At 40.5% G+C, this 282,841-nt stretch overlaps 3 protein-coding genes across 3 annotated transcripts; all 3 read right to left on the bottom strand.

Moving 5' to 3' along the window:
- Nucleotides 1–40,342: 40,342 nt before the first annotated feature.
- On the bottom strand, nt 40,343–99,796 carry LOC133763992 (beta-galactosidase-1-like protein 3). The gene is made up of 19 exons (XM_062197657.1): nt 99,774–99,796; nt 98,588–98,800; nt 87,072–87,140; nt 86,386–86,481; nt 85,050–85,158; nt 82,859–82,951; nt 80,575–80,656; nt 79,953–80,017; nt 78,545–78,632; nt 75,370–75,510; nt 74,702–74,782; nt 73,936–74,042; nt 65,384–65,524; nt 64,980–65,051; nt 64,397–64,475; nt 63,494–63,581; nt 63,104–63,215; nt 40,556–40,672; nt 40,343–40,408 (listed from the first exon to the last, which is right to left on the bottom strand). Exons 1-19 carry the CDS (start codon nt 99,794–99,796, stop codon nt 40,343–40,345), a joined length of 1,842 nt encoding a protein of 613 aa, XP_062053641.1.
- Nucleotides 99,797–114,146: 14,350 nt separating this feature from the next.
- On the bottom strand, nt 114,147–205,482 carry LOC133763991 (beta-galactosidase-1-like protein 3). The gene is made up of 20 exons (XM_062197656.1): nt 205,380–205,482; nt 191,852–192,068; nt 190,521–190,733; nt 161,069–161,137; nt 160,360–160,455; nt 158,625–158,733; nt 156,451–156,543; nt 155,589–155,670; nt 154,450–154,514; nt 137,081–137,168; nt 135,177–135,314; nt 134,691–134,771; nt 133,924–134,030; nt 130,519–130,659; nt 130,115–130,186; nt 129,536–129,614; nt 128,987–129,074; nt 128,597–128,708; nt 114,360–114,476; nt 114,147–114,212 (listed from the first exon to the last, which is right to left on the bottom strand). Exons 1-20 carry the CDS (start codon nt 205,480–205,482, stop codon nt 114,147–114,149), a joined length of 2,136 nt encoding a protein of 711 aa, XP_062053640.1.
- Nucleotides 205,483–206,945: 1,463 nt separating this feature from the next.
- Nucleotides 206,946–280,820, bottom strand: LOC133763990 (beta-galactosidase-1-like protein 3). The gene is made up of 20 exons (XM_062197655.1): nt 280,798–280,820; nt 280,064–280,246; nt 279,673–279,885; nt 263,476–263,544; nt 262,754–262,849; nt 261,408–261,516; nt 258,722–258,814; nt 252,618–252,699; nt 251,667–251,731; nt 239,870–239,954; nt 237,833–237,973; nt 237,213–237,293; nt 236,464–236,570; nt 235,472–235,612; nt 235,089–235,160; nt 234,521–234,599; nt 234,008–234,095; nt 230,728–230,839; nt 207,149–207,265; nt 206,946–207,011 (listed from the first exon to the last, which is right to left on the bottom strand). The coding sequence occupies exons 1-20, from the start codon at nt 280,818–280,820 to the stop codon at nt 206,946–206,948; spliced, it is 2,022 nt and encodes a 673-aa protein (XP_062053639.1).
- Nucleotides 280,821–282,841: the final 2,021 nt, after the last annotated feature.

Here is a 282,841-nt window from a genome sequence, read left to right as displayed (position 1 = left end):
GTTTTAAATCCATTCCCTACAAGGTGCATAGTTTTTTTTTTTTTTTTTTTTTTTTTTAAAGATTATTTATCTGGGCCAGCAGTGTGGCACAATGTGTTAAAGCCCTGGCCTAAAGCACCGGCATATGATATGGGCGCCAGTTCTGGTCCCGGCTGCTCCTTTTCTGATCCAGCTCTCTGCTATGGCCTGGGAAAGCAGTAGAAGATGGCCCAAGTCCTTGAGCCCCTAAACCTACATAGGAGACCTGGAAGAAGCTCCTGGCTCCTGGCTTCAGATCAACACAGCTCCGGCCGTTGTGGCCAATTGAGGAGTGAACCAGAGGATGGAAGACTTCTCTCTCTCTGTCTCTACTTCTCTCTGTAACTCTGAATTTCAAATAAATAAAATAAATCTTTACAAAAAAAGATTCCATCCACTGGCCCACTCCCCAGATGGCCACAATGGCCTGAGCTGCACCCATCTGGAGCCAGGGGCTTCTTCTCAGGGGCCCAAGGACTTGGGCCACAGCAGAGAGCTGGATCAGAAGTGGAGCAACCAGGTCTGGAACCCTCACCCATATAGGATGCCAGCACTGCAGGTGGTCGCTTTACCAGCCCCAAGGTGTATAGTTTTAACTTGTAAGCCTGACAGAAATGGAATGATATTTTAGATTTTAGAACCAAGGCTCCCATGAAGGGCCCTTTTTCTAACATCAAGCAAATTTAGTTAAGTAGCAAAAGGTAAACAGAGGCAAGACAAAAACAGAATTAGACAAGCAAGGAGTTCTGAGAACAGGGCCAGAGGTGTCCCTAGGAGCAGGTGGAGAGAACAGCAGCTTACCCAGAACACCCTCCTCAAAATCAGTGCTTTTTCCTCCATTTTTTAAAAGCACATAATTGCTGGCCGGCGCCACGGCTCAATAGGCTAATCCTCCACCTGTGGCGCCGGCACACCAGGTTCTAGTCCCGGTTGGGGCACCGATACTGTCCCGGTTGCCCCTCTTCCAGGCCAGCTCTCTGCTGTGGCCCGGGAGTGCAGTGGAGGATGGCCCAAGTGCTTGGGCCCTGCACCCCATGAGAGACCAGGAGAAGCACCTGGCTCCTGGCTTCAGAACAGTGCAGCGTGCCGGCTGCGGCAGCCATTGGAGGGTGAACCAACGGCAAAAGGAAGACCTTTCTCTCTGTCTCTCTCTCACTGTCCACTTTGCCTGTCAAAACAAAAACAAAACAAAACAAAAAAAGCACATAATTGCTCAGTAGTTAAGACTGTGATAAAATCACTCTGTCTTGATTGGGATGCTGTAAGCCATGGGGAAAAAACTGTCAAAACCAGCCACTTTGCCATGTGGAGGACCATATGCCACAGACATCCATGGAATCCTTTGCTCTTTGATTCTTGCCATTTTGCTGAGCAGTAGCAGCTTCTCCTAGACATCAGGTTGTTCTCAAGTCGTTTGAACAATACCCGCATCTCTGTTTTTTTCCAGATATTGATAAAAATTCATTAACAGGCTCATAGAAACCCTTAACTCCTTAGCCTGCCCCTGTTCCCTTGTCTTCATTCATGTGAGAAGTGTGTCCCTAACTCATTGCTGACAAAAATTGCTCCCTTTCCTTCCTAGGGAGCCCTGAACTGTGGACAGGCCCTGCTGTCAGTTTCAGGACAATTTCACCAGACTGCTGAGAGGACACCATTAATCTGAGATGGGTTTTCCTGAGGGTCTGAGACTTCTGTTAATAAAAATATTAGCAAGTTGCTCCTTCAATGTCTCTTTTCCAAAATGTTTTATGATCTTGAAGTAGATCATGAAAATGCTTAAATCTCTGGGAACCAAAGCTACGGTTACTAACTGGCATGAGTACAATGTAAACAAGTGGCCCAGCAAGGTGCCGGAGTTGGTACCGAATGCTCGGTACTCTGGAATCATAATCTTTTCAGGCCGTGTTCCTGGTGCCAAGGGTTCAGAAGATGTAAGACATTGACATTCTTTAGAAACAAAAATAGATTTGTATTGGTATCTTCAGTCCACTGCTTAGTTCCTTCTTTGAGAATTCTTATGTTTCACGTTGTCTGTGTATCCACAGACAGTTCACAGGAGGCTGAGAGCTGCAATCGTTCTGAATCTGTATGGTGGCACCATACAAGTAAAATAATCATATCAAACTGATGTCATTTGCTGTTTATTCTCTTATTTTTTTTTTAACAGATTACAGGTTCCTGGATTACTTATTCATTCATTCCAACTTATTTTTGAGGTCATTGTATTAATATCTTTTCAGTGAAATACAGCTATATCTGAGTTTTAGGAAAATATTTGGCAAAAATCTCTTAACATCATGAAAATAAGTTGGAAGCTTTGGTTTCTATGGCAGCACAGCTACCTAGGCCCCTGACCTGAGATGTAGCACCTTCCCTACCACCTTTCCTTACAGACACACATGCATGGACAGCTTGAGTGAAGTCCAGTTATGATGTCAACTGAAGAACAGCAATTAGGGCTGGCGCCGCAGCTCACTAGGCTAATCCTCCGCCTTGCGGCGCCTGCACACCGGGTTCTAGTCCCGGTCGGGGCACCGATCCTGTCCCGGTTGCCCCTCTTCCAGGCCAGCTCTCTGCTGTGGCCTGGGAGTGCAGTGGAGGATGGCCCAAGTCCTTGGGCCCTGCTCCCCATGGGAGACCAGGAGAAGCACCTGGCTCCTGCCATCAGATCAGCGCGGTGCGCCGGCCGCAGCGCGCTACCGCGGCGGCCATTGGAGAGTGAACCAATGGCAGAAGGAAGACCTTTCTCTCTGTCTCTCTCTCACTATCCACTCTGCCTGTCAAAAATTAAAAAAAAAAAAAAAAAAAAGAACAGCAATTAAGACCATAAGGAGGCCGGCACCGTGGCTCAATAGGCTAATCCTCTGCTTTGCGGCGCCGGCACACTGGGTTCTAGCCCCAGTCAGGGCGCCGGATTCTATCCCGGTTGCCCCTCTTCCAGGCCAGCTCTCTGCTGTGGCCTGGGAGTGCAGTGGAGGATGGCCCAAGTGCTTGGGTCTTGCACCCCATGGAAGACCAGGATAAGCACGTGGCTCCTGCCATCGGATCAGCACAGTGCGCTGGCCACAGCGCGCCAGCCGCGGCGGCCATTGGAGGGTGAACCAATGGCAGAAGGAAGACCTTTCTCTCTGTCTCTCTCTCTCACTGTCCACTCTGCCTGTCAAAAAAAAAAAAAAAAAAAAAAAAAAAAAAGACCATAGGGAATTTCTTGGACCAACTGAGGGTACGTTGAACCCCAGACAAAAAAGGAAATAGAAAGTCCCAGGATGGAGATTTTAGCCTTGGAATAAGAACAAAAAGGTGGTGGCATCAGGTTAAGCCTCTGCTTTTGGGACATTTCTTAGCTCCTCTACTTGGGATCCAGCTTCCTGCTAATGCATCTGGAGAGACAGCAGATTTGATATTCCAAAACATCACTTTTCAGCCTTAGTATGTGGAAGACAAACTACTCAAAGGTCTAACTCATTAAAAATAATTTTTAGTGACTGTGTACTATATGCAGAACACTCTTAATGGACAAAACAGGCCAAGATCCCTAGCAGGGGAAGAAAGACAAGAAAAATTAACAAAGTGAATCAGTGAAGTGTACAGCTTGTTCAAAGGCAATAAACCCCGTAGCAAAATGTAAAAGGAGGTACAGGAAGGAGGACTGAGGTGGCTGAGGTCTCTGTGGGAAGATGTTCGCTTGACTGAAGATCTGAAAGGTGGGAGTTAGTTGTGCATGCTTTCATCTGGAGAAAGAGTTACCCGAGCAGACAGGACAGTTAGTACTAAGGCACTCAGGCAGGAATATGACTGAGCATAGCAGGAAAGGCAAAGATCAGTGTGGGAGGAGAAGGGTCATGGCGGGGAGGCAGATGAGGTCTGAGAGACCCAGCTTCTGGTCATTGAAGCCTGGAAGAGGGAAGCTTTGACTCTGGGTGAAATGGGCGCCCCTTCAGGGTTTGCACATAGCATTGATCAGAAGGCTCACTCCATCTGCTGAGAGCCTCCAGGAGTGGAAGAATGGAGGCCAGGTAAGAGGCCATTTCAGTAATCCCAGGAGAGATGATGTGGTCTCAGACAGGGAGGCCAGCAACGCAGATCATGAGAAGTGTTGGGTTTCTGTAATGACAAGGAGACTTCACAAGGCCCAAGTTAAATGTACATTATCTTTTACTTCCATCTTTCCTGGATTTTTTTTAAGTATCCTCCTATTTGGAACACAGACACAAGAGGACTATTGTTGGCGGGGTGAAAGAAATAAAGAGGATTCAAGACTGACTCCAACACATAGGAGCCGATAAATGGAATAGGTGGAGTTGCCGTTAGCTAAGATGGGAAAGGCTGTGAGGAGCAATGGATTTGTAGAAGAGTATTAGGGACTTGGGTTGGCTTGTTGAGTTTGGAATATCTATAGACTTCCAAACACAGGCTGTTGAATACAGAGATGTTATAGTTAGGAGAAAGGTCTATAATGGGGATATAAATTTAGAAGTTGACAGCTAGTTGGGACAGTAGTCCTCTCTCTGTATTCACAATTTCTCTATATGTGGTTTCAGTTATCCCCAGACAACTATAGTCTGAAAATATTAAATGGACCATTTTGGAAATAAATAATTCATAGGTTTCATTTTAAATTTTTTAGCTTTTCTCAAGATAGGGTGAAGGAGGGGGAGAGAGATGACAGAGAAAAGAGAGCAAGAGAGAGAGCGAGAGCGAGAGCTCTCATCTACTAGTTCACTCTGGAAGTGTCTGCAGCATCTGGGGCTGTGCATGAGACAGATGCCGGCAATTTAATCTGGGTTTCCTGCCTGGGCGGCAGGGACCTAAGTACTTGAGTCATTGCATCAGCAGGAATCTAGAATCAAGGGTGGAGTGAGAGCTCAAACTCAAGCACTCTGATATGGAATGTGAGCATCCCAATGGCATCACAACCACCAGGCCAAATGCCCAACCCTCCTGAGTTTTAAACTGTGTGCCATTCTGAGTAGCATGATGAAATCTTACACTGGCTCCGTCATCACCTTTGTCCAGCACACAATAGAACAGATATTGCGAGGGAGAGAAAGAGACCACATTCACATAACTTTTATTGCAGTATATTGTTAACTGCTTCCTGTGCCTAATTTATAAATTAAACTTTATGTACATATGTATGTATGTATAGAGAAAGTCATGATACGTACATGGTTCAGTAGGATCCTCTGGGTGTCTTGGATCATAGCCCCTTGCAGGTGGGGGAGGGGGTTGTGGCTATTGTTTTTCAGTGCAGGAACCTATATGAATCACCAATGAACTAAGCACAGAGAAAGAGGAGCAAGGATAAGCGTTAGTGTAGCTAACACTGAAAAGAGGAACTAGCCGTCTAGTTGGACAAGAAGGAGCAGCAGTGTGGGGGGGGCTCTGAAAGTGGGGTGTCTGCAGATCAAGCGAGAACAGTGACTGTGGAGGAGGCAGTGATCAACTGTGTCAAGTGCTGTTGCTGCCACATCAAGTTAAAGAGACACTGAGAAATCACCAGTGGATTTGGTATGTGACGGGCATCAGTGAACCAGACCCAGGCAGTTTTGGTGACAGTTGGGTCATGGAGCTGGGAAATCTGATTGGAACAGGATTAGCAAGAAATACTGAAGAGGAATCTAAGGCATGGCATATAGATAAGTCATTCAAGGACATGTATGAGAAAGGGGAACACGTGTGTGTGGGGTGGTAGCTGAGACAAGGGGAAATGTGGTCTACAGCAGTGGTTCTCTATTCTTCCTACTTAGATGAAGGAACTACAGCATCCGTGTGGGCTGATAGTCTTGGTCAGTAAAGAGGGAAAATTAGTGAGGCAGGAGAATCAGTGGAGGATTTCTGGAGCTAGACCCTCGAGTAGTGAAGTGGAAGGGAACTGCTCACCCCTGACAGCTACACGTTACGGAGAGGCTTACGGGATTGTTTAAGGCATTATTGGATTTTCAAGCCTATGGTGGTCATTGAAAGGTTTTGCTAATATATGAATATTCACTTTTAAGTTTCAGTACCCATGGGAGATGTGACATGAAGTGAATATCGAAATTCGACTGATAGTATTGATGGTAAAATAAAGCAATAATTAATGCTAATGAATAAAATTATTAATGTCCAAAAACAATTACTAAGAACTTTCAAATGTTTAAGCACATAGCAAAATAGATTCTCACCTATGTCTAAATATTAAGAGTTCAATAGTTTTATAAGTCTAGAAAGAATATGTGAGCCAACAAATACATAATTTTAAACACAATATATATGCTGTTAGTTATATAAACATATATTATTCAGTATATACATTTTAAAATATAAATAACTAGACACATTAGTAAAGATTATGTTATGTCATAATTTTTATCAATTTGGAAATATACCAAATATCATTTTGATGTAGACCATTCATAACAATAAACAAGACACCATTTATAAATTGAACTTAACTTTATTATTTAATTTTCTTTACTCTTTGAAGAAAAAGTTTTCTTTTGGAATTCTTCCCATCTAAAAATTTCAGGAAAAAGAAAATCTATAAAACTATATGCAGCTTCCTCTATGATAAACCATCTGAGTCTAGATAGAATAAAGGATAACAAATGAAGAGAGATCAAAGTAATGCACAAAAATAGGCACACTTTTTTCATTAATGAAACATCAAAGAACAGATCTACAATAACAGACTAAGAAGAAAATTTCTTGTAACTTTGAGTATATGACAGTTAAATAAAAACTTCTGAGAACCATTGCTATATCCTGCTATTTTCAGAAGTGTTATAAACTGCTGAGGACATTTAAGATCTTCCTAAGTTATGAGTCCCAGCTGCAAATTACCTTCTGCAAAACATATTATTATTAAAGTCCATTTTGAATTATATTTTGCTGTGCTCTTAATGGTATTATTCAATATCTATATTTTGAATATCAGATACAAATAGAAATTGTCTTAAAGTTTGACAACATGGTGGGCTAGCAATTAATTTCACTAAGCTTCTTCTTCCTTATTTTGTTCCCAAAAATATCAAGTCTAGCATGACAAACTAAGAAATATTTCTAGGGTCCAGCACTATGGCACTGAAGCTGTTGTTTGTGATGCTGGCATCCCATATTGGAGTGCCAGTTTGAGTCCCAGCTGCTACGCTTCTAATCCAGCTCCCTGCACCCGAGAAAGCACTCAAAGATGGCCCAAGCCCTTTCGTCCATGACATCTATGTGGACGACCCAGGCAGAGTTGCTGGGTTCAGCATGGCTCAACTAAGGAAGTTATGGCCTTTTGAGGAGTCAACCTATAAATAGAAGAACATTCTCTCTCTCTCTCTCTCTCTCTCTCTCTCTCTCTCTCTCTCTCCTTCCCTCTCTCCCTCCTTCCCTTTCATATAAATAAATGAAACCTTAAAAAAAGAAAAAAATCATACAATGGCAATTAGTATATAAAGGTGCCATGCAAAACCGGTTGTGGAATTATACATGTGGAGTGCTTCATTCAGGACCCAGTTCTGTATCCTTAAAGTGGTAGCAGCACCAGTATAAGCAAGAACTCTTTAAGAAAAAACAAATTTCACAACATATAAGAGAGTTTGAAACTCTCCTGTCTCTTTGTGTAAGAGGTTCAGAAAGCTTGGATGGCAATTAATACATTACTTTTTAAAAAGCATCAGTAAAGAACATTTTAACACTTTAGTTTGTAGACAATAGCAACACAGAGGCCTTGCAAGGAATTAATGGTTTATTTGCTTCAATCCGCTGAGCAAGTAAACACATTGACGTGCCTTCAGAGGATAGGGTACTTTCCATGACACCCACTTAACGACATGGCCATCCTTTCATGCAAATGAAAGTCGAGAGCCTATGGCTTTTCAGAGACAACTTTTATTCTCTTCAGATCCAGTCTATTACTCTATTGCTGTATCTTTAGAGTATATGATTAAGAGAACACATTTTAAGTGAATGCAGATTAAAACTATAAAGGGATTGCAGCTCACCTCCACTACAATGGCTGTAAACAAAAATATACAAAAATATAAGTGCGGGTGAGGGTGCGGAGACCTTGCTTAAATCATGTCTTGTCAGAGACTGCAGATGGTGCAATCGTTCAATTTGAACTGTAGCATGTAGTCATCCTCAACAGGACTACTCAGTCTATAATTCCTCTCTTACTCTATAATTTCTTTTTTTTTAAAGGTTCATTTATTTGAAAGTCAGAGTTACACACAGAGAGAAGGAGAGGCAGAGAGAGAGAGAGAGAGAGAGAGAGAGAGAGAGGTCTTCCATCTGCTGGTTCACTCCCCAGCTGACCACAACAGCTGGAGCTGCGCTGATCTGAAGTCAGGAGCCAGGAGCTTCCTCCGGGTCTCCCACATGGGTGCAGGGGCCCAAGGACTTGGATCATCTTCTACTGCTTTCCCAGGCCATAGCAGAGAGCTGGATTGAAAGAGGAGCAGCCGGGACTCAAACTGGCGCCCATGGGATGCTGGCACTGCAGGCAGCTGCTTAACCCACTACGCCAAATAGGAGACTTCTTCTTCCCTTTGGGCACCAAATTATTTGCTAAATTACTTGATGCCACGAGGAATCATATTAAACAAGATAACAAGACTGTTATCATGCAAAGGATTTTTTTGTAGATCAAATACTAGGTTTTGGTTATGTTACTGGTCTCCAGTGGTGCCATTTGAGAATGGTTGGGTCACTGCTGCACATGTGGCTAACATCATAAATATCTGCCAATGATTAGTAACAGCCTTGACTATACCCTGCTAGCCAAGGAGTCAAGTCACAGAGGGCTCCATGCTGGCCTTTGCTGCATCTGAAACAAAGAACCACATTTCTCTTCCTTCTCTGACTGGATTTGACCCAACTTTTTCTCCTGTTATTTCATAACCGTGTTTATTAAGTGAAATTTTTTATAATACAAACAAAAAATACAGAAATACAATATATAAATATGGCTAAATGCAGAATGGTGGCTTTTTTTCCTCTTCAAGAGGCCATTTTCCCCATTTCTAGTCACATAAAGAGAATGTATGTAGGTAGAAGCAGGTTGGTCGTTAGCTTCACAATTTTAACTAGAAATGATCTATAAAGGGGCCGGCACTGTGGCTTAGCAGGTGGGGCCACCGCCTGTATCCCATATTGGTGCCAGTTTGAGTCTCTGGTGTTCCACTTCCGATCCAGCTCTCTGCTATGGCCTGGGAAAGTGGTGGAAGATGGCCCAAGTCCTTGGGCCCCTGCACCCGCGTGGGAGACCCAGAAGACACTCCTGGCTCCTGGCTTCGGATTGGTGCAGCTCCCGCTGTTGCTGCCAATAGGGGAGTGAACCAGTGGATGGAAGACCTCTCTCTCTCTCTCTCTCTCTCTCTCTCTCTCTGCCTCTCTGTAACTCTGCCTTTCAAATAAATAAATCTTTTTTTAAAAGAAATGATCTATAAATGCATTTTCCTCCTGCTACTTACCATAAAGTGTAAAAAGGGAGCCTGTTATCAGGCATCAGGCCTCTTTTCTCTCTCAAGATTCTGCATTTAGGTAGTCCTCAAATTTACTATCAATGTAGTTGATTGTGGGCTGCCAGCAATTACTGTTATCCACTGCATCTCCAAATCCTGGGATATCAACCATTGTGAGCAGCAACTAAACACCACCTTCTTTGATTAAAACTGTGGATTGTGGGCTGGCGCTGTGGCATATCAGGTAAAGCTGTCGCCTGTAGTGCCGGCATCCCAAATGGGCACCAGTTTGAGTCCCAGATGCTTCACTTCTAATCCAGCTCTTATCTATGGCCTGGGAAAGCAGTAGAAGATGATACAAGTCCTTGTGCTCCTGCACCCACGGGGGAAATATGGAAGAAAGCTCCTGGCTCCTGACTTCAGATCAGTGCAGCTCCACTCATTGCAACCAACTGGGGAGTGAACCAGTGGATGGAAGACCACCCCCCCTCTTTTTTTCTCTGTGCCTCTCCTTCTCTCTGTGTGTAACTCTGACTTTCAAATAAATAAATAAATATTTAAAAAATAAACTGTGGGTTGTTCTAACTGTACATTTTTTTAAATTCTATGAGAAGGGCCTGGATACCCTGTAGAATACAAATCTGTAAGGAATAAGGAGTTGATTAATGTTGACTTTCCCAGTCTATATTCACCTACTACCATAAGGGTGAATTCCAACCCCCTCTTCACTGATTTTCTGTATACTTGATTTGGGAGATTGGCAAATCCCATATAGCCTTCAAGTCCTTAGCTCCCATGGTGCTGCTGTTGACCCTCCCCTCCTCAGCAGCAGAAGATCTTCCACTGTGCAACATCCTTTCCCCACTCTGCGACCAGCCCTCCAAAGCCACCTATGTCCAATTCGCTGCATAGCCACCTGGCTTTGCTGTCCCACTTATGCAAGCGACAGCAGGTCGATTCCTCCAGTGACTCTTGCCCTCCTTTGCCACCTGCCTCCTGCAGCTCTCTAGGTAGAACTGGCCACTGACCAATAGGAGGCTGAGGGGGCCCTGGAACTGCTTTTTGAGCTGTGTGAGAATATGGACAATGTCGAAGACTTCTGCCAGCTGTCTGGTATGCACCTGCTGGCGGGCCAGTACCTGGAGGCAGGGCACCAGGGCTGCCATTGTGCATAGGGCAGCTCATTGCTACTTGCTGCCAGAACATGGCGTCCATCCAGGAGCAGGTGCTGTTCCTTGGTGTCCTTGCTGGCCCTTGGGCAAACTGCTTTGGCTGCTCGACTGGGACTCTTGTTTCATGGTGTGCATCAAGGCTCTCTTTGCCATCTCCAGGAGCACGAGGCTGGGCTGTTGCAGTTCCTCCATGTGGACAGCTTCTCTGTGCTGATGTGGGCCATGCAGCAACAGGTGTAAAACTCAAGGTCAAGTTGGCATTCCTCCTGCAGAACCTGCTGGTGGGGCACCCTGAGTGCAAAGGAACCCTGTGATCCATGGGGATGGTCCAGCAGGAATGTATGCAGAACTATACTGCTTTACAGTTACAAACTTCGTAAATTTCACAATTATAACTTTAGGGTCATGGTGATTCTTCCCTCCATGCCCACCCTCCCACTCACACTCCCACCCCCCATCCTCTTCCCTCTCTTATTCTCACTCTTATTTTTAACTAAAATCTATTTTCAATTTACTTTATACAAATATAGTTAACTCTATGATAAGAGCTCAATGATTAGTATGAAAGAAAAAAAGGGTAAGTACAATAAGATGAAAGAAAAGAAAGTAAAAAATTAAAATATAAAAGAAGTGCTCCACAAAAGTCAAGACATGGGCTGTTCAATGTCATTGCTTCTCAAAGTGTCGTGTCAATTTCATTTCTACATGCTGCCTTTTAGGTGCTCTATTAGTTATCACAGTTCAGGGAGAACATATAGTATTTGTCCCTTGGGGACAGTCTTATTTAACTAAGTATGATGTTTTATAGCTTCATCTATTTTGTTGCAAATGACTGAATTTTATTTTTTCGCTGCTGTGTAGTATTCCATGGCATTCAGTTGATAGGCATTTGTGCTGATTCCATGTCTTTGCTACTGTGAATTGAGCTGTGATAAACATGAGTGTACAGATAGCTCTTTCATATGTTGATTTCATTTCCTTTGGGTAGATTCCCAGGAGTGGGATGTTTAGGTCATATGGTAGATCTATATTCAGGTTTCTGAGGTGTCCTCCATAGTGGTTTACCAGGTTACATTCCCGTTAACAGCAGGTAAGGGTACCTATTCCCCCACATCCTCAGCAGCGCTTGTGGTTTGTTGATTTCTGTATGAAAGCCATTCTAATAGGGATGAAATGAAACCTCATTGTGGTTTTGATTTAAATTTCCCTGATGGTTAGTGATCCTGAGCATTTTTTTCATGTATCTATTGGTCATTTGGAGTTCCTCTTTTGAAAAATATCTGTTTGTCTGGGTTGTTTGTTTTGTTGTTGCTGAATTTCTTGATCTCTTTATATATTCAGGTTATTAAGCCTTTATCAGTTGTAGAGTTCACAAATATTTTCTCCCATTAGTTGGTTGCCTCTTCACTTTGCTGATTGATTATTTTGCAGTGCAACAGCATCTCCGTTTGATGTAATCTCATTTGTCAACTTTGGCTTTGATTGCCTGTGCCCCCTCTGGGATTTTTTCCAAAAACTCTTTGTCTATGCCAATGTCCTGTAGGGTTTCCCCAATGTTGTCTAATAATTTGATGGTATCAGGTCATAGATTTAGGTCTTATAGTCCATTTTCAGTGGATTTTAGTGAAAGGTGTAAGGTAGAGGTCTTGTTTCATGCTTCTGCATGTGGCAATCCAGTTTTGCCAGCACCATTTGTTGAAGAGACTGTCCTTGCTCAAGAGATTGATTTTAGCTCCTTTATCAAAGATAAGTTGCTTGTAGATGCTTGGATGATTTCTGGCATTTCTATTCTGTTCCATTGGTCAATCCATCTGCTTTTATAACAATACCAAGCTGTTTTGATTATAACTTCCTGGTATTGTGATGTCTCCTGCTTTTGTGTTAGCTATTCAGGGTCTCCTCTGTTTCCATATGAATTTCAGCATTTTTTATATATTTGAGAAGAATGTATTTAGCATTTTGATTGCTATCACATTGAATCTGTAAATTGCTTTTGGTAGTATGGACATATTGATTATATTAATTTTTTCAATCCATGAACATGGAAGACTTTTCCATTTTTTGTGTCTTCTATTTCTTTCTTCAATGTTTTACAATTTTCATTGTAGAGAACTTTGACATACTAGGTTAAATTTATTCCAAGATATTTGATTTTTTTGGTAGGTATTGTTTATGGGATTGATATTACAAGCTCTTTCTCAGTCATGGCTTTGTGTATACAAAGGCTGTTGATTTTTATGTTTTGATTTTATATCCTGCTACTTTTCCAAACTCTTCAATGAGTTCCAATAGTCTCTTAGTGGCATCTTCTGGATCTCCTATATATAGAATAATGTCATCTGCAAATAGGGATAGTTTCACTTCCTCCTTTCCAATTTGTATCTCTTTGATTTCTTTCTCTTGTTTAATGGTTCTGGCTAAAACTTCCAGTACTATATTGAATAGAATTGGTGAGAGTGGGCATCCTTGTCTGGTTCCAAATCTCAGTGGGAATGCTTCCAACTTTTCTCCATTCAATTATGATGCTGGCCATGGGTTTGTCATAAATTGCCTTGATTGTGTTGAGAAATATTCCTTCTATTCCCAATTTGCTTAGAGTTTTCATCGTGAAATGGTGTTGCATTTTTGTCAAATGCTTTTTCTGCATCTATTGAGATAATCATATAGTTTTTGTTCTTCAAATTGTTGATGTGATGTATCACATGGATCAGTTTGTGAATGTTGAACCATCCCTGCATACCAGGTATAAATCCTAGTTTGTCCAGGTGAATAATCTTTCTGATATGTTGTTGGATTTGATTGGCTAATATTTTGTTGAGGATTTTTGCATCTGTGTTCATTTGGGAAATTGGTCTGTAGTTCCCTTCCTCTGTTTTATATTTTCAGGTTTAGTAATTAATTATTTCATAGAAAGAACTTGGGAGAATTCCCTCCCTTTCAATTGTTTTAAATAGGTTGAGAAGAATTGGAGTTCTTTAAATGTTTGGTAGAATTCAACAGTGTAGCCATCCAGTCCTTGTCTTTTCTTTGTTTGGAGGATCTTGATTACTGATTCCATTTCTGTCTTGGTTATTGGTCTGTTTAGGTTTTTTATGTCTTCAAGACTCATTTTAGCTATGTCGTGTGTGTCTAGGAATCTATCCATTTTTTTTTAGATTTCCCACTTTGTTGGCATAGAGCTTTTTATAGTAATTTCTGATAATTTTGTTTTATTTCTGTGAGTCTGTTGTTACATTTCCTTTTCATCTTTAATTTTATTAATTTGAGTGTTCTACCTCCTTTTTTGGTTAGTTGGACCAATGGTGTTTTAATTTGGTTTATTTTTTGAAAAAAATAGCTCTTCGTTCTTTTGATGTTTCATATTTTTTAAAGATTTATTTTATTTATTTGAAAGACAGAGTTAGAGAGAGAGATAGAGACAGAGAGAGAGGTCTTCCATCCGATGGTTCACTCCCCAGATGGCCACAATGGCTGGAGCTGTGCTGATCCAAAGCCAGGAACCAGGACCTTCTTCTGGGAATCCCATGTGAGTGTAGGAAAAGAAGAACTTGGGCCTTTTTACACTGCCTTCCCAGGCCACAGCAGAGAGCTGGATCGGAAGAGGAGCATCTGGGACTTGAGCCAGCACCCATATGAGATGCCAGCGCTTCAGGCCAGGGCTTTAACCCACTACGCCATAGCATCGGCCCCAGTGTTTCAGATTGTTTTATTGGTTTCAGGTTTATTTACATCAATCTTCTTGAAACACGTCCTGAAGTTCAACAATGCACAGTCTTACAGCTTGGTATTTTCAATATATTAGATGAATAAATCATTCTTTATTTTCTCAAATGCAAAGACTTGGGAAGACATGATAGATTACTATTTTATTCCTTTTAGTATTTTTTGTTCTACTTAATACCATTGGTTGAACTCTTTAACTGACACACAATTATTCTTAGGTGTTTAAATTTAACTTAAAAGTGATCCCTGTTAAATATAAGAGTGGGAATAAGGGAGGGAGGAGATGTACAGTTTGGCACATGCTCACCTGGACTTACCCTTAATGGTGGAGCTAGATATGTGCCAGGGGATTCCAATTCAATCCCATTAAGGTGGCATGTACCAATGCCATCTACTAGTCAAAGTGATCAGTTTCAGTTCATAATCGATCATAATGATAAGATTAAGTGTCAAAGAGATCATATATACAAGACTAATATAGCAGACTAATCTGCTAATACTAACTGATAGAATTAAAAAGGATAGAACAATCTAACATGGAAAGCGGGATACACAGCAGACTTGTAGAATGGCAGATGTCCCAAATAGCACTCTGGCCTCAGAATCAGCCCTTAAGGCATTTGGATCCATCTAAAAAGCCCATGAGCTTTTCACAGGCATGGAAACCCAAGACACTGTGGCAAGAAAAATGACCTAAATGAAAGATCTCTGTGAGTGAGATCCCCGTGGAAAGAATGGGCCATTAAAGAAGGAGGTATCTTTCTCTGAATGGAGGAGAGAACTTCCACTTTGATTATGGCCTTGTCTAAATAAGATCAGAGTTTGTGAACTCAAGAGTCTTCCATAGCCATGGCAGCTCATGACAAGAGCCTCAGATGATTACTGACATCATAAATAAGAGTGTCAATTGTTAATCAACATCGGGTGTCACCGTGCACCTGCTCCCCATGTAGGATCATTGTCCTTAATGTGTTGTACTATGTGAATTAACGGTAAAACTACTACTCAAACAGTACTCTATACTTTGTGTGTCTGTGTTGGTGCAATCTGTTGAAATCTTTATTTAGTATATACTAAGTTGATTTTCTGTATATAAAGATAATTGAAAATGAATCTTGATGAAGAAGAATGGGATGGGACAGGGAGTGGAAGGTGGGATGGTTGTGGGTGGGAGGGAGGTTATTGGTGGGAAAGCTGCTATAATCTGAAAGTTTAACTTTGGAAATTTATATTTATTAAATTAAAGTTGAAAAAAAAGAAAGGTGAAGGTATCACCTGATGAAATAGATGCTGCAGTTCAGATTCTGAGATGAAGATCATTCTCAAAGCTATGAGATCTCAAAGCAGGATTTGGACAACTCACCTCATTGTCTTCTGGATGAAGCCAGATGAGAGGAAGTTAAAGTGTTCTCTGAGGCCCAATATTATTGTATCTCTCAAGGTTCCTTCCATTGATGAACACAAACCCATACCTCTAGCCCTGGAAAGACAGAGACTCCTGAAGCACACTGTCAAGGAAACCTAAGGCAATTGTGTAGACAGTGCAAGATTTAAATGCTGCACAGCAGGGAAAGTGGAAGTGAGTTGAAAATTGGAAATGTTGTAGAACTTCTACCCTTCTGTCAAGGAAAGAAAAGGAAAAACAAGAATGGAACAAAATTTCAAGGGCAATGCTACTATTATTCTTGCCATATGATATATTATGTTTTTAATAGCATGTTTCTGCTTCCAAAAAATATGTATTAGGCACAGAGATGAACACTAATGCTAATAACAGCTATAAAAGCTACAGTTGTAATACAGTGCAAAGTTACAGGACCAAGGAGTAGAAGAAAAAAGAAAGAAAGACAAGGAGCCAGGTTGGTTTCCATGAGAGGCATTGATTCTTTCAGGGAGAATTTTTTGAGAGGCTGAGCAGAGATTTTTTTATAACCTCATAATTGTAGGAGGACAAAATTTTATACCAATGAGCCTTAATAAGTAATGTGCCTAGTGTTTGGGGCTCTATGGAGCTATACACTGAAGCAATTTACCAGAAACTGTCCAGTCATTGGGTGTAGACCTTGCATAAAATCAATCCAGTCCTTAATGGTAGTACGGTGCTTCCTAGTGACCCTAGTCATGTTGAGTTATGGATATTTATCCCTTTGCCATGTATAGAAGAATCATCATAAACATAGGAGAATGATAAGAACAAAAGAGAAATTGTAGAGATATGGCATGTAAAGACGAACAGTACAAGGTTGTGACAGCTCTGCTGCAATCAATAATAAAGCTTTGTGACAAAAAACATTATGAGAGATAAAGTTGATTATTTCATGATGATAAAATTCTTAATTTAGAATAAATGTGCATGTTATGTAAACTGACGCTAAAAGAATAGATTCAAAGTATACAAGCAAAATGGAAAGAGCAAACGGAGAGTAAACAACTCCACAACCATAGTAGAAAATGTTCACACAACCATCTAGTGGTTAATTGACAAAAATAAATATCAATGAAGGTATAAATATTTAAAACAAAAAGATTCATGAATTTCTACCAACATATATGAAACATTGACCTAACATATACATATCATATATTTTTGAAGTATACATAAGAATATTTACAAATTACCCATGTTGCAGTAAACAAGTCTTTACATATTTTAAAATTCTCAGACAATAAAATTAATAACTGTATAACTTAAAAATATGCAGATATTTGGAAATTAAGAAAAGTTCTTCCAAGGAACCCATAAATCAAATAATAAATCACAGCAAAAATTAAGAAAATATTTCATTGAGTTATAATTTATTGATAAAAGTAAAATATGTAAAAATTTGTGGGGCATAAAATTATCAGCAAAGTGTGTAGCAGTAACCTTATAGGCCAGAAATGACTACTTTATTCAGAAAGCTAAAATGATAAACTAGGCAACCAGAAGTACTACACTCACCAAAAATGAGCTTCAAAAATGAAAGAGATCTAGTGGTTAAGACCCAGTTCAGACACCCATATGTCTTCTTACTGTGCCTGGGATCAGTTCTAGCTTCCTGCCAACACAGACTCCTGGTGACGACAGGTGATGGATCAAGTAGTTGAGGTCCTGTCAACTCACAGGGAAAATCTAGACTGAGTTCCTGGTTCCCAGTTCCCTTTCCTTATCACTGGGGCCACTTGGGAGTGAATAAGTAGATGGGAAAGCTCTTTATTTGTCTCTTTGTGTCCATCTCTGTCGCTCAGCTATCAAATAATTTTTAAAAATGTAAGAGATGTAAAGATTTTCCCAAAAGTATTAAAATTAGAACAATTGTTTGCCAGTAGAGCTGTCTTACAAGAATTCCTATAGGTGAAACAATGCTTCCTAGCACATCTTCAGGAGAAAATTTCTTAACACAAAAGCAATCCAATAAAACTGATAGAGGCAAATCACCTGCCACGTTCACAAATATCAACACAGGGTCACAAGAAATATGAAAAAACACAGTAACACGACACTTGAAAAATAACCCTCAAACCACAGATCCCAAAGCAAAAAACTGACTAGTTACTTGAAAAATAATTCAAATGATTATCTTTTTAATTCACAGAAGGGATAAGAAGGGATAGGTTTTTGGTGCAGTAGTTAAGATGCTGATTGGGAAGCCTACATCACATATTTGAGTCTCTGGGTTCAAGGGCGATCTATGCTTCCTATATCATCTTCCTGATAATGTACATCCTAGGAGACAGCAGCTGATGACTCAAGTACTTGGGTCCCTGTCATCCACATGGGAGAACCATGCTGAGTTCCAGGTTCCCTGCCTTCAGCATGAACCAGCAGAAGTCACTGAAGGCATTGGGGCATGAACTAGCAAGTGGAAGAAAATCTCTCTCTCTCTTTCTCCCCTTTTCTCTATTTGAGTTTTTAATAAAATTAAGCAAATAAAAAATTTAAGTGCCTCCAAATATATTACAGAAAACATACAATGCAATAAAATTAGGAAAATAATTCATGTTCTGAATAAGTTCAGCAAATGGATAGTAAATTTTTATTTTATTTTTTATTTTTTTATTATTATTAAACTTTTATTTAATGAATATAAATTTCCAAAGTACAGCTTATGGGTTACAATGGCTTCCCCCATCCCAAAACTTCCCTCCCACCCACAACCCTCCCCTTTCCCACTCCCTCCCCCCTTGCTGTTGGAGTACTAGTTATAGCATTAAATAAGAGTGTACAGAACATTAAAGACAGAGATCCTACATAATATTTTTTTAAAAAAATTAATTAATTTTCTTTTTTTTAAAAAATTAAACTTTTATTTAATGAATATAAATTTCCAAAGTACAGCTTATGGGTTACAATGGCTTCCCCCTCCCAAAACTTCCCTCCCACCCACAACCCTCCCCTTTCCCGCTCCCTCTCCCCTTCCAATCACATCATGATTCATTTTCAATTCTCTTTATATACAGAAGATCAGTTTAGTATATATTAGGTAACGATTTCAACAGTTTGCCCCCATATAGCAACACAAAGTGAAAAAAAAAATACTGTTGGTACTCTTAGTACCTGGGCTATATCTCGCCATTCTCTCCTAGCTTGTAGGGTTTCTGATGAGAAGTCAGCTGTGAGTCTAATTGGAGATCCTCTGAGAGTAATCTGGCGTTTCTCTCTTGCACATTTTAGAATCTTTTCTTTGTGTTTCACTGTGGTGAGTTTGATTACGACGTGTCGTGGTGAGGATCTCTTTTGATCATGTTTTTTAGGGGTTCTATGAGCTTCCTGTACTAGGATGTCTATGTCCTTCTCCAAACCTGGGAAATTTTCTGCTAGCATCTCACTAAAAAGGCCTTCTAATCCTTTCTCTCTCTCCATGCCTTCAGGAACTCCTAGAACCCGAATGTTGGGTTTTTAAATAGTATCCTGTAGATTCCTGACAGTATTTTTTAGATTTCTGATTTCTTCTTCTTTTCTTTGATTTGACTGTTTCCTTTCCTGTTCTCTGTCTTCTAATTCCGATATTCTCTCTTCTGCTTCACCCATTCTGTTTTTAAGGCTCTCTAATGTGTTTGCCATTTGATCTACTGAGTTCTTCATTTCATTGTGGTTTTTTGTCACTATCACAGTTTCCTGTTCTACTAGTTGTTTCATTTCATTTTGATTCCTCCTTAATATTTCATTTTCATGAGAGAGATTTTCTATCTTGTCCATGAAGGATTTCTGTAGTTCAAGAATTTGTTTTTGAGAACTTCTTAATGTTCTTATCATTTTTTTTGAGATCTGCTTCTTGCATTTCTTCTATCTCTTCATCTTCATAATCTTGCCTTTGCGTGTCTTGTTCATTTGGAGGCATCATAGTGTCTTCCTTGCTCTTGTTACCTCGGCTTCTACGTTTGTTGTTTGGCATGTTGGAGATAATTTATGGTGTTTTTTTTTTTGTTTTGTTTTGTTTTTTGCTGTGGTGTTTTTTTCTCGTTATACTATGCCTCTAAGTGAGCTGTCTGCTTTGATGGATACTTAGGGGCTGTGATGGGTGTAGCCAGAGAGCTCTGCTTGATTCTTCAGGTTTAAGGCTATGCAAAAAGCGACTCACCCAGATTGTTCACTCCCTTGCTCCTTACTGGATCGCTCTCTCTCTCTCTCTCTCTCTTTTTTTTTTTTTGACTCAGTTGGGAAGTAATCCTGAATGGCCGAGTGAAAATTGAGGGTAGTTGAAATCTGGCCTCTGTGAGTATTCATTTGATCTACCCCTGGGACCACACAAAGAGTTTATGCAGCCCTGAATGTGTTCTCAAGATTCACCAAAAACCGAAGTTACTGAGTTTGTGGCTGCGCTTTAGATATGTAAAATGGCTCCTGCTCTTTGTTTCACTCGTTGAGTGAGAAGAGAGGCCTCTGCTTTTCCCCCCAATGTCTCGGGTTTCTGCTGTCTTTGTCTTACCTCCCTCCCGTTCCCGCGCTGGCGAGATTCTGCGGCTCCTCTCCCGCGGTTGAGTTTCCACGCGGTGGGCTCCCTGTAGGTCCTCTGTGTCACATCCACTAGATCCGGAAGCGTTTCCTCTGCAGTTTTTTTCTTGAGTCTTTTCCTGAGGCTACAGTAATTCCACTTTTATGAAACTTTATTTTCCCAAACTACGGCGCACGTCCTCACTATCCGCCATCTTGGCTCCGCCCGGATAGTAATTTTTTAAACAAAGAGGGAATGATTGAGCTGCAGAACTCAATGAATAAAATAAGAAATGCCAGTGAGAGTCTCAACTACAGACTAGATCAGGCAGAAAGAATTTCTGCAGTTGAAGAAAGATCTTTCGAAATAACCCAATCAGGAAAAAGCCACAACAAAAGTGAATTAAAAGCATACCACAGTATTGTTGATATAATTTATTATTATTGACACATATGATTATTGATACAATTAAGCCAAGAAGTCTTTGCATTTCAGAAAAAGAAGAAATGGTGAAAGTTATAGAACATCTCTGTAACAAAATAATTGCTAATGACTCTCTTATTATAGGAAAAGATATGGCTATACTAGTCTTGGAAGCTCAAAGAATGCCAATAAAAATCAACTAAAATAAGATACTCTATGCATATTATGGGCAAAGCGTCAAAAGCCCAAAGAGAAATTTCTAAAATCAGTAAGATGTGGGCATCTTGTCATTTAGAAAGGAATCTTCATTAAACTATCACCAATGTAAGAACATTTTTAGGACAGAAGATAATTGGTTGTTCCACATAAATTTAAAAATTTCCAAGAGATAACAGCAGAGGGACTCAACACAGTGGGTTACGCCATTGTGCATGACAGCCACATCTCATATTGAAGTGTTGATTTGAGTCCCAGCTGCACTGCTTCCTGTCCAGCTTCCTACTAGGGCAGGATGAAGGCCCAACTACTTAAGCCCTGCTGTCCATGCTTGAGGCCAGGATGGAAATTCTTGCTCCTGGCTGTGGTCTGGCCTAGACCTGGCTGTTGAGGCCTTTGGGGAATTGTAAACAGCACATGGAAGATATTCTCTCTCTCTCTCCCTCTCTCTCTCTCTCTTCCCCCTTCCCTCTCACCCCATTTCTCTATTGATCTTTTTCAAATAAATAAAAAAATTCCTGTTTTTTTAAGTCTTATTTAAGTTATACAAGTTTCATCTATTTCATATATACAAATTTAGGAACATAGTGACAATTTCCTCTGTGCCCTCCCTCTTACCCACACTCCAACTCTTCCTCCTCCTCCCTTTCCCATTGCCATTCTTATATTTTTACGAAGATCTATTTTCAGTTTACTTAATGATTATACATTTAACTGTACACTAAGCAAAAGAGTTCAACAAATAGTAAGAAGAGAAAAAAAAACATTGTTCCTCAGTGGAGGAGACAAGCACTGCAAACAATGATCAAATCTGTGGCCGGTGCTGTGGTGCAGCATGTTAACCATATGTTACATGAATGAAAATTTTTCCCATGAAATTTTAAAGAAAAATAAAAATGAAATATTATAAATAAAATCATTAAAAATACATATTTAGACTAGATGAATCAATTTTCAAAGTAAAATTATACACCTACAAGAAAATCACTTTCTCAGTAAAGAACCACATAGTGTGAAGGTGAAAAGATGGGAAAAAAAGATATTCCATGTAAACATATCCCAAGTAGGAGCAGGATTATCTATACTAGTATTCTACAAAGCAAATTTTAAGTTAAAAGTGCAGAAAGATAAAACTGTAACTATACCATAAAAGATCAATTCAACACCGAATTTTGTAAAACTAACATTATGAAATGAAAAGGGAGAGAGGACTCTAATACAGTAGTAGTTCATGGCTTCTATACACTGTTTTCATCAACAGATCATCCACACAAACAACAAAACAGCAAAGTAGGTAAACTATATTACTCAATGAAATAACATAACAAATTTACAAACATTTCATTCACCAAGCTCAGAATAATATACATTCTTCTCATTACCACATGAAACATTCTCTACAATAGAATACAATAGACAAATTTCAATCAAGTAAGATAAATTGAAATCACAGCATGTATCTTATATCACCATGATGTAAATTTGACATCAAAAAGAGGAACTTTAAAAAATGAACAATATATGGCAGTTAAACAACACATATTTGAACAACCTTCAAGTCAGTTAAGAAATCAATGAGAAAAATGTTAAAACATTCTTAAAAGATGAGACTAGATGGGGCAGGTGCTATGGCGTAGCAGGTAAAGATGCCACCTGCAGTGCTGACATCTCATATGGTGCCAGTTTGAGTCCCAAATATTCCTCTTCTGATCCAGCTCTCTGCTATGGCCTGGGAAAGCAGTAGAAGATGGCCCAAGTGCCTGGGCTCCTGCACTCTCATGGGAGACCTGGAAGAAGCTCCTGGCTCCTGGCTTCAGATCAGCCCAGTTTCAGTTGTTGCAGCCATTTGGCGAGTCAACCAGGGATGGAAGGCATCTGTCTCTTTGCCTCTGCCTTTCTGTAACTCTGTCTTTCAAAGAAATAAATATTTTTTTTAAAAAAAGATGACTAGAAACACAACATATCAAGTTTATGGAATATATCAAAATTAGTACCTAGCAGGAAGTTTATAGTAGTAGACACCTACACTGAAAGATTTTAAACATAAAAATAACAGAATGGAATGAACCAGAAATGCAAAACACTGAAAAAATTAGTAGGAGACAAGCAATATATATCACAGCAAAAATATAATTAAAAATAAAAAAGATAAGTGAATTGAAGTGTTGGTTTTTGAAAATATAAAATTGGCAAAACTTCAGCTAGATTAACAAATAAAAAATGGAGAAGACTCAAATAAAGTCAGAGGTAAATACTAAGATATGAATGCTTGCATCACAGGAAAAAAAAAACTTTAGATACCATTATAAGCAAGTATATTCACAGCATCATTTTCAACAAATCAGAAAACCCTGAAGAAATGGATAAATTTCATGGCATAGATAACCTATGAAAATTGAACCACAAAGACAAACAAGACTTGAAAAAACCAATAATCAAAAAATGAGACGGAGTTTTAATAAAAAGTAACCCAATGGGAACAGCGCTGTGGCATAGCTGGTAAAGCTGCCAACTGCAACACCAGCATCCCATATGGGCACTGGTTCTAGACTCAAGTACTCTACTTCTGATCCAGCTCTCTGCTGTGGCCTGGGAAAGCAGTGGAAGATGGCCCAAGTCCTTGGGCCCCTGCACCTGCGTGGGAGACCCAGAAGAAGCTGCTGGCTCCTGGCTTCGTATCGGTGCAACTCCGGCTGTTGCTGCCAATTGGGGAGTGAACCTACTATGGAAGACCTCTCTCTCTCTCTTTCTCTCTCTTGTTCTCTTTGCCTCTCCTTCTCTCTCCATGTAACTCTGACTTTCAAAATAAATAAGTAAATCTTTTTTTTAAAAAAAGTAACCCAATAAAGAGAGGCTTTGATAAGCCAAATTATTCTTTTCTGCAAATTGCATGATTTTACATACAGAAAAAACTAAAGAATCCGTCAATAGGTTTTATTACCCATAAATGAATTCAGCAAAACTGCAGAATGCAAAATCAACATACAAAAGTCAATACCACTTTTCTACAAAATAATAAGCTTGTAGAAAATATATCAAGAAAGTAATTCTGGGCTGGCACCATGGCTCACTTGGTTAATCCTCCGCCTGCAGTGCTGGCATCCTATATGGGCTCCGGGTTCTAGTCCTGGTTGCTCCTCTTCCAGTCCAGCTCTCTGCTGTGGCTCGGGAAGGCAGTGGAGGATGGCCCAAGTGCTTGGTCCCCTGCACCCACATGAGAGACCAGGAGGAAGCACCTGGCTCCTGGCTTTGGATCGGCGTAGTTCCGGCCATAATGGCCATTTGGGGGGTGAATCAATGGAAAAAGGAAGGCCTTTCTCTCTGTCTCTCTCTCTCACTGTCTAACTCTATATGTCAAATAAATGAATAAAAAAAGAGAAAGTAATTCCAATATACCAGCCACAATAATCAATAAAATACATAAGAATAAATTGGATCAAGGAAAAGAATGAACACTAGAATAAAAATTATAAAACTACAATGAAATAAGTCAAAAACTACATGCAAAAATTGAAGGAAATCCATGTTCATAGATTGAAAGATATAATATGGTTGAAATGTACATAGTTCCCAGAGAAATTTATAGATTCAGTACAATCCTGTAAAAATACAATGGCATTCTTTTTTTTAAAAAAACAATTATTTATTTATTTGAAAGACAGAGATACAGAGAGAGATTAAGAAATAGAGAAATCTTCCATCCACCTGTTCACTCCTCAGATGGTCACAACACTCAAGGCTGGGGCAAGCTGAAGCCAGGAACCAAGAGCTTCTTCTAGATCTCCCTCATGGGAGCCCAGGCCCAACCACTTGGCCATCTTCTGCTGCTTTCTCAGGAAAATTAGCAGGGAGTTGGATCCTTCTAACCGATGTCTTTATGGGATGTTGGCATTACCATGCTGGCTCCGAGAGTGGCATTCTTACAGAGAATACACTTCTCAAATTCATATAGAACCACAAAAGAGCCCAAATAATCAAATCATTTCTGAGCAATGGAAAAAAGTTAGAAGCCTCAGAATATGTGAATTTAAACATGCTACAAAGCTATGATAATCTAGACAGAATGCACTGACATACAAACAGAACAATGGAACAGAACCCAGAACCAAGAAGTAAGTCCATGTGTCATTAACGTATTGAATTTTGACAAAGATGCTAAAATATACTTTTTTTTTTTTTGACAGGCAGAGTGGACAGTGAGAGAGAGAGAGACAGAGAGAAAGGTCTTCCTTTGCCGTTGGTTCACCCTCTAATGGCCGCCGCGGTAGCGCGGTGCGGCCGGCGCACCGCGCTGTTCCGATGGCAGGAGCCAGGTGCTTCTCCTGGTCTCCCATGGTGTGCAGAGCCCAAACACTTGGGCCATCCTCCACTGCACTCCCGGGCCACAGCAGAGAGCTGGCCTGGAAGAGGGGCAACCGGGACAGGATCGGTGCCCCGACCGGGACTAGAACCCGGTGTGCCGGCGCCGCAAGGCGGAGGATTAGCCTGTTGAGCCACTTTGGAGAAAGGAAAATCTCTTTAATTAATGGTGCTAGGAAAACTAGGTATCCATATGTGGAAAAAAGTGTATTCTAACAATATACAAGGATTAGCACAAGACCTTGAACTATGAAACCAGGAGAAAACATAAGGCAAGCATGTCATGATGTTAATGCTTTCCTTATGTTTTCTTCTACTAGTTTCATGATGTTAGTATAGGGTATAGATTTTGGATAAACTACCAAAGGCACATACAACAAAAGCAAAAAAAAAAGACAAATGAGAAGATGAAGCTAAGGATTTTCGGCATAGAATTGAAAACAATCAACAGAATAAATAAATTGCACAATGGTGAAAATATTGTAAACTATTCATCCAGTAACAGATCAATGCCAAGAACACGTAAGGAACTCATACAATTCAAAAATAATAGTACTAACAGTCCAATAAAAATAGTCCAATGATTTGAATAGAAATTTATGAAATGGAGATATACAAATATCCAACAAGTATATATACTAATGATCAACATCAGTAACCATCAGAGAAATGGAACTCAAAATCATACTGAGATATCATCTCACCTGAGTTAGGATTCCTTTCATCAAAAAGAAAAAAAAATAGTAAATACTGGCAAAGATTCAGAAAAAGGCAAATATTTAAATACTATTGGTGAGAACGTAGATCTGTATAACAACCAATTTGGAAAACAATCTGGAGACCCTTTGCATCACTAAAAATACAGCTACCATTTGATGCTGCTATCCTGTATCTGGATATAGAGCCAAAGGAGTTGAAATCAGTACATCAAAGAGATACTTGAACTTTTCAGACGGATTTAGCATTTTTCAAAATAGCCAAGATGTGGAATCAACCAAGAGGCCCATTGGGCAATGAGTGAATAAATAGCATATAAAAAGCAGAATATTATTCAGCCATAAAAAGATGGAAATTTTGTCATTTGAGGCAACATAATTGAAAGTGGAGGGCAATAATTAAGTGAAGTCAGCCAGGTACACACACACACAACCCCACATATACCAGGAGCAGGTGTTTGGCCTTGTAGTTGAGACACCAGTTAGGAAGCTTGTATCCCATAGCAGAGTACCTGGGTTTGAGCGCTGCTTTGCTCCTGATTATAGCTTCCTACTAATCAGATCTCGGGAAACAGCAGTGATGGCTCAAATGGTTATATCCCAGCCATCCTTATAGAAGATTTGAACTGAGTCCCAATCGCCCAGCTTGGGACTGACCACTGAAAGCATTTGGGAAGCGAACTAGTGAAAGGAAGTATCCTCTCTCTCTCTCCTCCACTTAAATAATAAAAATATATATTACATGTTCGCATATATTGATGCTAAAAATTGATTTCATAGTAGTAGAGAGTAGAACGGTGATCTCTGTAGGCTTACAAGAAGGTTGGATAATGGGTAACAAAATTTAGTTAGACAAGAGGAATATATCTTATAGCACACTTGGGTGATTATAGTTTACAACAATTTATTATATACTTTAGTTCTGAAAAGTATATTATACTAATCTAAGATGTTAATAATAGGGGAAGCTCTGTGTAATTTATAGATTGTGACAAATATTTCAAACTAATATGAACTGTGCACAACCAGGGAAGCTGGGTGCGGGGTATATGGAAATTATTTTTTAAACCTATTTTTAAAAAGATTTTATTTACTTATTTGAGAGGTAGAATTATAGGCAGTGAGAGGGAGAGACAGAGAAAGAGGTCTTCCATCCACTGGTTCACTCCCAAAATAGCCACAATGGCTGGAGCTGAACCAATCTGAATCCAGGAGGCAGGAGCTTTTTCTGGGTCTCCCATAAGGGTGCAGGAGCCCAAGCACTTGGGCCATCTTCTACTGCTTTCCCAGGTGATAACAGAGAGCTGGATTGAAAGAGGAGCAGCTGGGACTCGAACTGGTGCTCATACTGCACTGCAGGTGGAGGATTAACTTACTCTGCCACAGAAGCATCGGTCCCTGAGGAAATTCTTTAAAGGGCCAGACAATTCTTGCTTTGTAAATTAAAACTATTTTGAAAAAAAGAACCAAACTGTAGGATTTCTAAGATTTTCTGTCAAGTAAATAATAAGTATTTAAAGATATGTAAACTCCAATTACTTTGACTTGGTTATTAAACATGGTGTGTACATAAATATCAAATTATCACTTCTACCTCCAAAACATATAAAATTAAAAAAAATAAAAAGAGTGCTGAAGCAGGTCCTTCAACTTGAGATAAATAAGTTAAACATCACATGGAAAGAACACCGACTATAAAACTTATTGCTAAAAAAATCATCAAGGCTGTCCCCAAGGAAGAGCATAGGCTCCATAGTGGACTGTACTCTTCTGTATGCACTGCCATGAGTTGAGGACAGTCTGCCCAAGGATATCTTCAGGCCACACCATCTTCCTTTCTATGGAGAGAAAGCACAGCTCTCAGATAGCAACCTCTGTGTCCAGGAAGCTGTCAATGCCTCCGAGAAAATGAACTTAGTACCATGTGCGAGTCTATGTGCAACCTGTGTCACCTCCAACCTTGACATCATAAGAAAAGTGGACTTCAATCTCAAAATTCAGAAGCAAAAGAGCAAGAATAGTCATGTGGTAATTCCAGCAGACTCAGAGACTGTGGGAACATTTACAGGTCTTCTCTCTGGGGTCCGTTTGTCAGCCATTTCCTCACCAAATTACCTTGAAAATGTTTTAAAATGCCACTACTGAAGTCAACCTGGTCTCTGGAAAGAAGCACCTGTGTGTAAAATGCTTATCTTTAGGATTAGATTCTCCTTATTAAGCCTTTATTATTTTCCTTGAAATTTGTGGCCGGGACAAAAATAAAGAGTTGACCTGGTAACCCTAAGGCAGGTACCATCCAGTTAACAATACCCTAAAATGATTCCTTTCTACTATCTCGATCTCTTGGAAAAATTTCTCATCCATATTGTACAGGATTTCTTTTCTTTCTTGTGAACATTCCTCCATGTTTCTGAATAATTTTATGATCATTCTTTTGAATTCATTTCTTCTGGCATTTCATCAGTCTCTTCATCTTTGCATTCTAATTCTTCACACTGATATGTTCCTTTCGAGGAGTCATGTTGTCTTCTTTGTTCTGCTTTCTTGTATTTCTGCATTTAGTTTTAGGCATTTGTGGAAATGTTTGTTGGTTTTCTCCTCTGGTATCTTTTTTTTTTATTAAACTTTTATTTAATGAATATAAATTTCCAAAGTATAGCTTATGGGTTACAATGGCTTCCCCCCTCTCATAACTTCCCTCCCGCCTGCAACTTTCCCCTTTCCCGCTCCCTTTCCCCTTCCATTCATGTAAAGATTCATTTTCAATTCTCTTTGTATACAGAAGATCAGTTTAGTATATATTAGGTAAAGATTTCAACATTTTGCCCATGTAGCAACATAAAGTGAAAAAACTACCATTGGATTACTAATTATAGCATTAAATAGCAATGTACAGCACATTAAAGACAGAGATCCTACATAATTTTTTTTTCAAATTAATTAATTTTCTATGCCATTTCCATTTTAACACCAGGTTGTTTTTTTTTTTCATTTCCAATTCTCTTTATATACAGAAGATCACTTCAGTATATAATTAGTAAAGACCTCATCAGTTTGTGCCCACACAGAAATGCAAAGTATAAAAATACTGTTTCAGTACTAGTTATAGCATCACTTGGCTTTAGACGACACATTAGGGACAGATCCCACATGGGGTGTAAGTACACAGTGACTCCTGTTGCTGATTTAACAATTTGACACTCCTGTTCATGGCGTCAGTAATCTCCCTAGGCTCTAGTCATGAGTTGCCAGGGCTATGGAAGCCTTTAGAGTTCGCTGACTTTGATCTTATTCCGATAGGGTCATAGTCAAAGTGGAAGTTCTCTCCTCCCTTCGGAGAAGGGTACCTCCTTCTTTGATGGCCCCGTTCTTTCCACTGGGATCTCACTCACAGAGATCATTCATTTAGGTCTTTTTTTTTCCATGATATCTTGGCTTTCCATGCCTGCTATACTCTCATGGGCTCTTCCGCCAGATCCGAATGCCTTGAGGGCTGATTCTGAGGCCAGAGTGTTGTTTAGGACATCTGCCATTCTATGAGTCTGCTGTGTATCCCACTTCCCATGTTGGATCTTTCTGGTATCTTTTATCTTTGAACTATGTCTCTGAGGCTTAGTGGACTGTCTGCTCCTTCAGTGGTGTGTGCTGGGTGGGGGCAGGGAGCTTTTGTCAGTGCTCAAATTTAGAGTGAGAATCCAGCGTGACACCCATGTTGGGCATGCTAAATCTCCTCTAGTTAGCAGGGAGGAGGGTATCATAACACCTCCTCCCTTCCAAGATGTTCCGTGCCTGGAGCTTAGTCTACAGTGGGTACGACCCCCACCCATGAGCCACAGAAAAGATCTGTGTGGTCCTCAGTGTGAGCACCAGTCCCTCTCAATGACCAACTTCAGGCAGTCAGGGAGCTCCAAGACTTTGATACCAGACATAAGGATTTCCAAGATACCTAGATACACCCCACATCCTGTTGTGCAGTCACAGAATTCCCCCAGTCACAGGGCACAGAGGATCCAATCTCAGCCGCATGAGCCTGCCCTATCAACTGAGAGAGAAGAGACTTCCCAGAGTCAGCTTGGCAATTTGAGCCCTGGAATCTGTGATAGGTTAAGGGAATGGGAGCACCTCATAGGCCTTAATGGTGTCCAGCCCCAGGCCAACCTCCCAGCCTGACTCAAAGTCAGTGGGGAACACAGAATTGGCCCTCTTGTGAAATCCCCTGGTAATGCATAAGTGAGGGCATGAAGATGGCACTTTCTCCCTGTTTATTGCTAGGCACCCTTGTCGGGGATGGGGAGAAATAAATGTGCTTTACCTCCACTGGATTACATGGGTACCTTGCCCCCTGCTAGGGCTCCAGGCAGACTCAAATTAACGTGGTCCACAAGGTTCTCCCTCAGGCAATTTCATCAGTGGCATGGGCTGCCGTAGTCTGCTCTCATATCTCTCTAAGGAGCTGGCATATACATACCCCAGGCCCCAGCTGCAGGCGTGGTGGGTGGTGTCCCCACACGCTGCTGCATGTGTGTACCTTCCATGGTGCTCCACGGTGTCTCTCTTCATTTTGTAGAATTTCATTGCAAACTTATCTCCAACTCTAGCCTGGGAATGCACTTCCTCTGCTTTTCTACTGTTATCATCTACCAGCAAGTGTGTACTGAATGTAACATGCCTACTGACTTAAGGAAGAATGGACACCTTACTACTGCAATGGGCTGGCTGTTTGGCTGTGACACATGACAAGCTGCCTAGAAGGTAAAAGGAGTTGAGAAGAAGTTCCAGTTAGAAAGGGTAATGTGTCTTCCCACCTTTCTTTGGCCTCCAATATGGCAGAAAAGGTGGAGCGGTAGTATGCTAAGTTAGCTTACATACCCTACCATTTTGTCTGAGTAAGAGAGATGTAAAGCCAAGTGAGGGCCACTGTACCAAGACCTGAGTGGGATGTAAAACCTGGAATCATGGGGATATGAGAGAGGATGGTGTTTCTCTGGCAGTAAAGGAAGCAGGAGAAATGAGTACTATCACAACTGAAACATAGGCAGCGTTTCCATTATGCACTCCAAGGACAGAAATTTGTTTTCTCATGGACTATATCATAACGAGAATGAGGGAGCATTGAGGAAATACATTTATCCAGTAGGAAGTTAGTGTGGGAAAAGCTTAGAGAAAGCACAGCGAATGCTAACAGGATTGGGAATGAAACAAAAATATTTATGCCCAGGCTATTTAAGGGTTTGATAAAAGGGTTTGTTTATTCGTTTACTGTGCATGTGGAAAATAAGCCACTTCAAAGTACCCCCAGAAATTATTTTATATCCTTCTTTCTCTCCTTAGCTACCAGAATGGGAGACCTGGAGGAAGCTTTTGGCTCCTGGCTTCGACTTGGCCCAGCCTTGGCCATTGCAGACACCTGGGAAATGAACCAGCAGATGGAAGATTCTCTCTCTCTCTCTCTCTCTCTCTCTCTCTCTCTCTCTCTCTCTCTCTCTCTCTCCTTTGCTGTCTCTGTAACTATGTCTTCCAAATAAATAAATAAATAAATGATTAAAAAACGCAGAAGAGAAAAAAACACACTGAGCTTGGAGGAGCAAAATAAGGTATCAATCCAGGTATCTGGAAAACAACTTTGGCATTATCTTCTTGGTGTTTGTGTTTCTCAGTGAAATATAAAGAATCAAATGCCATATTGGGTAGCCTTGGGAAAGATTTCAAGGCCAACCAGCAGTTCTGAGATTTCCTGTCTGTCCAGCTGAAGATGATAAATATTTTCTGTCAAGGAATTACAAATAACACAGGCAGCTTCCCACTCACTCCCCAAGACTAGCAGTGGGATCAAGGTTGCATGAAATAGTGCATGATAAAATATAAAAATCCCCTGGATTGTATACAGTAAATTATATATAGGCTTTTGTGGGGGCTCATGGGTTATTGTTGGTCTTTCATCCCACATTTAGATCATTGCCTACACCCTCCATGTCAGCTAAAAGAAAGGGGGTCACATGAGCCTTGCTATCCCCAAGAAAAGAAGCCATCAAAAAGGCAAAGGTTTTAGAATGGATATAAATGTACTAAAGGAGGCTGGAACGTAGCTAAGGGGGATTGTGACTTAGTGGCAGTTACAATCCAGTGTAAGGTGTAAGGCTTGCTCCTACAGCCTTGGTGCTTGATCCTTATACAGGGACAAATACATTAAGTCATTTAGTCTGTACAATATTGACAGGTCAATTACATTGCCAAACAGCAAGTACACAAATACGTCTTATGTGTCTATAAAGTTACTTGCTTTAGCAAGCCATATACCTAATCAGATTGCCACAGTTGAAGGTCTCAAAGTGTTTAGAATGGGGTAAAGCTTCCTGTGGTGTGTTGATAATGAATGATGTTCCCATTGTATAGGACATGCTGTCCATGACTTGTCTCAGATTCCAGATAATGCTGAGGCACCAATGTTTCACCAAAGTTTTAACTCCAGCCTGTTAAAGCAATAGATTCAAACCCTGTTACATAAATGACTTTGGCTAACTGGACTTATGTCCTTTGGAAATGTAAATAAGTTTAGATACACAAAGCTGGTGAGCCTGCTCCTTATTAGTACCTGGTGGCTCTGGCTTCAAACCTAAATATTATCCATGTCCACATTTCCATCCAGACACTGTATTACCAGATCTGATACACAGGGAATACTGAGGTTTGGACACCATAAATATCAAGCCCAGCAGAGAGAACTCAGATGGTTTGTTTCCTGAGGGTGTGAGGAGTTGTTTGCCTAAATTGGTCCCAGTTGTGTTGATCGGACTCTCGGTCTGTGGTCATACCTTATTTCCTGAGTGGACTAAATGAAATACCTTAGGGCACTACAGAAAGCCATTGGTCTGGCATGCCATTTTGTTTTTAGCTTTAGGAATAACTGATGGGCCCATTCTGTTGGCCAATGTATATGGCATACTCAACCATCAGCTGCTGCTGCCACCACAGTATCTAACAGACATGATGCTACCAGCATTGTCTTCCTGTTCAGTGCAGAGTTCACATTAAAGCTACACAACAAACATTTATTTTTTATCCATAGGTGTATCTGAAGATGTCTTTTGCTGATCTTTCAGCTGGACTCTGCTGTTGAAGTCCTTCTTTGCCAATGGTGGGCTCACTTTACTGCACAAAATGCTTTGGCATGTTGTCATTTGCATAATTAACCTTTGTCTCTTTTCATGCATGGGCTTCTATTGCTGCTATGGATTCTACCTGTAAGTCAGAGAAAGTGTCTCATGACATGTCACCATGACCATGCTAAAAACCCCTTATAGGCTCAGAGAATATTGTAGAGATGAGAGAATGTCAGAATTTAAGAGCCAGTTACAAGGGCTGGCATGTGGGGTTTCAGCCTGATAGGACTGTGGCCATTTTTGAGGGAACTGACATCTTAGCCTTGAAATCAACCTGAGGGACATCCCAAGCCCAGTGGATAAACAATGTTTTTAAGATAGCCTTCTACTCTTACCTGATGCATATAATATCTATTCTCTGACACCTGGAATATCTTTTATAAATATTAATATTTCTTGAAAAGTTTTCACTGTAGTTAGGGACCATCTATGTGTATAAAACCATTTTTATGGCTCACAACATGGAGAGCAGCATGTGCTATGGCCATCTAATAACATGCTATTGTCTGTAATCTGCCCCCTCATAGACTGATCAACTTCTGTGTAACCTTGGATGTGTCTCCTTTCTTTTGTGTCATGGCACTATCCACCTTTGGTGGCCAGTTTTGTACAACAATTTTCCTAAACATCAGATTGATGTAGTATAGATAGGCAGGCAGCTACATAAGTCTGAATTGGCTGGAATCCCCACAGTCTTGTATGTTATCTTTTTATGCACCAATCAATGGCATTCTCATTCCCAGGAAGCTCCTGTTTCTCATCTGGGACCACAGAGGGGAGTCACCGTGAGGATATATATATATATATATATATATATATATATATATATATAAAGTTACTTGGGATGTTTATAGAAGTGTTATAAACTTACCAAATGGCATAACACATGCCAAAGCACCACCTTCTATCTTATAAAAGAGACTGGAAATGAGGGAGAGCCCTCTTCCTCCCACAGACAATAGTTGATGTGCTACTCAAGATATCTCTCTTTCTCTCTCTCTCTTTTCTTCTCCTACCTTCCTGGGAAAACTCCCTGTCCCACTCTTGACAAGTATCAGTGTTGGGAAACCCATTTTTACTCACTTAAATAAATCCAGCTCCTATTTGTACAACTATATAAATGTTTTCACACATAATTTTTATCTCTGTGAGAGGAAAAAAACCTATATTAGATTAATATGCTCATGACCACATCAAGATGACCTTCATAAATTATCTCCAAATAGGCCGAATTTCTCAAGTCAACAAACAAAAATATTCCCCTTGATCCTTTGGATACAACTAATGGAAATATTCATATGCAGAGTCAAGACTAATGCACAGTGCAAACCAGGGAAATAAAGGAAATGGCATGCAGAAATGATAACAGAGCACCAGGATAAAACACAGATGGGACCTGTTTTCAGTTGATGGAGCTTAGCCAACAGCTACGATTTTATTGTATTACACTTGCTGAAAAGTATTATAAAGCTCCAATGTTCAGTTTTTCATGAGATTTAATTGCTTATTTATGTAAGATAATTTACTGTATATTATTATGAGCAGTAATGTACCATTATTAAATTTAAATTAAGTTTTCTATTTGTGGTGCTGCACACTGGTGTGCTGATTTCTCTGATATTATATCTACCACGTTCCAAAAACTCTTCTCTCTTGTTTGGGTGAGTCAGTAGGGATTTTCACAATGATGAGTGTTTTAAGAAAATTTCTAGGTTATGAAGAAAGTTATGGAAAGCAAAAATGTCCCCAAAGAGCTGAATACATCTCCACATGAGCTACCTGAAAAGTTATTTCCATCTCCCTATATGCCTGTACAGTCAGATTTACTTTAGCTTTATTATTGTATTCCATGAAGTTTTGCCAGCTAAGAAAGTAAACTGAATTTTAAGCTCTATCTCTCAACACGGCGAATTCCAAGATAGACATCTACTATGCGATCATTGATACAGTACATTAACTATTATTTCTCTAAATTTTCTACCTACTTTAATTATATGTACTTGTATATTTTCTGAAAATGTAGAATTTTTCAGAAATATATTTAGACTTCTACAACACTACATACATTTTAAGACTACTTTGAAGTGATAAAATGTTTTCAAGGTGAAATAATCAAAGATGGAGATATATTCTGAAGGATGCCCACAAGTCATCTTTACTTATATTCACTGTCTTTGCTTCTGTAATTTTTATGGGAAATTACCATAAGAAAGTGATAAACAAAAAATTTATGTTCAACTTTCTTATTGAACTATCGATTATTATAGAAAAAAGAAGTTTCTCAACTGTTCATTCGCAGGAGTACCATGAAGTAAAATATGGCACTTCCAAACAATGGAATATTAACCTGCATCAAAATTGTCCTTTCAAAAGCAAGAGAAATGCTCCTAACAAGGACAGCTGCACCTGCCGTGTCTGAGAGAAGGTAAGTGACAGACATGTCAAAGAAGAGGATGGGTTAGTTTCAAACCACAGAGCTTTGAGGACCTGGGCAGCCCAGGGGAGCTGGAGGATATATGAAGGCCCTGGGTTTTTGCAAAGAGACTACAAGTAAGCCAACTTCTTATGAACTGGCTTGAATATTTTTTCAAGAGCAACATTGTTGCTAAAGAAACAGGAACAAGCCTTCTGCTTCTACCCACTAGTGTTGCACCTTTCTTTTCTCAGAATGGAGAAGCTCCTTTCAGAAGTTCAAGCCACTTTCTATGCTGTTTATATGTTGTAAAAGCACAAGGAGCCATAAATCATAGTTTCTAACATGAAGCAGAAATGCTTTTACTTTCAATTCAAAGAGTCAGCCCAATTATCTCCTGCCTGTGTGTGCATACACTTATGTGAGCTTACTTCATGCAGGTCACTAGGTAGACACAAAGCAAAAGTTCACCTTCAGTTTTACCTCTCTACCTTTCCATCTATTGTGGATCCATCCTTAGCCTTCCTTTCCCCTGCCCATTTCCAGATGACTGATACGCTTCTCCCCAGAAGAATGAGCTGACCTCTATCATTAAATAAATAGATTAAATTATACGTTGAAGCCAAGTCCACACTATCTTGTATCTGAAGCAGGCACTTGTTATCTTAGTCTAAGTGAGAAGAGCTGAAACTCTTCATTTTCTTCCATCTTTAAGGAGATGGATGATAGCTGAAGAGAAGGGGAGGGATGAAAAGGGAATCAGAAACAAGGGATGCAGAGCTCTTCCTTAATGCATAACCAAGCTGGTCTACCTGGTGCCAATGCCCGTCAGGAATCGGGGGCAAGACAATGGGTCCCCTGCACTATCCACTTAAAAATCTCTGAGATTCAGTGATTCCTCTCCATGAGGAAGATCTACATTAACACTGTATCATAATGTCACCCAGACATCACCTAAGGTGGTGGCCTTTTCTGTGTGTGAGATATTGTCCTAACTTGGTTTTCCTATTTTTCATGATGACCAACTTGTTTCAAATTTGGTAGTGTACCTGTCTCCTATGTAAATGTTATCCCTGATGATAGGGTGCCTCATAAGTGCTGGAATGTATCACTCACCTTTGCTGACATAAAACCTTATTAGAACCTTATTGAAATCAAACAAAGACTATCTGTTGAAAAGTCTCCTTTTCGCTGTTGTTGAACCACCTGGAAACCTTGATCTCCATTAATATGCAATTATTTTGTGGATGTACATTTGAATTTCCACTTGGGCTAGAACTTCAGGACAAAACATCTGTGGATTGAAGACTGGATACATTTCAATGGAGGTGCTAAATTGCGGACCCTAAGTTTTACTTTACTTTGGAAACTGGTAGATGAGGAAACCAGTTTAGTATTTTTATATCAATATTCTTGCACTTTTCTAGAATATTAATACTAATACCAAGATATTTATAATTTCACAAAATTTAGTTCCCTATTTTGAACATAATCCGAAGTTGAGATTTTATTAACAATTTCAAAAAAAAAAGGACAGTTTTAAAAAATGTTAGTAGAATTCCGAGTTGTTCAATTTTAGAAATAGCAAGGATATCTGTTTCTTATAAGATCCAAATTGTGCCAGTTAGGCCATGTGAGGAACTGTTACTTTTCCATTGTTGAACGGAAACCTTCTGCATATCTTTTATCTTTCAAAGAAATATGGGAAAACTTTTAGGACATGAACTAAATGTAATTTAATTGTAAAAACAAAAAAGGAAAATACATACTTAGAAAATTATATGAAGAAATAAACATACCATGCTATTAACATTGGCAGTGAATCCTTTGTCTCTGCCAAAAATGATTTGGGAATTTTACATATTGTATGCTTTGTTGAAGAACTTCAGCTCTTTATTTTTTTTATTTATTTTTTTGACAGGCAGAGTGGACAGTGAGAGAGAGAGAGAGAGACAGAGAGAAAGGTCTTCCTTTGCCGTTGGTTCATCCTCCAATGGCCGCCGCAGCCGACACATCGTGCTGATCCGAAGCCAGGAGCCAGGTGCTTCTCCTGGTCTCCCATGTGGGTGCAGGGCCCAAGCACTTGGGCCATCCTCCACTGTACTCCTGGGCCATAGCAGAGAGCTGGCCTGGAAGAGGGGCAACCGGGACAGAACCGGCGCCCCAACCCGAACTAGAACCCAGTGTGCCGGCGCCGCAGGCAGAGGATTAGTCATTTCAGCATGGTATAAGAAAAGGTGTCTTCAAGGGCCAGCATTGTGGAGTAGCAGGTTAAGGTGCTGCCTGTGATGCCAGCACCTCATGTGAGCACCACAGTGTGTCCAGACTGCTTCTATTCTGATCTGACTCCCTGCCAATAGCCTTGGAAAAGCATTGTAAGATGGCCTAAGTGCTTGGGCTCCTGCAACCTTGGAGGAGACCCAGATGAAGGTCTTGGCACTTGGCTTTGGCCTGGTTAAGCCATGTTCACTGAAGCCATCTCGAGAGTGAATCAGCAGATGAAAAACTCCAGTCTCTATGTCTCTTCCTCTCTCTGTGTAACTCTGAATTTCAGACAAATAGATAAAATCTTTATAAGAGCAAGTACTCTTTTAAAAATGAAAATAAATTCTGAGATACAAAAGATATTTAGGACTATTTTGTCCCTTTATTTTATGTGAAACGTTAAGAAAGTTTGATACTAATAAGTGCTATTTTTAAAAGTATCATTCAAAGATCTAAATACCATAATTTACAGACAATAATAGCAACATACATGACTTATGACCAAGTAATGTTTTATTCACTTCAATCTGCTGAGAAGTAAGTGCACTGATGTGCTTTTAGGGGCCGAGTACTTTCCTTGACACCTGCTGAAGGACATGGTTCCTCTTCCGTGGAAACAAAAGCTGAGAGCTCAAGTACTTTTACTTTTCAAAGATAATTTATGTAATCTTCCAGTACAATTATATCTCTCCACTGATACATCTTTATAGTCTACAATTAATTAAACACATTTTAAGGGAATGTGAAGTAAATAGCAGGTCACAAAGAAATAGCAGGTCACATCAACTACCATGGCTGTAAGCAAAAGGAGAGATAAAAAAATGCTGATGAGGACACAGAGACCTTGGATCCATCACAACTTGTCAGGGAGGGCAGCTGATGCAAATGTTGCATTTGAACTATAACATTCAGTCATTATCAGCAGGAGTAGAGTTCTGTTTTCTTCTCTTACTCTACAGTTTGTAAGAGCTCATGTGTTAGATGCTAGAGCCACAGGAAATAAAGATTTATGAAATAACTGAATGGGACATGACAGAATTCTCACTCAGTGATATGTTCATCCAGCTCATCCAGGGGAGAGCAGATAATCTGACCTTCTTATCTTCAGTCATAAAATATAATAATTTCTCTGGTATGAGAAGAGCAGTATCCTCACTCTGCAATGATCTAAAGACCCTTCCTATTTTCACAGTTGAGTATCAGGAGGCCAAAGTAAAAACCTGATCTAACTTCATTCATACCTATCTGAAGACACATTTGATTAGATAATAAGCACATACTAAGAAGTATGCTTTAAAAACTAAAACCTAAAAATAGGGGAGGCAGCATGAAATACATTTAAAATCACATTGATTTTTTTAGGTTACTTTACATTATTGCTGTTATATGTAACACTGTTTTGGATAGTCTTTCTTTTTTTTTTTAAGTTTTTTTTTTTAAAGATTTATTCATTTTCTTAAGAGGTAGAGTTACAGACAGAGAGAGGTCCTCCCTCCGCTGGTTCACTCCCCAAACGGCCACAACAGCCGGAGCTGGGCTGATCCAAAGCCAGAAGCAAGGAGATTCCTCAGGGTCTCCCACCTGGGTGCAGGGGCCCAAGCACCCAGGCCATCCTCCACTGTCCTCCCAGGCCACAGCAGAGAGCCAGACCGGAAGAGGACCAGCTGGGACTCAAACCAGCACCCACATGGGATACCAGGCCACAGGCAGATGCCCAACTCACTATGCCACAGCGCCAACCCAGTCTTTCTTTTTTAAAAAGATTTATTTATTTTACTTGAAAGAGTTACACAGAGAGAGAAGGAGGGGCAGAGAGGTCCTCCACCCCCTGGTTCACTCCTCAATTGGTTGCAATGGCCGGAGCTGCGCCAATCCAAAGCCAGGATCCAGGAGCTTCTTTTGGGTCTCCCACGTGGGTGCAGGGGCCCAGGGACTTGGGCCATCCTCCACTGCTTTTCAAGCCATAGCAGAGAGCTGGATCGAAAGTGGAGCAGCCGGATCTCAAACCGGTGCCCAAATGGAATGCCGGCGCTTCAGGCCAGGGCTTTAACCCACTGCACCACAGCGCCGGCCCCTGGATATTCTTAATACCAATCTTCTTTCTGAAAAAGTACTGATTGTTGAAGTTCAACAATGCAAGAAATAGCTTTTTTTTTAGACTTATTTATTTATTTGAGATACAGAGTTAGAGAGACAGAGAAAGAGAGGGAGAGAGGGAGAGAGGGAAAGAGGGGGGCGGGGAGAGATCTTCCATCCACTGGTTCACTCCCCAAATGGCCGTAAAGGATACAACTGGGCGGATCAGCAGCCAGGAGCCAGGAGCTTCTTCTGGGTCTCCCATAATGGGGCAGGGGCCCAACCACTTGAGCAATCTTCAACTGTTTCCCAGGCCATTATCAGGAAGGTGGACTGGACAAGGTGCAGCCAGGACTTGAAGAGGCATCCATATGGGATGCTGACTCTGCAGGCAGAGGTTTAACCTATGACGCCCCAGAGCCAGCCTCATAAGAATGTTTTGAAATGTAGTCTTACAGCTTGGGTTCATCAGTAAACTGGATGAATAAACCATTCATCATTTTCTCAAACACAATGATCTGAAAAGAAATGACAGCTCAACAGTAACAAAGATTAAGAAATGTGGCTGTATCACACAATGAGATGAATGCTGCAATTCAGATTATGGGGATGAAAGTCAATCCCAGATCTTATTAGTCCTCATAGCAGGGACTGGGGTGACTCACCTCATTGTCTTCTGGGCGAAGCCAGACCCCAGGAAGATAAAGTGTTCTCTGAGGCCCAATACTCCAGTATCTCCCAAGATTCCTGCCATTGATGAATACAAATCCGTAATTCCAGTCCTGAAAAGATGGAGATTTGAGAGATAGGACCAGACGTGTACTGGCAAGGTAAACCTGAGTCACTTGGGGAAGTAGTAAAAGATTTAGATGCTTCATGGCAGGAAAGTGGAGGTGGATTTAGAATCAGTACTGTTGTAGAACTTCTACCCAGCTGTCTAGGAAAGAAAAGGGAACAAAGAATAGAAACAAAGTAAGGAAAATTATACTATTATTCCTGCCATATGGTAAACTATGCTTTTTCAGAGCATGTTTCTGTGCCCAAAATATGTACTAGGTAAAAGAGATAAATGCTGATGCTGACGACAACTATAAAAGCTGCAGTCTTTTTATACTTTGTGTTTCTGTGTGGGTACAAACTGATGAGGTCTTTACTAATTATATACTGAATCGATCTTCTGTATATAAAGATAATTGGAAATGAAAAAAAAACAACCTGGTGTTAAATTGGAAATGGCATAGAAAATTAATTAATTTTAAAAAAATATTATGTAGGATCTCTGTCTTTAATGTGCTGTACACTGTTATTTAAAGCTATAACTAGTACTCCAACGGTAGTTTTTTCACTTTGTGTTGCTATGTGGGGGCAAACTGTTGAAATCTTTACCTAATATATACTAAACTGATCTTCTGTATATAAAGAGAATTGAAAATGAATCTTTATGTGAATGGAAGGGGAGAGGGAGCGGGAAAGGGGAGGGTTGTGGGCGGGAGGGAATTTATGGGAGGGGGGAAGCCATTGTAACCCATAAGCTGTACTTTGGAAATTTATATTCATTAAATAAAAGTTTAATAAATGAAAAAAAAAGCTGCAGTCTTTTTCATTGGGTTGTAATACAGTGAAAAGTGATGGCATCTAGAAGCAGAAGGGAAAAGCAAAGATCAACAGCCTGGTTGGTTTCATGGGAAACATCTGTTCTTTCAGGGAGATTTTTTTTTTTTGAGAGGCTGAGCAGAGATATTCATAACCTCACTAGTTTAAGGGGACAAAATTTGATGTCAGGGAGACTTAATAAATAATATGCACTTGTAGTTGGGGTTTTATGGAGCTATACCCTGAAAGAGTAAACTAGAATTAGTCGAGTCATTGGATGGAGACTTTGCTTCAAGTCATTTCAGTCCTTGTAATGGTAACAAGGTGCTTCCTAGTGACCATAGTCACCTCTAGTGATGGATGTTCATCTAGTTGCCATGTATAGGAGAATCACAAGAAAGCATAAGGGAGTTGATACGAATAAAACAGAAATCATGGAGGAAGACATGACATGTAAAGACTAACAAACATAGTTTTAATAGATCTCCTCAATCAAAAGAAAGAAGTTGTGATGTAACAAATAGTACTAAGGAAAATGTGAGATATCTCATGATGATAAAATTCTTAATTTAGCAAAAATGTACACGCTATGTTAAGGGAGGCTAAAAGTTTAGATTCATAATACAGAAGCAAAGTGGAACAAACAAGGGAGAAATAAATAATTTTATAATCATAGTAGAAAATGTTCACACAATCATTCAATAGTTAATAGACAAACAATAAAAATAAATGAAGATACAAACATTTAAAACAAGATTAATGGATTTCTACTAGTTGACATATATGGAACATTGATCTAACATGTACATAATTCACATATTTTTGAAGTGTATATAAGAATATTTACAAATATTACCCAATTTTGAAGTAAAAATGTCTTTACATATTTTAAAATTCTCAGACCACACTGTAATTAAACATGAAATTAATAAAATAAAATAATTAATTTAATACTCAAACTCTTTGAAATTAAGAAAAATATTTCCAAGTTATCCATGAATCAAATAATAAAACAGAGTTACAATTATAAAATATTTCAACTTATTGATGAAAGTAAAATATATGAAAATTTGTGAGACATAAAATTATCAACCAATTGTGTATCAGAAACCAGAAGTTTCTGACATTGACTGTTTTGTTCAAAATGCTAAATGTAAAAGCAGACAACCAGGAATACAAAACTCACTAAAACTGAGCCTAAAAATGAAAGAGAGGATGGGCATTTGACATAGTGGTTAAGACTTGGGTTAAGATACCCATATCCCTTCTACAGTGTCTGGGTACAATTCCTAGATCAGGTTCTGAATTCCAGCTTCCTGCCATTGCAGACCCTGGGAGACAGTATGTGATTGCTCCAGAGTTGAGGCCCTGTCATTAACTGGGAAAACATGGACTAGTTTCTGGGAGCAGCTTGGTTTTCTTTTTTTAAGTTTTTATTTAATGAATGCCTTTTTTCATAGATACAACTTTAGGAATATGGTGGTTCTTTCCCCCATACCCATCCTCCTCCACCAACTCCCATCCCACCTCCCTCTCCCTCTCCCATCTCCTTCTTCATTTTGGTTCATTTTTAGTGGATTTTATATACAGAGGACCAACTCTATGTTAAGTACAGATTTCAACAATTTGCACCCATGCACACAGACATAACATATAGAGTACAGTTTGGGAACAAAATTTGCAGTTGATTCTCATAGTACAACTCATTAGGGCTGGAGGTCCTATATGGGGAGTAAGTGCACAGTGACTTCTGTTGTTCTTTTCACAATTAACACTCTTATTTATAATGTCAGTGATCGCCTGAGGGTCTTGCCATGGGTTGCCAAGACTATGGAAGCCTTCAGTGACCATAGACTCCATCGGTATTTGGACACGGCCATAAGCAAAATGTATGTTCTCTCCTCCCTTCAGAGAAGAGTATAACCTTCTTTAATGACCGTTTCTTTTCACTGAGATCTCACAGAGATCCTCCATGCAGGATATTTTTTTTGCCACAAAGTCTTGGCTTTTCATGCCTGAAATGCTCTCAGAGGCCTTTCAGCCAGACTGCCAGACTGGGAAGCCTCAAGGGTTGATTCTGAGGTCAGAGTGTTATTTACAGCGAATGTCATTCTAGGAGTCTGCTGTGTGGACTGCTTCCCATATTGAACTTTCCTTCAGCTTAGTTTTCAATCATAACTATGAGCATTAGTAGATTATACTCCTCAATTTAAAGATCTAAACTAGGGTCTGACATTCTGGCACAACTGCTTGTGACAACAGCATCTCACATCAAAGTGCTTGTTTGAGCCCCAGCTGCTCTGCTTCCAATCCTGCTTCCTACTAATACACCTGGCATGGCAGTGGATGATGATTCAATTACTTGGGCCGCTGGTATCTGTGTGAGAGTACAGGAAAGAGTTTTATGCTATTGGCTTTGATTTGACCCAGAACAGACTGTTGAGATACTTGGGGGTTGAATCAACAGATGGAAGATCTCTTTCTCTCTCTCTCTCTCACTCTTACTCTCACTTTCTTTTTCTTTCCTTCTCTCCCTCCCTTTAGTCTTCCTTCTCTCTATCCCTCTTTATTGCTCTGAAATTCAAATAAACATATAATTTTAAACAATAAATATTACATAAGGTGAATCATTTTAAAAAACAATGATATGCTCCTATAACAAAATCACTTTTTAGTAAAGAAACACATAGTGTGAAAGTGAAAATATGGGAAAAAGTATAGCTCATGCAAACATAACCCAAACAAGACCATAAGTAGCTTAGATAATGTTAGACAAAGCAGATTTTATGTTAAACCTGTGAAGAGATAACTCTCACTATACAAAAAAGGATTGATTCAACAAAAAGAAACAGAATTTTAAATGTGTATGTACCAACCTACCCAATTTTTCAAAGAAATATCATCACATATAAAGTGAGAGGTGGATTCTAATACAACAAAGGGGAGTATTTCAACACATCATTTTCATCAACAGACAAGTCATCCACACAAAAAGCAGCAAAACAAAATAGGCAAACTACATGACCAAATGAATGTACCTAACATTTACAGAACATTTCATCTGCCATCCTCAGAATAATACATATTATTCTCATCTCATCATGAAACATTCTCCAAAATAGATGATAAGTTAGATCATGAGATAAATCTCAACAAATTAAAATAAAGTAAAATTTGCATGTATTTTATATGAGTGTCATGTATTAAATTAGAAATCAACAAGTAGAACTTAAAATCACGAACAGCAACATATACTGAACAACCTAGGAGTCAATGAAGAAATCAATAAGAAACATTTTAAACATTAAAAATGAAAATAGAAACACAGCATATCAAGTTCATTAGACATATCAAAACTAGTTCTTAGCAAGAAGTTTATAGCATTAATATCTATGTTGAAAGATTTCAAACAACACAACTGGATGAACCAAAAAAACCAAAAAGAGTGCAAAGAAACAAAACACAAAAACATCAATGAAATAGGAGGGAGATTCCAAGAAGAAAATGGAAGGATCCTGCTGCTCTAGTCTAGGGAAAGATAGTTAAAGTGGAGAGAATACAATCTCAGGGAAGAGTAAAGGAGAAAACAGTAGTGGAAACTCCATGCAAGTTAGAGTGACACTGTGGATCTCCCTGGAAAGTGTGGATATGGACACAACACAGGATTCCAGGAGCCAAGAGCTCCAGCACCAGCTCTGGAGTGAGGTGAGACCAGACCGTGGCAGCCCAAGCCACTGGAGATAAAGCTGTTGAGGAGAGCCTGGAGTGAGTCTGGGTTGAAGCCCTGTTGGGGAGAGTGTACCTGCCAATCCAGAGGAACAAAAAGGGGCATGATTCTCTTTCCCTGACCACCCAACTAGCTGAGTGAGGGTGGATGCATTTTGGACATATATAACAGCTGCACCAGCTTGTTTCTGCTCACCCAGCAACCAGCTGAGAGGCAACACCTGAGTCTGGCTAGGAGAACTGACGGGAGGCTAGGCACCTGTGACTGTCAGAGCATTGTGTTCTGGGACTGTGAAAACACTGTGGCTATGTGGGAGGGCACAGGGTGTGGCTGGGTCACTGGGAATTTGCTGTGGGTGGCTCCAAACATGTAGGACTCTCTTATTGCCTGGGGAGGGTCATTACTATGGGATCCATGCTCACACTGAGCACTACATGGATCCTTTGTGTAGTTCTAGACGAATATAGCACCCACTGGGGCTAGCAGCTGGGCATTTGTTGCCTTAGAGGAGAGGAGATGAGTGTGAGACCATTCAACATTGCTGACCAAAACCTCCCCTCTGATAAAAAAAAGAGGAAATTTATCATTCCAAAGTTGGGTATCACCTTGGATACTCCCCTCACCCTGGAGCACTGAACACAGCTCCCTGTCCAAACAGTACATGCCCCTGGGTATTCACTGAAAGAGCAGATACTCCACTAAGCCACAGAGGAATAGTTCAAAGATAAAAGTCATCAGAAGGGGAAAAAACAACAACCATCTCCACAAATGCTTAAAAATAAATACAGAAATTAAAAGAACAAGAATAAGGAAGACAACATGAGTCCCCTAAAAGAACACAACATTTCAATACTAGAATGTGAAGATGAAGAGATTGAAGAAGTGCTTGAAATGGAATTCAAAAAAACACAAGATTACTTATAAGTAATTAGAAGGTAATCCATAAATTAAAGAAATCCATGCATCACATGAATGAAAAGTTTTCCCATGAAAATGAAATTTTAAAGAGATTTCAAAATGAAATTTAGAATGTAGAATTCAAAACATCAGTAAAAAATGCAGTGTAAAACTTTAACAACAAGCTCCATTAGGCAGAAGAAAGAATATCTGAGTTAGAAGACAAATCTCTGGAAATTTTATTGTCAGACCAAAAAAAAAATTAAAGAAATTAGAAAAATTAAAAATAGTGTAGTAGGGATACTATCAAATGACCCAACATACAGGTCTTAGGAGCTTCTGAAGGTGCAGACATAGAGAATAGATTAGAAGGCCTTTTTAGTTAAATAACTGCAGAAAAATTTCCCAATTTGAAGAAATAAAGGGATGTTCAAGTACAGGAAGCACATAGAACTCCTAATAGACATGACCAGAAAAGATCTTCACCACAACACATTGTAGTCATAATTTTAACATTAAAAAAACGTAAAAGTCCAGTGCCACGCTCAATAGGCTAATCCTCCACCTTACGGCACCAGCACACCAGGTTCTAGTCCCAGTCGGGGCACCAGATTCTTTTCCGGTTGCCCCTCTTCCAGGCCAGCTCTCTGCTGTGGCCCGGGAGTGCAGTGGAGGATGGCCCAAGTGCTTGGGCTCTGCACCCCATGGGAGACCAGGAGAAGCACCTGGCTCCTCCCATTGGATCAGTGCGGTGCGCCAGCCACCGCGTGCCAGCCACGGCGGCCATTGGAGGGTGAACCAATGGCAAAAGGAAGACCTTTCTCTCTGTCTCTCTCTCTCACTGTCCACTCTGCCTGTCATAAAAAACATAAAAATTTCTAAGATGTGCAGTAGAGAAACTATATATTACTTTCAGAAGATCTCCAGTTAGACTCACAGCTGACTTCTCATCAGAAACCCTGTAGGCTAGAAGAGAATGGATAAATATATTCCAAGTCTTAAGAGAAAAAAAAAACCTGTCAATACAGAATACTATACCCTCTAAAGCTCTCATTTATGGGTGAAGATGAAATAATGACCCTCAATAACAAACAGAAATTGAAAGAATTTGTCACCATGCATCCAGCCTTACAAAGGTGCTTAAGCATGTGCTACACACAGAAACACAGAAACATGATCATCACCATGAAAGAAGATGAAGGCAGAGAGGGAAACTCTCAGTGAAAGTACAAAAGAAATCCAAAGTAAGCAATAGTAATATTTATGGAAAAATGGCAGGGCTAAATCATTACTTACCAATAGTCACCCTGAATGTAAATGGCCTCAATTCTCCAGCTCAAAGATATAGACTGGCTGCATGGATAAAACAAGACCCATCTATTTGCTGCCTATAACAAATACATCTCACCCACAAAGATACATGTAGATTGAAAGTGAAAGGATGGAAAAAGTCATTCCATATTAACAGAAACCAAAAAAGAAAAGCTAGTGTAGGCATTCTAATATCAGAGCAAATAGACTACCACAAAATTGTTAAAAGAGACAAAAGAAGGGCACTGTTTAAGGATTAAGGGGTCAATTCAACAGGAAGATGTGAGTATTATAAATGCATATGCACCCAATTACAGGGTGCCTGGCTATATAAAAAATGCTAATGGATCTAAAGGGAGACATAAACTTCAATAAAATGGGAACCTCAACAACAATGAAAAACAAGAGCTAACTGACAATATAGACCAGATGGACCTAACAGATATCTACAGAACTTTTCACCCCTCAGTTGCAGAATACACATTCTTCTCAGCAGTGCATGGACCTTTCTCTATGATATACCACATGCTAGGCCATAAAGCAAGTCTCAGAAAGTTCAAAGAAATCAGAAACATGCCATGCATCTTCCCTGACCACAATGGAATACAGCTGGAAATAAACAACTCCAGAATCTTTAAAACAAATGGAAATTCGTGGTGACTAAACAACATGCTCCTGAATGAACCGTGTGTCATGGAAGAAATCAAAAGAAAAATAAAAAAAATTCCAGAAACAAGTGAGGCTGACAATACAACATATCAAAACAGAAGGGATAAGCCAAAGCAAAGCTGAAAGAAAAGTTTATATCAACTGGTGCCTACATCAAGAAATTGGAAAGACACCGAATAAAAAAGCTATCAATGCATCTTAAGGACCTAGGAAAAAACAGCAAACCAAACCCAAAACTAATAGGAGAAAAGAAATAATTAAAATTAGAGAAGAAATAAACAAAATTGAAGCAAAGAAATTCAAAAGATCAGCAAAACGAAGAGCTGGTTTCTTGAAAAACATAAACAAAATTGATACAAATTGAAACAAAAAGAGGGAGAGGACCCGAATCAATTAAGTCAGAGATGAAAAAGGAAATATAACACCAGATACCACAGAAATAAAAGAATCATCAGGAATTACTACAAAGAGCTGTATGCCAACAAATTGGGATGCATAGGAGAAATGGATGGATTCCTGGACACATACAACCTTCCAAAATTGAGCCAAGAAGACTTAGAAAACCTAACCAGATCAATAACCAAGACAGAGAATGAATCAGTAATGAAGACCCTCCCAAAAAAGAAAAGCCCAACCAATGGCTTCATTGTTGAATTCTACCAGATATTTAAAGAAGAACTAATGCTAATTCTTCTCAAGCTATTCAAAAACAATTGAAAGGGAGGGAATCTTCCCAAACCCCTTCTTTGAAGCCAGCATCACATTAATTCCTAAACCAGAAAAAGATATAACAGAAAAAGAATACTATAGATCAATATCCCTGATGAACATAGATGGAAAAATCATCAACAAGATACTAGCCAATTGAATCCAACAATACACCAGAAAGATCATTCACCTGGACCAAGTGGAATTTATCCCTTGTTTGCAGGGATGATTCAACATTTGCAAATCAATCAACGTGATATATCACATTAACAAACTGCAGAAGAAAAAACATGATTATCTCAATAGATGCAGAGAAAGCGTTTGATAAAATACAACACCCTTTCAGGATGAAAACCTTAAGCAAATTGGATATAGAAGTTAAATTCCTTAGCACAATCAAGGCAATTTATGACAAACCCATGACTAGAATCCTATTGAACAGGAAAAGTTGGAAGCACTCCCACAAAGATCTAGAACCTGACAAGAATGCCCACTCTCACCATTGCCATTCAATATAGTCCTGGAAATTTTATCCAGAGCTATTAGGCAAGAAAAATAAATCAGGGGCTGGCGCCATGGCTCACTTGGCTAATCCTCTGCCTGCGGTGCTAGTATACCATATGGGCACCAGGTCTAGTCCTGGTTGCTCCTCTTCCAGGCCAGCTCTCTGCTGTGGCCCGGGAGGGCAGTGGAGGATGGCCCAAGTGCTTGGGCCCCTGCACCCACATGGGAGACCAGGAGGAAACACCTGGCTCCTGGCTTTGGATTGGTGCAGCGTGAGCCGTGGCAGCCATTTGGGGAATGAACCAACAGAAGGAAGACCTTTCTCTCTGTATCTCTCTCTCACTGTCTATAACTCTACCTGTCAAATAAATTTTTTTAAAAAAGAAAAAGGATGCAAATTGGGAATGTGGAAGTTAAAATATCACCATTTGCAGATGACACTATTCTATATATAGGGGATCCAAAAGATTCTACTAAGACTATTGGAATTCATAAAAGACTTTGGTTAAGTGGCAGGATATAAAATTATACAAAAAACCAGTAGCTTCTGTGTACATAGACAGTGCCACGGTTGAGAAAGAACTAAGGTCAGTCCCATTCACAGTACTACAAAAAATTAAATACCGTGGAATAAATTTAACCAAAAACATCAAAGATATCTAACAATATAAATTTCAAATCATTTTTGAAAGAAATAAAAGAAGACATAAAAAACAGAAAAGTCCTCCATGTACATGGATTTGGGAAACAAATATTAACAAAATGTCCAAATTCCTAAAAAAATGTACAGATCCAATTCAATCCCAACTGAAATACTAAGGACATCCTTCTCAGTTATAGAAAAAAATGATGCTGAAATTCATGTGGAAACACAGGAGACCCCTTACAGCTAAAGCAATCTTAAATAGCAAAAAAAAATCTGGAGTCATCAAAATATCAGATGTCAAGACATACTACAGGACAGTTATAATCTAAACAGCCTGGTACTAGCACAAAAACAGAATGGATATACTAGGGGAGCACAATAGAAACTCCAGAAATAAATCCACACATCTACAAATAACTTATCTTTGACAAAGGAGCTAAAATAATCCCTGGAGCAAGGCCAGTCTCCTCAACAAACAATGCTAGGGAAACTAGCTCTCCACATGCAGACATCTGAAGCAAGATCCCTACCTTACATCTTACACCAAAATCCATTCAAAATGGATCAATTACCTAAATCTATGACCCAATACAATCAAATTACTAGAGAACATTCAGTAAACTCTTCAAGATATTGGCATAGGGAAAGAATTCTTGGAAAAGACCCCAGAGGCATAGGCAATCAAAGTCAAAATTAACAAATGAGAGTACATCAAACTGAGAAATTTCTGCACTGCAAAAGAAATACTCAGTCAAGTGAAGAGGCAAACAACAGAATGGGAGAAATTATTTGTAATATGCAACTGATAAAGGATTAATATCCAGAATATTTAAAGAGCTCAAGAAACTCAACAACAACAACAAAATCCTGTTAAGAAATGGCAAAGGACTTTAACTAAACAGAAACTTTTCAAAAGAAGAAATCCAAATGGCCAACACACACATGAAAAAATGCTCAGGGTCACTATCCATCAGGGAAATGTAAATCAAAGCCACAGTGAGGTTTCACTTCACCCTTATCAGAATGGCTTCCATTGAGAAATCAACAAGCAAAAATGCTGGCAAAGATGCGTGGAAAAAGTAACCTAAACCACAGTTGGTGGAAATGTAAACTGGTGCAGCCACTGTGGAAGACAGTATAGATACATCAGGAATCTGTATGCAGACCTCCTATTTGACCCTCCTATTTGACCCACCCACCCCACTTCTGGGAAGTTACTCAAAGGAAGTGAAAGGATATGAAAGAGTGATCTGTACCTATACATTTATTGCAGCTCACTTCACAGTAGCTAAGATACGGAATCAACTCAGATGCCTGTCAACTGAAGACTGAATAAAGAAATAGGATATATACCATGAAATACTACACAGCACTAAAAATAATAAAATCCTGTCATTTGCAACAAAATGGATGCAACTGGAACATTATAGTTAGAGAAATAAGCCAGTCCCCAAAAGGCAAATACTATATGTTATCCCTGATTTGTGGTAACTAATAGAGTACCTATAAGATAATCTATAGAAGTGAAGTTGACACTTTGAGGTACTATGGCTTTGAACAGCCCTTGTCTCAAATGTTGAGGAAAAGTTTTATTTTTCATATAATTTGTTGAGCTTTGAACTTAGTATAAGGTTAATCTTATGTGTATTAAGTTAATTGAAAATTATCTGTGTCTTTAATGTGCTGTACACTGTTATTTAATGCTATAACTAGTACTCCAACAGTATTTTTTTCACTTTGTGTTGCTATATGGGGCAAACTGTTGAAATCTTTACTTAATATATACTAAATTGATCTTCTGTATATAAAGAGAATTGAAAATGAATCTTGATGTGTATGGAAGGGAAGAGGGAGCGGGAAAGGCGAGGGTTGTGGGTGGGAGGGAAGTTATGGGGGAGGGAAGCCATTGTAACCCATAAGCTGTACTTTGGAAATTTATATTCATTAAATAAAAGTTTAATAAATGAAAAAAAAGAATGACCAAAAAAAATAGATCTTAGTAAAAAATAAGAATGGGAATAGGAGGAGGAGGAAAAAGGGTTGGGGTGCTGATGGGAGAGAGGGTAAAGTGGAAAGAATCATTATGTTGCTAAATTTGTATTTATGAAATGCATGAAATTTGTATACCATAAGTAAATGATTTCTGGGAAAAATAAATAAAATGAGAAAAAGAAAAAACTTTAGTGACAAAATGTTTCAAAAATAGAAAAATTTGAAACAGTCACTGATATGTAGCCACCAGAAAGATAAAATAGATATAATATTTGGCTTTATTTGCTTTATATTTTACTTGGCTATTTTTTCTTTTTTTGGAATTATAAATCATTGCAAATGCAGTAAAAAAAAATCCATGAAATAAAGGGTATAAAATACAAAGTGTAAGTGAAATGAAAAGTTGTTTTTTGAAAATGTGGATAAAATTTGTAGAACTACAGCTAGATTAAAAAAGAAAAAATAAAGACTCATAAAAAAATCAGAAGTAAAAACTAAGATGTGACAACTAATACCACAAAAATATGAATGATCATTAGCCATTATTATGAACATGTATATGCCATTATATCAGCAAACCTTGAAGAAATGGATAAGCTTAATGACATACATAAGCTATGAAAATTGCTGTAAAGAGACCAGATAATGAATAATGAGATTGAGTCAGTAATATAAAGTAACCCAATAAAAGAGCTCAAAGGTAAATTTACTCTGTTTGCAGATGGCATGATTTTAAATACAAAAAAAAACTAAAGATTCAACCAGTAAGTTTTATAACTCATAAATAAATTTAGCAGAGTTGCAGAATATAAAATCAACAAAGGAAAAACACCCTTTTGAAAAACTGAGGAGGAAATTCCAATGTGGCTGAATAGAACAATGTACTGTGCAAAGCTAGGGACAAAGAGTAAAAGTAAGTAAGTAAATAAATAAATGAATAAACACAATAATTTAAAAGGTAGGAAGGACACCGTGAGGAGAGAATTAAAGAGAAAAGCACAGTGGAAATTCTACGAAGGAAGAAGAATACCATGGTCCTGTGTGGAAGGTGTGGATGTGCAGCACGAACATGGACACAACGCATTACTCCAGCAGCTCAGATCCACAGAGTGTGCCATCTTGAAGATGGAGATGAGAGCAACCCACGGTGATATAGCAAGAGAGAGTGTGGCATGAGTCCACCCTGCAGCCCTAGGGTCTGAGTGTACCTGTGGACCCAGTGGAAGTAAGAGGTGGTTGTTTCTCTCACGGCATTCCCCTCACAATGGCATCCTGTGAACACATGAGACATTGGGAGCCATTTTGGGCATGAATGGCAGCTTTGTAAGCCCTTGTGTGCACACACAGCAACTACCTGAGACAGGGCACCATCTTACCTGCTATACTGGTAGTGGCAGCAGGGAGAAGGCAAGATTTGGCCAGTGGTTCTTGTTTATGCAAATGATCCAGGCATTCTAGCAGAGGGAAAAACCCATGTTCCCTACTGACTTTGAGTCTGGCTGGGAGGGTTGAAAGGGAATAGAAACCTACATAAGACTGTGAGGTACCCCCATCTTTCCAACATACCACAGGCTCTGGGACTCAAGCCACCAAGGTGGGGCACCACAGGTAGCTGGTTAGGGGAACATTTGCCTCTCTGTGGATCCGCCAGGCTGACAGGGTGGAGCAGACCCTCTGCACCCAGTGACTGTGGGAGACTGATGTGCTGAGACTGTGGGGATTCTGGTGCTATGCAAGTTTTCTCAGTGTAGCTGGATTGTAATCACTGCTATTGGCCCTGCTTGCTGGGAACTCCCTGGTTGCTTGAGGGGGGAGGGGTCATTGCAACATGATCTATGATAGGAGTGAGGAATGTGCAGGTTAGTTGTGTGGTTCCTACAGCAGTGTGGATGAGTGTTTCACCCTCTGGGAGCTAAAACCTGGGCATTGATTACCTTGGAGGAGTGGAGGTGAGGGTGTGATCATACCAACAAAGAGAGTCCCTCCTTCTGTTAACAAGAGAAGATCTACTACACCCAGCGTGGATGTTACCCTGGATACACCCCAGCCTGGAGCACTGACCGGGGCTCCCTAGCCACACCCAGCACAGACCTCTTGGTATTCACTGAAAGTGCACACAGAGGCATAGTTCAAAGATAAAAGCCATAGAGGAATAAAAAATGAACAAGTATCTCCACAAATGCCTAAAAACAAATGCAGAAGTTCAAGTAACAATAATTAGGATGACAACAGGACCTCCCCCAAAGGAACACAACATTTCAGTATTAGAATATGAAGATGAAGAGATTGATGAAATGCCTGAAATGGAATTAAACAGATTAATCATAGGATTAGTCAAAAGCAATCAGAAGAAAACCACAAATTAAAGAAATACATAGATAAATGAATGAAAATTTTTCCCATGAAATTATTTTAAAGAGAAATCAAAATATTGGAAATGAAGAATTTACTATGTTAAATAAAATATTAGTGGAAAGAATTAACAACAGACTTAGTGAGGCAAGAGAAAGAATATTTAGATGAAAAGAAATCTTTGGAAATTTTTCATTCAGACCAAAAAAATGTAAAACAAATTAGAAAAACTAAAAATAATGTTGGATAATCATAGAATACATTCAAATGACCTAGCATACGGGGCTTAGTAGTTCCTGGAGGTGTGGAAAGAGAGAAAGGACTAGAAGGCCTATTTAGTGAAATATTTACAGAAAGCTTCCCCAATTTGGAGAAAGAAAGGGATGTCCAAATACAGGAGACTAATAGAAATGACCAGAAAAGAGCTTCACCATAACACATTATAGTCAGAATGTTAACAGTACAACATACAGAATGTGCGTAAGAGAAAGGGCGTATGGGTTTCAGAAGATCTCCAATTAGACTCACAGCTGACTTCACATCATAAGCCCTATAGTCTAAAAGAGAGTGGAGAAATATAGTCTGAGTCTTAAGAGAAAAAAACCGTCAACCCAGAATACTGGGTTAGCTCCCGTTAATTCTGCATTAACTCTCATTTATAAATGGCGGTGAAATAAAGATCTTTCATAACAAACAGAAATTGGAAACATTTTTCACCACTGGTCCAGTCTTACAAAAATGCTTAAGGATATGCTACACATAGAAACACACAATCATAGTCATTATTATAAAATAATGTGAGTACAGAAAAAATTTCCAGTAAAAGTACAAAGGAAATCCAAAGTAGACAATAGGAATAATTATGGAAAAATTGGCAGGTCATTACTTATCACTGGTAACCTTGAATGTAAATGGCCTAAACTCTCCAGTTAAAAGGTATAGACAAGATGACTGGATTAAAAATCAAGGCCCATGTACCTTCTGCTTACAAGAAATATACTTTACAAACAAAGATACATGAAACTAAAAATGAATGTATGAAAAAAGAATTCCATGCTAACATAAGCACAAAAAGGTAGAGGATAGCCTTCCTTATATCAGACAAAATAGATTTTACTACAAAAATTGTTAAAAGAGAAAATGTTTAGGACATCTTACATTCTATGAGTCTGCTGTGTATCCTGCTTCTCATGTTGGATCGTTCTCTGCTTTTTTATTCTATCAGTTAGTATTAGCAGACACTAGTCTTGTTTATGCAATCCCTTTGACTCTTAGACTTATCAGTATTATCAATTGTGAACTGAAACTGATCACTTTGACTAGTGAGATGGCATTGGTACATGCCACCCTGATGGGATTGAATTGGAATCCCCTGGCATGATTCTAGCTCTACCATTTGGGGTAAGTCAGCTTGAGCATGTCCCAAACTGTACATCTCCTCCCTCTCTTATTCCCACTCTTATATTTAACAGGGATCACTTTTGAGTTAAATTTAAACACCTAAGAATAATTGTGTGTTAATTAAAGAGTTCAACCAATAGTATTAAGTAGAACAAAAAAATACTAAAAGGGATAAAGTATTAACCTGTACTTCAACAGTCAGGACAAGGGCTGATCAAGTCACCGTTTCTCATAGTGTCCATTTCATTTCAACAGGTTTCCTTTTTGGTGCTTGGTTAGTTGTCACTGATTAGGGAGAACATATGATATTTGTCCCTTTGGGACTGGCTTATTTCACTCAGCATGATGTTTTCTAGATTCCTCCATTTTGTTGCAAATGACCGGATTTCATTGTTTTTGACTACTGTATAGTATTCTATATAGTGCATGTCCCATAATTTCTTTACCCAGTCTATTGTTGATGGGTGTTTAGGTTGATTCCAGGTCTTAGCTATTGGGAATTGAGCTGCAATAAATATTAAGGCCTCAGAATCAGCCCTTAAGGCATTCAGATCTGGCTGAAGAATCCATGAGAGTATTTTAGCATGGAAAGCCAAGACACTTAGCAAAAAAAAAACCCAAAAAACCAAAAACAAAAAAACCTAAATGAAAGATCTCTGCGAGTGAGATCCCAGTGGAAAGAACAGGTCATCAAAGAAGGAGATGCCTTTCTCTGAAGGGAGGAGAGAACTTCCACTTTGGCGAACTCAAATGGCTCCCATAGCCTTGGCAACTCATGACAAAAGCCTAGAGAGATTACCGACATCATAAACAAGAGTGTCAATTGTTAAGTCAACAACAGGAGTCACTGTGCACTTACTCCCCATTTAGGATCTCTGTCCTTAATGTGTTGTACACTGTGAATTAATGCTATAACTAGTACTCAAGCAGTACTTTTCACTTTGTGTTTCTGTGTTGGTGCAAACTGTTGAAATCTTTACTGAATATATACTAAATGGATCTTCTGTATATAAAGATAATTGAAAATGAATCTTGATGTGAATGGAAGGGGAGAGGGAGCAGGAGATGGGAGGGTTGTGGGTAGGAGGGAGGTTATGGGGTGAAAAAGCCACTGTAATGCAAAAGCTGTACTTTGGAAATTTATATTTATTAAATAACAGTTTAAAAAAAAGAAAAAAAGTACTCAAGATCATTAGCCATTAGGGAAATGCAAAACAAAACTACAATAAGGTTTCGTCTCATCCCATCAGAATGGCTTGCATATAGAAATCAGCAAAGAACAAATATTGGTGTGGCTGTGGGAAAAAGGATACCTTAATCCACTGTTGGTGGGGAAACTATACTGGTATAGCCACCATGGAAGACAGTATGGAGATATCTAAGAAATCTGAACATAGACCTACCATATGACCCAGCCATCTCACTCCTGTGAATCAACCCAAACCAAAAGAAATCAGTATTTGAAGGAGTTATCTGTACCCCCATGTTCATTGCAGCACAGTTTACAATAGCTAAGATATGGAATCAACCCAAACGTTCATCAACCTTTGACTGGATAAAGAAATTAAGTACAAATGAAATTCTGTCTTTTGCATCAAGATGGTCACAATTGGAAACCATTATACTTAGTGAAGTTAGCCAATACCAGAAAGACAGATATCATATGGTTTCCCTGATCTGAGTTAAATAATAGAGTGCCTGAAATGTTATGTATTGAAATGAAATAGACATTTTGAGATTGTTTATCGCCCTTGTCTCTTGCATTGAGAAAGAACGTTTTGTTTTGCTTATTCTTCATACTATTTGTTGAACTTTTTACTTAGAGTAGGGCTAACAATATGATCACTAAGTATACTGAAAATAGATCATTGTAAAAATTAAGAATGGAAATGTAAGAGGGAGGGGAAGGAAGGTTTGTAGCATGGGCAGGAGGGAGGTTATGGGGAGAAGGCCACTAAGTTCCTAAATCTGTATATATGAAACATATGAAACTTATGTAACTTTAATAATAATAATAATAATAATAATAATAATTAAGCAACAAGGGTATCCCCAGGAACAGTGCAGTCTCTAGAGTGGATTGTACTTTTCTGTATGCACTGCAATGACTTCCAGCTCCTGTCTGCAAAAGGACATCTTCAGGCCACATTACCTTTTTATAGGATGAAATCACAGCTCCTGGATAACAAACTTTGGCCCAAGAAACTCACAATGCCCCCAAGAGAATGGATGTTATGATCATTTCCTAGTCTGTGTGCAACATGTGATATGTCCAGCACAACATCCGTAAGAGAAGTGGAGTTCAAACACAAAATACAGAAGCATAAGGTCAAGAGTAGGCATGTAGTAATTCAACAGATTGCAGGAAATAGGTCTTCTCATTGGTTGGGATTATTGTGCCAGGTATAACATCATCAAATAGGTTTTTGTAAAGATTTATTTATTTATTTGAAAGTCAGAGTTACACAGAGAGAGAAGGAAAGGCAGAGAGATGGAGGTCTTCCGTCCTCTGGTTCACTCCCCAATTGGCTGCAACAGCCAGAGCTGTGCCTATCTGCAGTCAGGAGCCAGGAGCTTCTTCTGGGTCTTCCCACATGGCTGCAGGGATCCAAGGACCCAGGCCATCTTCTACTGCTTTCCCAGGCCATGGCAGAGAGCTGGATAGGAAGTGGTGTGGCCAGGACCCCAACCCGTACCCATATGGGCAGCCGGCACCGCAGGTGGTGGCTTTTACCTGCTACGCCACAGCGCTGGCCTCATCAAGCAGTTTTATAAAAGTGTTTTCAGATGCCAATGCTGAAGTAACCTTAGTTTCTTTAAAGAAGCACCTATGTATATAGTGCTTATGCTTATGATTAGGTATTTATTGCTAAGCCTTTTTATTTTCCTTAGAATTTGTAGCTAGGACAAATATGAAAGACTAACACAGTAAGAATAAGTCAACTAATATAGAGTTACCCAGACCTTAAAACAATTACTCTCTTTCTATATAGACATTCTCTTCTTACTATAACTTAATTTTCTATATATAAATTTGAAACTCTTCATATATCCTATAGAGTATACTCTATAACACAATGATATGGAACATAGTTTACTATCATATATTAAAATCTTTTCTTTAAAGAAATTCATTTCTAAGTTGTAAAAATAAAATATTTATTCTTTTCAATTTAAAAATAAAGTCTGAAACTCATATACAAAATAGGCATAATAATGCAGCAAATAAAGAGAAAGAAAAAATCAAACAAATACAAATTGGAACAGGGAAGTCAAATTATCCCTGTTCATAGATGACATAATTCTATACATAGGAGAACCAAAAGACATCACTGAGATACTATTTGAATTCTTAACAGAGCTTGGTAAAATTGCTGTATATAAAATCAACATGCAAAAATCAACAGCCTTCGTATGCAGAAACACTGCCATGGCTGAGAAAGTGCTTGCAAGGTTAGTACCATTTATAGCAGCCACAGTGAATTTAAGTGTCTTTGGATAAATTTAACTAAGGATGTAAAAGATCTCTACAACGTAAATTATAAAACATTAAATAAAGAAATAGAAAACACAGAAATCTTCTATATTCCTGATTGGAAAAATTTAAATCATGCAAATGTCTGTCATACCTAAAGCAATTTACAGATTAAATGCAATCCCAATCAGAATACAAAGGGCATTCTTTTTATATATAGAAAAAAATACTGCTAAATTTCATTTGGGAGCACAAGAGATCTTCGAATAGCAAAAGCAATCTTAAACAACAACAAAAAGCCAGAAGCATCACAACATCAGATTTTGTCATACCACAGTACAAAACAGATTGGTACTGGCACAAAAATACACATGTAGACAAATGGGATAGGATAGAAACCCCAAAAACTAATCTGTGAATCTATAACCAAGTAACCTTTGACAAATGAGCTAAAATCAACACCTGGAGCAACAACATTATCTTCAACAAATGCTGTTGGGAAAATTGGATCTACATGTGCAGTCGTATGGACCAAGACCCCTACCTTATGCCTTGTTAACAAAATCAACCTACAATATATCAAGGATCTAAATCTACAAACTAATACCATCAAATTACTAGAGGAAAACATGATAGATCATCTGCAAAACATTGGTCTAGGCAAAGACTTCTTGAATAAGACCCCTGAAACACAGGCAATTGAAGGAAAAATTGACAGCTGGGTATACATCAAGCTAAGAAATTTCTGCACTACAATGGAAACACTCAATAAAGTGAAGAGTTAACCTACAGAATGGGAGAAAATATTTGCAAATTATGCAACTGTAAAGGAGTAATCTCCAGGGTCCCTAGAGAGCTCAAGTAACTCAACAAGATAAACAATCCAGTTAAGAAATGGGCCAAGAATGTGAACTTGTATTTCTCAAAGACACATGAAAAATCATCCGGATCACTAGCCATCAGGGAAATTCAAGTAACAACCACAATGAAGTGTCATCTCAGGCCAGTCAGAATGCCTATAATACAAAAATCAAAAAACAATGCATGGGGCTGGCATGTGGCATAATGGGTTAGACTGACCCCTGCAAAATCGGCATCCCATAGGGAAGCCAGTCTGTGTCCTGGCTGCTCCACCTCTGATCCAGTTCACTGATAATGTACCTTGGAAAGTGCAGAAGATAGCCAAGGTCCTTGGGCACCTGAAACCACATGGGAGATCAGAAGAAGCTCCTGGCTCCTGGCTCTAGCCTGGCCCAGTCTCAGCCATTATGACCATTTTAGAGTGAACCAAGGTCTTTCTATCTTTCTTTTTATCCATTTTTCTCTGTAAGTCTGCCTTTCAAATAAATAAAAGGTATCTTTCTAAAAAACAATAAATGCAGGTGAGAGTGTGGGGAAAGGTAACCTAATGTACAGTTGGAGGGAATGCAAATTAGCACAACCATTATGGAAGAGAGTATGGAGATTACTCAGAAATCTTAAAATAGATCTACCATATTACCCAGCCATCCCACTCCTGGGAATTTACTAAAACGAAATGAAATCAGCATATAAAGGGTTACTTATTTGTTTCCCATAGTTTTGTTTGTTTGTTTGTTTGTTTTTTTCAGCTCAATGCACAATACCTAAGATATGGAATCAAACCAGATAAGCATCAACTGATGACTGGATAAAGAAAATGTGGCATACAACACCACTGAAGACTTCAGTCACAAAAAATAAGGAAATCCTGTCTTCACAACAAATGGATGACCATTATGCTTAGTGAAATAAGCCAGTCACAAACATTCCAATATTATGTTTTTCTGTGATACATTGCAGTTAATATAGAATAAATAATATGCATAAGGATAAAAAGACATGCTGTAATTTGATTGTTGTTTTTAGCACTTGTTTATACTCCTGTGGGACTGTGGCTTTTCTACTTTTTACTATTTGAATATTTTACTTAGTAGAGCACTAAACCTATGATTACTGAATGGATAGAAATTATGTTTTGCAAAAGTTAAAGAAAAAAGAGAGGAAGGAAGGAGGGGGATTGTGGAAGGAATTTTAGAGCAAGGGAAATGTGGTTATCTTCTTAGAATTTTATAGAGGAAGTACATAAAATCTGCTTTCTTCATATTAATAAAAATAAAAAAATTTAAAAATAAAGAGAAAAGATTGGAATTGCTGTGGCTGGGCGGAGATGAAAGCAGAGAAATGATTTTTGTGGGGAGTACAGGGATTAGTTTTGTGATGAAAATGTTTTGTAGTAACACATATTGGTTGCAATAACACTGAAAGTAGAAAAAAAAACTGAATTGCTCACCATAAAAGGGTTACTTTCATGGTGTGTGAATTTTACCTCAAGCTAAAACTTAAAATTTTACCTCAAGTTATTAAAGTTATTGGACACCACAAAATCCACACTTCCAAGAAAATAGGCTTAATTCATGTATATAAAAGGAATTAAGAATACATATTGGTTAACTAGAATTTATCAGAAGTCTTTAAAAACAAAACAAATTATTCCTAAAAAAAGGAGTAACATGGAGATTATAATAAAGATAATGTTATAAATTATAGGTAAATTAATTATATAATGAGACACAGAAAAATATTAGTTCCTTTAAATATTGATAAATTCATAAATTTTAAAAAAAGACTGGCCAAAATGAGGAAATGTACATAAAACACATAGAAATGAAAAAGAGGAGGCTACTGCTGATCTATTGATTAAAAATGAAAAATTTGAGGCAATATATTTGAAAATTTAGATGAATGGGAAATCTCCTAGAAAAAATATATTTTCTTCAACACACTTGAAAATAAGCCAAAATTATGTTACTACTATAATCTTCAGAGAATCACATCCACAGTTTCAAATGACTCCACAAAGAAAATGCTAGCTCTAGATGGATTTACTTATGAAATCTATCAAAGAGAGATGAAACAGTACACCTAAAACTCTAAGTCCCATTCCCAAATCATTTATTAGAACCTAAACATTGGAAGCAAAACCTGAGAAATATATATTGGTACAAAATATAAAAATTAAGGAGTCCTATATTTTTAAAATAGCCAATCATGGATATCATCCAAATATCCATCAGTAGTAGATAGTTATTAGATAAGTTGTGGTGTATTTGTAAAAGAGATCCTATACAACATTGAAAATCTATGAATCCCTGCAATAAATAGTTGAATTTCATAAATAATGATGAATACAAGACATCAATATAAAAAGGTTGAATGCCTTATGATTCAATTCAAAATAGGAAACACTGAACAAGAAGTGGTTGTTAAATTTGGGGAGAAGGAGCCAGTAGTTGCAAAGCATCCTAAATATATACTTTGCATCTCAGTGATAATTATGATATATCAACTATGTGCAAATTTGGGGATCTGTATATAGATAGTTGGAAGCACATCAGAAGATCAGAAAAAGCTCCTGGCTCCTGGCTTGACCTGGCCCAGCCTCAGCCATTGTGACTATTTGTGTTACTGTGGTGTGTATATAAATAAAAAAGATCCCTGATAGAAATGAGACTGTCTCCTCTACAAAAATCAAGTCATATGGCATAATTAATGGATGAAGCAATTAGCATAATACAATTGTATGTGTGTTTCAACAAAATCACATAAACATGGGACTGTTGGTAGCATTGATCTCAGAGAGGAAGAAAGTATGACTTTGAAGTAGAATTTCAACCATTTTCCTTCTACATTTTGTCATCTCGATTTTTCCAAGAGTTTTTCATGATGTATTATTTTCCTTAACAATACCAAATTGGAAGCTTTTGACAAAGAGAGTGGTTTGCTTGGCAGTGAGGAAGAGGAGGAGGGCTGGAAAAGGAAATATTCCCACCGTGGACACTATGGCTTTGGTTTGAGACTTTTCAAAAAAAATCAAAGCAAGTGTTTGAATGCTAGGGCAGATGGAGGGGCCTACTTACCGGTAGGCTCACGAAGGTGTCTTTGGGAGAAGGGCCAGCTCTCAAGGTTCCCCTGTAGAAGGCAGGGCCCTCATAACTCCCTGTGATGGGCCTCCAGGTGGCAGAGCGCAGCCTGCAAGAACAGCAACACATGAGGGGGAGGAAAACTTACCCCAGCTCTAGTCTGCACTCTGAGGTTAGATTGCCTCAGAGGAAACTAGGGAGATGGATGAGGTGGATGCATTAGACTTGGAGTTGGGAGACGTGCTCTGTGGTCAAAGCAGTTGAAAACATAGACCCAGTTCGTTCAGTTCTCCGAGTCGTGGGCTGTTTCTCTGCAAAGAGAGCAGGATGAAAACCCAGAGTTACCCGATCACTGGAAGTGTCCACTGGGCATAGGCAGGAACATACCTGTCAAAGAAGTCCATTTTCATGTCCAGGGAGTAGATGGTATAGCCCTTCAGGGTCACCTTATTGAGGCTAACGGAGTCAGTTAACCCTGCAGAAGGGGACAGCATGGGGGATATGAATAGGAAAGATTGGACAGTCACCAGTGTCTAGGACAAAGAAACAAGGCAGGTATATGCCTCATTACCAGGGCACAGCTAGGATGGCAAACACTTGTCTGATGTGCTGTGAAAAATATTTCTTGTTTATTTTTCCACACTCAAGCATGTTGCTCACATGATATTCAAACTCCCTAAAACTGTGGAAAGAACACTGTGCTCCCGTCAAGGACAAAAAAGCACCCAACACTGGCCAGCACCATGGCTCACTAGGCTAATCCTTCGCCTGCAGCACTGGCACCCCAGGTTCTAGTCCCGGTTGGGGCGCTGGATTCTGTCCCGGTTGCTCTTCTTCCAGTCCAGCTCTCTGCTGTGGCCCGGGAAGGCAGTGGAGGATGGTCCAAGTGCTTGGGCCCTGCACCCTCATGGGAGACCAGGAGGAAGCATCTGGCTCCTGGCTTCGGATCATCGCAGCACACCGGCTGTAGCGGCCATTTGAGGGGTGAACCAACGGAAGGAAGACCTTTCTCTCTGTCTCTGTCTCTCTCTCTCTCTCTCTCACTAACTTTGCCTGTCCAAAAAAAAAAAAAAAAAAAGAAGGCACCCAACATAACTGCTCAACTTTCATGTCTTGGAGAACTGGAAAAGTAGAAGAAAGGAGACGGGAAGTTCGACATCTTGGGTCTTAGGATCCCAGTATTCCAATTCTGAGGGATTCATTCCTAGCCTCCCATTCCCAACATAACCCAGATCTCAGGTTCCAAAAGTGAAGAGGAGTTAGTGCCTGCTTCTCAGGTCCAGAGCCCACCTTTCTGCTCATGTTGAATTCTTGATGTAAAAACCAATCGTCCTTGATTCTCCACGAGGATCCTCAGAAGTTGACAACCCTGCTTGGAACAGAGCAGTTCATGGAAGCTGTATAACCAGGCTGGGGTTTTTTTCCCTAGTACCCATGCTTTCATAGGAATCTCAGAGGGAAAGACATGCAAATTGGGGAAAGAGGCCCCATAGGCAGCTGTATTGCCTATCTCATAATAACCCCTTTGTGTTACTTTTCCACTCATAATCTCACACCCTCTCCACTGCTGATCCTATTAGAAGGGGCAAAGAGACTCACTATTCTTTTAAGCAGAGATCCATACAAAGACTCAGGATTGATTCCTAACGAGGAAATTCAACGCATGCTATAACTGCGCATTGTGTGTCCTGATGGACTATGGCCTGGGAGATGCATCATGCCTATGGCCCTTCCCACATCCTGCTGAGTCCTCAAGGGAGCAGAAACACCGAATGGTAGTTGGTAAGATAGGAGGAAGTCTATGTGAGGACTAGGTTATGTTTGCATTTGACAAGGGGATTGGGGGCATCGCCTGGACTTTGGAATTACATACCGTGAATGTAGGAATGTCCACGTTCCTTGAGTTCTCATTTAGAAATCCTATAATTGTGTCATTTACAAAAACCTGCACAGAAAGGCAACCAGTGTCAGAATAACAGGCTCACCTGCAGAAACAAAGATAAGATGTGATGTAGGCAGAAAGTGGTCCTTATGATGACAGGATTACCTCTGGTGCTCATCGATGGCAGGAAACTGAGTGTCAGGTTGCAATAGAATTTCATTGTGTTAAAGAAGGAAGTCTATTTGTCTTAACTTTGTATTTCCAATCCACCCCAAATCAGAGACGCAGTTAATACTATTGAAGATGTTGATGTTGATCGGACACTAAATACTTTCTATAATAGCAGGGTAAGCTACACTTTTGCCTGCCCACAAGGATAGCTTGCACACACCTACCTGTGCCACATCTGCAGCATGAGCATGGAGACGGCCTCCAGAGCAGATGGGAGTCTCATAGAGGATGAATCCAAAGGACTGTCCACTTCCATTGTTTATAGGAAGATTTTCCATGCTGACTGGAATACTCAACTTTATTGGCTGTGAGAGAGACATGACAGGAAAAGGAAGTCAAACTAGGAGGCTTCTTCCCATTATCCTTGTCACATCTTATTGTACCACATAATGGTCCCCAAGATTTTTTTGGGAGATAATAGGACAGATGCTATGTGATAATGTTGTTGTGCTTCTATTACTAGGGGATTCTGGTAACGGTGGGGATACAGAGAAGAGGCAACAGTTACTATAATCACAAGAATTAGTCAACAATGTAAATAAGTTTTATTCTAAAATAACTGAAGGTCCCTTTACCCTGAAGTAACTTGCAGCCAGCTTGTGTGGTTAAAAACCCAGAGGAGCTAGGAACCAACCCATATGTACCACTTACCCAGCCAGGATCCCAGGAAGTACCTAAAGATCCCTATGCATTCTCCTGTGACCCAGTAAACAACCAAAAACCAGTTCTCAAAATTTCTCCTGCCAATGCCCTTAGAAGTAGACAAATGGCCCTACCCCAACACACTTGTCACTGTGAATATGTTGGACATTCTGTCTGGGGTAGATTATCATTGGAGGCCACAAAAGTTCACCCATTCAGACCTCTAACACGGAAGGTATCCCATATAAACCAACAAGACAGGCTTTGCTTCTATGAGTCTGCAGAAACTGGTGAGCACCCATCATCACATTTTGGTGCACTGTGCTTAGAGGTGACAATAAAACTGCCCTTCCTAAAATAACTACCTGGTGACTGTTGGGACAATTGCACAACATATGCAACATAGGCTACTGACACATTTGCACACATCACCAAAATTTGAGTACATGTGCAAAACTTCACAGGCACTGCACTAAGGAGCCTACCCAGAGCAATAGCCAACATAGTCCATACAACTAACACATCACTAAAAGAATTAGGGCGCTATCAATCTTCTCTGTAAAACTGGTACAACTACCTCATCTAACAAATGAAAAAAATCAATCCCAGACCACAGAAGCATGAAAAAATAAGGAAACATGCTGCCTCCAAAGGAACACAATAACAATAGGAGTCAACCTCCAAGAAAATGAAATAGGAATTTGTGTAACAAGTGATTCAAAACAATGACTTTAAGGAAACAGTGATGTACAAGAGAATAGTAAGAAAGAATTCAACAATATCTGGAAGACAATTCATGATATAAATTAGAAATGTAGAGCCTAGGGAGATTACTGACGCCATGAACAGGAGTGTCAAATTGTTAAGTCAGCAACAGAAGTCACTGTGTACTTACATCCCATGTGAGATCTGTCCTTAATGTGTTGTCTAATGTGCAGTGATGCTATAACTAGTACTGAAACAGTATTTTTATACTTTGTGTTTCTGCGTGGGTACAAACTGATGAGACCTTTACTAATTATATACTGAATCGATCTTCTGTATATAAAGATAATTGGAAATGAAAAAAAAAACCTGGTGTTAAATTGGAAATGGCATAGAAAATTAATTAATTTAAAAAAATATTATGTAGGATCTCTGTCTTTAATGTGCTGTACACGATTATTTAATGCTATAACTAGTACTCCAACAGTATTTTTTTTCACTTTGTGTTGCTATATGGGGGCAAACTGTTGAAATCGTTACCTAATATATACTAAACTGATCTTCTGTATATAAAGAGAATTGAAAATGAATCATGATGTGATTGGAAGGAGAGAGGGAGCGAGAAAGGGGAGGGTTGTGGGCGGGAGGGAAGTTATGGGAGGGGGGAAGCCATTGTAACCCATAAGCTGTTCTTTGGAAATTTATATTCATTAAATAAAAGTTTAATTAAAAAAAGAAATGTATCAAAGTTTGACATCATGAAATAGAACCAAAAAGAAAACTTAGAGCTACAGAACTCAATAAATGAAGTGAGATAAAACAATACAAAATGAAATGTAATTGACAGCCTCAAAAGCAGGTCAGAGAAGGAAAATTTTCTCAATTTGATGTTAGGTCATTTTAAATAACCCAGTCAAACAAAAAGAGAAAATTGGAAAGAATGAATATAGCCTACAGAACACATGGAGCATCATAAATCAGAATTAATGTGGGTTTATCAAAAGGATGAGAGAAGGAAAAAGCCATAAAAATCATAGTCAATGAAACAATTGCTGACTTTTATGGGGCCAGCGCAGTTGTGCAGTAGGTTAATCCTCTGCCTGCAGCACCAGCATCCCGTATGGGCACCAGTTCTAGTCCCTGCTGCTCCTCTTTCAACCCAGCTCTCTGCTATGACCTCAGAAAGCAGTAGAAGATGGCCCAAGTGCTTGGGCCCTGCACCTGCATGGGAGACCCAGAAGAAGCTCCTGGTCCTGGCTTTGGGTCAGCAAAGCTCCGGCCGTTGCAGCCATTTAGGGAGTGAACCAATGGAAGGAAGACCTTTCTCTCTCTCTCTTCCTCTCACTGTCTGTAACTTTACCTCTCAAATAAATAAAATAAATTTTTTAAAAATTGCTGACTTTTTTCAAAACTTGAGGTAGAATACACTCAAACGACATCTAATAAATGTGACCAAAAATATTGTGCAAACTGTTGAAATCTTAGTGTATACCAAGTTGAAATTCTGTATATAAAGATAATTGAAAATGAATCTTGTCGAAGAATGGGATGGGAGAGGGAGTGGGAGATGGGATGGTTGCTGGTGGGAGGGAGGTTATGGGGGGAAAAGCCGCTATAATCCAAAAGTTTTGAAATTCTTTCAAAATTTATATTTATTAAATAAAAGTTTTTTTTTAAAAAAAAGTAAAAACAAAGAGAAAATTCTAAAAACAGCAGTAGAAAAATATCCTGTCGCAGATAAAGGAATCCTTAAACTAATTGTAGAATTCTCAATAAAAACCTTACAAGCCAGGTAAGAATTGGATGATATAGTCAAAGTCCTGAAAGAAAAAAAAAAACACTTCGCATCAAGAATTCTAATTCAAGCAAAGCTATATATCAGAAATGAAGGCGAATTGAAGACTTTCCAACACAAGCATAAACTAAGGGAATTCATCACTGTCAGACTGCTCTAAAACAAGTGCTTAAGAAAATTGTACATTATAGTCAAGCAGATGATTACTAGCAAATTGAAAACACACAACTACACTGATTCCAAGATGGTGGGATAGAGAAAGCATGGACTTCTCTAGTCAAGAGGAAAATAGTAAAAAAATGCAGAAAGTGCACTATCAGGGGAGAGTTGGAGGGAAGACTGCAGTGGAGATTTGGTGGAAGGAGGAGTGACACTGTGGATCTGTGTGGAAGGTGCAGACACACAGCAGTGAGCACAGACATAACACACGACACCAGCAGCCTAGAGCCAGAGAAAGCAACAGCTTAGGAGAGCAAGGTGAGATCATACAGCAGCTGTCTGTGCTATAGTGCTATCTTCTATTTCTTTCTTTAAGGTTTTGTAATTTTCATCGTAGAGATTTTTAACATCCTTGGTTAAGTTTACTCCAAGGTATTTGATTGTTTTTGTAGCTATTGTGAATGGGATTGATCTTAGAAGTTCTTCCTCAGCCATGGCATTGCCTGTGTATACAAAGGCTGTTGATTTTTGTGCATTGATTTTATATCCTGCTACTTTGCCAAACTCTTCTATGAGTTCCAATAGTCTCTTAGTAGAGTTCTTTGGGTCCCCTAAATAAAGATTAAGAGGTATTTCAGAAATTAAACAAATATATGAAAATTATGCAACATACTCTTGAGCTATTAATGGGGCAATGAAGAAATCATCAAAGAAATACAAAAGTGTATGGAAACAAATGAAAGTAAAAGTACAATATACCAGAACATATGAGATACAAGAAAAGGATTACATAGAGATATTAAACCATAAACACATAAATAAACAAATGATTTCAAAATGACAATAGCATAAGGAACTAAAAGAACAAGAACAAATGGAACCCATTTTTTAATAGAACACTTTTATTTAATAAATATAAATTTCCTAAGTACAACTTTTGGATTATAGTGGTTCTTCCCCCTATAACCACCCTCCCATCCCCAAATCATCCCATCTCCTATTCTCTCTCCCATCTCATTATTCATTAAAATTCATTTTTAATTATCGTTATATACAGAAGATCAACTTACTATATACTAAGTAAAGATTTCAAAAGATAGCACCCACACAGACACACAAAGTATAAAGTACTGTTTGAAGACTAGATTTACTGTTATTTCGCATAGTACAACACATTAAGGACAGAGATCCTACATGGAAAGCAAGTGCACAGTGACTTCTATTGTTGACTAACAATTGACACTCTTATTTATGACGTCAGTGATTACCTGAGGCCCTTGTCATGATCTGCCAAGGCTAAGGAAGCCTCTTGAGTCCACAAACTCTGACATTATTTAGACAAGGCCATAATCAAAGTGGAAGTTCTCTTCTCTCTTCAGAGAAAGGTACCTCCTTCTTTGATGGCCTGTTCTTTCTGCTGGGATCTCACTCACAGAGATCTTTCATGTAGGTATTTTTGCCATAGTGTCTTGGCTTTCCATGCCTGAAATGCTCTCATGGGCTTTTTAGCTAGATCCAAATGCCTTAAGGGATAATTCTGAGGTCAGAGTGCTGTTTATGGCATTTGTCATTCTATGAGTCTGCTGTGTGTCCTGCTTCCCATGTTGGATTGTTCTCTCCTTTTTAATTCTATCAATTATTATTAGCAGACACTTGGTCTTATTTATGTGATCCCTTATTATGTGATCCCTTTGACACTTTATCCTATCTTTATGATCAATTGTGAACTTAAACTTATCACATTAACTAGTAAGATGGCATTGGTAACTTCCAACTTAATGGGATTTGGAGTCCCATGGCAGGTTTTTAGCTTTACCCTTAGGGGTAAGTCCAAGGGAATGTGTGCCAAACTGTATATCTCCTCCCTCTCTTATTCCCACTCTTATTTTTAACAGGGATAAATTTTTAAGTGGATAAAGTTAAAAAAAAATTTAAGTGGATAAATTTTAAGTGGATAAAGTTAAAACACCTAAATAAAGTTAAAACCTAAATAGTTAAACACCTAAATAAAGTTAAAACACCTAAGTTAAGAGTTCAACCAATGGTATTAAGTAGGAAAAGAAAATACTAAAGAGAATAAAATAATAAGCTATTTCTTAACAGTCAAGACAAGGGCTGATCAAGTCATTGCTTCTCATAGTGTCACTTACAAAACCCAACATTACTATAAGAAAAAAACTAAATTTCAAGACATAAATGAATGAAATAGAGACTAAAAAATTTAGAAGAATAAAATGAAGAATTTTTTTGTAAAGTTAAATGAAATCAACAAAACTTTTATTAGACTAAGAAAAAAGAAGAGACTCAAATAAATTAAATCAACTGACCCTACAGAAACCAAGATTATTATAGACTGTTGTGATCAACTATCTGCCAGTGAACTCAAAAACCTAGAAGAAATGGATATTTATGGCTATGTGTAAACTAGAAAAATTGAACACAAGACTAGGAAATCTTGAGGCCATCAATAACAAGAATCACTAATACAAATTCTTCCAAAACAGTAAAACCCGGAACTGAATGGCTTCAAAGATGAACTTCACAGAAACTTTAAAGAGAAACCAAGTCCAATTCTTCTCAAACTATTACAGTGGATTGAAAGGATGGAAATTCTTCCAAGTTTCATTGTATAATCGTTGCATACTCTCTTATAAAACCAGACAAAAATACGACAAGAAAACTGCAGAAAAAAGTTTCTAATGAACAGATGATGGAAAAATGCTCAGTAAAATAGTGGCTATTCATGGAGTGGGCTTTTGGATTAGCAGTTAAGTTGCTGGTTAAGATGTCTTTACCTGTACTGGATCGCCTGTTTTCAAGTTCTACACTTGAAATTTAGCTTCCTGGTAATTGCACACCCTGGGAGGTGTCATTATATGACTGGAGTAATCGGTTAATCCAACCATATTGGAGACATGGCAGGTTCTTACTTCAGGCTGGCCCAGTCCCAGACATTGCAGGTAACTGAGTAGTGTACCAGTGTATGGGACGTTTTTTTTTTTTTTTAATTTCTCTCTCCTCATCCTTCTCTCTCAAGTAAGTAAATAAATATATTCTTAAAAAAATAGAAAATCAGGGACCAGCACTGAAGCGTAGTGGGCTAAGCTCTTCCTGCAGCACCAGAATCCCCTATGGGCACCAGTTCGAGTCTCAATTGCTCCACTTCTGATCAAGCTCTCTGCATGGCCTGGGAAATCAGCTTAAGTTAGCCCTAGTGTTTGTGCCCCTGCACCTGCATGGGAAACCCATGACTGCTCCTGACTGCTTATTTGGATTGGCTCAGCTCCGGCCATTGTAACCATGTGAAGAATGAACCAGCAAATGGAAGACCTTTCTCTCTGTCTCTCCCTCTCTCTGTCTGTAACTCTACCTCTCAAATAAAATGAATAAACTATTTTTAAAAAATAAAAAATCAAATCCAATCGTACATTATACTACACTATCAATAGCAAGTATCTTAGGTGTTTAAGGATACTTCAATACACATGGTATAATAAACAGAATACAACCTCATTAGAATGAAGCACCTAAACCATATTATCATCTAAATATATGCAGAAAATGATACAATTCATTACCTTTTCATGCTAAAGAATTGAAAAAATAGATACAAGATGAATGTATCTCCACCCACTAAAGGCCATTACCACATACCTACTATTAATATCTTATGGAATGAGTAAAACAGTGGTTCCTCTGAGATCAATAAGAAACCATTGAAGTTCACTTCCACCATCATTATTCAATATAGCATTGGAAGTCTCAGACATAACAACAGACCAGAGACAGAAACAGAGAGCAACTACCTGGGAAAGGTGGAGTGAAATTTTCTGTTTTCACATGACAAGGTTTCATATATGAAAAATGTAAAATGTCACCAAGTAAGTATTATAGCTTCTAGCAGATTTGCTGAGGTTAAACGATAAAACACTAAATGAAAACCAAATGAAAAATTCAGGAGGATTTCTATACAGTGAAAACAAAGTATCTAAAAAATGAATGAAAATAATAATCCGTTCTGCAATACAATAGATACAGAATAAAAACTGAAATATACAGAAATTAATTTAATCAAATAGATGAAGAAACTGTTCAATAAAAATCACACACTAAAATTGAAAGGAAATAAAGAAGACAAAAACAGAAATATATCTCACTTTCATGAATTTAAAGAATGAATATTCTTAGAATGTACATTTACCCAAAGTAATAAATATATTCAACGCAATCTAAATCAAAATCCCAAGGTCATTTTCCATAGAAGAAGAAAGAATAATCCCAAAATTCATACATTAAACAAAAGCCAAGGCAATTGTGAATGAGAATATAAAGCTGAAGGTCTCCTACATACATGGCAGAGGTTCAAGCACCTAGGCCATCTTCCACTGCTTTCCCAAGCACATAAGCAGAGACCTGGATCAGAACCAGAACCACCTGGACTTAAATTGACATTCCAATATGGCATTGCACGCAGAGATGAAATAAAGCTTAAAAATAGTATAAGGTTGAGACAAGGAATTATGCACCAGGAAAGTAATCTTCAATGTGTCCATCACCACATTTGATCCAAAGACTCAGAGCAGGACAGAAACCATTTTGATTTCAGAAGCTGGTTTTGGAAAGTTCATATGTTCTTCAAAGTAAGACAGATTGTGTAATTTTAATGTGTGAGTGGAGACCCACAGCAGTTCAGTGACTTGGCCTAGTTGTTGGTACATGAAGACACACATGCTCCGTGTCTTCGACTCAGAAATAGCAATTTCAGGGCTTTCCTCACATGGATCCCACAGGGATTACACTGCCGCAGCCAACAGCACCCACCAGACAGGTTCTTCTGAGTCATGAAGCAGGATCCTCTACTATCCAGATAGCCCCTTCCTCCACATTTTTCTTCAAGTTCTCTCACAGTTCTCACAGAAGTAGCTGGTGTTTCTTGAAAATTGTTCCAAGTTTGAACAAAATGTAGAGAATTTTTTAAAAAGATTAATTTTATTTATTTGAAAGGCAGAGAGGAAGAAACAGAAAAAAGAGATCTTCACTTTCTGATTCACAACCCAGACAGAATAGCCTCAATGGCCAAGGCTGAGCGCAGCAGAAGCCAGGAGCCTAGCACTCCTTCCTGGTCTCCTACATACATGGCAGGGTTTCAAGCACCTAGGCCATCTTCCACTGCTTTCCCAGGAACATAAGCAGAGACCTGGATCAGAACCAGAACCACCAGGAATTTAATTGACATTCCAATATGGCATTACAGGCAGAGATGAAATTGCCTACACCGCCACGCTGGCATCAGAGGACTGTTTTCACACTTCCTGAAACAAAGATATTTGAAGGAATCTCTACTCCATGAAACTAATTCTTTCTTGCCCAGTTCCCCAGTAACCACACCTAATCCCGTGCCCAAGCTGTACTCACTTCATGTAGGTACTGTAGGACTTCCCACAGTGGCAAGTAGTGGGACAGACTCACATCAGCATACACAGATTTAGGAGTAGGGTCAGGTAGCGGCGGCAGGGGAATTCCTGCAATGAAAACAGGTCACAGCTTGAGAAGTGCTTGAAGCAACCACTGCCTTCTTTAAGACTCCCCACCCCTGCTATGTCTGAGCATATCCCAGAGCCCACAAGTGACACGAGTCTTGTCCTAAAACACACATGTGCTTCTTCAAGAGTGACGAGCAACAGACAGTAATGAGTGAGTTGTGTTGTACCCACACAAACCCGGACACACAGACCCCTCAGAGGGCTAATGTGGGCCATCACAGTGAGGGCTCTCAGGGAGCTTTTAGTCAGCGTCAGGCTTTCCTAGTTCCTAGATGTAGTAGATGGCTAAGTAACATTGCTTAAAGAAGCGACATTTAGGGTGGTTTTTTCTCTTACATAGGGTGACTATGTCACACATGGCATTGAGAGCTTTAAAAATAGGTTACATAATCTACACAACACAAACATCAAAGAGACAAGTGTCTTTCTACTTCCATGTTTCATTGAAGCAACTGATACCCAAGGGCTTAGAAATGCTGCCTCAAAACCACACACACTTTAAGTGAGAAACCCAGGATTTACACTTAAGGTTGCCCTTGATCTCTAGACAGCAGTAAGCTCCTGCCTGTCTCGGTCATCCACAGCATGCAGACACTACATAAGGAGGACCACCCTCCAATCAAACAGTTACTGAGTACCTGAGATGGATCCAAGGATTTTTCGAAGTATGAAATACTTTTCTGTGTAATCTCCGGCCTCTGTCAGCACAGCATCATAGTCTGTAAGACACCCAGGGTCCTGTTAAGGGTGATGCAGCCTCTACAGAAGTTCCTGTGTCTGCCTTGGGCATGGATGGGGCAGGCCCACTGAGAGGGACACAGAAGGAAGGCATACCTCCCTTCTTTCAGAATATTGTATTCCAGGCTGAGGACGGGCAAATCATGCCAATCTAGGAACACCCCACAACTATTCCTGGGACCCTATAGCAACCAGGACATTGGGGTTGTCCTTTTATCTAACTCTAATGGATGTGTTTTCCTTCCCTTGATCTGAATTGAACAGCTCTATCTTTGCCTCACAGAATTCACCTTTTGTGTCCTCTCAGAGATCCATGCCAGGGGGCAGTGCACAAATGAGAGAAGCAGAGCTGTAAGTCCTAGGTGTGATGGCACCCTTCAAGTGCGATGACAGCCAGATGGGACATTATGAGCATCACAGAAAACAGAGGGCAGACAAGGATGTGCTCAACACTCAGCACAGGTCATAGACTTTGACCCAAGGATTCCAGAACACTTTCAGAGAGTTTTTTAAATAACATTGCAATCCCACTAGAGCTGTGGAGGTGACCACACCAGGAAACACTTGCCATAGCTAGTGACAATACTCCTGTATACGTCACTCTTGAATATAGCCCCGTTCATGAAACCGAAGTTGGTCCCTCCGTGGAACATGTAGGCATTGAAGGATATGTTATATTTGATAAATTCAGCCACAGTATGTTCAACGTCTGTGAAAGAAGAAAATGAGAACACAGAAAGAATTAGAATTAATAGGAGTGAGAAGTCTCATTTGAATTCTTGTCATTTGAAGCACATGCCCAAATCAGCTAATGTTTTTCAATATACCTGCATTAAGATTCTAACTAGAAAATGAGAAATTTGCCAGAACTTCTCAACGAAAAAAATTCTAACAATACCAACAATCTTGCAAACCTTTTTTTTCCCATAGATTGACATTCTTTGACCCCTAGTGATAATTATTAAATGACAGGCTAAGGATTCTTACGCTTCTGAAATATTTAATTTTCATTAACCTTTTTAAAAAATGTACAAATGTCTTGCACAAACCCATTGCTAACTGCTAGGAGACTGTCTCTGGGAATAATGACTTTGAATCATTGCTAATGTCCATACCTTGCTGTTGCCAACCTTTAGCCACAAAACTCTCTTTTCACCTCTATGTTTTAGCAGATAATAAGTCTTTCTACCGGTCACAGTATTACTATGCTCTTAAAACAGTTTATATGTAATACACGAAATTTGTTCTATTCATTTAAACATAAAAGCAAAAATACTTAAAATTATAAAAATATAGGTGAAGAATAGAAAACCAAAGTCTAAAAATAGCAGAAGTGTCAAATTCAGTCAGAGGTAGATTCAATATTAACTGCGCTCTCTACTATTTCTATTACTACGGCATTAAATGACCTATTTCCTTTCTCAAGGCTTTTGATTCCTAATTTGTTAAATGTGTGGACTGATTCCTTGTAACTCACAGGAATGATGAGAAAATTAATGGAAGAGGCTATATATGTGTGTGCTTATATATATAATATGTATATTACATCATATATATGTATATTACAATATATTATATATTATAAACATGTTATATATATATATATAAACATATTACAATGTCTGACATAGAAATGATCAGAAAACTATTGCTTTGTTATGTTGGTGTTAGCTGCTGTTATTATTGTGTTGATTGTGAACTATTATTGGGTTGGTGCTGATATTTATTGTTTCTGGCATTGGTAGTGGTTTTATTGAGGTTCATATCATTGGTGATTGTGTTCTTGGTCTTGGTGCTATTGTTATTATTGACATTAGTAGTGTTGTTATTGTTATTGGTGTTGGTGTTACTGTGGTTGGCATTTTTGTTGATGAAGTTGGTGAGATGGACACGAGTATTCTTAGTGGTGTTTTTATTGGTGTTGATAGTGGTGATATTGAAGCTGTCCCTGTAGTTGTTATTCGTGTTTTTGTTACTGATGTCTTTGTTATTATGACGCCCTTATCATTGGCAGTAGTGATGTTCTTGTAGTTGGAATTGTGTTGCTTTTGCTGGTGGTGGTGGCATTGTTTTTTTTTTTTTTTTTTTTTTTGTCACTGGTGCTGTTATTGTAGTTGGCATGGTTGCTATTGGTGGTAATAGTGATGTGATTGCTTTGCTGTTACTGGTGATGGCAGTGATGTTTTCTTTTGTTCACTCTGTTTTCAGTCTAAGCAGGCTTTTCTGAGTCAACAAATATTTTTTTTTCATTTAAGTACAAGTGAACTTGTTTGCATAATAGCTACAGCAAGCTATCTTCACTAGAAGCATGCTTTTATAAAGTGAGCAGAACTCTGGCCTCAGAATCAGCCCTTAAGGCATTCGGGTCTGGCTGAAGAGCCCATGAGAGTAGTTTAGGCATGGAAAGCCAAGACACTCTGGCAAACAAACAAAAAAAAAAAAGAGGACCTAAATGAAAGATCTCTGCAAGTGAGATCCCAGTGGAAAGAACGGGCCATCAAAGAAGGAGGTACCTTTCTCTGAAGGGAGGAGAGAACCTCCACTATGACTATGACCTTGTCTAAATAAGATCGGAGTCAGCGAACTCAAAAGGCTTCCATAGCCTTGGCAACTCAGGACAAGAGCCTAGGGAGATTACTGACACCATAAACAAGAGTGTCAATTTGTTAATTCAACAACAGGAGTCACTGTGCACTTACTCCCAATGCAGGATCTCTGTCCTTAATGTGTTGTTCAATGTGAATTAATGCTATAACTAGTACTCAAACAGTATTTTACACTTTGTGTTTCTGTGTGGGTGCAAACTGTTGTAATCTTTATTTAGTATATACTAAACTGATCTGTATATAAAGAGAATTGAAAATGAATCTTGATGTGAATGGAATGGGAGAGGGAGAGGGTGGGAGGGAAGTTATAGGGGGGAAAAGCCATTGTAATCCATAAGCTGTACTTTGGAAATTTATATTTATTAAACAAAAGTTTTTAAAAAAGAACAGAAAAAAAGAAACCTGAATTGTAAAACAAATACACAAAATGAATTAAAATTCAGATATATTTTTAACATCAAAAAAAATGAGCAGAGACTTCCATGTTTTGTTTTGAAGGGCAGCATCTATTCCTCCCACCAATGCTGGCAGGTAGATTTCATGATAATTCCTATCTTTCAGAGAGGACACTGAGATACAGCAGTGCAGTAAACTTGCCTCTGGTCACATGGCTAGTCCTGCAAAGCAAGGATAGAAACCCTCACCTCTGGTTCCAGGGTCCAGGCTCCCAGCGAATCACTGTTGTCTCCTAATAATTTTTACCCTGCGATTACAACTCTATAGAAAGGCTTGATGACTTTGAAGAGATGATTAAGACACAAGAAAGGCACTGTCTTCCTTTGAAATTTCAACTTGACAGAGAACCTTCTGTGTCCTCATTTCTTTCATGCAAGTCTGTCATATCCATACTATCACTGCTCCCTGCTTGTCTTCAGAGAAACCCCCCAAAGATGCAATTAAGTAGTGACTGTTACTTTTCAAAGGTCTGCCAGATCCATTAAATTATGAGCTTACTTTCAGGATAGAAATGGCAGAATTCTTATTTACTTTTGCATCTTCAGGGCCTGTCTGAAAGCATGGACCTAACAGGATTAAGTGAATGTTTGCATCTGAATGAGCTAATTAGTAGAGAACCATGTAAATTCTCCATGATGCAGAACCACTGTTCCTTAGTGTCCAGCACTGTTTAACACTTACCACGTGTGTTTCTAACAAAATGTTTCTCTGCACCCCAGTAGTCGTACCAGCCAATCCAGAGTTCCATAACCAGAATGGGTTTATTTCCCTAGAATCAAATAAAATCAAACATAACTGTAAAAACTGAACCGAAACATCGTAAGTCCTGATTACAACAGGTGAGAACATGAGGATCTCATGCTTTTCATGCTTGTTGTTACCAAGTCAGTGTTTTGCGATCCTATGCAATTCCGTTTATTACTGTTGCTCTTTGTGTAAGGATGGTGATTTTCTCTCTGGGTTGCAAGACTTTTTATCTTTTCCTGTGCTGGCATTGGAGGAATATCATCAATGGGTTATTAAGGGAATTTTTACATTATTTATAATTTACTTTCTCCTGGATTCTTAGAGAGAGAGAGAGAGAGAGAGAGAGAGGGAATCTTCTATCTGCTGGTTCAATCCTCAGATGGCCACAACAGCCAGGGCTGGGCTTGGCTGAAGCCAGAAGCCAGGATATTCATCTGGGTCTACCACTTTGGTCCAGAAGCCCAAGTATTTGTTTTTTTGTCTTCTGCTGTTTTCCCAGGCACATTAGCAGGGAGCTGGATCAGAAGTGGAATAGCCAGGACTTGAACCAGAGCCCATATGAATGCTTGTGCACTGTAGATGGCAGCTTAACTTGCTAGGTCACAGCACTGGCCCCTTTTTTCCAACTCTTACATTAAATTTTTAATTTAAAATATTGTATTTTAGTTTCATAGGATTCTTCTGGTTCCATGGTTATCTTTTTATCAATATTCCACTCTTGTCTCATGCATGAAAAATTTTATTCATATTTCTGTACATATTAACAAGTCTTTTGGATTTCATACTCTGTTTCCAGAATTAACTCAATATTCCCTGCTCTCCTTTTTTCCTTTATTGATAGTTTAAATTTTTTTGGGAAATTTTTTTGGCTTTTTTCAGCCAAACTGTGAATCATGAGAATGAGAATTGTTTATTAATATAGTTAATTGTTTATTAATATAGTTAATTGTTTATTAATATAGTTTCTACTTTCCTCTCAGTGGCTGCCCTCGTTCAAAAGCCAACATCACCAAAACATTTTTATTCTTGTTACACAACACATGAAATCCATTTCTGAGCTCTGTCCTCACAAAGAGACTGCTTTCTGTCACTGATTCTCCGACAAGTTTTTACAACTTTGAACCTTTACTCTGCTCACAATCATTTCCATAATTTGATCCCTAGGCAGAGATGATAGTAGCAGGATTTCTTGCTCGGGCTCAAAAAAAAAAAAAAAAAGGCGAACACACTCCTAAAATGGCATGGAATGCTATCAGGGACAGTGGGACAGTCTTGACACAAGATTCACAGGCGATGGAAGTTGTGGAAGAAGAGAAACAACTTCGTCTCTAAGATATCTCACCTGTAATTGAGACAGCTCTTTTGAAACTTTCCTACTAGGTTTTCTTATATTGACGGTGGCCAATGCTGTAGAGAAAGATATGTCTACTGAAGCAATGTAACAAATACCATCAAGGATGGGATGGAGCCCCACCTGCCCACTCATATCTTGCTCATTTCTCTTATGACTACCACTGCCACTTTACAATTCTATACTGAATTTTCCTGTTACTTCATTCAAAAAATGTCTACATTTAGCCTTGGGCTGTAGGATCACAGCCTAGGCTGGATTCCTTTCTCTCCTATCTTCTGGTTCCCATGTTTTTGGGATTGCCAGGTTGCTAAACTCTGCCCAGCATTAAATAAAATTCCTAAATTTACAAGAATTGTAAAAGATGGAAGGGTGTGCTGAGGGTGAGGAACTCCATTTTTCTGTGTTACATAAAACAGCAGCAAGGAAAAGCCAAAAAACCTGGGCAGGAACTTTGAGTTATTACTTTGATGCTCATCTGCCATACTACAAGTCTATGGGCTCCATTAGTGTGGGCATGGGAGAAAGACATAACACAGACACTTGGGCTGTTCAAACTTTACAACAGCTGGAAAAGCCTTGGCTCTCTATTCAAATAGCTCAAAACTTATACCTCCTTTAACGTAGCCTTTTGTTGCATGACCCAGCAAATCAGACGTCAATAGAAGCTCCACAATCCCTCTTTTTAGCAGGGCCTGTTTGAGAAAAAGGTGAAAAAACGAATAAAATGAGTCCTCTTTCCTTGCACCCGTGGGAAGAAAAACAAGTAAGGAAATTGGGAGGTGAACACAGCTGGATTCAAGTGGTGTGAGTGAGTTAAATTTTAGTGAATTCAAAGTCTGAATGTTTCAAATTAAAAGGCTGAGAGATTCGCTTTGTTGTGTCATCCTGGTATTGTTCCACGGGGTTGGCTGCCAAAACAGATAAATGTGGGATCTGAAACCACATAATTAATATCCCCTTGGGAAAATGGAGCAGAGTTTTTTAGGAAACACCTGAATGTGGCTATAAGATACAGAGAGGGAAGGAGAGGAAATCTGGGAAATCCTTTGTGCTTTAAGGGGAGATTGAGGCTGTGGAGCAGCGGTCAGCCTTGCAGTGCTCGCAACTTACCTGGACCTGACCAGGGAAACAAGGAAACCTGCCATGTCTTAAGGAAATGCGTATTTAATTGGAAGTTCACAGGAAAGATTGCCAGAGAGCCAAGGGTCCTTCCTGTTGGTCTCTTCCTTGAGGCATATCTCAGCAAAAGAGACAGTCAAGTGGTTGAGGTCATCATGTTAGTGAAATAAATCCAGCACAGGAAGTCAAATATCTCGTGATTTCCCTCATGTGTGTAATTTAACATAATTGATCTCAAAGAAGCTGATGGCAGAATGGTGTTACCAGAAACTGAGGAGAGTAGTGTAAGAGGGAATTGGAAGACTGATTAATGGATACTAAGTAATGGTTGGGAGAAAGAAATTCTGATCTTCTATTGTGAAATAAGGTTACTATAAACAAGGGTAATGTACTGTATATAATTAAAAATGAAATGCCAGGAGACAGGCATTTGAGTATGTTCACCATAAAGAAATGACACATATTTGAGGAGAAAGATTTGCTTATCTTGATTTGAGCATGACACATTGTATGTGTGTATCAAATTATGACAGAACATCACTGTAATATGCACAATTGTTATATATCAGTAAAAAAATAAAAAATTACAAATTTTATTAAAGAATATTTAATGTTAATTGCGAAAAAATAATGGTGCCTGCATTCAAAACATGAGGGATCTATGTCAGCCATAAGCAAAGTAGAAACGCTTTGTCCAGTTCCACAAGGGACAGCTGCCAGGCAGAAGCCAGCACCCCCATGGAGCCACACCCTGTGCTTTCCACCTCTTGTGTGCCCAGCTGGTGAGATCCACACCCACTCTATCCAGGCCTTTCACTCAAGTTCTCCTGGTGTACAAAGTTAATGTGGCAGGGCAGGCATGGGTCAGACCAGATCATGACGCCCCTCACCCTGTTCATTATACTGACCAGGGATCCAATAGAGACTGAAACGTTTCAGCCCTTGAATATGGGAATTTAGGGACAGGGAGGGGATTGCAACATCAGACAGGACAACAGACAGGGCTGTAGTTACTGCTGAATCTGAGATATTAATCTAGGGAAGAACAAAAGGATACTACAAACCTCAAGGCCACAAGCTAGTAACCACCATCATAAAGCCGGAGATCATCGTATCCCGTAAATATATATTCACTAATACCCAAGTTCAATGAGAATGCTGGATCATAGCAATATCAAGCAGAAAGGAATGATATTTTCATTCCATTCTTTTTCTTTTTTTTTTTTTGTGACAGGCAGAGTGGACAATGAGAGAGAGAGAGAGAGAGAGACAGAGAGAAAGGTCTTCCTTTTGCCATTGGTTCACCCTCCAATGGCTGCCGCAGTGGCGCACTGTGGCCGGCGCATCGCGCTGAACCGAAGCAAGGAGCCAGGTGCTTTTCCTGGTCTCCCATGCGGGTGCAGGGCCCAAGGACTTGGGCCATCCTCCACTGCACTCCTGGGCCACAGCAGAGAGGTGGACTGGAAGAGGGGCAACCAGGACAGAACCGGCTCCCCGACCGAGACTAGAACCCAGTGTGCTGGTGCCGCAGGCGGAGGATTAGCCTAGTGAGCCGAGGCACCGGCCCATTCCATTCTTTCTATCATCATAGAGTTAAGTACATCCAGAATGTCCTAATGATATTGTAAATTCACAGAGAAATTGAACTTAAGGTTAAATATTCTTATCATGCACAGTGTTCTTATCAGTGAGGGAAGAAACCAGAAATGAGTGTTGGAAGGAAATAGATTAAAGAAGAAAGCATGCAAATGTGGAGACCCAACAAGTGTTCTTACCTCTAGGATATAAGGCATGTAGTGTTTGTCCTTATCATATGCACCATATTCGTTCTCCACTTGGAATGCAATGACGGGACCTCCCTGATGGTACTGAGAGACAAGCACATGGTCATTGGTAAATGAAGCTACTAAGGTTGAAAGTTGGAGTGTCTGAGTTTGCTGTTGTGGACATGTGGAACCATGTTCCCTAAAGATCTGGCCTCTATCCTCTTGGGCACTCAAGATGCAGAAGTCAGGCTATCCCTAGTGGTGTGGGGGTAAGAGCTGCCACAGGCTCCCTCTTTTTCTCATGCCAATGATCACTTGAATTAGAGCTCTCAAATCCACAACTCATCTCCTTACCCATGATCCAACCTGTGAAAGCTTAATTCACATCCAAACATGTGTGTGTTAGAAACCATTTCCAAGTCCACTGGTAGTAGAAGCAGGAGGGCAAGCATTGGGAGTGAATTACAAATGGGTGAGTTCATGGGGTGGCCACCACTAATGGTCCAAATGGTGGCACTAATGTCTCACAATTTGATGTCCACCAGGTTTCACAGTATCAAGAAGCTCCATACCAGATGCTGAGCAGGTGCTGGGACCATACTTGGAGACTTTCCTAAAACTAAGAGTCAAATAATCTGTCATTCTCTAGCAATTACTTGAACTCAGAGATTTTTTTTGTAGTCAAAGAAAATGGATTGAGACACCATGTGTTATTTAAAGAGGCATACCTCCTCTCTGCTCTCACATAGGGCGATGCAATCCCGTGCCGAATCCCAATGCTTTCACCACCAGCTCAGGAGCATGGCTCTTGGCACAGCTCCTGACCTTCTGAGTCCTTGACCTCTCTTTCCATTTGAGTGGCCTCCAATATCAAGAACACTTATTCAGGATCTTCATTCACATCAGAGTGTGAAATGGTAGAGATTTGCAGAGTGTGCCCCACCAGTTATGATTCTTTCACTCTGTCTTCCTATTCCTACAAAAGTCACCAGGCATGTTCATGCACATGCCGTTCTTTGCCACTCTGCAATCATTCCTCAAGCCATGTTGGCAAAGCTTGTAGACCATCATGCCACCTAATCTGCCACCATTGAGGAGTTGTGCTCAGCTTAAAGCACTTTTCAGAGTTAGTCATCTAGAGTGTTTCCACTGTCAGTGCGTCTCTTTCTCCTTGGAGCCTCTGGACACTGACAGCAGAGAGAGCTCTTGGGAGCAAAATCCTGATATTTTCATTCTCAATACAAAGTCCCACAGATATAAATGCTTACAGAGAATCTGCCAACCACAGAAGCAATAGGTTATTTCAAGCAAAGGGATTGGGCTCTGGAGTGGGCATAGGGGAGAAAGAGTGTGTTTGAAAGGTCCCTTCTCAAACCACATTTAGTGCAATTTCCTCTTCACTCTACCCCAGGCATGTCCTGGGCTTCTACCTCATTCCATCTCTTCCTGTCTGTTACTTCTCCAACTGGGATTGGGACCAACAGCTCGGCCTGGCTAATGCTTTCAGAACCTTCAGGTCCCTCTGGAGAAAACATTCCCTGGACCTCCCTGTCTGCTGGAAGCCATGAGCTGTCCTCTGCCTGCCAGCAACAGCCAGAGTCTGAACCATTGTGGGCATTATCATGTTCAGTGTTGTGCATATAGGTCTCTAACTTGATTCTATATGAATTAGAAATTTCCTGCACAATGCAGCAGTGTCTAAGCAAGTTCTTTGTCTCCTGCACAGACGAATTCATGGCTTTTACTCAGGTGGGAAGGCAGACTTGACTTTCACCACCAAGTGTTTGCTGCCTTCTAGGGGAGTTTACTAGTTGTTAGCTTACAGTTAGTTTTGTGCTAACTGTGAAACAACAAAAGTGACGTTAGAGTGAAGCCAGGTCTGATGTGTTTCACCGTATTTGTGAATATGAAGTGCATGCCAGCATCCAGGACAACACTAGGTGCAGTCCCTGTCCTCTGTGAAGTGAGCCTTCCATTTGAGTGATCTCCATCATCAAGAACACTTATTCACCCTTGGGGAAAACCCACAGGAGAGAACAAGTCAAAACTGCTGACCGAAAGCTGATGGTGCAGTATCTAAATGTTCAGGAATGTCAGCTTCATGCAGCATCTGCGTTGGATGTGGCCTATTCAGTGGTTTGGCCAGAACAAGTTAGTTCCCTGCAGTGAGAGAGAGAAGAAAACATCTCCTGGGCCTTACCTGGAGAGGAGCCATTCTGGGAACCAGATGATCAAAATACCTGTCCACTGCTTCAACAAAGCCTTTGTCTGTCGTCCTCATTCGGGACTTGGAGTCCTGCAGTAGCCAACTGGAGGCAGGAGGGGCAGGCTCAGTGCAGAGATAGGAAGGAAGAGACAGGTGCATGTGGCCACAGAGCATGACTCCCAGTGCCTTCTCAGAGTCCCCTTATCAGCTATCACCTCTGAATCCAGGTCACACCCAGAATCCTGCTGTACTCAGGGTCCTTCAGTGATACACAGCTTGATCTTCAACTACTCTCAGCTTGAAGGATTTACAGGAAACCATCCCCTGCAGCTGAAAAGCCTCTTATGATGCCAGAAGAGCTCTGAGGTTCATTTGGCTTGAGGGTCTGAGCTTGCATAAACCAAGTTTCCTAAGCTTTTTCTCTCATACATTGAGTGCTCTTTCCCTCTCTTTTCAGCATTTTGAGAACAATTTTCATGAGTACAGTATCTGTTCTTTGGGGACAGGGTCACGTTTCTCCTAAGACCTAAGGCTTAAAATGCTGGGTGGGTGCTACAAGTCACAAACCCTTCCCCACCTGGTCACTGGAGAAGTGCCTGCTCCCCAGCTGATCAGCACAGGGAATGGTCTCTTCCCTAAACTTCCTAGCTCCCTCGGGCCCTGATGCTCTCTTCTCAGCTGGATGGGAGAAGTTGCCAGCCATATAGAAAAGCAAAACTTTTTGTGAGCCTGAGGATGACAACTCCTCATTGGAGACACAGGTATAGGTGAAAACAGGAGTCCCATCCAATAGCAGAGGTCAGAGAGCAGGATTCTCAAAATCTCATCCAAACTTCAGGAGTCTGGGCTTAAAAGCAATGACAAAGATGAACAAACAAGTCTAGGAAAGTGAGAAGCAGAGTGGACTGAGGCTCAGCGGGTGGAGGAGATGGCAAGAACACAGAATAAAAAGCAGAGTGATTACACTGTTCTATGCAAGCTAAAAACTTCTAGGTCTTTTCTTCTCTCTGCAATAGAATAGTAGAGGTGGACATACAACCTGACTGTGGGGAGAAAAGATGAAAGATCGCCTGCCCCTCCTACACCCTCATAGCCTGGGAAGGCCTGAGACGCGTGAACTGGGGCAACCATCTCTACTCCCTTCTTTGCAATGGGGATGAAAATGGCACATACCCCTTGCTCCAGACTGCACCCAAACCCCATGACCCAGTGCTGGACACATGCACTTGATCGGTGAAGTTTGTTCTCATTATAATTAGGGTGAAATTTTCCTTTTGGGAAAGAAAAATAGTTTACTAATCCACAACCCTAGTGCCAGAACCAAACTTACCTAGGCAAGCCTCCAAGGTCAATCTCTCCACAGATGTAGGGGCCTGGACGCAGAATCACCCATAGGCCAATCACTTCTGCCATCCGCACAAAGGCCCTGGGAAGGTAGAACTACTCAGCACCATGATTGAGCACAGAACCTGTACAGGAGGGAGCCAGGTGATGCAGCTGCCTGCCTCTTCCCCATTTTCTCTCTACTAGGGACACAGGTGAGAGAAAACTCAGCCTGATCCCTAGCAGAGTAGGGCGTCCTTACTCAGAGACAGAGCCCAGAGATCCTGACAGCTGGGTTTCCACTGCTTACCAGCCTCAGGAACATCTAGATAGCACGACAGGGGACATAAGCAGGAAGAGCATCAGGCCCAATGTGGGGAGTGACTTCAGTAATCTTGACTTGCTAATCTAGAGGGCATCACTGCCCCTCCCAAGTGAGTGGAGCTCATTGCAGCAGTCACACCTTATTGGCCCCTGGTTATTGGCCCCTCTGGTCTGCAGCGCAGAAGGAACCCCAGAAGCTGTCGGCCCTGCACATCTGGGGGAACAAGTAAAGATAGGGGAGCATCCTATCCTGGGTACGGAGAACAAGACTCTCAATACAGAGGCAGGGCATGCCTAGTGCTCCCCATCTACCCCATGGAGCCACCTCTTGGCCTCCTCCTCTAGCCCAGGGCCATCAGCACCACGTACTCCAGGTCCAGGTTTCCGGAAAAGTCAAATTTGCCTCTTTTTTGCTCATGAAGGTTCCAGGGAATGTAGCTGGAAGACATAAGAAAAAAGAAGCCTAAGAATTTTATTTATTTATTTATTTATTTATTTACTATAAATTGGTAGGTCAACCCCAAATGCAACCTAAAATCTGGATATTACTATGCAATAAGCAGCAATTACCAATGGAATTAAACCTCTATCTGAAAAACAGTTAAATCTTCAATAATTTACTCCTCTATTACCCAATTGTGGTACTATGTTTCTAATTTCTTGGAGTTTTGTATGAATTCTCCTGCTCACTGCCTCATTCGTTATCACATCTACTCAAAATATATGGACAAGGAAAAACACAATAGAATAGTCCACATGTGTACAATTGTTGCTCAGAATGAATAAAAATACAAACAAGTAAAGAGATACAATACAGATTCCTGGATCTTAAGAAGACTGATTACCCATGTCCACCCACATTAGGCTAAGGGTATAGAGTAAAATGGAAGTGTTTTCTGTTTTTTACTTAACAGATTTTGAGGATCATTGCTCTAGTAACATATTTCCAATAAGCATTATGGAATTTTGTGCACCGCAAAGATTTTTGAGGACACATGTGTTGCATTATAGTATGACTGATTTGAAGAATTTTTCAAGGGAAAGAAGGAAGAGTTGGTTTGCATCAGACTTTAAATACACACAGAAAAACCTAGACTCTATATTGAGGGAATAGAATGAACAAATTATGTTAAATTCTATGTACAAGTGACTTTACAGGTAAGTGGCTGACACAGATGCTAAGTTGCTGCTTGAGATGCCAGCATCCCATATTGGACTGTGTTGTCCTGGCTACTCCAATTCCAATTCAGCTTCCTGCTAATGTGCACCCAGGGAGAGTGCTGTTGATGACTCAAGTACTTGGGTTCTTGTCCCCAAAATGGGAGAACTGAGTTCAGCTTCAGCCTGCCTTACCTCTGGCTGATTTTGGTTTTCAGCAGCAAACATGGAAGTAGAAGATTCATATTCTCTCTCCCTCTCTCCCTCTCTCCCCTTCTCAAATAAATTAATTTTTCAAAGTGATAATAAAATTGAGATACATAAAACAAAACATTCCCACTTTATCAGAATAGCCAAATAAAGTATCTCAAAATGGATGAAATGTTTGAAACTGATACTCAAAGCATGATGTAGCAAATTCAGTGGGACAATGATCACAGCAATAATTATTGGCACATTCATATCTTTGAAGGCATATATTAGAAAGCAGAAAGACAAGGAAAGAAATTAATCTAAATATTTGACTTAGAAGATAAGAAGCATAGAGGAGAAAGGGGGCGGATAGGAAGAGAGCAAATGTGTAGGAAGAGCATGAAGGGAAGAGGGCTGCATTAGATGAGGCACTGCAGGAAGAAGAGGAGGAAACAAACAAAGCAGAACAATGCAAATTACACAGAACTCAGAAGTTGAGAATTAGAACGCTAAATACTAAGGTGATTAACAAAGCAATCCAGCTAGTTATTGGAAGAGACAAAATTCAGATGATACAGAACCTCTAACTAGACTGAAATCTCTAACAAGGAGGCACAGAAAACTGATGACTGAGCAAGATTATCGGGCCATCTCTCCTAGTGGCAACAATAGCAACTCACACAGCAAGCCTTTGCCACAACAGCCACAGAAGCCACACAGGAGACTACAGCACCAATTTTAGTATATTAATAAGAAATGACACAATGAAAAACAGGAAGTAAAAGAAGAGGTTCCATCATCCCTCTCCCAGCTTCAGGCAATTCAGTGTAGAGACACCCTTTCCTTGGGTGAGGAGAAGACAATAGACTCCAGACTATAACCTTTAAATCCTACACCAATCCTGCTACAGGGAAACCAAGCCTCAGACATGGCCTCAGCCTTCCTTAACGAAGAATGCAAGGGATGATTATCATCACCACCACCTCCAAGCTTCCGACCACAGCAATCAGGACTCTGGCCATGGGGGAGTAGAGGTGGGAACATGAGCTCGAGACATTCAAGTGCAGGAGACTTACTGGACCCCAAAAGACATGATCCAATAAAAGCCACACCATAATGCATTGTAAACAAACTCTCAAAAAAGAATTCTAAACTTTGCATTAGAAAGGTCCTAGGTCACTTTGGAGAGCATTCCTATTTGATGATCTGCAGATTTTCACAGAAAGTTTCAGGTCAGGAGAGAATGGAATGTTATATTAGCTTCTGAAGGAACATGACTGCAATCCAAGAATACTTTACCCAGAGAAGTTATCCTTCAAAAGTACAGGAAAATTAAACACTAAGACATGCAACAGCTGAAATATTCATCCCCACCACACCAGATTTTCATAAAAATATTTAAGATATCCTTTCATACATTAGCACTAGAAAATAACAACTTTCATCAAAACATATGAAGGTAAATCACATAAGAAATAAAGCAAAATCTATTAAAAATAAACAAAAGGTTCAGCAAAATGATAGGATTAAGAGATTATGAATGAATAATAAATGTGATTTGACTAAATCCACCAATTAAAAAGTATAGAAAATGGATTGAAGGCAAGACCCAATCACATGCTGCCAACATGAAATTTATTTTACTGTAGTAAAGACTCACACATAAAAGAAAAGGATGCAGAATGATGTAACACAAAATTGGGGGAAAAGCAAGTAGAAGCAATTATCTATATGATAAAATAGATATTAAGACACAATGCATAAAAAAGCACAAAGATGGTCCTCACATGATGATCAAGGGATCAGTTCAACAATAATACATGAAAAACGTGAATGTGTATGAACCTAATGTTGGTGAACTTCATCTTTTAAAACAAACATTAGAATTAAGTGAGAGGCCGGTGCCACGGCTCACTAGGCTAATCCTCCACCTGTGGCGCCGGCACCCCGGGTTCTAGTTCCTGTTGGGGTGCCGGTTCTGTCCCAGATGCTCCTCTTCGAATCCAGCTCTCTGCTGTGGCCCAGGAAGGCAGTGGAGGATGGCCCAGGTCCTTGGGCACTGCACCCGCATGGAAGACCAGGAGGAAGCACCTGGCTCCTGGCTTTGGATCAGTGCAGCGTGCTGGCTGTATCGGTCATATGGGGGGGGGTGGAGGGTGTGAACCAATGGAAGGAAGACCTTTCTCTCTGTCTCTCTCTCTCTCTCTCTCTCTCACTAACTCTACCTGTCCAAAAAAAAAAGAATTAAGTGAGAGATAAACTCCAATGGAGAAAAGAAAAAGAAGAGCATTATGTAATGAATAAGGGTTCAATTAAACAGGAAGATGGAATTATACTAAATGTATATGCACCCAATACCATAGTGCCTGGCTAATTAAAACAAATGTTAATGTATCTAAAGGAAGACATACACTCTAACACAAGAGTAATAGGGGAATTCAACACTTCACTTTCATCAACTGACAGATCAAGTGGACAGAAAAATCAACCAAGAAGCAATAGAGCTAATATATACTATGGACTATTTGTCCAACGAGCTAAAATCAATCCCTAGAGAAGGCATAGTTTCTTCAACAAATGGTGCTGGGAAAATCAGATCTCTACAAGCAGAAGTATGAAACAAGAGCCCTACCTTACCTCATATACAGAAATAAACTCAAAATGGATAAAGAATCTAAATCTTTAACCTGGTATCATGAAATTACTAGTGGAGAACATTAGAGAAACTCTGCAAGACATTGACATAGGTACAGACTTCTTTGAAAAGATCCCAGAAGCACAGGGAATAAAAGCAAAAATAGGCAAATGGGATTACAGCAGTCTATGAAGATTCTGCCTTGCAAAGGAAACACTTAGCAAAGTTTAGAGGTAACCAACAGAATGGGAGAAAATATTTGCAAACTATGAAACTGATAGAAGATTAATATCCAAAATCTGTAAAGAGCTCAAGAAACACAACAACAACAAAACAAACAAATCAGTTAAGAAATGAACAAAAGGACTTGAACATTTTTCAACAGAGGAAATTCAAAGGGCCAACAGTGACATGAAACAATGCTCAGGTGGCCAGCGCTATGGCACAGTGGGAAAAGCCACAGCCTGCAGTGCAAGTATCCCATATGGGCACCAGTCCTAGTCTTGGCTGCTTCACTTCTGATGTAGCTCTCTGCTATGGCCTAGGAAATCAGTAGAGAATGGCTCAAGTCCTTGGGCCCCTGGAACCAAGTGGTAGACTGGAAGAAGCTCCAGACTCCTTGCTTTGAATCAACCCAGCTCTGGCCATTGCAGCCATTTGCAGAATTATCAAGTGGATGGAGGACCTCTCTCTCTCTCTATGTAGTTCTGCCCTTCAAACAGATAACTAAATCTTTAAAAAAATGCTCAGGATCACTAGCCATTAGGGAAATGCAAATCAAAACCACAATGAGGTTTCAATTCATCCCTGTTAGAATGACTCTCATACAGAGATCAACAAACACTAAATGATGGTGACAATGTGGGGAAACAGGTATACTAATCCACTCTTGATGGGAATGTAAACTAATGCAGCCATTGTGGAAGACAGTAGGGAGTTACCTCAGAAAGCTGACAATAAATATGCCATATGACTAGGCATATAACCCCCTGGGAATTTACCCAAACAAAAATAAATCAGCATATGAAAGTGTTATCTGTATCTTCATGTTTACTGTAGCTCAATTCACAATAACTAAGATATGGAATCAACCCAGATGCCCATCAACTTGTGACTGGATAAAGAAAATGTGGTATATACACAGGCAGTAAAAGCCAAAATTAACAATTGGGATTGCATCAAATTCAGAAATTTCTGTACTGCAAAAGAAACAGTCAGGAAAATGAAGAGGCAACCAACAGAATGGGAGAAAATATTTGCAAGCTATGCAACAGATAAAGGGCTGATAACCAGAATCTACAAAGAGATCAAGAAACTCCACAACAACAAAACTAACAACCCACTTAAGAGATGGGCCAAGGACCTCAATAGACATTTTTCAAAAGAGGAAATCCAAATGGCCAACAGGCACATGAAAGATCACTAGCAATCAGGGAAATGCAAATCAAAACCACAATGAGGTTTCACCTCACCCCAGTTAGAATGGCTCACATTCAGAAATCTACCAATAATAGATGCTGGCGAGGATGTGGGGAAAAAGGAACACTAACCCACTGTTGGTGGGAATGCAAACTGGTAAAGCCACTATGGAAGTCAGTCTGGAGATTCCTCAGAAACCTGAATATAACCCTGCCATACAACCCAACTATCCCACTCCTTGGAATTTACACAAAAGAAATTAAATTGGCAAACAAAAAAAGCGGTCTACACCTTAATGTTTCTTGCAGCTCAATTCACAATAGCTAAGACCTGGAATCAACCCAAATGCCCATCAACAGTAGACTGCATAAAGAAATCATGGGATTTGTACTCTATAGAATACTATACAGCAGTCAAAAAAATGAAATCCGGTCATTTGCAACAAAATGGAGGAATCTGGAAAACATCATGCTGAGTGAAATAAGCCAATCCCAAAGGGATAAATATCATATGTTCTCCCTGATCGCTGACAACTCACCGAGCACCAAAAAGGAAACCTGTTGAAGTGAAATGGACACTTTGAGAAACAGTGACTTGATTAGCCTTTGTCCTGACTGTTGATGTACAATTTAATACTTTATCCCATTTAGTATTTTTTGTTCTACTTAATACTATTGGTTGAATTCTGTAATTAATACACAATTATTCTTAAGTGTTTAAATTTAACTGAAAAGTGATCCCTGTTAAATATAAGAGAGGGAAAAAGAGAGGGAGGAGATGTACAATTTGGGACATGCTCAATCAGACTTGCCCCAAATGGTAGAGTTAGAAACGTGCCAGGGGATTCCAATTCAATCCCATCAAGGTGGCATGTACCAATGCCATCTCACCAGTCAAAGTGATCAATTTCAGCTCAAAGTTGATCATAATGATAGGATTAAAAGTCAAAGGGATCACATAAAAAAGACTAGTGTCTGCTAATACTAACTCATATAATTAAAAAGGAGAGAATGATCCAACATGGGAAGTGGGATACACAGCAGACTCATAGAATGGCAGATGTCCTAAACAGCTCTCTGGCCTCAGAATCAGTCCTTAAGGCATTCGGATCTGGCTGAAGAGCCCATGAGAGTATTGTAGGCATGGAAAGCCAAGACACTCTGGAAAAAAAAAAAACAACAAAAACTAGATGAAAGATCTCTGCGAGTGAGATCCCAGTGGAAAGAACGGGGCCATCAAAGAAGGAGGTACCTTTCTCTGAAGGGAGGAGAGAACTTCCAATTTGACTATGACCTTGTCTAACTAAGATGAGAGCAAACTCAAAAGGCACTGTGCACTTACTCCCCATGTAGGATCTCTGTCCTTAATGTACTGCACATTGTGATTTAATGCTGTAAGTAGTTCTCAAACAGTATTTTACACTTTGTGTTTCTATGTGGGTGCAAACTGTTGAAATCTTTACTTAATATATGCTAAATGGATCTTCTGTATATAAAGATAATTGAAAATGAATCTTGATGTGAATGGAAGGGGAGAGGGAGCTGGAGATGGGGAGGTTGCGGGTGGGAGGGAAGTTATGGGGGGAAAAGCCATTGTAATCCATAAGCTGTACTTTGGAAATTTATATTCATTAAATAAAAGTTAAATAATAAAACCTGCATAAAAGGCAAAAAATATTTATTTGTTTGTTTTATTTCAAAGGCAGAAGTAAAGAATTAGACAGACAAGAAATTCCATCATGTGCATCACTTCCCAAATGTCCACAACAGCCAGAATTGGGCCAGGCTGAAGCCAAAAAACAGAATTCAAATATTAAATTCCTTCATGGATGCCAGGGTCCTAACCACCCAAGTAACCATCTGCTGTCTTCCAGGTAGTGCACTAAGAGGAAAGTAGAATGATAAATACAGCAGGGACTTGAACTCATCAGTCAGATATGGGATCTGTGTTTTGCAAGCAACATCTTAACCATGATGCCAAACACCTGTGATTCTACCAAATTTAAAGGAAGAACTAAAGGCAATTCCTTTTGAAGTAACCTACAAAGTTGAAGGGACAGAAATCTTTCCAAAATCTTTCAACATGGCCAACATTATCTTGATCACAAAACAAGACAAAGACACAACAAGAAAAGAACACTACAGATGAATAACTATGAGCAGAGATGGAAAAATTCTCAATATGATACCAGAAAATTAAACCCAACAACTTATGAAAAATTCATTCAATATGACCAAGTGGATTTAATCTAGGAATCCAGGAATAGTTTAAGCTTTGCAAATTTATAAGCATAAATACATCACATCAACAAAATGAGGAATAAAAATTGTATTACTAATATATCCATGTGTCAGAGAAAAGAATGTGAATTCTGCAGTTGTTCATGGAATGTTCTTTAAATGTCTTTTAGGTCCATCTGAGCTCTAGTCTAACTGAACTCTCATATGTTCCTTATTGAATATGAGGTGTCAAAATCTCCCAGTATTACTCTACTGGAGGTTTTTTGTTCATTTATTTTGTTGTTTATTGACTAGTCAATATTTACTGAGTGAAATTTTCTTTTTATTTTAAGGTGAACAAATTTCATATATACAGATATAGGAGCATAGTAACACATGCCTTCCTAACCTCACTCCTGCCCATTCTCTCACACCCCCTCAGCCTTTTTCCTCAAAATGCATTGTATATACTATAACCCCTGACTACCTCACTTGTGGGTGCATAAACAAAGGAACTAAAATAAGCATATCGACTAAATGTCTGAAATCCTATGTTTATTGTTGCAATATATGTAATAACCAAGATATGAGATAACCTAGGTGACAATCAATGGGTGAATGGCTAAAGAAAATATGATTTATATACAATATTGGATGCCTTTAAACAATCAAGAATGAAATCTTGTCCTCTACAGCAAAGTGTGTAGAATTGGACACCATCTTAGGTAAAATTAGTCAGGCACATTAAAACTAATGTCACGTTTTGTTTATTGCATGGCAGCTGAAAGAAAAGCAGGAGAAAATCCATGCATCTGGATGTAGAATAGTGATGACTTGAGGTTGGGAAGGCTGGTTTAGGGGAAAGGTGTCAGGAACAGAGAAGTTTATTAACAGATAACAGTCAGGTAGAGGGGTACATATTAGTTCTCAGAGCACAGGAAGGGGACTACCATTCTCAACAACATTTTTATTTTGTGAAGAATACAAGAACAACTTGAAAACTCTTGACATAAGGAAATGATGAGGAGGTGGAAATGTTATTACTGTAGTTTGTTTGGTACATGCTGCATAAATGCCTGTACTATCACACAGTATTTCATAGTGATGTAAAATTACTTCATGCTAATAAAAATGTATGAGATATCTGTGAAGTAAAAAAAAGCATACCTTTGGACAGTAAATTTAAAAATTAACTCAATAGGCTAATCCTCTGCCTTGCGGCGCCGGCTCACCAGGTTCTAGTCCCGGTCGGGGCGCAGATCCTGTCCCGGTTGCCCCTCTTCCAGGCCAGCTCTCTGCTTTGGCCAGGGAGTGCAGTGGAGGATGGCCCAAGTCCTTGGGCCCTGCACCCCATGGGAGACCAGGATAAGCACCTGGCTCCTGCCATCGGATCAGCACGGTGCGCCGGCCGCAGTGCGCCAACCGCGGCGGCCATTGGAGGGTGAACCAATGGCAAAGGAAGACCTTTCTCTCTGTCTCTCTCTCTCTCTCACTGTTCACTCTGCCTGTCAAAAAAAAAAAGTTTTAAAAATTAACACAATGAATGCGGTGGCACAACCCCACACAACTCTAATTAATTTTATTAAATTATTTGCATAGTAGATGAGCTACTTATTGTAGTGAGCCCGAAGTCAGCCATTGCCACCAGAGGGTGGTAGAGGCAATTCAGGAGGAACGGGATGGTTCCGCGTTTCTGGGGTCCTGAAGGACCTCCAGTCTGTGGTGTAAATACCTGAGGACATCAGTGGTGATCTATTTTAAAAATTTCAATACTGCAAGGATTACCTGTAACTACCAGTGTGGAATTAATCCAGAACGCCAATGCTTAAACATTTTAGCACTGGGGCCCATGCTGCGGCACAGCAGGTTAATGCCCTGGCCTGAAGCACTGGCATCCCATGTGGGCGCTGGTTCGAGACCCGGCTGCTCCACTTTCTATCCAGCTTTCTGATATGGCCTGGGAAAGCAGTAGAAGATGGCCCAAGTCCTTGGGCGCCTGCACCCGCTTGGGAGACCCGGAAGAAGCTCCTGGCTCCTGCGCAGCTCTGGCTGTCGTGGCCAATTGGGGAGTGAACCATCAGATGGAAAATCTCTCTCTCTCTCTCTCTCTCTCTCTCTCTGCCTCTTCTCTCTCTGTGTAACTGGCTTTCAAATAAAAACAAATAAATCTTTTAAAAAACATTTTAGCATTAATACGATCAATATAATTTTCATGTAAAAGTTTATGGTATATTTTCTTTGTTATTTTGCTAACACTTTTCTATTACTTCTTTTCCATATGTTAAATTTGAGAATCTCAGCACTGTTTTTGCTTCTTTCTGTTGTTAACTAGTAAAATCCCACGGCTTGATCATAAAAGCCTTTCTTATTGCAGATAATATTAATGTCATCATAAAACATAAAAGCATATCCTGCATTACAAAGTGTCCTTGAGAAAGCACATTAATGTTTTCCATACTATAGTGCATTCCTGGTTGTATATAAATATTAGATGAGTGATTACTGAACAAGCAAAATAGCTGTGATTACTTTATTGTGATTAATATGTTAGAATTAGACTCTGAGTTCTGGCAATGGCAGAACCTGTGCACTGAGGGTGAGTGACCTGCCCTCCTATGATCTTGAGAATCACTATCCCCATGAAGGGAATCACATACCCTGCTACAAAAACCTTCGACAATGCAGCCGTGCCAGATGGCTTTCCAGGGTTCACCCTTGAATCAACTTTTATGGAACCCTGCTTCCCAGAGTTTTATTTTTTTTCTAGAAATTGGTCTGTTAGGAAGGGAACTCCATTGCTCTTAATTCTAACGTGACTTTCACATTGCGTGTGGTTTCCATTTTACTCATCATCTGTGCACAGACGGGAGCTTTTGCTCCTCTTGTTATTTCCAGTCTTGAGCAAATGCACAGTGGATTTGGCCACGTTCCATTGTGAATTTTGGGACCCACAGCCACAGCTGGGCTGCAATGCAGGGCACACATACCATGCCATCCTGAGAAAGCTCAATTTCTTCCCTTGCACAATGGAAATTGAATGACCCATGTCACAGGGGAGTTTTTAGGACTAACTGGTTCCTGAATATGATTAGAACATGCCTGGCCATCAGTTCATGCTCAATGCATGCTGTCTTTGTCTTTATCACACAATAATGTTGATTCCATGCCCATTCACACTTAAATCCTATTGATTAAGACTAGTTCCTACTTGTTTTGGCCACCAGTGCTGGCTACACAACAGTATGAATTCCAGGCATAGGGATGGACAGTTTATGGAAATGTGTTAGAGGTTTGATCTCTAATCACCAACATCAATTTCTGACACAATTTATATGCTACCCAAGAGCAGATGAAGACACCAGGTCCTGGGGTGTGACAATGAGGCAGAGCTTGGATGGATGGATGGTCAGGGCTTTCACACATTAAGTTTCAATATCCTAAGTTGCTAACCATTTAGGTTCATGGCTCCTTAGTTTAAGTCATAAAACATCAGTGATATGGCAATACCATCTGCTTTTAGCTTAGTTTTTGGTGAATTGTCATTGATCTACTTGCCCATCTCCATATGCATAAATAAAAATTATTTTAGAAACTCACCTATATTTGTAAGTGTGCATTTATTCGTAAGCATGTCTGAACAGACAGGGGACTTCATAAATTTAGTGAAAACATAATTAAAATATAAACCTGGTTCATGGAAAGAAATTTGAAAACCATGTCTATAAGGGGTCTTCAACAAGTTTATGAAAAATAACTATTTTGAAAAAATTAACTATAATTTCTAAAAATTTTTGTTAAAGTGTAAACTTGCATTTTAATTCCATTTTCCAGACACTCATTAAAGAACCGCAGTATGTCATACCACTGAATGCTCTTAAGGGATCTAGGAACTCAGAGAAATTCCTAAGGAGATAACTTACACCCTTTAGAGAAAGGGCACACTGGGATAGAACTGCATGGACAAAAAAATGTTTTTGCCCCAAAACTACAGATGTTTTATTCTCACTTTTCACAAACCTTTTAAAGCACCCCTATATTTACCTTATTCACTCCTCTAAAAACCTTTGAGCATACAGCAATGAAAGGCTGAGAACTCAGTGATAGCCATAAGCCTGAGTAGGACAGGCAGGTGTAAGAAGACTCTGCAGAAGGGCAGTGCTCACACTGGGCCCCAACCAACGGCCGGGCTCTGAGCCAGGCTGCAGCCTCCAGGTGCTGGCTCCCCAGAGGTCCCGAGCTGAGGGGCTGGGGGCCGCACTCACGTGGAGACAGTGTTGAAGCCGCAGGCCTTCAGCTTCAGCAAGCGGTCCCTCCAGTACTCCCTGGGCACCCGGAAGTAGTGGATGGAGCCCCCGAAGATCCGGAACTTGCGACCGTTCAGAGTGAAGTGTGCGTGACCCGTCGCTGTGCTCCCAGTGCCAAGTCCCACAGATCGGTGCTTCAGCTCGAGAGGGGTCACATAAGACCAGTTGTACCTGGAGAGGGGACAGGACGGTGGAGGACAGACAGGGACAGAGGATGGGATAGCGGAGAGTGCTGAGCCCTCGGGGAAAATGCTGCTCCGTGAGCAGGACACGCTCTGCCCCTTTTGCTATGCATTATTTTCTCCAACAGGAGAGAGATTGCACCCTCCCTGCACCCTCATGCAAACCTGGCATCTTGTGGCTGTGCAGTTTGGGATGAAAGATTCTCTCTGGGTGTTGAGTGAAAAGCAAGACCTGATGAGATAAATGGCAGGAAAAAGATGGCCAGGATTCTGCTCCAGGAGAAATGTAGGCTATGGGGAGAAATGCACACAAGCACAAGGAATATGTCTGCTTGCTCTCACTGAAAGGCCCATAGAGCTGTTTGTCTTGCAGAAGCCAGAGCTACAAATGGAGCCCCTGAAGGTAGATCCTGTTTTATCAGACTCTAAGGGAAGGAGACTTGGCTACACCTGCTCCACAAGGCTCCTCACTGTCTCATAGTCCATCTCAGACTGAACCTGGCCCTGGAAACAGCAGGGAACACAATGCAACTGGACACTGGGAAAAGATCGGGGCCTGGTGGAGGAGGAAAGGTGACTCCTTGACTCCTCGTTCAAGGGCAGGTGGCCCTGGATTCCTCCCATTCCACAGAGGGGGGACTCTCAGCTCTGCAGGGCCAAGGTGTGCCCAAGATCTGCCTGGGGAGGTTCACGGTGGAGATGGGGAGCAGGTCTCCTGCAGAGCTGAGGAAAGCTCCCGAGAAAGCTGAGGAAAGGGGGCAGGGAGGGTCTTGGGCTGGAAACTCGCCAAGGATCTTAAGCAATAACGACTGACTGGCCAGCAGAACATGGGGAGGGTTAGGTTCCCAGGGGAGCACACAGGGATCATTAGGATCCAGGAGGGACTGGAGGAATAGCCACGCCGGCCAGGGTCCCTGGGCTGTGGACCTGCTCACGCAAATGGACAGGCGGCGGTCTGTCACCTGAGAAAGCGCAGGGAGCCCATCGTGCGGGGACTGAAGACTGCACGTCGTGCGCGGCTCCGCCTCCTTTCAGCAGCCCCAAATGCAGCACTGAGGAACTCCACGGGGGGGGGCCGCCTCAGATCAGCACTGTGCAATGGGAGTCAGGGATAAAGCCTTGCACCGTGCACAGTGCCAACGTCGGCGATCTGCACCTGCCAGCAGCCTCCTCAGCCCGGCGGCTGGGATCTGGAAGCCTCCCGTGAAGACACTCAAAGGTTATGAGCTCCAGACTTCGAGCCCTTCAGAGCGCGTATCTCCACTGCTGCCCTCCACTTCTGATGAATAACGCAGCTCCTCCTCGCCTTATCACCCCGTCCTTGGATCTCCTGAACTAAATTACAACCCCTCGCCAGCTGGCACAGAACACGCAAATACGTGGGCGAAAAGGAGGCGGAGAACCAGCCTCTGTGTACCCGAGCTCAGGAAGTCCTGATGCACCTGCTTCCGCACCCTTATCCAGTGACCAGGATGTGCAGACACAGCGCCTCTGATTAGAAACGTATGAGTCAGTTGTGCCCGCAGTTGAAGTTTCTAGGAGATGGCTAAATGCTATATTAAATTTCCACAAAGCACAGTGAGAGTACAGAAGGGGAGCCAGGCAGCCCTGGAGGACAGCATTTCTTCCTGAATTGAGTCTTAACAAGAGTGAGAATTGTCCTGGAAGAAGATTGGAGGTGTGTGCACAGCACAGTACAGAACACAAACTACTTTGGAAATTTTGGGGTGTGAAATAGCAGGGGCCAGGCAGGAGACAGATCAGGGGTGGTTATTGCTCTGGGTTCAGTGCCAGGTAACTCAGTCTGTTTCCAGAAGACAATGGAGAATGGGGTGTGACCATCACATAATCCCAGGCAGAAAGTAAATGAGATGTTAGTTTTATGTAGATTGCTTAAAGCAAAGTGGAAGCAAAATCAGAAACCAACAAATCATCCCATAAACCTGGTGATCCCAGAATGAAGGTGTGGGTTGCTCTGCGGTGGAAATTGTAAATGAGAACAGGATGTAGATTAAGGGAAGACTAGTGAGTTCAAAGTGGTAGCTTTTGATAATTGAATGAGGTCAGTCGTCCAGAGCAAATAGTCTGGGATGTCCACCGTGTTTCAGGCTAAGTGACCTGTTGTTGGCATTGATTAAGATCAAGGCAGATAGAGACACATTTTAATGGTGGAGTGATGTACCCAGTTTCATACATGCAGGGTTTGACGTCCTCGTGCCCAAAAGAGAAACCACTTGATGTTCTCTAGAACGCCTTTGCTTCTGCTGTAACATTTGAAACAAGAACAGAGATGGAAACCTGGAACGCAGGCCTCAGAGAATATTGTGGGATCATGTTCTCCTGTCTTCTTTGTTACAGATATGCTTTCCTTCTTGAACAAGCTCCCTGACATTTTTTATCCTATCTTGTACTCATTATTAGATTGTAAGCAAGGCACTATTAAGACTTTCTCAAAGTTGATTTCACAGACACATGACATAATTATTCTTTGTCAAAATCCCAAACAAGTGTTCTAGGGCTTGTGCGTTTCCATATAAAATGTAGAATAAATGTGTATATGTCTACTAAAAGCCACAGTATGATTTTTGATAAGAATTACATTTAATATACAGATGAATAATGACATCCTCATCATGTGAAATCTTCCAATCCATGAGCATAGTGCAACTCTTGCTTGTATCCAAAGTCCCATCCATTTGGTAGCCAAATAATACCCTACTGTATGGATATACCACTTGTTTTTATACATTTCTCAGATAAAGGATGATTGTGTTGTTTGCACATTTTGCCTAGTATAAATAATGAGGCCATGAACATTCATGTAGAAGACTTACGTGAACATATTCTTTGTTTCTGTCCTCTTGGAGATGTACCTGGGAATGTGTAGCTATTAATTTTCAAATACTTTTTCCATATATTTATTTTTATTGAATGTGATAATGTTAAATAGTCTTTACACTGTCAATCCATGCCTGGGAATCATAAAGAAATGCTTCAGTGGACAACCTCATCCACCCACCATATACATATAATGAAAACTTGATTCAGGTACATTTTGATAATTCCACAATCCTTAAAAACTTATAACAAGAGTTGGAATTTAAAGCTTCTGCAGGTCTTTAGATTTCCAATACTCCACATATTTATCTCAGTTCATGTTCAATCATAGAACCTCCTAACAAAATTTTGCTGGAAAAGATGCATACATGACCTCAGGGAAAATGCAACAGATTTTTTGTTAGGCTTTGTGGTCTCCAAATTATGTTACCAGTTTAGCAAAGAATTCAGTGTTCCATGTTTCATCATCCAACCCCACTGTGGCTAACTCAGCTACTCACCCTCACACATGGGAAGACAGACAGGCAGACAAGTCTTCACCTAAGATAACAGTAACATTATCCTTAGCCCTCCTAAGAGTCCATTCCTGCACTAACACTTTAATAAAGACTGGACTCCAATAGGAAAATGCTCCCACACTAGCATTGCTTCATTCACCAATTTGCTTCACTCTCATCAGCAGCAAGTCTTCAACTCCTGCACACAGTGAAATAATTTATTATAGAGAATCCCAGGCTCTTTATCAAGTGGTCACAAACCAATTTGAAATATCTTTATTGAACCAGTGATGTAAAACTAAGAAATTGACTATCTGGTATTGTGGAAAGAAACTTTTCAGTAATCCTGGGTAGCTTCATCAGTTCCTTCAAAGACTAAAAACCCCTAGATGTCTAAAGATGTTATTATTACTATAACCAACTTATATATGATCAAGGAGCTAAAGCCAATTCCTGGGGCAAGGACAGTCATTCAGCAAATGGTGCTGGGAAAACTGGATTTCCACGTGCAGAAGCATGAAGCAAGACCCCTACCTTACACCTTACACAAAAATCCACTCAACGTGGATTAAAGATCTAAATCTACAACCCAACACCACCAAATTATTAGAGAACATTGGAAAAACCCTGCAAGATATTGGCACAGGCAAGACTTATTAGAAAAGACCCTGGAGGCACAAGCAGTCAAAGCCAAAATTAACAATTGGGATTACATTAAATTGAGAAGTTTCTGTACTTCAAAAGAAACAGTCAGGAAAATGAAGAGGCAACCAACAGAATGGGAGAAAATATATGTAAATTAGGCAACTGATAAAGGATTAATAACTGGAATCTATAAAGAGAACAAGAAACTCCACAACAACAAAACTAACAACCCACTTAAGAGATGGGCCTAGGACCTCAATAGATATTTTTCAAGAGAGGAAATCCAAATGGCCAACAGACACATGAAAAAATGTTCAGGATCACTAGCCAAATGTAAATCAAAACCACAATGAGGTCTCACCTCACCTCAGTTAGAATGGCTCACATTCAGAAATCTACCAACAACAGATGCTGGCAAGGATGTGGGGAAAAGGAACACTAACCCACTGTTGGTGGGAATGCAAACTGGTAAAGCCACTATGGAAGTCAGTCTGGAGATTCCTCAGAAACCTGAATATAACCCTGCCATACAACCCAACCATCCCACTCCTTGGAATTTACCCAAGGGAAATTAAATTGGCACATAAAAGAGCTGTCTGCACCTCCATGTTTCTTGCAGCTCAATTCACAATAGCTAAGACATGGAATCAACCTAAATGCCCATGAACAGTAGACTGGATAAAGAAATTATGGGATATGTACTCTATAGAATACTACACAGCAGTAAAAAAAAATGAAATCTGGTCCTTTGCAACAAGATGGATACAACTGGAAAACATCATACTGAATGAAATAAGCCAGATCCGAAAGGACAAATATCATATGTTCTCCCTGATTTGTGACAACTAACTGAGCACCTAAAAGGAAACCTGTAGAAGTGAAACAGACACTATGAGAAACAGTGACTTGATCAGCCCTTGTCTTGACTGTCAAGGAACAACTTACTATTTTATTCTTTTTAGTATTTTCTTTTACTACTTAATACAGCTGATTGAAATCTTTAATTAACACACAATTATTCTTAGGTGCTTAAATTTAACTGAAAATTGATCCCTGTTAAAAATAAGAGTGGGAATAAGAGAGAGAGGAGATGTACATTTTGGTACATGCCCACTCAGACTTACCCCTTATGGTAGAGCTAGAAATGTGCCCTTGGACTCCAAATCCCATTAAGTTGGCAGATACCAATGCCATCTTACTAGTTAAAGTGATAAGTTTAAGTTCATAATAGATCATAAAGATAGGATTAAAATGTCAAAAAAGAAAAAGAAATTTCCATCTTATAAAAAAAAAGTTTCCTGAAAATACTTGCTCCCTATCAAGATTTGTGTGATTTAGTTTATGATCAGCAGATTCTCATTTTGACTCCTTGTATTTATCTGTTTTGCTGACACATCTGTAGTGGGTTGTAAAGGGTGATAAGTTGTCCCAGGCGAGGTACTGGCCACCTAAGTAGGATAAACAAATGCTTTTGTGGTTATAATGGTTTCAGAGCTGAGAGTTGTAATTATTACCTGATGGGGTTATCTTTTCACGCAGGTTAAAGGGTACAGAAGTATTTTTATGTAACTTGTATATGTATACAGCATGAAGCTAAATCTTGCAAAGACTGCCAAAGTGTCTGTCCATTCTGTCTTCTAAGGACTTTGCCAGATGGGCCAGTTCTATGTGGTGATGCTAAGGACAAAACCATTGTTGTACACAACATTTGCAATATTTTTCATAGCCTCTAGGGCAGGGATGACTTAGTGATTACTAGAAATACCATAGTCATTAACTGAGACAGAAAGAAGTACCAAAACAGATGGCATGTTTAGAACTGACATTCTGGTGACAGTGTGTGATACAGTGGGTAAGCGGACACCTGCAATCCCTGTATTGAATATGAGTGCCAGTTCAAGACTCAGATGCTCCACTTCTGATCCAATTCTCTGAAAATATGCCTAGGAAGGCAGCGAAAATGGTCAGACTGCTTTAGGACCCTGCCACACCAATCGGAGGCTAAAATGGAATCCAAAGACCCTGACTTCAGCCTGGCTCAGCCCTGGCCATTGCAGAAATATGAGGGGTGAAAAGTATGAAAGATTTCTCTCTCTCTCTCTCTCTCTCTCTTTCATGTGCAATTCTGCTTTTCAAATTAATAAGTATATTTTTAAAGTAAAAGTATAAGATATTGTATGATTTGTATTCTAGGACTATTTTCCAGAAACAGAAAATAAGGATCATTTTTATCATATTTAGGGCTGTATCTCTACCCATGCCAAAGGCATCATGGATTTTTTTTATAGCTTTCCATTAAGAATCTTCAAAGAGTACTAATTTGTCCTCTGTATAAATCCAGAGTCCCTGTTGCCTTGCTCCCTGTTCAGTTGTCATCATTCATTCATTCATTCATTCATCAAGGGGGTAATTGGGCTGAGGAGGAATCCCTGGGACTGGGAAAATAAAGATACTGGATAGTATGGATTTTTTGTTATTCTTTTTTTTAACTTTTATTTAATGAATATAAATTGCCAATGTACAGCTTATGGATTACAATGGCTTCCCCCTCCCATAACTTCCCTCCCACCCACAACCCTCCCCTCTCCCACTCCCTCTCTTTATATACAGAAGATCAATTTAGTATATATTAAGTAAAGATTTCAACAGTTTGCACCCACATAGAAACACAAAGTGAAACATACTGTTTGAGTACTAGTTATAGCATTAAATCACAATGTACAACACATTAAGGACAGAGATCCTACATGATATTTTTTTAAAAATTGATTAATTTTCTATGTAATTTCCAATTTAACACCAAGTTTTTTTTTTTTACATTTTCAATTATCTTTATATACGGAAGATCGATTCAGTATATACTAAGTAAAGATTTCATCAGTTTGCACCCACACAGAAACACAAAATGTAAAAATACTGTTTCAGTACTAGTTATAGCATTACTTCACATTGGACAACACATTAAGGACAGATCCCACATGAGACGTAAGTACACAGTGACTCCTGTTGCTGACTTAACAGGAGATGGGAGGGGTGCGAGTGGGAGGGAAGTTATGGGGGGGAAAGCCATTGTAATCCATAAACTGTACTTTGGAAATTTATATTCACTAAATAAAAGTTTTAAAAAAAATAGAACTTGGACATGATCAGGTAACCCCACTACTTGGTATCTATCCAAAGAAAAGAAATCAGTATGTTGAAGAGATATCTGTATTCCCCTGTTTACTGTAACAACCTTAGTGTCCATCCATGGATGAATAGATGAAGAAAATATGATATCTATCAACCAACCAACTGATTAATCCATTGGATAATAGGTACAATGGGATGCTATTTAGTCTTTAAAAATTAAGAAGGCATTGTCATTTATAAAACCGTAGGTGAATTGATTGGACACCATGTTAAATGAACCAATCCAAGCACCAAAAGACAAACATTGCATGAGCTCATGTATATGTGAAAACTGAAACACGTGGAACTCATAGACACAAAGAGGAGAATGACGTTTGCTAGGGGCTGACAGGAGGAGGAACAAGGGAGACTCTGTTTAAGGGCACAAAGTCTCAGTTATGCAAGATGAGTTCATTCTGAAGACCTAACCTACAGCGTGATGACTATAATGCATAATACCAAACTGTATACTTCAAATTTGCTACAGTTATAGACCTTAATTCTGTCCTTAATGTGCTGTACTATGTGAATTAATGGTATAACTAGCACTCAAACAGTACTTTACACTTTGTGTTTCTGTGTGGGTGCAAACTGTTGAAATCTTTAGTATATACTAAATTGATCTTCTGTATATAAAGATAATTGAAAATGAATCTTGATGAAGAATGGGATGGGAGAGTGAGTGGAAGATGGGATGGTTGTGAGTGGGAGGGAGGTTATTGGGGGAAAACCTGCTATAATCCAAAAGTTGTACTTTGGAAATTTATATTTATTAATAAAAGTTAAAAAAACAAAAAATGAAATAGTGAAATGGCTTTTATTCCTCAATTTGTTAATGTGATGTGTCACATTTATTTATTTGCAAATATTGCATACCAGGGATAAATCTCACTTGGCCCAGGTGAACAATCTTTCTGATGTATTTCTGTAATCTATTAGCTAATATTTTGCATCTATGTTCATCAGTGATATTGATCTATAGTTCTCTTTCATTGTAGCATTTTCTGGTTTTGTAAGTAAGTGATGCTGCCTTTACAGAAAGAGTTTGGAAGGATGCCTTCCTTTTCTACTGTTTTAAATATCTTGAGAAGAATTGGAATTAGTTCTTTAAAAGTCTGGTAGGATTCAACAGTGAGGCCATTGGTCCTGGGTTTTTCTTTGTCAGGAGGGTCTTGATTTCTGGTTCAGTCTCTGTCTTGGTCACTGGTCTGCTTAGGTTTTCTATATCTTCATGACTCAAATTTCTAAGCAGTTTATTTAAGATATACAAATTTCATGTATTAAATATATACAGATTTAGGAACATAGTGATACTTCCCACCTGACCCTATTCTGCCCATCCTTCCAACCTTCTTTCTCCTCCCTCTCCTATTCCCACTCTGAATTTTCACAAAGATATATTTTCATTTTTCTTTACTCTTAAGATTAATGCTACTCTAAGTAAAGACTTCAACAGGTAATATGAAGAAAAAAAACCCACTGTTCCTCAGTGGTAGAGACAAGGACTGTAAGTGATCGTCAAGTCTCCAATACACACATTTTACATACTCAATTAGTAACCACAGATTTGGAAAAACATATGGTATCTTCTTTTAGAACCTGGCTTACTTAACTAAGTATAAACATTTCCAGTTGCACCCATTTTGTTGCAAAAGACAGGATTTCATTTCTTTTTTTTTCATTTATTAAACTTTTATTTAATGAATATAAATTTCCAAAGTACAGCTTATGGGTTACAATGGCTTCCCCCCTCCCATAACTTCCCTCCCACCCGCAACCCTCCCCTTTCCCACTCCCTCTCCCCTTCCATTCACATCAAGATTCATTTTCAATTTTCTTTATATACAGAAGATCAGTTTAGTATATATTAGGTAACTATTTCAACAGTTTGCCCTATATAGACACACAAAGTGAAAAAACTACCGTTGGAGTACTAGTTATAGCATTAAATAACAGTTTACAGCACATTAAAGACAGAGATCCTACATAATTTTTTTTCAAATTAATTAATTTTCTATGCCATTTCCAATTTAACACCAGGTTTTTTTTTTCATTTCCAATTCTCTTTATGTACAGAAGATCAATTCAGTATATAATTAGTAAAGATCTCATCAGTTTGTACCCACGCAGAAACACAAAGTATAAAAATACTGTTTCAGTACTAGTTATAGCATCACTTCACATTAGACAACACATTAAGGACAGATCCCACATGGGGTGTAAGTACACAGTGACTCCTGTTGCTGACTTAACAATTTGACACTCCTGTTCATGGCGTCAGTAATCTCCCTAGGCTCTAGTCATGAGTTGCCAAGGCTATGGAAGCCTTTAGGGTTTGCTGACTTTGATCTTATTCCGATAGGGTCATAGTCAAAGTGGAAGTTCTCTCCTCCCTTCGGAGAAAGGTACCTCCTTCTTTGATGGCCCCATTCTTTCCACTGGGATCTCACTCACAGAGATCTTTCATTTAGGTCTTTTTTTTCCCATGGTATCTTGGCTTTCCATGCCTACAATACTCTCATGGGCTTTTCAGCCAGATCCGAATGCCTTAAGGGCTGATTCTGAGGCCAGAGTGTTGTTTAGGACATCTGCCATCCTATGAGTCTGCTGTGTATCCCGCTTCCCATGTTGGATCCTTCTCTCCCTTTTTGATTCTATCAGTTAGTATTAGCAGACACTTGTCTTGATTGTGTGATCCCTTTGACTCTTAGACCTATTAGAGCCATCAATTATAAGCTGAAATTGATCACTTGGACTAGTGAGATGGCATTGGTACATGCCACCTTGATGGGATTGTATTGGAATCCCCTGGCACATTTCTAACTCCACCGTTTGCAGCAAGTCCGATTGAGCATGTCCCAAATTGTACATCTCCTCCCTCTCTTTTTCCACTCTTAAATTTAACAGGGATCACTTTTCAGTTAAAATTTAAACACCTAAGAATAATTGTGTGTTAATTACAGAGTTCAACCACTAGGATTTCATTTCTTATTACCACCGAACATTATTTCATAGTGTGCGTGTGTGTGTGTATACACATGCATATATATATGTGTGTGTATATATATATATATATAATCAAAATTTCTTTATCCATTCATCAGTTGATGGATGTCTAGGTTGATTCCATATCTTAACTATTGTGACTTGAGTTCAATGACCATAGGAATACAGATCACTCTTTCATATGCTGATTTCATTTCTATGAGGTAAATTCTCAGAAGTGGGTTTGCTGGGTCATATGGTAGGTCTATATTCAGATTTCTGAGGTATCTCCATACTGTCTCCCACAATGGTTGCACCAGTTACATTCCCACCAACAGTTGATTAGGGTACATCTTTTCCCACATCCTTGCCAGAATCAATTGTTTGCTGATTTCTGTATAAGTGCCTTGCTAACTGGGATAAGGTGACACTTCATCGTGGTTTTGATTTGGCTCCAAAGCTAAATACTAATCATGTGCACATTGTTCATTCAGATCATGTGCTGCCAGAGTTGTTACACAGACAGTGTGCATTGCTGCTTGGACACCATAAATGTCAAGCCCAGCAGAGAGGACTCAAATGGTTCATGTCCCCAGGTGGATCAGATTATTTCTTATCACAGTGTGAGGAGTCCTTAGTCTGCCTAATTTAATCCCTGCTGTGTTTATTTGATTCTCAGCTGGTATTCATGCCTTATTTCTTTAGTAGCTACACAAAATACCTTGGGGCACTACAGTCAGCCTCTGGGTTTGACACAGCATTTTGCTATTAGGTTTAGGAATCACTGGTGGGCTCATTGTGTTGGCCAATATGTACAGAATGCCTAACCACAACAGCTCCAAGCCACTCCTGCTGACGTGATGTCTAACAGATATGTTACTGTGGGCAATCTCAGTAGTTACCCGAGCCCAGGCACATTTCTCCCCACCCCCGCTAATCAGGTAAACAACTCCGGGATGCAACCCAGGCTCATTAAGCACACCTGGGAAGCTATGTGACACTCAAGCTGATTGGATAGTCATATTGGCTCCAGTGTTCGTTCTGCCCTATGGTCAGCGTTCCCTAGAATTGGTTACACCTGTTTTACCTCCCCTTTATTATGCATATGCTTGTGAATAAACATGGACATGTTCATGGAAGCCTGTCCTCCGTGTCTTTGCCTTGCTCATCCCTGACCGTGTGGCTTAGCAGGACTAAGCAGCATGTTATCAGTATTGTCTTGTTGGACAGTGCAGATTTGCCATTTTTAGTAACTAATAAACATTAATTTTTTCATACATAGGTTTTCCTAAAGAGGTTTTTCCCGATCTTTCATTTGGACTCTCTTTTGAAGTAAGTCTTTGCTAAAGTGGAATCACCTTCGTGCACAAAGTTATGACACTTATGTGTGTTATCATTTGTATAATCATCTTTTGAGTCTTTTCAAGCTTGCACTTCTATTGCTGCTCTGAGCTCTATCTGTAAGTCAGAAAAACTGATGACATTTCAACATGTTAAAAACCACATACGATCTCAGTCAATATCATGGGCAGGGGAGAACAACAGATTTTAAGAGCAGCTGCAAGGAAATGGAATGTGAGGATTCAGTTTGACAGGATTGTGGCCTTTTTTGAAGGAACTGCCATATTATTCTTCAAGTAAACATGAGGGATATCCCAAGCCCAGTGGATAAACAACATTGTTAAGATAGCCTTCTACTCTTGTCTGATAACTAATATCTTTTATTATTGGTAATATTTCTTGGAATGTCCATGTTCAATCCAACCAACTAAAGGGCAAGTATTTTATAAACTTTTTTTTCTGGCTCTTAACCTGGACACATGTCTGTCTTATGTCACCTTCTATCATGCTATTGTTTACAATCTGTCCTCCCCAAATAAATTATCCTCTATGTAACCTGGATGTACCCTCTTTCTTCTGTTTCATGGCACCATTCACCTTTGCTGGCCTGTTCTTATACAACGGTATCATGCTATTACAATTGACAACAAACATTTTGGCTATGCCAAAAGTGACTAGAGAATTGCATATATTGTATGTTTCATTCAAGACCTTCAGCTCTTTATGGAAAGCCAAGATATCATGGGAAAAAAAAAGACCTAAATGAAAGATCTCTGTGAGTGAGATCCCAGTGGAAAGAACGGGGCCATCAAAGAAGGAGATACCCTTCTCCGAAGGGAGGAGAGAAGCTCCACTTTGACTATGACCCTATCGGAATAAGATCAAAGTCAGCGAACCCTAAAGGCTTCCATAGCCTTGGCAACTCATGACTAGAGCCTAGGGAGATTACTGACGCCATGAATAGGAGTGTCAAATTGTTAAATCAGCAACAGGAGTCACTGTGTACTTACACCCCATGTGGGATCTGTCCCTAATGTGTCGTCTAAAGCGAAGTGATGCTATAACTAGTACTGAAACAGTATTTTTATACTATGTGTTTCTGTGTGGGCACAAACTGATGAGGTCTTTACTAATTATATACCGAATTGATCTTCTGTACATAAAGAGAATTGGAAATGAAAAAAAAAAACAACCTGGTGTTAAAATGGAAATGGCATAGAAAATTAATTAATTTGAAAAAAAAATTATGTAGGATCTCTGTCTTTAATGTGCTGTACATTGCTATTTAATGCTATAATTAGTAATCCAATGGTAGTTTATTCACTTTACGTTGCTATGTGGGCAAAATGTTGAAATCTTTACCTAATATATACTAAACTGATCTTCTGTATATAAAGAGAATTGAAAATGAATCTTTACATGAATGGAAGGGGAGAGGGAGCGGGAAAGGGGAGGGTTGCGGGCGGGAGGGAAGTTATGGGAGGGGGGAAGCCATTGTAACCCATAAGCTATACTTTGGAAATTTATATTCATTAAATAAAAGTTTAATAAAAAAAAGAAAGTAATTTCAGAATATTATAAATTTTTTTTCAGAGGCAGCCTTGTGGCATAGGAGACTAAGCCATAGCCTGTGATTCCAGCATTCTGTATGGGCACTGATTCATGTTGAGGCTACTCTTCTTCAATCTACTTCCCTGCTAATGGCATGGAGAATTCAGTGTAAAATGGCCCAGGAGCTTGGGCCCTACCAACCACATGGAAGACCCAGATGAAGCTCCTGGTTCCTGGTTTCAGCCTGGCTCAGCCCTAGGCATTGCAGCCATCTGGGGAATGAACCAGTGCATGGAAAACCACTTGGCCTCTCCCTCTTTCTCTGTAATTCTGGCTTTCAAACAGATGAATAAAATCTGTTTTAAAAATATAGTATTGCTCAAAAAAATAAAACAAATTCATGATATAAAATGTATTTTAAGACTATTTTCTCCCTTTACTTGATATATCAAGAGCCTTTGAATGAGAATTGATATATCTTATTTTAAAAAAATCTTATTCAAAAGTCTTCATAACATAATTTCAGACAATAATAACAATAACATAGAAGCTATACAAGCAAGTATTTTTTATTTTCCTCAATCTGATGAGAAGGAAATGCATTGTTGTGCCTTCAGAGGACAAGATACTTTCCATGACACCTGCTGAAAGACATGGCCTTCTTCCATGGAAATAAAAGATGTGAGCACATTATTTTTCAGACTATTTATGTGATATTAACACCCAGTTATATTGCTCCATTGATACATCCTTAGAGTATGTGATTAAGCAAAGACATTGAAGGGAATGCAAATCAAAACTACAAAGATATAGCAGTTTGCATCCACTAACATGCATGGCTCTATAAAGCAAGGGCTTGTCACGATGCAAAGAACTTGGATGTGCCAGGTCTTCTCAGGGAATGCAAATGACTCAAATGTTGCATCTAACATTCAGTCTTCATCAACAGCTCTGCAAGTTCTATTTTCCTTTCTTACATTAGAGTTTCCAAGAACTCATAAGTTAGAGGCCATTGCCATAGGGAACAAAGAAAGAACTGAATGGCTACATGACAGGATTCTCACTCAGTAACAAACTCATCCAGCTCCGAGGGGAGAGAGCATAATATGACTCCTTTGTCTTCATTCCAAACAGGAGGCTCCTTCTTCCCTTTTCATTGAAGTGTTTACTAAATTACTTGAAGCCTCCAGGACACATATTTAATAAGATGACAAGACTTTATCATCCAACAATTTGAATTTTTATCAACCATCTGTTTTGTTTATATAATTGGCCTCCAATTGTGCCACTTGAGAATGGTTTATGGAAACAAGTTGGCTAATATCATGAATATCTGCTAACTATAAGTAATAGCCTTGACTCTTTGACTATACCCTAATAGCCAAGGAGTCAAAGTCACGGAAGTCCCCTTGTTAGTCCTTGTTGCACCTGAAACAACTAAATTTCTTTCTTCTCTGAATGGGTTTGACTTTACATACAGTTCAGGGAGATGCCTAAGGACATTGTCCATTGCCCCTTGATTTCCCTTGCTCCTACACACACACACACACACACACACACATAGCCTGACATTTTCCATTCAGGAAATGTAATCTATTCTCTGGCACTCTAAGGGAAGTATCTTTAGTCTCAAATATTTGAGAGACCCTTACCATTTTCCCAGTTTATGTTCTAATATTATTCATATCTATGTAAAGGCACATTGCATTAGAGAATAAGCACATGCTAAACAATAAGTGTTTGACTTGATAAATCAATCAGGGAAGATTTTGAAGATGTTTTAAAAACTAAAACATAAAATTAGAAGAAGCAGCATGAAATACACTTAAAATACCATTTTTAAGTTACTTTCACATTTTTTATGTCATATACAATGCTGTTTTGGATATTCTTAGATTAAACTTCTTTCTGAAAAAGTTCTGATAGTTGAAGTTCAACAATGTAAGAAATAGCTTTATTAAAGATTTATTTATTTATTTGATATGCAGAGTTACAGATGGAGAGATAGAGAGGCAGAGAGAGATCTTCCATCCACTGGTTCATTCCACAAATGGTTGCAATAGCTATAGATGCAGCTGGGCTGATCTGAAGCCAGGAACCAGGATCTTCTTGGTCTCCCATGTGGAGGCAGGGGCCCAACCCCTGAGCCATCTCTCACTGCTTTTCCAGGCCATTGGAAGGGAGCTGGACTGGACAAAGAGCAGCCAGGACTCAAACTGGCTCTCAAATGAGATGCCAGCGCTGCAGGCAAAGGATTAACCTGTGACACCACAGAGCCAGCCCACAAAAATGTTTTGAAATGTAGTCTTACAGCTTGGGCTCATCAGTAAACTGGATGAATAAACCATTCATCATTTTCTCAAACACAATGATCTGAAAAGAAATGACAGCTCAACAGTAACAAAGATTAAGAAATGTGGCTGTATCACACAATGAGATGAATGCTGCAATTCAGATTATGGAGATGACAGTCAATCCCAGAACTTATTAGTCCTCATAGCAGGGACTGGGGTGACTCACCTCATTGTCTTCTGGGTGAAGCCAGACCCCAGGAAGATAAAGTGTCTTCTGAGGCCCAATACTCCAGTATCTCCCAAGATTCCTGCCATTGATGAATACAAATCCGTAATTCCAGTTCTAAAAAGATGAAAAGATGGAGACTTGAGAGCTAGGACCAGATGTGTACTGGCAAGGTAAACATAAGTTACTTAAGGAGGTATTAAATGATTTAGGTGTTCATAGCAAGGGGAGTGGAAGTGAGTTTAGAATTGGGAATGTTGTAGAACTTCTACCCAGCTGTCTAGGAAAGAAGAGAGAACAAAGAATAGGAATATACTGAGGGAAATCATACTATTATTCCTGCCATATGATATATAATTTTTTAAGAGCATGTGTCTGCACTCAAAATATGTATTAGGCAATGGAGACAAACACTGATGCTTACAACAACTATAAAAGCTGTAGTCTTTTTCACCAGCTTGTAATACAAAGAAAAGCATGGCACCTAGGAATAGAAGGGGAAAGGAAAGATAAACAGCCTGGTCGGTTTCCATGACAGACATCTGTTCTCTCAGGGAGAGTTTTTTCAGAAGCTGAGCTGGGATTTTCATAATCTCAAAAGTGTATGGAACAAAATTTGATGCCATGGAGCCACTTGTAGTTGCAGCTCTGTTGTAATAAGGTGCTTTGTAGCTCCTCTAGCCACCACTAGTGGTGGATGGTTCATCTTCCTGTCATGTATAGAAGACTTGTTACAAAAATAAGGGAGCTGATAGGAACAAAAGAAAAATCATGGAGAAAGACATGACATGTAATGATTAACCAATAGATAGTTGTAATAGCTCTGTGAGGATCAAAAAGAATAAAGTTTTGGGGCAATGAATAGTATTAGAGATAAAGTGAGCTATAGATAAAATGTTTAATTTAGCCAAAGTATATATGCTATGTGAAGGAAAGTTAGTCAAAATTTTAGATTCAAAATAAAAAAGAAAATGGAAAGAACAAAGGAGAAATAAACAACTCACAGTAATAGTAGAAAATGTTCACACAATCATTCGATAGTTAATAAACAATAAAACAAAGATATAAACATTTAAAACAGGAAGATTCATTAATTTCTACTAATTAACATAGATGAAACATTGACCTAACAAGTACAGAATTCATGTATTTCTGAGGTATAGATAAAAATATGTACAGGAATTCCAAGATGGCTGGAAATGGAAAAGACTGGCTGCTTTAGCAGGAAAAGAAGCTGGAGGAAATGCATTCCTAAGGAGGAGCAGGGAGAGATACCTGCAGTGGAAATTCTACAAAAGGAAGAGGGATGCCATGGATCCACGTGGAAGGTGAAGACATGCAGCAACAAGCACAGGAAGCACACATGACCCGACAGCCGAGAGGTGGATAGTCTGCTTTGGAGAGCAAGGTGAGGGCAGCCTGTAGCATGCGTGCCACTGGTGTTATTGCCAGAGGCAGAGCTTGGCAGACCATACCGAGTCCAGCCTGAACCACTAACAGGGAGCAAGGTATCTGCCTAATCCAGTGGAGAAAATGCACATTTCCTTCTCCTCATTCCCAAATAATGGCTCCCAGCACCATTTTGACACAATTAGTGGTTGTGGAGTCTCTTGTATGAGCATACGATCAAGGGATTTTACAAGAGGGGGGAAAAACACATTCCCCACTGACTTAATCTAAGTGGGCTTACAGGGGGATGGGCACTGACATAGGACTGTGAGCTACACCAACCTCTCAGCATATCACAGGATCTGGGGCTCAAACTACCAAGGTGGAGCACCCACAGTCAACTGACTCTGGGAACTCCTCTGCACTCTCCAAAGACAGGACAGGCTTGCAGGGCTGAGTGCCGAGTCTCTGGGCAATCACTGTCTGGTGCCAGAGGCTCAGAGCTCCATGAAGCCTGAGGTGGGTAATTGTAGAGGCACCCATGCTCACAAAGAGGACTGCACAGATCCTTGGTGTGGCTTATGCAGCAGCAGGGGTGAGTGCTTTGCTAATCCCAGGCATTAATCACTTGAAGAGAGATTGGGAGGGTGAGATTTTACCAACAGAGGTGATTATATCCTCCTGCCTGCTGACAATAGAGATCTACCATGCTTAACTTGGGTGTCAGCCCGGATACTCCAGCCTGGAGCAATGATCACAACCAGAACCCACTTCTGAGTATTACTGAAAGAGTAGATTCTCCACTAAGCCACAGAGGCATAGTTCAAAGATAAAATCCATCAGAGGGAAAACCAACAAATACTTGCACAAATGCCTAACATAAATGCAGAAATTCAAATTAATGATATATCAATACATCTCAGGGACCCAAGAAAACAACAAAACAAGCCCAAAGTTATTAGGAGGAAAGAAATAATTAAAATTATAGAAGAAATAAACAAAACTGAAACAGAAACATGAAAAATCAGTGAAATGAACAGCTGTTTTTCTGAAAAAATAAACTAAATTAATATATTATTGGGCCAAATAACCAAAAAAAGAGAAGACACAAATTAATAAAATCACCAGTGAAAGCAAAGATGTAACAAAGGGCACCACAAAAATAAAAAGAATCATCAGGAATTACCCCAAACAGCTATATGCCAACTGTAGGGAACATAGCTTCTGCTAAAGCATTCTCTGTGAGGACACACTCCTCCTGCACTCAAGATGGGGCCACAGAAACTTTTTAAGGATAGTAAATTACCTATTAAAAGAAGAGCATTGGGGGCCAGTGCTGTGGCGCAGTGGGTTAACGCCCTGGCCTGAAGTGCCAGCATCCCATATGGGCTTCGGTTCAAGACCTGGCTGCTTCACTTCCAATCCAGCTCTCTGCTATGGCCTGGGAAACAGTGGAAGATGGCCCAAGTCCTTGGGTCCCTGCACCCATGGGAGACCTGGAAGAAGCTCCTGACTCCTGGCTTCAGATTGGCGCAGTTCTGGCCGTTGCAGCTAACTGGGGAGTGAACCATCGGATGGAAGACCTCTCTCTCTCTCTCTCTCTCTCTCTCTCTCTCTCTCTCTCTCTCTCTCTCCCTATATATATATATATATGTATGTATATATATATATATATATATATATATATCTTTCTGCCTCTCGTCTCTCTGTGTAACTCTGATTTTCAAATAAATAAATAAATAAGTCTTTAAAAAAAAGAGCATTGAATTCTCATGAGGAACCTTGGCTCCCATGAGGACATGCAGTGCTTTCCCAGACTTGCTTATCTAGTCAACAGATAAGTAACCAGATAACTAACCAGACTTGCTTATCTAGTAAACCAAGGTGCCCTACCAATGTCTTGACAATCCTGTTCTGAAGATTATCAAGTAATGTTACAAGTTATCTTAGAGTTATGTGAGCACACATATGCACTATACAAATGGCTGATGTAATCCTTGTCAATAAGAGACGCAAACTAGGACTTGGCAGTGGTACTCTCCGGAGGAAGAGTCCCCTTGTCCTGTCTCTCCTATCACTTGCAACTCTTCCAATAGCCAACAAATTGGAAACTCTACAAGAAGTGTTCAGATTCCTGGAGACATACAACCTGCCAAAGTTTAGTCATGAAGACATAGAAAACCTGAACAGTTCATTAATCAAGATGGAGATTGAATAAGTAATAACAGCCTTCCAACAAAGAAAAACTGGCACCTAGTTACAATAGAGCTCCAGCTACAGTGCACATTATTTATCAAGGCTCCACAACATGAAATATTGCCCCCTGTGTTTTGAGAATGTGAAATCAGAATATAAAAGAGTTATCTGTATCCTTGTGTTTATTGCAGCTCAATTCACAATAGATAGGACATGGAATCAACCAAGATGTCCATCATCCAATGACTGGATTAATAATTTGTGATATATATATGGAATATATATATATATGTGTACATTTGGAGTATATATATATTCAATGATTATTTGTAGCCCTTTTCTCTACAGTTGAGGAACAGTTTTTTTTTCTCATTATATGTTAAAATCTTTACTCAGTTTAGTGTTAACCTCATGAGTATTGAGTAAAGTAAAATTAGATCATTGTAAACTTAAGAGAGGAAGGAGGAGGAGGGATGGATACGTGGGTAGAAGGGAGTATAGGGTGGGAAGTTCACTATGGTCCTAAATCTGTACCTAGGAAATACATGAAATTTGTTTACCTTAAATAAAAAAATTAAAATTTAAAAAATTTAGAAGATTACCTTATGTTGAAATAAACAAATTTTTACATATTTGAAAATTCTCAGATCACACTGTAATTAAACATGAAATTAATAAAACAAGAAAATTTTAAAAAATATTCAAATTCTTAAAAATTATGAAAAGTGAGATGGCATTGGTCACTAGTCCAAGTGATCAATTTCAGCTCACAATTGATGGCTCTGATAGGTCTAAGAGTCAAAGGGATCACACAAACAAGACTAGTGTCTGCTAATACTAACTGATAGAATCAAAAAGGGAGAGAAGGATCCAACATGGGAAGCGGGATACACAGCAGACTCATAGGATGGCAGATGTCCTAAACAACACTCTGACCTCAGAATCAGCCCTTAAGGCATTCGGATCTGGCTGAAGAGCCCATGAGAGTATTGTAGGCATGGAAAGCCAAGATACCATGGAAAAGAAAAAGAAGAAGAAGACCTAAATGAAAGATCTCTGTGAGTGAGATCCCAGTGGAAAGAACGGGGCCATCAAAGAAGGAGGTACGTTTCTCTGAAGGGAGGAGAGAACTTCCACTTTGACTATGACCCTATCGGAATAAGATCAAAGTCAGTGAACTCTAAAGGCTTTCTTAGCCCTGGCAACTCATGACTAGAGCCTAGGGATATTACTGACGCCATGAACAGGAGTGTCAAATTGTTAAGTCAGCAACAGAAGTCACTGTGTACTGACATCCCATGTGGGATCTGTCCTTAATGTGTTGTCTAATGTGCAGTGATGCTATAACTAGTACTGAAACAGTATTTTTACACTTTGTGTTTCTGTGTGGGTACAAACTGATGAGGTCTTTAGTAATTATATACTGAATCGATCTTCTGTATATAAAGATAATTGGAAATGAAAAAAAAACCTGGTGTTAAATTGGAAATGGCATAGAAAATTAATTAATTTGAAAAAAAAATTATGTAGGATCTCTGTCTTTAATGTGCTGTACACTCTTATGTAATGCTATAACTAGTACTCCAACAGTATTTTTTTCTCTTTGTGTTGCTATATGGGGCAAACTGTTGAAATAGTTACCTAATATATACTAAACGAATCTTCTGTATATAAAGAGAATTGAAAATGAATCTTGATGTGAATGGAAGGGGAGAGGGAGCGGGAAAGGGGAGGGTTGCGGGTGGGAGGGAAGTTATGGGAGGGGGGAAGCCATTGTAACCCATAAGCTGTACTTTGGAAATTTATATTCATTAAATAAAAGTTTAATAAATGAAAAAAAATTATGAAAAGTATCTCCATGTAACCCATAAATCAAATAATAAATCACATTATTAGTTAGAAAATATTTCAATTCATTATTAAATGTAAAATGCTGGAAAATTTGTGTGACATAAAATTATCAATAGTGTGCAGCCAAAACCTCATAGGCCAGAATGTAGTTGATTGCTTTAGTCAAAATGCTAAAAATATAGGGCAGGCAACCAGGAATACTATGCTCTCCTAAAGAGCTTTAAAAATGATAGAGTGGGGTGAACATTTGACCTAGTGATTAAGATTCCAATTAAGAAATCCGTAATACTTCTTACAGTGTCTGAATTCAATTCTTAGATCCAGCTCTGAATCCCAGCTTCCTGCCATTGCAGACTCTGGGAGGTGATACATGATAGCTCAAGTAGTTGAGGCCCTATAATTCACAGTGAAACTGTGGACTGAGTTCCTGGCTCCCAGCTTGGTTGTCAGTAATAACCTTGCACATTAGTGGATTATACTCCTCATTTTAAAGATTTAGACTAGGTATAACATTCTGGCACAACAGATTATGCCACTGCTTGTGACAGTAGCATTCCAAATTGAAATGCTAGTTTGGGTCTCAGCTGCTCTACTTCCAATTCTGCTTCCTACTAACGTACCTGACATCGCAGCAGATGATCTAACTACTGGGGCCCCTGCTGTCCATGTGGGAGAGCTGATGGAAGATCTCTATCTCTCTATCTCTCTCTCTATCTCTATCTCTCTCCTCTTCCCTCTCTCCCACCTTTCTTCTACCCTCTCCCTTCCTACTGCCATCTTTCTATACCTCTTTATTGCGCTGACTTTCAAATAAATAGATCAATCTTTTAAAACACTAAATACTCGGCCGGCGCCGCAGCTCATTAGGCTAATCCTCCGCCTTGCGCGCCGGCACACCAGGTTCTAGTCCTGGTTGGGGCACCGATCCTGTCCCGGTTGCCCTTCTTCCAGTCCAGCTCTCTGCTGTGGCCCGGGAGTGCAGTGGAGGATGGCCCAAGTGCTTGGGCCCTGCACCCCATGGGAGACCAGGAGAAGCACCTGGCTCCTGCCATCGGATCAGCGCGGTGCGCCGGCCGCAGTGCGCTACCGCGGCGGCCATTGGAGGGTGAACCAACAGCAAAGGAAGACCTTTCTCTCTGTCTCTCTCTCACTGTCCACTCTGCCTGTCAAAAAAAAAAAAATTCGTTCATAATAAAAAAAAATTTCATTATAAAAAAAAACACTAAATACTCACACTGGGTGAATCAATTTTAAAAATCAGTTATATGCACCTACAAGAAAACCTCCTTTGCAGTAAGAAAAAACATAGTGTAAAAGTGAAAAGACAAAAAAAGGATAGTCCATGCAAGTATAACCAAAACAGGACCAGGAGTAGCTAAACTAATATTAGACAAAGCAGATTTTATGTTAAAACTGTGAAGAGAAAACTGTCACCATAAAACAAAAGATCAACTCAACAAAAAGAAATAACAATTATAAATGTATATGTGCCTGCTACTAACCTACTCAATTTTGTAAACAAGTATTATTACAAATAAAAGTGAGAGGCAGACTCTAATATAACAGTAGGGGTGGGCCTAAACACACCATTTTCATCCACAGACAGATCATCCACACAAAAAGGAACAAAAACAACGAGAAACTAGGTAAACCAGACATGCAGCAAGAACAGACATGCAGCAAAACACCCAGCAGCTTGGATCCGGGGAGGAAGGTGCCTTCCCTGGCAAACTAGGTGAGATTGGACTCCATGGGGCCATGCCGCTGTTGATACAGCAGGAGGGAGAACTTAGTGGACTGCACCTCTTAGAGTCCCACCCAGATCCCTCAGAAGAGCAGGGCAACTGCTCACCCAGAGGCAGTGGTGGGGCGGGGTGGGAGGAATAGCAGTGGGTCTCTCTCCCTCCCCCTCTCCCTGCTACAACAGAGACCTGCAGACAGCAGCAGGAGTGCTGGTGCCACTTATGGACACAGGCAGGTAGCAGCCACCCAGCTCCTGTGCACACTTCCAGCAATTCCAGTTGCCCTCCTCTGTGAGCGGGGGCAACCACAGCAGCTCAAGAGAAATGGAGAAGGGCTTCACTGTGCCAGCTGCACATACCTGGCAACTGTAGGGGGAGCCATCCCTACAGAAAAGAAGTGCTGCCTGCAGGACTCCCGTACATGCCCAGCACAATAGTGAAATGAGCAAGGATGCGGCTGGCAAGTATTTTGCCTGCCTGCGGACCATAGATCTTAACAGAGAGAAAAACCCACATTCCCCACTGACATCAAATCTGGATGGGAGGACCAGACTTGATCCAGTGGGCTGGAACACACATGGACATGGGCTCTGGGAACACCTTAGTTTCCTTGTGGTCAGGACAGGCTAACAGGCTGGAGTGGCCCCACGGGCACTCCTTGACCCTGACAGCCCTGGGAGCCGAGACTGAGAAAACACTGTGACTGCAGGAGAGGAGGCAGGGTGTAACTGGGTTCTGGGCAAGCACAGAGTGCTTCTTCACACTCTCTGAGCTCCTTGGTTGCCTAGAGTAGCTCATAGCAACGTGAGCCGTGTTCACAGGAAGGACTCTGCAGATCACATGTGCAGTTTATACAGCAGTACAGTGTGTTGAGCACACTGGGGACTAACACCTGGACATTCCTCAGCTTGGAGGAGAAGGGGTGGTCACACCAACAGAGGTGACCATTCTTCTTCATCCAGTTAACCTGAGGAGAGCTACCATGCCCAACTTGGGTGTTACCCTGGATACTCACCCCATCCTGGAGCACTGAACAGAGCTCCCTGGACACAACCAACACACACCTCTTGGTATTCACTGAAAGTGTAGACATCCCACTAAACCACGGAAGCACAGATCAAAGATAAAAGCCATGAGACAAAAATAAAAAACATTTTACAAATGCCTAAAAATAAATGCAGAAATTCAAGAAACAGGAATAGGGAAAACACTATGATCCCCCCAAAGGAACACAACAACATTTTACTATCAGAATGTGATGATGAAGAGATTAAGGAAATGTCAGAAATGAAATTCAAAAAATTAATCATTAATTACTCAAAAGCAATCAGAAGCAAATCCACAAACTAAACAAAACTATATATGATATGAATGATAATTTTTCCCATGAAATTGAGATCCTAAAGGGAAATCAAATTGAAATCCTAGAAAAGAAGAATTCAATAGTCCAAATAAAAATGCAGTGGAAAGACTTAACAACAGAGTTGGTGAGGCAAAAGAAAGAATATCTGAACTAGAAGACAAATCTCTGGAAATTTTACAGTCAGACCAAAAACAAGAAGTTAGAAAACTGAAAATAATGTTAAAGATATATGAGATACTATCAAATGACCCAGAATACAGGTCTTAGGAGTGCCTGAAGGTGTGGATAAAAAGAAGGAACTAGAAGGCCTACTTAGTGAAATAATTACAGAAAACTTCCCTAACTTGGAAGAAGAAAGAAATGTCCGAGTACAGGAAGTACATAGAACTCCTAACAGATATGACCAGGAAAGATCTTCACCACAACACATTGTAGTCAAACTTTCCACAATAAACCATAAAGAAAAGATACTAAAGTGTACATGAGAGAAACATCAGATTACTTTCAGAGGATCTCCAATTAGACTCACAGCTGACTTCTCATAAGAAACACTACAGGCTAAAAGACAAAGGCAAGATATAGTCCAAAAGTTAGGAGAAAAAAACTGTCAACCCAGAATACTGTACCCTGCAATCTCATTTATAAATAAAGGTGAAATAAAGGTCTACCATAACAAACACAAAGATTTGTGACCACTCATCCAGTCTACAAGATATGCTTAAACATGTGCCCTTAAGGCATTCTGATATGGCTAAAAAGCCCATGAGAGTATTTCAGACATGGGAAGCCAAGACACTGTGGCAAAAAAAAGACCTAAATGAAAGATCTCTGTGAGTGAGATCCCAGCAGAAAAAACGGGCCATCAAAGGAGGTACCTTTCTCTGAAGGGAGAAGAGAACTTCCACTTTGACTATGGCCTTGTCTAAATAAGATTGGAGTTGGTGAACTCAAGAGGCTTCCATAGCCTTGGCAGCTCATGACAAGAGCCTCAGGTGATTACTGATGCCATAAATAAGAGTGTCAATTGTCAAATCAACAACAGGAGTCACTGTGCACTTACTCCTCATGTAGGATCTCTGTCCTTAATGTGTTGTACTATGTGAATTAACGGTATAACTAATATTCAAACAGTACTCTATACTTTGTGTGTCTTTGTGGGTGCAGTCTGTTGAAATTTTTACTTAGTATATACTAAATTGATCTCTGTATATAAAGATAATTGAAAATGAATTTTGATGTGAATGGGATGGGAGAGTGAGTGGGAGATGAGATGGTTGTGGGTGGGAGGGCGGTGATGGGGGGAAAAAGCCACCATAATCCAAAAATTGTACTTTGGAAATTTATATTTATTAAATAAAAGTTTAAAAAGTGCTACACATAGAAAGACAGAAAGAATGCCATCATCATGAAAGAATCTGAAGACAGAACCCCCCCCCCCAGTAAAAGTACAAAAGAAATCCAAAGCAAATGATAGGAAAATTCATGGAAAAATGTCAGAGTCAAGCAGTTACCTTGAATGTAAATGGCTTCAACTCTCCAGTTAAAAGGCACAGACTGACAAAATGGTCTAAAAACCCATCTATTTGCTGCCTACAAGAAACACATCTCACCAACAAAGATACAAGTAGATTGAAAGTAAAAGGATGCAAAAAGATATTCCATGCTAATGGTGGAAAAAAGGGCAAGTGTGGCCATCCTAATATCAGATAAAATAGGCTTTAACACAAAAACTATTAAAAGAAAAAAGAAGGATACTATATAATGATTAAGGGATCAATACAACAGAAAGATGTAACAATAATAAATGCATATGCACCCAACTACAGGGTGCCTGGCTATCTAAAAGAGCTATTAATGGATCTAAAGGGAGACAGAGACTCCAATACAATAGTAACAAGGTACTTCAACACCCCACTTTCATCACTGGACAGATCAATAATGACAGAAAATCAACAAAGAAACAGCAGAGCTAATTGACGCTATAGATCAAATGGACCTAATATCTACAGAACTTTTCACCCCACAGTGGCAGAATACACATTCTTCTCAGCAGTGCACAGAACTTTCTCTAGGAAAGACAATATACTAGGTCATAAAGCAAGTCTCAGCAAATAAAAAAAATCAAAATCATACCATGCACCTTCTCTGATCACAATGGATTGAAGCTTGAAACCAACAATTCAAGAATCTCAAGCGGGGCTGATGCTGTATTATAGCATATTATGCCACCATCTAAAGTGTTGGCATCCCATATGGGCACTGGTTCGAGTCCCAGCTGCTCCACTTCTGATCCAGCTCTCTGCTATGGCCTGGGAAGGCAGCAGAGGATGACCCAAGTCCGTAGGCCCCTGCACCCACATAGAAGACCCAGAAGAAGCTCTTGGCCCCTGGCTTCTGATCGGTGCGGCTCCAGCCATTGCAGCCAATTCTGAAGTGAACCAGCAAATGGAAGACCTCTCTCTCTGCCTCTCTTTCTCTCTGTGTGTAACTCTGACTTTCAAATAAATAAATAAATATTTTAAAAAAAATAATCTCAAGAGCATATGCAAATACATAGAGACTGAACAATGTGCTCTTAAATGAACAGTGGGTCAAAAAAGAAACCAAAAGAGAAATCAAAAAATTTCTGGAAACAAATGAAGACATAATACCTCATATAAAAACATGGGATACAGCAAAAACAAGAATTGAAAGGGAGAGAATCTGCCCAAACTCCTTCTACAAAGCCTGCATCACGTTAATTCCTAAGCCAGAAAAAGATACAACAGAGAAACAGAACTACAGGCCAAATTCCCTGCTGAACATCAATGCAAAAATCCTCAACAAAGTACTAGCCATTCGAATTCAATAACACATTGTAAAGATCCACCTGCACCAAGTGCAATTTATCCCTGGTATGCAGGGATGGTTCAACATCTGAAAATCAATAAACGTGATACACCGCATTAGCAAAGTAAAGACCAAAAACCACATGATTATCTCAATAGAGGCAGAGAAAGCATTTGACAAAATGCAACACCCTTTTATGATGAAAATCTTAAGCAAACTTGTCAACATAATCAAAGCAACTTATAACAAACCCACAGCCAGCATCCTACTGAACAGGGAAAAATCTGAGGCATTCCATTAAGATCTAGAACCAGGCAAGGATGCCCACTCTCACCATTGCTATTTAATATAGTCCTGGGGATTTCAGCCAGAGCCATCAGACAAGACAAAGAAATCAAAGGGATACAAACAGGGAAGGAATAAGTCAAACTGTCCCTATTATCTGATGAAATGATTCTATATACAGGGAACCAAAATACTCCATGAAGAGATTACTTAAACTCATGAAAGAGTTTGTTAAAATATCAAGATATAAAATCAAGACACAGAAATCAATAGCCTTTGTATACAGACAATGCCATAGCTGAGAAAGACCTTCTAAGATCAATCCCATTCACAATAGCTACAAAATATTTAAATATCTTGAAATAAAGTCAACCAAGGATGTAAAATATTATCAAATTTAAAAAAAGATTGGTGTTGCTAAGGTTGGGTGGGGAAGAAAGTGGAAGAGTGATTGGTTCATGATATGGAGTTTAGTGTTGTGATAAAATGTTTTTGAGTGGCAGGTCGTGGCTGTACAACACTGTGAAGGTACCAAGTGATACCAAATTGTTCATTCTAAAAGGTTAATTTTATGGTATGAGAATTTTACCTCAAGTTAAAAATTATTAAATTGTTGGACACCACATAATCTGCACATCTATGATAACAGGATAAATTCATGTTTATAAAATGAATAAAAACTAGTGAACTGAGAATTTATCTAAAGAAGTCTTTTAAATTAAAACAATTACTACTAAATTAAAAGTAAAATGCATCATAATGTTATAATTTAGAAACTAAATATGTAATAAGAAAGACAACAAACAAAAGCTCCTTAGAAGATTAATAAGGTTGGTAATTTTTAATCAAAAAGAACTTATCAGAATTGAAGGAAAGTGTCCATACATTACACAGAAAAGGAAAAGAGAAAGTTACTATCAATTTACACATCAAAAATGAAAAATTTTAATCAATATATTTGAAAATTTAGATGAATGGGATAAACTCATAGAAAAAATATTTTACCTAAATTACTAGAAATGGACATAAAATCATGTTACTATATTGATCTTTAAATTATATCCACAGCTACAAATGACCCCATTAATGAAATGTTAGCTTTAGATAGATTTACTTATGAAGTCAAAGAAATGCAGATGAAATAATACTCTTCTAAAACAAAGTCCAATTCTCAAATCAATATTAGGCCTAATCCTAGCTAGCAAAACTTGAGAAACATATCTCAGTGCAAAACATAAATACAAAAAACTCTAAATACTTAATCTAGCCAAACACTAAAAAACATCCAAATGTCCATCAAAAGTAGTATTAACACTTTTTTTTTGATAGGCAGAGTAGACAGTGAGAGAGAGAGACAGAGAGAAAGGTCTTCCTTTTTCCGTTGGTTCACCCCGCTGCAGCCTGTGTGCTGCAGCCAGCGCACTGTGCTGATCCGAAGCCAAGAGCCAGGTGCTTCTCCTGGTCTCCCATGTGGGTGCAGGGCCCAAGGACTTGGGTCATCCTCCACTGCACTCCTGGAACACAGCAGAGAGCTGGACTGGAAGAGGAGCAACCGGGACAGAATCCGGCACTCTGACTGGGACTAGAATCCAGTGTGCCAGCGCCACATGTGGAGGATTAGCCTATTGAGCCATGGCGCTGGCCGTGTATTAACACTTTAACAACTGTGGTCTCTTTGTTAAAGAACATTGAAAATAAAAAATTCCCTGTAACAAATGGTTGAATTTCACAATGAAGAATAAAAGACAGTTTAATAAAAAGAATGACTGTCTTATGATTCAATTTCCATAATTCAAAATATAAAACACTAAACAAGAAGCAAAAATGGTAGTTACATTAGGGGAGAAGTAATGGCAAAGAGTCCTAAAATCATATCTTGTGTCACAGTGATAATTATGAAATGTCGGGGCCGTCAGTGTGCCATAGCAGGTTAACACCGTGGCCTGAAGTGCCAGCATCCCATGTGGATGCCAGTTTGAGACCCGGCTGCTCTGCTTCTGATCCAGCTCTCTGCTATGGCCTGGGAAACAGTGGAAGATGGCCCAAGTCCTTGGGCCCCTGCACCCACCTGGGAGACCCGGAGCAAATTCCTGGCTCCTGGCTTTGGATCGGCGCAGCTCCAGCTGTTGCGGCCAATTGAGGAGTGAACCATCAGATGGAAGACCTCTCTCTCGCTCTCTCTCTTTCTGCTTCTCCTCTCTCTGACTTTCAAATAAATGAATAAAATCTAAAAATAAAAAATATGAAATGCCAACTTCGTGATCTTTTTGGGATATATTAGCACTTGGGGCATTCATGTTACTGCTGTGTATTCTTAAATAAAACAATATACCTGCTTAACCTAGCCTGTCTCTGCTACAAAAATTCAAAAAGCAGAGCACAATTTATAGATGGTGCTATTAGTATAAGAAACTGCACTTGTGTTTCAAAAAAGTTGAAGGTGGGTTGTTTGGTTGGCAGTGAGGAAGTGGAGGGAAGCTGGAAAGGGATATATATTCTGACCAGGAACACTAGGTTTTCTTTGAGACTAACTGAATAAAAAAAATGATTGAAGGTGAGGACAGAGGAAGGGGCCTACTTACCGGTAGGCTCACGAAGGTGTCTTTGGGAGAAGGGCCAGCTCTCAAGGTTCCCCTGTAGAAGGCAGGGCCCTCATAACTCCCTGTGATGGGCCTCCAGGTGGCAGAGCGCAGCCTGCAAGAACAGCAACACATGAGGGGGAGGAAAACTTACCCCAGCTCTAGTCTGCACTCTGAGGTTAGATTGCCTCAGAGGAAACTAGGGAGGTGGATGAGGTGGATGCATTAGACTTGGAGTTGGGAGACGTGCTCTGTGGTCAAAGCAGTTGAAAACATAGACCCAGTTCGTTCAGTTCTCTGAGTCGTGGGCTCTTTCTCTGCAAAGAGAGCAGGATGAAAACCCAGAGTTACCCGATCACTGGAAGTGTCCACTGGGCATAGGCAGGAACATACCTGTCAAAGAAGTCCATTTTCATGTCCAGGGAGTAGATGGTATAGCCCTTCAGGGTCACCTTATTGAGGCTAACGGAGTCAGTTAACCCTGCAGAGGGGAACAGCATGGGGGATATGAATAGGAAAGATTGGACAGTCACCAGTGTCTAGGACAAAGAAACAAGGCAGGTATATGCCTCATTACCAGGGCACAGCTAGGATGGCAAACACTTGTCTGACGTGCTGTGACTGAAGGTTATTTTATTTCAATTTCCACACCCTCAATTAGTTGCCAACTTTGTATTGAAACTCCCTAAAATTGTGGACAGGAGACTGTGCCCTGATCAAGGACAAGGCAGTACCCAACGTAACTGCTCTACTTGTATGCCCCGGTGAACCGGAGAAAGTAGCACAAGGCAAAAGGGAGGTGTTCACATCTTTGGTCTTAGGATCTCAGTATCCCACTGCTGTGGGCCTCATGGCTATCCTCCCATGCCCAACATAACCCAAGTTTTAGTTTATAAGTAAAAAAAGAGAAGTTGCTGCCTGCTTCTCAGGCTTGGAGCCCACCTTTGAGCTCATAAAGCATTTTTCTTCTATAAACCAATCGTCCTTGGTTCTCCACGAGGATCCTCAGAAGTTGGCAGCCCTGCTGGGAACAGACAGATGCACTGGAAGCTATGTAACCAGGCTGGGTTCTTATCCTAAAAACTATTCTTTCATGTGAGTTTCAGAGGAAAAGATATACACAGGGGGAAAAGAGGCTCTAAAGGTCTATAGTATCCCTGTCTCTTAAGGGCTCCTTTGTTTCCCTCTTCCATAAACTCCCCCCACCATGCTGACCCTCTTTGGAGGGGCTGAGAAACTCACTCTTTCCTTAATCAAAGACCCAAACAAGTACTGAGGACTGACTGTTAATGAGGAAATTTCATTCATGCTGTAGCTTGTACATTGTGGGTCCTCATGGACCAGGGCCTGGAACATTCGTGATGCTTACGTCCCATCACACGTCATGTTGAGGACACAAGGGAGTAACAAAGTAGTGGGAGAGAAAGCAGTCGGTCTATGGAAGGGTGCCAGTTTATACCTGCATTTAAAGAGGGGGTTTAATGGGGTCTAGGGCATCACATGGACCCTGGAATTACATACCTTGAATGTAGGAATTGGCACATTCCGAGTGTTCTCATCTAAGGTTCCTATCATTGAGTCATTTAGAAACACCTGCACAAAAAGACAGCCAGTTTCAGACCAAAAGGCTCACATTCATGAAGCAAGACCAGATGTGGCATAGGCAGAAGGAGGTCCTCAAGAAGAAAGGACTAGTTCTGGTGCTCACAGGTGTCTGGAAACTGAGTGTCAGAGTGCAGTAGAATTTCAGCTGCATTAAAGAAGGAAGGAAGTCTGTTTTGACTTTGCATTTCCGGTTCCCCCCACATCAGAGATGCAGTCAATGCCGTCAAGGTGGTAATGCGGACCAATGACGAAATACCCTCCCCAGTGGCAGAGGTAGGTCGCACCTTTACTGGACTGTAAGGACAGCTTCAGACACTGACCATGGCTATATCTTCAGCATGAGCATGGAGAAGGCCTCCAGAGCAGATGGGAGTCTCATAAAGAATGAGTCCAAAGGGCTGTCCACTTCCATTGTTTATAGGAAGATGTTCCATGCTGACTGGAATACTCAGCTTCACTGGCTATGAGAGAGACATGGCAGGGAAAAGAAGCCAATTTAAATAGAAATTGCAAAACTTCTTCCCAAGATCCTTGTCACATTTTATTGTACCACATAATGGTCTCCAACTTCTCTTTGGGAAGTAATAGGACAACTGCTATGTGATAATGCTCTTGTGCTTCATATATTCCATGACCAGGAGATTCTGGTAACAATGTAGACATGGTGAAGAGGCAACACTTGCAATAATCATTAAGAATTTATCAGAAATGTAAATAAATTGTTTTGTAAAATAACTGAAGCAACCTGAAGCCTGCCCTGAGTGGCTCAACACACAAAGATCCTGGGTATTAGTCAGGAAGCCCTACTGATCCATCTAGGATCTAGAGGAGCACCCAAAGATCCTGGCCAATCTCCTGTGGCCCAGTAAATAGCTATACAATCAGTTCTTAAGAATGTCTCCTGTTGATGCCCTAAGAAGCATACAAGCGGCACTGTCCCCACACATGTGGCACTGCGAGGTTCCTGGGCATCCTGCCTAGAGGAGGTTATCACTGGAGGCCATAAAAGGTCACCCATTCAGCCCTTTAACACTGAGGATCATCATATGGGCCAATAAGAAAAGCCTTGCCTCTACGAGTCTGCAGAAACTAGTAGGCACTTGTCACCCACAATCTGGTGCACTGTGCCTAGAGGTGACAATAAAACTGTCATTCATAATGAACTACACCCCAGCTCATGGGACAATTACACAAATTCTGCAGCTCTGACCACCAATCCATTAACAGACATCACCAAATTCGAGTATGGATTTTAAAAGCTATACAGTCATATCTATTGCTTCTTCCTTGATTTTCTGTCTGGTTGATCTGTCCTTGATGAAAGTGGGGTATTGAACTCCCCCACTACTATTGTATTGGAGTCTATGTCTCCCTTTAGACCTGCTAACATTCTTTTAAAGAGCCACATACTCTGTAATTGGGTGCATATACATTTATTATAGTCACATCTTCCAGTTGAATTGGTCCCTTCATCATGACATACTGCCCTTCTTCATGTCTTTTAACAAGTTTTATGTTAAAGTCTATTTTGTCTGACAATAGGCATACAAATTGGAAAGGAGGAAATCAAACTATTTCTATTTGCAGATGACATGATCCTATATACAGGGGATCTAAAAGACTACACAGAGAGACTATTGGAACTCATACAAGAGTTTGCAGAAGTGGCAGGATATAAAATCTACACAAAAATCAATAGCCTCTGTAAACAGACATAATGTCAGATCAGTCCCATTCACAATAGAATTAAATATCTTGGAATAAATTTAATCAAGGATGTAAAAAATATTTACAATGAAAATTATAAAACACTAAAGAATGAAACAGAAGAAGACATTTAAAAATGGAAAAAATCTTCCATGTTCATGGATTAAAAGAATCAGCATCATCAAAATGCCCACACTACCAAAAGCAAGTTACAGATTCACTGTGATCACAATCAAAATACCAATGACAGTTTCCTCAGATCTGGAAAAAATGATGCTAAAATTCATAACAATTCATTGAATTGTTAAAGCAATCTTAAACAACAAAAATAAAGCAGGAGGCATCAATATAACTGATTTCAAGACATACTACAGATCGGTTATAATCAAGTGTCTAGTACTGGGGAAAAAAAAATTCTAGACCAATAGTACAGAATAGAAACTCCAGAAATCAAACATTGCATCTAAAAATAACTTATCTTTGACAAAGGAGCTAAAATCAATCCCTGTATCAAGGACAGTCTCTTTAACAAATGGTGCTGGGGAAACTGGATCTCCACATGCAGAAGTATGAAACTAGACCTCTACCTTACACAAAAATCCACTCAAAATGGATCAAAGACCTACATCTACAATCCTATTGCATCACATTACTGGAGAACATTGAAGAAACTCTGCAAGGCATTGGCATATGCAACAACTTCTTGGAAAAGACCCCAAGAAGCATGAGGAATCAAAGCCAAAATTGGCAAATGGGTTACATCAAGTGAGGAGCTCGTGCACTGCAAAAGAAATAAAAAGTGAAGAGGCAACCAACAGAATGAGAGAAAGTTTTTGCAAACTATGCAACTGATAAAAGGTTAACATCCAGAATTTATAAAGAGCTCAAGAGATTCAATAGCAACAAAACAATCCATTTAAGAAACAGGCAAAGGACTTGAACAGACATTTTTCAAGAGAGGAAACTCAAATGGCCAACAGACACTTTAGAAAATGCTCAGGATCACTAGCCATCAGGGAAATGCAAATCAAAACCACAACGAAATATCATCTCACTCCAGTTAGAAAGTTCACATACAAAGTACAGCTTATGGACTACAATGGCTCCCCCCTTCATAACTTCCCTCCCACCCGCAACCCTCCCCTTTCCCACTCCCTCTCCCCTTCCATTGCAAAGATCAACACACAGGCAATAAACATAGAATACAGCATCATTAGAATGAAGCATATAAACCATATTATCATCTAAATATACCCAGAAAATCATAAAGTTCCTCAACTTTAATATTTAAAAACACTCTGAAAGAATTAGAAACGTTCTTCAACACAATAAAGAATATAATCACAAACCTACAACCAAAATCCTATGAAACGAGGAAAACTAATAGTGTTTCCTCTGAGGTTAGGAATAATATTCCATAGTATTGGAAGTCACATGTAGAACAAAAAGAGGCAGACATAAACAGCATCTACCTAGGAAAGGTGAAGTCAAGCATCCCTGTTTTCAAGTGACAAGATTTTCTATGTGGTAAATGTAAAACTGTCAAGTAATAAATATCACAACTAGTAAAAAGAGCTTCTTTTATTTATTCAAAAGGAGAGTGAAGAAATGGAGAGACAGAAAGGAAGCAATCTTTCACATGCTGATTCACACTCCAAAATGGCCAAAATGGCCAGGGCTGTATCTAACCAAAAGCCAGGAGCCTGGAGCTCCATCCTGGTGTCCCTCATGAATGGTAGGTGCTCAGCCACCTAGGCCATCTTCCACTGCTTTCCCAGGCACATTACTTGGGAGCTATTTCAGATGCAGAGTCACAGAGACTTAAATTGGCACTGTCATATGGGATAATGGTATGGCAGGTGGTAGTTAAATTGCCTGCACCTACAATGCTGGCTCCAAGGACTGATTTTCACGGTTTCTAAAACAAAGCTCCTTGAAGGAATCTGCTCCACGGAAAAAAAGTTCTCCTTCTCATCTCTCCAATGGTCAACCTATGCCAGTTTCCAAGCTGTACTCACTTCATGCAGGTACTGTAGGACTTCCCACAGTGGCAAGTAGTGGGACAGACTCACATCAGCATACACAGATTTAGGAGTAGGGTCAGGTAGCGGCGGCAGGGGAATTCCTGCAATGAAAACAGGTCACAGCTTGAGAAAGTGCTTGAAGCAACCACTGCCTTCTTTAAGACTCCCCACCCCTGCTATGTCTGAGCATATCCCAGAGCCCACAAGTGACACGAGTCTTGTCCTAAAACACACATGTGCTTCTCCAAGAGTGACGAGCAACAGACAGTAATGAGTGAGTTGTGTTTTACCCACACAAACCTGGACACACAGACCCCTCAGAGGGCTAATGTGGGCCATCACAGTGAGGGCTCTCAGGGAGCTTTTAGTCATCGTCAGGCTTTCCTAGTTCCTAGATGTAGTAGATGGCTAAGTAACATTGCTTAAAGAAGCGACATTTAGGGTGTTTTTTTCTCTTACATGGGGTGACTATGTCACACATGGCATTGAGAGCTTTAAAAATAGGTTACATAATCTACACAACACAAACATCAAAGAGACAAGTGTCTTTCTATTTCCATGTTTCATTGAAGCAACTGATACCCAAGGGCTTAGAAATGCTGCCTCAAAACCACACACATTTTAAGTGAGAAACCCAGGATTTACACTTAAGGTTGCCCTTGATCTCTAGACAGCAGTAAGCTCCTGCCTGTCTCGGTCATCCACAGCATGCAGACACTACATAAGGAGGACCGCCCTCCAATCAAACAGTTACTGAGTACCTGAGATGGATCCAAGGATTTTTCGAAGTATGAAATATTTTTCTGTGTAATCCCCGGCCTCTGTCAGCACAGCATCATAGTCTGTAAGACACCCAGGGTCCTGTTAAGGGTGATGCAGCCTCTACAGAAGTTCCTGTGTCTGCCCTGGGCATGGATGGGCAGGCCCACTGAGAGCGACACAGGAAAAAAACCCACCTCCCCACCTTACAAAAATCACCTTTTGTGTCCTCTTAGAGGTCCATGCCAGGGGGCAGTGCACAAATGAGGGAAGCAGAGTTGTAAGTCCTAGGCAGCCCCTTCAGTGCGATGACAGCCAGATGGGACATTATGAGCATCACAGAAAACAGAGGGTAGACAAGGATGTGCTCAACACTCAGCACAGGTCATAGACTTTGACCCAAGGATTCCAGAACACTTTCAGAGAGTTTTTTATAACATTGCAATCCCACTAGAGCTGTGGAGGTGACCACACCAGAAAACACTTGCCATAGCTGGTGACAACACTCCTGTGTATCCCATTAACTACAGCCCCATTCATGAAACCGAAGTTGGTCCCACCGTGGAACATGTAGGCATTGAAGGATATGTTATATTTGATAAATTGAGACACAGTATGTTCAACGTCTGTGGAGGGAGAAGATGAGAACATAGAGAATATTAAAAATTAACAGGAGGAAAGATGTCTCAATTGAATTACTATGATTTGAAACCCCAGATTGCAATCAGTGAATTTTTTTTCAATCAACCTCCACTAAGATTCTAACCAGAAAATGAAAAATTTCCCAGAACTGAAGACCATTCATTCTATCAATTCCAAGAGCCTTGTAAAATTTCTGTTGTTGCAGAGAATGAAATGCTTTGGCCCCTAGATATAATTATTAAATGATAACCTAAGGATTCTCATTTCCTGAAATATCTAAATATTTCTAATTTTTTTGAAAGTGTACAAATGATTAGCATGCCCCCTTTTTAAATGCCAGAACACTGTCTCTGGGTACAATGGCTTTGAATCACTGCTAATGTCTAAAAGCGGCTGTTGTCGAACTTAAGCCACAACACTCTTTCTGCCACCATATTTCAGGAGATACATATGCCTGTCCCCACCCACAAGACAAAGTAGGAGGCTCAAATTCAGTTAGAGGTGGGAGTCAATCCTTTCTGTGCTCCCTGCTATTCCTATGACTATTGAATTACACAATATTAAACAATCTAATCTCTCTCTCCCTCTCTTTCAAGCTTCCAATTCCTATTTTGTTAACTGCAAGGATTAATCGCTGGTACCTCACAGGATTGAGAAAAAATTAATTATTAATTAATTCGGAAATACGTGTAAGAAGCATGACACAAGGCCTGACATAGAAAAGTTACTGTGTCCTGTTGGTGATGCACCTGCTGTTATGTTTGTGGTTGGTGGTGAACTTCTTGCACTGTTGGCCGTGATGTCATTACTGGCATTTGTAGAGGTTTCATTGAGGTTTATATTGTTCGTTGTCATGGTAGTGATATTGGTGTTTTGATTATTGATCTTGGTGTTGGAGTTATTGTATCTTGCACTATTGTTGATGCTGGTAGTTTTGTTATTGCTGTTATGTTGCTGTTACTGTGGTTGGCATTGTTGTTGATGGTGGTGATAGTCGTGGTTTTTGTTATTTAGTGCTTATGGTGGTGATATTGTAGCTGTCCGTATAAATGTTATTGGTGTTATTGTTACTGGTATCTTTGTTATTTTTGATGCCATTTTTATTGGCTGTGGCAGTGTTCTCATAGTTGGAGTTGTATTGCTTTTGTTTGTGGTAGTGGCATTAGCATTTTTGTTGTGTTGATGGTGCTAATTATAGTTCGTCTAGTTGTTGGTGGTGGGAATACTGATGTTATTTCTATGCTGTTACTGGTGATGTTAGTGATATTTTCTTTTGTTCATTCTATGTTCAGTCTTGTCTCAGTATGTGACAGACTTGTTCTGTGTGCAGACTTATCTCAGTAAGCAAGTGTTTTTGAATTTTTTTCAGTTAAATACAAGTGAGCTTGTTTGAATAACAGCTGCAACAAGATACCATTAGTAGAAACATGCATTTAAAAAGTGAACATAGAGGCCAATGCTTGGCATAGTAGGTTAAGCTTCTGATGGTGGTGTCAGCATCCCATATGGGTGCTGGTTCGAGTTCTGGCAGCTGCACTTCCGATCCAACTCCCTGCTAATGGGCCTATGAAAACAGCAGGATAGGAAAAGCCCAATTTTTATTCACTTGCATTTCTTTAGGTCTGACTGAAAGCATGGACTTTAGTGAATGTTCACATCTGAATGAATAAACAAATTAACAGAGAACCATTCAAATGCTCTGTGATGCAGTGCCATCTTTCCTTGGTGTCCAGCATTGCTTCACACTTACCACGTACATTTGTAAATTGGTGTGGCCCTAAACCCCAGCAGTCAAACCAGCCAATCCAATATTCCATAATCAGAATGGGCTTATTTCCCTGGAAATAAATACAATCAAACAGTTAAGTGTGGAAAAATTAAAAGAAAAATGATAAGCCCTCATGGCAACAGGGGAGAGTTTAAGAATCTCATGCTTTCCATGTGTTTCCAAATTCAGAACATTTTCTTTTTGTTCCATGATTTTTCACTTCCTCCTCACCTATCACATGTTCACCACTATCCATAGCTTTGGCTTCTCCACTACACCAGTATCTCTTGGTTCCTCCCAGCTTTGTGTGCCTGCCTACAGTACATGGACAGAAGCACCCATGATTCCAAATTTGTGTTATCCTAGGCTGGCTTTGAAAGAATCAGCTTTGGATACAAAGAACCCTGACTGAAAACCTTTTATGGAGAGTGACGTTCAGAGATCACACTTCTGCTGAACACAGAACCATCACTCCAACTCAGGTCTGTGTGCAATGATTAGATACTAGTCCTAGGGTTTACTCCGTCAATTTTTGTTCATTTTCTGTATGAGTTTATTCCATTTCACTTTACTTCAAGTGTGCTGAAGTTGCATTTCTATTTATTTATTTATTGCATAATCTTATTTAAAATAGATTTGTTGGTAAACATAGTACATAAAGTACAAGGCTGTTTTGACGATAACTGCATATTTTTATTCCTAGTCATCATTCAAACTTTCCATTATGCTTGGTAGTGATTGATAACCCCAGGATACTATGAGTCTCCTTTATACAAATGAGTAAATTAAGGTTAGGAAAGCTGTCCAAATTCACTGAGACTTTAACTTCCCTGCCAAGTTACAGAATGCTTCCTCTTAACCTTCACTCTCTGTTGCCCGTGGATTGCAAATGTCTTATCTAAAACAGAAAGTCTTGTGCCAAAGTAAAAAAATAAATATTTCTCAAGACATCTGAACTAACTCTTGTCTACATACAGAGATACTTCATTTCAGATTCTCCTTATGCTTGCCTAAACTGCTCTACGTCCTAGGCTTTCATCCTGATGCCTACATTCCACTTCCATTGTAACATTTCCAAGGCTGCCAATTAATTCAGGCTCCTTTGGTAATGGCCGAAGTCTCCCCAGAGCAAGGGTAGCTGTCACTGGAAGGTCCAACTGAACTACTCTTGGTTGATATGCTAGGCACTCACAGAGTGCACTCATTCTCGGTCACATCCTGCTATGACCCCAGTGTTTGAAGCCTGAACATCTAATTCCTGAGGTTGGACATGGTGTGTTTTGGATATCCTGTCTTCTTTCATCTTGGTTTAATCTTTCAATTTCTGCACCCTCAAAACACTTCTGTGGGAAGGTAAATGGAAAATAAATATTTTGAATCATTATATGCCTGAAAATATCTTTATTCTATATTCTATCAACACATTTGATCAATATTTGAGCTGGTTATAAAATTCTAAGTTAGAATTCATTTACCCTCAAATTTCAAATTTGTGTCCCATTGCTAGCTACTATACCATATCAGTATTTTTTATTTATTTGACAGATAGAGTTAGACAGTGAGAGAGAGAGACAGAGAAAAAGGTATTCCTTCCGTTGGTTCACCCCCAAAATGGCTGCTACGGCCAGAGCTACTTCGATCCAAAGCCAGGAGCCAGGTGCTTCTTCCTGGTCTCCCATGCGGGTGCAGGCACCCAAGCACTTGGGCCATCCTCCACTGCACTCCCAGGCCACAGCACAGAGCTGGACTGGAAGAGGAGCACTGGGACTAAAACCGGGTACCCACATGGGATGCCAGTGCCACAGGCGGAGGACTAACCAAGTGAGCCACAGTGCCAGCCCCCAAATCAGTATTTTGTAATCCTATACATTTCTGTTTCCGGTTGTTCTCTGTGTAAGATAATGATCACCTTCTCTGTAGGCTGCTAATTTCACTATGTGGGTCCGTTTTATCATTTTCTGTATTATTAGAGTGGTACCTTCAATGGATACATATATAACCTTCAGTTATAGGAATTCTTATGTTGTTTGTAATTTCCTTCCCCTGAGTTCTTTGTTCTTTTCTTTTGTAATGAGTGATATGTCGGGCTCCAAAAACGAATCTGTAAGACATTCCTCTTGTCTCTTATATTGCATGTTTGCTTAACATGTGGTATTTCTAGGAAATTTCCTTGGCTTTGCCTTTCAATTTATATCTAGTTTTTAATTTCAAATATTAGATTTTAATTTCAAAGAATTTTTTTGGTTCCATGGTTATCTTTTTTAATCACTCTTATCTCATGCATGAAAAAATTTAAGCATACCTCTGGACATATTAACATGCTTTGTTTCATGAATTAACTTGATATTCTCTGGTTTCCATTTTCATTACTCATAGTTTAATTAGTTTATCCCTGGGAGATTTTACTGAATGTATTCAATTCCTTGATTTTCCATTTGTATTTAATAGGAAGATGGATTGCTGTGTTACAGTGAGACAGTGCTGTTGGTGGGCTTGATATTCTCCACTAGGAAATCCTCTGGGCCAAAATGAGGAGTGAGAAGTGGACACATACACAACATCTTCCAAAAATACGAGAGGCATCTGGAACTTCTAAATATATATTAAGATGAAGAACTGCCAATACATTAAATATCCAACAAAGGCTTCAAAATGCAGAAGCAGGATGATCTTTATTGATAAGTTTAGTGGAGGCACAAATTTCTTCCCGGAAAGAAGTATACCCTATAGTGCAATACCAATAACCTCTTATTTACCATCATGGATTAACATACCCGAGTTGGTGAAAGGCATATGCTTTGCATAATTCAATGAATGCAAGGCTTGGAAAGGAGAAATTATTGAAGCATAAATAAGAATAATGAGAAATCTGTGACTTTTCGGGAATCCAAAAGCCAGAATTCTGGGATGAGGAGAAAGAGAAAAAAGAAATGAGTAATGGCAAGAATGTGGATCTTCATGCCACAGTGTGGCACCAAGATCTACTGCTATTCTGGAGCACATCACGTGCTCTGTGTCACAGGAGCATCTCCTAAGTACTTGGACCAACACAAGTTCACCTAGATCAGCAGTGAGTAATAACAAAAGAGGAAACCGTTATACTTAGTGAAATAAGCCAGTCACAAAGACAAACACCGTATGGTCTCTCTAGTCTGTGGTAGCTAATAGAGTACCTAAAAGGTAACCTGTAGGAGTGAAACTGACACCTTGGTATGTGCTGATTTTGAAGAGCCCTTGTCTTGAGTGTTAAGGAACAATTTTTGTATGTTTGCGTTCTTTTTCTTCATACTATTCTGTGAACTCTCTATTTAGTGTAGGGTGAATCTTATGAATATAAAATTAACTGAAAATAGATCTTTATAAAAAATAAGAATGGGAATGGGAGAGGGAGGAGAAAGAAGGGTGGGAGTGTGGGCAGGGGTGAGGGAAAATCACCATGTTCCCAAATTTGTATATATTGAATGCATGAAGTTTATATCCCTTAAATAAAATAAAATTTAAAAAACAAAAATGTATGCTTACAAACAATAAAAATAAGTTTGCCTCTTTTAAACATTTTGGTTATTTATTTATTTATTTTAGAGGCAGAGGGGGAACGAGAGACCAGAGACAGAGCTTCTCCACAAATGCCTGTGAACCATGACTAGGCCAGGTTGAGATGGAAGACAGGAACTCAGTTCAGTTCACACACATTGGTGGCAGGGACCAATTACTGGAGCCAGCTCCTACTGCCTCCCATAGTGCACATCATCAGGAAGCTGGAGTCAGTCAGGAGAGAAGAGAGGACTTCAACCTAGCATCCAGCTGGGCCTCCCAACAGGTGTCTTAACCACTATGTCTAAGAGTGAATCCTTGCTTGTTTCTTTAAATTTGAAAATAAGCTAGAGGAAAGACGCCAAAACCTTCCTATTGTACAGGACAAAGTATTCTTGTAAACTTAAAAATCTCCATGAAGCAAGCACCTGTCCAAACTGAGAGCATAAAAGAACATGGAAATTGCTCAAGAAACACATGATAGGAAGTCGTACGAAGAGGAAAACATAAAAATCTGACCTGAGAGAGTTTTACTAAATGGAGTACACTATGTCAAAACCATCATTAACAGGACAATAAACAGGCAAAGAACACTAAAGGAAATGGAGTGAAAAGTGAGCAAAATTAAATATAAATGAACATGGAGTACAAAGGAGTAGAAGAGAAATCCTTAAGAGAGTTATGGGAGTTAGACAGAATTCTGCATTATACATAATTTGTGTCCCTAAAGAAAATAAACAAAACATTTTAAACATGTGTAAAGAAATAAGACTAACAATTTCTCATAAGGGTGATCTGTGTTATTTGGACCAATCTTTTCAATGAGTATCAAAAATGCATATAATATGATGTCACCTTAGAAATAGCTTAAAAGGAAATTAATGGATATGAAGATAAATCTGGAGATATATTTAAAGTAAGTTCAGGAGATAAAAACATAAGGCAATTAAAGGGATACAAAGCTCATTTAGACATGTTATAAACATGTTTTAGACTTAATTAAATAATTAAATTATTAGTATCATTAGCTATGATTTCTCAGGTTAGAACAAAAGGTGTAAAACAAAGAGGTTAATATAAATTCCATAATTTTAAACTTGTGTTTTAAAAGAACCTGATGGAAGCATGGCTGTCCCCTTTGAAAGCACAACACCATTCTGGATCTGCACACTGAGAATACCTAGAAGCAACAGCTGTTTGATATTGATCTCAGATTGTGTCCCACAGGTGACGGCAGGCCCCTAGGAGGAGTAGTTGACAACATGTATAGTATTGCAGTAGATCAGGAGAGTCTGGGGCATCTTAATTGGCTGGAAACTGTCAGAGACAGAGGGCTTCATGACAAAAGGAAGTAGTAACCAATCTGAAGGACAGCCAGTTAGCCAAGAAAAACAACATTTCAGCTTCAAGAAAAATGAGTACATTTTTGTTTTCAATGGAGGTAACTGAATTGAATCAATTATATTATAATATCATGAATTGATAATAATGGCAACTAGACCTGATCAGCTTTGACTACAGTGCCCAGTGAAGCAGGCAGTGGTACCACCCACCCACCCATCCATGACCTGGGAATGCAACTCTAAAGCTTCCCTGAGTGGCTTGGCTCACCAAGGTCCCAGGAAGCAAGTGGGTCTCCCAGTCACCTTCTTGTGGCACTGAGACGCAGTTGAGGGACAAGCATCCGGTGTAGTTCTTTTAAGCTGTTGCTTGGGGTGCTCCCTTGCTCCTCTTCTTCTAACCCTGCAAATGTGTGTGACCTAGGAGCCAGCAGTGATTATTCAGACTTTGTTCACTGTAGCCCACATGGGAAACCCAGAGGGAGGCCCTTGCTATTGCAGGGATTCCAGGTATGAACCAGTAAATGGAAAATATTTTCCTTCTGTGTACTTCTTTCTCCCAAATATAAATGAAAATAAATAAATATTTTAAAAATTTAAATGAAGCAACTGAGTGGCCCATTCTCAGAACCTGTTCACTGTGTTCTGGAAAGCAGACCATCAGCACTCCCAAGATTCCTTTGGTCCTGGAAGCAGCATGGCAGATGACCTCCCTGAGCAAGCATGCCCCCATGAAGTTATCCACGAAACCCTCAAATACTGGGGAAGTTCTCCGTGAGGGCATCCTGGTTCAACATGCCCCCATGGAGACTTAGACACTGATAGTCACCTTTCCACATTCATGATGTGCCACATGGCCTATCACCATGGGCCTGTCACCATGACCTCTCTCCCACACAACCTGCAGAAACTAAAGATGGCCCAGCACACATAGCAAAGTGCACTGTGCACAGAGTTGCTTCAAACTTGCTGCAACCAAGGAAACAGCTTCCTAGCTCATGGTGAAATCTCACACTCCTTGCAAATGCTTGCAATAATGTCAGTGTTACAGTTCAAGAAGCTAAACAGACACTGAAGTGATCACCTGGACCAAAGCACAAAAACCAATATAAGAACAAAACAAATGAAAAAAAAAAGGAAATGTGATTCCTCAAAGGAACGGAATAACTCTAGCAACAGACCACAAGGAACCAGAGATAAGTGAAGTACTTTACAGGATCTAAAAACAATAATTTGAAGGAAAATTAATGATACCTAAGGGAATACAGACATTTGAAAACAGAGCATATGAATTAGAAATTTAGCATAGAATTAATCAGAAATATTGGAGCTAAAGAACTGAATAAATGAACCCATAACAGCATAACTGAGCCACCTGAAAAAATTCTGAATTGGAAGACAGGTCTTTTGAAATAATACTATCCAATAAAAAATAAATAAAACTTTTTGAAAATGAAGGATGCCTTGAAGACCTGTAGAGTGCCGTTAAGTGAGCAAAATCCTCTTTATGGATGTTCCAGATGGAGAAGAAAAGGGAAAAAGGCATAGAATACTTACTTAATGACATAATTGCTGAAATGGGGGAAAATATGAGCTTCCAGACACAGAAAGCTCAAAGACCGCTCACAGGCCAAACCAAAAGGCCCTTTCAAGACATAGTCTAGTTGAACTAATTAAAATATGAACTAGAGCATTGTAAAGATAAGGAATCTCTGTTAGATTAATAACACACTTCTCAGCACACTTAAGGACCAGGTGAATAAGGGACCAAACACTCAACCTCCTAAAAGAGCACCAAGCACAGATATCATCAACGATGAGGAGGAAAAAAAGATTTTCCATGGCAACTAAAACCTGAAGGAACTCACTACTACCAGACCAGCCCCACCAGAAATGCATAAAGAAGCTCTCTGTTATAAGTAACTATCATGAAAACATGTGAAATCTCAACTCCATAGTGGATGCATTAAAGAGAAAAGAGAAGACAAACCTAGTGACTTTGATTTATATCTAATTTTTTATTTTTCTGGGTTATATTGCTACATATTTAGTTAGGAGACTTTTCAAATGGCTGTATTGGTTAGCACTATTTAGTTAGGTTGTAATCACTAGGTTTTGATATTAGAATCATGTTTGCTCTTTAAATGAGCTGAGAAATAATTATCATCTGATAATTATTTTCTGAAAAAAAAACATATCATAATGCTATTATTCTTTTTTTTGACAGGCAGAGTTAGTGAGAGAGAGACAGAGAGAAAGGTCTTCCTTCCATTGGTTCACCCCCCAAATGGCCGCTACGGTCGGTGGCGCTGTGCCGATCCAAAGCCAGGAGCCAGGGGCTTCCTCCTGGTCTCCCATGTGGGTGCAGGGTCCAAGCACTTGGGCCATCCTACACTTCCTTCCCGGACGACAGCAGAGAGCTGGATTGGAAGAGGAGCAATTGGGACAGAACTGGCGCCCCAAATGGGACTAGAACCCCGGGGTGCTCGCGCTGCAGGCGGAGGATTAGCCTAGTGAGCCGCGGCACCAGCCAGTGCTATTATTCTTAAAATGTTTATTGAAATCAACCAAACTATTTAGTTCCTCTGGGATATTTTAGGTAATAATTTAATTAATTAAGTACATATGCATTCTTCAAAATTTTTTCACTTGTATTGATTTTCTGAAAATTTGTTTTTAAAAATTGTGTATTTCATATAAGTTGCCAGAGTCCTTTGCATAAAATTATTTAACATTGTTTAAAAAGTAAAAATAGAGGCTGATGCTGTGGCTCACTTGGTTAATCCTCTGCCTGCGGCATCAGGATTCCATATGGGCACCGGGTTCTAGTCCTGGTTACTCCTCTTCCAGCCTAGCTCTCTGCTGTGGCCTGGGAAGGAAGTGGAGGATGGCCCAAGTGCTTGGGCCCTGCACCCACATGGGAGACCAGGAGGAAGCACCTGGCTCCAGGCTTCGGATAGGTGTAGCTCCGGGCTTCCAACGGAAGGAAGACCTTTCTCTCTGTCTCTCTCTCTCTCACTAGCTCTATCTTTCAAATTAAAAAAAAAAAGTAAAAATAGAACAGCCCTGAGATTCTGCAAATTCACTATTAGGTATGCATTCAAATAAATTCAATTAATCTGTGGACTAGACATCTGCACACACATGTTTATCCCAGTACCAGTCACATTAACCAAAATTGGAATCAACCTAATTATGCATCAAGATATGAATAGATTATATAAAAATTGTGGTGTACACACAGTAGAATATTATTCTCAAAGAAGAAAAGATTGAAATTTTATAGTTGCAACCCATAGATACACTTAAAGTATTTTTTGCTATGTGAAATATACCAGAGTGGCAAGATGGCAGAATAGGAAGGGAGCACACTGATAGTCCAGGAAGAGACAGTTTAATAAAAGTGGAGATAATGCAGGGTCAAGGAAGAGTAGGGGAAGAAACAACAGAGGAAACCCTTCCGGAAATTGTGATTCACAGTGGACCTGCGTGGAGAGCGTGGGAGCCCAAGTTTGGGACACCAGCGGCAGACTCAACACATCAGTGCTGGAACGCGAGGTGAGCCAAACCTCAATATCCCGAGATACCGGCAGGCAAGTGGAAAGAGGAGACTAGAGGCAACGAGGCTTAAGAACCCGTGGGAAAGTTCACCAGGCTAACTAGAAGAGAGAGAGAGAGAGAGAAAAAAAGTGACCGATACGGACACGAGTTTCTCTCTCTCCACTCACCTCTCAAAGCTGAGCAAGACAAAGAACAGACGACATTTTGGACATACGTCATAAGCAGGGTGACCTCAGGTCTGCACTGGCCCTGAGCCTAGCAGAAAAACCTGACTCTGGGGGTGGGGGTGAAATAACAGGAGATTAGGATCTAACTTCGCAACTCAGTGGGAGACTGCAGGAGAATTGGAGCCCACGCTGAGGGCAGCACAGATTCCCTGTGTGCTCCTTGGGAAAGAGTTTCCAAACTCAGGCTCCTGTGGGTATATCATTCGCCTACTAACTACCTCCAATTCCATTCAGCTGTGTGGAATTACTTCCCTTTTGAATCAAAAAAAAAAAAAGATTGAAAGAAAGAGAGATTTACCACGCCTAAACTGGGAGTGTCACCTTTAGCACACCCTCAACCCTGAGGAACCAAACACAGCTCTCAGGCCACACTCATCTCAAGCCTCTAATGCTCCACTGAAAGCAGACAGTCCACTTAATATAGAGCCATAGTATAACAAGAAAAAACACCACAGTGAAGAAACCAAATATCTCCAACATGCCAAACAACAAACGCAAAACCGAGGTAACAAGAACAAGGAAGACACTATAACGCCCCCAAATGAAAAAGACACCCCAATTCAAGATTATGAAGATGATGAGATAGAAGAAATGCAAGAAGCAGATCTCAAAAAATTGATAAGAACATTAAGAAGTTCTCAAAAACAAATTCTTGAACTACAGAAATCCTTCATGGACAAGATAGAAAATCTCTCTCACGAAAATGAAATATTAAGGAGGAATCAAAATGAAATGAAACAACTAGTAGAACAAGAAACTGTGATAGTGACAAGAAATCATAATGAAATGAAGAATTCAATAGATCAAATGACAAACACATTAGAGAGCCTTAAAAACAGAACGGGCGAGGCAGAAGAGAGAATATCGGACTTAGAAAACAGAGAAGAGGAAAGGAAACAGGCAAACCAAAGAAAAGAATAGGAAATTAGAAATCTAAAAAATATTGTTGGAAATCTACAGGATACTATTAAAAAACCTAACATTCAGATTCTAGGAGTTCCTGAAGGCATGGAGAGGGAGAAACGATTAGAAGGCATTTTCAGTGAGATACTAGCAGAAAATTTCCCAGGTTTGGAGAAGGACAGAGGCATCTTAGTACAGGAAGCTTATAGAACCCCTAATAAACATGACCAAAAGAGATCCTCACTACGACATGTTGTAATCAAACTCACCACAGTGAAACATAAAGAGAAGATCCTAAAATGTGCAAGAGAGAAACATCAGATTACTCTCAGAGGATCTCCAATTAGACTCACAGCAGACTTCTCATCAGAAACCCTACAAGCCAGAAGGGAATGGTGAGACATAGCCCAGGTACTAAGAGAGAAAAACTGCTAGCCCAGAATATTATATCCTGCAAAGCTCTCATTTGTGAATGAAGGTGAAATTAAGACTTTTCATAGCAAACAAAATTGAAAGAATTTGTTGCTACTCGTCCTGCCCTGCAAAAGATGCTTAAAGATGTGTTACACACAGAAACACAGAAACATGGTCATCAATATGAAAGAAGGTAAAGGAAGGAAACCTCACAGCAAAAGATCACAGGAAGCTCAATTTCTCTTTGACATAGATTTAAAATCTGATTCTCTTTTAAAGCAATGTGTTCAAGTAATCTATTATGTTCTCTTGATGTCTGTTATGTCATGATTTTAAGGAATCTTATTTCAACCAGATATTTTGGATTTTGAGCCTTCTTGGCATTCTTGACAGGCATTCAAAAAATCAAAGTTCCAAACAATCTGGTCTCTAAAATTTCCAGTAAATCCTGGACTTTGGTTTTTCTAGTTTTGGCCCAACTGAAAAAATCGAAGGACCTATGTCTCTCATCTTATAGAGACACCAACTAATCAGTCTATTTGGATTATATTAGAAGGACTGTCAAGATGTGACGTGGTAGTAAGTTTTAAGTTTCTATAATGGAAAATGCTATTAATACAAATGTTTGAGAATTAAAAAGTCTAATGATCTTGTGTTACTAGACATGAGAGTTATCTTAATGAGAAAGCCCCAGAGGCCTAAAGGGTTAAATACTTGTAAAAGCTTACAGGTGCTTTCAAAAATACTGTGAAGTAAGCAAGTGCCTCTTGTCGGTTGATGAGTTTATAATTCTAAAAATGGCAACTTCAAGTCTTTTGTCATCCACAGTTATATATGATTTGCTGCTCATAAAACTAAAGCGTTGTTGGTTCTGTGTTTAGCTGTCCTCCTATAGGTTCCTATGGACTTTTTCCAGCCACTTCTATTGTATTCAGTACTTTGGGATGGCTCTGTAAACAGATGAAGCCAATAATGTATTAACAGTACCAACTGAGAGAAAGTATGGTTAACTGAGGTTACTAAAAGCAAAAAGCAATTCAAATCAATTGGCAATCTACACAAAGAGTTAAAGATTTTAAAAGCTATTATTAAAATTGCTATATTGGTCTATTATGTTATGTTGTGTGTGTGTATATATTGTATGTCCACATGGGAAAATTTTATTAAGAATTTTATTTAATTGGCTTATAGATAAGATTGTCCATAAATTTAAGCTGCTAAAATTAATCAAAGTTTCATTTTAATTCGTGTGACCTGAATCTCTGCATCATATATTTTATACTTGTTGGTAGCAAGAAACTAAAAACATTTTATATGGTTGTGCTTAATTTTACTGGTTAAACAAACTACACCATGTTAGATATTTAAGAGGTGTTTTCAAATACATGATTCTTAAAATTTATAGAAGGCAGTGGACCTTCTGGTAAATGTTTTCTTAAGTTGTTATCTAATGGTTGAAACTGTTTGCTAAGTATTCATGTGATATTGCTATTGTCAGCAAGTGATCTAGGACTTGCTCCCTCATTTCTCTATTCTAAGCCCAACTTGTTCTTTCATTTCTCTATTCTCTTCAAGGTAGGAAACTAATTCTATTATGAAGGAATCTGTAGGATGCACAATTTAATCTTTAGACCTTATAAAAGAGATGGCTAATATCTTTCTGTAATAGCATAGCCAAAATAAGAACTTAAATTATAATCTCATAGCTAGATTTACTTCGCTATCAGTGAAGTAATCAGTAAGTAAAAAAAAAAAAAAAAACAAAAAAAACAAAAAAACACCTCCCTTTCAGACCAAAGGGAAAGCAAGTTTTTAAGTGAGAATATAATTTTCCTCATGGGCATTGTCTACCTTAGAAAAACTACTACAGAACATGCCTGTGACTATAGACTTGTAGTTCAGGCCACCAAAGATTAGAGATGGGACTTGGGCACTCCCTTGACTTGCATCCTCTGGTCTGCTTTAACACAAACCAGGAGGAAAAGAAAGCTAGGCATCAGAAGCAATGGGTGGCAGGCCTATTAATGGCTGATCTGTACAGTGATCTGCCCTCAAGGAGACCCAACAGGCCAGTCCACTGCAGTGGCTTTCAATGTGGTAAGCCTGGGCTTCAGCAGAAGTCAACTTGTGAAGAGCCCTGGCAGCTCTGCCAATAGTTGGATCACTGGAAATAGACCTGCCCTGGATTAGAAGATGGCCAGGTCAGGCCACAGATCTTATTGGCTCTAAGCTGAAAAGCCCTTCACTCAGCTCAACTTCCAAAGTGACCACTGCAGCTGAGGGGATGGTCAAGTAGGGTCAGCAACATTGCAGGCAGAACTGTAAATTTCTTGTTAGAGATGCCCCCTGCCTTTACCTGGCCAGCTCCCCTCCCAGGCCAGCCAAGTAATGAAAGTCAACAGAGTGCCTTCCCCTAGGAGGTTCACACCTCCCTTAGGATGTACCCCACGTGAAGAGATAGATAGGTCTGGGCCTCTTAACTTACAAGGCCTAAAGCCCAACAGATTATTATCAAGCCCCTTTTATCAGGTTCTATTTGCTTCTCAATCAGAAAAATTACTTGTAGCTTAGACAACACCTTTCTTAGCTCCTCTAATAATGACTCTGTGCATTGTTCTAGACCCTGTCTAGCACACTTGGGCCTCATTCCTTTGTAATCATAACCTCTACTCTACCTCCAATGGCTCTACTCCCAACCTGTGTGTACTGATGGTCCTCTTCCCCACTTAATGCTGTATAATTGTTCAAACCTGGTAAATGCCACTCTTAGGATCATTGGTTACTATCCTCACTCTGTCTTTTATGACCTTGTCTAAATATGATCAGAGTCGGCAAACTTGTAAGGCTTCCATAGCCTTGGCAACTCATGACGACAGCCTAGGATGGTTACTGGCGCCATAAACTAGAGTGTCAATTTGTTGGGTCAACAACAGGAGCCACTGTGCACTTGCTCCTCATGTGGGATCTCTGTCCTTAATGTGCTGTACATTGTTATTTAATGCTATAACTAGTACTCGAACAGTATGTTTCACTTTGTGTTTCTATGTCGGTGCAAACTGTTGAGGAAGGGGAGCGGGAGTGGGGGAGGGGAGGGTTGCGGGTGGGAGAGAAGTTATGGGAGGGGGAAGCCATTGTAATCCATAAGCTGTAAATTGGAAATTTATATTCATTAAATAAAAGTTAAACAACAACAACAAAAAAGAAATAAACCAGGCCTGGATAGAAAAATACTGCATGGTCTCATCTATATGTGTAATCTACACAAAGTGATATAAATAGAAATTAGCATTTGGGAAAGTGGAAGGATATAAAATTAACACACAAAAATCAATAGGCAATGTCATGATTGAGAAAGAATTTCCAAGACCAATCCTATTCCTAATAGCTACAAAAAATTAAGTGCATTGGAATAAATTTAACTAAAATTGTCAAAGATCTCTATAATGAAAATTTAAAAAGCATTAAAGAAATAAATAGAAGAATACATAAAAATAAAAAATTCCATGTTCATGGATTGTAAGAAATAATATCACCAAATATACATACTACACAAAGCATTTTAAGCCATTGTAACCCATAAGCTGTACTTTGGAAATTTATATTCATTAAATAAAAGTTTAATTTAAAAAAAAAGAATCAATGTGATACCAATCAAAATATCAACAATATTCTTCTCAGATCTAAAAAAATGATGTTAAAATCATATGGAAGCCCAAAAGGCCCTGAAAGATAAAGCACTCTTTACAACATCACAACACTGGAGGCATCAAAATATCAATTTCAAGACATACTACAGGCCAGTTGTCCTCAAAACAGCCTGGTAAGAACTGCAGAAAAATGGAACAGAATAGGAACTCCTGAAATTAATCCATTTGCATCTACAACCAACTTATTTTTGGTAAAGTAGCTAAAATCAATCCCTGGAGAAAGGAAAGTCTCTACAATAAATGGTGCTGGGAAAACTGAATCTCCCAGTGCAGAAGTATCAAACTAGACCCCTACCTTACACCTTACACAAAAACCCACTCAAATGAATCAAAGACCTAAATCTATGACCTCATACCATCAAATTACTAGAGAACAAAGGGGATACTCTGCAAGCTATTGGCAATAGGCAAAGACTTCTTGGATAAGACCCTAGGAGCACATGCAATCAAAACCAAAATAAACAAATGGGATTATACCAAGATGAGAAGCTTCTGCACTGCAAAGGATCTACTCAACAAAGTGAAGAGGCAACCAACAGAATGAGAAAAAATATTTACAAACTATGAAACTGATAACAGATACATATCTAGAATCTATAATGAGCTCATAAAACTCAACAATAACAAAACAAACAATCCAGTTAAGAAATGGGCAAAGGACTTGAACAGGCATTTTTCAAGAGAGGAAATTCAAATGGCCAATAGACACTTGAAAAAATGTTGAGGATCCCTAGCCATGAGGGCCATGTAAATCAAAACCACAATGAAGTTTCACCTCGTTCTAGTTAGAATGACTCTCATACAGAAATAAACAAACAAAAAATGTTGTTTAAGGATGTGAGGGAAAAGGTACCCTAATCCTCTGTTGGTGGGAATGCAAACTGGTACAGCCACTGTGGAAGAGAATATGGAGATACCTTAGAAAATGCACATAGACCTACCATTTGCCCCAGCAATCTCACTCCTAGGAATTTATCCAAATGAAAAGAAATTAACATTTGAAAGCATTATCTGTATGTTTATAGCAGCTCAATTCACAGTAGATAAGATATGAAATGAACCAAGATTTCTATCAATTGATGACTGATGATTGGATAAATTATGGGTTATACACACACACGTGCACACACACACACTATGGAGTACTACCAAGCTGTAAAAAATATGTAATACTTTCTTTTGCAACAAAACAGATACAACTGAAAACAATTATATTTAGTAAAAATAAGACAGTCTCAAAAGATAGATATCATGTGTTCCCTGATCTGGGGTAACTAATAGAGTACCTAAAGCGCAGTGTATTGGAGTAAAATGGACATTTTGAGATTCAATGATGGTTTACAGCTGTTGTCTCTTTCGTTGAGGAACAAGTGTTTTTTCTTCATACTATTTGTTGAACTCTTTACTTAGTGTAGGATTAACCTTATCAGCATAAAGTATACTGAAAATAGATCTTTGTGGCTGGTGTCATGGCTCACTTGGTTAATCCTCCGCCTGCAGCACTGGCATCTTATATGGACGTCAGATTCTAGTCCTGGTTGCTCCTCTTCCAGTTCAGATCTCTGCTGTGGTCCTGGAAGGCAGTGGAGGATGGCCCAAGTGTTTGGGCCCTGCACCCACATGGGAGACCAGGAGGGAGCCCCTGGCTCCTGGCTTCGGATCAGTGCAGCGCGCCAGCTGCAGTGCCCATTTTGGGGGTGAACCAATGGAAGGAAGACCTTTCTCTCTGTCTCTCTCTCTCTCTCTCTCTCTCACTGTCTAACTCTGCCTGCGAAAGAAAGAAAGAAAGAAAAGAAGAAAAAAAGAAGTGAAAATTAAGAAGAGGGGAGTGCGGTGTCATGGTATAGCAGGTAATAGCCACTGTCTGCAGTGCCAGCATCGTATTTGGATTATGGTTCGAGTACTGGCTACTCCACTTCCGATCCAGCTCTCTACTATGGCCTGAGAAAGCAGTAGAAGATGGCCCAAGTCCTTGGGCCCCTGCACCCACGTGGGAGACCCAGAAGAACAAGCTCCTGGCTTCAGATCAGCATATCTCTGGCCATTGCGGCCATCTGGGGAATGAACCAGTAATGAAAGACACCTCTCTCTGTGTCTGCCTCTGCCTCTCTGTAACCCTTCCTTTCAAATAAATAAATAAATCTGTTTAAAAAGTGTATTAACAAAAAAACTAAGAGTAGGATTAGGAAAGGGAGGAGGAAGAGTTGGTACATAGGGCAGAGAGAAGGTAGGGTAGGAAGTATCATTATGTTCCAAAGTTTGTATCTATGAAACACATGAAACTTGTATACCTTAAATAATATTTTAAAAAGAAAAGAAAAATAAATGTTTAAAAATGAAAAACTTAATTTCAATGAAGATGTTAAAAGCAAGTAACAACAGAAAAAAAAAGATAAAAGGAAGATTTAATGAATGCATAGCACAAACATTTCTGGGTACTTCTAGTTACTAAGTTGGAAAATGTGCAGAAATACATAAGAAAACAAAGAAAGTTTCATTTTATCTTTGTTAAAAACTTATAGAGGAGTAGGAGAAACACAATGCAATGAGAAATGTGGGAAGCTTTGGCCAAATGAGGTCTCTGCATGTGACAGGAATGGAAAGAAAGCTTCCTGTTTGAGTATGGACTGACACTGGGAATGCAGAGAAGGATCCAGTCACAACAGGACGATCAGGACTTGTCAGCGGAGTTGGATGCTATGGCAGACCCCAGGGAAGCTAGGAAAGCCGGTGAAGCAGAGAGGACTACGATCAACATTTGATACTGAAGAGTGGCACCTGGCTATGCAGTGTGGACAAGATATGCTCTCTATGCTTAGTCCATTGAAACTGTCAAAGGGGACATACACAGAGAGAAAAGTAGAAGCTGCTCAATTCAATTCCTCTTTGTAATTAAATTACTAAGAAATACCCACCCATTCTCATGATTTTCAGAGTCCAGATGAAAACAATACAACCCAAGAAAGATATTTATCTTTCATACGTGACACAAGGTGTCCATTTATTTCTTTTTTAAAAATTTTGCTTCTTTTTTATTTTTATTTTTATTTTTTTGACAGGCAGAGTGGACAGTGAGACAGAGAGGCAGAGAGAAAGGTCTTCCTTCTTCCATTGGTTCACCCCCCCAAGTGGCCGCTATGGCTGGCCTTGTTGCACCAATCCGAAGCCAGGAGCCAGGTGCTTCCTCCTGGTCTCCCCTGTGGGTGCAGGGCCCAAGGACCTGGGCCATCCTCGACTGCCCTCCCTGGCCACAGCAGAGAGCTGGACTGGAAGGGGAGCAATCGGGACAGTACCGGTGCCTCAACCGGGACTAGAACCTGGGGTGCCGGCACTGCAGGCAGATGATTAGCATAGTGAGCCGCGGCACTGGCCAAGGCGTCCATTTCTGAGCTCTGTTCACACAGAGGAAAGAGAACATCTTCTGTTTATGACTCTCTGATAATGTTGTACATCTTTAATCCTTCAGTCTACTCTCAACCATTTCCACAATGTGATCCATAAGCAGAAATGACAGGGCAGGAGTTCTTCCTCTTTTTCCACATAAAAAAAGCAAACATACCTGAAATGGCCTAGGGCACTATCAAGCCCATTCTTGACACCAGATGCACTGGCTATGGAATTGTGGAAGGAGAAGGGTGCAACTCTCCATCTCTAAGACATCTTACCTGCACTCTATACAGCCCTTTAGGAATAGCCTTATGATATTTTCTCGTATTTATGGCCGCCAATACTGTAAAGAGAAGAAATATCTACTGAGACACTGTGACAGGTGCCATCAAGGAAGAGATGGAAGCCCCTTCTACACATAGAGCAGGAGTATGCTGAGCCGTATGGATAGTGCGACACTGCTCGTAGCCATAGTGACTTTCTCCACATCAAACACTTGCTAGGACACTTTATGCAAAAGATATTTTGTGTACCAGTGCAACCTCAGCTACTTCACTCTTAGTATTTTATGCAGGTTTTACAGGCCGAGGTTCAGTTCACTTTTCAGGGTACCACTATAATATGGGAAACACATTAAAAGAGGCAAGAATAGCATTCTACTGCAGCAGATGGTACTGTGTTAAACATTACATGACTGGACCCATCTGCCTACTGGTATTTAGTCATTTTTCTTACTTTTTTTTTTATTTTTTTGACAGGCAGAGTGGACAGTGAGAGAGAGACAGACAGAAAGGTCTTCCTTTTGCCGTTGGTTCACCCTCCAATGGCCGCCGCGGTAGGCGCACTGCGGCCGGCGCACCGCGCTGATCCGATGGCAGGAGCCAGGTGCTTCTCCTGGTCTCCCATGGGGTGCAGGGCCCAAGGACTTGGGCCATCCTCCACTGCACTCCCTGGCCACAGCAGAGAGCTGGCCTGGAAGAGGGGCAACCGGGACAGGATCGGTGCTCCGACCGGGACTAGAACCCGGTGTGCCGGCGCCGCAAGGCAGAGGATTAGCCTAGTGAGCCGTGGCGCCGGCCCATTTTTCTTACTATTAACACTTGGAGATTCTGTCCTGAATTTTCCTGCTACTTCATTCTTAAGGGTTCACTAAGTGTCTACACTGAATCTCAGGGTGTAGGCTCATAGCTCAAGTTGGGTTACTTTCTCACCATCTTCTATGGTTCCCCATGTTGGTGGGGATGGCCAGGATGCTAAGCTCTGCCCACTGTTCCTCACTTGCTGTAATACAAGTATTTTTGATCCAATTAAATGTGCATAGAAAAGAGAGGCATAGAACAGTCACTCGGATTGTTCAAAGTTTACATCATCTGAGTGAGAATCTTAGTTCTCCTTTCACGTAGATCTAAACTTGTACCTCCTTTGATGTAGCCTGTCGGCAGCTCATTCAGGACATCAGAGGTCAAAAGCAGCTCCACAATCCCTCTTTTCAACAGAGCCTGCGGTGAAATTGAATAAAATGAGTCCCATTTAGGAGAGCAATTCCTCACAGACTTTGTCCAATTCCAGAAGGCACAGCTGTCAGGCAGAAGCCAGCACCTCCATGGAGCCCTACATTGTGCCTTCCACCTCTTCCTTGCCAATCTGGTGAGCACCACCACCCTATTTTATCCAGGTCTTTAACTCAAGTCCTTTTGTGTACAGAACTAACGTGAGAGGGCAGAATCTGAGGGGTCAGGCCAGATCACAACTCCTCATCCTGCTCAGCACCCTGATCAGGGCTCCATTCAAGACTGGAACCTCTTCAGCCCTTCAATACAGGAATTCAGGGACAGGGAGGGGCCTGAAACATTACACAGAACAACAGGCAGGACTGTAGTTATTCCCTAGTCTGAGATGCACCTGCACCTGTACAGAGGAGCAAAAGGATTATACAGACCCCAAAGAAGCAAACTAGCAGCAAACATCATCAAGTCACAGATCACTATTTACCATAAATGTACATTCACCAACCTCCGATTTCAATGAGAACTCTTGATCATAATGATTAGCCAAAAAAAGGAATAATATTTCATACCATGCTCTCTCATTATAGCGTTAAGTATATACTGATTGTCCTAATGATTTTGTAAATTCATGGAGGAATTGAATGCAAGTTAAATATTCTTATCACAGACATTGCCGCTATCAGTGCAGGAAAGAAAACAGAAATAGGTACTCAAAAGAGACAGATTGAGGAAGAAGGCATGTAAATGTAGAGACACACCAAATGTTCTTACCTCTTGGAGATAGGGCATGTAGTATTTGTCCATATTAAATGCACCATATTCATTCTCCACTTGGAATGCAATGACAGGACCTCCCTGGTGGTACTGAGAAACAAATGCATGGGGTTGAAATATTGGGCTACCAGAATTGAAAGTTTCAGTGTCTGAGTTTGCTGGAGAAGGTAACAGGTATTGTGGGCACATGGAGCCAAATTCCCTGAGGATCTGACCACTCAGCTCCTAGACACTCAAGCTGCAGCAAAAGTCCTGCTGTCTCTTGTGTTATAGAGATAAGAGTTTCCACAGGCTCCTTCTGTTTCTCATATTAAGTAATCACTTGAATATGAACTCTTAAACCCACAACTCACCTCCTTCTTGCCCTCTGCAAAAGTTTAACTCATATTCCAAATTTCCTGTGTTGGAAACAGATTCCAAGTCCAATGGTAGCAGATTTGGAGATTGAGGATAGGGAGTGAATTAGGATTGGTGGAAGTCATGTAGTGGCCAGCATTAATAGTTTCAATGGTAGCACTAATGTCTCATCATGTGATGTTTCCCACCAGGTTACACAGCAGCAAGAAGTTCATCACAAGGTGCTTAGCAGATGCTGGTACCATGCTCAAGAACATCTCCATTACCGAGAGACAAATAATCTGCCATTCTCTATCAACTTCTCAACTTCAGGAATTTCATCATAGCCAAAGAACATGGATTGAAATACCATGTGATCAGAAAGAGTCATACCTTCTCCCTGCTTTCTCTCTCAGTGTGATATAATCCCTGTGTGCTGGGTCCGAATGCTTCCACCACCAGCTTAGGAGCATGTCTGAGCATGTCTGTGGTGCAGCTCCTCTACCTTCTGAGCCTTTAATCTCTCCTTCCGTTTGAGTGACCTCTATCATCAAGGGCACTTATTCAAGATCTTCATTCACATCATAGGGTAGCGGTCTGGAGAAAATACCCCAGCAGTAATGGATTGCTCACTCTCGCTACCTCTTCCTACAAAAGTCACCAGGTATGTTTCTTCCTACAAAGGTCACCAGGTACGTTTCATGGATGTTCTGTGCTCTCACTTTGTAATCACTCCCCAAGCCATGTTGGCAAAGCCTCTAGCCTACCTTGCCACTTCATCCATCACCACTGAGGAGTTGTGCTCAAGTTAAAGCACTGTTCAGTGCTTAGTCACTCAGTGTTTACCCATTGTCAGTGAATTTCCTTCTCCTTGTAGCCTCTGGACACTGACAGTAGAGTGAGCTCTTGACAGTAACTCCCAATGCAGAGTCTCATGGATCCCATTGCCTACAGATAAGATGCCAATCACGGAGGATATGTGCTATTTCAGGTAAAAGGACTGGGCTCTGGGGTGGGCAGAGGGGGGCACATGTGAGTCTGAAGAGTTCCTTTACAAGCCGAATTTGGAGTCTTTTCCTACTCACACTGCCTCAAGCATACTGTTTTCTGGTTTTCACATACCCCATTCCATCTCCTTCCATCTATTCTCTCCCATGAAGACACAGGACCAAAAGCTTGGCCTGGATAATACCTGACCAACCTTCTGATTGACTTCTAGAAGACATGCCCTGGATCTATCTGGTTTTGGAAAATATTTATCCATCATCTCACAGGAACAGCCTAGGCCTGAACCACTGTAGTCATTATCATCCTAAGTGTAACGTCTGTTCCTTTAGATCTATGATTTGATTCTATATGTATAGGAAATTCCCTGCACAATGAAGCAGAATCTAAACAAATTGTGTGTCCTCTGCACAGACAACAATGTGAATTTTTTCAGGAGGGAAGGGAGACTTGATTTTCACTATCACTCTTTGCTGCCTTCTGAGTATATTTACTGAGCGCTTGCATTAACTGTAAAACAATGAAAGTGGCATCAGAGCAGACAGGTCAGATACACAGCAGGGCATTTGTGAGTATCAGGCATACGCTGACACCCGGAACAACACTTGGTGCAGTTCCTGTCCTGCACAATGTGAGTCTTTCCAGAAGCCATGAGGAAAACCCACAGTCAAGTCAAAACTTCTGTCCTTAAGCTGATCGTGCAGAATCTAAAGGTCAGGAACGTCAGCTTCATGTTTCATACGCACTGGATGTGGCTGAGTCAGTGGTTGGGCTGGAACAAATTAGTTCCCTGCAGTGAGAGAATGAAGAAAACATCTCCTGGGCCTTACCTGGAGAGGAGCCATTCTGGGAACCAGATGATCAAAATACCTGTCCACTGCTTCAACAAAGCCTTTGTCTGTCGTCCTCATTCGGGACTTGGAGTCCTGCAGTAGCCAGCTGCAGTTGGGAGGGCCAGGCTCAGTGTAGAGACAGAAAGGCAGGTTACAAGTGGCTGGGGTCACAAAGCGTGATCCCAGGCCTTTCTCAGAGACCCTTCATCAGTTATCACCTCTGTGCATCCAGCTCACATCGAGTCTTGCTGTGCCCAAAAGCCCTCCAAGGATCTGCACAAAGGGGGCCTCTTGGACTGCTTCCAGACTTTCAGAATCTACATGAAAGCATTACCTCCATCTGTGAGGCACCTTACAGCTCAGGAAAGTGTTCAGATCCCCTTAACCAGCCTGAGGGCTTGAGCATGCCTAGACTCCCATATATACGAGCGTTTTCTCTCTCACACACTAACTGCTCTTCCCCACGCTTTTCAGCACTCCAAGAACATTTTTCATGACCGCAGCATCTGTTCCTTGGAAAGCAGGGTCACATTTCTACAAAGACCTAAGACTTCAGTTTCTGGGTGGGAGCTACAAGCTCATAAATCCCTTCTCTCCTGGTCACTGGGTGGTGCCAGGTCCCCAGCTGAACAGAACAGGGAATAGTCACTTCCCACTTCCCTAAAATTCCACCTTCCTCAGGCCCAGGCTTTTCAATCTCCTGAGCTGGATGAGAGAAGGATCCCATCATGAGAAAAGCAAATATTTCCTGTGAATCTGAGAAAGACAAATGCTCATCTGGAGGCACAACCAGAGGAAAAAACAGGAATCCTGTCAGATGGCATAAGGGAGAGAACAGGATTTTCAAATAATCACCTATACCTCACGTGTCTGCATTGAGAGCCAACATGAAAAATGAGCAAACAAAACTTGGGTAGTGGGCCGGCGCCATGGCTCAATAGGCTAATCCTCCGCCTAGCAGCGCCGGCACACCGGGTTCTAGTCCCGGTCGGGGCGCCGGATTCTGTCCCGGTTGTCCCTCTTCCAGGCCAGCTCTCTGCTGTGGCCAGGGAGTGCAGTGGAGGATGGCCCAAGTGCTTGGGCCCTGCACCCCATGGGAGACCAGGAGAAGCACTTGGCTCCTGCCATCGGATCAGCGCAGTGCGCCGGCCACAGTGCGCCGGCCGCGGCGGCCATTGGAGGGTGAACCAACGGTAAAAGGAAGACCTTTCTCTCTGTCTCTCTCTCTCACACTGTCCACTCTGCCTGTCAAAAATAAAAAAAAAAAACCTTGGGTAGTTAGAAGGAAGGGAGTGGGCTGAGTCTCAGGTGGTGGAGACACTGCAACAACTTAAGGGAAAGACCAGAGGGATCAGAGCCTTCTGTGCAGACCCAAAAGCTTCCATTCCCTTTCTTCTCACAGCGTGAAAACAGTAGAGGTGTACATAACACCTGCCTGTGGAGAGAGACAAGGATAGGCCTCCTCCTCCCCTCACACCCTGGCAAGGCCACAGGCTCAGGAACCAGGACAGCCGTCTCCACTCCTGTTCCATGCAATGGGGATAACAGAGGCCCCTTCCCCTTGCCACAGCTGTGGACTGCAGGCATGCAGATGCACCTGTTCCCCATGACTCAATGCTAGACACATGCAGTTGGTCAGTGAAGGTTGTTATTATTACTAGGTTGAAATTTTTCTTTAAGTAAAGCAAGATGGTTTACTAAACATCAACTCTGGTGTCAGAACCGAGCTTACCTGGGCAAGCCACCAAGGTCGACCTCAGCACAGATGTAGGGACCTGCACGCAGAATCACCCACAGCCCCATCTCCCCAGCCATCAGCACAAAGGCCCTGTGGAGGTAAAACCCCCTCAGCACTGGGCATGAGTCCAAGTCAGGAGGGAGCCTGCACACATCACCTGGGCTGCCTGCATCTTCCCCATCCTATCAAGTAAACAGGTGAGGGAAAGCTCAACCACATCCCCAGCAGTGTAACGCATCCCTACCCCAATTCAGAGGCCAGAGGCCCTGATAGCTAGGTTCCCACTAGTTCCCAGCCTCAGGATCATCTGATAGATGATCATCTGATAGATCCAGAGGGTATTGGAGGGAAAAAGGCATCAGCCGTGGTGCAGGGCGCACTGCACCAATCCTGACCCCAACTGCCTTGCCTATTTAGAGGGCAGCACTGTCCCCTTGCAAATGAATGGAGCTCATTGCAGCAGCTGGTCAGACCTACTGGTCCTTGATTGTTGGCCCCTCTGGCCTGCAGTGCACAAGGGACCACAGAAGCTGCTGGCTCTGCACATCTGAGGGGACAGGTCAAAGCAGAGGAGTATCATATCCTGGGTGCCAAGAACAAGACTCTCAACACAGAGGCAAGTCATGGCTAGGGTTCCTCATCTGCCCTATGTAGCCACATCTTGGCCTCCTCCTGCAACCCCAGGATCATCAGCACCACGTACTCCAGGTCCAGGTTCCCAGAAAATTCAAATCTGCCTCTTTCTGGCTCATGGAGGTTCCAGGGAATGTAGCTGGAAGACACAAAAGGGAAGAAGCCTAAGAATCTTATTTCTTATTTTCACATTGCTAGGTCAGCCCCAAGCCCAGCCTAAAAACAGGGATAATTGCACTGTGCTGTGCAATAAGAAGAAATTACCAGTGGAATCAAACCTCTGTCTCAAAACAGTTAAATCTTCCGTAGTTTCCTGCTCTTTTACCCAGTTGTGGTCCTATGGTTCCAGTTTCTCCCACTCACTGTCTCGTTATATATTACTTCCACAAAAAACATAAGGAAAGGGGTATAAATAAAACAAAATGATCCACTTGCACACAATTACTGCTCAGAATTAATGAAACTACGAGCAAATAAAGAGTTTCTATAGGACTCTGGAGCTACAATACAGGATACTGGAATTTAAGATGAGCCCTTGCCTGCTCTCTACTTATATTAGGCTGATTGTGTAGGGTGAGAGGGATGTGCCTACTGTTCTTTCCTGACATTAGAGTTTGAGGATCATTTCTCTATCATCCTTTTTCCAATAATCTTTATGCACTGCAAAGATTTTTGAAGACACATGTGCTGCAATATAGCAGAACTGATTTGAAGAGTTTTTCATAAGCAGGAATGAACAGCTGGTTTGCAGCAGACATTAGATATGCACAACACAACTTAGACTCTCTATTGAGGGAATAGAGGAACAAGTTTATCCAGCAGCTATGTACAAGTGACTTCAGGGTCAGGCATTTTACACAGATGTTAAGTTCCTAGTTGGAATGCCTGCATCCCAGAATGGACTCTTTGGTTTAAGTCCTGGCTACTTCTGATCCAGTCCAGCTTCTTGCTATTGTGCACCCAAGGAGGCTTCCCACAATGACTCAAGAACTTGGTTCCTTGGACCTACATGAGAAACACAGTTGAGTTCTTATCTTTTAGAGTCAGCCTGCCCCAGCACTGGCAGTTTTGTGCATTTGAAAATTGTTAAGATCTGACTCTCTCTCTCTTGCCCTTTTCTCTCAGTCTCTCATAAAAAGAAAAAGAATAAAAAGGCAAGATTTCTAAGATATTAGTTACAGCCCTTGGCTAATTTCCTGCTGGACTGTAATCTCTCCACTTTATGTTTGAACTTTTTTATTTAGCAAAACCATAAAACCTTAGAGTACAAGGTAAGTTTAAAAACATGTTATCTAAAAAATAAATAAATAAAAAAATTTTAAAAATTCAGTAAAATGGCTGAAAAAAGCAGATCAAAAAAGCAATAAAAGGTATAGATAGTTTAAGTCATCCTAATAATACTAATTTAAGGCAAATATACTTTAAAAGAAAATTCACAAGTAGGTACAAAAAGTGGGACCAAGTGAAAAGAGGAGAGTGACTCATCAACAGCAGTGGGGCCTTCCATACTCAGGAGCACAAGTTCTGGTAAGGAGATGTAATAGGCAAACTGATTTCACAGTCACCGTAGGAAGACTGAAAATACTTATGAAAGTAACAAAGATAACAAAAATGAAATGTAAGGATATATGTTTGGAGAGCATAATTAGATTGAATCTAATAGAGAAGGAATTTAATGGCCAATAGTTGGAGCATTTACATTCTTGAGAAATTGCAATGAAAGGTTATAAAATATTGACTTATACTACATTACAAAATACATTTCAACAAACTTCAAAATCCTCTTTTACATACCCCATTTTCCCAAGGTAATGGCAACTGAAATAGAAGATGATTGATACAAATAATACAAATCAATGGAGATGTGTGTAGTAAAGTGGTTAAGAGGCCACTTGAGTTGCCTGCATCCCATATCGGAGTGTATGGGTTTGATTCCTGGCTCTCTTCTCATTCTATTAGTGCATACTCTGCAAGGCAGCAGTTATGGTCTCTGATACCCCCTTGGAAGACCCAACTTGAATTCTAGTCTCCTGGCTCTCACCTAGCCCAGGCCAGAACATCATGGGATTGGGGGAGTGAACCAGCATATGGGAGATCTCTGTGTCTCTTGACACAGAAATGCAAATCAAAACTGCAATGAGGTTTTACCTCAGCCAGGTTAGAATGGCTTACATACAGAAATCTACCAACAACAGATGCTGGCGAAGATGAGGGAAAAAGGAACACTAACCCACTGTTGGTGAGAATGCAAATTGGTAAAGCCACTATGGAAGTCAGTCTGGATTCCTCAGAAACCTGAATATAACCCTACAATACAACCCAGCCATCCCACTCCTTGTGTGTGTCTCTTGTGTGTGTTCCTCCTCCTCCTCTCTTTATCTCTCTGACTCTCAAATAAATTAGTTTTTTAAAATTTTTTATATAAATAAGGCATATTCCCCAAAAGTTTATGGGAATTAAGGAAAATAAAGTATATCATTGGGGCCAGCACTGTGGCATAGCCGGTAAAACCACCGCCTGCAGTGCCAACTTATATTTCATCAAGGATTTAAAACCAATTCCTGGAGCAAGGACAGTCTATTCAATAAATGGTGCTGGGAAAACTGGATTTCCACATGCAGAAGCACAAAGCAAGACCCCTACCTTACACCTTACACAAAAATCCACTCAACATGGATTAAAGATCTAAATCTATGCCCAACACCATTGAATTATTATAGAATATTGGAGAAACCCTGCAAGATACAGGCACAGGTAAAGACTTCTTGGAAAAGACCCCAGAGGCACCAGCAGTCAAAGCCAAAATTAACAATTGGGATTACATCAAATTGAGAAGTTTCTGTACTGCAAAAGAAACAGTAGGGAAAGTGAAGAGGCAATGGACAGAATGGGAAAAATATTTGCAAACTATGCAACAGATAAAGGGTTGATAACCAGAATCTACAAAGAAATCAAGAAAATCCACAACATCAAAACAAACAACCCACTTAAGAGATGGGCCCAAAGGCCTAAATAAACATTTTTCAAAAAAGGAAATCCAAACGGCCAACAGACACAAGAAAAAATGTTCAGGATCACTAGCAATCAGAGAAATGCAAATCAAAACTGCAATGAGGTTTTACCTCAGCCAGGTTAGAATGGCTTACATACAGAAATCTACCAACAACAGATGCTGGCGAAGATGAGGGAAAAAGGAACACTAACCCACTGTTGGTGAGAATGCAAATTGGTAAAGCCACTATGGAAGTCAGTCTGGATTCCTCAGAAACCTGAATATAACCCTACCATACAACCCAGCCATCCCACTCCTTGCAATTTACCCAAAGGAAATTAAATTGGCAAACAAAAAAGCCATCTGCACATTAATGTTTATTGCAGCTCAATTCACAATAGCCAAGACATGGAACCAACCCAAATGCGCATCAACAGTAGACTGGATAAAGAAATTATGGGATATGTACTCTATAGAATACTATATAGCAGTCAAAAACAATGAAATCTTGTCATTTGCAACAAAATAAAGGAATCTGGAAAACATCATGCTGAGTGAAATAAGCCAATACCAAAGGGACAAATATCATATGTTCTACCTGATCGGTGACAACTAACTGAGCACTTAAAAGGAAACCTGTTGAAGTGAAATGGATACTATGAGAAACAGTGACTTGATCAGCCCTTGTCCTGACTGTCAAGGAACAACTTACTATTTTATTCCTTTTAGTATTTTTTGTTCTACTTAATACCACTGGTTAAACTCTTTAAGTAACACAGAATTATTTTTAGGCATTTAAAATTAACTTAAAAGTGATCCCTGTTAAATATAAGAGTGGGAATAAGAGAGGGAGGAGATGTACAATTTGGGACATGCTCAGTCAGACTTACCCCTAATGGTAGAGCTAGAATCGTGCCAGGGGATTCCAATTCAATCCCATCAAGGTGGCATGTACCAATGCATCTCACTTGTTAAAGTGATTAAGTTTAAGTTCATAATTGATCAAAAGATAGGATTAAGAGTCAAAGGGATCACATAAACAAGACTAGTGTCTGCAAATCTAACTGAAAGGAGAGAACGATCCAACATGGGAAGTGGGATACACAGCAGACTCATAGAATGGCAAATGCCCTAAACAGCACTCTGGCCTCGGAATCAGCCCTTAAGGAGTTTGGATCTGGCTAAAAAGCCCATGAGAGTTTCTCAGGCATGGAAAGCCAAGACACTGTTGAAAAAAAAATGACCTAAATGAAAGATCTCTGTGAGTAAGATCCCAGTAGAAAGAACAGGGCCATCAAAAAAGGAGGTACCCTTCTGAAGGGAGGAGAGAACTTCCACTTTGACTATGGCCTTGTCTAAATAAGATCAGAGTTGATGAACCAAGTGGCTTCCATAGCCTTGGCAGCTCATGTCAAGAGCCTCGGGTGATTACTGATGTCATAAATAAGAGTTAATTATTAAATCAACAACAGGAGTCACTGTGCACTTACTCCCTGTATAGGATCTCTGTCCTTAATGTGTTGTACTATGTGAATTAACAGTAAAACTACTACTCAAACAGTACTTTATACTTGTGTGTTTTTGTGGGTGCAAACTGTTGAAATCTTTACTTAGTATATACTAAATTGATCTTCTGTATATAAAGATAATTGGAAATGAATCTTGATAAAGAATGGGATGGGAGAGGGAGTGGGAGATGGGATGGTTGCAGGTGGGAATGACGTTATGGGGGAAAAGCCGCTATAATCTGAAAGTTGTACTTCGGAAATTTATATTTATTAAATGAAAGTTGAAAAAAAGTAAAACAAAAAAAATTTTTTCTAAAAAAATTTCTAAAATTCAATCCAAAAAAACAACATGGAAAAGGGACAGCCTTTTCAATAAGTTGCTGGGTAACTGGATTTTCAGATACAGAAGATAGAACTTGACCCCACTCCAACCTCTTACCCTTTCCAAAACTAAAAGTGAGCCCTAGCAGAGGGCAGGGTGCCCATCTAACCTAGTCAAGGCAAAACACATTTCTTTCTCCCCATCCCTTAACAAGGGTGCCTGGTGACTGGAGGGGAGAAGGTCCCATCTTAAGGACAGTAGAGGTTACGACAGCTCCTGCATGGGAGCAAATCACAGGATTTTACCAGAGGGAAAAAATAAGTGTTTCCACAGACTTTGATTGGCTGGGAACTTTGGCAGGGGCTGGGCACCCACTTAGGACTGTGAGGTGCTCCAATCCCTTCAACCTATCACAGGTACCAGAGCTCAAACTGCCAAGGTGGAGCACCCAGAGACAGCTGACTTTGGGAACGTCTCTGCTCTCTCTATAGACAAGGGCAGCCTCTATAGACAAGGGCTGGGAGGGGATCTTCTGCACCCCATGACTGTAGGAACCTTGAGCCACTGTGATTGTGGGAATTCCATGATCTCACCACAGGGTGTCGGTTGTAGCTTGGTCTCTGCACAATCACTCTGTCTAATGTTAGAGACTCAGAACTCCCTGCCTGAGGTGAATCCTTGCACACCATTCCATTCTCACACTGAGGTCTGCACACATCCTTAGTATAGTGCATGTACCAGTGTGGTTGGGAATGTACCAGTGCGGGATAACTCAGGGCATTGATCACTGTGGAAGAGAGGAGGTGAGGTTGTGATTATGCCAACAGGTGTGATCATACCCTCCCCCTGCTGACAACAGAAGAGATCAACCATGCCCAGCTCGGGTGTCACCCTGGATACTCGCCTCACCCTGGAGCACAGACCAGAGCTCCTTGGCCACACCCAGCACATGCATCTGAGTATTCACTGAAAGACCAGATATTCCATTAAGCCACAGAGGCATAGTGAAAAAGGTAAAACCATGAGTAAGGAAATGCAAAAGTGCTTACACAAGTGTAAAAACAAACACAGAGGGGCTGGTGCTGTGGCACAGTGGGTTAAAGGCCTGGCATCCCATATGGGTGCTGGTTCTAGTCCTGGCTGCTCTTCTTCTGATCTAGCTCTCTTCTATGACCTGGGAAAGCAGTGGAAAATGGCCCAGGTCCTTGGGCCCCTGCACCCACTTGGGAGACCTGGAAGAAGCTCCTGGCTCCTGACTTCAGATCTGCTCAGCTCCAGCTGTTGCAGCCATCTGGGGAGTGAACCAGTGGATAGAAGACCTCTCTCTGTCTCTACCTCTCTCTCTCTCTGTAACTCTGTCTTTCAAATAAATAAAATAAATCTTTAAAAAAATGAACACATAAATACAAGAGAAAAGAACAACAAAGACAATATGACTCCCTTAACAGAACCAAATAACTCAATTTTGGAGTGAAGATGAAGAATTAATGAAAAGCCTAAAAATGAATTCCAAAGAATGATCATAGGAATACTCAAAAACAATGAGAAGCAAAATAATGAGTTAAGGAAATTGATAAATGACATGAATGATAAATGTTCCCACGAGATAGAGATTATGAGGAGAAATCAAACTGAAATATTAGAAAAAAAGAAATCAATATATTAACTAAAAAATACAATAGAAAGCCTTCACAACAGACATGGTGAGGCAGAAGGAGAATATCTGAGCTAAAAGACAAATCCTTGGAAACAACTCAGTCAGAACAAAAAAAATTATGAATAACAAGAAATAAGAAAAATTTAAAACAGTGTTTGAGATTTGTAGGATACAAACACACAACAAACAGGTGATAGGAGTTGGTGAGGGTGTGGAAAGAGAGAATGGATTAGAAGTCTTATCCAGTGAAATAATGTACCCAATTTAAATGAGGAAAGGGAAATCCATGTACAAGATGCTCATAGAACTCCCAATAGACATGACCAGAAAGGATTTTCACCACAACACATTCCAATCAAAGTGTCAATAGTAAAACATTTTTTTATTTTATTATTTTTTTATTTTTTATTTTTTATTTCATAAATGTGAATTTACAAAGTGCAACTTTTGTATTGTTGTGGCTCCCCCCCCAACCTCCCTCCCTCCCGTGGCCCTCCCCTCTCCCTCTCCCATCCCGACCTTTATCGAATTTCATTTTCAATTACCTTCATATACTGAAGATCAACTTAGTATAAATAAGCAAGGATTTCAACAGGCTGCATTCACACAACCACACAAGGTATAGGGTATTGTTCGACTAGTAGTGTTTTTAAGTTTCATAGTAAAACACATTAAGGACAGAGATCCTACGTGGGGAGCATGTACGCAGTGACTCCCGTTGTTGATTTAACAATTGGCACTCTTATTTGTGACGTCAGCAATCACCCGAGATTCTTGCTATGAGCTGTCTAGGCTATGGAAGTCCCTTGAGTTCACCGACTCTGAACTTGTTTAGTCAAGGCCGTGTCACAGTGGAGGTTCCTTCCTCCCTTCAGAGAAAGGCGCCTCTCTCCTTGATGGCCTGTATCTTCTGCTGGGGTCTTGTTCACCAGGGTCTTTCATTTAGATTGTTTTTTTGCCATCGTGTCATGGCTTTCCATGCCTGTGAGACTCTCATGGACCTTTTAGCCAGATCCGAATGTCCCAAGGGTTGATTCTGAGGCAGGAGTGCTGTTTTGGCGTTTGCCATTCTATGAGTCTGCTGTGTGTCCTGCTTTTTTTAAAAGCTTCTAAAATGTTCACTTGAGAAACATCAGATTACCTTCAGAGGATCTCTAATTAGAATGGCAGCTGATTTCACATAAGAAACCCTACAGGCCAGGAGAGAATGGACAGATATGGTCTAAGCTTAAAAAGAAAACATTAAATCAACCCAGAATACTGTACCCTACAAAGCACTCATTTATGGATGAGGTGAAATAAAGACCTTCCATGACAAAGATAAATTGAAAGAATTTGTCACCACTCATCCAGCCTTACAAATGAGGCCTAAGGATGCACTACACACAAAAACACAGAAAGATAGTCATCATTACTAAAGAGTGCGAAGGCAGAAAATCTCTTAGTAAAATTGCAAAGGAAAACCAAAGCAAACAATAGGAACATTTACATTAAATTGCAGGGCAAGTCATTACTTATCAATAATAACCTTGAGTGTATGGGGCCAGCACTGTGGCATAGTAGGCTAAGCCTCTGCCTGTGGCATCAGCATCCCATATGGGCACTGGTTTGAGTCCTGGGTGCTCCACTTTCAATCTAGCTCTCTGTTTATGGCCAGGGAAAGCAGTGGTGGATTGCCCAATTGCTTGGGCCTCAGAACCCATGTGGGAGGCCCAGAAGAAGCTCCTGGTCCTGGCTTCAGATAGGTATAGCTCCAGGTGTAGTGGCCAGTTGGGGAGTGCACCAGTGGATGCAAGACCTTTCTCTCTGTCTCTCCTTCTGTCTATCTGTAATTCCTGGAAATGAAGGAAAATGACTAATACAATATATCAAACTTAGGGGTACAACAAAAGCAGGGTTAAAAAGGAAGATGTACCAATTAGTACCTACATAAAGAAATGGCATTAGATAAATGAGCTATTAATGCCTCTCAATAATGTAGAAAAACAAGAACAAAACAAACCCAAGATTAGGAGGAGGAAAGTAATAATTAAAATTAAGAAAAAAAATGAGATTTGAATAAAAAAGATCAGTGAAATGAAGAGCTATTTTTCTTTAAAAAAAAAAAAACAAAATTAATACACTATTGGTCCAACTAACCAGAAAAAAGAGAGAAGACACAAATCAATAAAATCAGAGATGAAGAGATGTAACAACGGACACCACAGATAAGATAGAAATATCAGGACATACTATAAACAGCTATATGTCAACAAATTGGAAAGTCTACAAGAAATGTATAGAGGGGTCAGCGCTGTGGCATAGCAGGTAAAGCCACTGCCTGCAGTGCCGGCATCCCATATGGGCACCAGTTTGAGTCCCAGCTGCTCCACTTCTGATTCAGCTCTCTGATATGGTCTGGGAGAGCAGTGGAAGATGACCCAAAGACCTTGGGCCCCTAACCCATGTGGGAGATCCAGAGGAGTCTTCTTGCTCCTGGCTTCGGATCGGCACGGCTCCAGCGATTGTGGTCAACTGGGGAGTGAACCAGTGGATGGAAGACCTCTCTCTCTCTCTCTCTCTCTCTCTCTCTGCCTGTCCTTCTCTTTGTAGCTCTGACTTTCAAATAAATAAATAAATCTTTTAAAAAAAAGAAATGTACAGATTCCTGGATATACACCATCTATAAAATTGAGTCACAACAGACCAGAAACCAAGGCAGAGATTGATCAGTTATAAAGACCTTCCCAAGAGAGAGAGCCTAGGACCAGATGACTTACTGCTGAATTCTACCACACATTTAAAGAATAACCAATTCCAATTCTTCTCAGACTGATGAAAAAATGAAAGTGAAGGAATCTTCCCAAACCCTTTCCATTAAGCCAGCATCACCTTAATTCCTAAACCAGAAAAAAGTACAAAAGAGAAAGAGAGCTATAGGTCAACATCCCTGATGAATATAGATGCAAAAACCCTCAACAAAATATTAACTAATCTAATCCAACAACCCATCAGATTTTATCCCTAATATGTAGGGATGCTTCAACATTCACAAATCAATAAATGTGATACATCACATTGACTAATGACTAACATAAACCATATGAATATTTCAATAGGTACAGAGAAAAAGCATTTTATAAAATACAACATCCTTTCATGATGAAAAACTTAAGCAAATTGGGTATAGAAGCAACATTCTCAACACAATCATGGGAATATATGACAAACACACAGCATCATATGGAAAATGGGAAAATGTTCTGATGCATTCCCACTTAAGATCCAGAACAAAACAAGGACGGCCACATTCACCTTTTTTTTACAATATAGTTCTAGAATTTTAGGCGTAGACATTAGGCAAGAAGAAAAATCAAAGGGATACAAATTTGAAAGGAGGAATTCAAATTATCACCATAAATATACATAATAATTATTACATATTTATTACATATAATTATGTAATGCATACTATTTAATTATTATAATATAATAATCAACTAAGAGGCCTTTGGAATTCATAAGAGAGTTCAGTAAAGTTGCAAAACATAAAAATTATTACAAAAAAATCAATAGCCTTTGTATACATAGACAATGCATGGCTGAGAAATAACTGGTAATTTCAGTCTCATTCAAAACAGCTACAAAACAATTTAAATACCTAGGGATAAATTTAACCAACTCAGTAAATGATCTCTATGATGAAAATTGAAAAACATTAAAGAAATAGGAGAAGATGCAAAAAATGGACAAAATTCCATATTTGTGAATTGGTAGAATTAATATCATCAAAAGATCCACACTACCAAAAGCAATTAACAGATTCAATGTGATCCTAATAAAAATAACAATGACATTCTTCTCAGATCTAGAAAAAGCATTGCTAAAATTCTCATATGGAATCACAAGGGACCCCAAATAGATAAAGCAATTGTAAATAGCAACAAAAGAGCCAGAGGCATTACAATACCAGATTTCAAGATACACTACAGAGCAGTTATAATCAAAGCAGTCTGGCATCAGCTCAAAAATAGACAGTAGACCAATGAAGCGGAATAGAAACTACAGAAATCCATCCACACATCTACAACCAACTAATCTTTGTCAAAGAAGCTACAATCAATCCCTGAAGAAAGAATAGTCTCTTCCCCCAAATGGTCCTGGGAAAACTGATTCTCTGCATGCAGAAGTATGAAACAAGAACCTTAAATTACCCATTTTAAGGATCTATATCTATGATCTGATACTATCAAATTACAACAGAACAGCATTCAGAACACTCTGCAAGATATTTGCATAGGCAAAGACTTCTTTGAAAACACCCCAGAAGCACAGCAATCAAAGAAAAAATAGGCAAATATGATTAAATCAAGCTGAGATACTTCTGCAGTTCAAATGAAACACTCAACAAAATGAAGAGGAAACCAACAGAGTGGGAGAAATTATTTGCAAACTATCCTACTGATAAAGGTTTGATACCCAGGGTATCTAAAGAGCTCAAGAAATTCAACAACAACAAAGCAAACAATACAGTTAAGAAATGGGAAAAGGAATTTAACAGGTATTTTTCAAAAGATGACATTCAAATAGCCAACATACACATGAAAAAAATGCTAAGGATCAATAGCTACCAAGGAATTGCAAATCAAAACCACAATGAGGTTTCGTCCCACCTCAGTTAGAATGGCTGTCATGCAGAAATTTAAAAAGAGCAAATGTTGGTCAGAACGTTGGGGAAAAGGTGGGTGGGAATGCAAATCAGCACAGCCATTGTGGAAGACAGTATGGAGAATCCTCAGAAATCTGCAAATGGCCGGCACTGCAGCTCACTTGGCTAATCCTCTGCCTGAGGCGCCGGCACCCCGGGTTCTAGTCCCGGTTCGGGCGCTGGTTCTGTCCCGGTTGCTCCTCTTCCAGTCCAGCTCTCTGCTGTGGCCCAGGAAGGCAGTGGAGGGTGGCCCAAGTGTTTGGGCCCTGCACCTTCATGGGAGACCAGGAGGAAGCACCTGGCTCCTGGCTTTGGATCAGCACAGTGTGCCGGCTGTAGCAGCCATTTGGGGAGGAGAACCAACAGAAGGAAGACCTTTCTCTCTGTCTCTCTCTCTGTCTCTCTCTCTGTCTCCCTCTCTCACTGTCTAACTCTGGCTGTTCAAAAAAAAAAAAGAAAGAAAGAGAGAACTCTGCAAATGGATGTACTATATGACTCAGCTATTTCACCGTTGGTAATTTACACAAACCAGTGAAATCAGCATAAGAAAGAGTTAGATGCAGGGAGAGCGGCAAGATGGCGGAATAGGAAGGAAGCACATTGATAGTTCGTCAAGACACACGTTAATATAAGTGGAGATACTGCAGGGTCAAGGAAGAGTAGGGGAAGAAACAGCAGAGGAAACTCTTCCGGAACTAGTGATTCACAGTGGACCTGCGTGGAGAGCGTGGGAGCCCAAGTTCGGGACAGCAGCTGCAGACTCAACGCACCAGCGCTGGAACGCGAGGTGAGCCGAACCTCCATAGCCCGAGACACCAGCGGGCAAGCGGAAAGAGGAGGCTAGAGGGAACGAGGCTTGAAACTCCGTGGGGAAAAGTTCACCAGGCTAACTAGAAGAGAGAGAGGAAAAAAAAAAAGTGACCGATACGGACACGAGTCTCTCTCTCTCCGCTCACCTCTCAAAGGCGAGCAAGACAAAGAGCAGGCGCCATTTTGGACATACTTCATAAGCAGGGCGACCTCAGGTCTACACCGGCCCTGAGCCTAGCAGAAAAACCTGACTCTGGGGGGAGGGGTGAAATAACTGGAGATTAGCATCTAACTTGGCAACCCAGTGGGAGACTGCAGGAGAATTGGAGCCCACACTGAGGGCAGCAGAGATTCCCTGTGTGGTCCTTGGGAAAGAGCTTCCGATCTCTGGCTCCTGTGGGTATATCATTTGCCTGCTAATTACTACCTCCAATTACGTTCAGCTGTGCGGAATTACTTCCCTTTTGAATCAAAAAAAGAAAGAGAGATTTACCACGCCTAACCTGGGAGTGTCATCTTTGACACACCCTCAGCCCTGAGGACCAAACACAGCTCTCAGTCCACACTCATCTCAAGCCTCTAAGGCTCCACCAAAAGCAGACAGTCCACTTAATATAGAGCCATAGTGTAACAAGAAAAAACACCACAGTGAAGAAACCAAATATCTCCAACATGCCAAACAACAAACGCAAAAACCAAGCTAACAAGAACAAGGAAGACACTATGACGCCCCCAAATGAAAATGACACCCCAATTCAAGATTATGAAGATGATGAGATCGAAGAAATGCAAGAAGCGGATCTCAAAAAATTGCTAAGAACATTAAGAACTTCTCAAAAACAAATTCTTGAACTACAGAAATCCTTCATGGACAAGATAGAAAATCTCTCTCGTGAAAATGAAATATTAAGGAGGAATCAAAATGAAATGAAACAACTAGTGGAACAAGAAACTCTGATAGTGACGAGAAATCATAATGAAATGAAGAATTCAATAGATCAAATGACAAACACATTAGAGAGCCTTAAAAACAGAATGGGCGAAGCAGAAGAGAGAATATCAGACTTAGAAGACAGAGAACAGGAAAGGAAACAGGCAAACCAAAGAAAAGAAGAAGAAATCAGAAATCTAAAAAATATTGTCAGGAATCTACAGGATACTATTAAAAAACCCAACATTCGAGTTCTAGGAGTTCCTGAAGGCATGGAGAGGGAGAAAGGATTAGAAGGCATTTTCAGTGAGATACTAGCAGAAAATTTCCCAGGTTTGGAGAAGGACAGAGGCATCTTAGTACAGGAAGCTTATAGAACCCCTAATAAACATGACCAAAAGAGATCCTCACCACGACATGCTGTAATCAAACTCACCACAGTGAAACACAAAGAAAAGATCCTAAAAGGTGCAAGAGAGAAACGTCAAATTACTCTCAGAGGATCTCCAATTAGACTCACAGCAGACTTCTCATCAGAAACCCTACAAGCTAGAAGGGAATGGCGAGACATAGCCCAGGTACTAAGAGAGAACAACTGCCAGCCCAGAATACTATATCCTTCAAAGCTCTCATTTGTGAATGAAGGTGAAATTAAGACTTTTCATAGCAAACAGAAACTGAAAGAATTTGTTGCCACTCATCCTGCCCTGCAAAAGATGCTTAAAGATGTGTTACACACAGAAACACAGAAACATGGTCACCAATATGAAAGAAGGTAAAGGAAGGAAACCTCACAGCAAAAGATCACAGGAAGCTCAATTTATCTTTGACATAGAATTAAACTCTGATGCTCTGTTAAAGCAATGTGTTAAAGTAATCTATTGTGTTCTCTTGATGTCTGTTAAATTCTAATTGTTCAAAAACAGCTGAATTTTTATTAAGAGCTATGGGTTATGTAAATATGTGCTTATTTTCAAAGATTTGAATAATCACCTAGTAACAAGATCAAATTTGGTCTATGAGTTTATAATTTTAAACATGGCGACTTAAAGTCTTTTGTCATCCACAGTTATATATGATTTGCTGCTCATAAAACTAAAGCGTTGTTGGTTCTGTGTGTAGCTGTCCTCCTATGGGTTCCTATGGACTTTTTCCAGCCACTTCCATTGTATTCAGTATTTTGGGATGGCTCTGTAAACAGATGAAGGCAATAATGTATTAACAGTACCAACTGAGAGAAAGTATGGTTAACTGAGGTTACTAAAAAAGCAATTCAAATCAATTGGCAATCTACAAAAAGAGTTAAAGATTTTAAAAGCTATTATTAAAAACGCTATATTGGTCTATTATGCTATGTTAAATGTGTGTACATATTGTATGTCCACATGGGGAAATTTTATTAAGAGTCTTATTTTAAATGGCTTATAGATAAGATTGTCCATAAATTTAAGCGGCTAAAATTAATCAAAGATACATTTTAATTTGAGTGACCTGAATCTATGTATCATATGTTTTAAACTTGTAGGTAGAAAGAAACTAAAAACATTTTATATGGTTGTGCTTAAGTTTGCTGGTTAAACAAAATACACCATGTTAGATATTTAAGAGGTGTTTTCAAATACATGATTCTTAAAATTTATAGAAGGCATTGGACCTTCTGGTAAATGTTTTCTTAAGTTGTTATCTAATGGTTGAAACTGTTTGCTAAGTATTCATGTGATATTGCTATTGTCAGCAAGCGATCTAGGACTTGCTCCCTCATTTCTCTATTCTAAGCCCAACTTGTTCTTTCATTTCTCTATTCTCTTCAAGATAGGAAACTAAATCTATTATGAAGGAATCTGTAGGACGCACAATTTAATCTTTAGACCTTATAAAAGAGATGGCTAACATTTTTCTGTAATAGCATAGCCAAAATAAGAACTTAAATAATAATCTCATAGCTAGATTCACTTCGCCATCAGCAAAGTATACAGTAAGTAGAAAAAACCTCCCTTTCAGACCAAAGGGAAAGAAAGTTTTAAAGTGAGAATATAATTTTCCTCATGGGCATTGTCTACCTTAGAAAAACCACTACAGAACATGCCTGTGACTATAGACTTGTAGTTCAGGCCACCGAAGATTAGAGATGGGACACGGGCACTCCCTTGACTTGCATCCTCTGGTCTGCTTTAACACAAACCAGGAGGAAAAGAAAGCTAGGCATCAGAAGCAATGGGTGGCAGGCCTATTAGTGGCTGATCTATACAGTGATCTGCCCTCAAGGAGACCCAACAGGCCAGTCCACTGCAGTGGCTTTCAATGAGGTAAGCCTGGGCTTCAGCAGAAGTCAGCTTGTGAAGAGCCCTGGCAGCTCTGCCAAGAGTTGGATCACTGGAAAAGGACCTGCCCTGGAGTCGAAGGATGCCCAGGTCAGAGCCACAGATCTTATTGGCTCCAAGCTGAAAAGCCCTTCACTCAGCCCAACTTCCAAAGTGACCACTGCAGCTGAGGGTGTGGTCAAGTAGGGTCAGCAACATTGCAGGCAGAACTGTAAATTTCTTGTTAGAGTTGCCACCTGCCTTTACCTGGCCAGCTCTCCTCCCAGGCCAGCCAAGTAATGAAAGTCAACAGAGTGCCTTCCCCTAGGAGGTTCACACCTCCCTTAGAATATACCCCATGTGAAGAGATAGATAGGTCTGGGCCTCTTAACTTACAAGGCCTAAAGCCCACCAGATTATTATCAAGCCCCTTCTATCAGGTTCTATTTGCCTCTCAATCAGAAAACTTAATTGTAGCTTAGACAGCACCTTTCTTAGCTCCTCTAATAATGACTCTGTCCTTTGTTCTAGACCCTGTCTAGCGTACTTGGGCCTCATTCCTTTGTAATCATAACCTCTACTCTACCACCAATGGCTCTACTCCCAACCTGTGTGTACTGATGGTCCTCTTCCCCACTTAATGCTGTATAATTGTTCAAACCTGGTTAATGCCACTCTTAGGATCATTGGTTACTATTCTCACTCTGTCTTTTATGACCTTGTCTAAATATGATCAGAGTCGGCAAACTTGGAAGGCTTCCATAGCCTTGGCAACTCATGACGACAGCCTAGGGTGGTTACTGGTGCCATAAACTAGAGTGTCAATTTGTTGGGTCAACAACAGGAGCCACTGTGCACTTGCTCCTCATGTGGGATCTCTGTCCTTAATGTGCTGTACATTTTGATTTAATGCTATAACTAGTACTCAAACAGTATGTTTCACTTTGTGTGTCTATGTGGGTGCAAACTGTTGAAACCTTTATACTAAATTGATCTTCTGTATATAAAGAGAATTGAAAATGAATCTTGATGCAAATGGAAGGGGAGAGGGAGCGGGAGAGGGGAGGGTTGCGGGTGGGAGGGAAGTTATGGGAGGGGAAAGCCACTGTAATCCATAAGCTGTACACTGGAAATTTATATTCATTAAATAAAGGTTTAAAAAAAAAAAAAAAAAAAAGAAAGAGTTAGATGCATATTTATTGCAGCTCAATTCCGAATATCTAAGATATGGAATTATGGAATCAACCCAGATCCTCCTCATCAACTATGACTGGAAATGGAAAATGTGATATATATATATATATATATATATATATATATATACATAAACTGTGGAATATTACTCAGCAGTAAAAAAAAAATGAATTCTTTCACAACAAAATAGGTTCAACTGGAAACCATTATACTTAGTGAAATAAGCCAGTCCCAAAAAGACAGATGCTAATAGAGTAACAAAAATATAATGTATATGAGTAAGATTGACATTTTGATAATTTTCTCTAATGTTGAGGAACAGTGTTCATTTTCCTTCTTACTATTTGTTGAATTCTTAGTGGAGTGTTAAGCTTATGATTATAAAATAAACTGAAATTATGCCATTGTCAAAATTAAAAGGAAGAATAAGGAAGGAAGGAGGAGGGAGGGTGGGAACATGGGCAAGATGGAGGTTATGATGGGAATATCATTATGCTCCTAAATCTGTATATATTGAATACATACAATTTGTTCACCTTGTATAAGTGATAAGAAGAAAAAAAACTTCTTAATATAGCCTCTTGCTAATAAAGAACATATAAGGCAACAGTGACAGCTCGAGTAATTGAGTCCATGTGGGAGACCTGGGTTGAGTTCCTAGCTCCTTGTCTTCATCCCTTCCCAACACTCGCGGTTTCAGGCATTTAGAGAATGAACCAGCAAAAGAGATTTGTTTCTCACTCTCCCTCTTCCCCCTCTCCCTTGCTCTCCATTTATCTTCCTCTCAAATAATTAAATGGCATTTTTTTTTTTTGGGCGGCCGCCTCGCTCCGAATCACCGAGTCCCGAGGACACACAGCTCGGCGGCACTATTCCCTTTTGCACAAGCGAACACTTACAGAGAGCGGCTCTCCATTAAAGGCTTGTGGGGGAGAAGGGGGTCTGTTCAAGGCAAAGTCAGCGCCATTATTAAAAAATATAAAAATTAACAAATGCTGGTGAAGATATATAAGAAAGGGCATGGGTATACATTGTTGATGGGGATACAAATTATTGTAGCCAGCATATCCAATAATACAAATGTCCACAAAAAAAACCCTCAAATTATATTTACTATATGACCCTATGAGCCCACTTCTGGGTGCATATACAATGGAAACAAAATCAACATAGCAAGCAAATGCCTGCACTCAATGTTTATTGTGACAATAATCATAGTAACCAAAACATAAGATAAGCCTAGATGCCTATCAGTGGATAAGGAAAATATGACTTATATACAGTGTGGAAAGTTTTTAAACCACATAGAGGAGTGAACTCCTGTTCTTCACTGCAAAATGAGTGGAACTGGACAAGTGAAATGAGCCAGGCACACGAAAACTAGTGCCACATGTATGCTCCGTTGTGTGAGAGCTAAAAAATCTGCCCATCTGTAAGTAGAGTAATGATGATTTAAGGTTGCAAAGCTTGGGGTAGGGTCAAGGGGAGGACAGAGAGGTTGGGCAATGGATAACAAACACAGTCAGGTAAAGGGATACGTATTAGTTCTCAGCATAGGGAGGGGACTGCTGTTCTCAACAAGCTTTAATATTTTGTGAAGACTATGAAAAGAGCCACTTGAAGACTCTCAACCTAAGGAAGTGATGGGGAGGTAGAAATGTTAATGACTGTAATTTGAAGAGTATATTGTGCATGAATGTCTGAATTATTACACAGCACTACATAGTTAATGAAAAATTTCACACAACCTTTGTGAGATGAAAAACATAGCACACCTGCCAGACAAATTTAAAAATTAGCACAATGACTATGGTAGCAGATCCAAATAAAACTATTGATTTGTATTATATTCTTTGTGTAATAGAAGAGCCAGCATGATATCAAATATTGCCACCAGAAGGTGGTAGAGGTATTCAGGAAGAAGGAGCTCATTCTGCAGTTCTGGAATCCTGGAGGACTGCCAGTCTCTGGGACAAATAGCTGAGGACAACTGTGTAGTGACTTCTTTTAGCAAGGATTGCCTATAACAACGAACGTGTAATTAATATAGGAAGGCCAGGTTTAGTTGAACATCTGTTCATTGACACAGTTAGTACAGTCACATGTGTGTTTATGGTGTATTCCACAGGATATTTTGGTAACACTTTGCTGTTCTTTCTTTTCCGTATGGCAAGTTTGAGAGATCCAGCACTGTCTGTGCTGCTTCTTTTTGTTAACTAATAAAACCACACAGCTTTACCATGAAAGCCTTTCTAATTGTAGATGACATTAATTTCTTCAAGAAACAGAAAGGCAAATCCTGCATTATAAAATGTCCTTGTGAAGGACTCAGAAACTCTCCAGCAAGGATTTAAAATAAATGTGGCAGAGTGCTGAGAGTGATTCTCAATCTCCAAGCAAAGTCTGCTGCCCTGGGAGGCGACTGAATGGTCGACGGATGCCCTGCAGCACCACTGAGAGACAGCTGCCCTGCAGCTATTGAGTGACAGCTGAGCTCTGTTATTCTCCGGGACTTGGGAGACTGACTCATCCTCTCTTGGCCTGAGGTTTCTCATCATGAAAGGTAATGCAATGGGTCTTGCTTCAAGCTTCTGCACGTGGAAATCCAATTTTCCCAGCACCATTTATTGAATAGACTGTCCTTATTCCAGGGATTAGATTTGGATCTTTGGTCAAATATAAGTTGGCTGTAGATGTTTGGATTGATTTCTGGTGTTTCTATTCTGTTCCATTGGTCTATCCATCTGTTTCTGTACCAGTACCATGCTGTTTTGATAACAACTGCCCTGTAGTATGTCCTGAAATCAGGTATTGTGATGCCTCCGGCTTTGTTTTTGTTGTACAGATTGCTTTGGCTATTCGAGGTCTTCTGTGTCTCCATATGAATTTCAGTATCATTTTTTCCAGATCTGAGAAGAATGTCTTCGAGATCTTGATGGGTATTGCATTGAATGTATAAATTGCTTTTGGGAGAATAGACATTTTGATGATATTGATTCTTCCAATCCATGAGCATGGAAGATTTCTCCATTTTTTGGTATCCTCTTCTATTTCTTTCTGTAAGGTTTTGTAGTTTTCATCGTAGAGATCTTTAACGTCCTTGGTTAAGTTTATTCCAAGGTATTTGATTGTTTTTGTAGCTATTGTGAATGGGATTGATTTCAGAAGTTCTTCTTCAGCTGTGGCATTGCCTGTGTATACAAAGGCTGTTGATTTTTGTGCATTGATTTTATATCCTGCTACTTGGCCAAACTCTTCGATGAGTTCCAGCAGTCTCTTAGTAGAGTTCTTTGGGTCCCCTAAATAAAGAATCATATCATCTGCAAAGAGGGATAGTTTGAGTTCGTCCTTCCCGAAGCTTGAAGCAAGACCCATACCTATCACCTTACACAAAAATTCACTCAACATGGATTAAAGACTTAAATCTACGACCCGAAACCATCAAATTATTAGAGAGCATTGGAGACACCCTGCAAGATATAGGCACAGGCAAAGACTTCCTGGAAAATACTCCAACAGCACAGGCAGTCAAAACCAAAATTAACATTTGGGATTGCATCAAATTGAGAAGTTTCTGCACTTCAAAAGAAACAGTCAGGAAAGTGAAGAGGCAACCGACAGAATGGGAAAAAATATTCGCAAACTATACTACAGATAAAGGGTTGATAACCAGAATCTACAAAGAAATCAAGAAAATCCACAACAACAAAACAAACAACCCACTTAAGAGATGGGCCAAGGACCTCAATAGACATTTTTCAAAAGAGGAAATCCAAATGGCCAACAGACACATGAAAAAATGTTCAAGATCACTAGCAATCAGAGAAATGCAAATCAAAACCACAATGAGGTTCCACCTCACCCCGGCGAGAATGGCTCACATTCAGAAATCTACCAACAACAGATGCTGGAGAGGATGTGGGGAAAAAGGGACACTAACCCACTGTTGGTGGGAATGCAAACTGGTTAAGCCACTATGGAAGTCTGTCTGGAGATTCCTCAGAAACCTGAACATAACCCTACCATACAACCCAGCCATCCCACTCCTTGGAATTTACCCAAAGGAAATTAATTTGGCAAATAAAAAAGCCATCTGCACACTAATGTTTATTGCAGCTCAATTCACAATAGCAAAGACCTGGAATCAACCTAAATGTCCAACAACAGTAGACTGGATAAAGAAATTATGGGACATGTACTCCATAGAATACTATACAGCAGTAAGAAACAACGAAACCCAGTCATTTGCAACAAGATGGAGCAATCTGGAAGACATCATGCTGAGTGAATTAAGCCAGTCCCAAAGAGACAAATATCATATGTTTTCCCTGATCGGTGACAACTGAGCGCCAAAGGGGAAACCTGTTAAGTGAAATGGACACTATAAGCAACAATAAACTGATCAGCTCCTGTCCTGACTTTAGATGTACAATGTAATACTTTATCCTTTTTAGTATTTGTTGTTGTTGTTTTTGTTCTAGTACTATTGGTTGAACTCAGTAATTAATGCACAATTATCCTTAGGAGTTTAAATTTTAACAGAAAAGTGATCCCTGTTAAATCTAAGAGTGGAAAAAGAGAGGGAGGAGATGAACAATTTGGAACATGCTCAATCGGACTGGCCGCAAATGGTGTAGTCAGAAAGGTGCCAGGGGATTCCCACACAATCCCACCCAGGTGGCATATACCAATGCCATCACACTAATCCAAGTGATCAATATCAGCTCACAATTGATAGCTCTGATAGGTCTAAGAGTCAAAGAGATCACACAAACAAGACAAGTAACTGCTAATACTAACTGATAGAATCAAAAAGGGAGAGAAAGATCCAACATGGGAAGCGGGATACACAGCAGACTCATAGAATGGCAGATGTCCTAAACAACACTCTGGCCTCAGAATCAGCCCTCAAGGCATTCGGATCTGGCGGAAGAACCCATAAGAGTATAGCAGGCATGGAAAGCCAAGATATCACGGAAAAAAAAAAAGACCTAAATGAATGATCTCTGTGAGTGAGATCCCAGTGGAAAGAACGGGGCCATCAAAGAAGGAGGTACCCTTCTCCGAAGGGAGGAGGGAACCTCCACTTTGACTATGACCCTATCGGAATAAGATCAAAGTCAGCGAACCCTAAAGGCTTCCATAGCCCTGGCAACTCATGACTAGAGCCTAGGGAGATTACTGACGCCATGAACAGGAGTGTCAAATTGTTAAGTCAGCAACAGGAGTCACTGTGTACTTACATCCCATGTGGGATCTGTCCTTAATGTGTTGTCTAATGTGCAGTGATGCTATAACTAGTACTGAAACAGTATTTTTACACTTTGTGTTTCTGTGTGGGTACAAACTGATGAGGTCTTTACTAATTATATACTGAATGGATCTTCTGTATATAAAGATAATTGGAAATGAAAAAAAAAACTGGGTGTTAAAATGGAAATGGCATAGAAAATTAATCAATTCGAAAAAAAAATTATGTAGGATCTCTGTCTTTAATGTGCTGTACATTGCTATTTAATGCTATAATTAGTAATCCAATGGTAGTTTATTCACTTTACGCTGCTATGTGGGCAAAATGTTGAAATCTTTACCTAATATATACTAAACTGATCTTCTGTATATAAAGAGAATTGAAAATGAATCTTTACATGATTGGAAGGGGAGAGGGAGCGGGAAAGGGGAGGGTTGCGGGCGGGAGGGAAGTTATGGGAGGGGGGAAGCCATTGTAACCCACAAGCTATACTTTGGAAATTTATATTCATTAAATAAAAGTTTAATAAAAAAAAAGAAAGGTAATGCAATGTATTGGAGTGAAATGGACATGTTAATCCTCAATGATTGTCTACAGCCATTGTCTCTTCTGATGAGGAACAGTGTTTTCTTCTTCATACTATTTGTTGAACACTTTAGTTAGTGTAGGGTTAACCTTAGGAGCATTAAATAAACTGAAAATAGATTTTTGTAAAAATCAAGAGTGGTAATAAAAGTGGGAGGAGGAAGAAGGGTTGGAACATAGGTGGGAGGGAGGGTAGGGTAGGAAGTATCACTCTGTTCCTAAATCTATATATTATGAAATACATGAAACTTGTGTAACTTAAATAAAACTTAAAAAAAGAAAGATAATGTTTCTACACCCCATAGGAGGCTGCTATAGGGAGAATGTGCATTAATTTTCCAGGCTTTAGAGCACACCAAGTTGTATATAAACAATTGATGAATGATTAATGAACAACTAAAATAATTTCTACTACTTCATAAAGGTGAATATATTGAAATCAATGCTTGAGTTCTGGTATTAGCAAACGCAGTCTGCTGATGGCCTCTGCTCTGCCTTCATCTGATCTTAAGGATGAACACTCCCAGGAAGGGAACCACAGGTCCTGTTCTAGGCAGCTTCAACAACGCAGTCTTGCCAAATGGCTTTGGAGGGTTTACCTTCAGTCTACTTTAAAGACCCTTGATTTTTGGAATTTTACTTTTTTTCTAGAGTTTGATATGTTTAGAAGGGAACTTTACTGCTCCTGTCTCTGATTTGACTTTTACATTGAGCATGGTTTCTGTATTATGACCCATCACCCATGCACAGGCATGGAGGCTTTGCTCCTTTGTGATTCCCATCTTACACAAATGCACAGGTGGTTGTTTCCTGTGCCAGTGTGGACTGTGGGATCCACAGCCACACACCTGTGCTGCAACCATGGCAAACAACGTGTGTCCTTCTGAGCAAGCTCGTTAGCCTCTGGGGGCTCAGTTTCTCCCCCTGCACAGTAGGAGTGGTATGACCCATGTCACAGGATAATTGTTAGTACTAAGTTGTTCCGGAATATGCTTTGAACATTCTGGCCATCAGGCCACATGCTCCCTTTGTCTCTATCACACACTCATGTTCAATTCATGTCCATTCACACTTAATTCTATTGACCAAGCCCAGTTCCCACTTGTTTTGGCCATCAGGACTGGCTACATACCAGTGTCAATGCCAGGAGTGAAATAAGATAGAAATAAGATGGAAGTTTCATGTCCTGTAATCACCAATATCACATACTGAAGCAATTTATATTCTGCCCATGTGCAGATGATGAATGAAGTCCTGGGGTGTGATGGCTTGAGAGGTACTTTCAGGATGGATGGCCCAGCCTCTCCGATACTATATCCCTTTGTGCTTAGTCACTAATCCTTTAGGTTCATGGCTTATTTCCTTTAAGCCACAAAATGTCAGTGAGGTGACACTAATATCTGCTTACATGTTCACTTTTTGATTCCATTGTCATTGCTCTGCTTGTCCATCTCCATATGCACAAGCAAAAATTGTTTTAGAAACTTATTTGTATCTGTAATGGTGTATTTATTTGTAAGAGTTCTTGAGCATACAAGAAGACTTCACAAAGCTTGTGGAAAACAGAATTAAAATATGAGTTTGCCTGGGTGCAAAAAGTTTTGAAATTCATGCATATGAGGGGTCTTCAAAATGTCCATGGGAAATAACTGTTTTGAAAAACTATACATGGGAGTGTGGCGGCAAGATGGCGGAATAGGCAGGGAGCACACTATTAGTCCGGGGGAGAGACAGTTTAATATAAGTGGAGATACTGCAGGGTCAAGGAAGAGTAGGGGATGAAACAGCAGAGGAAACTCTTCCGGAACTAGTGATTCACAGTGGACCTGCATGGAGAGCGTGGGAGCCCAAGTTTGGGATACCAGCGGCAGACTCAACACACCAGCGCTGGAATGCGAGGTGAGCCGAACCACAATAGCCCGAGATACCAGCGGGCAAGCGGAAAGAGGAGGCTAGAGGGAACGAGGCTTGAAACTCCGTGGGGAAAAGTTCACCAGGCTAACTAGAAGAGAGATAGGAAAAAAATAAAAAAAGTGACCAATACAGACACAAGTTTCTCTCTCTCCGCTCACCTCTCAAAGGTGAGCAAGACAGAGCAGGCGCCATTTTGGACATACGTCATAAGCAGGGCGACCTCAGGTCTGCACCAGCCCTGAGCCTAGCAGAAAAACCTGACTATGGTGGGAGGGGTGAAATAACAGGAGATTAGCATCTAACTTGGCAACCCAGTGGGAGACTGCAGGAGAATTGGAGCCCACACCGAGGGCAGCAGAGATTCCCTGTGTGGTCCTTGGGAAAGAGCTTCCGATCTCTGGCTCCTGTGGGTATATCATTTGCCTGCTAACTACCTCCAATTACGTTCAGCTGTGCAGAATTACTTCCCTTTTAAATCAAAAAAAGAAAGAGAGATTTACCACACCTAACCTGGGAGTGTCATCTTTGACACACCCTCAACCCTGAGGAACCAAACACAGCTCTCAGTCCACACTCATCTCAAGCCTCTAAGGCTCCACTGAAAGCAGACAGTCCACTTAATATAGAGCCATAGGGTAACAAGAAAAAACACCACAGTGAAGAAACCAAATATCTCCAACATGCCAAACAACAAACGCAAAAACCGAGGAAACAAGAACAAGGAAGACACTATGACGCCCCCAAATGAAAAAGACACCCCAATTCAAGATTATGAAGATGATGAGATCGAAGAAATGCAAGAAGCAGATCTCAAAAAATTGATAAGAACATTAAGAAGTTCTCAAAAACACAGTCTTGAACTACAGAAATCCTTAATGGACAAGATAGAAAATCTCTCTCGTGAAAGTGAAATATTAAGGAGGAATCAAAATGAAATGAAACAACTAGTGGAACAAGAAACGATGAAAGTGACGAGAAATCATAATGAAATGAAGAATTCAATAGATCAAATGACAAACACATTAGACAGCCTTAAAAACAGAATGGGCGAAGCAGAAGAGAGAATATCAGACTTAGAAGACAGAGAACAAGAAAGGAAACAGGCACACCAAAGAAAAGAAGAAGAAATTAGAAATCTAAAAAATATTGTCGGGAATCTACAGGATACTATTAAAAACCCAACATTCGGGTTCTAGGAGTTCCTGAAGGCATGGAGAGGGAGAAAGGATTAGAAGGCATTTTCAGTGACATACTAGCAGAAAATTTCCCAGGTTTGGAGAAGGACAGAGGCATCTTAGTACAGGAAGCTTATAGAACCCCTAATAAACATGACCAAAAGAGATCCTCACCACGACATGTTGTAATCAAACTCACCACAGTGAAACATAAAGAAAAGATCCTAAAATGTGCAAGAGAGAAACGTCAGATTACTCTTAGAGGATCTCCAATTAGACTCACAGCAGACTTCTCATCAGAAACCATACAAGCTAGAAGGGAATGGCGAGACATAGCCCAGGTACTAAGAGAGAAAAACTGCCAGCCCAGAATATTATATCCTGCTAAGCTCTCATTTGTGAATGAAGGTGAAATTAAGACTTTTCATAGCAAACAGAAACTGAAAGAATTTGTTGCCACTCATCCTGCCCTGCAAAAGATGCTTAAAGATGTGTTACACACAGAAACACAGAAACATGGTCACTAATATGAAAGAAGGTAAAGGAAGGAAACCTCACAGCAAAAGATCACAGGATGCTCAATTTCTCTTGACATAGATTTAAAATCTGATTCTCTTTTAAAGCAATGTGTTAAAGTAATCTATTATGTTCTCTTGATGTCTGTTAAATTCTAATTGTTCAAAAACAGCTGAATTTTTATTAAGAGCTATGGGTTATGTAAATATGTGCTAATTTTCAAAAATTTTAATAATCACCTTGTAACAATGATCAAATTTGGTCTATGTTATGTCATGATTTTAAGGAATCTTATTTCAACCAGATATTTTGGATTTTGAGCCTTCTTGGCATTCTTGACAGGCATTCAAAAAATCAAAGTTCCAAACAATCTGGACTCTAAAATTTCAATCCTGGACTTTGGTTTTTCCAGTTTGGGCCCAACTGAAAAAAACGAAGGACCTATGTCTCTCATCTTATAGAGACACCAACTAATCAGGCTATTTGGATTATATTAGAAGGACTGTCAAGATGTGATGTGGTACCAGACTTTAAGTTTCTATAATGGAAAATGCTATTAATACAAATGTTTGAGAATTAAAAAGTCTAATGATCTTGTGTTACTAGACATGAGAGTTATCTTAAGGAGAAAGCCCCAGAGGCCTAAAGGGTTAAATACTTGTAAAATCCTACAGGTGCTTTCAAAAATACTGTGAAGTAAGCAAGTGCCTCTTGTTGGTTGATGAGTTTATAATTTTAAACATGGCAACTTAAAGTCTTCTGTCATCCACAGTTATATATGATGTGCTGCTCATAAAACTAAAGCGTTGTTGGTTCTGTGTTTAGCTGTCCTCCTATAGGTTCCTATGGACTTTTTCCAGCCACTTTTATTGTATTCAGTACTTTGGGATGGCTCTGTAAACAGATGAAGCCAATAATGTATTAACAGTACCAACTGAGAGAAAGTATGGTTAACTGAGGTTACTAAAAACAAAAAGCAATTCAAATCAATTGGCAATTTACAAAAAAGAGTTAAAGATTTTAAAAGCTATTATTAAAATTGCTATATTGGTCTATTATGCTATATTATATGTGTGTACATATTGTATGTCCACATGGGGAAATTTTATTAAGAGTTTTATTTTAAATGGCTTATATATAAGATTGTCCATAAATTTAAGCTGCTAAGCAATCAAAGATACATTTTAATTTGAGTGACCTGAATCTGTGTATCATATGTTTTAAACGTGTTGGTAGAAAGAAACTAAAAACATTTTAGATGGTTGTGCTTAAGTTTACTGGCTAAACAAACTACACCATGTTAGATATTTAAGAGGTGTTTTCAAATACATGATTCTTAAAATTTATAGAAGGCATTGGACCTTCTGGTAAATGTTTTCTTAAGTTGTTATCTAATGATTGAAACGGTTTGCTAAGTATTCATGTGATATTGCTATTGTCAGCAAGCGATCTAGGACTTGCTCCCTCATTTCTCTATTCTAAGCCCAACTTGTTCTTTCATTTCTCTATTCTCTTCAAGGTAGGAAACTAATTCTATTATGAAGGAATCTGTAGGACACACAATTTAATCTTTAGACCTTATAAAAGAGATGGCTAACATTTTTCTGTAATAGCATAGCCAAAATAAGAACTTAAATAATATCTCATAGCTAGATTCACTTCGCCATCAGCGAAGTATACAGTAAGTAGAAAAAACCTCCCTTTCAGACCAAAGGGAAAGAAAGTTTTAAAGTGAGAATATAATTTTCCTCATGGGCATTGTCTACCATAGAAAAACTACTACAGAACATGCCTGTGACTATAGACTTGTAGTTCAGGCCACCGAAGATTAGAGATGGGACACGGGCACTCCCTTGACTTGCATCCTCTGGTCTGCTTTAACACAAACTAGGAGGAAAAGAAAGCTCGGCATCAGAAGCAATGGGTGGCAGGCCTATTAATGGCTGATCTGTACAGTAATCTGCCTCAAAGACACCCAACAGGCCAGTCCACTGCAGTGGCTTTCAGTGGTAAGCCTGGGCTTCAGCAGAAGTCAGCTTGTGAAGAGCCCTGGCAGCTCTGCCAAGAGTTGGATCACTGAAAATGGACCTGCCCTGGAGTTGAAGGATGCCCAGGTCAGAGCCACAGATCTTATTGGCTCTAAGCTGAAAAGCCCTTCACTCAGCCCAACTTCCAAAGTGACCACTGCAGCTGAGGGGATGGTCAAGTAGGGTCAGCAACATTGCAGGCAGAACTGTAAATTTCTTGTTAGAGATGCCACCTGCCTTTACCTGGCCAGCTCTCCTCCCAGGCCAGCCAAATAATGAAAGTCAACAGAGTGCCTTCCCCTAGGAGGTTCACACCTCCCTTAGGATATACCCCATGTGAAGAGATAGATAGGCCTGGGCCTCTGAATTTACAAGGCCTAAAGCCCAACAGATTATTATCAAGCCCCTTCTATCAGGTTCTATTTGCCTCTCAATCAGAAAAATTACTTGTAGCTTAGACAGCACCTTTCTTAGCTCCTCTAATAATGACTCTGTCCGTTGTTCTAGGCCCTGTCTAGTGCACTTGGGCCTCATTCCTTTGTAATTATAACCTCTACTCTACCTCCAATGGCTCTACTCCCAACCTGTGTGTACTGATGGTCCTCTTCCCCACTTAATGCTGTATAATTGTTCAAACCTGGTAAATGCCACTCTTAGGATCATTGGTTACTATCCTCACTCTGTCTTTTATGACCTTGTCTAAATATGATCAGAGTCGGCAAACTTGTAAGGCTTCCATAGCCTTGGCAACTCATGACGACAGCCTAGAATGGTTACTGGCGCCATAAACTAGAGTGTCAATTTGTTGGGTCAACAACAGGAGCCACTGTGCACTTGCTCCTCATGTGGGATCTCTGTCCTTAATGTGCTGTACATTGTGATTTAATGCTATAACTAGTACTCGAACAGTATGTTTCACTTTGTGTTTCTATGTGGGTGCAAACTGTTGAAATCTTTATACTAAATTGATCTTCTGTATATAAAGAGAATTGAAAATGAATCTTGATGCAAATGGAAGGGGAGAGGGAGTGGGAGAGGGGAGGGTTGCGGGTGGGAGGGAAGTTATGGGAGGGGGAAGCCATTGTAATCCATAAGCTGTACACTGGAAATTTATATTCATTAAATAAAAGTTAAAAAAAAAAGAAAAACTATACATGAATTCTAAAAGTTTTTGTTCCAGTGCAAGCTTATAGGTCAATTTTGTTTTCCACACACTTGTCAAAGAGCCATATATGTCAACAAACTGATTGCTAAGGAACATGATAACTCTTCTGACACAGAGAGAGCCCTAAAGAAATCGCCTGCACCCTCTACAGGAGGAGTCCTGCAAAAGATAGGGAAAGTGAACACTGGAATAAAACTGCATGGATTTCAAAATTTTTTGCACCAAAACTACAAGTCTTTTCTAGTTTTGCAAAAACCTTTTTGAAGAACCCCTATATTACTCTCATTCACCCCCCACCAAGCTTTGATCTTAGAATAATGAAAGAAGACCTAGGTGACAGTTGGAAGCCTTAACATGACTGGCAGGTGCAGGAATGTCTTCAGAAGGGAAGTCCTCACACTGGACCACATCCACTCTGAGCCAGGCTGCAGCCGCCAGGTGCTGGCTCCCCAGAGGTCCCGAGCTGAGGGGCTGGGGGCCGCACTCACGTGGTGACAGTGTTGAAGCCACAGGCCTTCAGCTTCAGCAAGCGGTCCCTCCAGTACTCCCTGGGCACCCGGAAGTAGTGGATGGAGCCCCCGAAGATCCGGAACTTGCGGCCGTCCAGGGTGAAGTGTGCGTCACCTGTCACTGTGCTCCCAGTGCCAAGTCCCACAGATCGGTTCTTCAGCTCAAGAGGGGTCACATAAGACCAGTTGTACCTGGAGAGGGGACAGGACAGTGGAGGACAGACAGGGACAGAGGATGGGATAGCGGAGAGTGCTGAGCCCTCGGGGAAAATGCTGCTCCGTGAGCAGGACACGCTCTGCCCCTTTTGCTATGCATTATTTTCTCCAACAGGAGAGAGATTGCACCCTCCCTGCACCCTCATGCAAACCTGGCATCTTGTGGCTGTGCAGTTTGGGATGAAAGATTCTCTCTGGGTGTTGAGTGAAAAGCAAGACCTGATGAGATAAATGGCAGGAAAAAGATGGCCAGGATCCTGCTCCAGGAGAGACAGCGGCTGCCAGGAGAAAGGGACACAGGGTCAGGAAAGATGTAGGCCGGCTGTTCTCCCGCCCTGCAGAGGCCAGAGCCTCAGATGGAGCCCCTGAAGGTAGATCCTGTGTTAGGGGACCCAAAGGCAAGAAGATTGGGCTCCACCTGCTCCACAAGTCTCCCCACACTTGGGCTGTAACAGGACCCTCTTCACTCTGAACCTGACACTGGTAACAGCCTAGAACCTCATGAGTCGGGACACTGCACAAGGATCTGGGCCTGATGGAGGAAGGACGGAGCCTCCATGAGAAGCAGAAGCACTTCATTCCCCAGGAACAGGAGTGACACCAGGTCCTGTAAAAGGAAGCTGACCCTGGATTTCCTTCCATCCTGCAGTGGGGGAATGCGCAGTTAAGATCTAGAGATTTGGCTGAGAAGAGGCTCACGGCAGAGATGAGGAGCAGGTCTCCTGCAGAGCTGAGAGCCCAGGTAGGGTCCTAGTCCACTAGATGTGCCCAGGGACTCATACAATAAAGACTGACTCTGACCTGTGGAACCCAGGGAGTGTTGGGAGAGACTCAGGTGAGCACACAGGGGACCATGAGGATCCAGGTGGGACTGAAGGAAGGGCTACCCCAGGGCCCCTGGGCAGTGGACCTGTCCAGACAAATGGACAAACAGCGTGTCTGTCACCTGAGGAAGTGCAGAAAGCCCATGGTGCTGAGACTGCAGACCCCACAGCGTGCTCGGCTCCAGCCCCTTTCAGCAGCCCCAAACGCAGCTCTGGGTCCTGGAGTCCACATGGCACTGGCGACTCACTTCTGTGCTATGCAGGGATAACCAGGGGGAAATGCTCACACAGCAACCAGCACCAGTGTCCTGGATCTGCCTCTGCAGCGCCCCAGGCTGGCTGCAGCCTCCACAGCCCAGCGCCTTGAGTCCAGAAGCCTCCTGTGGTGCCACAGGAAGGTTGTAGAGCTCCAGACCTAGAGCTTTCCAGAGCACAGGGCTCTGATAAGCCAGAGCACTACCAGACACAGTGCAAGTGCCCTTTAGTTCTGGGAAAGAATACAGTTCTTCCTTGCATTCTCATCTGGTCCTTGGATCTCCTGAAATGCCTGTCGATTGCCAGCTGGCTCAGAACACACAAATCAGTGGGAGGAAAGGAGGCGGAGGACCCAGCTGCCGTGTACCTGAGAGCAGGAAGTCCTGATGCCTCAGGTTCTGCACTTTTACCCGGTGCCCATTATGTCCAGATACAGCACTTCTGACTAGAAATAATTGTCAGCTGTGCACACAATTAAACAGATTCAATGGGTTGGTTAATGCTACATTAAAGTTCAACAGAGAACACTGAGGGTACAGGAGAGGGACACAGGCTGCCCAGGAGTATGGCAGTTTTCCCAAATTGAGTCTTGACAAGAGTGAGAATTGTCTTCAGATTAGCTTGAAAATGTCTACACAGCATGGTACGTGCATGGAAATACTTTGGAAATCTGGAGTGTGAAGTAGCAGGAGCCTGGCAGGAGGCAGATCATAGGTGGCCATTACTGTGGGTGCAGTGCCAAGTAACTCACTCTCTTTCCAGAAATCAATGGGGAAGTGGGTGAGACCATTAAATGATATCCAGCAGAAAGTAATTCAGATTGTAGTTTCATACAGATGACTTCATGTAAGGTTGAATCTAAATGGGAGACAAACATGTCATCCCATAGACCTGGAGATTCCTGAATGAGGGTGTTTGTTGCTCTGTGGTGGAAATAGGAAGTGAGAGCAGGATGTGATTCACAGAAGACTAGTGGGGTGAAAGTGGTAGCACTTGATAATCCCATGGGCTCTGTAGCCCAGAGCAAATACCCTGGGATGACCACTGTGTTCAGATTAAGTAACTTGCTGCTGGCATTGATTGAGATAAGAGCAGGGAGAATCAGATATTTTAATAGACAAATGATTGACCCAGTTTCAAATTTATGTATTTCAGTTCCTGTGCCCAAAAGAGAAACCTTTTGATGATCTCCTGGACACCTTTCCAATCCCTTTCCAACTTGAAACAAGAAAATGTAAATCTGGAATGAGTCCTCAGAGAATATTATGGTATAATGTTCTCCTGTTTCCTTCTTGAACCACAAGGTCCTTGAAAGTGTTGTAGATTATCTACCTTGTCCTCATTCTTAGATTGTAAGCAATGCACTATTATGACTTTCTCAAGGTTGGTTTTTTAGACATATGACATAATTCTTCTTTGTCAAAATTTAAAAAAAAACTGCTCTATGAGTTGTACCTTTCCATAAAAAATGGAGAATAAACTTGTCTAATTCTACCGAAAACCATGCTGTAATTTTGATGGGAGTTGCATTAGACATACAGATCAAATGTAAAGAAGTGACATCTTCCAATCCATGAACATGGTCTGACTCTCAATTTATTTACATCTTCTTTTACTTCTTGCTGCAGAATTCTTGATTTTTGAACATACTGATTCCGTTCATGCTTTGTTAGGTTTTTAAACTATGTATTTCATTTTCTTTTGAGCAATATGAAATGGTATTAGATATTTAGTTTCTGTTTGGACATGCTTGTTTTTCATCTATAGAAATAGGATTAGGTTTCCTATGTTGATTTTGTACTCTGTGACCTTGGTGAACTCACATATTAACTCTAGAAGGTTATGTGTTTCTTGGTCTTATCCACATAGGTAATCATGCAGCTGCAAATATGAACAATTTTCTTAAGATTGATTTTACTTATTTGAAAGGCAGAGTTACAGAAAGAGAGAGAGAGAGGGAGGGGGAGGAGAGAGATCTTCCATCTTCTGCTTCAATCCCCAAATAGCCCTGACCACCAGAGCTGGTTTGTATCCTGGCTGCTCCACTTCAAATCCAGCTCCCTGCTAATGGCCTGAGAAAAACAGTGGAAGATGTAGGAAACCAGGATGGAACTCCTGACTCTCAGCTGTAGCCATTGCTGCCATCTGGGGACTGAGCTAATAGATGTAAGATCTCTCTCTCTCTCTTTCTCCTTCTCTCTCTCTCTCTGTGTGTGTGTGTATGTGTATGTGTGTGTATGTGTTATGTATCTATAGCTCTAACTCTCAAATGTATACTTAAATCTTTTTTAAAGGTAAAGAATTTTCATTCACTGTCTTTTAAATACTTAATTAAATTTCACCCCTCTAAGGTGTAAAGTTCAGTGGTATTTGGTATATTCACAAGGTTGTACAAACATCAGCAGTTAAGTCCAGGGCATTTTCATCCCCTGGATGAATCCCTTTGCCATGTGGCCACTGGTCCTTTCATTATCCTTGCAGTCCCTGGTAACCAAGTTTGCTTTCTGGTTGTATAAATTTCACTATTTGGAATTGTTCACAAGAATGGAATTGCACAATTTTGGGTGTGTGTGACTGTCTTCTTCATGGAGCATCATATTCTCCAAGGCCACTCTTACTGAAGCATGCATCCATGCTCCAGTCCTTCTTATAGCCAAATAATAGTCCATTGTGAGGATATGCCACTTTCTATTATCCTTTTGTCAGCTAATGCACACTTGCCTTCTTTCCACTTTTTCCTAGCATAATGCTGCTTTGAACATTTAAGTAGATTTGAGTGAACATATTTTTCTCTGTCCTCTTGGGGAAGTATGTGACTGGATAGCCACTGATTTTCAGATTTTGAAATACCCTTTCAGCCCACATTCTTTTTGCTCCCCACTGTTATTTCAGTACATGAAACTTGACTGCTACCACAAGTCTTCCTGAGAAGATCAGGAAGCTAACCAGGATGCATGAAGTGCTATCTCCTAGATCATACGTGAAGGACTGCTGTAAATCAAACGCCTGTCCATCATTCTATTGAAACAGTAAAGTATACAAAACCTTTCTTCTGCAAACCTCAGCTTCTAACCAGAATGTCCACCATCCTAGACTGGAATGCCACCGGTAAGCTGCCCAAAGACAACATTTGTATGGGGATTTCTCCTTTGATATCAGTGTTCCTTCTCAGTTTGGAGACAATTATATATCCCAGAAACACTCAGACAACTGAGAAGTCAGGAGACAAAGTCTTAAAATGCATCTGCAGAAGAATCTGATGGGGTAAGCACATGGACTGTGTGCTTAGGTTGATCTGCAAACCTCAGCGTAGGGAGATTTAGTACATAAGTTAGGGACACCTGGAAAACACCAAGAAGTCTGTTAGAGTTCATTATAGAAGCCACGAGCCATGGGGAAGGAAAACAGAAGGGCAGCACAGCTGCTGTGGCAGTTCCATTGCTACCTGCCCTGAGGAAGAGCATAGATTGGGTGCTTCAAGCTGGTGGAAAGCTACAGAATACGCAAGTGGCACTGAGTACGAGGACAAGCATGCCCTGTCAATTCTGTCCTAGTGATGCATGAAATCCAGAAACAGAAGGGAAATTTAGATGTTATGGTCTGTTGGGCTGTGTAGGTATAAGAAAAGTGTATTTCCCATTTCCATGCCTGGACTGTAATAGCTGGAGGACACTGGTGCCCCACATGGTGGGATCCACAAGAATGGGACTTCTTTGAGGAAGGAACTTTAGCCTCACAGAGAATGGAGAAGGACTGTTTGAAAAACTACCTAGTTTAGCAGATGAGCCTCTTATTTAAACCAAGATGTAGGCTACCACATCACCTAATGATTGAGAAGATACTCTGAGAAGCCAAAAGATTACTAGGAGGGAATTTAAATCAGAGTAGCCACTTTAAACAAAAAGGCAGGGTTAGCATCTCTGCATGGTTACTGCAGCTGGAGGACACTACATGTGATGGAATCATGCTAGATACCACAGAGATGTCAAAATCAGAATCACGCAGTACTCAGCCCACCCTGAATAAGCTATTGCATTCAGGGAGAACTGATGCTTTCCAGCCAGCCTGACAGACTGGGATCAGGCTGGCAGATGCCTAACTTGACCAAACAAGGGTGATTTTACCTCCCGGCATTAAAGGTGGACATCTAAGGAAGAGGTACAAGATTTGATATGGGGAAAATTTGGAATGAGACATGAAATCTATTTCTCAATTTTCATGGTTCCTATGCAGAACTCTTTATGGTAGAAATGAAAGAGCACATTATCCAGTTAGCCTCAGCATCTTGATAAGAATTAAGTTCATGAATGGCCTCAGCCTGATGCTGGCATCAATGATTTCTGACTTTGGTGAGACAGAAGCCATGACACAGTGCAAATAAAAAGTAGGATAAACAACGAAGTGAGAAATTTGAAAAGTATATATGAGGTTGTTCTGGAAACAGAACAGTATGGCAGTATCTTGTGCCATCCTGCAGTATGGCAGGATCTTGTGTTCGTTGAGATCACAAGGTTGAATATAGATAAACACCATAAGGTGTGTAAGGTCCCTCCTAAGGACAAACAATTCAAAAGATCAAGGACATTCAGTTCCTCCTTATGCACCTACTGTTAGAGTGAGGGACTGGGGTGGATTCTTCTGATGTCCCTGGCTGAGGACAGTGTCCAGTGTATCCCCTTCAGGCAGACCATTGAAAGTGGCAATGGGCCACATGTGACACTATTCACTGGTCCCAGATAAACAATCTGTTGTCTGTAGTATATATAGTTTTGGGATTATTCCAATTTACAGAAATCCAAATCAGTTGTGGGGAGATATATGAGCAACAGATGGATATAGTGGCCAAACCTTTAGGGTAGAACTGGTGGTTTTGTATTCACCAATCAGAAAATGGATGTTTCTGGCATACATATCCTCAATGCATCTGGGGTTGGATACCATACAAAATTTAGACACCAATACCAGTGATTTCCATGTGTGTATTCATTTGGTAAAATCAATATATTGGTGCATGATAAATGGAGCCCTGAACTGTTACTACTCCATCAGCAATAGAGCTTGCTGAAGGGGCTTCAAATAAATGGCAGCTATAATTAAGGAACTAGAGAGAGCCTGTATAATCCATGTGACCAGAATCCTTACAATAGCCCCATTTAGTCTGTCCAAAAGTTCAGTGGAATGCAGAGATAACAGTGGACTTGGAAAACCTTAATAGTGTTCCCCACAACACATGCCACTCTCCTTAATATAATTATCTCATGATAATGGACTTTCTTAACATTTTATTTCAGAATACTTTTAACGTTACCACACAAAAATTACGAAGTAGTAATACAAAAAATTCCCACACATCTTCATCCCATTTCCCCTATTGACAACTCAATTAATGAACTACATTCAGAATTTCCTATAATTTTATTCAAAAATCTTTTGCCCTCCCAGCCCTCACAGATTCTAGACACCAACGTATGTTGAATTGAATCTAAATGCTAAAAGAAAAAATGGAAGTACAAAAGTAAGATTAATAAAATGGAATAAATGATAATTCTGTTATTTAAATGGTGGGATAAAAGTAGCATATTTCCCCTAATCCTGTCAGAAAACGCCCCAACTCATCAAGGAAATGACAGCAAATAATCTAAACCTACACCTTCACTGAATCTAAAAGACACTGTTACAGTGTAGTGGAGACAGTGCCTCCAACTGTATTCATTCCAGATTCTTGCCTCCCCAAGAGAAAAGAATTCAGAGACATAGATAGAGTGCAAGAATTGGAGGGGGACTTATTCAACGGGAGTATACATTCAAAACTGAATATAAACAGACCCATGAGGAGACGCCTGCCATCAGGAGAAAACACATGCACCCTGGTTTGGCTGTCCCCTTTATTTGGCAGTGCCTCAATTGAATATACAAATGGGATAAAGTATGGGTAGGGCTCAGTGTGTGTGTTGATCTCTGGGAAGTTTTTTATGGCATCTCTATGTGGAATTCAACATACAGTCATTCATTATTACAACCTCATGTTGGAGGAGACACATGTGCATCATGGGAAAGTGACTATATTGAGCGGCCATAGAAAGGGTGGAATTAGGAGCCCAAGGCTGCAAGACAGAGAAACTGAGGCAAGCAAGAAAGCTGGCAAGAAAGAGAAAAATTCAGGAAAATGCTTTAAAACCCCCTAAACTTCCTCTTTTCCTCACAGAAACTAAAATTGTCTTACTTGATCCCCTCCCACTCATTTTGTGAAGTATACTTTGTTGCATTAATATATCTTTGCTGCTTATACTTACTGTATGTGTGAACCTCATTTCATTTACTGTGTGGTGTCCAATGTATGAGTCCTCCATACCTACCAAAAGACTCCCAGGAAACATCACTGACACCTTGTGTATCCCATATCAATGGGATGTTCCCAAACTGAGTCCTCTAGTCCATTGCCCGGCGAGCTAATTGTGGCTCTTGGCATGCTGGAAGAAAACAGCGAGGAGTCGTGTAACTATCACTCAATTACTGAGGTTTCTGACAGATTACAGGCAGAACTTCATAAATATGGAATTGAGCAGTGCCAGATAAGCTCTTGGCCTTCGGGTGATTTGTCAGTGAAAGAAGTCAATGTGTTTCTATTATTTGTAAAAATTTTACTTATTTATTTGAAATGTAGAGTTACAGAGAGAGAAAGAGGAGACAATTTTGGGGGGGAAAGAGAGAAAGAGGGAAGGCTGTATGCATCCAGGGCTGTGGGTGTGGCAGCAGGGGCTACAGGTGGGCTACTTGCACTGTCTGTCTGCCCATGTGTCTGTGAGGACAGGGGTGGTGTGAGCTCCAGGGCTCAGGGAGAACAACGAGTGAGGCAGGAAGGAGCTGAGAAGGGGAGACGTTACCCCTGCATGCTTGTCCAAGACCTGACACTTCCCCATTCTTGACCAAGGAGAGTAGATTCATTGAGATGTTTGTTTCAGATTTACTTATTTATTTTGAAAGCCAGAGTTACAGAAAGAGTGATGAGGAGACAGAGAAAGAGAGAGAGAATGAATCTTCCATCTGCTGGTTCACTCCCCAGATGGCCACCACTAACACATGGGTGACAGAGACCCAAGCACTTGAGTCATCTCCCCCTGCTTTTCCCAGGCCATTAGCAGGGAGCTGGATGGGAAGTGGAGCAGCCAGAAATGTAACTGGTGCCCATATGGATGGTGGCATCACAAGCAGTGGCTTTACCCGCTATTCAGGATGCCAGCCTCGGTGTGTTTCTTTTAAAATAGCAGATGGGTTGTCTGCTAGCTGATTTGCTGCTACTTTGTTCAATGCTAGCAAATTCCCATAAAGTTAACAAGAAGGAAGAAGGGAAGTAGGAGGTAGATTGGGAAGTATCATTTGGCTCTTAAAACTTATATATGGGTCCGGGCCGGTGCCGTGGCTCAACAAGCTAATCCTCCGCCTTGCGGCGCCAGCACACCGGGTTCTAGTCCCGGTTGGGGCACTGGATTCTGTCCCGGTTGCCCCTCTTCCAGGCCAGCTCTCTGCTGTGTTCCGGGAGTGCAGTGGAGGATGGCCCAAGTGCTTGGGCCCTGCACCCCATGGGAGACCAGGATAAGCACCTGGCTCCTGGCTTCAGATCGGCGCAATGCGCCGGCTGCAGCGCGCCGGCTGCAGCATGCCAGCCGCGGCAGCCATTGGAGGGTGAACCAACGGTAAAGGAAGACCTTTCTCTCTGTCTCTCTCTCTCTCACTGTCCACTCTGCCTGTCAAAAAAAAAAAAAACTTATATATAGGTCCGGAACTGTGACATAGTGGGTAAAGCTGCCTCCTGCAGTGCTGGCATCCCATATAGGCACCAGTTCAAGTCCTGTCTGCTCCACTTCCAATCCAGCTCTCTGGGAAAGCAGAAGAAGATGGTCCAAGTGCTTGGGCCCCTGCACTCGCATGGGAGATCCAGAAGAGGCTCCTGGCTCCTGGCTCCTGGCTTCAGATTGGCCCAGCTCTGGCCATTGCGGCCACTGGGGTGTGAACCAGTGGATGGAAGACCTCTCTCTCTCTCTCTCTCTCTCTCTCTCTCTCTGCCTCTGTCTCTCTGTAATTCTGCCTTTCAAATAAATAAATAAATATTTTTTAAAACTTATATATGAAATTTGTTACATTTACATAAATAATTTTTTTTTTAAAATTCAAAAGCAGATAGAAGCTAGTATTGAGACGTTAACTATTGATGTTCCCTGAATCCTTGGGGACTCGGAATCCTATGACTCCAGGTCTTACCCTTGTACTACTCCCTTAATGTAGTGAGTTAGTCTGTAACAAAGCATTGGTTTGTAACCATCAAAGAAAATACCAAGGAGCTGCAAGCTGAGGAAGAGATGCTGGGGTCTGATAAAGTCTACATCAAAGACTTTGAGGATAGGGGCAGCACTTCAACATCAGTGACTTGGCATGAATTTTCACCATAAATCAGAGAAGTAAGAAATACAACTTGTTAACATTTTGAATAAAAATTCCCAATTTTAATATAAATACATGCAGAGGGTCTTGGGGCATTTGAGAATTTCTTAAAGTAGCCCAAATAGTAGACCCAGAACACAAAAGCTGCCTTTGTTGATCATTCCCGTTTATTTTCTGTAATTCTGGTGCTTTGACTTCTGACCTCTTGCTGACTCTAGGAAGACTGCCATATCAATACTGGCCAGATCCTTGAGGTAGTAAAGGACTCACCATCAAGTGCACATTTCATATACAAATCAAACAACCTGAGGCCCACACAGACCACCCCCTGTCAGGCTCTCACACTCAGGGCCAATGTTTCCTATGCATTATCACTCCAGGGCCAAGTACCAGGCAAGTAAGGTAAGTATCCACACCTCAAAGTCCACAGGAATTATTCCCACTAGTCATTCCTAAATTTACTAACACAGTTTGCTCAGTCATTCCCAAGGACACCACAGCAACGGGCATTGCCCACATTTTGCCCCAGCTACAAGTATCCTGGTGTTTCCTATCTGGACTTATGCACACATCCACCCCTGGGAATGTAATATGCTGTCTTTTTGTTACAGGGTGTAATGACCAGGGGCACAATAAACCTTACTAGTCAGAGACTTTAAGGGACAAAGACATCATTATGGTTAATAAAACACCGGAATCTCTGAACATAATGCATTTCCTCTTTCAGATGCCTGCCAAATGATGTTTTGTAGCTAATTGAGCATGCAGAATGTGCTGTTCTGTTCTGTCAATGTTAAGATCAAACCACCAGTTCTCCTTCAGTATGTCTCAAGAAACTGTAATAATGTTAGAGATTTAATATAAAAAATTGCTGTTATTGGAACCACAGTGAGTTTCAGTGTTTATTTCCTTCTTCTCCTATTTCTACTCCTTTTTCTAATTCTTGATGTGTTATTAGTTATGTCCTCCCAAGCACAGCATCTTTTTTGAGCTCCTTAAACTTCCTGAAAGGTTATAACTCAGGAGGATGGTAGTTTTTTAGACATTCATCTACTAAATCCTCATTCTACTGATAGAATAAACTTTATATTTTCTTTATCATCAAACTTGTTCTTTGTTGTTCTATTTTGGCACCATTGACAAGGACTGGACTTTTGGTAACAAAAGTGAGCCATTTTCAGTGAGCCATTTAGGAAGGGGCTGTCACACTTGCTGTCACACACCCTACTGCTGACTTTTCATAGCAGCACACTGGACCCACTCAAGCTGTTAGAGTGTGAGGAGTTAGGAAGAGGAAAAGACAGGCAGAGAGATAGGAAACAAGAAAGTACTCTAGCCGGCGCCGCGGCTCACTAGGCTAATCCTCTGCCTGCGGCGCCGGCAGCCCGTGTTCTAGTCCCGGTCGGGGCACCAGTTCTGTCCCAGTTGCTCCTCTTCGAGTCCAGCTCTCTGCTGGGGCCCGGGAAGGCAGTGGAGGATGGCCCAGGTCTTTGGGCTCTGCACCCGCATGGCTTCTGGCTTCGGATCGGCGCAGTGCTGGCCGTAGCAGCCATTTGGGGGGTGATCCAACGGAAGGAAGACTTTTCTCTCTGTCTCTCTCTCTCACTGTCTAACTCTGCCTGTCAAAAAGAAAGAAAGAAAGTACTCTAAATCACTACAAGCAGCAGGCGCTGGCATCAGCTGCAGAAAGATAGTTCTTAACTGCGAGACATGATAATTTCCTGATTTTTCCTCAGTGATTAATAGGAGCAATCTCAGGAGAAAATGAGTGTTGCGACTTACAAGATTTATAATCTTCCTTTGATAGGACAGTGGGGGTGCCCAGATCAGTGCCTAACTAAATATTCAAAGGAAACAGAGTTTGGGACAGGACTGAAGTACACTGAGTGATCTCTAGGAGCACCATGGCTTCTGGTGCATGTGTACCGGCAGACCACGTATTAGAATCTAGCATTCTCATGGTGTGTGCTGCAGGTTGTGTAGTGACGCTTATGTACCTGATGAGGAGTAGTGTGCTGTGTCTTCAGCCATAATGGATTTGCAAGTAAGGGGTGGAATTTGGGTGGTGCAGTCCTCAACTCCTCCTGTTACTTCCCTGCCTACATCAGATACAGCCAGATTCTGATTCCTGACTCCTAGAAAAGCTGAAGACTAGGATGGATGAGACTTTCCTCTGCCTAGCCCTTGTTCCCTCAGTCTGGTTTAATATACCTGTTACCTAGGGCAATGGGCACACAGCATAGTTAAGTTTTCACACCAATCTTAATATTGTTTCTCTTTCAGAACAGGATGCCTTGCAATCAACAAGTATTCATCAGGCTAATGGCCGGGACCAGCCTGATGCATTATAATTATTTGAATCACCTTTAGAAGTTCTCAAATTTTATTATCACCTAATTTCCATGTCAAGTGACACTCCCACCAGTACCATGACAGTTGGCATTCACTGATGAGACCACAAAAAGATAAGAAGGCATAGGCTACCTGATTGCCCAAGAAGCTGCCCCAAGCCCAGAAAAACTATGAACACTCCTTCCACATATTAACAAATTTCTTCTCATTCTCGCTGTCTTCTGTTTATGACTCCTTGGCCCTCAGCTGGAGAAGTTGGTTTATGAGCTAGGATACTGCTTCTCCATTCTTTGGTCACTTATCAATGAAATGCTGTTCATGATCAGCTTTGGTTTCATTGTTGGCTTCACAACACTAAACAAAGTACCCAATTTTGAGGTATATCTAGACACAGTGAAGCCTCTCAAAGGGTATAACATTTCCAAAAGACAGGAGGAAAAAGAAATTATTGAAAGATATTTAAATCCCCTATCCTTTTCTTCCAAGCACCCCTCCAACCTGTGTCCATATGTGATGCCAGCACCACAGATGAAGGATTAACCAAACAAGCCATTTTACCAGCCCCTTGACTTGATTTTCTGTTTACAGTTAATTGATACAGGTACAATATTGAAAGTATGGAAATCAGACTCTCTGAAAAGAATTTAAAAGATTCCAGGTTGTTGTTGAGTCAATATGGCTACATTTTATACCACACAAAAAAAGTCTCCAGATATAAGATATATAATATAAATTCCAGCAAATAGCTCTCATTGCGAGAAATTTGGATTGACTAAATGGAAAGAAAAGAGATTTCCTTTAAGAAAATATGAGCATAGGCCAGCGCCGCAGCTCACTAGGCTAATCCTCCACCTGCGGCGCCGGCACACTGGGTTCTAGTCCCGGTTGGGGCGCTGGATTCTGTCCCGGTTGCTCCTCTTCCAGTTGAGCTCTCTGCTGGGGCCCGGGCAGTGGAGGATGGCCCAGGTCCTTAGGCCCTGCACCCACATGGGAGACCAGGAGGAGCACCTGGCTCCTGGCTTCGGATCGGCGCAGAGCGCCAGCTGCAATGTGCTGGCCGTAGTGGCCACTTGATGTGGGGGGCTCCGATTGAAAAGTAGGCCAGCGCCGCAGCTCACTAGGCTAATCCTCTGCCTTGCGGCGCCGGCAGCCCGTGTTCTAGTCCCGGTCGGAGCACCGATCCTGTCCCGGTTGCCCCTCTTCCAGTCCAGCTCTCTGCTGTGGCCAGGGAGTGCAGTGGAGGATGGCCCAAGTCCTTGGGCCCTGCACCACATGGGAGACCAGGAGAAGCACCTGGCTCCTGCCATCGGATCAGTGCGGTGCGCCAGCTGCAGCACACTACCACGGCGGCCATTGGAGGGTGAACCAACGGCAAAAAGGAAGACCTTTCTCTCTGTCTCTCTCTCACTGTCCACTTTGCCTGTCAAAAAAGAAAAAAAAAGAAAAGGAAACAAAGTTGCTAAGCCTTCACTCGACAAGGCCTCTAAGCCTTAGCTCGAGTTTGCCGCACTTCCGCATCCCAGTGACTCAGCGTTTCCAACAATCTAAGATGGCCCCCGGGGGAGGTACCTAGCCTGACAGGAGACTTCCGTATTCGTGAACAGTATGCGTCCTCGGCTGTGATAGGCCCTTGAGGTCGTGCCCGGCTCGTGTCCTGCCTTACTTTTCAGCTGGTTGGCTCGGTTCCCTTGTGCCCTGGACAGCCCCCGTTCTGTGTCTATAAAAGCTCTTCCCCTTCCCAATAAAGCTGAGAACCCGGCTGTGCCCTGTGCGTTGACTGATCTCCTGGCTCTGGTGTGGTTCCTTTGCCGCCGACACTCATCATCCCGCTCGGCCCTGAGCTCCCCAGGCTGGCCCTGAGGAGCTCCATCGGACCTGCTGCCCGGTGAACCAACGGAAAAAGGAAGATCTTTCTCTCAGTCTCTCTCTCTCTCTCACTGTCTAACTCTGCCTGTCAAAAAAAAAAAAATGAGAGTAGAACAGGAAATAAACTGAAAAAGTCTGTAGGAGACAGAGGGATAGTTTCATCAAATGATCGTGTTGATATCTGAGATGCTTCTCCTACAGGTAAATTTAAGCCCCAATTGTCATTTTACCATTGGCTATTATGTAAATATGTAATTTACTTTAAGACAATGAGGAGGCTGGTGCCCTGGCTCACTAGGCTAGTCCTCTGCCTATGGCGCCAGCACCCTGGGTTCTCGTCCCGGTCAGGGTGCCAGATTCTGTCCCGATTGCTCCTCTTCCACTCCAGCTCTCTGCTGTGGCCCAGGAAGGCAGTGGAGGAGGTCCTAGTGCTTGGGCTCTGCACCCACATGGGAGACCAGGAGGAAGCATCTGGCTCCTGGCTTCAGATTGGCACAGCGCGCCAGCCGTAGTGGCCATTTGAGGGGTGAACCAATGGAAGGAAGACCTTTCTCTCTCTGTGTCTCTCTCTCACTGTCTAAAAAAAAAAAAAAAAGACAAGGAGGAAGCAGTAGCACATATGACCCGATGTTGTAGGTATGGAAGACAGGTTCCTTGAATCTCAGACAATAAATTGAATGAGGCTCACAGAGGCAGCAAGTAAAGGCAGAAAGATTTATTGCAGCAAGCAAAGTACACTCCACAGGTGAGCAAAAGTGCGTCTCTGGAAGGAACTCAACACAGCGTCTAAAAAGACTCAGCTCAGAATCTCCGCAGAGAGCACTAATGATGTTTCAAACTGAGAAACAATATGCAGATTTTCGTGATGGGAAAGAAGAGTCGTTACCAGGGAGACTTTCGCTAGATGTCATGGTCGTAGAACAGACATCCTCGAGAGGGAGATCTTGCTGGGAACTCTGGACAGGGCTCATGGCTGGAGTGGCTATCATGCCACTCCCATAGGTGCTCCTGGGGAGACTCCTGACAGGGTTCCACATCTGGCTATTGGTAAAGCATTTTTGTATTCTCCGTGTAATATCCTTGTCAATGTGTGTTTTCCAAGATTAGATCCAGTTGTCTCCTCCCTAAGTTTAGCCATTTGTGTTTGAATTTTCTGGTCTGGGCTGGTCAACATTTAATGCAAACAGGAAGGTTGTCTTCGAGCTAGCTGCTTTATAAACTGGCATTTTTTGAAAAATATTTATTTATTTATGTGAAATACAAAGTTTCAGACAGAAAAGGAGGCATTCAGAGAGATCTTCTATCCACTAGTTTATCCCCTATGTGGCTGCAACGGCCAGGGCTGGGCCACAAGCCTATACCTGGATCCAGGTCTTCCATGAAGTGGCAGTGGTCCAAGCCCTCAGGCCTTCTGCTGCTTTCCCACGACCACTAGTGGGGAGCTGGATTGAAGTGGAGCAGCCAGGACTTGATCCAGAACTCAAATAGGATGCTGGTGCTGTAGGTGGAGTCTGAATCCACTGGGCCACTATGCTGGATCCTGAACTGTCATTTTTAAGCCAGTAAAACAACCAATTTAAGTTTCTGCAACTAAACAACAGGTTTTTTCTGATATTTTCTACATGCTTCTTACTGTTTTCCCCAGACTGGTTATCTCTTGCCTCATTATTCTTCTGAGAGACATAAAGCCAAAAATATTTCTAGCTTCTGATGGTGCTAAATTGAGAATGGTTTGTCATTGATAAAAGTGTGATTAATATCACAAATATCTGCCAACTCTCAGGATAAGCCTTGACTGTACCCTGATAGCCAAGGAGTCAAATGACACAGGGGGTTCCATGCTGGCCTTAGCTGTGTATGTGTCTGAAACAAAGAACCAATTTTCATTTCCTACTCTGGTGCCTTTTACATCAGGTAACTTTGAAGATAATGCAAAGAAATCCCTAGGGACACTGTTCATTATCCATTTCACTTTCCCTCTCTGTTCTTATACAACACACACACACACACACACACACCAGGCTTTTGCCAGTCACACTATTGAAATTCAATACTCTCCTTTGTGTGAGGAGAGTAGTATCCTAACTCTCCAATGGTCTAGAGACCCTTACCATTTACCCTGTTGTGGATCAAGAAGCAGAAAAAAAATTTATCTTATCTTATTCATAGCTAACATGAAAGCACATTTTATTAGAGAATAAGTACATGAAAAGCAATAAATGTTAACTAGGAAACCCAGTCATTGAGAATTGAAGCCTTTTAAGTCTAAAAATAGGCAGCACATGGGCACATTATAAAATACATTTAAAATCTCATTGATTTCTAGAACACTTTAATATTGTTACTTTTATACACAGTGCTAACTGGATATTCCTGACATCAGTCTTCTTCCTAAAGAACTACTGCTGATAGACAAATTCTAACTATGCAAGAAATGTGTTGAAACACAGTCTCACAGCTGAGGCTTGTCTTTAAATCGTATTGATGAACCACTCTCCATCTTCTCAAACAGTATAATCTGGGTAGAAAAGAAAGATTGACGGTAAGAAAGGCTAAGTCTATTACATGATGAGAAATACACTGAGATTCCCATTTTGGCAATGACGGTCAATCTGAAAATGTATGGACCACAAGAAACAGGTTCAGCTGACTCACCTCATTATCTCCTGGATGAAGCCAAACACCAGGAAGATAAAGTGTTTTCTGAGGCCCAATATTCCAATATCTCCCAAGGTTATGTCCATTGATGAACACAAATCCCTTATCCCAGTCCTAAAAATAATGGGGATGAGACATAGGAACAGGTTCATACAGGCAGGTAAAAACATAAGGCATTTGGGGCAAGTGAAGCAAGATTTAGATGTTTGCAACAATGAAAATTGGAATTGAGTTTAGAAAAGGTTATGTTCTAGAACCCCCATCCTGCCATCCAGGAAAAAAGAGGAAAAACATAAATGAAGCCAACACTTTATGGGTAATGGTAGTATTATTTCTGACCTATAAGTATCAGAGATGAACACTACTACTGACAAAATCTATACAATCTTTATTGACCTGTAATTTTTTTTAAAAAAGCTTCTGTACCACAAAAGAAACACTTGGCAAAGTTAAGAGGCAACTGACAGAATTCAAGTGAATATTTGTAAATCACATAACTGATAAAAGGTTAATAACAAGATTCTATAAAGCACTCAAGAAATTCAAAAACAACAGAACAATGCATTTAAGAAACAGGCAAAGGGCTTGAACAAGCATTTTTTTTTCTTTTTTTATTTAATAAATGTGAATTTACAAAGTGCAACTTTTGCATTGTTGTGGCTTCCCCCCCCAACTTCCCTCCCTCCGTGGCCCTCCCCTCTCCCACTCTCTCTCCCATCGCGCCCTTCATCAAGTTTCATTTTCAATTACCTTCATATACAGAAGATCAACTTAGTATATACTATGCAAGGATTTCAACAGGCTGCCCTCACACAACCGCACAAGGTATAGGGTATTGTTCGACTAGTAGTGTTGTTTTTAAGTTTCTTTTTTTTTCTTTTTTTGACAGTCAGAGTGGATAGTGAGAGAGAGAGACAAAGGTCTTCCTTTTTGCCGTTGGTTCACCCTCCAATGGCCGCTGTGGCCAGCACACTGCGGCCAGCGCACTGCGCTGATCCGAAGGCAGGAGCCAGGTGTTTCTCCTGGTCTCCCATGCGGGTGCAGGGCCCAAGCACTTGGGCCATCCTCCACTGCACTCCCGGGCCACAGCAGAGAGCTGGACTGGAAGAGGGGCAACTGGGACAGAATCCGGCGCCCCGACTGGGACTAGAACCTGGTGTGCCAGCGCCACAAGGCGGAGGATTAGCCTACTGAGCCGCGGCACCAGCTGTTTTTACGTTTCATAGTAAAACACATTAAGGACAGAGATCCTACGTGGGGAGCATGTACCCAGTGGCTCCCGTTGTTGATTTAACAATTGGCACTCTTATTAATGGCATCAGCAATCACCCAAGGCTCTTGCCATGAGCTCTCTAGGCTATGGAAGCCCCTTGAGTTCACCAACTCTGAACTTGTTTAGTCAAGGCCATATCACAGTGGAGGTTCCTTCCTCCCTTTGGAGAAAGGCGCCTCCCTCCTTGATGGCCTGTTCCTTCCACTGGGGTCTGAACAAGCATTTTTCAAGAGATGAAATTCAAATGGCCAACAGACACTTGAAAAAATACTCAGGAACATTTGCCATAAAGGAAATGTAAATCAAAACCACAGTGAAGTTTCCCCTCACCCCAGTTACGATGGCTCTTGTACAGAAATCCATAAACTGAAAATTCTGGCAAGGATGTGGGGGAAAAGGTACCCTAATCCACTGTGGTACAAATGTAAACTGGTTCAGCCACTGTGGAAGACAGTGTGGAGATACCTCAGAAATCTGAATATAGCTTTATCATATGATCCAACCATACTATTCCTGGAAATTTACCAAACCAAAAAAAATCAGCATACAAAAGTTCAATCTGTACACCATGTCCATTGCAGCTCAATTCACAATAGCTAAGATATGGAATCAACCCAGATGCCCATCAATTGTTGATTTTATATATATTGTTGACTATAAACACACACACACACACACACACATATATATACACACAGACATCATTATGGAATACTACTCAGCTTTAAAAACTGACATCCAATAAATAAATAAAAATGAAATCATTTCTTTTGCAACAAAATGAACATACCTGGAAACCATTATACTTAGTGAAATAAGCCAGTCACAAAAAGGCAGATGTCATATGTTTTCCTGGACGTGAGGTAACTAGTAGAGTGCATGAAATATAATGTATTGGAATGAAGTAGACATCTTGAGAGTCAATGATTGCTTATAGCCCTTATCTCTTCCATTGACGAACAGTGATTTTTTTTCTTTCTACTATTTGTTGAACACTTTACTTAGTGTAGGGTTAGCTATTTGATCATTAAGTAAACTGAAAACAAACAACCCACTGAAGAGATGGGTCAAGGACCTCAATAGATATTTTTCAAAAGAGGAAATCCAAATGGCCAACAGACACATGAAAAAAATGTTCAAGATCACTAGCAATCAGAGAAATGCAAATCAAAACCACAATGAAAAAAAAAACACAATGAGGTTTCACCTCACCCTGGTGACAATGGCTCACATTCAGAAATCTACCAACAATAGATGCTGGAGAGGATGTGGGAAAAAGGGACACTAACCCACTGTTGGTGGGAATGCAAACTGGTTAAGCCACTATGGAAGTCTGTCTGGAGATTCCTCAGAAACCTGAATATAACCCTACCATACAACCCAGCCATCCCAATCCTTGGAATTTACCCAAAGGAAATTAAATTGGCAAACAAAAAAGCCATCTGTACATTAATGTTTATTGCAGTACAATTCACAATAGCTAAGACCTGGAACCAATCCAAATGCCCATCAACAGTAGACTGTATAAAGAAATTATGGGACATGTACTCTACAGAATACTATACAGCAGTCAAAAACAATGAAATCCAGTCATTTGTAACAAGATGGAGGAATCTGGAAAACATTATGCTGAGTAAATTAAGCCAGTCCCAAAGGGACAAATATCATATGTTCTCCCTGATAGGCAACAACTGAGCACCAAAGTGGAAATCTGTTGAAGTGAATTGGACACTATGAGAAACAGTGACTTGATTAGCTCTTGTCCTGACTGTTGATGTACAATGAAATATTTTATCCATTATAGTATTTTTTTTGTTCTAGTACTATTGTTAGAACTCTGTAATTAACACACAATTATTCTTAGGTGTTTAAATTTTAACTGAAAAGTGATCCCTGTTAAATATAAGAGTGTGAATAAGGGAGGGAGGAGATGTACAATTTGGGACATGCTCAATCGGACTTGTCCCAAATGGTGGAGTTAGAAACGTGCCAGGGGATTCCAATACAATCCCATCAAGGTGGCATGTACCAAAGCCATCTCACTAGTCCAAGTGATCAACTTCATTTCACAATTGATCACACTGATAGGTCTAAGAGTCAAAGAGATCACAGAAACAAGACTAGTGTCTGCTAATACTAACTGATAGAATCAAAAAGGGAGAGAAGGATCCAACATGGGAAGTGGGAGACACAGCAGACTCATAGAATGGCAGATGTCCTAAATAGCACTCTGGCCTCAGAAGCAGCCCTTAAGGCATTCAGATCTGGCTGAAGAGCCCATGAGAGTATTGTAGGCATGGAAAGCCAAGACACCATGGAAAAGAAAAAAAAAAAAAGAAGACCTAAATGAAAGATCTTTGCAAGTGAGATCTCAGTGGAAAGAACGGGGCCATCAAGGTAGGAGGTACCTTTCTCTGAAGGGAGGAGAGAACTTCCACTTTGACTATGACCCTATCGGAATTAGATCGAAGTCAGTGAACCCTAAAGGCTTCCATAGCCTCGGCAACTCATGACTAGAGCCTAAGGAGATTACTGATGCCATAAACAAGAGTGTCAAATTGTTAAGTCACCAACAGGAGTCACTGTGTACTTACATCTCATGTGGGATCTGTCCTTAATGTGTTGTCCAATGTGAAGTAATAATATAACTAGTACTGAAACAGTATTTTTACACTTTGTGTTTCTGTGTGGGTGCAAACTGATGAAATCTTTACTTAGTATATACTGAATTGATCTTCTGTATATAAAGATAATTGAAAATGAAAAAAAAAACTTGGTTTTAAATTGGAAATTAAATAAAAAGTTAATCAATTTTTAAAAAATAGCATGTAGGATCTCTGTCCTTAATGTGCTGTACATTGTGATTTAATGCTATAACTAGTACTCCAACAGTATTTTTCACTTGGTGTTGCTATGTGAGGGCAAACTGTTGAAATCCTTACTTAATATATACTAAACTGATCTTCTGTATATAAAGAGAATTGAAAGTGAATCTTGATGTGAATGGAAGGGGAGAGGGAGCGGGAAAGGGGAGGGTTGTGGGTGGGAGGGAAGTTTTTGGGGGGGAAGGCATTGTAATCCATAAGCTGTACTTTGGAAATTTATATTCATTAAATAAAACTTTAAAAAAAATAAATCTTGGCCGGTGCCATGGCTCAACAGGCTAATCCTCCGCCTTGCGGCGCTGGCACAGCGGGTTCTAGTCCCGGCTGGGGCTCTGGATTCTATCCCGGTTGCCCCTCTTCCAGGCCAGCTCTCTGCTGTGGCCCAGGAAGGCAATGGAGGATGGCCCAAGTGCTTGGGCCCTGCACCCGCATGGGAGACCAGGAGAAGCACCTGGCTCCTGGCTTCGGATCAGTGTGATGCGCCAGCCACAGCGCACTGGCCGCAGTGGCCATTGGAGGGTGAACCAACGGAAAAAGGAAGACCTTTCTCTCTCTCTCTCTCTCACTATCCACTCTGCCTGTCAAAAAAAAAATAAATAAATAAATAAATTTTTGTAAAAATTAAGAGTGGGAATGTAAGAGAGAGGAAGAGGAAGGGTTGGAGCATGGATGGGAGGGAGGTTGGGGGGGAAGTAACACTATGTTACTAAATCTGTATATTTGAAATACATAAAACTTGTATAACAAATAGAAATTTTTAAAAAGCTTTATAAAAAATAAATTGGAAAGGTACCAAATATCTGAGTTATTTGTGCATCTCAAGGGCCTAGAAAAACAACAATTAAACAAACCCAAAATTAATAGAAAGAAATAATTAAAATTACATAATAAATAAATAAAATAAAAGCCAAAAGAACAATATAAAGAATCACTGAAATGAAGAGGTGGTTTTTGGAAAAATAATGATAGGTCATTGGCCCAACTAACACAAGGAAATGTAACAACATATAACAGAAAAAAAGGATCATGAGAAATTGCTACAAAGAGCTATATGCCAAAATTGGAAAACCTAGAAGAAATTAGTAGATTCCTGGACACATACAATCAACCAAAATTGAGTCATGAAGACACAAACAAACTTAATCAGACCAATAACCAAAAAGGTAATGAAATAAATAATTAAGACCATTTCAATAAAGAAAAGTCCAGGACTGAATGGCTTTATTGCTGAATTCTGCCAGACTTTTAATGAAGCACTACTTCCAATTCTTCTCAAGTTATTCAAAACATTGAAAGGGAAGGAATCATCCCAAATTGTTTGTATGAAGCCAACATAACCTTAATTCCAGAATCATAAAAAGATGCAACTAAGAAAGAAATCTACAGACCAATATGCCTGATGCATATAGATGCAAAAATCCTCACAAAATACTAGCCAACAACACACCTTAAAGATCATTCACATGGGCCGGCGCCGTGGCTTAACAGGTTAATCCTCTGCCTTGCGGTGCCGGCACACCGGGTTCTAGTCCCAGTCGGGGCGCTGAATTCTATCCCGGTTGCCCCTCTTCCAGGCCAGCTCTCTGCTATGGCCCGGGAAGGCAGTGGATGATGGCCCAAGTGCTTGGGCCCTGCACCTGCATGGAGACCAGGAGAAGCACCTGGCTCCTGGCTTCGGATCAACATGATGCGCCGGCCACAGCGGCCATTGGAGGGTGAACCAATGGCAAAAAGGAAAACCTTTCTCTCTGTCTCTCTCTCTCACTATCCACTCTGCCTGTTAAAAAAAAAAAAGATCATTCACATAGACCAAGTGGGATTTATTTTTGGTATGAAGGGTTGGTTCAACATACACAAATACATAAATGTGATGTGTCACATTAACAAACTGAAGAATAGACACAAAATAATTATTTCAATAAATGCAAAGAAATCATTTGATAAAATACAACACTGTCTCATGATAAAAACTTAAGTAAATTAGGTATAGAAGAAACATTCTTCTACACAATCAAACTGATGTATGATATTATGAATGGGGAAAAGTTGGAAGCATTTACACTGAGATGAGGAACCAGACAAGGACGCCCACTTTTACCATTGCTATTCAATATAATTCTGGAAGAAAAGCTCAATACTTATAATAAAATATAACCAAGGAGATGAAAGATCTCTATGATGGAAATTAAAAACATTAAAGAAAAAAATAGAAGAAGACAAATATGGAAGCAATTTCCACATTCTTGGATTGGAAGAATTAATATCATCAAAATATCCATACTAAAGAAAGGAATGTATAGGTTCAAAGTGATCCCAATCAAATACCAGAAAAAGTGCTAAAATTCATATGGAAACACAAGATACCTCAAATAGCTAAACAATCTTAAATAACAAAAACAAAGCTGGAGGCATTGCAATACCAGATTTCAAGACAATCTACAGGGATGCTATAATCAAAATAACCTGGTGCTGGCACAAAAATAGGCATGAAGAAGTGGAATAGAATAGAAACTCCAAAAATCAATCCACACTTCTACAGCCAACGAATCTTTGAAAGAGAAGCTAAAATCAATCCCTGGAGAAAGAACCGTCTCTTCAACAACTGGAGCTGAGAAAACTGGGTCTCTGCATGCAGAAGCATACCTTCTACCCCACAAAAATCAACTCAAAATGGACCTGATACCGCCAAACTACCAGAGGAAAACATTGGATGTGGGGAAAATGGTAATCAAATCCACTGTTGATGGGAATGTAAACTAGTACAGCTATTGTGGAAGATAGAATGGAGATAGCTTAGAAAGCTAAAAACAGTTATACCACATGACCCAGCAATCCCACTCTTGGGAATTTACCCAAAGGAAATGAAATCAACATATGAAAGTTATCTGTACCCCAATGTTTATTGCAGCTGAAATTATAATAACTAACAAATGGAATCAAACCAGATCTCCATCAATTGATGAGTGGATAAAGAAATCGTGAGAGATATAATATAATCTTCTCAATAGACAGATCATCCAGACAGAAAATCAATAAAGATACATTGGACTTGAAGCATACTATAGCCATAAAGAAGAATGAAATCCTGTCTTTTGCAACAAAATGAATAAAACTTTAAACCATTATACTTGATGAAATAAACCAGTTCCAAAAAGACAAACACAATGTTTCCTTCATCTGTAGTAACTAATAAAGTACCAAAAATGTAATGTATAGGAGTGAAGTTCACATACTTAGATTCAATGATTATTTACAGCCTTTGTCCCTACTGTTGAGAATTGCTTTTTTTTTTTAATCTTTCTTACCATTTCTTAAAATCTTTACTTATTTTATTTTACTTAGGGCTAATCCTATGAGTATATAGTTAACTGGAAGTAGATTATTGTAAAAATTAAGCGAGGGAAAAGAGAGGAAGTAGGAGAAAGTGTAGGAATGTGGGAGGGAGGGAGGTTGGGTGGGAAGTATTATTATGTTCCTAAATCTGTATATGGAAATTGCATGAAATTTGTTTATCCTAAATAAAAAAATAAGAAAAGAAAGTTTCCCATGTCTTCAAATAAACATAGATATCCAGATATTAGGAGCTCAAAGGACCCCAAGCAGACTCAACCAAAAAAAAGATCTTCTTTTAAATTATATTCATATTGTCAAAGGTTAAGGACAAGGAGAGAATTCTAAAGATAGCAAGAGAAAAGCATCAAATTACACATAAAGGAAATCAATTAGATAGCATCATATTCCTCAATGGAAATCCTATATGGAAGAAGAAAGTGTAATTATAATTTTAAGACCTTAAAAGGAAAAAGAAAACTTCCAAACATGATGCTATATCCTGCAAACATCCTTTAAAAGAATGGGAGAAATAAGATATCTTCCAGATAAGCAACAACTGAGAGAATTCACCACCAGTAGACAAGCCTCAAAAGAAATTCTGTATGGCATCACCTTAGAAGAAAATATCATGAAGAAACATGACACCACCAAAATTGCTACAGAGCAGATATAATCAGTACGCAGGCAGCAAAATGATAGGTCTTAGTTCCTGTCTATCAATAGCAACCTTGAAGGTAAATGCATTAAAGTTTCCAGCCAAAAAGACTTAGGCTGGTTGACTGGATAAAAAAAAAATCAAGATCCCACTATATGCCACCTACAAGAAGCTCACTTCACAAACAAAGATAAACACAGATTGAAAGTGAAGGGCTAGAAAAAGAAATGGAAATCAAATGTGAGCAGGCATAGCTATCTTGGTATCAGATAAAACAGACTTTAAATCAAAACCTGTAAAATGATATAAAGTTATAGTTCAATTCAGCAAGAAGACCTAGCAATCATTAATATATATGCACCCCAAAAAAGAACACCCAAATAAATACAGCAAATACTAGTAGACCTAAAAGAAAAAATAGTTTCTGGCTGGCACTGTGGCACAATAGGTTAATCCTCTGCCTGCAGTGCTAGCATCCCATTTGGGTGCCAGTTCTAGTCCCAGCTGCTTCTCTTCCAATCCAGCTCTCTGTTATGGCCTGGGAAGCAGTGGAAGATGGCCCAAGTGCTTGGGACCCTGCACCATATGGGAGACCTGGAGGAAGCTCCTGGCTCCTAGCTTCAGATTGGCACAGCTCCAGCCTTCGCAGCCATTTGAGGAGTGAACCAGTGGAAGGAAGACCTCTCTGTCTCTCTCTCTATATATAACTCTACCTCTCAAATAAATAAATAAAATCTTTAAGAAGAAGAAGAAATAGTCTCTAATACAGTAACAGTGGCTGAATTCAACACTTTAATCTTCTCAGTATACAGATCATTCAGACAGAAAATCAATAGATACATTGGACTTGAAGCATACTATGGACCATACTATGGATCTAACAGACATTTACAGAACATTTCATCCAACAGGTGCAGAATACACATTCTTCTCATCAGCACATGGAATATTTCCAAAGATAAACTACATAGTAGTCCACAAATCCAGCTTCAGCGAATTCAAAAAGATTAAAATTGTACCATGTATATTCTCAAATCATAAAAACTAAAACTTGAAATCAACAATGTGAACAATAGAATATTCATAAATACTTGGAAACTGAACAACGTGCTACTGAATGATCAATGTATTAATAATTAAAATGGGAAATTAAAAAAAATTGACATAAATGAAAATAAAAAACAGAATATCAAAACCTATGGGATAAAGAAAAACAGTATTGACAGAAGTTTACAGCATCAAAGAAAATTCCAAATTAAGATGTATCTCAAAGAGGTAAGAAAACAATAACAAACCAAAAACAAAATCCAGGGGATTCCAATACAATCCCATCAAGGTGGCATGTACCAAAGCCATCTCACTAGTCCAAGTGATCAATTTCAGTTCACAACCGATGGCTCTGATAGGTCTAAGAATCAAAGGGATCACACAAACAAGACTAGTGTCTGCTAATACTAACTGATAGAATCAAAAAGGGAGAGAAGGATCCAACATGGGAAGTGGGATACACAGCAGACTCATAGAATGGCAAAGGTCCTAAACAACACTCTGGCCTCAGAATCAGCCCTTAAGGCATTCGGATCTGGCTGAAGAGCCCATGAGAGTATTGTAGGCATGGAAAGCCAAGATACCATGGAAAAGAAAAAAGAAGAAGAAGACCTAAATGAATGATCTCTGTGAGTGAGATCCCAGTGGAAAGAATGGGCCATCAAAGAAGGAGGTACCTTTCTCTGAAGGGAGGAGAGAACTTCCACTTTGACTATGACCCTATCAGAATAAGATCAAAGTCAGTGAACTCTAAAGGCTTCCATAGCCCTGGCAACTCATGACTAGAGCCTAGGGAGATTACTGACGCCATGAACAGGAGTGTCAAATTGTTAAGTCAGCAACAGGAGTCACTGTGTACTTACATCCCATGTGGGATCTGTCCTTAACGTGTTGTCTAATGTGCAGTGATGCTATAACTAGTACTGAAACAGTGTATTTACACTTTGTGTTTCTGCGTGGGTACAAACTGATGTGATCTTTACTAATTATATACTGAATGGATCTTCTGTATATAAAGATAATTGGAAATGAAAAAAAAAAACCCCTGGTGTTAAATTGGAAATGGCATAGAAAATTAATTATTTTTTTAAAAAAATATTATGTAGGATCTCTGTCCTTAATGTGCTGTACACTGTTATTTAATGCTATAACTAGTACTCCAACAGTATTTTTTTTTCACTTTGTGTTGCTATATGGGGGCAAACTGTTGAAATCGTTACTTAATATATACTAAACTGATCTTCTGTATATAAAGAGAATTGAAAATGAATCATGATGTGATTGGAAGGGGAGAGGGAGTGGGAAAGGGGAGGGTTGCGGGTGGGAGGGAAGTTTTGGGAGGGGGAAGCCATTGTAACCCATAAGCTGTACTTTGGAAATTTATATTCATTAAATAAAAGTTTAATTTAAAAAAAATCATCAGGAGGAGAGAAATAAATAAAATTTAAATTTAAAAGAAAACTGAGAATCAGCAAAATAAAAAGGTGATTTTTGCAAGATAAACAAAATAGGTAAACCTTTACCCAAACTAACAAAGAAAAATCAAAAGAATTCAATAATAATAATCCAAATAAATATAATTAGATATGAGAAAGGAGACATTACAACCAGCACCACTGAAATACAAAGAATCATAAGAAACTACTATGAAGACCCATATGCTAAAAAACTGGAAAATCTTGGAGAGTGGATAAATCCTGGCTACACATAACCTACCAAAACTGAATCAAGAAGATGTAGACAATCCAAACAGACCCCTAACAAGCAATGAGACTGAAACAATAAACAAAAATCTTCCACCAAGGAAATGTCCAGGACCTGATGACTTTACTACTGAATTTATAAAATCACATCATGCATCTTTTGTGCACACAATGGAATGAAGCTGGAAATTAACAACTCAAGATTCTCTAGAAAATATGCAAATGAGACTGAGCAACATGCTCCTGAATGAATGACTAGTCATAGAGGAAATCAAGAAATTCCGAACCATGTGAAGATGTGAACTCAGCATCAAAACCTAAGGGACAGAGCAAAATAAATGTTAAGAGGGAAGTTTATAGCAATTAGTTCCTATATCAAGAAATTTGAAAAATATCAAACCACTAAGCTATCAATGAATCTCAAGGACCCAGAAAAACAAGAATAAACCAGGGGCCAGCGCTGTGGCACAGTGGGTTAAAGCCACGGCCTGCAGCGCCAGCATCCCAGTTTGAATTCCAGCAGCTCCACTTCCAATCCAGCTCTCTGCCTAGGAAAGCAGTAGAAGATGGTCCAAGTCCTTGGGTCCCTGCACCTGTGTGGGAGACCCAGAAGAAGCTCCTTGCTCCTGGCTTCGGATCAGCCAGCTCTGGCCATTGCAGTCATTTGGGGAGTGAACTATCTGATGGAAGACCTCTCTCTATCTCTCTCTTTCTTTCTCTCTCTGTCTGTCTCTCTCTCTGTAACTCTGACTTTCAAATAAATAAATCTTTTAAAAAAGAATAAACCAAACTCAAAATTAGTAGTAAAAAAGAGATAATTAAAATTAGAGAAGAAACCAACAAAATTGAAACCAAAAAATACAAATCACAAATGAAGAGCTGGTTTTTTGAAAAAAATAAACAAAATTGATACACCATTGGCCCAACTCACAAAAAACAGGGAGAAGACACAAATTAATAAAATCATCAATTAAAAAGAATATGTAACAAAGAATATAACAGAAATAAAAAGAAACATTAGGAATTACTATAAACAGCTATGTCCCAACAAATTGCAAAATCTAGCAGAAATGGATATATTTCTGGACACATACAACCTATCAAAATTGATTCATGAAGACACAGAAAACCTAAACAGAGGAGTGAGCTAGGCAACAGGAGCACTGTAAGGATAGGTGGCAGGCTAACTCATACCAGCTTTACACACTAATCTGCCATCAAGGAGACCCAATAAGGCCAGTCCACCCCAAATGGCATTGATTTTGGATGTGGAAAGCCAGGGCTTTGAATGCACACAGAAGTCATCTTATGAAGAGCCCTGTCAGCTCTGCCCACCAAGAGCTGGGTCACTGGAAATGGAACTGCCCTGAAGTCAAAGGACTCCAGATCAAAGATGCAGCTCTTGTTGGCTCTAAACGCTAAAGCCCTTCACCCTGCCCAGCTTCCAAAGTAAACACCGCCATTAAGGGGTGGTCTAAAGTCAACAACATTGCAGGCAGAACTGTAACTTCCTGTTAGAGATGTCACCTACCTTTTATTCAGGCCAGCTCTCCTCCCAGGTCAGCTAGGCAATGGAAATCAACAGGGTGCCTTCCCTAAGGAGGTTCACACCTCCCTTATGATGTCTCATCCAATACCCCATTTGAAGATAGATATGTCTGGGCCTCAGACCTGGCCAGGCCTTAATGCCCATCTGATTATGATCAAGCCCCTAGTGTCCATTTCTATTTGCCTCTCAATAGGAAAACTTCAATGTGCTTTGGACAGAAGTTTTCATAGGTCCTCTAATAATGATTCTGTCATTTTTTAGATGCTGTGTATTTAATCTGCTTGTTAGATTCATTTTCTCCAGACTTGAAACAGTGAAATTCTAGATAGCCATGCACGTGAAACCTCGGATGGAAGCAGTTTCTGCAAGCTGGCACTATGTCCCCATTCTACAGGCCACCTTCTGCTATAGCCCTGACTTGACTGCCCCTACTCCAGCCCTACTCAGCTTGAAGAAGTCAGAGCAGCCATTGCCCCATACCCCCTAACAGAAGTTAGGGTCCATTCCTCTGGGGGAGGGAGTGTGAGGAGTCAGACAGGTTAGGGTTAATAGGCAGTCAGGTTGGTTCTGGAGGAAATTGAGGGGGCAAAAGGCTTATGTCCCACAAAAGTTATCTTCAGCCAGCTCAGTAGTGTCTGCCCCAGTCCTTGGGAGCTTACAATCTTATTATGAGAATACCAGGGGAGTGGTGATTCCACCCTTCTGAGCTCCCAGTTTACTGTAAAACAAGTTACATATTTTACCTTTCTGATGGCTCTTTTGTTTTATCACAAGCAAGCCAGACAGGGCAAATAAGATTACAAATCAGCTATTTTGATGGTTTGTTCCTGCCTTTTACTGATTGAGAGTTTTCCCCAAAAATTGCACTTAAAAGCCCTAAAACCTCTTTGGGTTTTGCCTCTGTTAGTATAATGGTTATGTTCTTATCTGGGATGCCATCTTGGGCTCTGGCCCTGCCACCATTTTGTACTATAAGCTTCAATCCTGAGCCCAGGCTAGCTTACTGGAAGTCAGGTGACCAAATGGCTCTACCACAAGCGTCAGCTCCACCACCACCCTAATGGGATTCGTGGCTGCCACTTCCTTACCTCTGCAAAGCTGTGTAAGACCTGTTCTAGTGCAGGCTGCTGTTCTCTCCTGCACCGGGAGGCACCTGTCGGGTTTCCCCCACATGATGATAAGCATTTTCCCTTACTCCGGTGTTCGGTGTGGTTTGTGGTAATTTTTCAGCCTCTCTTGGAGCCTTCCTCCAGGCCACTCTGGCTAGAGGTTTCTCATTTAAATAAATCTTGCTATTCCCTCAAAAAAATAAACCTAAACAGACCAATAACTAAGGTGGAGATTGAATCACGAATAAAGATGTTGACAAAAAAAGAAAAGCCTGGGACTAGATAGCTTCACTGCTGAAATCTGCCAAGCATTTAAAGAAGAACTAATTCCAATTCTGATTACGCTAATCAGGGAATCTACGCACCAGCGCTGGAACAGGAGGTGAGCCAAAACCTCAGTAGCCCAAGGAACCGGTGGGAAAGCAGAAGGAGGAGCCTAGAGGGAATGAGGCTTGAAGCCCCATGGGGGAAAGTACACCAGGCTAACTAGAGGAGAGAGAGGAAAAAAAGGACCAGTACGGACACGAGTATCTCTTTCTCTGCTCACCTCTCAAAGGTGAGCAAGACAAAGAGCAGGTGCCATTTTGGACATACGTAAAGCAGCGCCTGCCATCAGCCAAGCAGAAAAACCTGACTCTGGGGGGGCGGGTGGTGAAATAACAGATTAGGACCTAGTGAATGTGTGGTGCTAATGAACTGAGACTGTGAAAAAAGAGACGGTGGGTGAGAGAACTCACGGAGTTCACGTGAGTACTCTCCAGAGATGCTAAATTGGTAACCTTGGCAACCTGGTGGGAGACTGCAGGAGAATTTGAACCCACACTGAGGGCAGCACAGATTCTTTGTGTGGTCCTTGGGAAAGAGCAGATGAATGTTATACCCACAGGAGCCAGAGATAGGAAGCTAACTACCTTCAATTCCACTCAGCTGTGCAGAATTACTTCCCTTCTGAATAAAAAAAAAAGAGAGAGAGAGAAAGAGAGAGATTTACCACGCCTAACCTGAGTGTGTCACTTTTGACACACCCTTAACCCTGAAGAACCAAACAGAGCTCTCTGGCCACATCCATCTCAAGCCTCTAAGGCTCCATCAAAAGCAGACAGTCCACTTAATATAGTCATAGTATAACAAAAAAAAAAACAAACACCACAGCGAGGGAAGAAGAATCCAAAGAATATCTCCACAATGCCAAGCAACAAATGCAGAAATTGAGGAAACAAGAACAAGGAAGACATTATGATGCACCCAAATGAACAAATCACCCCAAACCAAGATTATGAAGATGATGAGATGGAAGAAATGCAAGATATGGATTTCAAAAAATTTATGATAAGCACATTTAGAAGTTTTCAAAACCAAATTCTTGAACTACAAAAATCCTTACTGGACAGGATAGAAAATATCTCTCATGAAAATGAAATCTTAAGGAGGAATCAAAATGAAATGCAGAAATTAGTAGAACATGAAACTGTGATAGTGAATAGAAATCATAATGAAATGAAGAATTCAATCTTTATGTGAATGGAAGGGGAGATGGAGCGGGAGAGGGGAGGGTTGTGGGTGGGAGGGAAGTTATGGGAGGAGGAAACCATAGTAATCCATAAGCTGTACATTGGAAATTTATATTCGTTAAATAAAAGTTAAAAAAAAGAAATGAAGAATTCAATAGGTCAAATGACAAACACATTAAAGAGCCTTAAAAACAGAATGAGTGAAGCAGAAGAGAGAATATCGGACTTAGAAGACAGAGAACAGGAAAGTATACAGTCAAACCAAATAAAAAAAGAGGAAATTAGAAATCTAAAAAATATTGTTGGGAATCTACAGGATATTATTTAAAAAAACCAACACTCGGGTTCTAGGAGTCCCTGAAGGCATGGAGAGGGAGAAAGGATTAGAATGCCTTTTTAGTGAGATACTGGCAGAGAAATTCCCGGATTTGGAGAAGGACAGAGACATCCTAGTACAGGAAGCTCATAGAACCCCTAGTAAACAACACCAAAAGAGATCCTCACCACAACACGTTGTAATTAAACTCACCACAGTGAAACATAAAGAAAAGATCCTAAAGTGTGCAAGAGAGAAACGTCTGATTACTCTCAGAGGATCTCCAATTAGACTCACAGCAGACTTCTCACCAGAAACCCTACAGCTAGAAGAGAATGGTGAGACATAGCCCAGGTACTAAGAGAGAAAAACCGCCAGCCCAGAATATTATATCCTGCAAAGCTCTCATTTGGGAATGAAGGTGAAATAAAGACCTTTCACAGCAAACAGAAATTGAAAGATTTTGTCGCCACTCATCCAGCCCTGCAAAAGATGCTTAAAGATGTGTTGTTACACACAGAAACACAGAAACATGGTCACCAATATGTAAGAGGGTAAAGAAAGGAAACCTCACAGCAAAAGATCACAGGAAGTTCAGAGCATATATTAGAAAATATCTTTGGCAAATGGCAGGGCAAAGTTACTCCTTCTCAATAGTCACATTGAACGTTAATGGCCTGAACTGTCCAGTTAAAAGACACCAATTGGCTGAATGGGTTAAGGAACAAAACCCATCTATTTGCTGCTTACAAGAAACACATCTTTCCAACAAAGATGCATGCAGACTGAAAGTGAAAGGCTGGAAAAAGATATACCATGCCAACAGAAATGAAAAAAGAGCAGATGTAGCCATCTTAATATCGGACAAAATAAAGTTTAACACAAAACTGTTAAGAGAGACAAAGAGGGACACTATATAATGATTAAGGGATCCATTCAACAGGAAGATATAACGATTATCAATGTATATGCACCTAACAGGGCACCAGTTTATTTAAAAGATTTGTTAAGGGACTTAAAGGGAGACTTAGACACCAATACAATAGTACTGGGGGACTTCAATACTCCACTCTCAGAGATAGACAGATCAACAGGACAGAAGATCAACAAGGAGACAGCAGATTTAAATGACACTATAGCCAAATGGATCTAACAGATATCTACAGAACATTTCATCCTACATCTAAGGACTTTATATTCTTCTCAGCAGTACATGGAACCTTCTCTAGGATTGACCACATACTAGGCCATAAAGTAAGTCTCAGCAAATTCAAAAGAATTAGAATCATACCATGCAGTTTCTCAGACCATAGAGGAATGAAGTTGGAAATTAGCAACTCAGGAATCCCTAGAGCATATGCAAACAAATGGAGATTGAACAACATGCTCTTGAATGAACAATGGGTCATAGAAGAAATCAAAAGAGAAATCAAAAATTTCCTGGAAGTAAATGAGGATAACAGCACAACATATCAAAACTTATGGGATTCAGCAAAAGCAGTGTTAAGAAGAAAGTTTATAGCAATAGGTGCCTACATCAACAAATTGGAAAGGCACCAAATAGATGAGATTTCAATTCATCTCAAGGATCTAGAAAAACTGCAGCAAACCAGACCCAAATCTAGTAGGAAAAGAGAAATAATTAAAATCAGAGAAGAAATCAACAGGATTGAACCCAAAAAAAATTACAAAAAATCAGCCAAATGAGGAGTTGTTTTTTTGAAAAAATAAACAAAATTGACACCCCATTGGCCCAACTAACTAAAAAAGAAAAGACCCAAATCAACAAAATCAGAGATGAAAAAGGAAACGTAACAACAGACGCCACAGAAATAAAAAGAATCATCAGAAATTACTACAACGACTTGTATGCCAGCAGAGAAATCTATCAGAAATGGATAGATTCCTGGACACATGCAATCTACCTAAATTGAACCAGGAAGACATAGAAAACCTAAACAGACCCATAACTGAAACAGAAATTGAAACAGTAATAAAGGTCCTCCCAACAAAGAAAAACCCAGGACCAGATGGATTCACTGCTGAATTATATCAGACATTTAAAGCAGAACTAACTCCAATTCTTCTCAAACTATTCAGAACAATCGAAAAAGAGGAAATCCTCCCAAATTTTCCATGAAGCCAGCATCATCTTAATTCTTAAGCCAGAAAAAGATGCAGCATTGAAAGAAAATTACAGATCAATTTCCCTGATGAACATAGATGCAAAAATCCTCAATAAAATTCTGGACAATAGAATGCAACAACACATCAGAAAGATCATCCACCCAGACCAAGTGGGATTTATCCCTGGTATGCAGGGATGGTTCAATGTTCGCAAAACAATCAATGTGATACACCACACTAACAGACTGCAGAAGAAAAACCATATGATTCTCTCAATAGATACAGAGAAAGCATTTGATAAAATACAACACACTTTCATGATGAAAACTCTAAGCAACTGGGTATAGAAGGAACATTCCTCAATACAATGAAAGCAATTTATGAAAAACCCACGGCCAAAATCCTATTGAATGGGGAAAAGTTGGAAGCATTTCCACTGAGATCTGGTACCAGACAGGGATGCCCACTCTCACCACTGCTATTCAATATAGTTCTGGCAGTTTTAGCCAGAGCCATTATACAAGAAAAAGAAATTAAAGGGATACAAATTGGGAAGGAAGAACTCAAACTATCCCTCTGCAGATGATATGATTCTTTATTTAGGGGATCCAAAGAACTCTACTAAGAGACTACTGGAACTCATCGAAGAGTTTGGCAAAGTAGCAGGATATAAAATCAATGCACAAAAATCAACAGCCTTTGTATACACAGACAATGCCATGGCTGAGGAAGAACTTCTAAGATCAATCCCATTCACAATAGCTACAAAAACAATCAAATATCTTGGAATAAACTTAACCAAGGAAATTAAAGATCTCTATGATGATAATTCCAAAATCTTATAAAAATAGAAGAGGATACCAAAAAATGGAGAAATCTTCCATGCTCATGGATTGGAAGAATCAATATCATCAAAATGTCTATTCTCCCAAAAGCAATTTATACATTCAATGTGATACCAATCAAGATACCAAAGACATTCTTCTCAGATCTGGAAAAAATGATGCTGAAATTCATAGGGAGACACAGGAGACCTCGAATAGCCAAAGCAATCTTGTACAACAAAAACAAAGCTGGAGGCATCACAATACCAGATTTCAGGACATACTACAGGGCAGTAGTTATCAAAACAGCATGGTACTGGTACAGAAACAGATGGATAGACCAATGGAACAGAATAGAAACACCAGAAATCAATCCAAACATCTAGAGCCAACTATATTTGATCAAGGATCCAAAACCAATGCTTGGAGTAAGGACAGTCTATTAAATAAATGGTGTTGGAAAAATTGGATTTCCACATGCAGAAGCATGAAGCAAGACCCCTACCTTACGCCTTAAACAAAAATCCACTCAACATGGATTGAAGATCTAAATCTACAACCCAACACCCTCAAATTATTAGAGAGCATTGGAGAAACTCTGCAAGATATAGGTACCGGCAAAGACTTCTTGGAAAAGACCCCAGAAGTACAGGCAGTCAAACTAAAAATTAACATTTGGGATTACATCAAATTGAGAAGTTTCTGTACTTCAAAAGAAACAGTCAGGAAAGTGAGAGGGAACTAACAGAATGGGAAAAAATATTTGCAAACTATGCAACAGATAAAGGGTTGATAACCAGAATCTACAAAGAGATCAAGATGCTCCACAACATCAAAACAAACAACCCACTTAAGAGATGGGCCAAAGGCCTAAATAAACATTTTTCAAAAGAGGAAATCCAAATGGCCAACAGACACATGAAAAAATGTTCAAGATCACTAGCAATCAGGGAAATGCAAATCAAAACCACAATGAGGTTTCACCTCACCCCGGTGAGAATGGCTCACATTCAGAAATCTACCAACAATAGATACTGGCGAGGATGTGGGGAAAAGGGACACTAACCCACTGTTGGTGGGAATGCAAACTGGTAAAGCCACAATGGCAGTCAGTCTGGAGATTCCTCAGAAACCTGATATAACCCTACCATACAACCCAGCCATCCCACTCCTTGGAATTTACCCAAAGGAAATTAAATTGGCAAACAAAAAAAGCGGGTCTACACCTTAATGTTTATTGCAACTCATTTCACAATAGGTAAGATCTGGAACCAACCCAAATGCCCATCAACAGTAGACTGGATAAAGAAATTATGGGACATGTACTCTATAGAATACTATACAGCAGTCCGGTCATTTGCGACAAAATGGAGGAATCTGGAAAACATCACGCTGAGTGAATTAAGCCAGTCCCAAAGGGACAAATATCATATGTTCTACCTGATCGGTGACAACTAACCGAGCACCAAAAAGGAAACTTGTTGAAGTGAAATGGACAATATGAGAAACAGTGACTTGATCAGCCCTTTTCCTAACTGTTGATGTACAATTTAATACTTTATCTCTTTTAGTATTTTTTTTTGTTCTACTTAATACTATTCGTTGAACTCTGTGGTTAACACACAATTATTCTTAGGGTGTTTAAATTGAACTGAAAAGTGATCTCTGTTAAATATAAGAGTGGGAATAAGAGAGGGAGGAGATGTACAATTTGGGACATGCTCAATCGGACTTGCCCCAAATGGTGGAGTTATACATGTGCCAGGGGATTCCAATAAAATACCATCAAGGTTGCATATACCAAAGCCATCTCACTAGTCGAAGTGATTAATTTCAGTTCACAATTGATCATACTGATAGGTTTAAGAGTCAAAGGGATCACATAAACAAGACTAATGTCTGCTAATACTAACTGATAGAATAAAAGAGAGAGAGAATGATTCAAAATGGGAAGCGGGATACACAGCAGACTCATAGAATGGCAGATGTCCTAAACAGCACCCTGGCATCAGAATCAGCTCTTAAGGCATTCGGATCTGGCTGAAGAGCCCATGAGAGTATTGTAGGCATGGAAAGCCAAGACACCCTGAAAAAAAAAAACAACCTAAATGAAAGATCTCTGCAAGTGAGATCCCAGCAGAAAGAATGGGCCATCAAAAAAGGAGGTACCTTTCTCTGAAGGGAGGAGAGAACTTCCACTTTGACTATGACCTTGTCTAAATAAGATTGAAGTCAGCGAACTCAAAAGGGTTCCATAGCCTCGGCAACTCATGACAAGAGCCTAGGGAGATTACTGACACCATAAACAAGAGTGTCAATTTGTTAAATCAACAACAGGAGTCACTGTGCACTTACTCCTCATGTAGGATCTCTGTCCTTAATGTGTTGTTCAATGTGAATTAATGCTATAACTAGTACTCAAACAGTATTTTACACTTTATGTTCTGTGTGGATGCAAACTGATGAAAGATTTACTTAATATATGCTAAATTGATCTTCTGTATATAAAGATGATTGAAAATGAATCTTGATGTGAATAGAATGGGAGAGGGAGTGGGAGATGTGAAGGTTGCAGGTGAGAGGGAAGTTATGGGGGGGGGGGGAAGCCACTGTAATCCATAAGCTGTACATGGAAATTTATATCTACTAAATAAATTTTTTTAAAAAAAGCTATTCAAAACAATTTGAAAGGGAGGGAAATTCCCAAACTCCTTCTATGAAGCCAGTATCACCTTGATTTCAAAACCATAAAAAGTTACAAGAAAAGAGAGCTAAAGACCAACACCCCTGATGAACACTGATGCATTAATTCTCAACAAAATACTAGCTAAAGAATTCAACAACACATCAGAAATATCATATACTCGGATCAAGTGGGACTTATCTCAGGTATACAAAGATGATTCAGTATATGCAAATTAATAAATGTGATTCATCACATTAACAAATTGAAGAATAAAAACCATATGATTATCTCAACTGATGCAAAGAAAGCACTTGATAAAATATATATGACTATTCATGTTAAAAGCTTTAAGCAAATTAAATATAGAAAGACCATCCCTCAACACAATCAAGGTAATTTATGACAAACCCACAGCCAGCATCATATGTAATGGGGAAAAGTAGGAAGCATTTCCACTAAGATTCAGAACCAGACAAGGATGCCCACTTTCACCACTGGTTTCAATACAGTCCTAAACTATGAGCCAGAACCACTAGGCAAAGAAAACAAAAGAAATTCACAGGATACAGAAGGGAAAGAAAGAAGTCAAATTATCTTTGTGTGGAGATGACAAGATCCTGTACACAGGAGAACCAAATGACTCCACTAAAAGACTGACAGAATAAATAAAATAGTGTAGTAAAACTGCAGAATATGAAGCCTTCATATACACAGACAGTGCCAGGGCTGAGAAAGAACTTATAACATAGGTCTCTTTCACAATAGCTACACAACAAATTTAAATAGTTTTGTATAAATTTAAGTAAGGAGGTGAAAATGTATACAATGCAAACAGTAAACATTAAAGAAAGAAGACATCAAAAAATGCAATAATCTCCCATGTTCGTGATTGTAAGAATTGATGTCATCAAAATATCCATACCACTGAAAGCAATTTACAGATTCAATGCAACCTCAATCAAAATACCAATGACAATCTTCTCAGATCTAGAAAAAATGATCCTAAAATTCATATGGAAATATAAGACATCCTGAATAGCTAAAGCAATACTAAATAACAAAAACAAAGCTGGAGACATCAGATTTCAAGACATACTAAAGGACAGTTATAATCAAAACAGCCTGGTGCAGGCACAAAAATAGACCTGTAGACCAAAGGAACAGAATAGAAACCAAATGAAATCAGCATATGAAAGTCGTATCTGAACCCCATCTTTACTGCAGCTCAATTAATATCTAAGACATGAAATTATCCAGGTACCCACCCACCAATGACTGGACAAAGAAAATATGGTATATATACACTATGGAATACTACTCAGCCAAGAATGAGATCTTGATTGTTGTAATAAAAAAGATGCAACTGGAAATCATTATGCTTAGTGAAATAATCCAGTGCTGAAAAGACAAATACCATGTTTTCTCTGATCTATGGTAGCTGATGGAGTACAAAAATGCAGATGAGTGAAACTGACATTTTGAGATTTGATCATTGTTTACAGTCCTTGTACCTATTTTATAAACAAATTTCTAAACAATGAAAAATATGTTTTTCAAAGCAGTCATGAAGACAAGCAAAAAATATTAATAATACTTTAACTTTGACAGAATTGAATTCACATTTTCAAGCTTTCTCACAAAGAAAATGCCAGCCCTAGATGACCTCAATAGAAATCTTCCAAATGTTGAAAACATAGTGCATATTTTACACAAACTCAACTTCTGAAATCATTTATGAAACTCTAAACATTAATGCTAAAACTCGCAAAAATTTCTCGACATGAAAAACAATATAAGTCTGAACCAAACTATTTAAGCTACTCAAACATTGGAAATAATCCACATATCCATCAACAGTAGATTGGAAAATAAGTTTGCTCTATATATTAAAGGAATAGTATGCCCTAAAAATTAACAATGATGATCAAAAGAAAGGATATTACTTAAAAATGCATGATTATGACTAAATTTAGGTAAGTCAAAATAAGAAACACTGAGCTACAGTGTCAGGAGGGCAGTTACTTTTGGGGGAAATTCAACCCGATAATAACTGATACCAATTTTGGGATAATTTGTTGATCTGTTCATTCATATTTTCTACATATTTTTCTACATATTTTCTGTGTGTTTACACCTGAAAGATATGCTAACCAACCTCTCTGCCACCAAATAAAAGCAGGTTGAAGAGTGCAATTTATGGTATAGTTCTACTAGAAAAAACGTGTGTGCATGTGGTGGTGGGGTGATGAAACAAAATCATATATATATAAATGAACTGTGGGCAATGTTGCGATCTGAGCAGTAGAGGTGAATTAAAATGGGCAAGGGTTTGAAGAAGAACTTGTTTGAATTTTTTAATTTAGATTCGATGTATTATTTTCTAAATACTGGTAAATTCGGAAAATTGCGGGTTTTTTATTGTTGTTGTTTGGAAGAGAGAAAGAAGAGGAAAGCAGGAAAGGGAAATATTCTCAGCAGGAAATTATGGCTTTCCTTTGAGATAATTAAAAAAAAAACAGTTGCTTAAATGCTAGGGCAGAAGAGGCAGGCCTGCTTACCATTAGGCTCAGGAAGGTGTCCTTGGGAGAAGAGCCAGCTTTTAAGGTCCCCTTGTAGAATGCAGGGCCCACGTAACTCCCTGTGAGAGGCTTCCAGGTGGCAGAGCGGAGTCTGGAAGAAGAGCCAAGGCATCAGAGAGGAAAGCGTTTCCTATCTATCATCTAAATATTGACCTCAGATTGCACACGGGAGCAGGATTCTGTCTCAGTGAGATGGGAAGTATTAAGATTGCATTCACGGGGCCAGTGCTATGATGTAGTAGGTAAAACCACCTCTTGCAGTGATGGCATCTCATATGGGCACCAGTTCGAGTCCCAGCTGTTCCACTTCTATTCCAGCTGTATGCTTATGGCCTGAGAAAGCAGTAGAAGATGTCCCAAATGCTTAGGCCCATGCACCTGCATGGGGGACCCAGAAGAAGCTCTTGGTTGCTGGCTTTGGATCTGCCCAGTTCAGGCCATTGTGGCCAATTGTGGAATGAACCAGTACATGGAAGACCTCTCTCTCTCTCTCTCTCTCTCTCTCTCTCTCTCTCTCTCATTCTGTGTGTGTGTGTGTAACTCTTTAAAATAAAGAAATAAATCTTAAAAAAAAGATTGTGTTCAGGATACATGCTCCATGGTGCTAATCCTGATGCTGAAATACCTGACTACTGGAGTCTGCACCTTAGTTCTTTGAATCGTGGGCTCCGCACTTGCACAGTGAATGTGCTGACATCTCTATGGTACCACAGTTTAGATATAGTGCAAGTCTGTCATCCACAGGGTGGTGAAACATTTAAGATGCGAGGCACTGAGGGGAGATGATTAAATCATTGGGTCCCTAGTCTTGCAAGGGACTAAAACGGCTAATGCTGGTCTTGCAGAGAGGATTACTTAGGAGACTAGGTTGTTATAAACTGAGGCAACCACACATGTGGCCCCCTGCCCACATTCCCACCACATCATGCCCATCCTGAGGCCCTCACCAGTGCCGAGAATATCCTGGTGCTGTGCTATTAGACATCCAGAACCGTGAGCTACATTAATCTCCTTTCTTTACAAACAACCAGGTATTTTGTCATAGCAACAACAACAACAACAACAAAAACTGACTAAGCCAGACAATTGGTACTCAGCACTGGGGTTGTTACTGTAAAGAGGACTGAATATGTGGAAGTAACTTTGGAATTAGGTAATATGCAGTCTTGGAACACGTGGCTGAAAGAGGCTAGAAAAGGCCGGTATTGTTAAAGGAGTTCTGGAGAGATTCTGGCAAGGACTCAGAAAACAAAAAGACTAGGGAAGATTTTAACCATAGTGCTTATAGGAATGGGGACAGTAAAGGTTATGTTGACAAGGTGTCAGAAGGAAACTAGGATTTTACTGTAAGTTAGAATTCAGGGGCACCCTTGATTTGAAGCAGCAAAAAATTTGGCCAAACCGTGCCCATGGGAAGTCTAGATTTAAGAATGATGAAAAAAGACCGGCGCCACGGCTCACTAGGCTAATCCTCTGCCTGGGGCACTGGCACACCAGGTTCTAGTCCCGGTTGGGGCGCCGGATTCTGTCCCGGTTGCCCCTCTTCCAGGCCAGCTCTCTGCTGTGGCCCGGGAGAGCAGTGGAGGATGGCCCAAGTCCTTGGGCCCTGCACCCGCATGGGAGACCAGGAGAAGCACCTGGCTCCTGGCTTCAGATCAGTGTGTTCCCCCGGCCACAGCGTGCCAGCCACAGCAGCCATTGGAGGGTGAACCAATGGCAAAGGAAGACCTTTCTCTCTGTCTCTCTCACTCACTGTCCACTCTGCCTGTCAAAAAAAAAAAAAAAAAAGAATGATGAAAAAGTGGCAGAAGAATTTCTGAATAGCAAAGTGTTCAGGTTGCTGCTTGGCTACTTTTACCCAATTACGTCCACATAAGGAGGAGAAAATGACTTGAAGACAGAATTCATATTTAAACAGAAATAAGGGTATAAAAATTCAGATAATTTTCAGACTGGCCAGGAGAACTGTATAAGTAGCACCCAGGGGCTCCTTGATAAAGAAATGGGATAGAAACGAAGCCTGGTTCTTTGCTGCAAAACAGTGGGACAGAGACCCAGAGGGCTTGTCAGAAACTTTCCAGGTTGTCCCTCTCATCACAGGCCCAAAGGCCTGCAAGTATAGAATGGCTTCAGGAAACAAGCCTTGGCAACTCCATATGCTCAGCCCAAGGCCACCTTGGGATTCTGCTCCCAGCTTTCCAGCAAAGGAAGTTGAAAAACTTGAGTGTCCACGTGGTGCTAATGCTGCCGTTGTGCAGTGCAACTGTTAGGTAACATAGTAGCTTCCACTAAGGAGTCAAAGAAAAGCCTGAGGCCAGGTTCCCACAAAGAGGGAAGCACTGCATGGAAATCTCCATTAGAATGTTTCATGGGGTCACCAGCCTCGAGACCGCAGGGTAGTAGAGCCAACAGCAGCACGCGACACTGCTCTGGAAAAGCTGCAGACATCGGCATGCAAAGACAGCAGGAAACAGCCACACAAACTGGGCCAGCAATTCCACAACAGCAGGGCTGCCATGGGCTGCCATGGGCTGGGGGACCACACCTCCACCTCAGTGTGTACAGGATGCTTGATCTTAACATGCAGTATGTGCCCTGCTGGACTCTAGTCTCAGGAGAGACCTGGGGCTCCTTCATATTTCCACTTCTCTGTGGGAATAAGAACCCCTATCCTAACTCTGTCCCATGATTATACAATGGAAGTATATAACTCCTTTTATTTTACAGGTTCATAGCTGGAAGGAGTTTGCCTCTAGATGAGTCTCAGCTGGAACTTTCACCTTGGAGTTTTGACGGATGCTGGGAAAAGCTAAGATCTGGGGAACTCTGACATGGAGTGAATCAATCTATTTTGCATTTTGAGATGGACATGAACTTTAGGGGTCAGGGACAGAATGCTACTGTGATCCCTAAATTTCCCATGTGCAATATAAAGGTGGTATAACCTTTAAAAGGTGGAGCCTAGTGAGAGATCATTCCACCATGGAATGATCCTCTTCGGAAGCGATTAATTCTGGATCCATAGCATGGATTGGTTTTAATGAGAATTAGTGGTCATCCACCTATTTGGCCCTTCTACACATACTTCAATGTTATTGTACTGTCCACCAAGAGGACCAGATGCTAAACCCATGGGCTTCTGCCTCCAGAACTCTTTTCTTTACAAACAGCCTAGCTTCAGAAATTTTATTAAAGCAACAGAAAATAAACTAAGACAACTGACACTGAAAATATCCATTGGAGGTAAGAAGGAGCATACCTCTTGAAGAAGTTCATTTTCATCTCAAGGGGATAGATGGTAAAATCCTTCAGGAGAACACTATCAATGCTAACAGGTCCAATTAATCCTGGAGAATGGAGGCAGAGAGGAGAAAGTGAAAAAGGATTGGGCAATCAATGTGGGACAAAAAAAAAAAAACACAAACATGCATATGCCCTCATAACCAGGGTGCAACCACAAAGGAAAACACTTGTCTGAAACGCTGTGGCTAGAGGAGCCAAAGTTCCAAACTTAGTATGCAACTTTGCCTAAAATCCCCAAAGGAGACTGGGCCCTGCTACTGAACAAACCAGCACCCAAGATAATGGCTCTACTTTCCTAACTTTAGAACTAAACAAGGCAGAACAAGGAAGTGGAAGACGTTTACATTCTAGAACTTCAGCATCACTGCTGTAGAGTTCATTGTTATCCCTGAACTCCAACACAGTCCAAATATTGGGTTCCAAGTAACTGAAGAGAAGCTAAATCTTGTTTCTCAAAACCATAGCCCACCTTTATTTTCATACTGAATTTTCCATGAAAAATTGATTCGGCCTTGATTCTCCACCAGGATCCTCAAATGTTGACACTTCTGCTTGGAACAGAAAGGTTTATGGAGACTACATGACCATGCAGGGCTCTATGGATCATATTCACTTCCTCAAGTTACAGATAAAAAGATAAGCAGTTGGAAGGAAAAGGAGCTTACAGAACCCAACACTCAACCCTCTCCCAAAACGTCCTCTTTGTATTTTCTCAGTACTCAACCTGCTGCATCTCCTCAGCTGATCTTATTAAGAAAGACAGACTCATATTTTCTTTTGATCAGAGACCCAAACAGGGACTCAGAACTGACTCAGTATAATGGGGAAACGCCACTCATGTTTAAACAGCTGCAGTGTAGGTCCTGATGGACCAGGCCCTCGTATATGCATTATGCTTATGGTCCTTCATCCTTCTGCTGAGGGAGGAGTAACACCCAGGGTGGTGGGAGAGAAAGGAGAAAGTCTGTGTGAGGACCAGGTTATTTTTGCATCTGAGGAGAGGGTTTAGGGTACCACCTGACCCCAAAATTACATACCGTGGATTTAGGAATGTCCATTATTTGATTATACTCATCTAAAACTCCTACTATTGTCTCATTTAAAAACACCTGCAAAAGAAAAGCCAGTGTTAGACTGATAGGTTCACCTGAAGAAAGGGAGAAAAGTGGCTGTGGTTTAGGCAGGAGATCTTTATGAAAACAGGACTAGCTTTGAAGCTCACAGATGTCTGGAAGCTAGCTGTCAGGTTGCAATAGCATTTCACTTAGGTAAAGAAAAAAACAAAGTATTTTTGGATTGACTTTGTATTCCCAATACCACCAAAAGGTAGTAAAGTGCACCAATGACTAAGTACCCTCCCCATTGACAGAGATATGCTAATTTTTTTGCGTACCTACCAGAGCAGCCCACGGACACCTACCTGTGCTATATCTGCAGCATTAGCATGGAGACGGCCTCCAGAGCAGATGGGAGTCTCATAGAGGGTGAATCCAAAGGACTGGCCACTTCCATTGTTTATAGGAAGATTCTCCATATTGATTGGAATATTTGATTTGACTGGCTATGAGGAAGACATGGCAAGAACCACAATTATGAGAAGCCAGAAGACTTCCTTGTCATCCTTTTGTTTTGTTTTGTTTTACCATGAAATGGTCCCCCAGGGTTATTTGAATGGGAAATAATAGGATGGGTGCTATGTAATAATACTCTTGGGCTTTATATTTTCCCTAACAAGGAGAATCAGGAGAAGGGGAGTGCACAATGAATAAGAAACAATTACTATAACCATCAAAACTGATCAACAAAGTAAATTGTATTCTAAAGTAATTGAAATCAAAGATAAATTATGTAGAAAGCAAATATTCATTTAGCATTCTAAATGTGAAAATGACTACTTTTTATGTAAGATAGTGATGGTTAAGCTGAAACCAGTGTAAGTACAAGAGTTGGTTTTCAAATATTTTTTTTTCAAAGTGGTACAGGTAGGTGGTCTAATTTGAAAGGGAGAGCAAAACCCCCAGAACTTCAGGGTCTTGGCCTAGTTGATGGTTAAGGAAGACAGATGCTTGATGTCATGGATTCAGAAATAGGAAGCACAGGACTTTCTTATATGGATCCCACGTGAATCATGAAGCCCCAAACAACAGCATGTGCCAGACTGATTCATCTCGGTCAGGAAACAGGATATTCCACTCTCCAGATACTCCACTTCTCACACAGACTTCTTCATAGCCCACATGCAAGGAGCTGATGTCTCTTGTCCACAGTTCCAAGTGTGGACAAAATGCAGAGGATTATTTTCCACACTTCCAAAAACAAAGCTCCTTGATAGAATCCCTACTCAATGGCCCAAGTCCTTCTTTAGCTTCTTTCTAATTGCCACCCCTATTCCAGTGCCCAGAAAGTACTCACTTCATTTAAGTACTCTAGGACTTCCCACAGTGGCAAATAGTGTAATAGCTTTACAGTAGGATACACAGCCTTGGGATTAGTGCCAGGTAGTTGGGGCAGGGGAATTTCTGCAACGAAGACAAGTCACAGGGTGAGAACTGTCTGAAACATATACTGTCTTCTCACAAACTCTCCACCCCCTCTATGACAACAAGTGACAGGAGTCATATCCTGAAATGTGCATGTGGTTCTCCAAAAGTGATGATCAACAAGCAACAACTAAGTGACACTTGTTGAGTGGTTTTGTATCTACACACACCTTACAGCCCATGATGGGCTCATGTTGCCTATTACAGTAAGAGATCTCAAGGATCACTTTTTACACTTTTTGTCAATGTCATACTTACAATGTCATACCTACCTAGTTTCTAGCTGTTAGTAGGTGATTAAATTACTTTGTTTGAATAATAACGATTAATCAGAGTGGTTTTTTGCTATCGTATAGGGGTTAGTGTGTCACACATGGCACTGAGAGCCTTACAAATAGGAGCCTATGTTGTCTTCAGTAATAATAGGGAGACCAGCATCTTTATTTCCATGTCTCATCGAAGCAACTTAGATGCAAGGGCTTTGAAATATTCCTCTAAAATCACAGTTTTTAAGTGGGAAACACAGGATTTGAACTTAAGATTGCCCTTGCTCTCACTCTTTCACAGAATGCAGACACCCCATGAGGAGACCCAGCTTCCAATTAAATGGTTACTGAGTACCTGAAGCAGATCGAAGGAGGTTCCGAAGTCCGTAGTATTTTTCAGTGTAATCTCCGGCCTCTGACAGCACAGCATCATAGTCTGTAAAACGCCCAGGATTCAGTCTGGGTCATGTAGCCTCTACACAATATCCTTTGTAGCCAGGGATGGGATGGACACAGAAGGAAGGTATATCTCCCTGTCTCCAGAATGTCTCACCCCAGGCTAGTGATGGACATTTAATACCAATGTAGGAATACCCCCACTATTCTTTCTGGGGAACTGCATATGCAATAACTTTGGGATTACCCTTCCATTTCACCTTCTAATGGATGTGCTTTCTTTGCTCAATCCGAATTCCTCAGCTCTGCTCTCTGGACCTAACAGCAACCATCATTTTAGCTTTGAGACCCAAATCAAGGGGTCAGTGGACAGAATGAGAAAAGCAAAACTGTAAGTCCAAGGCGGCCCCTTCTACTGGAATGACAGCCCAGAAAATAGGAAGATGGACATGAAAATCCTCAATGCACAGCATCAGTCATAGGCTAAGACCTCAGTTTTCCAGAATACTTCTGGAGCATTCTTCATGAAACTCCAGCCTCATCAGTGCTGGGGAAGTGACCACTCCAACAAATACTCGCCATAGCTGGTGACAACACCCTGATGCTTCTCATTAGTATATGCAGCCCCATTCATGAAGCCAAAGTTGGTCCCACCATGGAACATGTATGCGTTGAAGGACAGTTCACGTTTGATAAATTCAGACACAGTTCTTTCAACCTCTGTGAAGGGAGAAGACAAGAACATAGACAAAATCAGAAGTTATTAGAAGGCATAAGTCTCATTTTAATTCTTGTCATTTCCAACTCCAGCCCACAATAAGCTAATTATTTTGTCAATCAACCTCCATGAATATTCTAACCAGAAAACAAAAGAAATTGTACAGAAATGCTGTGTCAAACCATTCCTGTCAATACCAAAAGACAAAATATTTTTGCCAAGACTGACATGCTTTGACTCCTACTTACATCACTTAAATGATAGCCTAAGAATTCTTATGTTCTATAAGTATCTAATTTTTATTAATTTTTTAAAGTTAGCATACACTCACTGTTATTTCTAAGATAATAACTCTCAGGACAATAATTTTGATCACTGTTAATGTCCATAAGAAGCTCTTTTCAAACTTCAGCCACCAAATCCATCATTCTGCCACCATGTTTCAGCAGATACACTGCCCTAAAAAGTAGGAGGGTCAAAAGTCAGTTAGATGTGGCCGGCACCGTGACTCACTGGGCTAATCCTCCACCTGCGGTGCCGGCACCCCGGGTTCTAGTCCCGGTTGGGGCACCAGGTACTAGTCCCAGTTGCTCCTCTTCCAATCCAGCTCTCTGCTGTGGCCCAGGAGGGCAGTGGAGGATGGCCCAAGTGCTTGGGTCCCTGCACCTGCATGAGAGACCAGGAGGAAGCACCCGGCTCCTGCCTTCGGTTCAGCACAGCGCCAGCCATAGCGGCCATTAGGAGAGTGAACCAATGGAAGGAAGACCTTTCTCTCTGTCTCTCTTTCACTGTCTATAATTCTACCTGCCAAATAAAAAAAAAAGTCAGTTAGATGTGAGAGTTAATCCTGGCTGAACTTTCTACTATTTCTGTGACTATGACATTAAGAAATCTACTTTCTCACTCAAAGCCTCTGCCTCCTAGTCTGTTAAATGTATGTTCCTAGTACCTCACAAGATTGAAGAAAAAAATAATTAATGAGATGCTCTATGGAAGAAACAAGGCACAATGCCTGACATAGAATTGACCACAAAGCCATTGCTCAGTTGTTATAATTGTGGTGTTACTGTAGTTGGTACTATTGTGTTCAATGGTAGTGTTATTAGTGCTATTATTGATAGTAGCAGTGATGATATTGTACTTGCTCTTATTTTTGTTATTTTTGTGTTTTGTTGTAATAGTGCTTTGTTCTTGGTATAGGTGTTGCTGTTATTGCTATGTCTGTTGGTGTTGTAATTTTTGATGGTAATATCCTTATCGACATTTTTGTTGTGTCATTTGAATTGGTGTAATGTTGCACCCTGTGGTGTTGTTATTGTTGTTGATATTATTATTGGTACTGAGGTTATTGTTTTCACTGTTGTTGTTTGTTATATTGTGGTTGATGCTATTATTCTTGGTAGTGGTATTATGTTACCTGGCATCATTTTTGTTGCTGGTAATAGTGTCATTATTGGTTGATTATTGATGTTTGCATTGGTATTGGTATTGTTTTTACAAATGGTGCTGTAGACATAAGTGAGACTTAGCCAATCCACCACCTTCTTTAGATAAGTCAACTTTTCCTTGAACTTTCCATGACTGCCTTGCTTTGTCTGTGCAGATTTATCTTATCTTTTCCATAACACCTGTTTATTACTTCAAAGCACCTGTCACATGTAGAACTAGATATTGTTGTTTTACATTTTAATTATCTTCCACCTCCTCTAAATTATAAGCTATATGCAGGGTAGGAATAATGTAATTTGTATTCACCATATAAATATTCAAGGCCTAGCTGAGTGCCTATAATTAACAGAAGGTAAATAAGTATATGTGAATTATTAGCAGAGACTTGTATAAATAACCTAAGACTCGGGGCTAACTCTACACGGTGTAGGACATGGCAAAATCCTTACCAGATACTTTCGGAAACCTTTGTTCATCTCCCCATTTGCTGTACCAACCAACCCAGTATTCCATAATCAGAATGGGCTTATTTCCCTAGAAACAAATAAAATCAAGCACTAAGTTTAACAACAAAAAAAGAGAGAGAAACCATAAGCACTAAATACAGCAGATGAGAACTTGTGGATCCCATGCATGCTACATTTTTGTCCAATTCAGAGGTTTCCTTTTTGATCCACACTTCTTCACTTCCCTCTCCCCAATTACATCTTTGCCGCCATACATAGCTTTGGATCCTATATTTCACCTCTGTCTACTGATTCCTTCTAGATTCATGTGCCTCCCTGCTGCATATGGATAGCAGCACGCATGATTCTACTTGTACTATCCTCGGCCATCGTGGAATCAGGTTTGAATACACAGAAACCTGACTGTAATTCTTATGTGGAGACTGAGGCATAAAGGTCTCTTGTGTCTCAGGGGACAAAACCAGCACCCAAATCCTGCTGAAAATAGATATTTACCATGCTCAAATTTGGTGTCACCCTAGATTCTCGCCCCACCCTTTAGCACTGACCAGAGTACCTTAGCACCAACCAGAACACAACTCTAGAAAATCACTGAAGGAGAAGACACTCCACTAAGGCACAGAGGCATTGATCAAAGATAAAACCCAACAGGGGAGAAAACCAAAAACTATTTCCACAAATGCTTAAAAATAAATGCAGAAATACAAGACACAAGAGTGAGAAAGAAAACATGACTCCCTCAAAGGAACACAACAATATTTCAATATTAGAATGTGAAGATGAAGAGATTGATGAAATGCCTGAAAGGGAATTCAAAAGAACTCCGAAGCAGTGAGAAGCAAATTCATGAGTTAAAGAAATCCTTACATGACTTGGATTTTTCCTGGGAGATTGATATTTTGAAAACAAACCAAATTGAAATACTAGAAATAATTCACTAAGTCAAATAAAAAAATACAGTGGAAAACCTTAACAACAGAGTTGGTGAGGCAGAAAAAAATAATATCCCAGCCAGAAGACAAATCTTTGGAAATACCTTACCCAGACAAAAAAGAAATTAGAAAAACTAAAAACAATGTTGGAAATGTACAGGATACTATCAAATGACCTAGCATATGGGTTTTAGGAGTTCCTGAAGCTGTGAAAAGAAAAGATGCATTAGAAGGACTATTTAGAGGAATAGTAACAGAAAAATTCACAAATTTTGAGAAAGAAAGGGGCAGCAGTCCTAATAGAGATGATCAAAAAAGATCTTCACCATGATTCACCATGATGCATTGTAGCCAAACTTTCAACAGTAAAATATAAAGGAAAGATTTTAAAATGTGCATAAGAGAAATGTCAGATTATCCCTCAGAGGATGTCCAATTAGACTCACAGCTGATTTCTCATCAGAAACCCTACAGGCTAAGAAAGAATGAAGAGAGATAGTCCAAGTCTCAAAAGAAAAATGCTGTCAACCCAGAATACTGTACTCTGTAAAGCTCTCATTTATGGATAAAGGAAATAAAGACCTTCCATAACGAACAGAAATTCAAAGAATTTGTTACCATTCACCCAGCCTCACAAATGATGCCTAGTGATGTATTACACAGATAAAGGCAGAAAAGTAGCCTTCATTGTGAAATAATGTGAAAGCAGAAAGTCACCTAAGAAAAGTATAAAAGAAATCCAAAGCAATAAACAAGAATGTTTACAGAAAATTGGCAGGGCAAATTTGTTACTTATTTTTTTTTTACGGCATAAATATTGGTTTGTAATATCATAATTATGTTTTTAACATTACAACTGATAATGACATCACAATGATGGATTTGTACATTTCAATAGATTTGGACATTACAATGTTTTTAGAACCTTAGAATTGATTGCGATATCACAATACTATTTTATGACATCACTTTGATGATTTACATCACAATTGCATATGAGAACACTGTTGATTTATGATATCACCATTGATTTTGACATAAAAATTGTTTGACGGCATGATGGTATATGGCATCACAATTGATTATGCCATTAAAATGGTCATTTTATTATGTCACAGTGGTTTGATTATGCTTTCACATCATTGGCTTATAACAATGGTGGTTTATCATATCCAAATTGATTATGAATCAGAAACATGATTATGAAATCATGATTCTGAAATAACACTGATTGCTTTACAACACCACAATATTTATGTGATGCCATGTTTGATTTTGACATTCCAATTTTTTAAAAATATCACAGTGTTATAAAATTGTTTAGGATAGCATAATGGTTTTCATGATGTCACAATTGAATTATACATCCTTCTGAAGTTTATGACATCACAATTGGTTGTGAAGAGACATTGTTCGATTCGTGAAAACCCCATGGTGGACTTATGTTTTAATGATATTGGTTTATGGTATCATGGTTTATTTTGAATTGACAACCATGACTTATGGCATTGCAATTACATTTATTACATCACAAAGATTGGAATTTAACCTCCCAATGGTAGGTTTATTGTATCACAATATTGGTTTATGACATTATAATGGTTTTACGACATCATAATTGATTTGGAACACAATTGTATTATGATATCAAATTGATAGATTCATGACTTCACAACTGTTGCTTTTATATCACAATTGATTTTATGGCATCAGAATAGATTATGACATCCCAATGATTTTTAGAATATCCCAATTATTACATAATATTGGTGGTTTATGATATCAAAAAGATGACATTGCAATGGTATTATGACATCACAATAGATGTCAATATCACAATTGTATTTATGAAATCACAATAGCAATTTTATGCCCTCAATTGTTTAATATAGTACAATGGTTTTTGTGACATCACAATTATGGCAGTATGCTATTAGTTTATGAAATCACCATTTATTTTAATATCATGATTGTTTAATAGCATGATTGTTTATAGTGTTTTATGACCTTATCATTGATTACATCACAATGGCAGTTCTTAAACTTGAGAATTTATTTGTGTTTGTGTTGTAATAAAAATGTGTTTAGTATCTGTCCTCAGACTCTGGTGCAAGTATATTAAGGGTTCAAATAAATTATCAATAGTAAACTTGAATGTAAATGGCCTAAAATCATCAATTAAAAGATATAGCCTGAACGGATTAAAAAACAAGACCCATTTATTTGCTGCCCATAAGAATCACACTTCACACCCAAAGATACATACAGACTGAAAGTGAAAGGATGGAAAAAGTTATTCTATGCTAATAGAAAGCAAAAACCAGCAGGTGTAGCAATCCTAATATCATACAAAATAGATTTTAACTCAAAAACTGTTAAAGAGACAAGAAAGGGCATTCTTCTATCCAGTGCATAGAACTTTCTCTAGAATAAACCACATATTAGGCATTGAGCTAGTCTCAGCAAATTCAAAAAAATTGAAATTCTACCATGCATTTTCTAGGATCACAATGGAATGAAGCAGGAAATCAGCAACTCAGAGATCTATAAAATAAATGCAAATACATGGAGACTGAACTAAATGCATCTGAATGAACAGTGGGTCACAGAAGAAATCAAAAGAGAAATGAAAACAAAAGAAGATGACAATATAACATTATATCCCAAATACTATGGAATACAGTAGAAGCAGTGTTAAAAGGAATTTTTATAGAAGTTGGGGCCTACATCAAGAAATTGGAAAAGCATCAAAGAAATGAGGTATACATGCATCTCAAGGATCTAGAAAATCAAAAGGAAACAAAACCTAAAACTAGTAGGAGAAAAGAAATAATTAAAACTAGAGAAGAACTCAACAAATTTGAAACCAAAAATATACAAAAGATCAGCAAAATGAACAGCTGATTTTTTGAAAAATTAAACAAAATTGACACACCATTGGCCCAACTAACAAAAAAAAAGTACAGGGAAGACCCAAATCAATAAAATTAGAGATGAAAAGGAAATGTAACAACAGGCACCACTGAAATAAAGAACATCATCAGAAATTACTATGAGGAGCTGTATGCCAACAAACTGGGAAACCCAGAAAAAAAATGGATAGATCCATGGACACATACAACCTACCTAAATTGAACCATGAAGACATAGAAAACCTAAACAGATCCATAACCAAGATGGAAACTGAATTAATATAAAGACCCTCCCAACAACAACAACAAAAGCCCAGGACCAGATGGCTTCACTGCTGAATTCTACCAGACATTTAAAGAACTAACTCCAATTCTTCTCAAGTTATTCAAAGTAATTGAAAACGAGAGAACCCTCCCAAATTCTTTCTCTGAAGCCAGCATCACCTTAATTCCTAAACCTGAAAAAGATCAATAGAGAAAAAGAACTACAGACCAATTTCCCTAATAGACATCGACACAAAAGTCCTCAAAAAATACTACCCAATAGAACACAACAACACATCAGAAAGATCACTCACCCAGACCAACTAGGATTTATCCCTATGGATAAACATTTGCAAATCAATCAATGCAAAAAATCACATTAATAAACTGCTGAATGAAAATCACATGATTATCACAATAATTATATATTATATATTTATATATTTTTATATATTTATATATTTATATATTATATATCTATATATTATAGTATTATAATATTATAATGTATTAATATATTTATAATAATATAATGTATAATGTGTAATATAATATAATACATAATTGTAATATATTAATAATATATAATATATTATATTATATATTATATACAATATATATTATATATTATATATTATATTATATTATATATATTTTATATATAATATATAATATATATTATATTATAATATAAAATATTATAATATGTCAATAATACAATAAAATATAATATTGTAATAGTATTATATTATATATTCATATATTATAATAGATTATATAATGCATATTACATAATATATTATAAATTATATAATATAGTATATATTATATAATATATTAATATGTATTGTATATTATATGTTATATAATTTATATTATATAGTATATAATATAACATATATTATATACTATTATATATAATTATATTATGTATATAATATATTACATATTTTTATATATTATATATTAGATATATATTATATATTATAAAATATATAAATATATAATATAAATTGTAATTATATGTTTATATTATATATTTATATTATATATTATACATGTATTATATATTGTATTATATATTGTATTATATAACATATATAATATTTTATGTATTCTATATAATTATATATTATATATATATTATCACAGAGAAAGCAGTTGATAAAATACAAAACTCTTTCATGATAAAAACTCTAACCAATTTGGGTATAGAAGGAACATTCCTCAACACAATTAAGACAATTTATGTAAATCCACAGCCAGAATCCTATTGAATGGGGAAAAGTTGGAAGCATTCCCACTGACACCCAGAAACAGACAAGGATGCCCATTCTCACCATTGCTATCCAATATAGTCCTGCAAGTTTTAGCCAGAGCCATTATACAAGAAAAAGAAATCAAAGGGATACAAATTGGGAAATAAGAAGTCAAACTGTCCCTATTTGCAGATGACATGATTCTATATACAGGGGATCCAAAAGACTCCACCAAGAGACTATTAGAACTCAGAGAAGAGTTTGGCAAAGTAGCAGGATATAAAGTCAATGTACAAAAATCAACAGCCTTTGTATACACAGACAATGCCATGGCTGAGAAAGAACTTCTAAGGATCAATCCCATTCACAATATGTACAAAAAAAATCAAATACTTTGGAGTAAATTTAACCAAAGTTGTCAAAGATCTCTATGATGAGAATTATAAAACATTAAAGAAATAAATAGAATAAGATACAAAAAAATGAAAAAATCTTCTATGCTCATGGATTGGAAGAAGCAGTATCATCAAAATGTCCATTCTTCCAAAACCAATTTACAGAATCAGTGCAATAACAATCAAAATTCCAAAGACATTCTTCTCAGATACTGGAAAAATGATGCTGAAATTCATCTAGAGGCACAAGAGCCCTCGAATAGATAAAGCAATCTTATATAACAAAAATAAAGCTGGAGGCATCACAATATCAGATTTCAAGACATACTACAGGGCAGTTAAGAACCTGGTACTGGTATAAAAACAGATGGACAGACCAAAGAAAAAGAATAGAACCACCAGAAATCAAGCACCTACAACCAACTTATCTTTTGACACAGGAGCTAAAATCAACCCCTGGTGCAAATGCGGTCTCCTCAACAAATGGTGCTAGGAAGACTGGATCTCCACATGTAGAAGTATGAAGGAAGACCCTTACCTTATACCTTACACAAAAATCTACTCAAATGGACTAAAGATCTAAATCGACGACACAAACACCATCAAATTACTAGAGAACATTGGGGAAACCCTTAAAAACATTGGCCCAGGCAAAGAGTTACTGGAAAAGACCTCAGATGCACAGGCAATCAAAGCCAAAATTGACAAATGGGATTACATCAAATTGAGAAGCTTCTGTACCTAAAAAAAAAAAAAAAAAAAAAAAACACTCAATAAAATGAAGAGGCAACTGATAGGAGAAATTATTCTCAAAGTACACAAATGATAAAAGCTTAATAGCCTGAATATGTAAAGAGATTAAGAAATTCAATAACAGCAAAACAAACAACCCAGTCAAGAAATGGGTAAAGGACTTAAACAGACATTTTTCAAAAGAGGAAATCCAAAGGGCCAGCAGATATGAAAAAACCTTCGTGATCTCTTGCAGTCAGGGAAATGCAAATCAAAACCACAATGAGGTGTCACCTCTTCCCTGTTAGAATAGCTTACATACAGAAATCAACAAACAACAAATGCTGGCAAGGATGTGGGGGAAAAGGTACCCTGATCCACTGCTGGTGGGAAGGCAAACTGGCAAGGACACTATGGAACACAGAATGGAGATGCCTCAGAAATCTGAATATAGACCTATCATATGACCCAGCCATCCCACTCCTAGGAACTTACTCAAGGGAAATGAAATCAGCATATGAAAGAGGTATCTGTACCCCCCCCCCCCATGTTTATTGCCATTCAATTCACAGTAGCAAAGACATGGAATCAGTGCAAATGCCCATCAACTGAAGCCTGGAAAAAGAAATTATGGGATATGGACACCATGGAATACTACAAGTGGTAAAAAAAAAAAATGAAATCGATGACAGCCTAGGGTGGTTACTGGCACCATAAACTAGACTGTCAATTTGTTGGGTCAACAACAGGAGTCACTGTGCACTTGCTCCTCATGTGGGATCTCTGTCCTTAATGTGCTGTACATTTTGATTTAATGCTATAACTAGTATTCAAACAGTATGTTTCACTTTGTTTCTATGTGGGTGCAAACTGTTGAAATCTTTACTTTATATATACTAAATTGATCTTCTGTATATAAAGAGAATTGAAAATGAATCTTGATGTGAATGGAAAGGGAGAGGGAGCGGGAGAGGGGAGGGTTGCGGGTGGGAGGGAAGTTATGGGAGGGGGAAGCGATTGTAATCCATAAGCTGTACATTGGAAATTTATATTCATTAAATAAAAGTTAAAAAAAAAGATCATATAGGTTCTGGCGCTGTGGCATAACAGGTAAAGCTGCTGACTACAGTGCCAGCATTCCATATGGGTCCAATTCAAGTCCCGACTACTCCAGTATAATAGCATTAATAAATAATAAAAGTTCAATCACAAATATATAACATATGTTATATTGCAAAAGCAATATTAAGAGGAAAGTTTTCAGCAAAAAACACCTTTGTCCAAAAATTGAAATAATATTAAAAGCAATACAAAGGATTAAGAAACTGAAAATTGGTTCTGTGAAAATATAAACAAAATTGTCTAATTGTTAGCTTGATTAAGAAAAGAGAGAAGACTCAAATCAATAAGAGTAGAAAAGGGAGTAAATATTAAAAATGACACTTCAAAATAAAACACTCAGTAGAAGCCATTAAAAACTATTATAGGCCAATAATTTGGAGAATTTAGAAGAAATGGATAGGCTCTGGAAATACTTATCTTACTAAAAATGAATGAAGACTTAGAAAACCTGAAAAATCAACTAAAGACGAGTGAATCAGTAATAAAGAGTCTCCTGAAGAGAAAAATCCAGAACCAGATGGTTCAGTGCTGAAGTCTATTGAACTTTTAAGAAAAAACTAATACCAATTATTCTCAAACTACTCCCAAACCTGAAAGGAAGGGAACCCCTCCAAACTCATTCTATCTTGATCCCCAAATCAGACAAGCACGAAGCAAAAAAGAAAACTGTACTGAGGAACACAGATGAAAAATTCTCAACAAAATATTGTACCAAACTGAGTCCAACAGCACATCAGAAGAGTCACACTGTGTTGGATTTATGCCAGAGACGTAGGGATGGTTCAACACACAGATCAGTAAACCTGATACATCACATCAACACAATGACGGACAAAAGTGACATGATTATTTTAATAGATGTGGATAAAAATTTAACAAAATGAAGAATTCATTTATGGTTTAAAAAAAGCATTAAATAAACTAGTTGTAGAAGAGACATACCTCAACACATGAAAGCCTTTGTATGACAAACCCACAGACAAGATGGCATTGAATGAGAGAAAGTTGAAAGCACCCCCCACTAAGATCTGGAACTAGATGAAGATTCCACTCTCACTGCTATTATTTAATATAGTTCTGGAAATTTAGCCAGAGCCATTAGGTAAAAGAAAGAAATAAAATACATACAAATGAAAATGGAAGAGATCAAATTATCCCTGTTTGCAGATGTTATGATTCCATACATAGAGAAATTAAGATTCCACAAAGAGAATATTAAAATGAATAAGCAAATTCAGCAGATTTGCAGGATATAAAATAACACACATAAATAAGTAGCATTTTATACCTGAACAACAATCTCAGTAATAAAATACTTGCAAGAGAAATCTCATCCACAAGAGCTAAAACATTTAATGCCTTGGGATAAATTTAACCAGAGATGTGAGGACCTCTACAATAAAAATTAAATAACACTACTTTTTAAAATTGATGAAGAAGAAATAAATGGAAATACTTCCCATGTTCATGGGTTGTAAGAATAAATATAATAAGAATACATATTATAAAAATGTCCATATTACCCAAAATTATTTATAGACTCAATGCAATCATCCATGAAAATACCAATGACATTCTTCACAGAATTAGAATGATCTGTGGGCCAGCGCCGTGGCTCACTTGGCTAATCCTCTGCCTGCAGCACCAGCACCCCGGGTTCTAGTCCCAGTTGGGGCGCCAGGTACTGTTCCCAGTTGCTCCTCTTACAGTCCAGCTCTCTGCTGTGGCCCAAGAGGGCAGCGGAGGATGGCCCAAGTGCTTAGGTCCCTGCACCCGCATGGGAGACTGGGAGGAAGCACCCGGCTCCTGGCTTCGGTTTGGTGCAGCGCAGGCCATAGCAGCCATTAGGGGAGTGAACCAACCTTTCTCTCTGTCTCCCTCTCACTGTCTATAACTGACTCTCTCTCTCTCACTGTCTAACTCTGCCTGTCAAAAAAAAAAATGATCTGGGGACCGGCGCCATGGCACAGTAGGTTAATCCTCTGCCTGCAGTGCCAGCATCCCATACTCGGTTCCAGTTCTAGTCCCAGCTGTTCCATTTCCAATCCAGCTCTCTGCTATGGCCTTCAAAGTGCTTGGGTCCCTGCACTCGTGTGGGAGACCTGGAAGAAGCACCTGGCTCCTGCCTTCGGAACCAGTGGATGGAAGACCTCTCTCTCTCTCTCTTTCTCTGCCTCTCCTTCTCTCTGTGTGTGTAACTCTGACTTTCAAATAAATATATAAAAATCTTTTAAAAAAAAGACTTGAAACTTTGAAACCACAAGAAGAAAACTGGGGGGAGGGGTGGCACTGTAGTGTAGCAGGTAAAGCTGCAGCCTGAAGTGCTGGCATTCTATATGGGCAAAAGGCACCGGTTCAATTCCTGGCTGCTCCACTTCCAACCCAGCTCCCTGCTAATGTGCCTGGGAAAGCAGTGGAAGATGGCCCAAGTCCTTCAGTTCCCGCACCCACATAGAAGACCCAGAAGAAGCTCCTGGCTCCTGGCTTTGGATGGGCCCAGTGCTGGCCATTGAGGCCATCTGGGGAGTGAACCAACAGATGGAAAATCTCTCTCTCTCTTCCTCTCTCTCTCTCTGCCTCTCTCTCTACCTCTGCTTTTCAAATAAATAAGTAAATAAATCTTTAAAAAAAGAAGATTGGGGAAATGCTTTAGCACATTGGCATAGGCAATGATTGTTTTATAACACCACAAGAGCATGAAAAATAAAAGCAAAAATACACATATGGGATTTTATCAGACTAAGGAGCTTCTGCAACCAAAGGAAACAATCAACAAAGTGAAGAGAAAACTAAAGAATGGGAGAAAGTATTTGAAACTAAGCATATGATAAAATGTTAATACTCATATAAGGGTCTTGAAATTTAAAAAAAAAAACAAACAAACTACCAGGTTTAAAATTGAGCAAAGGATTTAAAAAGACATTTTTTTTCCAAAAAGAAGAAAAACAAATAGCCAACAAACAAATTTTAAAAATCCTGGTATTGCTATCTGTCAAGGAAATGCAAATAAAAACTGCAATGCAGCATCATCCCTCCAGTTAGAATGGCTGTTTATCAGAAAGACAAAAAAAATCTGATGAAATTGTGGAGAAAATGGAATGCCAATACACTGTTGGTGAGAATGCAAATTAGTGCAGCCATTTCGGAAAACAGTATAGAAGTTCCTCAAAAAAACTAACAATAGAAGTATCAGGTGACCCAGCTTTTCCACTTCTGGGACCATATCCCAAGGAAATGAAGGCTCTATATGAAAGAGATGCCTGTACCCTGGTGCTTATTGCAGAACAATTCACAATAGCAAAGATATTTTAGAATCAACCAAGATGTCCATCAGTGGATAAATGTGATGAATATATATAAATATATATGAAGGCATATTACTCTGCCAAAAAAAAATCCTAATATTTGCAATTTTAAAATGGGTGGAATTGGAAATCAGTATGTTATGTAAAACAAGTCAGAGATGACATAAAGACAGGTATTACATGTTTTCTATCATATTATGTTCAAAAATGAAATAAAATAGAAGGAATAGAATAAGCCCTTGAGAGAGGGAGCAGGAAAGGGGAGGGTTGCAGGTGGGAGGGAAGTTATGGGGGGGGGAGCTATTGTAATCCATAAGCTGTACTTTGGAAATTTATATTCATTAAATAAAAGTTAAAAAATAAAAATAAAAAATAAAAAAGAATAAGCCCTTGAAAAATACAAACTACTAAAACAGAGTCAAGAAGATATAACCTGAAATACCCCAAATGTACTAGCAAAATTAAAATTCTATTTTAAAAAATCTTTAAAAAAGAAAACTTCAGATCCATATTTTCCCTGGTGAAATTTACCAGACATTAAGTATTAAATATTTCTGAGCCCTGTGCTCACACAGGAAAAAGATAATCATCTCTCTCTCATCTTGACTTCAAATAAGCCCCACTCCCTCCCCACATATTTTCCACCCTGCAATCCATGAGCATAGACAACAAGAGCGGAATGTCCTCTTCATCCCCCAAAAGTAAAACACACTCCCAACATGACTAAGAACACGGGAGAAACCAGGGTGAAGAGTTGCAGTCTTCATCCCAAACTTTCTGTCTTCACTGAACACCAGATGCACATGCTAGGGGGATCAGGACAGGAAAAGTACACCACTCTTTTCTTAAATGACTTACCTGCACTTGATGAAGCTGATTAAAAGAATCCTTCTTAATTTCTTTCAGATTTACGGTGGCAAATGCTGGAGAGAGAATAAAGAGCTCTGCTGAGTCATTGTTAAAAGTGCCATCAGGGAATGGGTGGAGGACAAGCCTGCACACCGGAGGAGAGGGCAGCATCTAAGAAGTAACTATAGTGAGATACTGCTTGTAGTCCTCCGTTCACTGCTTCGTAAACATTCTCCCCTACATACTCGCAGGGACACTCATCTTAGTGAAAAAGACAGTTAACATCAGCACAGGACCACAGCACAGACCAGGAGACCAGCTGACTTGATTAGAACCCAGACTGTATGCAGCTCTCCTGTGAACTATGCCATTGTGGGAAGTGGCCACTGAGCAGGAAAACAGCAGTTCACTGCAACAGCTGGTCTTTGAAAGGGTTACCTGGCAGATGTTCCTCCAGACACATCTGCCTGCTCAGACATCGACTATTTCCCTAATTATTGTCACATTCTGATACTGTGCTGAATTGTCCAGCTATTTCATTCTCTGGGATGTACTGAATGTCAACACTGTAGGATCCCTAGACTTGGGCTTTGCTAGGCAGTATTCTTTATATACCTATCTTCCAGTCTCCCCACTAGCTTAGGGGGGATGGTCAGCACGCTAAGCATGCCCAGAGCTAAGACTAATAGAAAACATGAAAGATGTGAAAATGTACTAGGGACAAGGACCTCTGTTGTGCTCTGTTAAAAATGATAGCAGCAGTGAAAAGCCATAGTGCTGGTGCAACAATGAACTCTTAGCTACAATCTTGATCCTCGTCTATTGTAGTATCACATCTCTGGTGTCCATTTCAATGGCACATAACATAAAACAGGCATTGGAGAGCCGCTTGACTGTTCAAGCTTCGCATCAGTTGGATAAGAGCCTTAGTTCTCCCTTTACATAGCGCTGTACTTGTACCTCCTTCAGTGGAGCCTTGCAGCACTTCGTTCTCGTTATCAGAGGTCAGGATCAGCTCCACAATCCCTCTTTTTATCAGAGCCTGTTGAGAAAATTGAACAAAATGAGCTCCTTTCCCTTGTTCCCAGGGGAAGAAGAAGATACAAATAAATGGGGAAATTACACAGCTGGGTTCAAATGGGCTGATATCAGCTGGAGAATTCAGAGTGTGACTGCTGTGATTTGAAGAGGATGTGGCTCCTGAACTCACACAGATAGTTCAACTCCAAGACATAATGTGGAGGGTACCAAGAGGATTAAAATTTAATTCAATTATGGTGTCTAAGAGGTGAACCTAGGGATAGGTCCTTACATCATGAGTTGTGTGCCCTTGGGAAGTATTTCTCAGGAGACCGTTAGTGTAATAGCATTAGCTAGGCCCAGCCACTCTCTCTGCTTCCTGGGTCACCATGTGGTCCTTCCAATACATGTTCTGTGCCATTGTCACCCTGAGCCTTCACCAGATGACTGAAGCAATACAGCCTTCGCGATCTTGAAATATGGATTTCCAAAACTATTAGCCAAGATAAAACTCCTTCCTTCTTAAGTAGCTTGTCTTAGGTATTTCATTGTACTAATAAAAAACTAATACAGAAAATTTTATATTTAGGGGTGGGATAATTACTATAACTATATCTTAAAATATGGGATTTTTTTATTGCACTAAAAGACAGTCTTTTCGATACTGTGGCTGAGAAACTGTCTGTTCCCAGGTGCTGATATTTTGTGGGAGGCTGAACCTTAAAATGATGCACTGGTGTTTTTGGTCAGAGAGAATTGAAGGCAGCAAGGTACTCAGGCTGCACCATTGATTTTCCTGGCTGCTATCAGTAAAAATTACTGTGAGAATTAGAAGCAAAAATGAGCAGAAACACTTGAAGTGAGTGGAAACACTTGGAAATTTTACTGTTCATGCAGAGAAAGAGCAAAGGAAGGAATGTTCTGGATAGGATTTTGCAGTAAAGAAATCTCTTGCTAAAGAAAGTAGCACAGGTAAGAGGGAGCAGTGTAATAATAGGCAACGCAATGAGAGAAAAAGATCCCACAGGTGTCTAGGAGATTTGTGATTTTGTTTGCTAATTTGTTTCAAAGATCTTCCAGGGAAAATTCCTTTCAGGAAAGAGCCCTGGCACGTCCTTCTTTCCCAGCAAAGTGCTCTGAGGCTACTGTAGTCCTGCTTCAAGTGGGTACAGACATAACTTATCCTGGAGGAAGACTTTAGCATCACCCACATCATGCTGCTTTTGCAAGCATGCAGAATGCAAGGGTGCTGGGGTCATGGCACTTCCTCCAAGATCCCAAAGGAAATATGGGAAAACCAGGCAGAGTTGTGCTGCAAAGTTAGAGATTCTGCATGGAGCCCCTAATGGGCTGCTGTCTAGTGAAGCTATGGGAGTGAACCTGATGTGAGCACCTCAAGAAGGTAAAGCAACCAGCAACATATGCCTACACAGGAAAGGTGCAGATTACCAGCTTGTAGCTTCAGAGAGCCACCATGTTGGCAAAGACCAACAGAACTATGGATGCATGGAATCCTCCACCTTTATTTTTTTCAACTTTTATTTAATAAATATAAATTTCCAAAGTACAACTTTTGGTTTATAGTGGCTTTTCCCCCCATAACCTCCCTCCCACCCGCAACCATCCCATCTCCCACTCCCTCTCCCATTCCATTCTTCATCAACATTCATTTTCAATTATCTCTATATACAGAAAATCAACTTAGTATATACTAAATAAAGATTTCAACAGACCGCACCCACACAGACATACAAAGTATAGAGTACTGTTTGAGTAGTAGTTTTCCTGTTAATTCACATAGTACAACACATTAAGGACAGAGATCCTACATGGGGAGTAAGCGCACAGTGACTCCCATTGTTGATTTAACAATTGACACTCTTATTTATGATGTCAGTAATCACCCGAGGCTCTTGTCATGAGCTGCCAAGGCTATAGAAGCCTCTTGAGTTCACCAACTCTGATCTTATTTAGACAAGGCCATAGTCAAAGTGGAAGTTCTCTCCTCCCTTCAGAGAAAGATATCTCCTTCTTTGATGGCCCATTCTTTCCACTGGGATCTCACTCACAGAGATCTTTCGTTTATGTTAAAGGATGTCGCAGACAACCTGGGAGCTCAGGCAGAGACCATCACAGGGACAGAACCACAGCAGAGAACCCACAGTGAGGCAATGCCAAGCAGAAATGTGGGATTGAAGCTGACACAGAGATGTCCACCAGTGAAACAGCTAGTGGAGCAACAAACACAAGACTTCAACTGGTGATAACTAAAGCATGGGATATAACCAAGAAAGCTGTAAGGGCACAGCCTCCCAAGTCCTCAGGCCCTCTCTGGAAGCAGAAACATAAATACTGGTCCTCATGAGTTTGAGTCTTGTTTTGGTCCAATTAATCCTCTCTACTTGCTTGTTATCCCCTTCTGAAACAGAAATATACAGCCTATGCTTGTCCCACCACTGTATTCTGGAAGTATGGAACTTGTATTTTTAGAGGCTTGCAGCTGGAGTAGTCTGACTTGAGTTTCAGTCTTCTAAATTAATGTTCAGCTGAGGTAGGATTATGAAACTATTGGGGATGAGAGGATTACATATTGTATGTAAGGACTTAGGTTTGGGGGAGCCAGAGGTTAAATGATACTACTTGGATATATTATGTCTCCTGACCTTATACAGTTACATCTCAAAATCTTAAGTTCATGATACTAAAAGCATAGAAATTTGATCCAAGTCTGATTTCTAATAAGTGGGATTAGTGGGAGGTGAATGAAGAAGCCAGCTCTCATGGGAATTAGGCTATAACAGATTGAGTTGAACTGAGCCACTCTGTCTGCTCCCTGGCTCATCATGAGACCATAACGATGTACTGGTCTCATTAGACAGCCAAATAAATGGGGCATGCCTGATCTTAGACTGAACCATGAATCAAAATAAACCTCCTTACTCGACAAGTAGGTTTTGTCAGAGTAAGCAAGCCAACTAATACAAGGGCAGCCAGCACCGTGGCTCAATAGGCTAATCCTCCGCCTTGCGGCACCAGCACACCGGGTTCTAGTCCCAGTCGAGGTGCCAGATTCTGTCCCAGTTGCCCCTCTTCCAGGACAGCTCTCTGCTGTGGCCTGGGAGTGCAGTGGAGGATGGCCCAAGTGCTTGGGCCCTGCACCCGTATGGGAGACCAGGAGAAGTACCTGGCTCCCGGCTTCGGATCAGCGTGGTGTGCCGGCCACAGCGCACCGGCCACAGCGGCCATTAGGGGTTGAACCAACGGAAAAAAAGGAAGACCTTTCTCTCTGTCTCTCTCTCACTGTCCACTCTGCCTTTCAAAAAAATAAATAAATAAAATTTTTAAAAAAATTCTCCAGGGAAAAAGACATTAATTTATCAGGGAACACCTTGAAGGAAGATATAATTAACAGAAATAAAGAAAGAGAAGTGGGAAGCATTTCATTCTTAAAGAGAGAGGCTGAAGCCATGGGCTCTAAGAAGGAACAGAGAACAGCTTCACAAATAGTAGGTTCTGCCTGAACCCCTGAGAAAGGAATCTCACCACAACTTGGAGAAGGGAAAGGGTTACTGTTATATGCACTCAAGTTTTATTTTTGGTGTGAAGTATGTAGTATTTTATTTTAATTTTTAACTAGCTTTTAGCAGATTCAATATTGCTTGTTGGGGCCGGTGCCATGGTGTAGTAGGTTAATCCTCTGCCTGCAGCACCAGCATCCCATATGAGCGCCGGTTCTAGTCCTGGCTGCTCCTCTTTGGATCCAGATCTCTGCTGTGGCCTGGGAAAGCAGTAGAAGGTGGCCCAAGTCCTTGGGCCCCTGCACCCGCACGGGAGACTGGAAAGAAGCACCTGGCTCCTGGCTTCTGATCAGCACAGCTCCAGCTGTTGTGGCCATTTGGGGAGTGAACCAACAGAAGGAAGACCTTTCTCTCTGTATCTTCCTCTCACTGTCTATAACTCCACTTCTCAAATAAATAAACAAAATCTTTTTAAAAATATTGCTATATGGGGGCAAACTGTTGTAATCTTTACCTAACATATACTAAACTGATTGTCTGTATATAAAGAGAATTGAAAATGAATCTTGATGTGAATGGAAGGGGAGAGGGAGCGGGAAAGGGGAGGGTTGCGGGCGGGAGGGAAGTTATGGGAGGGGGGAAGCCATTGTAACCCATAAGCTGTACTTTGGAAATTTATATTCATTAAATAAAAGTTTAATAAATGAAAAAAAAATATTGCTCATAGATACAATTCTAAGAACATAGTGATAGTCTCTCCCTCCCTCCTTCCTTCCCCCTCCTCCATCCCCTCCCACACTCCATCCACCTCCATTTCTTTGTTTTTTAGTTTTTGAGATAACATATTTTAAATTTACATTACAGTAAAAAAGGCTTAATACTTCACTGAATAAGATGTTTAACAAGTAAAAAGCAAGAAGACCCTAGTTTAGTAGAAATATAGACAACAGCTATAAACAATGATTGAACAGAAAAATGACCATTTCACCAATATACGTAAATTTGAAAGTAATCATAGACCATTAGAACTATGGTAGTACAATGTTCTTAACCACTGGTTTGACAAAGTTATACAACAAAGTTTTACAAAACTATACTTGACAGCAACACTGATACACACAGACATTGCTCTCCTTTCTCTTTATTTTTTATTTTTTAAATTTTAGCTCCCACATATAAGGAAGAATATGCTACATTTGTATTTCTGGGGCTGGCATATTGCACTCAACATGATGTTCCCCAGTTATATAGTTTTGGCTGAAAATGAACTTTATTGTTTTTCATAGCTGAAAATATTCCATTGTGTGTGTGTATATATATATATATATATGGAGGATTACCCCAAAAATGAAATTTACTAAAGGTATAGGAAACAGATGGATGGTGAAAGGGACAGGCTCTCCTCTTGGTATGTCTCTTCTATTCTTCTAGCTATACATATTTGAGTCTGGGAGTGTAGTCAAGTAGCAAATACTAAATAACAAAACTAATGGTAGCCAACTTGACTGGTTGAAGCATTTGTGCCGGCCTGAGAGAAGTGTGGGAGAGGAATTCCTCACAGACCTTGTCCAAGTCCACAAGGTACAGCTGCGAGCAGGAGCCATCTCCTCCATGGAGATGTGCTTCCCCACTCTTCTTGACCCCCATTCTATCTGGGCCTTTCACCCAAGGTCCTCTTAGACACACAGCTGAGTTAACATGGCAGTCTGATGGGTCAGAATGGATCGTGATGCCCCCTCATCCTGCCTGGTACCCTGATCAGGTCTCCAGTGAGACTGGAACCTCATTGGTCCCAGAACGTGGGAATTCATAGACAGGGAGGTGTACCACCCGATACCCTGATCAGGTCTCCAGTGAGACTGGAACCTCATTGGTCCCAGAACGTGGGAATTCATAGACAGGGAGGTGTACCACCCGATACCCTGATCAGGGCTACAGTGAGACTGGAACCTCATTGGTCCCAGAACGTGGGAATTCATAGACAGGGAGGTGTACCACCCGATACCCTGATCAGGGCTACAGTGAGACTGGAACCTCATTGGTCCCAGAACGTGGGAATTCATAGACAGGGAGGTGTACCACTGGATGAGACAGCAGACAGGATGGAAATTATTGCCTGAGCCAAGCTATCTTTCAATGGAGGAGCAAACAGATCAGACGATGGGATATGAACACTGACAAAAAACTTCAAACTATCATCATCATGTCATTGAAACACTACTTCCTATAAATGTACATTCACCAATATCTAACTTTAATAAAAATAGTGGGTCATATAAGGATAGGATTTGGATAGAGATAACAAACAGAAATGAAGGATTATTTTTAAACCATGCTTTCTCTCATCAAAAAGTTAAGTACATCTTGATTATCCTATGTTGCCAATTCACAGAGAAATTCAACTTGAACTTAAATATCTTGTTAATGCAAAGTGACCTGTACAGAAAGAAATCATAAACAAATGCTGGAAAGAGATAGATTGAGGAAGGAAACATGTAAATATGGATACACACCAAGCATTCTTACCTGGTAAAGATAAGACATGTACCGCTTATCCCTATTAAATGAACCATATTCATTTTCCACTTGCACTGCAATGACAGGGCCTCCCTGGTGGAACTGAAAGACAAGCGCATGGGGGTTTGAGAATGAGGCTACCAGGGGCAAATGCTAAAGTTTTTAGGATCACTGGAGGAGATAACAGTTGGTTTGGATAGTTGGACCCAATGCCCCTTAGAGTCTGACCCCTGTCTCCTCCTGGGTAATAGGATGCAGCAGGAGTCCTCTGTCCCTAGTGCTCTAGAGATAAGGGCTGCCACAGACTCCCTCTGTTTTTCAAGTAACCACTTGAATATGAGCCTTCGAACCCAAAACTCACTTGCTTCCTGCCCATCCTACCTACATTCCCACCTGCAAGAGTTTAATTAGTATGCAAATTCTCCTGTGTTGCAAACAGCCTCCAAGTCCTGCGGTAGTGGAATTTGGAGGTGGAGTCTGGGAATGAATTTGGACAAGCTCATGGGGGTGGTCATCACAAATGGTCTGGGCAGATGCCAGCACCAGGCTCTGGGGCTTCTTCAAAACTGAGCCAAATAAGCTGCCATTATCTATCAACTACTCAACCTTAGGGATCTTATTGTAGCCAAATAAAATGGATCGAGACAACAAGTGACAGAGACATCCTTCTTCCCCGCTCTCTCAAAGATGATGTCACCCATGAGTGCCAGGTCCCACTACTTCCACCTACTCAGGAACGTTGCTCTTGGCACAGCTCCGCTAACTGCTGAGCCTTTCACCTCTCCCTTCCTTTAGTGACCTCCATCATCAAGGACACTGATTCAGGATGTTTGCATTAGAGAGCAATGAGTTAGAGATCTCTAGAATGTGCCAAGGGGTTCTCACTGTATCTTCCTAAGAAAATCACCAGGTATCTGCTTGCATGTTCTCTGCTTTCTCACATTTTGATCATCCCTCAACCTATGTTAATAAAACCTCCACCCTATACTACCAACACTGAAAGCTTGTGTTAAACCTAAAGCACAACTTCAGTCACTTGGGTTTAGCCTTTTAGGGTCCTTCCAATGTCAGCGTAATTCTTTCTCCTTGGAGCCTATGGACACTGACAGCAAAATGAGCTGAGATCTGTTCTCTGTACTTCCAACACAGCATCCAGTGAACCCCATTGCCCATAGCAAAGATGCCAATGACAAAGGGGATGTGCTACTTCAGGCAAAGGGATGGCACTCTGAAGGGGAACGGGGAGAATGAACATGTTTGTAGGTTCCTTTACAAGCCGTATTTGCCCAGTTTTCCTCCTCATTCTGCCCCAGGCATGCTGGACTTCTGGTCTTCACACTCCTCATTCCATCTCTTCCCATCTGCTGATTCTCCTCTACTGAGACTCCTGTCCAGCCTTCAGGTGACTGCTAAGAGTTGCTTTCTGGAAAACATTCTTTGGACCTCCCTGCCTGCTCAAAACCTTGTTCTGTCCCTTCTCTTGACTGCCAGGGACAGCCTGTGTCTGATGCACAGTAAACATTATGATTCTTAATGCAGTGCCTACTAGCATAGCTCTATAATTGGACTATATGTACAAGGGATTTCCTGAAAAATTTCCTAAGCAAATTGGGTGTGTGCTGCACAGATAACAATGTAGCTATGGTTCAGGTGAGAAGGGAGATTTGACTTTCACCATCCACTCTTTGCTACCTTCAGAACCCATTTACAAAGCTTGCATTAATTATAAAACCACAAAGGTGACATAAGCACAAAGAAAGCGGTTGGCATTGTGACAGAGCAGGTAAAGCCACTGCCTGCAGTTCCAGCATCTCATATGGGCACCGGTTCAAGTCCTGGCTGCTCCACTTCCAAGCCAGCTCTCTGCTATGGTCTGGAAAAGCAGTAGACGATGGCCCAAGTCCTTGGGGCCCTGCACCTGCATGGAAAGACAGGGAGGAAGCTCCTGGCCCTTGGCTTTGTATCGGCCCAGCTCCGGCCAATGCAGCCAATTAGGGAGTGAATCAGCAGCTGGAAGACCTCTCTCTCTCTCTCTCTCTCTGCCTCTCCTTGTCTCTCTGTGTAACTCTTCCAAATAAATAAATAGTTTTTAAGATTTATTTTATTTATTTGAAAGTAGAGTTACAGAGAGAGGTAGAGACACACAGAGAGAGGTCTTCCATCTGATGGTTCACTCCCCAGATGGCTGCAATGACCAGAGCTGTGCTGATCCGAAGCCAAGAGCCAGGTGCTTCTTCCCAGTCTCCCATGTGGGTGCAGGGGCCCAAGGACTTGGGCCATCTTCTACTGCTTTCCCAGGCCACAGCAGAGATCTGGATCCAAAGAGGAGCAGCCAGGACTAGAACCAGCACCCATATGGGATGCCAGCGCTTCAGGCCAGGGCTTTAACCCGCTGTGCCACAGTGCCAGCCCAATAAATAAATATTTAAGAAATTTTTAAAAAGAGCAAAGACAGGAAGGATGCATATCAGTGCATTAGTGAGTATTAAACTCACAATCATACCCAAGACAACCCTTGGTGCAGTTCCTGTGATGTGTGATGTGGATCTTCCAGAACCCTGGGTGAACAATGGACAGAAGTCAAAGTTCCTGTCCTTAGCAGATAGTCCAGAATCCAGGTGTGACAGAGCAGTCAGGTCAGAACATGCTAGTTTCCTGCAGTGAGAGAAAGATAGAAAAGGAAACTGGGCCTTACCTGGAGAGGAGCCATTCTGGGAACCAGATGATCAAAATACCTGTCCACTGCTTCAATGAAACTTTTCTCTGTTGTCCTCAGTATGGCCTTGGGGCTTCGCAGTAGACGGCTGGGGGTGGGAGAGGGAGGCTCAGTGCATAGACAGAACAGTATTGGTGGGGCCACTGAGCGTGGCTTCCAGGCCCTCCTCAGAGCCCCCTACATCAGCTTTCACCTCTGGGCATACAGCTCATACTCAGAGTCCTGCCGCACCCAGGGGTCTAGCAAGGATCTGCACCAGCTGAGTATCCTGGACCACTCCCAGACTTGTGGCATTTACAGGAAAACACCACCTCCATCTCCCAGGCACCTTGCAACCCAGAGTATCTTTCAGATCCATGTGGCCAGCCTGAGGGACTGAGCCTGCCTGGACTCCTACGCCCACGTCTCACGAGTCTTTTCCATGTTCTGACTGTGCTTACCCGTCTTTTCAGCTCTTTGAGAACATTTTTCATGACCACAGCATCCATTCTTTGGGGGACAGGGTCCCATTTGCCTTAGGACCTAAGTACTAAGTGTTTATGGGTTTTCACCACTGTCCTGGTCACCAGCTCCACAGCTGTCCAGCACAGGGAACAGGCACTTCCCTAAATTCCATCTCCATCAGGCACAGGCTTTTTGTGTTCTTGAGATGGATGTGAGAAAGAGCCCATTGTGCAGAAAAGCAAAGCTTTCATGTGAATCTGAGGGGGACAAGTATTTATCTGACGGCAGAGCCAAGAATGAAACCAGGAATCCCATCTGATGACACAGGTGAAGAACAGGATTCTCAAATTCTCACCCAAACCTCACACATCTGGACTGAGAACCAACATAAAAAATGAGCAAATAAGACCAAGGAAGGGAGAAGGAAGGGAGTGGGCCGAGTCTCAGGGGGTGGCGGAGTTGGAAACAGCATAAGAGAGAGACCAGAGGGGTTAGGCCTTCTGTTCAGACCCCAAAGCTTCCGTGTCCTTTCTTCCTGTGCATGAAAACAGTAGAGGTAGCCATAGCACCTGCCTGTGGGGAGAGAGAGATGAGGATGGGCCTCCTGCCCCTCCTCCTCCCCTCAGACCCTGGCAAGGCCACAAGCTCATGAACCAGGACAACCATCTCCACTCCTGTGCAATGGGGATAGCAATGAAACCATCCCCTGGCCACAGCTCTCAGATGGCAGATGAGAGGGCACAAGTAAAGCCCACAGTCAATGCTAGACACACATGCTCAGGCAGTGAAGGTTGCTCTCATCATTACTAGGCTGAACTTTTACTTTTGGTAAAGCAAAATAGTTTACTAAACCACAACTCTGGTGCCAGGAGCGAGCTTACCTGGGCAAGCCCCCAAGGTCGATCTCAGCACAGATGTAGGGACCTGCACGTAGAATCACCCACAGCCCGATCTCCCCTGCCATCATCACAAAGGTCCTGTGGAGGTAAAACCCCCTCAGCACTGGGCATGCGTCCAGGGCAGAGGCCAGGTGGAAGGGAGTCTACATGCACCCCAGGGTGGAAGAGCTGTGTCTCTTCCCCACACTTTCTCCACCACAGACACTGGAGTGAGGGAAGGCTCAACACCACCCCTAGCAGAATAGGGCATTCATATAGCAGATCAGAGGCCAGAGGACTTGTGAGCTGGATTTTCTCCAATTCCTAGTCTTGCAATCTTCCTTTCTGGGAGCCTGAGGAGGAACCACCTCTGGCAGGTAACACAGAGCTATAGCATTGAACCTGAACCTAATGGGTAGCATATGCCCCATCCCATGATTTTGAGCCCCATTGCAGTGGTAGGTCACACCCAGGATCTTTGCCCCCTCTGGGCTGCAGTGCCAAGTGTGGAATCTGCAGGCCCATCCCTCCTGGAAGACAGGTTGTGTCTGTGAAGCAAAACCTCTTACATGTTGCTGATAAGAGACTCTAGCCCTATCCCTCTCTGGCTTTCAAAGGAGAGGTAGCACACTGCTACACTGCTAATCTTCCCCATGCAACCATCTCTCTGCCTCCTCCCCACCCCGCCCCCCAGACCAGCTCACAGAAGCAGCAACATCACATACTTCAGGTCCAGGTTCCCAGAAAAGTCAAATTTGCCTGTTTCTGGCTCATGGAGGTTCCAGGGAATGTATCTGGAAGACATAAGAGGGAAGAAGCCTAAGACTCGTTTTTGTTCTTTCCTAAAAATTTCTAGTCAGTACATGGGTGTAAGAACCAACATGGCAGCTGAGTAGTACACTCCGGTGACCACCTCTCTCCAGAAACACCAGTGTGCACAGCTATCTGTTTACCAAGTCAGCTTTACAATGGAAGGTAGATGAGATCAGTGTCTCATTTCAGTATAATGATTTCCCAAGATCACACAGAAGCAAGTAGGAATGAAAGAATCGCCTGTATCTCCTTTTGCCCAGCTCCAAGAAGTGCATCATGAAGAGATACACTTCCTGCTTAGGAGAGGGAGAGGAAATTGAAGTTCAGTTCCGGAACCACTCTGATAACATTTAAAGTTGGACCCTGCTTCCCAGGCCCACACTTGCAGAGTATTTGAACCCTACATTGCCAGGCATTATTCTCCACCCATCCCCCAACTAGCAACAGAATGCTGAGCAAGGCTCCAGCTGCTGTGGGCGAGGGCAGAAGAAGGAACTTAAGACCCTACCTTGGATTCAGAGCCTGACCCACTGCTGTACTGAAACCTCGTGATCAGACCAGTGCTTACACAATGATCCTCTAGACTTGTCCTGGGATCAGACAGACACCTCTGCTCTGATAGGATGGGCTCATCTGGCAGGTGTCAACACAAGCTTCAGGCAGGCCTGACATACACCCCTCGGATTCATGGAGCCCAGTGATTGTGGGATCCAGATGTGACCTAAAATGCTGTAGTCTAAGAGTCTAAGAAGCTAGAGGGCTGCCTTTATTACCCTCTACCAAACTTAGGCAAGCAGTAAGAAGCCACCAGATTGTATCTTGGGACTCAACGCTGGGCTGGAAACTTCCAAAACTGGGCAGAGGCTAATGGCCCCTAAACACAGGAAAGTGCTTGTGTACAGTCGCCAAATGCACCCCAATTATCAGGCAGAGATCTGTGCCCTGGTGGGACAAACTTGTTTCAGCATGTGGGCCTGGTATGCACCCCCAAAATTTCACAGGGCCCAGTGACTATAAGACCAAGGTATGCCCCACCTATTATATGTCTCAATGACTGAGGGGATCCTCTATCACCCCTCCTCCACACTTAGGCAGACAGCAAGCAATCATAAGACTACTTTGGGACTCAGTGCCAAAGTGGTAAAATCTAATATTGAGCAGATCCTAAAGGTTCCTGTCCCCAGGCCAGTGCTCAGGACAAAGCCTCTGGACCTGCTTCAGTGCCAAGTGGAGTTCGGTGGACCCAGTTAGTCAGTTATATCCTAGTCAATATCACCAGTGGCTTGTAGGAGAAGCACTGGACAGCTACTCAACCTCAGAGGCAGATAGACCATATCTGAGTTGGCTTAGAACCTACCACCAGGCTGCACTAGTCTTAGAGAACTGTGGACTCCAGGTTTGAACGAGCATTGCAGCATTCGTGGACACTGGACTAAGAGGCTAAGCCTACCCCAGCCATAAGAAGAGGCTTGGAGGGATAGACTATGCCATTTTAGGCACTTCCCTAGTTTATTCTGAAGGAAACTCCAACTTCAGACTGAGAGAAAAATTGAGCTTAAAAGGAATATTTAAGATTGAAAACGGGAAAAAAATCAACATAGGACCTGGGGGAAACTTATACTTAAGGTGCTATCTACTACTAAAATAACAAAATTATTCTTAGCCTCAGAGAAAATAAAAGCCTGCCAAGAACTTCTGGAAAGGTAACCACAATTTGGTGAACACATAATGTCATATACCAACAAGCATCGAGAACTTCCAGGGGATAAATGCCCTCCCCTGCAGAGCAAAATAAGGTGCCAAAAACCACCCATCTAGGCATTGAACTTTTCAAATACTCAAAGAAGATTACAAACTAGCTGTTTTAATGAAATTCAAGAGAACACAGAAGTAACCCAATACTCTAACAGATTTTATAGAGAGGTATAAGTAATTAAACAAAATCAGACAGAAATCCTGAAACTGAAAAGTGCATGAAGTGAAATTAGAAGGATGATAGAAGGCATCACTAGTAGACTAGATGAAACAGAAGAAAGAATGAGTGAGCTTGAAGAGAAGCTATTTGAGGCCGGCGCCGTGGCTTAACAGGCTAATCCTTCGCCTTGCGGCGCTGGCACACCGGGTTCTAGTCCCGGTCTGGGTGCTGGATTCTATCCCGGTTGCCCCTCTTCCAGGCCAGCTCTCTGCTATGGCCCTGGAAGGCAGTGGAGGATGGCCCAAGTCCTTGGGCTCTGCACCTGCATGGGAGACCAGGAGAAGCATCCGGCTCCTGGCTTCGGATCAGCGAGATGCGCCGGCCGCAGCGGCCATTGGAGGGTGAACCAACAGCAAAAAGGAAGACCTTTCTCTCTGTCTCTCTCTCTCACTATCCACTCTGCCTGTTAAAAAAAAAGAGAGAGAAGCTATTTGAAAATACACAGTTGGAGTAAATAAGTGACTATAAGCCTAAATATGAGGGGCTTGGAAGCCAGCATAGAGGGAGGAACAAAGCTGACCAAAGCTCGTGTCAGGCTCCCGAACAACAGGAGCGCCACCTTGCCAGGAAAGGAAAATGGAAGGCTCCATGACTTCCACCATCACTGCAGACAGCAGCCCTGATGAGAGGACAATTCCACAGTCCTCACTGGCTTTAGATCCAGTCTAGAAAGCAGAGTGGGGTTCACGTAACAGCACTGCCCCAGACCTGAGCTGCTGGATCACAGTCACTGCCAAATCCGTCCTGTTTCAGGACACAGTAAGCAACCTCTACACCACCAGAAGCTGCCAGAGTCAGGGCATATCAAAGGGCAGAGAGCAGCTCCCGCTGCATCCCACAGCTAAGGGACTGCTGGGCACAAGTTGTACTTCTTTACTCTGTGCAGTCATTCTTGGGAATTAGTGCCAGCAGCAGCTAAAACCAGAGACCAGTCCTGGTCTCAGAGAAAGTCCCCTTCTGCCTGTCTTAGAACAGGGTTCTGGGTGGTCAGAGTACAAGCACCAGCAGCACCCTTGCATGCCTCTTGGGACAAGGGGCAGTCCTTTCCATGTCTTAGAGCTCCGGCAGCTCTTGCAGCTCTGGGACTGTGGCTCTTGGTGCTCTAATCCTTGGAGCAACTCACACTAGCATGTGGGACCTGGAGGGAGAGTTATATGCACTCTTCTGCTTCAGTCCACACTCCCCACCATAGCCTTCACTCAGCCTGTGAAACCTGGGTGAAGAACCCACCACATCCTTGGACTAGGACTGTGGGATCTAAAAGTTCTGGAGATATCTGTGCCTCCTGATGGGATGTGCAAAGGTCTTATCTGCATTTGCTCTGCTCCAAACCTCCCCTTTCTTGTAGATTATCCCCAATATAAGCTGCAATTTCCACGTGGCACCTGAATAAGGTACCTTCCCAGTCACGAAGCTCTGACACTGGAACTGTTGGAGCTATATTCCAGACTCACATGAGTTTTCCCCCATGAGACTTAGGAGGATCCTGTTTGTATTCCATGGCTCTAGACCCGTGCCTTCCAATGCAAAAGCCCCAGTATAACCTGCACAGGGCTCCACTGCATATTGTAGCTCTGGCACTGTGGCTGTTGGCTTTAAGTACTAGGATAATTGCCCTTGCCCTGTGGGACTTGGAGAAGGCCCTATCTTCATTCTGCTATTGCAGGCCCACAGATTTCACTGCACAACTCCCAGCATGAAATATGTTTTTCCTGTGAGAGCTGGAACAGCTACCCTTCCTGTCCTGCAGCTCTGAGACCATGTCAGTCTTATATGTGAGACTGAGGAAGACACCACTTGCATTCCACTGCTCCGGGTCCATACTCACCAATGCAACATCCCCAGCTTAACTTGAATTCAACCCATGAAACTGTGGCAAAGTACCCTCCACATTCTTCAGAGCTGGGGCTGGGGTTGTTATGCTACAAGCCCCAGCATCAGCCATACCTGCTCAGCAGGAACTGAGGAAGGTCCCATCACATAGATCCAGTGCCATAGGTATTGATGCCACAGGACCCCTCAACTCTTGAGTTTTCCTAGCAAGGCAAGGAAACAGCCCCTTATGTGTCCTACAAACTGGAAATATGCCTTCTGTCATGACAAATCCCAATATGATTAACACCCAACTCTCTAGGATCTGAAACACAAGCCTTTGCAAGCCCTCTTCAAAGTTATAAATCTACCTCCATGAACTGCTGCAGACTAAACAACTGTGACACTCATAGGCATCACTGACATTGATTAAAGATAAAGCAACCACTCATCAATTACACTTCTGGGCTCACCTAGAACAAAAGTCAAAGCAACTATTCAACTGACACCACACAATTCATTTCAGCTAAACAATCTTCCAATGAAAGCTATTCTTTAAAAAAAGAAGCAACTGTTACCAGATGTACAGGTATCAATGCAGGGACACAAGAAACACAAAGAATCAAGGAAGCATAACACCTCCAAGAGAACATCATAATTCTCCAGAAAAACAGGCTGATTTGAAGGAAATTTGTGAAATTCCTGAAAAATAACTCAAAATAATGATCCTAAGGAAACTCAGCAAGCTGCAAATGAATATAAATATATAACTCAAAGAAATAAGTAGGGGCCGGCGCTGTGGTGCAGCAGGTTAACTCCCTGGCCTGAAGCGTCAGCATCCCATATGGGTGCTGGTTCAAGATCGGCTGCTCCACTTCCCATCCAGCTCTCTGCTGTGGCCTGGGAAAGCAGTAGAAGATGGCCCAAGTCCTTGGGCCCCTGCACCTGCATGGGAGACCCAGAAAAACTCCTGGCTCCTGGATTACATCAAGCTAAGAAGTTTCTGCTCTGCAAAAGCTACACTCAACAAAGTGCAACAGCAACTGAACAGACTACATCTGATAAAATATTAATATTCAGAATATACAAGGAGTGCAAGAAACTCGACAATAAAAAAACAATTGAGAAATGGGCAAAGGATATGAATAGGCATTTTTTAAAGGATGAAATACAAATGGACAACAGACACAAGAAGATTCTCATGATCACTAGCCATCAGAGAAACACAAATAAAAAGACAAAATGAGGTTTCACCTTACCCCAGTTACGATGACTATCATCCAAAAATCAAAAAATAACAAATGCTGACAAGGATATTGATAAAAGGTACCTGTGGATGGGAATGTAAATTAGTATAATCATTATGGAAGACAGTATGACGTTTCCTCAGAAGTCTGGAAATAGATCTATCACATGACCCAGCCATCCCACTCCTGGGAATTCACAAAAAGCAGCTGAATCAGCACACAAGAGTCATCTGTCCCCCTGTGACTATAGCAGCTCAGTGCGTAGAAGCTGAAAGCGACCAAGGTGCACACCAACTGAGGACTGGAGGAACTGTGCATATATACACTATGGAACACTACCCAGTGGTTAAAAAAGAATGAAGTCCTGTCTTTCACAACAAAATAGATGCAGCCAGAGACCATTGTTCTTAGTGAGATAAGCAAGTCCCAAAAAAACAAATATGTTTTCTCTGACTGGTGGTAACTAATATATAGAGTATAAAAAAATGCAATATATATGAGTGAAACTGACATTTTGATTTAAAATTGACATTTGACTATCATTTATAATCCTTTAATATGCTCCTGAGGAACAATAGTTTCTCTACTTATTATTTGCTAAATTATTTATTTAGTGAGGGGTTAAGCTTGTGATTGAAAATATGTCAATGCGAAAAGAAAAAGAAAAAGAAGGAAGATGATAACATGGGATGAGAGTACTAATATATTCTTTAAACTATATATATGAAGTATATGAAATTTTTCCCTTTATGTAAATTAAAATTTTAAATAAGAAAAGTAAGTACTAGAGAAACTAAATCTCTATCTTTTGCCATAAACAGGAGTAAATCCAAAATGGATTAAAACCTAAATGTAAGACGTGAAATTATGAAATCATTAGAAGAAAACAGAAGATAAAGAAGTAGACACATGGGATTTCATCAGACTAAAAGGCTTCTGCAATAAAACAAAAAAAAATGAAACAACAGATTGAAGAGACTACAGAATGGCAGCAAATATTTTAGAACTACACATCTAACAAAAGTATCAAAATATCAAAAGTTATTAACCAAAGGATCTAAGGAGCTCAACTGAACAACATGGGAATAAATAATACAATTTTAAAATATACAATAAATATGGAGGCATTTTTCAAACCAAGAGGTATGTAAAAATATGTTCAACATCACTAATCATAGAGCTCAAAAATAAGCAAAACACAAATATTTATAACCCAATTAAAATTGAAAAAAATATGAACAAACAGTACTCAAAACAATTAAAAATGCCAGAAAATATGTGAAAAACAACTCAATACGATTATCCATAAGGGAAATGCAAATCAAAATCACAATGAAATACCACCTCACCCCAGTTAGAATGGGTGGCAACAAAAAGACAAAAAATAACAAATCAGTGAGGATGTAGAGAAAAGGGAACCCTTACACACTATGAGAATATGAATTAATATAGCTATTATGGGAAATATTTCTGAGCTTTTTTTTTTCTCAAAAAGCTAAAAATCAGTCTACTCACTTCTAGGTTATCCAAAAGAAATGGAATCAGGATTTCAAAGAGATACCCAAACTATATGTTTATTGTGGCATTATTCACATTAAGCATGATATAGGAGCAAACTTGGTGCCCATTGATAGGTGAATGGAATACAGGAAATGTGATATGGATATAGACACACACACACATACACACAATGGAAGATTAATTATAAAGAAAAATGAAATCTTGTCATGTGCAGCAAAATAGGTGGAAGTGGAGGACATTGTAAGTGAAATAACCCAGGCACAGGAAGACAACTGTCACATATTCTCTGTCACATATAGATATAACAAAAAAGAAAAAAGTCCAACTGAATGTAGAATAGTTATTACTAGAGATTGAGAAGGGAGAGGTGGAAATATAGAAGGAGGCTGATAATGGCTACACAAACATGGATAGAAGGAACAGGTCTGGCTAGTTCACAGTAAACTTTTATATTTTATGGAGAAGTAAAAGAGAGGAGTTTGAAGTCTCTAAATATGAAGAAATGGAAAAGCTAATTACCATGATCAACTCACTACATGCTGCATAGATGTCCTGAACTGTACCCTATAAAGTTGTACTTCTATGAAATGGTACTTTTTTAAACTATGAAGCTCTTGTAGGAAGAAAAAAATAGGATTTAATTAGAAACCAAGATGCAAATAATTTAAAACATAAATGCAGTAACAGCTTCCAGTAAAATTCACTAATTAGTTATGATTTAATTATTTGTTTCTTGCAGGAGCCTGGGATCAGTTTACTGCCCCTCTGCTTGAAGTTAATCCTGTTTCCCATAGTTGAGCAGCAAGATGGCGGAATAGGAAGTGAGCAAATTGATAGTTCAGAAACACACAGGTTAATAACAGTGGAGATACTGCAGGGTCAAGGAAGAGTAGGGGAAGAAACAGCAGAGGAAACTCTTCTGGAACTAGTGATTCACAGTGGACCTGCGTGGAGAGCGTGGGAGCCCAAGTTCGGGACACCAGCGGCAGACTCAACACACCAGCGCTGGAACGCGAGGTGAGCCGAACATCAATAGCCCGAGACACCAGCGGGCAAGCAGAAAGAGGAGACTAGAGGGAATGAGGCTTGAAACCCCGTGGGGAAAAGTTCACCAGGCTAACTAGAAGAGAGAGGGGAAAAAAAAAAAGTGACCGATACGGACACGAGTTTCTCTCTCTCCGCTCACCCCTCAAAGGCTAACAAGACAAAGAGCAGTCGCCATTTTGGAGATACGTCATAAGCAGGGCGACCTCAGGTCTGCACCGGCCCTGAGCCTAGCAGAAAAACCTGACTCTGGGGGGAGGGGTGAAATAACAGTAGATTAGCATCTAACTTGGCAACCCACTGGGAGACTGCAGGAGAATTGGAGCCCACACTGAGGGCAGCAGAGATTCCCTGTGTGGTCCTTGGGAAAGAGCTTCCGATCTCTGGCTCCTGTGGGTATATCATTCCCCTGCTAACTACCTCCAATTACGTTCAGCTGTGCGGAATTACTTCCCTTTTGAATCAAAAAAAGAAAGAAAGAGAGAGAGATTTACCATGCCTAACCTGGGAGTGTCCTCTTTGACATACCCTTAACCCTGAGGAACCAAACACAGCTCTCAGTCCACACTCATCTCAAGCCTCTAAGGCACCACTGAAAGCAGACAGTCCACTTAATATAGAGCCATAGTGTAACAAGAAAAAACACCACAGTGAAGAAACCAAACATCTCCAACATGCCATACAACAAACGCAAAAACCGAGGTAACAAGAACAAGGAAGACACTATGACGCCCCCAAATGAAAAAGACACCCCAATTCAAGATTATGAAGATGATGAGATAAAAGAAATGCAAGAAGCGGATCTCAAAAAATTGATAATAACATTAAGAAGTTCTCAAAAACAAATTCTTGAACTACAGAAATCCTTAATGGACAAGATAGAAAATCTCTCTCGTGAAAATGAAATATTAAGGAGGAATCAAAATGAAATGAAACAACTAGTAGAACAAGAAACTGAGATAGTGACGAGAAATCATAATGAAATGAAGAACTCAATAGATCAAATGACAAACACATTAGAGAGCCTTAAAAACAGAATGGGTGAAGCAGAAGAGAGAATATCAGACTTAGAAGACAGAGAACAGGAAAGGAAACAGGCAAACCAAAGAAAAGAAGAAATCAGAAATCTAAAAAATATTGTCAGGAATCTACAGGATACTATTAAAAAACCTAACATCCAGATTCTAGGAGTTCCTGAAGGCATGGAGAAGGAGAAAGGATTAGAAGGCATTTTCAGTGAGATACTAGCAGAAAATTTCCCAGGTTTGGAGAAGGACAGAGGCATCTTAGTACAGGAAGCTTATAGAACCCCTAATAAACATGACCAAAAGAGATCCTCACCACGACATGTTGTAATCAAACTCACCACAGTGAAACATAAAGAAAAGATTCTAAAAGGTGCAAGAGAGAAACATCAGATTACTCTCAGAGGATCTCCAATTAGACTCACAGCAGACTTCTCATCAGAAACCCTACAAGCTAGAAGGGAATGGCGAGACATAGCCCAGGTACTAAGAGAGAAAAACTGCCAGCCCAGAATATTATATCCTGCAAAGCTCTCATTTGTGAATGAAGGTGAAATTAAGACTTTTCATAGCAAACAGAAACTGAAAGAATTTGTCGCCACTCGTCCTGCCCTGCAAAAGATGCTTAAAGATGTGTTACACACAGAAACACAGAAACATGGTCATCAATATGAAAGAAGGTAAAGGAAGGAAACCTCACAGCAAAAGATCACAGGAAGCTCAATTTCTCTTTGACATAGAATTAAACTCTGATGCTCTGTTAAAGCAATGTGTTATAGTAATCTATTATGTTCTCTTGATGTCTGTTAAATTCTAATTGTTCAAAAACAGCTGAATTTTTATTAAGAGCTATGGGTTATTTAAATATGTGCTTATTTTCAAAGATTTGAATAATCACCTTGTAACAATGATCAAATTTGGTCTATGTTATGTCATGATTTTAAGGAATCTTATTTCAACCAGATATTTTGGATTTTGAGCCTCCTTGGCATTCTTGACAGGCATTCAAAAAATCAAAGTACCAAACAATCTGGACTCTAAAATTTCCAGTAAATCTTGGACTTTGGTTTTTCCAGTTTGGGCCCAACTGAAAAAATCGAAGGACCTATGTCTCTCATCTTATAGAGACACCAACTAATCAGGCTATTTGGATTATATTAGAAGTACTGTCAAGATATGACATGGTACCAAATTTTAAGTTTCTATAATGGAAAATGCTATTAATACAAATGATTGAGAATTAACAAGTCTAATGATCTTGTGTTACTAGACATGATAGTTATCTTAAGGAGAAAGCCCCAGAGGCCTAAAGGGTTAAATACTTGTAAAATCCTACAGGTGCTTTCAAAAATACTGTGAAGTAAGCAAGTGCCTCTTGTTGGTTGATGAGTTTATAATTTTAAACATGGCAACTTAAAGTCTTTTGTCATCCACAGTTATATATGCTTTGCTGCTCATAAAACTAAAGCCTTGTTGGTTCTGTGTTTAGCTGTCCTCCTATAGGTTCCTATGGACTTTTTCCAGCCACTTCTATTGTATTCAGTACTTTGGGATGGCTCTGTAAACAGATGAAGCCAATAATGTATTAACAGTACCAACTGAGAGAAAGTATGGTTAACTGAGGTTACTAAAAACAAAAAGCAATTCAAATCAATTGGCAATCTACAAAAAGAGTTAAAGATTTTAAAAGCTATTATTAAAATTGCTATATTGGACTATTATGTTATGTTATATGTGTGTATATATTGTATGTCCACATGGGAAAATTTTATTAAGAGTTTTATTTTAATTGGCTTATGATTAGATTGCCCATAAATTTAAGCTGCTAAATTTAATCAAAGATATATTTTAATTTGTGTGACCTGAATCTCTGTATCACATGTTTTAAACTTGTTAGTAGAAAGAAACTAAAATCATTTTACATGGTTGTGCTTAAGTTTACTGGTTAAACAAACTACACCATGTTAGATATTTAAGAGGTGTTTCCAAATACATGATTCTTAAAATTTATAGAAGGCATTGGACCTCCTGGTAAATGTTTTCTTAAGTTGTTATCTAATGGTTGAAACTGTTTGCTAAGTATTCATGTGATATTGCTATTGTCAGCAAGCGATCTAGGACTTGCTCCCTCATTTCTCTATTCTAAGCCCAACTTGTTCTTTCATTTCTCTATTCTCAAGGTAGGAAACTAATTCTATTATGAAGGAATCTGTAGGACGCACAATTTAATCTTTAGACCTTATAAAAGTGATGGCTAACATTTTTCTGTAATAGCATAGCCAAAATAAGAACTTAAATAATAATCTCATAGCTAGATTTACTTCGCCATCAGTGAAGTATACAGTAAGTAGAAAAATAACCTCCCTTTCAGACCAAAGGGAAAGAAAGTTTTAAAGTGAGAATATAATTTTCCTCATGGGCATTGTCTACCTTAGAAAAACTACTACAGAACACGCCTGTGACTATAGACTTGTAGTTCAAGCCACCGAAGATTAGAGATGGGACACGGGCACTCCCTTGACTTGCATCCTCTGGTCTGCTTTAACACAAACCAGGAGGAAAAGAAAGCTCGGCATCAGAAGCAATGGGTGGCAGGCCTATAAATGGCTGATCTGTACAGTGATCTGCCCTCAAGGAGACCCAACAGGCCAGTCCACTGCAGTGGCTTTCAAAGTGGTAAGCCTGGGCTTCAGCAGAAGTCAGCTTGTGAAGAGCCCTGGCAGCTCTGCCAAGAGTTGGATCACTGGAAATGGACCTGCCCTGGAGTCGAAGGATGCCCAGGTCAGAGCCACAGATCTTATTGGCTCTAAGCTGAAAAGCCCTTCACTCAGCCCAACTTCCAAAGTGACCACTGCAACTGAGGGTATGGTCAAGTAGGGTCAGCAACATTGCAGGCAGAACTGTAAATTTCTTGTTAGAGATGCCACCTGCCTTTACCTGGCCAGCTCTCCTCCCAGGCCAGCCAAGTAATGAAAGTCAACAGAGTGCCTTTCCCTAGGAGGTTCACACCTCCCTTAGGATATACCCCAAGTGAAGAGATAGATAGGTCTGGGCCTCTTAACTTACAAGGCCTAAAGCCCAACAGATTATTATCAAGCCCCTTCTATCAGGTTCTACTTGCCTCTCAATCAGAAAACTTAATTGTAGCTTAATTGACAGCACCTTTCTTAGCTCCTCTAATAATGACTCTGTCCTTTGTTCTAGACCCTGTCTAGTGCACTTGGGCCTCATTCCTTTGTAATCATAACCTCTACTCTACCACCAATGGCTCTACTCCCAACCTGTGTGTACCTATGGTCCTCTTCCCCACTTAATGCTATATAATTGTTCAGACCTGGTTAATGCCTCTCTTAGGATCGTTGGTTACTATCCTCACTCTGTCTTTTATGACCTTGTCTAAATATGATCAGAGTCTGCAAACTTGGAAGGCTTCCATAGCCTTGGCAATTCATGACGACAGCCTAGGGTGGTTACTGGCGCCATAAACTAGAGTGTCAATTTGTTGGGTTAACAACAGGAGTCACTGTGCACTTGCTCCTCATGTGGGATCTCTGTCCATAATTTGCTGTACATTTTGATTTAATGCTATAACTAGTTCTCAAACAGTATGTTTCACTTTGTGTTTCTATGTGGGTGCAAACTGTTGAAATCTTTATACTAAATTGATCTTCTGTATATAAAGAGAATTGCAAATGAATCTTGATGCAAATGGAAGGGGAGAGGGAGCGGGAGAGGGGAGGGTTGTGGGTGGGAGGGAAGTTATGGGAGGTGGAAGCCATTGTAATCCATAAGCTGTACACTGGAAATTTATATTCATTAAATAAAAGTTAAAAAAAAAAAAAATCCTGTTTCCCTTTGCAGAGAGCAGCTTTGCCACCAGGGAGCAGCAGAGGGCATTCAGGAGGAAAGAGCTCATTCTGCATTCCAGGGCCCTGAAGGACCACAGGTCAGTGAAGATAACAAACAGGTGAAGACAACTGTGGTGATCCCTTTGAAAAAAGTTCTTCACAGAGGGGCCAGCGGCATCCCATATGGGCACCGGTTCAGCCCTGGCTGCTCCACTTCTATCCAGCTCCCTGCTAATGTGCCTGGGAAAGCAGTAGAAGATGGCCCAAGTGCTTGGGTCCTTGCACCCATGTGGGAGGAGACCCGGATGGTGATCCTGACTCCTGGCTTTGGCCTGGCCCAGCCCCGGTCATTGTGGCCATTGGGGAGTGACCCAGAGGATGGAAGACCTCTCTCTCTCTCTCTCTCTCTCTCTACCTCTGTAATTCTGCCTTTCAAGTAAATAAATAAATGTTTGTAAAAAAACATAGTTTACAGAAAAGAATGCCTTTAACAATCAAAGTAGTATTAACCCAGAAAGACAATGTTGACTTAAGCAGCTTGGCATTAACACAATATAATTTTACCTTTAAAAGTTTATGGTAGATTCCCCATGATATTTTGATAATACTTTTCTGTTCTTTATATTCTGTATGGTAAATTTGAAATTCCCTGCTGTTAACTAATAAATCCCATGGCTGCACCACAAAAGACTTTCTAATTGCAGGTGACAGAAATGCATATCCTGCATTATAAAACGTCCTTGCAACGGAAGCTTTGCAGCAGGGTTGCAGAGTTCCGAGAGCGAGCCTCCGTCTCAAGAAGACTGCAGTCCTAGCAGCTGTCCCAGAGCCTCCCTGAGTGGCACAGCTCCGCTGCTGCCACCTGTGTGCCTTTGTCACCGTGCGACTTTGGGAGAATGGCTTGTCCTCTCTTGGCCTCAGTTTTCTCGCCATGAAAGATAATAATATTTCTGACTCCACAGAGAATTGCTATAGGGAGAAAGTACATTCATGTTTTCCAGTCTTGTGTATAAACATTAGAGAAGCAATCACTGAGCCACTACAATTGTTTCTATCACTTCATGGTGCTGGATCTATTGGAATTAGCCTCTGAGTTCTGGCGACAACAAAATTCCTCCTCTGAGAGTGACTGCCATGCCATCCCATGACCTTAAAGGCCTTACAGGCACCCTTGGCATTGTTCACATTAAGCATGATATAGGAGCAAACTTGGTGCCCATTGATAGGTGAATGGAATACAGGAAATGTGATATGGATATAGACACACACACACACACACAAAGTCTCCTCAATTATGGAGACTTGTCAGAAGTTTCTATGGGGTTCAGACTTCAATCCACCTGCAAGCACTCTGGCTTTTGCAGCTTTCAGATTATGTCTGCTAACAAGAGAACTTCACTGCTCAGCACCCCATCACCATTTTTACATTAGGAGTGGTGTGTGCTAGCCTCATCCTCCAGGCACACGCAGGAGCCTGTGTACCTCCTATGGTTTCAGTCTCACACAAACATACAGTGGAGTGAGCCATGTGCCAGTGTGGACTGCGGGCTCCAACACCACCCACATGTGCTGTACTACAGGGCACACATCCCTTATCCTGAGCAAGTTCATTAACTCCTGGCGACTCAGATTCTTGCCCTGCACAATGCAACTCATACCACCCATGTCACAGGACAAGTTATGACAACAAAGGGCTTGCGGCTGGCATTGTGGAGTAGCAGATAAAGCCACCATCTGCAAAGCTGGCATCCCATATGGGCACCGGTTCAAGTCCCGGCTGCTCCACTTCTGATCCAGCTCTCTGCTGTGGCCTGGAAAAGCAGTAAAAGATGGCCCGAGTCCTTGGGCCCCTGCACCCACATGAGAGACCCAGAGAAGTTCCTGGCTCCTAGCTTCAGATCAGTGCAGCTCCAGCCATTGCGGCCACTTGGAGAGTGAACCAGCAGATGGAAGACCTCTCTCTCTCTCTCTAGCTCTCCCTCTCTCTCTCTCTTCTCTCTGCCTCTCCTTCTCTCTCTGTGTAACTCTGACTTTCGAATAAATTTTTTAAGAAAAAAATGATTTGTGAATATGCTGAAAACATGCCTGGAAATCAGCCCTCCTTCAATGTATGTTACCTTTGTCTCTATCACAATATAATATCAGTTCATGCCCATTCACATTTAAATCCTTCTAGTGACAAACGCTGGTACCCACTTATTTTGGCCACAAGTGCTGAGTACACAATAGTTTGAATACCAGACATGGTGACACATGCTTTACAGATATTGGATAAAACGTTCCTCTCCTCTAATCACCAACACTACCTTCTGAAGCAATTGGTATTCTGCCCAGGTACAGATGACGGCACTGGGTCTTGCAATGTGACAGTCAGAGACACAGAGCCTGGATAGATGGCCATGCCTTTCAGATACTTATGTCTCTAAGCCACTTAGGTCTACTTAGGTCACTAACCCACAGAGCTCATTCCCTTTAGTCCATAATACATCGCTGAAGTGACACTGCCATCCACTTACATGTTCACTCTTTAATACTGCTGTCACTGTTTTACTTGTTCATCTTCTTATGCACAAATTAAAATTGTTTTAGAAACACTTATCTGTGTGTAATAGCATATTTATTTGTAAGCATGCCTTGAACAGACAAGGGGATTTCACAAAACTTGTGAAAACGTAATTAAAATATAAGTTTGTTTTGGTGCAAAGAATTTTGAAACCCATGCATATAAGGGATCTTCAAAATGTCCATGGGAAATTAACTGTGAAAAAAATTATACATGAACTTCTAGAAGTTTTTGTTCCAATGCACACTTACATTTTAATTCTGTTTTCCACACACTTGTTAAATAATCCTAGCGTGTCATTAAATAGAGTGCTCCCAAGGGACATGAGAAATTCCTGAGGAAATCACCTGCACCCTCTACAGGAGGAGTCCTGCAAAAGATCAGGATAAGTGCACACTGGGATAAAACAATGCATGAATTTCAAGATTCTTTGCATCAAAAACTACAGATCTTGGGGCGACACTGTGGCATAGCGGGTAAAGCCATAGCCTGCAGTGTTGGCATCTCATATGAGTGCCGGTTCAAGTCCTAGCTGCTCCACTTCTGATCCAGCTCTCTGCTATGACCTAGGAAGAAGATGGCCCAAGACCTTTGGCCCCTGCATCACGTGGGAGACCTGGAAGAAGCTCCTAGCTCCTGGCTTTAGATGGGCGCAGCTACGGCCATTGCAGCCATTTGGGGAGTGAACCAGTGGATGGAAGATTCTCTCTCTCTCTCTCTCTCTCTCTCTCTACCTCTCTATAACTCTGAAACTCTGCCTTTCAAATAAATAAACATATCTTAAAAAAAAAAAAACTACAGACCTTTAGAACAAACCTACAGACATTTTGGGACAAACCTTTTTAAAGAACCCCTATATTTCTCTCATTCACCCCTTCCAAAGATTTGACCATTGAACAATGAAAGGAGCAGACCTAGGTGACAGTTAGAAGCCTTAACACGCCTGGCAGGTGCAGGAAGCGTCTATGAGAAGCGAGGTCCTCACGTTGAGCCCCAAACCAGACACTGGGCTCTGAGCCAGGCTGCAGCCGCCAGGTGCTGGCTCCTGGTGAACAGGCTGGGGGCTTCACTCACGTGGTGACAGTGTTGAAGCCGCAGGCCTTCAGCTTCAGCAACCGGTCCCTCCAGTACTCCCTGGGCACCCGAAAGTAGTGGATGGAGCCCCCGAAGATCCTGAACTTGCGACCGTTCAGAGTGAAGTGTGCGTGACCCGTCGCTGTGCTCCCAGTGCCAAGTCCCACAGATCGGTTCTTCAGCTCGAGAGGGGTCACATAAGACCAGTTGTACCTGGAGAGGGGACAGGACGGTGGAGGACAGACAGGGACAGAGGATGGGATAGCGGAGAGTGCTGAGCCCTCGGGGAAAATGCTGCTCCCCTGAGCAGGACACGCTCTGCCCTTGCTCCTGCGCATTGATTTCTCCAAGAGAAGAGGAGTTGCTGCCCTCCCTACCCCCTCACGAAAACCTGGGCTCTGGTGGCTGTGCTGGTTGGGATGGAAGGGTCTCTCTCAGCTTCGAGCGAGGAGCAAGACCTGATGAGATAAATGGCAGGAAAAAGATGGCCAGGATCCTGCTCCAGGAGAGACAGCGGCTGCCGAGAGAAAGGGACACAGGGTCAGGAAAGATGTAGGCCGGCTGTGCTCTGGCCCTGCAGAGGCCAGAGCCTCAGATGGAGCCCCTGAAGGTAGATCCTGTGTTAGGGGACCCGAAGGCAAGAAGATTGGGCTCCACCTGCTCCACAAGTCTCCCCATGCCCAGGCTGTCCCACTCTCCTCACTCTGAACCTGACGCTGGTAGCAGCCTGGAACACGGTGGGACTGGGCACTGGGGGAAACAGTCTAGGCCTAGTGGAGGAAGGACACGTGGGGGCATTTTATCCCAGAGGAACCTCAGGGACACAGTATCCTGCAAGGGGAGCTGACCCGGGGTTTCCTTCCAGCCGGCAGTGGTGGGGACCCTCAGCGCGTCGGCGCCAAGGTCCCCAGAAGACTTGGCAGGGAGGAGGCTCACAGCAGAGATGAGGAGCAGGTCTCCTGCAGAGCTGAGGGCCCAGGAAGGGGCCCTGGTTCGAGAAACGTGCCCAGGGTCTCACGCAATAAAGCCTGACTGTGACCAGCTAATCAGGGGATGGTTGGGGGAGTCCCAGGACAGCACACGGGGGACCATGAGGATGCAGGCAGGACTGGAAGAAGGACTCACCTGAAAAAGCGCAGGGAGCCCATCGCGCTGAGACGGAGGACTCCACGCCGTGTATGCTCCAACTCCTTTCAGCAGCCCCAAACGACCCAGCGCCCGGGCCGGACTCCGCGTGGCGGGGCAGACTCACGACTGCGCTCTGCAAAGGAAGTCAGGGCGAGATCTTGGGGCAGACGCCGGTGGCAGGGCTCTGGACCCTGCCTGCCCGCAATACCGCAGCCTGCCGGCAGCCTCTGCAACCCAGGGCCTGGGATCCCAGAGCCTCCTCCGGCCGTGCCAAGGAGGGGCTGTCCAACTCCCGACCTACCAGCGCAGAGCCCTCAGCTCCGGAGTGTCGACGCTGCTAGCCCGGGTGCAGATGACCTTCAGCCCTGGGAACTTTGCGTTATCGTTCTGGCCCTGGGTTATTCGAACTGCGAGTCCATTGCCAGCTTGCAGAAAGCGCGCAGATGAGTGGGAGGACAGGAGGGAGGAAACAACGCCCGCCTGTACTTGACAGAGCAGGAAGTCCTGATGCCTCAGGTTCCGCACTTTACCCAGTGCCCATTATGTTCAGATACAGCGCTTCTGACCAGAAATGGATGAGTCAGTTGGGTACATAATTGGAACAGTTTCAATGGGATGCGTAAACGCTGCATGAAAGTTGCAGAGTGCAGTGAAGTATAGGAGGGGGATGCAGGCTGCCTAGGAGGGTAGCACTTTTCCCAAATTTAGTTGTTTTTATTAAAGATTATATTTATTATTTATTTGAGAGGTACAGCTACAGACAGAGAGAAAAGTCTTCCATCCACTGGTTCACTCCCTAAATGGTCGCAACAGTCAGAGCTGGGCAGATCCAAAGCCAGGAGCCAGGAGCTTCCTCCAGGTCTCTCATGCAGGTGCAGGGGCTGTAGCACTTGGGCCATCTTTCTCTGCTTTCGCAGGCCATAGCAGAGAACTGGATGGGAAGAGGAGGAGCTGGGACATGAACTGGACCCCATTTGGTACCATAAGCTAAAAGCTTAGCCTACTACACCACAGTGCAGCCCCCAACCCTGAATTGAGTCTTGACGAGTGATAATTGTCTTGGGAGTGTCTTGAAAGTGTCTGCACAGCATGGTACATGCACAACCTACTTTGGAAATCTTGAGGTGTGAAGTAGTTGGAGCCTGACAGGAGGCAGATCAGGCGTGGCCATTGCTGCGAGTGCAGGGCTAAGTAGTTCTGTATCTTTCCAGAAACCAGTGAGGTGGTTGGAGACCACTAAACAATCTCAAGCAGAAATAAACTGAAATTTTGGTTTTATGCAGATTACATTGTGGAGTTAAGTGGGAAATAGACAAGTCATCCCATAGACCTGGTGACTACAGAATGAGGGCGTGGGTTGCTCTGTGGTGGCAATAGGAAGCAAGAGCAGGCTGTGGATCCAGGGGTAAAAGTGGTAGCTCTTAATAACCGCGTGAGGTGGGTGGTCCACAGCAAATAGTCCAGGAGACTGCCAGTTTCAGGCTAAATAACTTCTTGTTGGGTTTCATTGAGATCAAGGCGGGGAGAGACAGAGATTTTAATAGCAGAATGATGTGCCCAGTTTCAGATATGCTGGATTTGAGGTCCCTATGCTCATAAAAGCAACCTTTTGATGTTCTCTCTTAGATGCCTTTGCTTCTCCTCTCCCATATGAAGCAAGAACATAGATTGAAACCCAGAATGCAGTCCTAAGAGAATACCGTGGGTCATTTCCTTCTTTACACATATGCTTTTCTTTTTGAGTCATAAGCACCTGAAAAGTTCACACATTATTTATCTTGTCCTCATTCTCACATTGTTAACAATGCACTATTGTGACCATTATGATTTCCACCATATGACTATGTAGGCTTTATAGCCACCTAACACACTTTTCTTTGTCAATATTTTTTAAAGCTTTTATTTAATGAATATAAATTTCATTATGGATTACAATGGCTTCCCCCCCCATAACTAACTTCCCTCCCACCCGCAACCCTCCCCTTTCCCGCTCCCTCTCCCCTTCCATTCACATCGAGATTCATTTTCAATTCTCTTTATA

Source organism: Lepus europaeus, chromosome 7, assembly GCF_033115175.1.
Source record: "Lepus europaeus isolate LE1 chromosome 7, mLepTim1.pri, whole genome shotgun sequence".
NCBI lineage: Eukaryota > Metazoa > Chordata > Mammalia > Lagomorpha > Leporidae > Lepus > Lepus europaeus.
The sequence above is the reverse complement of the archived record's forward strand: the minus strand, read 5'-3'. Positions and strand labels throughout refer to the sequence as shown.

Coding starts and splice junctions, on each gene's coding strand:
- LOC133763992 (XM_062197657.1), bottom strand. CDS start 99,796: ATGGGCTCCCTGCGCTTTCTCAG. Junction 74,043..74,701: donor AATCCTTGGATCCATCTCAG/GTACTCAGTAAC, acceptor TTTTCATTGCAG/GAATTCCCCTGCCGCCGCTA. Junction 63,582..64,396: donor AATTCAACATGAGCAGAAAG/GTGGGCTCTGGA, acceptor CCCCTTCTGCAG/GGTTAACTGACTCCGTTAGC.
- LOC133763991 (XM_062197656.1), bottom strand. CDS start 205,482: ATGATAGCCACTCCAGCCATGAGCCCTGTCCAGAGTTCCCAGCAAGAT. Junction 161,138..190,520: donor GGCTTCAACACTGTCACCAC/GTGAGTGCGGCC, acceptor TGTGTCTTCCAG/CTACATTCCCTGGAACCTCC. Junction 130,660..133,923: donor TCCTACAGTACCTGCATGAA/GTGAGTACAGCT, acceptor TCTCTCTCATAG/CCAGTGAAGCTGAGTATTCC.
- LOC133763990 (XM_062197655.1), bottom strand. CDS start 280,820: ATGGGCTCCCTGCGCTTTTTCAG. Junction 280,247..280,797: donor GGCTCCCTGCGCTTTTTCAG/GTGAGTCCTTCT, acceptor TGGCCTCTGCAG/GGCCAGAGCACAGCCGGCCT. Junction 235,161..235,471: donor ATGCTGCAGATATAGCACAG/GTAGGTGTCCGT, acceptor TTTCTTTTGCAG/GTGTTTTTAAATGAGACAAT.